Source organism: Tympanuchus pallidicinctus, unplaced genomic scaffold (genome assembly GCF_026119805.1).
Source record: "Tympanuchus pallidicinctus isolate F22 unplaced genomic scaffold, pur_lepc_1.0 scaffold21, whole genome shotgun sequence".
In the NCBI taxonomy this organism is placed as follows: domain Eukaryota; kingdom Metazoa; phylum Chordata; class Aves; order Galliformes; family Phasianidae; genus Tympanuchus; species Tympanuchus pallidicinctus.
In genome coordinates, this window is record NW_026294733.1 from 2,178,638 (window position 1) to 2,465,792 (window position 287,155).

General features: G+C 42.7%; 9 protein-coding genes across 18 annotated transcripts; 5 read left to right on the forward strand and 4 right to left on the reverse strand.

The window, feature by feature from the left end:
* The first annotated feature begins 2,795 nt into the window (after positions 1-2,795).
* On the forward strand, positions 2,796-33,327 carry ITK (IL2 inducible T cell kinase). Its single transcript, XM_052684649.1, has 17 exons — positions 2,796-3,000; positions 15,143-15,247; positions 17,310-17,391; positions 18,574-18,702; positions 19,289-19,329; positions 20,001-20,152; positions 20,706-20,771; positions 20,938-20,992; positions 23,019-23,098; positions 23,734-23,870; positions 24,583-24,657; positions 25,124-25,295; positions 25,999-26,215; positions 26,906-26,970; positions 27,053-27,171; positions 29,331-29,488; positions 30,020-33,327. Exons 1-17 carry the CDS (start codon positions 2,830-2,832, stop codon positions 30,089-30,091), a joined length of 1,896 nt encoding a protein of 631 aa, XP_052540609.1. The 5' UTR covers positions 2,796-2,829; the 3' UTR covers positions 30,092-33,327.
* A 696-nt stretch (positions 33,328-34,023) lies between these two features.
* On the forward strand, positions 34,024-84,178 carry CYFIP2 (cytoplasmic FMR1 interacting protein 2). 7 transcript variants are annotated; one of them, XM_052684635.1, is made up of 31 exons: positions 34,024-34,130; positions 39,674-39,814; positions 42,040-42,129; positions 42,207-42,284; positions 44,635-44,736; positions 45,375-45,556; positions 45,872-45,968; positions 46,646-46,774; positions 47,435-47,539; positions 50,102-50,193; positions 52,878-52,995; positions 53,857-53,976; positions 54,516-54,641; positions 55,070-55,236; positions 55,524-55,671; positions 56,014-56,167; positions 56,469-56,625; positions 57,353-57,449; positions 57,925-58,001; positions 58,877-58,985; positions 59,265-59,384; positions 60,058-60,257; positions 60,742-60,829; positions 68,929-69,072; positions 70,335-70,425; positions 71,031-71,161; positions 74,114-74,186; positions 74,699-74,793; positions 78,625-78,863; positions 79,323-79,470; positions 80,022-84,178. In XM_052684635.1, the coding sequence occupies exons 2-31, from the start codon at positions 39,698-39,700 to the stop codon at positions 80,187-80,189; spliced, it is 3,762 nt and encodes a 1,253-aa protein (XP_052540595.1). In that variant the 5' UTR covers positions 34,024-34,130; positions 39,674-39,697; the 3' UTR covers positions 80,190-84,178. The 7 variants fall into 7 exon arrangements, with proteins under 7 accessions (XP_052540595.1, XP_052540597.1, XP_052540596.1 ...); XM_052684636.1 differs by lacking the exon at positions 34,024-34,130 and adding an exon at positions 34,321-34,561 and having other exon boundaries at positions 50,105-50,193; XM_052684631.1 differs by lacking the exon at positions 34,024-34,130 and adding an exon at positions 34,324-34,561.
* On the reverse strand, positions 60,847-64,358 carry FNDC9 (fibronectin type III domain containing 9). Its single transcript, XM_052684687.1, has 2 exons — positions 63,875-64,358; positions 60,847-62,321 (listed from the first exon to the last, which is right to left on the reverse strand). Exons 1-2 carry the CDS (start codon positions 64,015-64,017, stop codon positions 61,652-61,654), a joined length of 813 nt encoding a protein of 270 aa, XP_052540647.1. The 5' UTR covers positions 64,018-64,358; the 3' UTR covers positions 60,847-61,651.
* Positions 84,179-86,995: 2,817 nt separating the features above from the next.
* On the forward strand, positions 86,996-95,891 carry NIPAL4 (NIPA like domain containing 4). Its single transcript, XM_052684660.1, has 7 exons — positions 86,996-87,556; positions 89,318-89,566; positions 91,709-91,765; positions 92,664-92,754; positions 93,769-93,929; positions 94,031-94,614; positions 95,056-95,891. The coding sequence occupies exons 1-7, from the start codon at positions 87,514-87,516 to the stop codon at positions 95,065-95,067; spliced, it is 1,197 nt and encodes a 398-aa protein (XP_052540620.1). The 5' UTR covers positions 86,996-87,513; the 3' UTR covers positions 95,068-95,891.
* A 301-nt stretch (positions 95,892-96,192) lies between these two features.
* ADAM19 (ADAM metallopeptidase domain 19) lies at positions 96,193-126,135 on the reverse strand. 2 transcript variants are annotated; one of them, XM_052684643.1, is made up of 23 exons: positions 125,354-126,135; positions 125,087-125,169; positions 122,294-122,364; positions 115,374-115,452; positions 114,496-114,572; positions 112,391-112,583; positions 112,158-112,223; positions 110,918-110,989; positions 109,940-110,106; positions 109,094-109,178; positions 108,742-108,881; positions 106,981-107,158; positions 106,222-106,311; positions 105,174-105,369; positions 104,785-104,893; positions 104,102-104,306; positions 103,547-103,627; positions 102,842-102,950; positions 102,606-102,741; positions 102,346-102,412; positions 101,597-101,809; positions 99,342-99,488; positions 96,193-98,552 (listed from the first exon to the last, which is right to left on the reverse strand). In XM_052684643.1, the coding sequence occupies exons 1-23, from the start codon at positions 125,451-125,453 to the stop codon at positions 98,478-98,480; spliced, it is 2,739 nt and encodes a 912-aa protein (XP_052540603.1). In that variant the 5' UTR covers positions 125,454-126,135; the 3' UTR covers positions 96,193-98,477. The 2 variants fall into 2 exon arrangements, with proteins under 2 accessions (XP_052540603.1, XP_052540602.1); XM_052684642.1 differs by lacking the exon at positions 125,354-126,135 and having other exon boundaries at positions 125,087-125,302.
* A 3,450-nt stretch (positions 126,136-129,585) lies between these two features.
* SOX30 (SRY-box transcription factor 30) lies at positions 129,586-137,160 on the reverse strand. Its single transcript, XM_052684697.1, has 5 exons — positions 136,527-137,160; positions 135,117-135,356; positions 133,848-134,027; positions 131,597-132,089; positions 129,586-130,676 (listed from the first exon to the last, which is right to left on the reverse strand). The coding sequence occupies exons 1-5, from the start codon at positions 137,158-137,160 to the stop codon at positions 130,298-130,300; spliced, it is 1,926 nt and encodes a 641-aa protein (XP_052540657.1). The 3' UTR covers positions 129,586-130,297.
* A 203-nt stretch (positions 137,161-137,363) lies between these two features.
* THG1L (tRNA-histidine guanylyltransferase 1 like) lies at positions 137,364-142,893 on the forward strand. 3 transcript variants are annotated; one of them, XM_052684673.1, is made up of 6 exons: positions 137,364-137,576; positions 138,696-138,872; positions 139,324-139,493; positions 140,149-140,237; positions 140,867-140,974; positions 142,116-142,893. In XM_052684673.1, exons 1-6 carry the CDS (start codon positions 137,395-137,397, stop codon positions 142,275-142,277), a joined length of 888 nt encoding a protein of 295 aa, XP_052540633.1. In that variant the 5' UTR covers positions 137,364-137,394; the 3' UTR covers positions 142,278-142,893. The 3 variants fall into 3 exon arrangements, with proteins under 3 accessions (XP_052540633.1, XP_052540634.1, XP_052540635.1); XM_052684674.1 differs by lacking the exon at positions 137,364-137,576 and having other exon boundaries at positions 138,766-138,872; positions 139,328-139,493; XM_052684675.1 differs by lacking the exon at positions 137,364-137,576 and having other exon boundaries at positions 138,806-138,867; positions 139,414-139,493.
* A 2,037-nt stretch (positions 142,894-144,930) lies between these two features.
* Positions 144,931-156,182, forward strand: LSM11 (LSM11, U7 small nuclear RNA associated). The gene is made up of 4 exons (XM_052684670.1): positions 144,931-145,372; positions 146,486-146,625; positions 147,324-147,407; positions 148,986-156,182. Exons 1-4 carry the CDS (start codon positions 144,949-144,951, stop codon positions 149,388-149,390), a joined length of 1,053 nt encoding a protein of 350 aa, XP_052540630.1. The 5' UTR covers positions 144,931-144,948; the 3' UTR covers positions 149,391-156,182.
* A 9,792-nt stretch (positions 156,183-165,974) lies between these two features.
* CLINT1 (clathrin interactor 1) lies at positions 165,975-213,938 on the reverse strand. The gene is made up of 12 exons (XM_052684648.1): positions 213,778-213,938; positions 189,745-189,849; positions 188,988-189,084; positions 187,412-187,520; positions 186,351-186,515; positions 183,016-183,190; positions 177,904-178,147; positions 176,994-177,075; positions 173,088-173,165; positions 169,139-169,431; positions 168,221-168,425; positions 165,975-167,716 (listed from the first exon to the last, which is right to left on the reverse strand). Exons 1-12 carry the CDS (start codon positions 213,816-213,818, stop codon positions 167,355-167,357), a joined length of 1,956 nt encoding a protein of 651 aa, XP_052540608.1. The 5' UTR covers positions 213,819-213,938; the 3' UTR covers positions 165,975-167,354.
* Between the last annotated feature and the right edge of the window lie 73,217 nt (positions 213,939-287,155).

Consider the following 287,155-nt stretch of genomic DNA (forward strand, 5'->3'; position numbering starts at 1 on the left):
TGCTGAAACCTGCAAATTCTGACACAACTACCAGATCCTCTATCTCTCCAGGGCAAAGTTAATGATTTTTTTCTTATAGCAACCTGTTTCTTTCTTCCTATATGTTTGTATCAGATCCACAACTTCTCTTCCACAGCTCAGCCTGTCCAGTTGATCTGCACAGAGCCAAATCTGATCTGGGCCTCGATTCTCTCTCTGTCCAACCTGCAGCGTTGTGTCAGTTTCCCATCAGACCAACACATCGCATCACACCATGTTCAGACCATATGAAACGCAATTGCCAAATCCTGCTATCTGAACATTTGATCAAATCACTCCCTCCTTCATACCCCTCTGTGATCTCATTTCTTATCTCATGAAGAAATCAAGTTGCTGCCACTGCATTTAAAGAATTACTCCCCCCACTACTTGCCAGCCCCGCCGAATCTCTTCTCCCTCCACATCCTCTTGCCCTCAGTACTGTTGCTCCACTGAGGCCACCTTGTTGGCTTCTCCACTTCTTTGCTGTCCTGGAGGCTTCACTTCTGCAGAGCTGCAGAATCATAGCCTTGACTTTCTATTTATATCCACTGTTTTGAAAATACATGTAAATCTCCAACTGCAAACCCCTGCAGCACAAGCTCTGAAGACTTTCCAGAAAGTTCTTGCTACACAGAAGTCAACAAGACTGGCAAGAATGAAGTCTTACAGTGTGTGAGGGCACTTTACAGCCCATGTTCCTCTTTAACAGTTATGAGAACGGATCTCTAAGCATACTTCCAACAAGCAAATTCTTACAGATAAGGAAATGGATGCGCACACAAAAGTAACCCTATGCTTTAGAGGTGCAAGCATGCAAATGAGATCTGCATGGCTGCTGTTTATATAGAGTGCAATTTTAGAAAACTCACAGAAAGCTGATTTTTGATTTTTATTTTTAATATACATTTGCATTGTTTCCTAGAAGATTGGGAAATTGGGCCCTGGTATTAATCCTACTCTACAAATAGTTATGAAATCCCCTTTGGCAGCAGTGACATTTTTTTGGGAGATCACAGACTTGTGTCATCTTTCTTGTTCAACCAAAAGACTTCCTTGTAACTCAGTCACTACCAGGAAACAAAACCATTTCACTAGATTTGTATGAGATGTTTCAACTATGCTGTGACCAATGCTGAGACCACCAGGAGGTATATGTAGGTGTGAGCCATGCAGTAGCTACTGTTCCTCTCCATTTCTATTCAACGGTACAGCATGGCCAGGAGCAAGTCAGATCAGTGCATTAGATGCTATATTTAATTGTATTCTTATGGTAAATATCATTTCTCAACTAGCATTTTAAAAGATGAGGAACTTCTGAGGATCTCTGGAATATTCTGCCTGAAGAAAGGCTCAATATAACATAAAATAGCAAGGAAGCAGTAGCTTACCTGCTTGGTTTTGGGTTTGGCTGTTTCAGTTTGGTTTTTGAGAGGAATAACCAGAACATTATATTCAGAACTGCAGTTTCATGAGCTGCCCTATAAAATCTTAAATTAAACAGAGCCTGCAATTTGGATATTTATTCAGATTTTTTTCCCCCACACGTTAAATGGAGTATCACCTCTGAATTTTGCAGAGCTCTACAGATACATCAAATTTAGGAAGGTCTCTACTTATGCCCTAACACTACACCAATGTCAAAAGTCTCAGTAGTAAACGATTTAGCCCAGAATAGTTTTCAAAAATACATAATTGATGAAAATATTTGTCTTGTAGATTCTTCACATACCACCCAATCCTACTACTCGGTGGAATCAACACTACAATTATGCATCACTGACAAAAATATATGTACAGAAGATATTAAATACGGAAGGGCAGAAGAAAATGAATTGCATTTCTTTTAAAACATATCAGTGCTGTCATACTGAGTGCATCAGGTGCACATTACTTTTCCTTTAGTAATTCTATATTTAGTTTGGTGTGGAGTGACCCAAATGGTACCTGAATTCTGAGGAAACCAGTTACACTGGCTTTGATGTTTGTGCTCTCTTCTCATTACAGTGATCTCAAAGCATCCACAGAGGAACATCATGCCTGTTCTTCCTGGGATACCCAGCCACCAGACAGAGCACTTGAAGCGGTCAGTAATCAGTGAATAGTAACCAATGATAATTAATTTTCTGTTATTTTAACCATTTGTTTTCAATTTAAACGTCTAATGACTACAAATATTAAGCAATCCTTGTACAAGTAAATCCTGGTTATCATTTTTCTCTTAGCTTGTACGTTCAGTTGCTGCCTTTTGCCTTTGCTTGTGCAATACGAATTTTCACTTTACATAGAAAATTTACTTAAAACACTTTTTATGACATCCCTCAAACGCAACATAATGATTACATAGTCTGAATGGAAAGGCACTATTCCTTCAAAAAAGTATGGATGCACAACCTACTCCTAAAAGGACCAGGGAGTCATTCATTCTATGTATCTATGCTCTGCGTGTGCATTTATAACTGTATTTACTAGAAGAGACAGATGCTTCATCATGTCACACTCTTCTAATTCATCCCTAATCATTGATTCACATTTATTGAATGTCCCTCAAATGTTATTTTTTCCATAACATTTGCCCTAGAGTTCGCTTCAGCATGTGCTATTCGTTTTATGAGAGGATGTGGTTATGGTTTGGCAGAAAGGAAGCTTTGCTGTAGATGGAAAGATAAAGCTTAAAGCACCTACGCTGCCTTTTGAATACTTTTTTTTTTTTTTTTTTTTTTTTTTTTCAGAAAAAAGCAAAACTCTCAACTGTCTTCCTCCTTGTGTCTCTTTCTGGGACGAGTGCTCAGCGCGTAGGGCAGGCACCTCATGTCCTGGGAGAGAACCATTCTTTGCCCAGACATGAATAACTGTGTGCTCCTGGAAGAGCAGCTGATCAAAAAATCCCAGCAGAAGAGAAGGACTTCACCCTCCAACTTTAAAGTGCGCTTCTTTGTCTTAACCAAATCTAAGCTGGCTTACTATGAACATCGCCATGGGGTATGTCAGCCATTTTTTCCTCTAATATTAGAGTAATGAAGGGAAGGATGAACTCTTTCTTATATTTGAGTAACATTTCTGGTTTCTGTTACAGCATCACTTGCTGAAAATTGTAGAGTGGTCACATGAGTTCTTCAGATCTTCTGGTCAGTGGGCATTTGGTGCAAATGGAAGAATAAGACTACATTGTGACTTCATAGAAAGTGTCTAATTCTGTTGCAGGAATTTAGCACAGGCTGTTAAAATCACTGCCTGTAGCAGCTACATGAGCCTCAATCTTACATTTCAAAATAAATTCAGCTGCTGTGCTTAACAGGCCTAGGTTTGAGTTAACACCAAAAGGGATGTGATGACAAGATACATGCTCAGATTCGGCACCGTTTCCTCAGGCTTGCATTTCCCTGATTCACTAAAAAAGAAGAAATTCAGAAGTCAATGCATGCCCTATTATGCTAAGTGTTCTAGTGAAGCGAGAATTATTTCCCCATTCTGTTTAGCTGGATGTTTGCAGAGCCTCAGTATGGTTGTATATAATATTGCTTGTTATCCAACATAACATGCTGTTAATCCATAAAGTTCAGGCACTGTTACTGTGCACAGACCATCAATGGGGATCTTGTTGCCTTGCTATCCAGTACTGGCACCTTCAGACCATCTCATATCACTTAGACAAAGAAAATTAAGTTAAAACTGAACCCAACAAAGAGCGAAGTATAACGGATACCAGCTTCAAAAGTTAACTAACATTCTTATTTTCAAGTTATTTCTCTCAAGTGTGCACAAGATACTTTTCTTCCTTTTATTTTATGAGACTCTACTTGACTGCTACTCAAACTGTCTTTCAGTTGGCATTAAGATTTTAAATTCTATTATAACTGTTCTATTCTAGCCTAGTTAAAATTTTCGAAAGCATTTCAAAAGTAATTCTGCTGTAGGCACTTTGAGGAGTTTTTACCCCTAGTTTTCACTGGTGCTTGGTGAATCTTGAAGGATTTGAGGAGGACTCAACACATATTTTGCTTAGATACTTTTGAAAACTCACACTAGCTGAGTGTTTGCATCTTTAGAGACTTAGATCAGTTGGAAAATCTGATTCAGAAACTTTCAGCTGGGCATAGATTTCATATGCTACATTATTACCTTTGGAAATTTTGTCCCCAAGTCTTCCTAAAGGTCAATTAGGCAACTCGAGAACATCTTAAAATGCTGATGAAATAAACATATAGAAGGTTTTAAAAGGCATTCTGTTACATGACAAATGCAAAATCTGATTGCGCACCAAGTGACAGCTGACCTACCATTGTATATATGTGTGTGCTACATACAGGCTGGGAGAAAACAGTTTTAAGAGAGGGGAGACTTAGGTTAGATATTAGGAAGAAAATCTTTCTTCATAGAGTAGAGAGGCCCTGATGCTGCTGCCCAAAGAAGCTGTAGTTCCCCATTCCTGGTGCTGTTCAAGGCCAGGTTGAATGGGGCCCTGGTGTGAGGCGTCCCTGCCCAAGGGAGGGGGGTTAGAACTGGATGGTCTTTACCTAAAGACCTAAACCATTCTGTGGTACTATGATTCTGTGAATGACCATATGCATATATGTAATTACAGAGATTATTTTCCATAAAGCAATAACTTTTTGCTGAAAAAAATTGCCAAAAATCAGGTCACTACACAAATAGAAGGACTTTGTATTGAATGTGTAGAAAAAACTTTGTCCTGTGACATACTCCCACAAGAAAGTCTCAGCCTTTTCAGCCAAAAATTAGATCATCCTGGTCAGGCTTCCATGTTGGGAGGTCATGGTTGTTCTGGAGGCAAACTTAGGGCAGACTGTCCCAGCATCCTCTTGTCCCATGCTAAGAACAGAGTGAAAGCCCCAGAGAGGATTCCACAGCCCATGAGAGGACAATTACAGTACCTGCCTGACACATGAATAATGTCCATTCTGATGAGCCAACCAGGACCAAGGAGCATGCGAGAAAATCAATGGTCTGCAGTGCTAAATCTCCAGCACAGGTTTAGGTCTGCTCCACATAGACTCTCCAGTAATTGGTGGGAATAAGACAGACTGTGGATTATTGGAAACTGGCAGTTTGCTTGAGGTCCCTTTGCCCTGGCTGTACAGAAGGCAAAGCTTTATGGATGCCAGCTTGTCTCTGCCTACTTGCCATAGAGATGGAGAGTATCCTCAGGCACGTGTGCTGCAATGGATAGATGGGACCAGCTTCTGCCTGGGCTCTTAAAGTACTTTTTTTTTTTTTCCAGGGAAATCTCTGTGGATCTGCCAGAGATTTCAAAGAGTTTCTTAAAGAACTCTTTACTGTACTCAAGAGTTCAGTACTATACTGTATCCCCTATTCTGTCAGTGACTGCAGCCTATACATAAATTCAGGTAAAACAATTAGCAAGTTACTAAACAATTTAAAAAATCCAAGTGGTTTCAATGATGTGACTTAAAGTAAGGCATATCCTGACATGTTAAGTACAGTTACACGTTTTGTCTGTATTTAAGGGGTTTAACAACCTGTCCCTTTCTCTGGATTCAGACATCGTGAATATAAAAGGATGCATAGCTTACTGTAGCAGTCCAAAGCAAAGAAATAACCAGGTCAGGTTAAGAGGTACAGAGACTATTTAGGAAATTATATCAAAAGCTGTCAAGACATCCAACATAATAAAGGCAAATTTTTGCAATAGCTGTAATGGCATTTTCTGTCACAGCAGCACACAGCTAAACAGAAGGCACTGTTTTCCTCAGAGCCACGCATACAATCGCTGTTAATGTTAATGAAAGATATTTACATGTCTCATTAGGAGAATGAGCCCCCAATAACTGACAACAATAAGAAGCTGTGTTTTCTGGAATTCGTTATCCAGAGCACCATGCAAGGCTGTCCTAACATAAAGCTAAGCCCTGATAACAGGCACATGCATTCAGCCCCCGTCTGCTAAAATACATCAGAAGTGCCTTTATTGCAACATGCAAATCAATTACATGGGCAAAAATTTTTCATTTCTGGGGACTGCTTTTATAGTTACTGAGCATGCAAGTGAATGAGCACACAGAGATATGATTTTAACTATTTCAGTGGGTTTGATCCTCACCAGAGTAACCTATAGCACACACATTTATGTGATACTCTCAGGGTCCCAGAGACACAGCACATGGATCAGAGCTGCTTCTCTTGGGTTTGCCTGGTAACGTGGAGAGTGCTGTTGCCTTACTGTACCAACAATGCAAAATATATCCCTGTGCCACAGTTTTCCCTCTTTGAAATCTTCTTAGTGCCCTGTCCTCTGCAGATATTGAGAAATATTTCAGAGCTGGCAAAGTTGCTTCCAACACCTGGGAAGTTCAGGCATGTGGTTATTTTTAAGGACTGAGTTCCCTCTGCCTGTATATCAGTACTGTTCTTCCAACACTGGTCAGATGCTCAAGCGGTCACATAGCACACGTCAGCCTTGTCCTGTCATTCAAATCTTTGATATTCAGACATAAAGATGACACCTTCAGTGTGTCCAGGAAGTTCCTTTCTGTCTATCTTTCCAGGAGAACAAATGAATAAACCTGCCTGAAAAACCTTTTATCGGGATCTAAAAATGCTTTATCTGCTTCTGTTGCATTATCTACTCTTTGTGTTACTTGCAAGAGTCCAGCTACTCACAGTAACACAACATCACTTCATTTCTCACCCTGGAACTCCATTTTACCTTGATTACACAGATCCTGACCTACCCATCTTCCCCTGGAAAGGCTTGTTTTCCTCACTGAGACTAATGTAAACACAGTAGGAGTTTGCTTCTGAAGATCTTGGTTTTGGTGTTCCTTCTTGTTAATTCCAATGGCTGTCCATACCATTTCTTACCATTCAATATAAGACATTGCTTTGCATATTCTAGATACTTCAGATAAAATTATAATCCTCAAATTTAGTGAATTTAAAGATGTTTTTGAAGATAACTTCCCATAAATGTACATATCAGTGCATAGATTATTCTTCATAACTTATTGTGTATTTATTAACAAACCCTATTTGCTTGCCAGCATTTGCAATGCCAGCTGCCTTCCAATGTGTATCTCAAACTAATTTATTAATAATACCACTCACAAAGTAATCAGGCATGGCATCTACCTACATCACAACTGCTTTAATTATTATTTTACATTAAAAAAAAAAACAAAAACAATATAACCTTAAATAAGATGGAGACAAGGTGCAAACCTGTGTAATAATTTGAAATCCTTTAGCATCTCTGTGAATATATCATGGATTTTTTAATAATCCTAATTGCATTACAGGAGTTAAGGAATGATTAAGTTAATATTGATTAATCCTAATCAATATTATCCTAATATTAACAATAATCCTAATTTCTATTGTAAGAATCACAATCACTGGAAAACTGGCTGGGGGGCCCATCTTAATTTAGTATCAGTCTTTGTGCTCAGGGTAAGGCAGATGCCAACATTAGATCAATATTCAGAGCAGGACTGTATAGCCAACACTAAAACAAGTCAGCAGTGGCTTTGGCTAGCCACTGCTTGAAACACAGAGGTAAAGTTTTCACAGCTTTGGTCTGGCACTTGTTCCAGAATGTTTTACCAATTATTATTTTTAGATATTTACAAAATTTCTGTCTATCAGAGCTGTCTGTCATACTTTCTTCTGCAGTGTAATTCTGGGTGGGAATACTGTGCTTCTGCTTTAAGCAAAATGCAATTTGTTCTAGGTCTGTTCTCTACATCCTTACTAAGCCCACAAAACTGTGTTAGAATCTCATAAGGAAAAAACCTACTTTTTTATTAATTCGTTTTGTCTTCCCGAGTTTTGATTATAAGTATTTTCTACTACCATTGTCTTTGCACACTCTGTTCTGCTTCTAATAGGTCTTTCCTTAGGTATTTATTACTCTTCAATATTCCAAGATTTTCTTTCCAAATTAATTCTGAGCAATGTTCCCTGGAAAATGTCATGTACTCCCAACTTCCATAAATCATGAAGCTCTAATCTTTCTTTCAATAGAGATGCTGAAAAAAAAAAAAAGTCCAACATTTGTTCTCTCTCTTTTTTCATCTTTAAAAAGGAATTCTGAATATGAATATGCTATGATGAGATTTTTAAATCTTTTATTAGACTTTTACTGTTGCCATTTTTGTTTCCAGTGCCTGCCTTTTCTTTGTATCATAATCAGCACTGTAAGAATGTTGTTGCAATGCCTTCCTATTGCTTTATGCTCTTTTACCCTTTCTGACCAAATTTCATCCTTTGAGAATTATACATTTTTTAATGAAAAAGTGATGACATTTAAGAGATCTAATTTAGCTTCCTCCTATCATTGAACCCTTCATTCACTGCTATCCACTCCTCCCACCTTTGCAAGTCAAGATTAGTTTTGGTAAAATTCATGTAATATTTAGTAATTGATCCATATGCTTTTCTATAAGATAAAAGACTCATTTTTGTTATACTAAGAAGCTGGTTCAAAAACCAAGAATCTTTTCTTTTCTGTTTCCTTAACAATGATATTGATTTTGTTCTCAAACCGCTTGTGCCAAAAGTAGGGACACATGCCTTGATAATCATCTCAGACAGGACAGCAATACGACTGCTGGAAGTGGCTTTGGCTGGTAGTGAAATACAAATTTAGTGAAAACACTGGGGCCTTGCTAATGGGGGCCCAAAGAAAAATGACCTAACGCCCAAGTGTGCTTTTCCATCCAACCTTTGTATTTGAACCTTAAATTCACTTAGCCCATGAAAATGAGCACTTGTAGAAGGACTACAGTTTTAATCTCCCTCTGCGTCTCTTCCAGGTTTAGGGTCACATAATTCTGAAAGCCAGGCACCTTAGGAAGCCTGGACTACAGCACAGCACAACAGCCTGCTCCTAACTAGCTGCAGGCCAAGTCTTCTGAGCTCTACTGACTTTTCTGCCTGTTTCAAGAGGTTTTAAGATTTCTGTGGTTTAAAATGATTTTGTTGCAAATATAAATACCACATTTAGCCTATAGGACTTAAAAAGAATGGGAGGAGTAATTTTTCTGTAGCAGTTATTCTGAGGGAAACTGAGAATTTATCCAAGCAAAGTGAAAACAAACTGCAATTGTTTGCATGAAGCAGACTTCGACTGTAAACTGTTCTATTACCTCTGTAAACAGTATTTGATGCTGCAGTTAGTTTATGGGAGTGACAATGAGTGATGAGTGAGCTGATAGCATGCAAACAATGTGTACTAACAGCACACAGCACAACCATTAAGCAGCACCATGTCGTCTCACTAGCAGACGAAATATTTACTTACTGACATAGGAGCCAGCTGTGATTCAGCATCCTCAGCAAGGTCTATGCCCAAGCCCTGCACTGTAGGTGAGGCTGCAAACAAGGAGATCTTTGCAGGTTCCTGGAAGAGCAGCAAAGCAGGAAGAAGTTCCTGACTGCAGCTGCTAAAGTTACATGCAAGAGCAACCAGAGAATACAGACAAGCAAAGCAGACACAGCCCTCCTAATCACACTGCTTAAATCCATGGACGCATCTTAAGCACCAGATGCAGTTAATTTTGTTGTTAACACAATTCGATGCACTCTGGGGCAGGTTGAGCCCAACACTAGAAGACCTCTCTATCTTTAGATGTAAAAACAGCTGTGAAACAAGATATATATATATATATATATATATATATATATACACTTTTTAATTAAAGTAGCAGGACAGAATAGTTGTGTCCTGCTTGTAGATATAGATATATGTGTTAAGCAGTTACATCTAGGAACTGAAATATTAAATACAACGGAGTATCTTGTGTTATTACAGCACAACACAACAGTCAGAGATCTACAGAGAACCCCCAGCTTTTCCTTTAGAGTACTTTGTATTGGCAGGCAATGCAAAATCCCTTACAACTTTCTTTAAACATTCAAATTGCCCAAGTTAGTTTTCAAAATTCATTTGAAAATTGTTTAACTTCCAATAAAACTTCAGTCCATTGGTGTTCCTTCTAAGAATGAGAAGTCAAAATACTGAACAATGTCAGAGTTCAGCAAGATTTCTGTAAATCCAGCAATCAACAGTTCTTTATATCCTAGATGTTAATGATAAAAAGAACACATGCCCCAATGTATAGATAAGGGATCTGATAAGATAAGGGACAGAAATTAATTGTATCAGCACAGGTTTCAAGGAGGTTCAAGTTCAAGCACAAATCTTTTGGTCAGTGGAAAAATACTCTATAAGAGAATTGCTGTTAAGAATCCATCTAATTTCATGATGTTCCTCGTTACTATTTTCTATGTTCTTCTCCATTGCTCTTAGAGCCAACGCGTGCTTATGAGAGAACTATAAGTTACTGAGTAAACTGGATACTTTGCAACAGCATAGGCACAACCAAAATCTGATCATCTCAGCAAATCAAGAAATTATACTGTAGGCCTGAAGAGAATCAGAGCTGGAAAATAATGATTTAAAAAGGAGATGTTCACCAGCCTTCAACAAATTGAGTTCTCCATTCCTAGGAGATAGATCCTTCACAATGATTCTGCTTCACTTTGATATGAATCTGCCTGCAAATAGACAGGCAGGTTCAGTGAAGTGGTCTGTACATTGACCCACTTATTTCCTACCAGCGGTTGAACGGTGATGTTGCATCTTGCCCTGAAAATCATGTACTCATATCCTCCATAAAATGTGTGGCTATGGTGAATATTTCTTACAGTTAAGAACAGAGAAAACAGAGCAAGCTAGGCATACATATGCTTCTGTATTATTTATAGAGCTTAATTTAAGATCATGAGAATGTAAAAGTGTGATCTTCAATCACAACAGACCCATGAACCAAGTGGCCTGTCTCCAAGACTGGTCAGTATCAACTGGTCTGGGTAAAACTATAAAAGTAGCCTCAGATGTTTTACTGGAAGCTAAGAAAGCATATCTGGAATGATCTGACCATGCAAAGTCAGATATTATTTTGCCTTTTTGAGCCAGTCATGTGAGAGAAAGACTCTTCAACTTTAAATATTTCTTTTCAATCATTTTGAAATTTAAAAAAAAAGGAAAAGTGCAACACATTGTCAGCCAAAGAAGAGCAACACAGATGCCAGCTGAGCACTTGTATTTCCAACTTTTGGAAGGTTAATTGGTTTTCATGAAAAAACTCTACAGAAAAGTTATACATGAAGTTCTACCTTCATTCAAGCGCTGACCCAGGGCAGCTGCATTGCCTCTGCTCCCAGAAAACAGCTTGTGCCCTTTCAACCTATTTTGACCTATCCATCTTCTGAGGTTTTAATCTTGCCTATGTTTGGAGGACTGTATGCGCCATTAAAAACAATAATAATAATAATAATATAAATATTGTTTTGTTTCATCACTACGTTTTCACAGAGTAAGAAATTCTTCTTACTCCTACCTCTATCCAGGCTATTCACTGGGAAGAGAGATGGGGAGCTGGTGATAAGGCACAAGAAGACTGGGGCAAGGCAAAGACCCCTCATCTACTTCATCACCAAGATGGTTAATTAAGAATGTTTCCTTCTATTCAAGCTGACAAATGAAAGCAGGGAATGTAAATCAGCCCAGAGCCTTGCAAAGCTGACATTGCAGAGAAGGCCATTAAATGCTTTTACTGATGGAAATGTTTCTGCGGTTTTGCTTGCGGAGGACTGGAATTTCCTACCTCTCTCCACTGCAGCTATAAGCTTCCTTCCCCTTTCCACCTACTGAGGCAAAGTGTCCAACTGCAGCTGGGCCTTCAGTGGGGAGCAGTGGGTGAGCACAGAGCCATGGGCTGAGCTTGTGGTAGAGGAGAGTCTCATGTACATAGGGGCTCAGAGGTGCTGCAGGGAAACCTGCTCCTTTCAGAGGTTCCTGGCCAGGCAGGGGGACCAGCAGGCATAGCTGGGATGTGGCAGGTGATGGGGATGAAGTAGAGAGAAATGTGGAAAGGGGAAAGCAAACACTAGAGCTGTGGGAAGTGAGCACTGATCAAGAGTTTGGGGCCAAATGAACCCTAATTGCTTGCTTTTTTTCCTTACACCTCAAAAATAAAAGAGGCAAGTTCATATACAACTTTTGAGCTCTGTCAGCTTTGTGAAACGCAGCACACTGTCTTTCTGCCTGCTCAAGGTTCTGCCTTCTCTCTCTTGAGCTGTGGAGGCGAAGCTTTGCCCACCCCATCTCTTCCTGCCATTTGGCCTCCCTCCCTTCCCTCTGCTCTTGCACTGTTGACAATTTTTATTGCCAATTCCCTTTGATAAATAAGGTGGCATTTAGCAAAAGCTTTAAGCATCCACCAAGATTTGTGATTCTTTGGTTCAGCACATCTGATGAATCAGGACCATGAATAGCAACAGCAAAGCGTTAACCAGAAAGCAGCACATTCCCCTGACTGTACAGCCCCATATCTCACAAAATCTGAGACGTTTGTGAAGCAATGAGTAGAGAACCGCAGTCAGGAAGCACAGTCGTGCGCAGCGCTGGGTTCACTGCTGACTCGTTGCCCTCCCGTGGCCCTGCTTCTTCCCATGTTTGTCTGACCAAGGGGTTGGCTGGACCCAGCAGGATGTGAGCTGATGGGAAAGGATTAGTGGGCCACTGGTTGAGTTGCATGTGCTGGATGAGTTGCAGTGCTGGGGGCTGTGTAGGCTGAGCACGTGGTAAAAAGCAAGGTGGCTCTTCCATTAAATGAGCACTGTAAGAGTCCTCTTCTGTGCTGTAGGGTAGGACTGTGCAGGTAGAAATTACTACAGAATAGTTCTAGTACGGAAATTCCCACCTACTTCTTCCAAAGTTAGTACTACCAGTACCTAAGGAAATAGAAACCATTGCAATCATTTCTAAAACTGCTGGAGCTGTGAGGCAAGAGGAGGTGAAACACCAGAGTTGAACACCATAATGCACTGAGTTTGTGATGCACTCAGCTCCATTCGGTGCTGCTAGCTTCCCCTTCCCGTATTGCAAATAATGGCTTGAAAGCAATAAAGCAGGACATACTGATCTGCACAAACTGTGCTTTTCCTCTTGGGACAGCAGTGTGCCTTGGTTATCTTTCCACACACATTACTCAGCAAGACAACTGATGGTTTTTCTGACCAACCAACTAAAACATCTATTTAATTATACTCTGGGCAGACTGAAAACTACAAACAGAGATCTCTCAGTATGTTTAGTCTGGCCCTCTTAGAAACAAGTCTCTGAGGTTTTGGAGACCATTTTTAAGAGGTCTTTTCTCTCTCCTCCCTTCCAAATGGTTCAGTTGCTTTTGTTAGATTAAAGCAGTCAGGCATCACAAAACTAGGGGTATGGTTAGTTCCTAGGCTCGCTGCCGGGTAATGTCTGGTTTTGTGAATGGTAATTTCTATAGTTTGTGCTGCTTCAGGACTATAATTGCTTTCTGTCAGCAAAGTCCCATCTGTGGAGGACCTGCTAGGCAATACAGCAACTGTGGCACACAGCCTGATGTGCTTTAACTTGAGGTGACGGGGGCTTTTTGCTGAAATTACACAACTAGAAAGAGCTCAGGAGGTAGAGTTGCAGAACAACTGCATCAAGCTCTTCAAGAAGGCTGGGCCCTGTCTTTCACTGGAGAATGGAAATGTGTCAACAAAATCTCTGCAGCGAAAGAGTAGAGACTGTGAGTGCAACAGGCACTATCAACTCCAAAAGCCTCCTGTGTGGTTAAACCCTGGGTCTTCACAATAATCAGCTAAAAGAGAGCTCAGCATTAACAAAATTGAAGGGTTCTGTAGGAAACAAATGGCTTTGTTTCTCGTGGCAGAGTGGAAGTCCCAGGGGTAGAACAAATGATAGAGGAGGTTGTGGAGAAGAGATAGAGGAAGCCAAATCTGGAAGAAAGAACTGAACAGACAAGAATGAAAGAAAATGCAGTGCAGGGAGGCTTTCTCAGATTTGGCAGTGCTCTTGCTAGTCAATTGATTTTTAAATTTAGAGCTGTCTTACAGCCTTGAGTTTATTGATTAAAAAAATCCCATTCCACCCCACAGAGCTATATAGGCAAATGACAAATACAAGAGACAGACTTGGCAACAATCCCAGAGGTGCTGGCTGAACTGCCAGCACATACAAGAGATATATACACCAACAAAGTCCGGCAGGAACAATGTGAGACCACGCTGTAATAACTTCCCTCTCTTCCCTCGGGTCCAGGTATATAAGGGCAAAGTATGAAGCTCTTGCAAAAATAATCTTTGCAATGTTCTTTGGGTGGCAAATCTGAGGTGGGAGAATGTTCATGTTTCATCCCTACTGAAAATGAAACAAAACAGGAAACTGGTTTGTCTCCGAAGAGCAAACACACTTGTAGCGAATCCCTCAGAAGCGTGCACCAGATAGCAAGCATCTGATAGCTTCTGCTGGCATCTTCCTTGTCCATCTCTCTTGCTGGAGCTGATTGCTACCATGTGGGAGCTACAGGCAGTGCTTCAGTGGGAAATAAGGCATGCCGAGAGCAGCTGGGATATGGAGTGTCCATTCTGTTCTTACTCTCCCCTGACTGGCTATTCTGTTATCTGGCTATCTGGCATCTAATGAATAATCACACATCAGAAGCTGACAGACAAGTAGTCTTGTAGGCAAGTTTTTCAGTGTATTATTTATTTTAAAATTTCCTGATATTTTCCTTAAGCTAAAAACCTAGAAAGACCAAAAACAGAGACGTGTTTTTTTTTCTTAGCAAATGCAGGCAGTAAAAATATTATATTTTAGATAATGCTCCGTTTTGAAAATCAAAGTACCCCAAAGTTTTCTTTTAATAAAGTATATTGTTTTACAGATTTTCTCTATGAAACAAGAGTGTTAACAAACCACAAGTTTCATGAAAGTAGTTCTTTTTTGGTTAAAAAGAGATCTTATTTTGTTGGAAGGAAGAAATAAAACCTGAATTTCAACCCAAAGTTCAGACTGGTTCTCTAAGAATCCATGTGCTGAGCTGAAATATATCTGTGTGCAGATGTTTATGTGCCACGTACATAGAGGTGACATATCTGAGAATAATTCCTTGTACTTATACCTACTATATCATCTGGTACATCTCTATCAAACTTAGAAATCTCCTGTGGACATCTCAGTCTTGTCTCATTACGTACATAATCCACAATCACTGACCTTAACCAAGTGCTTCTATCTGTCTTTTAGAAAAAAAGGACTTTGAAGGGTTCTGTGGAACTTTCCAGGATTAAATGTGTAGAAATTGTGAAAAGTGACATCATCATCCCCTGTCAATATAAATATCCTTTCCAGGTGAGTCTGTCTGTTGGATATACTGATAAGTGATAGAACTTCTTTCTGTCTTTCACTAAAATGCTCCTGTACATTGCAATCCTTAATGAAGTCAACACTGAGATGAATGTCATCAAACGAAGAAAAAGCAGAGAGGTTTGAAGAGAACTAAGGACTCAAAGACTCAGTAATCAGAATTTTATCTCACTGGTGACACTATTTTTCATATTAATTACGGTGTATGAATTTCCACGAATACAGGACAATCTGTTCACAGATGACTTGAAACAATCCGAGTGTTACAGCCTTGTCTATGGGTCTTTAGGAGCACCAAAAGGTGCTGTTTTATGCTGCAAACAGCTGTTGATGAGCAGCCTGACAGCACAGCTCGTAGCCAGGGCTGGTTGGGATCTGCCTAACTGGGGAAAGCTTGAGGGGGGAACCTCAACTGCTCTTTCCTCCTTTCCCAAATTATAATGCAGCTTTCCTGGGTAAGCATGGATGGGAGAAGGAATAAATGTTCAGATCTGCTAGTTCTGGGTCTGAATTTCCATCTACATCTCCACATCTCCAGTTCTACAGGAAGAACAAAATAAAGTGCGGGTAGTGCCGGTACTGGTGAGGTGGTGGCAGAGGCTTTGTTGTGTTGGACAGTGTTCTGCCAAGGTCAGGGGAATTCTGCTTGTGTTCCATCTGAATTTTATCTCAGAGTGAACTCTGCAATGTTTTGTTAAACGATATTGTCCATTTTGTCTGAAGCATCTCAATGCACCTGGCTGTAAACCTCCAGAGGAAGCACCAACATCCCTTCATTGTCTCAGTGTGGCTGCTCTGGCAGGTCAGCCCCTTGCAGAGTAGCTGAGGGGAGGATTTTGTGCAGTTGTGCATGCTCATGGCTATGTTTTCTGGAGATCTGCTTGCTATGCATTTCAAAATCCATCTTAAATTGTCAAAACATTCTACAGTCACAACTGTAATATCAAGAAGAGTGTCTTTAAATGAGTGGGAATTATTCCCCCCTTGTTTTTATTTTTTCTTTAAACAGAGGTTATAATTTATCTCTCTGTAGACTGCAAAGCAACTGAGTCACATAGCTGTCTGCTTGTGCCTGCAGGGGCATCAGGCCAGGAGATAGCAAATGCTTCCCGTCATTTAAACAATTATTACTGTTGCCTCATCTACACTGCTTTAAGCTTTGAAAAAAACAGATACTGTCTTCTAGAAATCTCTGTTTAAAGACACTGGTTGAAGTTTTTTCAAAGTGTTTGTGCATCAAAGAGTCCAGGTCTCATTTGGATTTAAATTCTTGAGATAAATATTGGAAAAGAAACTTGGGTTGTGTGTTACATCACATTTTAGTCCCAAATATAGTCATCTGATTAAGATTCTGAGTCATTTTTGTTCCTGTGATGATTTCACTCTCTAGTCTGAAACTTCACGAATGTTCTGTATTTCTCTTCCATCATTTTGTTCATCACTAAGGACAAGTTTGTGAAAGCAGCATCCTGACTGCTTGTTGCTCATCTGCTCTAGTTTCTTATTTCCCCACCATAATCCTAGTGAAAGATAGCAAATACTTTAGAGTGATAGTAGTACAGTGAATCCCCAGGGCATCGCTTGGGATTTATACTGACTAGAAAAGCTAATTTGGCTCTTAGATGTTAAGTGAAGATGTCTTAAAAGAAACTGCTGAGAAACAGATGTCATTTCCCCGGAGGTGCTTCAGAAGAATAGGCTACAGCTGCATGTAGTGGGCTGGCTTCTGTGCACAACAAAGTTGCACCATCTCCATTGGTTTTACTGGCATTTCTTATCAACAGAAAATTGATTAAAAAATAAAAATAAAAAATTACCCATCTAGAATTCTTTCTTGATCAAGTTTTGTACCCAATCTTAGGTAAGTAAAAGGCACTGAGGTTATGGGATGCTTCTGAACAGACCCTGTGTACTCCATGTGTTCACTACATTGTTTTGTATGGATTTACGTAGTTGACATGGGGGTTGCTGCTTGTTTCTTTCCAAGGTTCCACCATGCCCAGGATTGTTTCTAATGGCTGGCTCCCATCTTTATTCCCCTTTCCAGATTGTCCATGATAACTACATCCTCTACGTGTTCGCACCCAACCGTGAGAGCCGGCAGAGATGGGTCTTTACACTGAAGGAAGGTAACAGAACCCCTAGGCCCACTTAACTGTTGAAGTTAGTTATTCCTGGTCATTTTTCTCAAAAGCTAAAATGCCAAGAAAACATGCAAGAGGAGTTGATTTCTTACATCTAAACATGCAAAGTGGTCATTGGGAACGCAGCTATGGAAACAAATACATTTGCAAATGTTGTGGGTGTGCTTTCAAAAGCTTTGAAAAACTTGAACATGTAATCCAAGTTACAATATTTTCTGGGTAGATTTCTCAACGCTGATTAATAGCTACTTTGTTTAGATGACAACCTTCTTAGAGAATCATGATTATTAAGAAACATTTTTGTGGGTAGCTTTCATTTCCTGTTCACCTCTTGAATTGTTCTGTGGTTCATTACAACGATTCTGAAGTGAAGGTACAATAACTAACCGCTGCGTGCAGAAGGAAGAGATTCTTTAGTTACATGAAAATTGCACCCTGATTCCCTCATAGCTTTCTCCTGCTTTGTAACGTGAGCTGCTGTTTAGTTCATTTTGAAAACTTTAAGCCTGTTTGAGTTATTATGAAGTTCATGCACTTGGTCTTACAATCAGTTATTCCCCTTCTAGGCTGTACCTGTTCTGAGTTCCTTGTTTACCATCTCCTCTAGTTCAGCATGTTGAGACAATCTGAGTGGTCAACAACAATTTTATTTGAATTGATCAAACAGAAACAGGCCAGGATAGTTTTGTCTGTTTGTGTTTTTTTTTTTCTTTGTCTTTTTAAGAAAATTATTAGGGCAATAGTTTCAAACCAAAGGATCTTTGACTGCTCATACAGAGATTCACAGCTGACATCTACACATACAAACATATTTAGAGCTGGTGAATCCCAACTGGTACAGCTCCTTCTGAACACCGAGCAGAGTCGGTGTCCTATGTACATACATACTGCAGAGATGCAGTTCATTATGAGAATCATCAGTATCTGGTTGTACCAGGTTTTCTTTCTGTTTTTGAAACCTTCTTTCTGTGGTTTTGGTGTTTAACAGTTTGAAGAGAGAAATGGATCAGACTGATAATATTCACATAGAATAATGGTTTGAGAAAAAATAAGAAGATTCTTTAGTGCAGATTATTTCTGTTCAGTTCCATGTATTTTGCAGAGGTTATGTCAATAAAAACAAATCCACTTTTTCCTCCTTTCTTCTCTTACTGTAACACTTTCCAGAAACCAGGAGCAACAACAGTTTAGTCTCAAAGTATCATCCAGATTTCTGGATAGATGGCAAGTGGAGATGCTGTGCTCAGACAGAGAAGATGGCAGTTGGCTGTATAGAGTATGACCCCACCAAAACTGGTATGAGATTTCTTTAAGAGCCTCTTGACCCTGAAAATATTTATTCCTAGAAAAAGTAAAAGATTAAATCTGTCTTGTGCAGAACATGAGAGTTCATGTTACATTTTGATCAAGAGACATGCTGCTGTCTTCTTTGAACATTCCTTGTTTTGGCTTATTTTTCACTACACGTTACTCTCTGTTTTGAATTAATATTTTCCTCTGTAGAATGCTTTGTTCTGTCTGAGGAGTGAAACTGAAACCCAAGAACTTGATCAGCTGTGGTCCTTCAACAAGCCTTAACAACAACTTTTTAAGATAACTGCACTCCTTCCCACGTGTCCTATTTTGTCCTTCCCACATTTCCTCTGTAGTATCAATGGTGATGTAAGTGCTGGCAGATAGGGAAGTCAATCATTTTACACTCAAGACTTTTTTTCCCCTTGCATTTCTGTGATTCCTTATGCAGTCTGCACATCAGTTTCAAACCTGTGCTAGCAGGTGCAGCTGTTGGCACATCTTACTCTAAAAGACCAAAGCTAGCTATTCTATTTCTGTAGAGTTTGTCTATTTCTGATTCAAATTAGCTTTCTTGATTTCATTTCAGCCTCAAAGAAGCCTCTTCCTCCAACTCCTGAAGATAACTGGGTGAGTGCAGCAAGGCATGCAACACTGTCCTTAGTGTCCTGTATGTTTAACTAGCAGAGGTGGAAATAAGTTTAGTAATGTTTGTCATGGAGCAGCGACCAAGAATATCAACTATGATAATATTCCCTGGGCTTTTCTCTTCCCTTTTCTTTTTTTTTTCTTTCCCCATAAGTTATAAATAATCAGCAGTAATCCACTGCACTAGACTAAGTCCTTCAAAGATGGCTGTGTTACAAGTAGCTTTCCAATGGTGAGGAAAGCTTCAAAGGTGGTGTTTTGTTTTTTTTTTTTTGCATTCTGTAGAAAGGGAAACTGGGAAAGGGGGTGGATATGAGAAAAGCTTTTATATCTGCAAAAGCTGCTGTGAAGAGAAGCAGAATGAGCAGTTTTCCAAACCCACTTGTGGATGGAAAAAGTCATAATAAGAAGTGAGGAGCTGTGAGGTTGTTAGGTCCATCTAAGAAGAGCAAGGAGATTTTATCACTGGTATCTTTTAATGGGAGTTTAGGAAACATCTGTGAAAATCGGATCAGACAGGGTTAATTCTGCCTTAAGCCTAAAAGAACTGAGTACAGAGCACACCAGTGTTGTCAGGGGAATATCATTTCAGAGAGCATGCCATTGACATTTATGAACATGAATGTGATGAGCCTTTTTCCTAATTGGTGCAGAAATCACTGCTAAACACAAAGGAAACCTTAGTCGTGGCCATATACGACTACGAAGCCCAGAACCCGCAGGAGCTGACATTACGGTACAATGAGGAATATCATGTGATTGACAGCTCTGAGGAACATTGGTGGCTGATTCAAGATAAGAACGGGTAAATCCCTTTTCAACATCAAATTTACAAATCCTTTCTAAGTCCAGTCTGCTCATCCACTAGCATTTATCTGGCCTCTAGTACCACTTTTGCGAAGTATCTTCTGATACATAGAAGATACAGAGATGGAAGGATCCTTCCCTTGGAGCTGCTTGTATCCAGGCAGCTGCAGAAAAAGGACCCAAAGTTGATTTTTTAAACAGCAATCCTTAGCTCAGACTGATACTTGCTGTCAAACTTGTGGGGAAAAACTTATGGAAACTAGAATGCACTCTGCGGGGATAACTAACACCAAAAAAAATCAAACTATAGGATCCTTAATATGAACAGTGATGGAGGCTGTGCATTATTTCTCCTCAGTTCTCCTTGTTTATCTGAGCTGGGGAGGATATAGTTGTTTTCAACACCCAGGAACCCTACAAAAGACATAAAACCCAGCATTTCTATCATGCAAAGAACAAGGCGTCTGGCCAACAAATGTCTCAGGGCTAACTTCCACGGGTGCAGAAAAAATCCTGTCTGTAGCTCACACTGCTGTGTCACATTTTTACAGGCATGAAGGCTATGTGCCAAGTAGCTACCTGGCGGAAAAATCACCTGATAACCTGCAAATATATGAGTAAGTTGTGCCTGTGTTTTTGTTGTACCTCTTTGTTACAGAAGGTGCAAAGGTCCCCACCCCACGCTATGTTGTCGCTTGTATTAGAGACTCTCAGTGCAGAGGCTTTTCAGCAGGAACTTTAACAGCCTAGAAATGCTGACACGCAGTCTTTTGCTGTTTTCAGATGGTACAATAAGAACATCAGCAGAAGCAAAGCAGAAATGCTCCTCAGGGATGAGGTAAGTTGGTGTTTACATTCAGGTCAGATGGGCGATCATAATTAATAAATGAGAACTGAGGAGCAGCCCATGAGTGCTGCTTTGTGCAAGGGCAAACTGAGTGCCAGGTCCCTGCTGTGCTGCTGTCCCTGGGCGATGCATGGCACGGGGCTGGTAGGGATCCAGGCACCAGCAGCCCCCGACACCACAGCAGCCAGGGGCAGGCAGAGAGCTGTGCCACCCTCATCCAGGGCAGTGAGATGATGGAAAATGCCTTTTCAGAACAGAGTTGGCTGAAAACTCAGATTGTAGCTCATCATGACTCTGCTGGAGGCCTGCGAATGCCAGTAGTTCTCTGAAAATCGAACTAATCTTGTGCTGTGGTATTTTGGGTGAAAGCCAAAAGTATGGGTTGGTGTTATGCTTAGCTGTGTGTTATGTGCGTGCGTCTCTAATCTTTCAGTAGAGACAGAGTTTTCCAGTGAAGATTGTCATGCAAATAAAAAGAGTACACTTCTTGTTCAAATTTTCCACACAAACACAATGTTAGTTTTTACAGTGTCAGCTCTTACACTAACAGGAGAACCAAATAAAATGCTGAATGACAGTCTTTGTGAAAATAGGAGCTTATTTTTATGCGGTTTAAAATAATCTCTTATCTCCTATGAACTCCTACTAACCATGCAGGATTGAGTGAACTTATTTTTCCTTCTGGTCCTTCCATCACGGCTTTTCTGTGGCTGCTACCCCTGTTTGGCTGCACACATTTCTGCTTCAGAATTTTCCATCCCTTACAGCTCCTTCCAAACACGCAGCCAAGCACATGAGTGGTCTCCAGCCAGCCTTGCTCCCATGTGAGAGGGAAGAATGGTTCTGAAAGCAGCTCAGCAGGATGCTACCCCCAACTCTCCTCTACCTGTGCCAGCAGGAGGCTGAGACAGGCTGCACTTGGGGGCTTAGCCTTACACCACGTGCCGCAGATGGGATTTGTCTGGTAAAGCTGATAAAGCTCCTTCCAGCTTTGTCAGACACAAGACAGTCACAGGTTGCTGCATGTTTGCTGTCAATATTAGCAGTGTTGAAATGAAGGAAGTCTGTTGGTTTTTTTTAAAATGTAGAAAAGAAGATTGGGCACATATAAGTGGAGGGACTCCATCAGGTAAAGCAAAGCAAAAATAATCAAGCATTTGAAGTGTCAGATATAAAAGTATCTTTATCTTCAAACATAAAAAAATTATGGTTTTTATTATCAATGTAGAGTCAGCACAGCACATTGCATCCAAACTGTAATGTTAAATCTTCTCCCCTGCTATCTGATTCATTAGTGTTTGACCCTGCAGGCCTATGGAACATTTTAGCATTCAGATGAGTAGAAAACAATTACAGTGAAAAATTAGAAAGGGAAATTGTTCTGTGAATGCCTGAGTGGAGGTAGCCTGCTTTCCTAAGCAATTATATTTAGACATTGGTTGGCTGGTGTACCTGCACAGAGGGTCTTGTCCAAGCTTTTTCTATTTCTGGTACATTGGTAAATTATCTCTCATATGTTCTCATAGGGATTCTTTGGTGTTGAATAAGTAGCACCTTCATCCTGTAACTGCTCTCTGTGGAGGGCACTCAGCGGGGTTTGCCTTTCCACTCAGCTGCCCATTTTTGTTGAACTTGTCTGAAATTAAGATCACCAGTGTTCTCTCAGATAAGGTTGAAAGCAATCAAAATTTCTAGAGGAGAAGCTTAGAGGAACAGAGACGTGCATTCATGTGTGCCTACACCCACACATATTCAACATGATTGCATAAGTCCCATTTCCTCAGGAAATCAAGCTAAAAATACATGGCACCCAAGAGAGATCAGCTGGGTGTACCTGCAGTCCCTGGGCATACACCAGGGAAGAGCATGGAGTGGCTGAGAGCTCCATTTTTTCCAACATCTTTAGCAAATCCTCATAAGCAGAAGACGGGGCTGAAATGAGCAGAGCTTTGCCCCTGGCCTGCTTCTTTTTCTGTGATGTCTCTAACCAGTTTTCTCTCCTCTGATCTTGTTACAGGGTAGAGAAGGTGCCTTCATGGTGAGAGATTCGAGGCAGCCTGGCATGTACACAGTCTCTGTTTTCACCAAAGCATTGAGGTACAGCTGAGCTCAGCAGCTTTTCACATCAATTACATCAATGAAATGGCTTCTATGAGAGAGTAATCTCTGTAGTTGTTTTGGCATCATGAAGATAGAGCAGAAGGCTCATTAAAACGACAGAGAAAAATGCTTCCAAAAAAGGCAGAAGAGTTAGCTGCCATTCGCAAAGCAAAGCATATTAAAGGCTCCACTTCACCCTGCATCTAAATAAGTGCCTATATATAGTCCCTAAGACATCACCAGGCTTGTAATTTTGTTGAAATTTCCTCCCCAGCTGAAGTGCCCGTAGGATCAACACAGCCTATGTGCTGCACTCAACCAAAGTGGATAACACAGGACCAGTGAAAGGGTTTCTGTCATGGGGCAGAAAGTTTTGTTTCATAAAGAGGCAGAGTAACATAGTACTCAACCTGTTCTTGAGAAACCTCAGCCTTTCTAGAGTTGAGACTATCTACCAGTGAGAGGGAAAACACAGAAGTACAGTTTTCACTAGCAATTGCAGCTCGCTCCTCTCTCCTCACCCATTCACTGTAAGGAAGGCTGTCCCATTTCTTTGCTCTCTTCTCTTCCACCTATACCCCAAATTCCTATCTTTTTGCTGTTTTTCTCAAAGAAAACTTCATCTTTTTCAGTACGGATAACAACCCTGTTATAAAACATTACCACATCAATGAGACAACTGACTTTCCCAAGAGATACTATTTGGCAGAAAAACACATCTTTGACTGCATCCCTGAACTCATCAACTACCACCAGCACAATGCAGGAGGTAAGTGAATGCTGACACCAGCTAGACAAGTTGATGTTTCACCATGTCGCCAGGTGAATGTTCTCAAGGAAGGAAGGCTCTCAATCCCTCCATCCTTACACTGAAATGTTACCCTGGCACTAGAATGTCTGTAAAATGACCATCTTGGCTAAGCTTCCAATTTCTTCATTCTGGTGATCATTCTGAGTATGACTAATGCAGATGTCATACAGACAAACAATAGAGAGCCCTTTCATTCTCAGGAGTCCATGGGAGTGTGTCAGCAACTGCTAGACGAGCTACTTGCTTGAGATAAACTGCAGTGTCTTCTTGCCCTGGAGGTGGCATCTTCCTGGGCCTTGATTCGACACAAAGTCAGGGGCACGGCCAACATCCACAGCCAAACATGGGAGTCATCAAAGACTACAGCTCGGACTACCAAGAGAAACCGTGGGCTTCAAAAATATAAATGCATAATTTGGAATTTCATCAGTTAATATAGACTCACACTTGCTGACAGAGCAAGAATGAAAAATAAGCTGAAACTGATCAGAATTGGCTTCCTTGGCAGGCAGGAAATCACACTGAACAGAGATTCAGCTGCCCTCAAGTGGAGCTGAGAACTCAGTACAATAAATGTGCTGCAAGTATCCTGACTCACTTCTGGGAAGAACAGCCACACTTCCCATAACGGTGACAATAACTGGAACCCATCTTTCCTTCTGTTATTCAGGTCTTGTTACTCGTTTGCGGTATGCAGTGTCTTCTTGGAAGAAAAAGGCCCCAATCACTGCAGGGCTGAGCTATGGTATGGAGTTACTCTCTTCACCATGTGGGAATCACACACCTCCTTGGTTATCTGGGTGAACGTGAATATATCCATGGAGAATGAAGAATTCTCATGTGACCATCAGTATAATAGTTTTCTTCAGATCTTTACATTGCACCATTCCAAACACTGTTGTAATTCTCAGAAGCATCAAGAGAACTGGGAAACATGTTGTGCATAGTAATATGTACATGTGTTAGAAACAATCCTCCCTGAAGATCTGGATAGACAAAAGAAATAGAGGAAAAAATGGGAATGCTGTTATTGTTATTCTGGTGCATGAACTGCAGCATGGAGTAGTAAATGAGCCACCAAAAGTCACACAGATGATTTAAGTCAGAGTCAGAAACTCTTACTTAGTGTCCTGTCTTAATATTTAACCCACAAAAGCTTTTTCTTTGACGTTTTTCTGATAGATTCTTACTCTTTCTCTTACAATCAACAGGAAAATTGGTCATTAATCCCTCTGAGCTCACCCGTGTGCAGGAAATAGGCAGTGGTCAGTTTGGGGTGGTTTACCTTGGCTACTGGCTGGAGAAGACAAAAGTTGCCATAAAGACCATTCGTGAAGGAGCGATGTCTGAAGAGGATTTCATCGAGGAGGCTAAGGTCTTGATGTAAGCAGTAGATTCACACAAAAATCAGACCCTGTACTCAGTAGACTGAGACAAAGTGTTGTGATAATGTTCAGGAATATGAATTTTGCATTATTTGCTATCTAGCTAAACAGTATAGAGAGACCTGTGAGCTCTGGGGGTTACAAGGGAACACAGTTCAAAGTGTAGGTGAATTCCTGTGCTTGTAAGTCTATCAATATCCAGAACTGTTTTCTAGATTTCTTCTTCTCTAGAATCTCTAGAGCATTTTGGAGAGACAAGTGTCAGAAATAATTAGATTAAGACATCTCAAAATTTGAGGGAAGTTTTATTTTAAAAGCTTGCCTGCTTTTTTGTTTGTTTTTATTTGCACAGCTGACAATACTTGTATCTGATATCATTGCCTTTGTTTGCATTTTTTACATCTCTCTTCAAAGTAAGAAGAAACAATTTTTTTGTTGTTTGATTGGATGATTTGGAATGCAGGAATGTCTTTTGATTACCATTGAAATGAGATATACTCAATGCTGAGCACCTTGAAGTTAGGCCTCATCTGCATATTTTCTCTTTTCTGTGTTCATAGTTGGTCTTTGCAGAGAGAAGAATGCAACAGGTGAAACAGGGTGAAAAAACTGGTCATTTTCTGTAAGCATAATTTCTGTAAGGGCAGAAAGGACTGAGCAGACTTCAACCTCTTTCTCCACCTCCTCTTCTTGTCCCACAGGAAGCTGTCTCACCCCAAACTAGTTCAGCTTTATGGAGTGTGCTTTGAGAACACTCCCATATGCCTGGTGTTCGAGTTCATGGAGCATGGCTGCTTGTCTGACTACCTCAGGAGCCAGCGGGGCAGCTTTTCAAAGGAAACCCTCCTGGGAATGTGCCTAGATGTGTGCGAAGGAATGGCTTATCTGGAACAAAATTCTGTCATCCACAGAGACCTGGTATGTTGCCTCCATACAGATTTCCCCACTCCAACTGGACTTTCTCTCTTCATTAATTTCAGCTTTCACACTCCTCCTGCCTACCCACTGGCAGAGGAACAATATCTCCTCTTTTTGCAGAAGCAGCACTAAAGCTTTAGAAAGAAAAAGCATCCTCTGGAACACTGATAAATCCGTTTCCCTTTGTTGTGTTTGGGAGAGAAGAAGCAAGAACATAAATTTCATCTCTTTGTCTCAGTGGACTATTTTACTTCCCACAGCTCACAGAATCTCACCACTTTTCATGTCCAAAACAGCAAAGACACCAAAAAGACCTGTTCTTATATAGGCATAAACAACATGCATTGCTGATAAAATGGTTTTAATTGCAGTGGTCAGTAAGCTGCCTTGTGCACTGCTGCCATATTACTACAGGACTGTAGGCAGCTGTGGATATTTCAGTCTTTCTCTGCTCTTTCTGGGCAGCAAAGGCATGCATCAGACTGATGGCTGAAGGCTTTGCTGGCAAGAGAAGCACACTGGCTGTAAAATGCACAGAAAACATTAGGACTGAAAGTTCTTGCTTTCTTTGTACAGTAGGATATCACTCTGATTCTCCTATTTTGAAGCACTGTGTAAAACAGGATAAAAGCAATAAAGTGGCAGTGATAGTCTTTCAGGACTGACCTTCTACCTTTTCTGTTTTTGTAGGCTGCTAGGAACTGCCTGGTGGGGGAATCTCATGTGGTCAAAGTGTCTGACTTCGGGATGTCAAGGTAATGCCATAGGGGATGCAGACATGAGGCTGTGGTGAGGTACTGAGGTTGCTCAGAATGCTCCCTTCTTTTCCTTTTCCAGGATTGTTCTTGATGATCAGTATACCAGCTCCACGGGGACCAAGTTTCCAGTTAAATGGTCTGCCCCAGAGGTTTTCTCCTACAGTAACTACAGCACCAAATCAGATGTTTGGTCATTTGGTAAGAAACCTTCATCAGAATGAAACAAAATAATAATAATAAGAGAAGAAATACCAGCTCAGAAAGACCTAGGGACTCAGTGCTAAAGTAAAATATTCTAAACACTACATCTTCAGGGTTCCAATGGTGTGTTGCCTGAATAGCAGCTTGGAAAATCAAGCCGAAATAGTCTAGGTGAAGGGATGAAAGAAACAGTAAACTACCTACACACTCTGAAGCACTCCAGATACTGCCAATATAATGTATTGTACCTGTACAGTGTGATACAGTACCAAGGAACAATATCTTATGATGCAACTGAATGAGTAACCAAGAAAATGTAGAAGAGTCAGAAGGTTTCTAAGGAAAAGGAAATACAGACATTTAGGCATTTCATCTCTCTGATCACCAGTCCAAAGCACTGAAGCTTCATTCTAAACCTCTGCCTCTCAGAGTTTGTTTTTGCTGACTCTGTTTGCTTTTTGTTGATTTGAAAATATTATTTCAGTGCTGACCTTTTCTCATCTAATTTCCCACTCCCCAATGCATTGTTTTATGATTTGCATCTGTTCTTCAATCTCCTTTCTGGATCCTCATAGATAAGAAAGCTGCTGTATGTTTTTTTCCCCACAGCCACTGGCACTGCAGATAACAAAGGCTATTCCCTGGCCTGTTGATCTGGCCAACTGATGTGCCTGGCCCACCTCCAGCTAACACAAATAGTGGCAGTGCAGAATGAATCAGTACAGTGTGCGGAGCACAGCACACAGTCAATGGGGTGCCACTCAGCTCTGTGCCTCTCAGTAAATAATGTAGGATTACACCCTTGGCTAGTCTGTACTTGTGAGCTCTGTGCTCCCCTCTGCCCTTCCTAGAAGCTGTGTGGTTGATGCTGGGTGAAGTGATGCATCCCTGGGGTGGGTTATGAGCAGCGTGGTGGGAGCTCCTTTGAGAATCCAACCCAGAGATGCTTCCAAAGCACTATCCCTCTTCTGTGTCCTCTTCGTGTCCCCGGCACATGGAGGAGGCTGTCAGCACTTCCCTCATAACAACAAGGGGCAACACTGCCAGCACATCCAGCTCTGACACCTCGCAGCAAAGTGGCAGTGACATGGGACAAGATGATACCTCACTAAGACTGCTCATCTGCTTCACAAATCAGGAACTGCCTGAGTGGCATTTCACATTTAGGGCCTCTGTAAGAGCTAAATGCCTCCAAAAAGTATACTCCGTTTTATAGCCCAGCCAAGCTGAGTGGAGTTGGCTCACAACAGTGTCAGGGCTGAGTGAAATAGCTCTGAGCTGTGTGTGCATCAGTCAGCCCTCCATGAAATCTGCAGGCACCAATGCAGTACATCTGTCAGACTCATTATCTGCCCCTCCAGTGGGGTTTGCATAAGAGGATTCCTCTGTCGTGTCATGGTCTCATGACTGTGAGAAGCATTCTGCTCCGCTTTCTGCCATGCATTCATCCCTTCTGCCAGGCCTGAAGTCCTGCTGTACCCAAGAGAACAACATGGGTGGAAGAAATTCCTAGTGCTGGGAATCTGTGCACTGTGGGGCAGTACAACTGCTGGGTGTTCATCAGAGCCAATATCAATGGCAAGGGACTGCAATCTCACTGCACCTCCCTCTTTGAAGAATTAGAAGCTAGAAAGCAAGAATTCTTTAGCAAAGCTGACTGCAGTGTTATGCAACTCCATGTCAGATCAGTCTGTCTCTCCTTTCTTTACATTGTGAACACAGTTTAACACCGGATGACCAAAGAAAGCAAACCTAGTAATAAAACCAGAACTTGTATTCACTTTATCTGCAGACCTTTTCTGATATGATGGCCAACTCTGGCCAGTGTCCACAGTGGTTTTGTCTTTGCATATCATCTACTGCACTGGATAAGCATAAGTTTCTGCACTGCTCTGAACAGTAATCATAGGAAGTTATATGAGTGTTTAGGAAAAGAGAAAATATGTGCTGCAGTCCTTTGAATTCCACCATGATTGCACTGTACAGCTGTGTTAGGCCCTGATTTTTCTGAGGTGTGCTTCAAATCTAAGCAAAAATGCTTTTTCAAGTAACAGACACCAACACTGAGCTGCACAGATGAGCGGGTGGAAGGGGGGTGTGGGCCTGCTGAGAATGTTATTTGTGTTTTTGTAATTGTTCCCATTTGTTTGCTTTAGGAGTGCTGATGTGGGAGGTCTTCAGCGAAGGCAAAATGCCCTATGAGAATCGCACCAATGGAGAAGTGGTGGAAGAAATCAATGCAGGGTTTCGGCTCTACAAGCCCAAGTTGGCCTCCAAGTCTATTTATGAGGTGATGAGCCACTGCTGGAGCATGGTTAGTATTTCACTGGGAAAGCACTGCTTCCCAAAAAGAGCTCTCTCTTCTTTGGTGTTTAGGAGAGAGTTTACACCTCGCATGCTAATACAAGATACAGTGCTGGAGATGAGGCACTTTGTAGCTATTATCTGTGTTAGCAAGACGAATTAAACCTTATGGTCTTTGCCTTTTATTTAAGCTGCTGTTTCTACAGAATGCATTGACATCACTGAACAGTCTATGCAGTGCACCTAATTCAAGTTAATTCAGCGTTTTGCTTCCTAAGAAAGCTACGAATCAGTGGTGCTCAGCTTTAACGTGGATGGTAAAAATGACAGCCTGCCCATTACAAAGTACTTAGTGTCCTCTGGGGAAAATTCTCTGTTAGTAGAGAAGAATCACGGTGCAGAAGGAGCATCATTCTTCTGTTGGCATTTTCTCTATAAGAATGGATTTTGTTTTTGTTAAAACTCGCTTTTTTCACAAGGTTCTCCTTACTAAACTCACCATAACTGATGTTAATATTCTCTCTCTCTCCATTTCACTCAGAGGAAAGAAGACCGCCCGTCCTTTTCTCTTCTGCTTTATCAGCTTAGTGAAATCTCTGAGTTTGATCTGTAATCATGGCACCGGATGCTACATGAAGCTAAGAAAGTCCTGATAGGGCAGACGGCTGGATTCTCCCCACACAAAGCATTAATGTGAATCCTTCCACCACAGAAACTTACTGTATGCCTGAGGAGAAGCAGAGGGCAGAGGCCCGTACTTCCAGACAGACGAGATATTCCCAGGTCTTCCAGAGCACAGGCAGACATGAGGTTTGGCTTGGCCAAGAATGTTGTTTGCGTCTTACAAGCAGAACCAGCAAATGAGCAGAAATTCCTGCAACATGTAACACAGCAAGTATAATTCTCATGAAGATGCAGCCTCAAAACGAGGAGATCTGGCATTGATGTTCCAGTTCTGCAAATTCCCAAATGAATGTCTCCCCTGGGAAAAAAACCCTATCTTTGACTAAGGAGGAACACTTAGACTTCCATGGCTCTCTAATTCAGAGTGGGCTGGACCTGAAAGCTCTGAACAGGAATAAGCCTGGGGTACAAAGGAACAGCCTGGATTTAGTAACTGCATTTCTGATGCTGACATTTTAAGGTGGTTTTGTTCTCCTTTATATGACTTCCTCTGAAACTGTGGCTTAACGGAAACAGGATTCTGATACCCTAAAAGATGAAGAGGTATCTGCAGTTTGTAAGTGCAGAAGAGGAAAGCAATGGGTTATAAGGAGTCTTGATATTCTCTCCAATTTCTACAGTGAGTGGGAAAATGGGACTCTGATGCACATCTAGATGTTCTGGGAGGAAAAAACTCAAATCTGAAAGTTTCTGTTGATTTTTTTCTTCAATCTTTCTAAATCAAAAGACAAATAAATAACGTCCACCAACTTCCTCTATCTGAGCATGGAGGACATGGCAGGGCAGAGCGTTGTGTGCCTCCAGTCCAGGAGCAGACAGGATCCCGTGTCAAGGAGAAGCAGAAACACCTATTCCCAAAAGAGTGTGCCATGAGGAGGAAACATGCAGAGTGTGTGATCAGTGCACTAGTGCTAATGAGAAATTCTACTTCAAAGTGTAACTGAATCATCATAAGAAAAGACTCTTCTATCTCTTCTGCAAACAAACTGGTGAGTCTTATAGGGAGTGATCAAAGAAAGAAAGTCTTATGCAAACAGACTGCCTTGATGCTCCAGGAGATCCATGTGGTGGGAGCAGAAGAAGGTATGAGCAATATCCATCTGTTGGTACTTCAGTTAACATCCACATCTCCACTGCAGGACAGACACTAATTTGACATAACTGACCTCCGAACCAGAAATGTGGGTGTTTGTGTCCTGCAGCTTTTGTATATGGGATCAGGACTTTCTGCTAAGCATTAACAAGAACTAAAGAACTAAAGGGACTCACAGATGATATGTGCATATATGTGAGATGTGTTTTTGATGTTTCTGTGTTTGGGCAAGCTAGGACATGGGTAAACGTTATGTGACAGCAGTTTACAGAAACTTTGAGGTTGAAACCTCTAGCAGCAATTCCTTCTGTTGTTACAGAAGTCAAGTTCAAAGACGTTTGCCAACAAAAATGGAACAAGGAAATACTGTAATCCCATGATCTCACATATCCTGTGTCAAACTATTTCTTCATAGGAGGAGGTTGAATTTGTGGTGTTTTTCAGATCCATGGTTCTAGAGTCACTTTAGGAGTCAGAATCCTTTCAGGCTTATAGATACAGGCAAGACATAGTTCCTGCCATATAGATCTTCCAACTTTGCTTTATTTCCACATTATTTACTGTGTTTTGCTCCTACTAATACCATCCAGAGTGACTCTCCCAAGCAAGGTGAATCCGAACATATGGACCAGAGGATGTCAATCCAAAGCATGAGGTCAGAGTGCCACCTTCAAGCCAGGACTTCCACAGAAATCTCTTAGCAGTCTGAACCAATATGTGGAAAATGAGCATCTATAAAACATCTTTGAATTTTTGCCTATGTTGAAGTTAAGCTAAGTTTCTCTCTCTCATCCTTTCAGTCCAAGTTAGCCTGTTGTCATGTCCCCACGGTGCTAAATTTGGCATTTGGGCAGTGAAGTTTCCAGCAGCCCAACACGTGTTGAACGGCACGCTGACAGCTAAGTGCGAGGCCAGCTGGCTGTAACCCCATTTCTCCCCTGCTCCACTCACACAATCCGAACCACTGCAGGGCACCCTGGAATGGCTTTTCCCTGAGCAGAGGCACTCAGCCTGGGGCAGGGCTATCTGCGTGCTCACAAAGCCAAGCTTCTGGCTCTTTGGGAGCAACCAGGGATCTGATGAGACTGAAGAAGCCGCTATTGGGTAGCAGCACTATTGCTCTTTTAGGAAATATTTCTGAGATTATATTTATGTTTGATGAGATACATGTAATATTTATTAGCTCGGGTGCACTGCACAAAATATCATTGTCATATGTTTGGTCTTCATTAGCTGTATTTCTATGTACACAATATGTATTTTTACAGACAATAGAATTACTTTGTCCCATCTGTGGTTTTCACTATACATTAGCATCAGTGCAAAAACCACTCGTGTGCTTTTATAATTGAGCAGCCTGCCCTTTCTCATCCTTCCCACCAAGATACAAGCTGGCTTTCTGAAATATCTCCATTCCCCAGAGCTCTGGCTGTGTTCTGGGTTTACTTGACATGCTGGGTTCATAGGGTTAGGAAGTATCCATAATCTCAGCAAATTGGGTAGTTTACCATATGGACGCACAGATTTCCAAGTCTAAATGTCAGGTGTTATGGCTTTAACTTCTTCGGGTCCTTCTAAAACAGGGTTAATAATATCCAAGTTCTCCCAAGGGTATTTCCCCACTAGTATTTATGAGAGACTTCAAGAATCTGAAAAGGACAGTGCCATAATGTGACAAATGCACGTGGTAAATCTATACACCATGTAGATACCTGCAGTGCTGAGGGGCCTGCCCCTCACTGCCAGTGCTTCCATCCAGCAGTGACCTACAAGACGAATGCAAGGAAGCTCATTCATTATTCAATGATCTAAGAAAGCACGGAGTAGAAAATTAATATAGTATCACAACACTCGTGGAATTCCCATCAGCCTGAACCTGGCTGATAATGGAAGCAAGGTTAAACAATATTAAAAAAAGAAACAACAACAATTTTTACTGCCATGGTTTTGTTGGACTGACTTTGTTTCTCCCACAGTCTCGGAGCAACGTTAGATGTTAGATCTCTTGGACCTGCAATAATAATGCTCACTTACTGAATTTTTCTGACAACAATAAATAGTAGAAAGGGGAATGATGGCTACGAAATATTTGAGTTACAAGTGAGAGAGAAGTGCAACACAGGGGAAGGAGAAGGGTTTGCTCCCAGAGATGCTATTAACAGAATTTTCTAGGTGTGGGTCTGTCTATTAACACAAAGACTGTTCCTCAGACTGTCTTTCTCCTTCTGCAGCTTGTGGACCCCAATACCCTCAGCCCACTGTATCCATTCAGCTGACAGCAGCAGAGCTATAGGGTAGACCTGGTGTCCAAACTCCTCTGCAGAGTCAGCCAACATGGAGAGCCTGAGTCCAGAGCAAACTCAGCCCCAGGAGGGCTGTGATCCAAGGGGCAAGTGGCAGCCCACTGTGAGCAGAGAATGGTGCTCAGGAAAGGCACACTGCCAAGGGAGCTAAGGAAATTTATTTAGACATTATATATTTATATTTTAAGACCGTCAGTGGTCCTTGGGTACCCATCAGTGTCTTTCTAGAGGCAGCAGCAGGAGCTGGGAGCACTGCCTGAAATTACCAAAGCCCCGCGAAGGGCTTGCATCAATGACCACGGGGAGCTGCTGCTCTGGAGGCTGTAAGAGATCTAGTTTGGATTTCACGCTGGATCCGAAGAGCTTTAGAAAGTAGCATGAGCAGAAGGACAGGAAACTTGTCAGTGAAGAAATGCCATATGCCCAAAACGCCGAAAGGAAGATCTTTTGGATGCAAAGCTGACTCAGACAAGGCTCGGAGCTGCAAGCCAAGGCACTGATTGCCTCCTGCTTTAGGTCCCTTCCAGCTCAGGTTTCACAAGCACGCTACACAGCAGGCTGTCAAGAAAACGGTAGGTAAAACGTAACGGCGGTACAACTCCAGGAGGAGCGGAGAGGCTGCAACCCGAAGCCCCGCAGCAGCGCCAACGACGAATCCCGGCCGGGCTCTGCCCGTCTGGGGCCCCCACCGCACTCCCCCAGCTCCGGGGCTCCCGGGGGGGATGCGGTAGCCTTCCTGCGCCCCGCTCTGGGCCATCCCCGGCAGAGGGGCGGGGATGCGGCCCCACGCATCCCCCGGAGGAGGAGCGCACGGCTCCAGCCCTTCCCGCGGCGGGGGCCGGGGCTCTCCCCCCGCCGCCGCCACCACCAGCACCGCCGCCGCCGCGCGGAGAGGCCGGCGGAGAGCCGCGGAAGTGCACTTGCTGCAGCCATTTCCTGCTCTTTGTGCGGGCGGCGCGGAGCATCCGAGCATCGCCGCCCCGAGCCCCGAACCCAGCGCCAGGTGAGCGGCGCGGGGCTGGGCGCTGCTGCGCGGGGGCTGCGCGGCCTCAGCCCTTCGCGGCCCGGGGCTGCGCTCCCCGGTAATCCTCCGGGGGGGCACAGCGGGGTAGGGGTGCCCCCGCCGGGCAGGTGCTGCCTCTCCGGGTAGAGGCAGGGCGGGCGGCCCGGCGGGGCCGGGATGTGCAGAATGTATCCCATAATGCTCAGGGCTACCTGCAGCGTTTATTGCGAGGAGCTGGAAGAGGAGGAGAGGATGGGAGGGAGGGGAGAATCGCAAAATAGCAAAAAATAGGAAAATAGCAAAAAAATAGGAAAATAGCACAGATCGCCTTCTATCCCCATCTCGCACCGAGGGAGGGGCATAAAGCCGAGCCCCGGGCCCGGCGGGCGCTGCAGGCCCCGCTGCGAGCGGCAATGGCAGCCGGGGGGCGGCGATGCTCCGCGGGAGCAATGGGGCCGGAGGGATGGTGGTTGGGGGGGTGGGCAGGCGGCCGCGGGGTGCGGGCTGAGGGTCAGCGCCGGGTGTGGGGTGATGGCAAAATGATGAGCAAAGCGGCCCTTCTCGTGCGCGGGGCCGCCTGCGAGCGAGATGCATCTCTTTCTATTGAACTTCGCGGCGGAGGATGCTGTTGGAAACACTGTGCCAGTGCCACCTGCATCCTAGCTGAGCAGGGAACGCGGCAGGAAATCTCCGTGGGTTGCAGAGCTTGGGGGGGGGACTGGGGAGGAAAAGGGACACGTGCAGGAACCCTGCCGTTGTCTGATTTGGGGAAGGGGCCGGTTTGTGTGCCGTTAGGGACGCTGCCAGCAGCAGAGCTTGGCCTCTTTGCCATCTGCCACTTTCCGCGGGGGTTCTGGCCTTGGCCTCAGATCACAGCCATTTCCTGCAATTAAGATGGCCTGCACCCCAGCAACCCTCCTGCCCTGCACCTCTCCTGCCCCACAGCCTTGCTTTGCACAGTGGCAGTTGTTGCCAGGGGTTGGTCACTGCCAGCAGAGACTGCCTGCTGTGTTGGTGTCTGTCACTGCGTGTTATTCTAGGGCAGTTCCCTACAAAGGATAATTCCTTTCTCCTTTTCTCTGTACAGCTAATTGCTATTAGTGAAGCCTGAGGAATATGGAAAAGCCTTCCATTTTCTTACTCGGGTCTCAAGCAAAGCTCAATATCGTGATATCACAGTAATTTTATTAACAAACAATTATTGTCTTTGCACGTAAAGAGGAAGATCACTTTTGGAACATTTCTAATTATTCAACTACTAACAACACTGTTCTGTATGATATTATCTCCCAATAAGTGCTTTGAATGTCAGCAAAGGATCTTGCTCACAAACTTGCTTTACATTTCTCTGCTATATTGGAAATGCAGCTTCCTATAGCAGCCTTTTTCCTTGGCCAGAGATAAATGAAATTATTCTATACGAAATAAATTCCAAAATAACGATGTTGCTCAGAGATGCGCAGATATCTGGAGCTCAGCCTTAGTGGGATGGCAGCAAATTTAGAATGCAAATGCAGACAGCTTCAGGAGTGGGTGCAGTTTGGCTTCCTTTTTTTGTCAGGATGGGTAATTTCAGGGTTATTAATGGCTGTGGCTGTGGAGGGCAGCAGCCCAGCTCTGCTCATCCTGGCTGTGTTGATTTGCTCGTGCAAAGAACCTCCTGGCTGTGGTGGTTGCAATTCCAAGTAAATCTTACAGTATGTGAGGAGACTGCTGATGATATGCATCCTACAACATAGGGGATGTTAATCCTGTTCTTCTGGGGCAACAGTATAACAATCCTTTTGCACCCTGGAATCACTCTGCTTTACCAAAATCCATTGCTGTCCAGCAGCATGTATACACCCTTCTCTTGCAGTGAAGCCAAGGGCACCAGAAATGTGGTGCTATGTATCCAGGATGTCTGCCTGCTGGGGTGTTTGCTGGGCCAGGGTGGTTTCTGACCACGAATTAAATGATTTTTTGGAGTAAAAGGTGAAACTTACATCACAAGGCCCAATAAGTTAATGTGGCTTTCCCAGGTTACAAAGCAGAAGCAGAGCACCAAATCCTCTGGGAGGTGTTTTCCTCCTTTTCCTCCATGTCACCACCTCTCCAGCAAAAGTCATTTTGCAGCAACTCACCCCAGGCTTGCAGGGCTTGGATCTCAAATGACTGGCAGTCTACAGAGCAATTGTTGCTGCCTCTCCTGTGCTTGGCAGCTCCTGCAGCTCCAGTGTGGATGTCTGCTGTGGGAGCAGGAGTGCTGAGCACCCAAAGCAGCCCTTCCACTTCCCCACAGCTCTCAGCTGTGCAGCTGTGAAGCCAAGCGCACATGAATGCAACATACTCATTATGGCCCCACTTTCAAAAGTCTTCCTTTGTTCCACCAAGCTGCCTTAACAGTGAAGTCTCCTTTGTTCCTCTTGCTGTGAAGATGATGATATTGCACAGATAGGAAAGGTAGGACTGGGCTGCAATGACAAACTCAGCCATCTGGGATGTCCCTGGTCTCTCCTTCCCAAAGCCTTCCTCCAGACTGTTAAATCCAGCCCTCTGTTCTCCTAACAGATTTACCTTCATTTCAGCTTTGGGATGGGGGACCTGGGGCTGCAGTCCTTTGGCACATGGGTTGGGGAGCACTGAACATCACCGTGGCAATGGGAGGAGGAAGTTTCTGCAGAGGACAGGCAGAGTGTGGGCAGCAGAGTGCTCATTAGCATTAGTAGTATCAGCCTCATGGCCCCAGGTTTTCTCTAGGATGGGGCTGGCTCCTGCAGGGCGCAGTTCCACCAAAAATGCATGGGCTGGCGGAGCTCCAGCGGCTGGATATACAGAACAAAATACTTTAGAGAGGCAGCTTCTAGCAGCCTGGGTGGCGGTGCTTTGCTTCACGCAGGCAGGATATGTTTCCTGTGCGAGGAGGAAAGCCTCACCCCTCTGCACACGTGCATGGGGCAGCAAAAAAGCCCCATGTGGGGCACGCTGTGCTCCACCCCGAGCAGCGATGTGTGCTGGCACAGAAGCCGATACACCGCAGGCACCGCTCACAACCCACACCGTGCCTCTTCATCTGCTTTGGCTTTGCCGTTCTGCTGAAGAAAGCATACAATTGAAATTGGGTTCACGGGGATGTTACAGTGAAGATTCGTCTGTTAGAACATTTGTGCAGTTTTGTCACCTGGATCCTCTTTCTTGCACAGCTAAGCACGGGGCAGGCTGTGCTCATGGCTGTTTGCTTGCTTTGCTCGGTGCTTCCTTTTCTGTTCATTATTTCCACACTGCTGCCTCCTCCCTTCCTGCGTTTGAGTGCAGGGCCGTTGTCTTCCTGCAGGTTTGTGCAGTACTCTGCACTTTGGGTCTGAGATGCTGAGTTGGGAACCAGATCTCCTGCTACAACCCGAAAAACTTCCCACTGCCTTGGGGAGGCATTTGTGGAGATGACACGGGTTTTTCCAGACCCCTCTGTGCTCTCAGAGCTCCTGCTGCAGGCGGCAACAATGAGAGGCACAGCTTATCCCTGCCCTCACCCAGCATGAAGCCACTCAGGTCTGCATGCATCCATCCCTTTGGGCCGCGTTCCTTACTGAGTGTGTATGTGTGCGTATCTATGCACAACCCAAAGCCATTGTCCTTCCGTGTTCCCAGTGCTGGAAATGAAAAACAAACTTATAGTCTGGGAAGCAGTGACTCAATTAAAAAAACAAACAGCAAAAAAAATGGACCTAAGGGAATTGAGGCAGATAATCAGCTGAGCGGGAGCGCCTGTAGGACTGCTGCTGTGACCAAAGGAGCTGATGTGGCGGTGCATGAGAAGGTACACTGTGCTGCTTTTGTGACTGGTGTTTGTGCAGACAGTGCTGGAGCACCGTGTCCTGCTATGCTGTCTGCACCTCACCAAAAAAGCTGCAAAATTGGAAAATGGGATCAAGCTTAGAGAAAAGCCAAAGAGATGATTAAAGGACTGGGAGATGTGCTCTGTAACAAGGCATTGAAGAGCTCAGCCCACTTGCCTGAGCTAATTCAAAGGTTGCAGGGTGTTCCTATTGAAACCCGGGAGTATCCTCATGAAAACTTTGCTAACAGAGCTCTACTGTCTTGCAGATTAAAGTGATAAATTCAGTTCACATTTGAAACTAATTGGGTCCAACTGGAAAAAAAAAAACACACAGTTTTTGAAAGGGGAATGATCTGCTAATCCAGCGACATGTCAACATTTAAAGCCATTTCTCTCCTTTCAAATGTTTAAGTGCAACTGAGTGTTTTCTAGGAGACATACTCCAGGTCAGCACAGCCATTGCACAGGGATTAGGCATTAACTAGGGGAGCCCTGTGGTTGTGGTTATACAAGTGCTCAGCCTGGAGGACAGCAGGGTCTGTCCATGGTGAGGCATTCACTGCAAAGGTGAAGAGCAAAAGAGATCAGGGACTCTTTTTTGGCCTGTGTTTCCTGCTGGCTTGGCTGAGCACAGAGGTAAGCAGCAGTGAGCTCTTTCAGAAACATTTCCCTTTGTTTTTTGTATTGTATGCAGCTGGCACCATCTCACAACACAGCTGGTGGCAGCTCCAGGGCAAGCAGGGCCTGACCAGGGGACGCACTGCACTGTAAAAGCAAATAAATACTTTTTTTAACCACCTCTTTTTTTTTCACTGCCTAAGCCGTCCAGAACCTGATCCTTTCCAGTTCATCTGCAAAAATTGCTTTGTTGTTTACAGTTTCCAGTGCCTCCTCATGTAGGGAGGGCACCATGTGAGTGTCAGCACTGCTCATGCTTTTCTCATTGCACTGCTTCAAGAGATATTTTTGAAAGCACCGCTTTGCATCTCACGCTTTCACTTCAGGCTGCTCAGGCTGCACCGCAGCACCCAGCTGTTCTGCACAGAGCTGAGCACAGAAGGAGTTGGGTGGGCGGCTGTGTTCCTCTGATTCTGCATTCCTGCTCTGTTATTGAATTGTGGAAAGGGAGATGACACAGAGATATAGGTTAAATACACAAGAAAAGGAAAACAAGATAAACTAGGATCGTGTCCCCTGTATTGCAAGGCAGGCCTGGTTCCAGTTCAGTCCTTTGGTGCTCTCCCACTCAGTTTTCTGGCTGCTGTTTGTCACTCTCTTTTTTCCTTTGGATCTAGTGTGGAAACTGAACAGCTGGCACCATGACGACCCACGTCACGCTGGAGGATGCCCTGTCCAATGTGGACCTGCTGGAGGAGCTGCCGCTGCCTGACCAGCAGCCATGCATTGAGCCACCTCCTTCCTCCATTATGTACCAGGTACCCACAGCTTCCAGACCCACAGGGCACAGAGGCTGTTCTGCACAGCACAGGGGCACGTGGTGCTGGGAGAAGGAGGAGAAAGTGCTTCCAGTCAGAGTGTTAGAGGAAATGTTCAGAACAGATCGAGCCGCAGCTCTGCTGTCAGAGATTGGGAAAAGGGTTCTTTAACACTGGGCAAGTCATAGGGAAGTTAAAAATGAGGACCAGAATGTACGAATGGATAAGAAGCCAGAGATTGAGATTCGTGATAACAACAGGAGGTTCTCAGCAGTGTTTTATTATGTGTGTATTTCTGTGCTTCCTTTAAATGCTAAGTGCATGTGTCTAAGTAGGTCAGAATCAGAGTTCAGCCTGAATTTGTCTGTCCCATGCTGTGCGCGCAGCTGGAGCTGCAGGGAGGGCAGGCAGCAGGGTGGTGAGGCACTGGCACAAGTTGACCAGAGAGATGGGGGTTCCCCCTCCCTGGAGATACCCACGGTCAGGGTGTAGGGACTCTGAGCACCTGATGGAGCTGTGGGGTGTCCCTGTTCATTGCAGAGGAGTTGGACTAAGTGGCCTTTAAGGGTCCCTTCCACATCAAATGAGTCTACAATTCTGTGATAACCACTGCTCTGCCTCAAGTGACCACGGATTCATCTGCAGCTGTCCTGCCCAAGTCTGGCATGGGCCCAAGAGAAGGCTCAAAGCACTGCTTTTGGACCCACAGCGGGATGCCACGACTGCTTGCCCACCACACCCTGTCCTATAGCACACTCCCAGGATTAAATATAACACAGGGTTACTTTCTCCATCCTGCCACTCCTGTCTGCAAGCCTTACTGTGGTCATGCATAAATGCAACCTTACGGTGATTGCTGTGCTGCGTGTGCAGGGTGCTGGAGTTACAGTATCTCTTTCAGCAGGTCAGACTGCAGGCTTGTTCAATAGCATTGGTATCCCTTGGGGTTATCAGACCCAAAGGCATTTCTGGGCTGTTCAAGTTTCAGCTCTCTGGAAAATCTTAGTAACATTTTAACATCTATCTTCACAAATTAATTTTTAGTCTATGCTGGCCTGTGGCTCATGGGAGGCTCAGAGTCCTGACCAATGGCACAGCTTCACTTGTGCTTCATGGCCATAAGCGTGTGCCCTCCGCTGGGCATGTAAACCTCATTGAAACCATGACAAAACTGGATCTGGAGGTATTCACAGAATTGGCCAAGCCTGGTTCCTCATCATACCTGCTTTGGGGTTAGCACTCTCCCTGCTACTCAAAAATGCACTTGCAGCCTCAGGTTTGCTGTTACGTTAATCACATTAGGGTCATAGAGGCATGAAGAAAAGCAGCTCTAAGGCCACAGCTCTGTGCTCCCAGCTCAGCTGCTCAGGAAGTCAGTTATTGAGGTGAACACAGTCAGTGCACTGCTGATGACATCGCTCTGTGCACTTGGGACCTATGTGTGCGCTGCCTTGCAGGAGATAGCATCAGTGTGCCTTCGCAGAGGAAATTGCCCAAGACCAAAGCATGTGAATGAGGCAGAGGAGCTGTGCTTTCACCTCCTGCCTTGCTTTGCACTTTCTTACTGCCACGTCTACATGCAAAGCAGTAGCTCAGGTTTCACAACTGTTTCTCCCAAAGCATCAGCTTGCGAGAGCAGCACTAGCACTAAGCGCTGCGTGCTGACTTTCACGTCTATGTTTCCCAGACATCTCTTTCCCTGCTCTTTCTATGTTTATCCTTTGCAATTCCTGCTGACAGGATGTGGTCTTCCCTTAGCATCCAGGGCACAAACGGAAATTAATGAGGTTGCAACTTTCTCTGAGTTAGAAGACTGAAGTCTTTCGTATAGTTGCTACAGGTTTGCTCACTGGTGTGGCTGCAGTTGTGTGTAACTGATCACCACTGGATTGGCTTGATTTTAGAAGGCTTTGTCAGTCTCAATGGCCACATCTTCACATCCATCATCTGCAGGGTTCCCTCTAATGAACATGTGGGATTCAGATACACTGCAAAGTGTATATGTCTATATATGTGTATAGTTTATCCCTAGAGATGCAGTGATTTCCAGCACCTCCAATTCATTATGGGTTGACCCGTATGTCCCAAGAGCCCTCCTGCTTCTTCCTGTGCCTGCTGGGAGTTTTCTTGCCTATACTTCTAAAACAACTTGACAGTGCATGGCATCAGGTGAGCAAACATCTAGCTTGTGCATATTTTAATCCTCATCTCCATTTCACCCATAGGCTAATTTTGACACAAACTTTGAAGACAGAAATGCCTTTGTGACTGGAATCGCCAGGTACATCGAGCAGGCAACAGTGCACTCCAGCATGGTGAGTTCCCAGGCACTGCCCAGCAATGCCACACCACAGCGTGTGCCTTGCCCCAGCAACACCTCTCTGTGTTTCAGAATGAAATGCTGGAAGAAGGCCATGAGTATGCCGTGATGCTGTACACGTGGAGGAGCTGCTCAAGAGCCATTCCCCAGGTACGTGTGGTTTTATCTTCAATGTGGTCAGTTTGGGGTGGAGGCCAAAAAAAAGCAAAGACTGAAGGGGGTAGAATGGTTGAAAACAGAAACCGTAGACTCTTCAAATTGCCTTCGTTTCCCCGTCAAAGTCTCAACCACTAATCACTGCAGCAAGTAGCCACTCCAGAAGAAGCACACCCTACTGCTGCCCTAGCAAAGGACTCTGCTCTGCACCGTCTTGTATAGAAGATGCAGCAGCTCCATCCCTGACATCTCTTAACAGTACCTCTCAGCTATATATATATTTTCTAGTTTCAGGAGCCTTTCCTCTGCTCTCTCAGAAGTCATGCTTGAGGTCACTTTACCCCTGCAGGGCCAGCAGGGATGAAGGACACACTCAGTGTCAGGCAAAGGCAGGGAGGTAGTGGAGTCACTGTCCCTGGAGGTGTCCAAGAACCATGGAGATGTGGCACATGCTTAGTGTGCATGGTGGTGATGCATTGACAGTTGGACTAGACAATCATAGTGGTCTTTTCAAACCTTAATGATTCTGTGATTGCATAAAGAAGCAATATGGCCAGCACAACGTGAGAGCAGCAGGTGCTCTTGAGACATGGCAGACCTGGGCTGTCCCTGCCTTGCATGAAGCAGTGGGCAGCTGGGGCAGGTTTCCACGTCACCAACTGGTACCTGGATGTGGGGGCCCTTTCTATTCCAAGGGGAACCCCAGAAGGATTGATGTTGTGTGAGGGTGCGTGAAGGAGCTCTTTGCTATATCAGAAGCATTTCTGGAGTGAATATCTGCTTCCTTGTCAGGACACAACCAAATGTTCTATTTTGCTGTTGATGTACCTGAACGTCCCAGGCTTAATCATTCTCCCCCTTCTACTTCAAGTTCTGTTTCAAATGTTTTTCAGTCCTTCTCCAACCTGAATTTTGTTGGTTCCATCCTTCAAACACCTACAAGCATGAGTAAGATTGCCCACGTGGCCCACTGAGTGTGATTCAGATTCCAACACAAAGCTTGTCTTCTGTCACGTGAAAGCTCACTTCATCACTTCAGAAATGCAGGCTGACAACACTGCAGGCAGATGTAGCACACTTGCATTAACCCTACTGATAAAAGGGTTTGCAGGGCTTCCATGGAGCTTGGAAAAAATATTTCTGCATGGCTGGCATTGCCTATGTTAGCAATTCCCCAGGAAAGGTCAAATCTCAGTTCCCGCGGGTTATATTCTGCTGATGGTCTGATGAGACCCAGCCATGGGGAGACTGCTGATGCTGATTAGATTTTTGTTTATCTCCTATTTATATTTGCTGCTGTGCTGCTCTTGCCTTTGCTGGTCATGCTAGCAGAAGGCAGGCCATGGCTGAGTTGTTGGCAAGACAAGATACGAGTTGTGAACTTGGGCAGGGTTTGAGTACTATGGATCATCTTCCGTTTTGGAGTTTAGTGTCCTCCCATCCCTACTGCTCCTGTGATTTTCATACCACCTGACAGGGCATGAAACCTGTGGGATGGCTGCTCTCCCCAGTCCTTTGCTGAACAGAGGCTGAGGGCTGTTTTGTAGTGACTCTGGCAGCTGCCCACATGTAAAGCTTGCTGATTTGTCCCCCTCACACACTGTAGATCAACTGCTGGGCTGCTAAATTTGTACCAGAGCTGTGAGCTCCATCACAACTTTGTGTCAGCAACAACTATAAACAAAATACACCCTAGGAAGGCCCTTGGAATCCATTCCCTGACAAAGAATAAAAGCAGTGAAATGCATTTTGTAGGGCAGCCAGGGATTTTCCTGAAAGTTTGGTGATGACTCCACGTCATCATTTAGAAATGAGGTGGGTGACAACTGGATACATCTTTCCTTAAATGTGGCTGCCTAGGACTGATATAGGTGAACTCACTTCATTGCTGCTAGCCACATCCAAGCCCAGGGATTTTTAATGGTTCTTCAACAGAACAAAAATTATCCCAGCAGAACTAGGCAGAGCCATGGCATGGTGCCTTGTGTGTACAAAGGACTTTGCAGCACAAAATCTTCAATAAATCCATGATGAAACATTCCCACATCGTGTGAGTAATCCAGACTCTGTATTTTTATATATTCTCCCAAGAAGTGCATTAGAAAATTTTGTTTCTCAGATTCAGGATTGTGCCTTTTTATAACACATGGAGAAAATTTCATATTGGAGAAATAGCCCCTTCTGACATCACCTTTTGCCTTGAAAAAAATCTCCTTCTTTGGTCACTCCATTGTCTTCAAATGGGGACAGTGCTCAATGTGAAACAAGCAGAAGATAGTGGCTGTTGCAAGACCACAGCTGTGTCAGAAGTATTAATGCTGACAATCATCATTTGTCTTTGCAGGTGAAATGTAATGAACAGCCAAACCGAGTGGAGATTTATGAGAAGACAGTAGAAGTTCTGGAGCCAGAAGTCACCAAGCTTATGAAGTTCATGTACTTTCAGGTAAGCAGTCAAAGAAGTTGACAAAAATAATGTCTTTGGTTTGGGGTTCTTTAGTAGGGACAGCACTGATCACTCTGCTGTTCCTCCATCTGAAGCAAAGCCAAAAAGAGCTGAGGGTGCAGCTGGTGTATTCATTCTGGCCACTGTACCTGGCCCTGTACTTTGGTGTCAAACACCAAAGCTAAAACTTTGGTGTCAAACACCAAAGCTAACAGTTGCTACGTTTGAGATGCTTGAGAAAATAACACACTCAGATCCCAGCAGAGCAGTGACCACAAAGCAAACAGAGCTGCTGTGGGCTGAAGGGAGCTCCCCATGTCATTGCTTGTGTTTACATCTGGCTGCAGCTGGGTTTCACTACTGTCTTTGGGTTTTATGTCCCATGATATCTTAATGCTCCACCTAAAGAGCCAAAGCATGATTTGACAGATCACGCTTCTCTCTGGGCAGGCTGGGCAGAGGATTGAAGGCTCCTCCTTCCTCCTCTCTCCAGCATGGAGGACATTTATTATAGGGGTCTGTAATGCTGCATCATTTCATGGTGACAACAGAGCTGCCATCCCACCAGGAGAAGGAAGGGGATGGTGGCTGTAGGGGTGGTGGTTTGCATGTGCTGACCCTGTCCCACCACCTTCCAGCGCAAGGCTATCGAGCGGTTCTGCAGTGAGGTGAAGCGCCTGTGCCATGCGGAGCGGAGGAAGGACTTTGTCTCTGAGGCCTACCTCCTCACCTTGGGCAAGTTCATCAACATGTTTGCTGTCCTGGATGAGCTGAAGAACATGAAGTGCAGTGTCAAAAATGACCACTCAGCCTACAAAAGGTGAGGGGCAAGAAGCAGGAAGAGCAGGGCTGAGCCTGTGCCTGGTCTGGCAGTGGACATTTCCCACAGTGGGATCAGGCAGATACAGGGAGGCTGGAGGGCGGTTATCTGTGCTGTTGTGGTCTCTTTGTGAGAAAAAGACCGAGCTCCTGTGTGTTTCAGTTCCCTGTTGGTAAAATGAGGAAAGGGAAAAGCTCTGCTCAAGGCGAGCTCTGATGTTGCTGCTCTGCAGCTGCAAGTGAAGTGAGGAGGATGGGTGGTGAAAGCCTGGCGCTGGGCAACAGGTCATGGTGATGGTGAATTTCTCTCATTCAGAGCTGCCCAGTTTCTGCGGAAGATGGCAGACCCCCAGTCCATCCAGGAGTCCCAGAACCTTTCTATGTTCCTGGCAAATCACAACCGCATCACACAGGCAAGTCCCGTTCCTCTGAACCAGTTGATCCTTCCATGCTTCAGGTGCTTCAGGCTGGACTGCAACAATATCTGTCTTTTTTGTTGGGTCATTTCTGATGATTGTTGGTGTCTGGGTCAGGCTGCATAAGTCTAGTAATAATTCTCTCCATTGGGTTATCCTGGGTAGCTTAGGAGGTCTCTTTATGTCAAGACAAGGATAAAGCTCTAAAAGATGCAAGAAGAGCTCTCAGGAGGCTTTCTACCATAAACCTTGCCCCTATTTTTCTCCAGAAATCCATCCAGTCTATCTCTGCAGCTGCGTAGGGACTGCAGATCAGACACAAGGGACCTCCACACTCCACAGGGTCCATAGATTCTGCTAATTAGATAAAATATTGCACAGAGACAGAAGAGTCAGAAGGTATGCTCCTGTGCAAACTCTTTTTTTCACCTCACTGTCTGATGCTTGGCTGCTGTCATCAATCTGAAGAGGAGAGCTCTCCTACAGAAGGTGTTTCTTTATAGGTGGTACCGTGAGGTCAATCTTCTATCTGTAACTCAAGAAAAGTGCAGACGGGGTTTTAGGAAGCCTCATTATCTTCTTAATCTTTCAAGTATGCTTCCACATACATTCTGGAAACATTCCCTCTCTTCCTCTGTCCATGTGGATAAAGTGTCCCCTTGTTGCTGTTTCAGTGTCTGCACCAACAACTAGAGGTTATCCCTGGCTATGAGGAATTGCTGGCTGATATTGTCAACATCTGTGTGGATTACTATGAAAACAAGATGTATCTCACACCCAGTGAGAAGCATATGCTTTTAAAGGTGAGGTTTGGCTGTACTTACAGAGCTGGGCGTTTCGGTAGTTCCACTTTCTATTTAGTAAAGTGAAATTCCCTTCCAAGACAATGCTTCTCTTCATTTTCTTTATTTTTTTCTCCTTTGGGTTTACATGCATCCCTTTTCTGAAGAGCCAATATTTTATGGGCACACAGCTTGCTTAGTTAGTATGTTTGTCCGTATTGTAAGTCAGTTATTACAGTGATTATAGTCACTATTACCCTAAGAACATCATTACTACAGTATGAGTCAGCTTAGATTCTTTGAAGGATAATGTGGGTAGGTTTAATATCTATAATGATCTGCACTGAATTAAGGAGAAAAAATCAATTCAGGAGAATATTTTAGATGTTTTCAATTTTCTGGGAGCAAATGCTTGCCTAAAATATGAGTGGAGAAGAATTTGGGATTGTCTTTATTTGTGAGAGAGGAGGAACAATTGAGAACCATGCATTTTTGCACAGAAAACAGAAGTATTCCATAATGTGTACTCTACCTACCACACACATTCCTTGCAAACGTGCACATTTTATACTGTTTTTTCTGTGAGTTCCAGGCACAGGATCCTGAAGAGGTTTGCTAAGCAAACAAGAATTGCCTTTAACTTGTTAAGTTAATGAGACTTTGCCTTTCTGTCTTCTTCAGGTGATGGGGTTTGGTCTGTATCTTATGGATGGGAATGTCAGCAACATCTACAAACTGGATGCCAAGAAGAGAATCAACCTTAGCAAAATAGACAAATTCTTCAAGGTCAGTGACCCGTCTGGGTGAGACTGGAGACCAATGAACTACCAATCTATATCATTGCAGATGCTACCAACAAAAAAACACGGGAGTAATTTATAGTTACAAAAAAAAAACAAACCCTAAAGGATCAAGGAATTACCGAGACAGAAGGATGAGGAGTGGGATTGTCATGAATGTGAATAGGCACAGAGGCACAGCATGAGAGAAATGGGAGATGATGGCCCTTCTGTCAAGGGCTGAAGGATGGGAATGGCACAAGGAAGGTCTGTTTTGTGGACCAGGGAAAAGTATGCCAGGACAATATCCACATCTAGCTTGGCACAGTTTTCAGGCTGGGCTGCAGTCTCCTGAAGAGCACCATGATTTTTTGGTGGGTTTGCCCTGTCCCTCACCTCACTGCTGAGCTGGCATGTTGAGGGACAAGGGACATAGCTGGCCAGCCAACATACCATTGGCAGTCTCACCTGGTATATAAGCTGTTCCTTGTAAAAGACAAAAAGCTACTTGGGGAGCTTGTATTGGTTGGAGTTTGCAGGTGTTCAGAGAGCTCCTCAGGGGGCTGAGATTTGGTGGTTTGATGAGTCCTTTTTGTTTTATCTGGGATCAAGTTTTTGGGGAAAGGTCTGCAAGAGCTGGGCACTCCGAAGGCTTGGTGGGAAGCAGCTGTGCAGCCTCCTTCTGCCCCTTCTCCACGTGCAGCTGGATTCAGCCCTGGGCTGTTCCCCAGGCCGTATGGAGGAAAACATTGCCACAGGCTGCTCAGCACAAGAAACATTTGGGGTAACCCTGTCTGCTTCCTCCCCAAATGTGTGTATGCAAGCTGTCATTGACATGTGGAGAATAGGGCTGACTTTGCATTGTCTTTGCCTGATTACACGGTTTGCTTGAGCTCAGCACACTACAAGCATCTCCTGGACACTGGCAGGATGAGATGACTTCTCCTGCCCTTTGGTTCTGTGCACAGGTTGAGTCTTGGAGACTTTCCAGGTTTGGGGCAGGTCAGCTCATGTTGGGGTCTGGCAAGGGACAGATGTGTTGGTGAGCCTGGATGGCTGGTTTCATGGAAGGCTGCTGTACCTGCTGCTGCATCCTCACCTCAAGTGAGTGAGGAGCTGTTTACCCATATTTGCGTCATCTCCCAGAAACGGCAAGACTCAAACACCGCCCATAGGGAACTACAGAAACCAAAACCTCACAGACGGGGAGATAATGGGGTGGCTGAATACTTCCCAGTCACCAGCGAGATGGCTGAGGACTGCAGCTTTGCAAAAGAGATTTATCATGACATCTCTTGGAGTTTTCTGAGGTTTTTTTCTGAGTTCACTTTTGCAAGTTTGACTGAATCTTTGCCTCAGTTTAAACCAAGTCTTCAGCATAATCTGTATTGTTTGGTCATCTTGCTGCACTTGAGCACATCCGTGGTTCATTGAAAAAGGTTGTGGTCCATTAGAGAAATGGACTAGTACAATATCTTCCACTGCATGGAATAACTTTTTCCTTTCCAGCTTTTTTCTGTGAGCTCTTCTCCAACATCTGCTGTGGTCTCACCCAATGAGTTAAGTACCACTCCAGACTATCAGATCTCACTAAGAAAAGCCAACTGCTCCTCTTACTACATCTGCTTACTGCCTTCTGATTAAATTTTTAGTGGATTGACAGGAATTTGAGTAGCGAAAAAGAACAACCCTTTCATTTAAACTGCTTAGGAAAGTGCCACTGGGAATTTCTGATGACAGCATTGCACATCCTCCACGCAAGCTAGCCTCAGAAAAGTAGTGTGTGATAATAAGACAGTGAATTTGCCACCTTATTCTTTGATTTTTGGGGCTAGACCTCTTCTAGGTGAAGTTGAAGCTTCATTTTTTATTGAAGAGTTGTAGGAAGCTCTCGACTGAATTTTGCTTGCATCTGAAAGCTTAGCCTAGGGGAGGCCTCTGTGAGCTTCAGACATGTTCAGTGCACTTAGAATTTATTTCCCATCAAAATCCTCCTGAAATGTGCAGGGGGAGTAGAGCCGTGTTGAAATGCAAGCAGACAATGACTGTGTTTTTCTTTTTGTGGAGAATCTATAAGACACATCACTAGCAACCACAGTGCCAAAGTAAAATCTGAGTTCCCTGGAGAAAGAGGCCACATCTCCAGCAGTGCAGAGCAGCCTACACCTCCCCTCCCTGCTGTGCTGCCAAGATACCAATGTGCCAGTTTTTATCCCTCTGTTCTCCCTGAGGTTTATGGTGGGAGGAAGTAAGCCCCTGTGAGAAATATGCTTCTCTCCTTGTGGTGTAAAATGACCCTTTTCTCTCACAGCTGATGCTGGTTACAGCATTCTGGCAAAAAACAAGCCAGTACTGGCAAGCCCATGGCTCCAAAGCACTCACAGTGGGTGATCTTCTTTGCCCCAAACCCTCTGTGATAGTTTTCAGTCAGTTCCTAAGTGTGAAAAGATCCCACATCCAGGTTTGAACAGCCTGAAGCTTCAAAGCTGCAGAATGCCACTTCCTCATCCCTTGCATCACCTTAGGGACTCTCTGCTGCGTTTCAACCATCTTTTGTTTTCTTTTCCAGCAGCTGCAGGTGGTTCCTTTATTCGGCGATATGCAGATAGAACTGGCCAGATACATTAAGACCAGTGCTCACTATGAGGAGAACAAATCCAAGTGAGTGCCTGCCATAATGTCTCTTGGCTTCTGTGTGTGTCCTGAAAGCTGTGGGAGCTGCATCTCCCTCCTCGGCGTGCGTGAGGTCTGTGCACAGGTACCTGTGTGTGTGTCCCCGGGGGCTGCACACCCAGCGTGCCTGACTCTGTGTGCACGTGTGTACCTGTGTGTCCCTGCATGGGAAGACATCTCCTCGCCAGCTCCATGGAGCCATTCCCGTGTGTGCAGGCGGGTGAGCAGGCATGGTGCGCAGTTCTGGGGTGGCGGCTGAGTGCTTGGGACGTGTGCGCCCGGAGCTGTGTGAGTGCGAGCAGCGTGTCCCTGCTCTGGAGAGATTTTAATCCACGTTTTCCATCCCAAGGACAAAATCCTTCAGAGCATGAACACAGCTGGGTCTATCTGTGCAGTAGCCAGGCACTGTGCCTTCTAGCTCAGGCACTGCAGAAAGGCAGCAGGAATGAAGTGAAAAGAGTGGGTCAGATGCATTACAAATGAATGAATATTGCTGGAAAAAAAGGCAGAAATTGAGTCTTTCCAGGTGTACTCAGTCACTGTGGCGTGGGATCTGCAGCACAGCGTCACAGCACAGGTTCAGGGCCATCAGGAGGATTTGCAGGTGTTGCTTCAGATTCCACCACTTGTGTCCAAGCCCCAGTTGTCTCTATAGCTTTGCACGTTGCTCAATTATTATTAGGAGAATCACCGATGGGTTTGGACATCCTAGGAATAGCATTTACCACTGCACGTAAGCAAAGCCCGTCTGAGCTGTGTTTGCTGTAATCACTGATTGCAGACTGGCTTTTACTACTGAGTGACCATTTACCCATGGGATCAGGTCATGCAGAAGTCAGATTTCTCCACTGTCACTGAGCAGCAGTCTAGCTGAACAGCTGTCGGGACAGGATCTAGACTACAGGCTGCCTGTTTGCTTTCCCCTTCCCTATGGAGGGTCCTGCTTTCTGCTCACTGCCTAGCTGCCCCAGGAGCACCCTCCCTGCCCCCCTGAAGGCTGGTTGAAAGGTGCATGAGAAAAATGAGAGTAACATGGAAGAATTTCCCAAGCAAAACGGCAATTAAAAAAAAAAATATATATATATATATATATAAAATGTGAATTTAAAAAATATTTTCAAAAATTTAAATTTGAAAAGGAAGATTATCTAAAAATATACACCTTTTTATCCCAAACCGTTCAGAGAGCACATTTCAACAAAATGTGTCAGCAGCATTTCATTTTCTCATCTCAAAACCGACGTAGCTCATGGGCTGTTTACCTGTGCACAATTTAATGTCTGTCTCAAAATCTGTCTACCAGGTCTCTGTGCTGCACCTTACTAACTGATGTTTCTTCACTCACTTGCTTTCTCAGCAAATTGCATGGGGCTTCCAGCATTAACTGCCAAGTTGGTTCCATATATTCCCCATTTCTTACTAATATTGTTTTTGTCACTTTCTTTCCCTCCGTGTCTCCATGAAAATAGATTTAATTGGTGTTTTTCCTGCATGGCCTTTTGTTACTGCACTGTGGACTAAATTGTATGTAGCAGGAAGGGCTGGGGCAGCCCTGGCAATTCCTGCTAGCCTGCCAATTGTCCGGTGGGGAACACAGGACATTGAAACGGGTAAGAGTGGAGTGATGGGAATGTGGGAGGCTGGATTAACGAGGGGTGACATGGTCCAGCACTTCCAACACCTTCCAGCACCACAAGGATTGGCAACAGGTGCCTACAGTTAACTGTGGGAATGGGTTTTTGTGTCTATGTCCATGTCAGAAGCAGGGTGCTCACTTCCCTTTTGTATAGCCAGTCTATAGCGGAGAAGAAGACTATCTTAAGATGGCTGGTTATTTAGTGGGGAAAAAAAACCCATCTAAAACCATTGTAATGATGGAAACATGTTTGTTTGCTCAAATCAGTCTAATGGAGCCATTCTGTTTCTATGTCTGTAGCCAATAAGGATCTGGGAAAAATTAGACGTTAAATTAGACTTGATCCAGGCTTATTGTGACCACTTCTTCATATGACTGTGCCACTGGAAGGGGAGAACTGTCTTCCTTTTAAGAGCGCATTGCACTGTTACACGGTACATGTGGCTCAGTGCAGATGAAATCTAGTTCATTTGATCATATCCTGCTCATTGTTTACACTCAGGGTTTTTCAGTGAGCTGTCAATATAACCCAGAACCAAGTAGAGCAGAAGGGATATTTTGCTGCTGGCTCCTTGCAGGGTATTTCCTTGTAGCAGAGGCATGACCCAGCCTCAGACTCAGAAAGATGTCCTCCAAAGGAATGATTATCCTTATATTTAGCAGAAAGGATGCAAATGATGATGGAGCTCTGCAATTTGTTCTTCCCTGAGAGCTTGCCTGACAGCAGCTAGGGAAGTAGTCTCCTCTGCATATGAGAGTTAAGTAACCCATAATGGAGTGCAGCCTCCAGAGTGGATGGAGCAGAGATGCTCTGGTAGAAATGCGGAGCAAGCATCCTGTCGTACCTCTGAGACCACCTCTGAAATTCATCATATGCCCTAAATGTGAGAGGGAAGACACAAGCTGACATTTGCCCTGAAGGTGGCATGTCTTGGGCACACTGAGACGAAGAGAGCAGCTGAGTACAAGCTTTGTTCCTGGGGTGTCTGAGCTGAGCCCTGTGTCCTCTTCTTGAAGCCGTTGCTTTTTTGCTCAGGTGGACGTGCACTCAGAGCAGCATAAGTCCGCAGTACAACATCTGTGAGCAAATGGTCCAGATCCGAGATGACCACATTCGCTTCATTTCTGAGCTCGCTCGCTACAGCAACAGTGAGGTAAGCTCAGGGGCAGTCGCTTTAATTGAGTTCATTAGACAGACAAGGCTGAGAGAGGACAAATGTGGCATTAGTATGGTCTGCCAAGACATAGAGTGAGATGGGTGAAAGGACACAAATGGAACAAGCTGCTGCTCGATCCAGCAATAAAAGAAAATGAGTTATGAAAGGTCCCTGTGGGTGCAAAATTGTGCACTGGGAGACCTACTCTGAAAGCTATCACTTTTTGGCCAGAGCTTAGTTGAAATAAGGAGTAGAAATATTTTTGCAACTAGTTGTTTATCATCAGCTGTGGGTGGCAGAACACCCATGTCTTGCAGATGGGTCTTTTTTGTTGCGCAGAGCCATTAGAGCTCTGAGGGAAATTCACTGTTCTCTGTTCATTACTGAATGTCAGAGCCTTTTCTGATGCAATTCTGACTGTTTTCTGCAATTGCGTGATCCTCATTGATCACTGTTAGTTCAGTGAATTGTTAGAATTCTCAGCCCTTTTGTTTTGGCATTTGTATATGCTTATTTGAACTTTATGTCAGTAAAGGCTAGAGGAGTTCAGTGGTATTAGACTACCACAGAGAAATGGGAAAGTGGAATGAAAAGGTCAGTTATTTGCTTTGAGGTTATGGGTCAAACTCATTTTTCTGTAGGAAATAAATTGACTGCCTGGGTAGTAAGAGTCCTGCCAAGTAACACTCCTTTTCTCAAGGGAGAAAACAAGCACAGCCCAGTTTTATCTTGATCATAAGATCATGGGGAATTCATTTCAGCTGGGATTTGAGAGGGAGATCTGCTGCTGCTGTTTGACTCAACCAAAGCTGCAGCAAGTTGCTGACTCCGGCCCTGACACGATGTGATCTCCTCCAGGTGGTCACCGGCTCAGGGCTGGACAGCCAGAAGTCCGATGAAGAGTACCGGGAGCTCTTTGACCTTGCTTTACGGGGACTGCAGCTGCTGTCCAAGTGGAGTGCCCATGTCATGGAAGTGGTGAGTGCATCAGTGTGTAATGTCCTCCTCTTCGTGAGTGTCAACTTGTTAGCAGGCTATGCGGTACAGATTGTGAAATGATGAGGCTGTTTGCATGCCACCTTACTTTAAGCCTTTAACTAACATACTAAAATCAGACAGCTGATCACCCTGAACTTCTCTACAACAAATAGAGAAAGAGAACTTGTTCATCCCTCCCAAGACCTGCACTGCCCTTCACATGTTCTGGGGTGTCCACATTAAGTATGGAAGTGTGCATGACAGGTCTGGATCTTGCGCAAGTAAAACTAATTTAAATGACCATAGAAAGCCCATAGATGTCAAAAGCCCAATATAACTGGCAAACCATCAAATAAACAAAAACAATATTTAATACAGTGATGTTCAAGCCAGTAAAAAGTACACATTCTGCACCCAAAGTTGTGTCAAGCAAGTATACTGATGTCCAGAAACTGTTTCTCTGGCATAGAGCTCTCTTTAGTCTTCAGGCTTGCTTCTCACTCATGGCAGTGTTGACAGTATCTGTTTCCATTTTGCAGTACTCTTGGAAGCTGGTTCATCCCACCGATAAGTTCTGCAACAAGGACTGTCCAGGAACAGCAGAAGAGTATGAACGAGCTACCCGGTACAACTATACCAGCGAAGAGAAGTTTGCCTTTGTGGAGGTAGGTGCCATCTACTGCCTTGCTCTCCTTACTGCCATGGCAGAGAGAGTGGCCTGGAGATCAGTTTTTCTGCATTTTGAAGTTTTGATTTTTGCATAAAAAAGAGTGACTAAGAGCCAGCAAGGGCTGTTTTCCTATCAGGCACAAAGGACATTTGGAACATGTGCAGTTTTCCAGGGTTGGGTGTTATTAAAGATATCAAGAAATCAAGAATGAAAACAAATTCTGCCAAAGGACAGGGGCCATTTGCAAGAAACTGGTGGTGGAAATGCTCTCCCCAGCATATAACACAGAAAAAAAATTAGCCACCTGTTTGCTGTACTTAAGTTACTTTAATAGAATTTATTATCAAATTATCTTAATGTTTATGGACCTCTCCATACAAATGAAAAAATAGGAAGTACATCTGTTTTTAATTTTTGTTTCAGGTAATTGCCATGATCAAAGGTCTACAAGTGTTGATGGGCCGGATGGAGAGTGTCTTTAACCAAGCCATCCGCAACACTATCTATGCAGCTTTGCAGGACTTTGCCCAGGTGACGCTGCGAGAGCCCCTCAGGCAGGCAGTAAGGAAGAAGAAGAATGTCCTGATCAGGTTGGTCTTTCTTGAATGCAATACAAAGCCAATGTTTTTATTTGTGCAGTATATAGTACAGGTGTACAATGTAAGTGTGTAGTCCTGTACACAGCTTAATATTATACAGTCAGTCAACATACCTTAGCCAGCAACTCTTTCCATAGTCCACTTTTGGACATGACTCCCCTACAGACAACAGTGTAACTCCCCCCTCCATATACTTCCCCTGCTAATGTTCATAGCTGTGAGTGTTTTTGCCTTGCAGTAAAATCAAGCACTAATTTCCCTCTCCCTACCCATCCCAGTGTTCTTCAAGCAATTCGAAAGACAATCTGTGACTGGGAGGGAGGTCGAGAGCCACCAAATGATCCGTGCCTGAGAGGTGAAAAGGACCCCAAGGGTGGATTTGATATTAAAGTCCCACGACGAGCAGTAGGACCATCAAGTACACAGGTATGTAAATCTCTATTTCTATGGAATTAATGGTGCTACAGTCATGTAGGAATCTTCCATTCTGTGGGTTAGCAGCTCTTTCCATGGGCTCTCCAGTAATGTCTTTACCCTCATGTTACATGTTAAACATTTCTTTGATGCCTAGCTTGTTGTATAGTTCCCCATGTCTCACTTGTTATGGGTGTGATTATTTCTATCTCAGAATGATGGTGGCCCAAAGGGTGCAGAAAGTAGAGCGTAAGCCGAAGTAGAAGCAGAAGTGTTAATTTTTGCTGCAGAGCATCACGTTTGCATGCAGTGGTATCTCACAGGAGAGTAGTGACTGTTAACTTCCTTCCTAAGCTCTACATGGTGCGGACCATGCTGGAGTCCCTCATAGCAGACAAGAGTGGCTCCAAGAAGACTCTGAGGAGCAGCTTGGATGGGCCGATAGTCTTGGCCATTGAGGAGTTCCACAAGCAGTCGTTCTTCTTCACCCACCTTCTCAACATCAGTGGTGAGTGAAACTATGGCAGGGGGAGACTTGACTCCAACTCTCACATTCTTGGACAGGCAAAGGTTTATGTATAGTTTTGCTCCTCATTGATTTGCAGAAAAGATTTTCCTTGATTTTTCCCAAATGTTCTACTTGTGGCTGATGCAGGCGTGCTTCTAGGTAGTAATCATTATGAGAACAGGAATGAGTCAGCAATAGCAAAAGAGCCATTAGTGGTAGTTTAGTTTCTAGGAGTGGAGTTTTCTTTCCATCCTAGGATGACTTCTGAGTCTTCCCACTGGGGGATCTCTCTGTGTTGCAGAAGCGCTGCAGCAGTGCTGTGACCTTTCCCAGCTCTGGTTCCGGGAGTTCTTCCTGGAGCTGACGATGGGCCGCCGCATCCAGTTCCCCATTGAAATGTCCATGCCCTGGATCCTCACGGACCATATTCTGGAAACCAAAGAACCCTCCATGATGGAGTAAGAGATGATGGGCTGTGGTGGGTTGTGCCTTCAGTGGGGCTTGAGATTTTGATTTGGTGAAGAGTAGGCTGGGGATGAACTCTCTCTTTGACAAGGGTGAGAAAAAAAACCAAACATGTTTTTTGACTTGCTGCTGCATAAGTGTGTAATGTATGAATAACTCATCAGCAGATGCACACTAGCTGCTTCTTGACATTGAAACTTGATCCTCCATCATAAACCAGCAGCTGGGAATTGCTGCATTAGAATATCCACTCAACTTGGTGGTAGTGGTCTGCACACAGCAGTCAAACAGCATGTGCAACCAAAGGGACATGAACCCTGGATAAAGAACTTTAAGCACTTCTTTTGTACATCTGGTTAATGATCAGAAATTGCTGTAATGCAAGTATAATTATATTCATATTATCTTCCTCGTTAAGGAAGCTTTGTTTTCCATTTTATAACCATTGGCAAGGCACTCTGGAATGAGGGCAAGACAACATTTTTTATAGGGCAGAGAAGGAGATGGCATTGATTGAATAAGACACAGCACACACCCAGATCTGTTCTTGCTGCTTCCAGCATATCATACAAGGAGTGAGATGGGGGAACTTGAGGGTCTGGAGTGAATGGAGGTAAAAGGAGTGAAAGACAGAAAAATGCCAGTTCTTGCACTGAGTGGCTGCTCTTTATGCTGATATCTCCAAGGTTAATTGAAGATATGATGTCTTCTTGTCCTCAGATATGTACTATACCCCTTGGACCTCTATAATGACAGCGCGTACTATGCCTTGACCAAGTTCAAAAAGCAGTTCCTGTACGATGAAATTGAAGCTGAAGTAAGTTTCTCTTTATTGCATAGAAAGAGCACAGCAGGGGTCACACTGTCCTGTTTGTCAGCCCAGCCCAGCAGTTCAGTGAATCAATAATAGGCGTACCCTGAAAAATATATATTCTGATATTCTGAATATATTCTGAGAGATTTTCAGAAGATCAAAATATTCAGAGAGCTTACATGCTCTGTTGATTAAGGGCTTCAACTTAGCAGTACTGTGGGACCAGAGGAAGCCAAATGCTGTCAGACACTGTGAGCCTGGAAGAGTCTGTCTGATGGGCAAAGGGTTATGAGACATCAGAGGAAAATGACAACCTGGAGATCTCTGAGAGCGAAGGATGACTGGGTGTGGGGAGATTGGGATCTGTAAGAACAGGCAGAAACTATAAGCTCTGTATTGAGTTATACCAATCTTGTAAGAGTAGGAAGGAGCCACTTTGCAATGGTGACATCTTTGTGATTTTTTTTTTCTCCCCCAGGTGAATTTATGCTTTGATCAGTTTGTGTACAAGCTGGCAGATCAGATCTTTGCCTATTATAAAGCAATGGCTGGCAGGTAGGAGAACCCGACTGCTGCTGCTGAGTGATGATATTGCTGTTAACCAAAAGGTACCCCTCAGGGAGTAGCCACTGCAGGTAGACAAAACAAAAGATTATCCTTGTCTCACCAAGCTTAGTATCCATGTCAGACCAGTGTAGATAGGGAAAATAAATTAATGGTGGCAAGCGGACATGGTGAACAGTGAAGTACAAATGATTGATATCCTATGTAGCTGTCTGAGTACCATTTTCTGGAGCAGCAGCAGAGCAGATCAATCCTATTGAAGACATGTCCTTGCTTGACTTTTGATTGTGTACCAGGCAGATGAGTATTGGAAGCCTCCCAGCTATAGGAAGCAGGGATATTCACTTGTCCTCACCCTAGTAGAGCATCAAGACTTAAAATGGCCAAATTGATACACAGTCATAGGTCATACCTCAGACTGCAGGACTTCTGCAGTTACCTGCTCCCTGATGAGGATATAAGCCCTTTGTGACATTTCCTTTCAACAATTTAAAGAATACAGATGAACTCTAATCTCCTCTCATGTCTCCAAATGTGCACAAGTCTTAGTCTAACTCTGCAAGGAGTTTTGTTTCTAGATCACAATTGGTCTTAGAAAAGGAGACCACCCCACTACTTGGTACTAGTGATATCTTTCAGTACAGTCTTTTATATTTTTGGATGTTTTAGCCATAAAAGCCAAGAGTGGTAGCAGCATGGAAGTCACCAGGTGACAACTGCTGCTTTGTGACTTAGAAATGAAAGCAAAGCAAGTGGACATTTGTTGGCATTCAGACCAAGATGAAAAGAAGGATGAATATAACTCTGGAACAGATCCAGAGAGAAGATTGTGTTTGCGCTTTCCTGATGTTAGTTGCCTGTTTCAGTGTTTTGCTGGACAAACGTTTCCGGGCTGAATGCAAGAATTATGGGGTGATCATTCCATACCCACCATCAAACCGCTATGAGACTCTGCTCAAGCAAAGGCATGTCCAGGTACACTGCAAGCAAGTATTATTCATAGCTCTTAATCTATTATTCTTTAGTGGGCAGCTGGCATCCTAGTGCTGGGCTCAATTGAAACCAGTGCTGGAATGAGAAGAATTGAATGTGTTTCTGTCTCACTGCACTCAGGACACTGGGTTGAGGGAATTAATGAGTTACACTCCGTATTTCCAACCTTATTTCCAAGTAGTGGTGAACCCAATAGAGGGCTTACTACCAACCTACCCTAATCTGAATGTAACATACACCTCTCTTTTCTTCTTTTCCCAGTTGCTGGGCAGGTCAATTGACCTGAACAGGCTCATAACCCAGCGTATCTCAGCAGCAATGTACAAATCATTAGACCAGGCCATTAGCCGCTTTGAGAGTGAGGACCTGACATCCATAGTGGTAAGAACTATTACTGAGAATATGAATTGAGAGAATAATACTCTGCTATGAATACAGAGTCAGCGATCTTCTGCTAGTTGTCCCACCTACAGTAGGGTTCAGCCAACCATGTATTTTCCTTTATGACACTGAATCTCTACTGTTTCTACTTATGAAGCCTTAATTGCATTATTATTAGACTGTGAACTATTTGAGTAAATCATAAGGTGACAGTCAGTATTTAAATTTTGCGGAGCTCATAGAACAGAGTCCAGTGATCTGACAGTAGGAAATCTTGACTGTAATTCCCCCTGTTGAATACAGGTAGCTGAGATCGTTTGTGCAGGATTTTCTGCCTTTGATACTTTACAGAAGTATCAGAGTCAAGTAGTGTAAAATTACCAGTTTCCACCTCTGAAGGATTCTGATGTGAAAGCCAGCCAGCACTCAGTGGGGAACAAATTAATTTTGCTGCCTGCAGGTTTAGGAGATAGTGGACCAGGACCCCCTTGAGTAGAAGTGCAGTTGGCCTCAGTCACTGAGTGAAATCATTGTATTTAACATTTGTTACATCCTCACCTGGGAAGTTCTCTGTGTGGGTGTGGATATAATATCATCCCTTGGCAACTGAATCAACAGTTTCTATTGTCATCTTGGTAACACATGTCATCTGCTGCTGCTTTGTGTGCTGCAGGAGCTGGAGTGGCTCTTGGAAATAAATCGCCTGACTCACAGGTTGCTGTGCAAGCACATGACTTTGGATAGCTTTGATGCCATGTTCCGGGAAGCCAACCACAATGTCTCTGCACCCTATGGGCGCATCACCCTCCATGTCTTTTGGGAGCTCAACTTTGACTTTCTACCCAACTACTGCTACAATGGATCCACCAACAGGTGAGGAGGAAAACCAGAGCACCTGGAGACCTTACATTTCTTTCCAGAATTTCAAACCTGCCACATAAAATTCACATGCATTGCAGGGAAGTTTTTATTCCCTATGATGTGCAGCACTGAGAGTTAAAGTCCACCATCTCCCCTTGGTCTTGGAAGCTCTAGTAACACATTCAAACAAAGTTGGACAGAGATTATGAACAACTGAGGTAGTTCAGTCTAGAGTGTTGTGACTTGTCAGCAGAGCTGTGGTCCCTGCTCAGATGTGGGTTTCTTGCTTGCCTCCAAAAAAAACAAAACTTTCATAATATGTTGATATGTTTTATATCACCAATAGGTTGGGGCAGATTTTGCACGTGTAGCTCAGATGACGACTTGCTAATTAGTCTGCAACCACAGTTCCTCTTGGACCGCATGATGTCTGCACTGCCCACAGCTGACCTCTGGCACTGACTATTTACCTTCCTATCTCCTATGCCTGCTGCAGGTTTGTGAGGACAGCAATCCCCTTTACGCAGGAACCCCAGCGGGACAAACCAGCCAATGTTCAACCATATTACCTCTATGGGTCCAAGGTCAGTAAATGAGCCATGGCAGCCAGCAGGGGTGGATGCTGGAATCCTTTATTTAGGAAGAAACAAATGCAATATTTTGTTCGATAACAGTGTGACGAGTGCGAATGTACAGCATCACATTGTCATGTGAAACAAAAAAGCCATGCAAGAAGCAGCTTCAGTGTGCTTTTTGCTATTGCTTTCCCATATTCTTCTCCACAACATGCCTGTGTGAGGGGGTGCTGACACCACTCTTTGCTTGCTGGTCGTTCCTAGACCAAGTCATATCCATCTAAACACAGAGAGAGGAGAGCTAGCTGGAGTTCCAGTTCGGTGCTGCCCCCTGAGAAAGGTGCTGCTCAGGAATCCCATTTCTGGTTCAGAACAGGAGTTACTAAAATGCTGGAGTGCAAATGTAAACTACTTAACACTGACAAAAAGCTCTTTTGTCAGGCCATGATGACTTTATACAAGTGTTATGAGGGCTTGGGGTGTGATGCTAGTGGAGGATCACTCAGGCATGAAAGTATTGGAGTGGAGTTTATTTCTTGTGCATGCTGGTTGATGGCTGATGTGATCTACAGCACTGATGCAGATTAGACAGTGACACTACATTCAGCCTAGCGTGGCCATTCCCAGAAAGCTTACTTTGTTTCCTTTTAAAAACCCCTCAGTGAATGATAATATTTTTGTCACTTGAAAAAGCTTTTCTCCCTGCAGATAATGTTCCTACCTCATGTTTTACCCTGGGACAAACAGCCCCTGTGCATACACAAACTGGGAAGAGCTGGGAAAGAGCATCATGAACCAGACTGCCAAGCAGTGCCTCTCTTTATTTTGCTCTCACTGAAGGCCGTGCTGCGGCAAGATGGCTGTCTTATCATCACTGTTCTTATAGGGGAAGAAGCAGCGTGGGGAACTATACGGACTCTCCCTCATGAAACTAGAGCTCCTCATGAGCACAGTGGTCATTGGCACTTCCAGAAGCTCTTCTTTCAGTCCATCACTCAGAGGACCATCCAACGAGCTGCTGCCTTCACCCACTTCTTCGGGGCTGGCATCATGTTGCTTTGGCCTGGAAGGCCCACAGCACTGTGCAGCCCAGAACTGCAGGCAGCCGTAGACTAAGAGAGCTATAAAGCAGAGCAGCAACAGGCTGCTCACCATCCACATGGAGGTGGTGGGCTCGTGCTTAGAGCCGCTGAAAAGTAGGGGGTTTTGGTCCAGCGTGTGAAACGTGGTGCAGTGGTTGCTGGAGGGGTAGGAGTTCTTGCACGTGATGCAGAGGACATAGATGGTGGAGGGCGTGAGGCGATGGAGGATGATGGAGCTGAGGGAGTGGGGAACTCGCTCCTCACGGTGGAAGTTTTGGCGCAAATAGCCAGCAAAGACGCTGTTCCAGTTGGGGCGGTACATGACGTGGTAGTAGTTCTCCGGACAGGGACTGGTGGTGGTCCAGGAGACTGTGGCACTGGTGTAGGTGATGTTGTGCACGTCGATGTTCATCATGTCCCTGAAACCAGAACCAGCAAGAGGCTGAGCTCCCCAATGCATGTACAGTCCTAAAGGCCACTGACATCAGTAAAGGCTTTCCACAGGTATTACTGGCCCTTAGACTGGGCCTGTGTAGGCGTTCAGGTGAACTCTCTGTGCCTTTTGTAAAAGTAATTACTAAAACACACTGCACTTTGGATAAGTCACAATTGTCCCTGCAATCTCTTTTAAGTGTTTTGCCAGTGGTTGACACTAAAAAATACTGCATTTTTGGAACTGTTAAGCACTGCAGGTGCTCTCTAGCAGACAGAAAACTTCATCGCAGTTGTCTTCAGGGTCTTCAGCAAACTTTCAGAAGCTGAGTTACTCAGCTGACTGCTTCAAAACCTGCCCTTTTCACCCTAGACTCCTACGCTTAGGGGAGTTTGTGGAAATGAAACTCAATCTGTTGAGGCACCTGCTGCACTCAAGAGTTTCATTTCTAATACTACTGCTTCCATGATCTCCACACTGATAGTTGTTACCATCTTTTCCCTCAGTCACCACAGCTTCACTTCCTTGAATGTAGAAAATGTCATATTCCCCTTTACAGAGGCAAAAAGAAAGCGACTGTGGGAACTGAGCTGCCCACAGCCTGGGAGGGAGCTCTTTCCACTGGCTGCCTAGGGCTATGCCTAATGAGCTTAGATAGATGCTCGATCTTAGGTGATTAAAATTACCAAAGATGAAACCTGCTTGGTGCCCAGACTACTGTTATCAGCCTGCTTCTTGAAAGAAAAAAACAACAACCAAACATGTAGGACATAGGGTGTACATTATGGTCCAGTTAGATTTTGAAAAATCTCTTCTTTGTGACTGGTTGTCTATACAGGAAGCTTTTTTAGCACTTCTGCTTTACATTCCCACTGAATGGAAAGGATACTGCAGGTTTGATTAACATAATCTGATAATTAGGCTTGCCTGGTAGAATTTCCTAAAGATTAATTTTTATACCTAAATGTCATACAGAAAAGCTGCATAATGATTCGATAGTTGTTTAAGCTGTTGCTGAATTTTCCATATTTAATGTGTTGATTAATAAACAATAAAGTATTTCTGTTACTACAGCATCTCACACTGTAATATTAGGATAGTAACTGTGAGATCTGAAAATTGCTGAAATACAATATTCAATATTATATTACAATTATGTGATGTAATATTGTAATTCTTTAAGGGATTACAAGTGTATGAATGACAAAGCTCTCCCCCTAATAAAAGACTACTCAGTAACACATCCCTGATTAACAACAGCCATAACAGCTGGTACATCTTGGGACACCAGAGTGCCCTCTGAGCCTTGTTGCAGGGCTCTCTTCCCCCAACCACCTGAGCACTCCAAGCAGAAGCTGCATGCAATCGATCTCATTTCTTTTTTTCTTCTTTTCCTCCCCTCTCCCTTAAGAGAACTAACTTTCCCTTAATTCTCTCAAGAAGCAGCTCATCTTAACAGCCACTGTATCCATTCCTACAGAGCAGAAAAGCACATGCACCCATCTCTAAGCCCTCCCAGAGCCACAGGAAGCAGCTTACCTCCCCAGCAGCTCTGCAGCAGCCCCTGAGTGCAGGAGAGCAGCGCAGCACCTTCCCCTCTTCTCACCGCTGCGTCCCTCCTGCTCTGCTAAATCCCTGCTCCGCACGCTGCCTCGTATTATACCCATCTTGGGCTCCGTCATCTCTCACCATAGCAACCAGTAGGAAAGGATGGGCAGGCATCTTCAAATGATTTGGGAATGGTGTCCCTAAAAGCTTTTTGCCTGGGAGAAGTGTGTCTCCGAGGCACAATGAGCAAACCAGTTTTGTTTTGTTTTCTAGTTTGTTTTTCTAGGTTTTTTATCCATCTCTATCTGCAGCCCTGCAGCAACACTGCTACCCTGCTCCAGAGCTACTGCCTCCAGAAGTGTCTGGAGTTAGAGCCATACTGGTATATGGTGTGAAATCCAGCATCCTGGCCTATTGATAGCTTAGCACTCAGAGGTTTTGTCTTTATTGCTATGATTTCTTGCACGTTTAAACTGCTGTTTAAAGCCAGTGAGCTGTAGATTTTCATCCCTGATACTGAGGCAATGTCCATTTGCTTTTTAATTTATCTCCAAGCTGTGTGATAGGAGCAGGAACTGGGTTTTCTCTGAATACTCAGGGAAGGAAGGAGAGGCAAAGCCATTGAGAGAGCAGCCCGAGTCCATAGCCAAGAGCTGACAGGAAGGGACAGATGTGGCAGCAGGACTGGTAAGGAGAGGCTCTGAAGAAATGACTTGCTGCTCTGTGAAGCCAAAATGTATTCAAGAGAGGAACTTTCCCAAAGTAAATTTCAGTTCTGGCTATGGAGTTATTAGTTCCACGTTCTTGCTGGGAAGGTGCCTGCAGTATTTCATAGATCTTCAAAATGTCATTAGTGAGGAGATGATGCAAACCAGATTAGGCGAGGCTGTTACAAGCCCAGGCAGTACGTGTGACTGTTGCTTTTGATTGACACTTTGCAGTTCTGTGTGTGTTTATCTTCCAAGTCCTGCCGTATTTCCTTCAGTTTCTGAGTGGGCTGCAGCTGCCAGGGAGCTGAAAACGGGGAGCAAAGATGAAAATAATTATAGGTAGGGATGGAAATGAAAGTGCTCCCAGGCGGCCTCCAGCCTTTTACATCGCTCAGTCCTCCTTGCAGGAGCAAGGGAATGGAGAGCTCTTAGCTGCTCCCATGCTGTGAAGAAAGTACATCCTTGTCGGCAGGGAGAGAGCTGAAGATACAAATCTGTGCTCAGAAAGATGTCACCATGTGATAATACTTCATGGGAGTATTGCTTTTCTTCTGCAGATGGGTTGTTGAGTTAGTGGTGTTCACAGTTGTTTCAAAATTAAATTTCAGTTGTTCGTACATAACGTGTTAACAGGAACAGAGGAAAGCACAGAAAACAGGAATAGCTGCATCCTGCTAACTCTTCTCCATGCAGTGATCAATGCCATGAGCTCTGAAAGAACTGTAGCAAAGTTTTCAGTGCTGTTGGCATTACCAAAGTCAAGTCAGCACCAGTTTACACTGGTGACGAGCTAGAAATCGTCTTTTTTGTGGACAAGAAAACACCAAAACTGTGTCAAAAAGGTCTGCTCCGGCACCTTTGTTCCCTTCTACCCAAATAACATCTGCCAGTAACCCTGGCTGTCCCTGCCTGCCACTCCACCCTCTGGGATGCAAACCATGAATGTGTTTGAGTGGTCAGCAGAAACTGAGCAATTCTGTCACTCAGCCACTTAGAAAATGCAGCAGGTTGCCAAGTTTCCTACAAAGGAGCTGTAAATCAACAGCAACCCACTTCTTACTGCTTGCTAACCACTTCTTAGCTCTGTAAATGCTTTAGATTGGGTTTAATTTATGTACTTTCAAGGGTGTTTCTGTTTTCTCTTGGCACTGCTGGACCCAGGGTCATGTCAGACTCACTGAAAATCACAACTTCCCTCTCACAGCTGACTTTGCCCACCCATTTTTAGCAAGCATGAGAGCAGATGTAACCTGAAGGGCAAGGCATGCTGCTGGCAGCTGTATAAATAGCCATGCTGTGTGAGTGGGATGGAACCACTCTTATTTACTGCTGCCACGTCTGCAGCAGCAGCACTGAGGTGTGAAGGAGCTGTGGATGCTGCAGGTGGTGTTGGCAGTGGGGGATGCTGATCAACTGCAACAGGCTGTGGGGGCTGTGCTACCTCTCCTGCTGTGGCTCTTCATACATTATAGCAGTCTATGTAGGTATGTACGTGTGTGTGTATATATAAAATTACAGTCAGTATAGCAAGGCATTATGCTAAGGCATGGAATAGACAGAGATATTGTTTATATACAGTATATAAAAGTGCCTACTGCATTGTATGATTTCTGCATCACACATAGGACATATGTATTTTAATGAAGCACTGGAACAGATTGCTGCATCACAGGAAATATTCAAGGTCAAGCTGATCTGGGCTCTGAGCACCTAACTGAGCTGTAGATGTTCCTGTTCAGTGCAGCAGAGTTGGGGTACGTAGCCTTTAAAGGACCCTTCCAACTCAAATGACTCTCTGATTCTGTTTACTTTCCATAAAAGTCCTAGAATTGCTTTGTACTTTCTTAGACACCATCTCAACTGTGGCACTGAAGTCAGGCTGATAGTCAGGACTAATCTTTGGTTGTGCCACTGCCACAGATCCCAACCTGCCTGCACACCCAGCCTCAGCCCCAAAACCTGCCCGTCCGGCCCTAAACCAAAGGCAGGGAAAACCTCTACTTTGTGTTCAGTGGCTGTTGCTCCTGTGAACAGTAAAGCCTCCTGTGGGCCTGCAGGAGAGGGGCTCTGCTCCTGCTCCTGGGGGGTGGCAGTGGCCACACAATGTGGAGGAGTGAGTGTGCCACACAGCCAGCTTGTGCGTTCAGCTGGTTTGTCTTAAAATACACCCTGGTGTCATATTTTACATCCTACAGTCTTTAAACTAAGTTGTGTATCTCGCCCTTAAATGGAGGTATATTTTAATTGCTCACAGGGTATTATTATTAGACGCAAGCCTGCTGCTAATGCGCTGTGCAGAGAGCTTAATGAGCCTACCTTATCTTGCAGACAGGAGGGGATGAATCACTCTCCTCATCTGCAGCCCATGCACAGCCTAAAATGTATCTTCTCCTAATCAGTCTTATTGCTGGGACCCCCACTCGAAGGAAAAGACAGCTTCAAAGCTGCACTGTAGCAGCATTGTGTTTTGCTGCAAGGCAGGAGGCTGCAATAAGAGATCGTCTGCCTGTGCAGCAAAATGTCAGCCCCGTTCCAGGAAAATGCGACCAATTCTATCTCCCCAAAATTATTTCACTCTGACCCTTACTATTCAGAGGCCTATTGCTTAGTTTTGATGGAGGAGAAAGTTCATGCACGTTGTGAATGAACGCACTACAGAGACTACAAGGTTGGCTTTGTGTATATAACAGTACTGATGCACAGAAGAGTGGTGAAGGGTTTCTCTGTCTATCAGGGCCAACGGTGAAGTTTTAAGAGAAGCAGGGGGCTCTCCAACTTTTTTTCCTGCTAGCTTTTTAGAGGAGTACCTAGCAATCATAGGAGGTGATAACATTGATGGATCAGGGCAGTAGGGTTCTAACAGAACAATTAATTCACTGATTAGAGCAACTGTCAAGTCCACAAGAGCTATCAGTACATCAGTCAGCAGGAATTCTGTATCTGAGAGCAAAAGAAAACACTATTCTGGTTCCTAGCAAATGACTTCACTTCCTAACTTATTAGGTTTGTGGAAGTGAGTCAGAAGGAGAGGATGAGTGAAGCCTTTGAGCACAACTGGCTGTATTGCAACTGCTAGGTGCAGAAGGAGCTGAGGATCCACCTTTTTGTCCTCATCTGCTACTTCAGTGCTTGCTGCCTTTCACCTTAAGCTCTCCAGTGTGGTGGTCTCTCAGGTGCCCTGGCCAGAGTCTGTCCCTGGTGCTGGCATGGAAGGGAATTCCTGCAGAGCTGAGTCTGTGGTTGCTGTGGAAGGATGCAGCACGCCTTGCACAGCACATTTGGATGTAACTTAATTTGTTTCATTAGTCTTCAGATCTTTTAGCAGCTCTGAGCCAGGGATTTCATCTGTGTTTTGCTGGAAGCGGCACTACGTGCCAGAGCCTTTCTAAGACTCAGTGCTGTGTACTGGAGCTGTGGTTGTCACAGATCTCCTGGGGGAGGCTGCAGCCCTTCTCTGTGGGGCTGAGTCACGGTGCCAGCACTTCTCTTACAGATGCCAAGCTGAACATGCGGTGTCTCAGCTAAAATCAGTTTTCTTTTTGATTTTTGGTTTCTTTTGCCAATCATACAAGTGAATTAATTCCCCTACTTCTCTTCTTCTTACACCAAATGAATAAAAAAAATGTTCTAATGCCAAAAAACTGCAGTAATTCCCGTATTTCCAATGTTATATTGATAAAACATGCTCCTGAAAGTTGCCTTCTGTTTTGTGCTGCTAACAATTTACTAATGGTCAGAGCCCCAGGTATGCTCTCTAGACAAGGATCAGGTTCTTCCCTTTGGGCTCAGTCACATGTAAATGTCTCAAGTATCAGTATGTAGAGCTGTACAGGATGCAGAAAGGGTCATTTCTGAGTCTCTTCCAACTGGTCTTAGTCTCATACTCTATTTCCTACTTTTCTTACTGTTTGTTACTCATTTGAAGCAAATGCCAATACGAAAAATTCTACCCTGTTTTTCATGTATAAAGCTTTCAGTTTTGGTGGAGAAGAACTTGGGTTTGAAGTGGCAAAGGGCCAGTGAACTGAAATCCTTGACTGCAAATACGTAGAAGAGCAAATTATCTTAGAAATGAAAGTGGTGTTGGCTATGCAGCAGGGTAATAAACCTTGTGACATGACAATTTTTTTCAGAGTAGAATGCATTTGACTACACAGAAGAGAGAGCAATATTTTTGTACCTCAAGAAGTATTGTAAGAAATTTCTTACAGGAATCATTATTTCTCCTGCTTTCCTTCAAAATGATTTCAAGTGACGGAACACTTGATACGATAAGAGAATTACTTACAAGTCCTGTAAATGTGCCTAACTGTCACTGTGCTTCTATTTTCTCAGCCTCTCAACATTGCCTACAGTCACATCTATAGCTCCTACCGCAACTTTGTGGGGCCACCTCATTTCAAGACAATCTGCAGGCTGCTTGGCTATCAGGGGATTGCCGTGGTCATGGAAGAGCTGTTGAAGATCGTCAAGAGCCTGGTAATGCTGAGCCTGACACTGGCAGCAGAGAAATCTCGATGCTTTGAGAGGCATGAATTGGAGGGTCAGCCTGGCCTTCAGGTTTTGGTTTGGGTTGTTGAAACCTAGGCACTTCTGTGTCCCTTTATCCACACTGCAGCACTTGTATTCATGGTCTAGTTTTGCTTTTGCTAAGGAGGAGGACACGAAACTGATGAAAAAGAGTTTGCAAAGAAATTTCTGTTACATGTGAGCTCTTAAGAATTCAAGCCATACGTCCCTTTCCATCAGATATGGTGAAGCCAGTAGCTCCATCTGCTTTGTACTGCTCTCAAAAGAGAGATGTGATATCCACAGGGAAGTGCTCCCTAAGGGCACCAACAATAGAGAACATTAACAAGGCAGGAGGGAGCGTGCAAAAATTTATCATTTTTCAGGTCATGCTTTTCTACCCAAAACTGTTTCACCAAAGAGAAGACTTCAATTCATTATAAATATTTAAATTCTGTTTTGGCTGCAGTGATTTAATTTTGAACTTATCTAGCAAAGCAATGTAGACCTGAATCTTAAGCATATACCCAGCTTCTCTGCTGTAAAGCACTGTAACTGTTGAAGATGTAATTTGTGTCACTCAGTTGAAAGCACCGTAGCTGTTGTGTGAGATCAGACAGCATTCAGTGAGAAGACAGAGATCTTGCATTTGGCTAAATTATGTTTATCACATAATCCCATGTAATATATCTACAGGATGTATTTATATAACTCCAAATGACAGCAAGCATTTTTAACTAAGAAATACACTTTTCTCCATATTAGTTCAAAACATCCAATCTGCAGGAACTTGTTCTATGTGTATATATTTTTAATTTTTTTAAACTTTCAGTGTCAAGAATCATTCCTCAGGTGGAAAGACCATTTCCTGTGCTGTGGAATGACTCCTTTAGCAGCTCCAATGAAATGCTTTTTGGGTTAGGAACACAAGTCCAGCTGGATCTACGATGGAGCCTTGTTTGGATTTCAGCTGCAAATAATGCAAACACAATGAGCTGTATATTGAAGTAGAAAATCCATGCAACCATTATTTATTATTCAGGAGGAAGCTGTAAAACTCCATGCACTTGGGCTGGACTATTTGGGTGAAATCCAAAGGAAGCAAGTTCTTAGACTCCAACTAAAGTTTCACCCTTTGTTGTCAGACAGGGACCCGTCCACAGTCTGTTCTGTTTAAAACCAAGGCCAGAAGAAGCCATCTTTCCAGTTTAACCCCTCTTTGTCTCTTACAGCTGCAAGGCACCATCCTGCAGTATGTGAAGACTCTGATAGAAGTCATGCCCAAGATATGCCGCTTGCCAAGACACGAATATGGCTCTCCAGGTGGGTGCTACAGTGAGACGTGTCATGGTTTGTGCAAGAGCTCATCCAAATCCCTGCACAGCATTTACTCAATTAAATAAGGATGAGCATCCACTGTGCTGGTGCTCCCTGTGACACAACTTTCCTGTTACAAATTTCACTTTGAACACACAGATGATTGATAAGGGTATGTCTGCTGGTTGTTAAGGTTTTGTTTTCAGGATTTTTAAGCTTTTGTTACAGTGGCTTCACTATTACTTTTTCTAAAGCTCTACTTCGATGGAAAGATTTTTTACCGTATGACTGCAGTCTGCAACTCGGCTGGATGTGAAAACTGTTATAAATGAACCAGCACAAAGACATCCATACCAGTCTTGAATCTCTTTTTTCTCCGATGAGGAAATCCAAGGACTTCACAGGAATTACTCCCTATTTCTCATGGGTCAGCGAAAGCAGGATGACACACTGCGTGCTGGTTCTGCCCAGTGCCTATCCCTATCTATCCATTTAGTAGTTTTTGCAGTTCATGACAAAGGAAGCACCAGGCCCTGACTGCCTTTTAATCCACACCACTGAAGGATGCTTTTGCACTCACTTCTTCTGACTGCTTTCTCTTGTCTTTTAAGGAATCCTGGAGTTTTTCCACCACCAACTGAAGGACATCATTGAGTATGCAGAGCTGAAGACTGATGTGTTCCAGAGCCTCAGAGAAGTGGGCAATGCCATTCTCTTCTGCCTCCTTATTGAGCAGGCTTTGGTAAGGCAACACACCCTGCACCAGCAGATCCCACTTAAAATTGCCAGCTCAAGAGTTTGAGTGGAAATAGATTCTCCAATGGATGAGTTGAGGAAATTTTCCAGCTTATCGTGTACCCAGGGTCTCCCTAGGGTTCTGCTGCTGGGGTCTGTGGGGATGATATACATTGGTGCTGGGTCACTGACATCTGGCATTGCTCAAGGAGAATCTGAATACTGGAAGATCTAGATTTAATTCTTGAACCCAAAGCTATCCCATGTTTGTCTGTCTCAGAAATAAAAATCAACTGGGGCTTATTTGTAGATTGTAAGCTCTTTGGGGCAGGGATTGTTATTTTTTCTAATGCTCTCTTGTAGTGGTAGTGCAATGGAAAATCTGGTTGGTTCTAATGATAATAAGGTAAAGCAATACGAAAGGAAGGAAATCTCGGAAGAGATTATATTTCCTATGACTTAATCTTCACTAAAAACTTAGTTAGAGTGATGACGTGATATTAGCCCTCGCACAAGCACCTTTGCATGCACAGGTCTCTCAGCCTCTTAGCTCACGTGATGCCAATTCTAACCTGAGTGGGCTGGTATGGGGCAAAGGCTATCTGTGGCTGAATGCAACATGTTAGATCCAACTGAGAGTTGCAACAACAATTCAGTTTTGCATTAAGATGCATGTTTCATGTCATAATGGTTTTGGCAGGGTTATGTCAGATCTTTCAGAATTTTTTTCAGCAAGCCTTCTTGAGCACACATGGGACAAGCAAACCCATAAAATTTTGTTCAGAGTAAAACCAGAAGAAAGTTTGAAGATTCCAAGTTTACTTGACTACAGAACACAGGGAAAACTGAAAATGTCTGCAAATAACCCTAGTAGAGAGACTTCTAGTTCCTTATATGGTATATCAAACATATTTGGTGGTGAGCAGTTGCATAAGACTTAACAAACAGAGATAAATATCACCTAGCAGTTGGATTTTATCTAATAGAATGACCAGACAGTATCCTGGCAGTTTATGTTTCTTTTGTGGCTTTGTCACTGCTCTCTGCTGTTCTGTGCTGAATTTTATGCTAGATGGACTGCATTTGCCTTTTATGTTCCATCTTCTAAATGGATACTTAAGGGACACATGGTGGTTTCTTTTAGAAATCCCTATTTGACTGCAAAAATGTTCCTCCTGTCTCTGGAGCTGTACATTGGCAATATAATAACATCCTAGAATAGCAGAAAATAAAGGAGACAGTGAGACACTGAGGTTCTTTTTAGAAAGACTGCCCATCCAAGTCCACATCTGCCCACCTTCCATGCTAACCAAAGATGTCAGTTTTCTACACAGACATTGATTCAGAATATAAAGGAGTTTTGCATGTAGCAGCCACTGGTTCTCACTTGCTGGAAGGCTGTCATATGCTTAGAGCCATTGCATAACAAGATTTTCCCTCCCTCTGCAGAAGGAGCAATTACTTTTATGGCGCAGTTATCTTCATAGCTGTCAGCCTAATCTGAGCTGGTGGTATTTGTTGGCAGAACTGCTCTAGTGAAGATTAGAAGTCTGCTCCAGTCTGCCCCCCCTTTTTATTGTTTAAATTTGCGGAATGAAGTGTTGCTTGGGACTGAAATTCTAAGAATTCTTACTCTCAGGTAATGGGCCTTAGGGGAAGGTCTCCCATGATTAATTTCAGAACAGATACCAGGTGTATGCAGTCTGCAAATGAGAAAGTGCTTTCTTTTGTCAGATAGAAAGAGCACTGAAACTACATTGATCTAGGAAGGAAGAGTCCTTTGCAAACAGAATAACAAAAATGATTGCAAACAGAATAACAAAGATGATACGCACACTCTGGTAGCATCAGCATCATGACCATGGAGGGGCCATGAGCTGTTCCTGTCCCTCCAGCACTGTGTCACAAACTGCACTCCCACAAACTCACTCTCATACCAGCATCCATGGCACCAGTGCAGCCTCCTGCAGCTCCATGCTACTCCGTCCTCTGCCCTGGGGCTGGGAGAAGGGGTACCTACCCATGCACCCCAACCAGATCCAGCTGAGTCATTCCATCTGCCCTGAAAATCTTTTGCTGCTCTGTCATGACCTCCTCTCAAGTGTGTCTAAATCTCTCTGGTAAGCTCAGAACTGCAAGCATGTCCTAGAACGAGAGTTTTGCAGGAGCAAACTATTGCCATGTTGTTACGCAGTGCCTCTGTGTTGAACAGCTTTGGTTTTCCTTGCTGCTGTTTCCCATTGCAGACTTGTATACGATGTATTGTCAGCCATCGCTCCTCAGTCTCCACCTTCCTATTTCTAGGTTTCTCCTTGTGCATCTATGTTTGGGATTATTTTTTCTCTAGTGCATTGGCATGCATCCTCTCAGGTGGCATCTCATGATGTTATTACTCTCTGCACTTCTGTATTATTCTCCCTGGTGCCTCCACCACTGGGATTTTGGTCTGATAGCACTGGCCGTGAGCACCGTACAACCAAATAATTTCAGGCCAGTGTATCATGCATCTATTTATAACAGTATATTTAACATGTACACATCCCAGAGTAACTAAGCCAAAGGGTAACTTCCACCTGGGCACACTCAGTGAAAAATAACAGCAGGAAGTCATCAGGGTAAGACAGAACTGAAATTTCCATGGCCTTTATCCCCTTTTATTCACAGTATTAATAAGTGGGCGAGAAAATAAAACAAAAAACATATGAAGTTCTGGCCTTGTGTAGGCATGAGGTAAATTATTTGGGTTATAGAAACTTCCTGACTTAAGCTGAGAGCTGTTTCTTCCAGTTTTAGTCCATTTAGATACAAACTATTGGATTTATTACTGAGCTGGGTTAGATTTGACCAGGTGCTGTAGATGTGATTGGGTTGTTGTAGGGTTGCACAGACCCCTGAGCCAAACAGTCACGCCCTATAGGTATTTTTTAACTTACTTTATCTTTCTTTCTTCCTGCCTCAGTCCCAGGAAGAAGTTTGTGATTTGCTGCATGCTGCTCCCTTCCAAAATATTTTGCCCAGGGTCTACATCAAAGGTAAGAAGCTCAGAGGGCAGCAGTGAACAGATTCAGAGGTCACTTCCAAGAGCCGTTTCTCTCCCATTTCAACTGAGGATTAGTTCTGGCCCTGCTTCCCCCTCTAAATAGATAAATGCATACAGCCAAAAGTAAGGTGGAAACAAATGCTAGCAGAGCATCTTCTGTAGCCCAATTATGGGCTCCAACCTTAGATAGCCTGGGGGTTCCCTTAAGTCTTCAGAGGTATTTTGCAGCCTCTTTGGAGAATGACAGCATGAAATGTCCATCTCAACAGGAGCAATCAGGAACAGGGACATGCTTCTGAACATGTTTGGTTAAGCTGCTGCTGAGACTGCAATTGCACATCCCACCCTTCTCCGCATCACCAGTCCCCTCATTTGCTGTCGGTTTGGCTCTCTGATCCAAAGGCTCATTGGATGGTTGCTGGGGGGCAGCTCTGAGCAAACTCAGCGGAAATTGCGGGTCTCCACTTCCTCCTCTCATTTCACTGTTTGCTGCTCGCTTGACAGAAGGAGAACGCTTGGAGGTGCGCATGAAGCGTCTCGAAGCCAAGTATGCCCCACTTCACCTCGTTCCCCTAATAGAGAGGCTGGGCACTCCGCAGGTAAGGATTTCATTGAAAGGGATGGCTGTTGAAAATTCGTAGCAGTCCCAGTTGCCCTGTTCAGCCCCGGGAAGGTGATCCTTTATTTTTATTTATTTTTTTCTAAAATGCCAATCAGACAAAAAAAGTCAGAATCCTTGCCCTAGCAGACACATCAAAGGGAAATTTGTGAGTGGGTCCAGAGTGCGTTGCTGCCTCCAGTCTGGAGAGCTGGCAGGCAGCTGTAGCATAAGCCAGCTCTGAACACAAACAGCCTTGAAAACCTCTTTGCTCTCCATTAAAAAAAAAAAAAAAAAGGATAATTGTTGGGGTGGTTCCAGGGGAAACATTGTAGGCCTGTCCCTGTCTTAATTCATTGCCATCACTTTTGGGGATCCTGTTTTAGGACTGCCTGGTGGTATATTTTTAAGCTCATTCCTGTCAAGGAGTACATCTGAGAATGGTTTCCCTCCTAGCACATGCTTAGAGCTTCAGCACATGCTTAAAATTACACCTCCATTTAAGTGTCATATTGAGGTGGGGTCTCAGCTTGAAAAAAACATATCTATTTTCTGCAGAAATTGAGTACCGCTAAAAATATCTCAGATTTAATCAATGCAATGGGCAGAATTGAGTTCTATTGATATCAGTAGCCAAATGTCCACTATCTACTTACTGGATTTAATAGGATAAAAATCATTGAAAGTGTTAAAGAAATCAACACCCTTTTTTCTGTAATCTACTGCTGAGGGAATGGAACAAATACTCAGTTGTATGAGGTGACAGATCTATGGCAGGCAGAAAGTTACACAGCTTTCTTCCATGTTTTTCTGATGGATCGAGGATTTGAAACTTTGCTTCACTGGAAATCATATGAAACAAAGAAATTGGATTGAAAACTGTGAGCTTTGTCTGACTTTGTAGACACTCCTCTCACTTCCCATTGGCTTCCTTTCAAAGGAGACACTCGAGAAAAAGAATTCACCTCTGTGTTTTTGTGTCTTTGTGTTGGTCTTTCTATCTCTCCTTCTTTTCATGCAAAACCATCATTGAAATCTGCTATAAGAGTCCACTCGTTGCTTATCCTTGCCGTAGTTACAATGATGAAAACAAAAGGTATTTTATGTCCTGAATTAACTGTTCTGCACACTGTTCCCACATTCACCACACAGGTACAGTTGAGTACCAGATCTTTTTTGAGGTATAAATGAACACAAAAATGACATTCAGTAGGCGCCTCCATAGCTTCTAGCTTGCTCCTGGAAATGCAGTTTTGGACACAGGCAATGTTGGTTTTTTCCTGCAGAACACAGGAACACCTTAGAGCAATTGTCCAGAATTGGTGCAGAAGTTGGCTGCTGGATGCCCCTCCCAAAAAGTGGCCTTATGCAGTTCCCATAACCACTTGCTGTAAAGGGTCTGAGCCACAGCTGCTGAAGTTAGAGGGAATTGCTTCTCAGCAGTGTTCAGGTGTGGTTCTTGCAAGTTTGCTCATTAACAGGCCGTGAAAGAGGTATGGCATAACTGAGTTAGTGCAGTGCCAGGAAATCTGTCAGGGAGTGCATACTGTACACTGGAAATCCACCAACAGCTATTTGGTAGGTGATTGATACAGAACTAGGGAATCACAGCAGATTGTTAAAGGAATCCTTTCCCTTTTAATGCTGAGTAGATATTTAGCAAGGGACTTTCAAACGTGCGTTGTCAATGGACTTTTTTTTTTTCCTTTGAAAGTAATGGGAGCTTTTTTCTTTCGAGAACAGAGGGAATAGTTGAGTCAGCACAGTGTCTTCCCATGGCAATCTATTCTCAATCACTCATCCTTCTCCTGGTCATAGAAGTCAGTGGGACCTCAGACTCTAGGCAGCTTTGGCCACAGGACTAATAGTTGTCCAGCTGCCTTCACCACGTTAAATATCTGCCAAGTAATAGTCATGCTCTGTCACAGCTATTGTCACAATTCTGTCATGATTCATAGGGATGAATTTTAAAACCAAATTCTGTCTGTGAATGTGAGTGGTACCATGTTTTTTAGAAAATGGGTGCATCCTTTTCTAGATTAATATTTCTTCATGCTAAGATCGTGGAAGTAGTTTTGTCAAAAATACCAGTTCTATTGCTATTTCTTAGCAAACAGCAATGCTAACACTTAATTTACACATTGAGAGGCTTTACTCTTGCTGTGTTTCCATTTTTCCATCATAGACTTCTGTGTGCAGACACTAATCTTTACCCATAAGAGTTTGATGCAGATGAAGAGACATAAGTTGTATCTACTGCCTTTAGCTATAAAAAACACACTGGATAAAATAAACCCTTACTTGCTTAGCAAATATGTGCAAGTGTGCTGTGAAACTTGGGTGACATCATTCCTGAATTTAACAAATCTAGGGATCCCAGCCCCAATCTGCCCTCTGGGCAGCAATACAGTGTTCCCTTGATATTTGCTATTAGTTGAACATTAATTGCTCTGAAGTTCCCAAAATGCCCTTGGAATTGTGTTGAAAGCAGGAGTTGTAATGCTTTCATTTCTGTATTACCAAACTAAAAAGGCTTTAGGTCAGTGCCAATGTGAACCAGTAGTCAGGAAAGGGGATGTATATGCACGTTCAGATTTCTATTTTTTTAGTGCAGAATAAAGAATATCCAAATAAACTGAGCTAAATTCACATCCTTAAAGTCTGATCAGGACATGTGCAGGTGCTCTGAGACTCTGCTGTAATTCTGGTCAGGATGACATTTTTTCTCACAGGCATTAGGTGGACAGCTGGAAATGGAGCAGAACTTAAAAATGACCTAGGGTTCCAGGAAGCCCTCTAAGATAGGCAGAAGGTTGGTAAGTGCCACTGCTGAAGTGGTGAGGTGGTAAAAGGCTCTGCCTGCGGGGACAGCAGGATGTGGCCATCACCCAGGTAATGGGGTGAGCCTCCTATCACCGTGGCACAACTCTGACAGCACTTGGCTCTCATCTCCCCAGTTATTTTTGGCAGCACTTCAAGAAGGCAGTAATACTGCTGGAAATGGCAAGGAGTGGGGCAGACAGGCTCCATGCACGCAGCCCAGCTCAGCCCAGAGGATGAAGGCAGGAAGCTCACTAGGGTCAGTGTTTATTTAAGTACCCTTGTTGGTTTTTTTCCTCTGGAGCAGCAATGGAGCTGAAATTAAGTCAGTTCTCTCTTCAGCTTCCTCTGGTGCAAAAGCCAAATCAACTCCATCCAGTGGAGCCACTCCCTCCAGATTTGTTCATGTAAATTCGAGAGGGGATGTCACAGAAATTCTCTGCACATGGAAAGTTTCTCAGCTGGAAAATGTATACTTGTCTTTCTTAGAAACTGCAGATTTTCCAGTATTAAGGTTCCAATGGCTTCTCATCTATCTCAGAGCTTTTTAACCACTACATAGGAAATCAAGTGCGTAGCCTATCTACATTTTAAAGAGATGATGGCAATGCCCTGGGAAGCAAAATGCCTGTTTTCTCTCCTGATTCATTTTCATAATCTGCACAAATCATGAAATTAAGCCTGGCAATGCTTAGTAGTGCTTGTGTAACAGAATAGCATGCTAGCAGAATTAAGGATCAGTATTTCTGGTCAGAACTTTTGCCTTCAGCTTTCGTTTTCTGATGCATATAGTTATTTCAAAAGATACTCAGTTTGGTGAAATATAATTGAGCACAATATTAAGTCTTCTGGGTTGAGCATTCCTTGGTGGGGAGTGCCACGGGAGCAGGCATCAGAGGTAAGGCTGGACTTTTCACGGGATATGCCAGGGAGACCAGGAATTGTGAAGTCCACCCAGAACGTACACCTGTATTACATTGTCACTTGTTTCTTTGGTTCTCCTCCTCTTCAGCAAATAGCCATTGCTCGAGAAGGTGACTTGCTGACCAAGGAGCGGCTGTGCTGCGGCTTGTCCATGTTCGAGGTCATCCTGACGCGAATTCGGAGCTACCTGCAGGACCCAATCTGGCGTGGACCACCCCCAACAAATGGGGTCATGCACGTGGACGAGTGCGTGGAGTTCCACCGGCTCTGGAGTGCCATGCAGTTTGTGTACTGCATCCCTGTGGGCACCAATGAGTTCACTGCAGAGTGAGTGTCCAGTATCCAGCTCTGCTATTAGCTCATGGGCCCTTAGCTGCAGCAATAGCCACAGCCAGCACAGAGGTAGAGAGAGAACATGAGTACCTGAGGACAGGACTTTGTTGGATGTAGATCTAAAGAGATGCCCCCAAAGCTTCCCATCTGAATGACTGGGAAAAGGGGAGAAGGGAAAGACGAGTACAGAGAAATGTCCAAGGTGCCCTACAGAAAGAAATGGGTAGCCTAAGTCCAGGTTGGAGGCAAAGTCCTCATCCATTGTACCCTGTGGTGCACCATGCATAGCCTGGTTCTGTCCTAAGATCATTTTTTTTCTCTAATTACATACCCACTTTCCATCAATAGGACCAATTTCCCCCACCAAGAAAAGTTCCTGGTCTCATGTTAGGACAGCATTTACCTAACTCCATCCTGTTATCTCTTCATCCCATCACCTTGTCCCCATTCTAGGCAGTGCTTTGGAGATGGTCTGAACTGGGCAGGTTGTTCTATCATTGTTCTCCTTGGACAACAACGACGCTTTGACCTATTTGACTTCTGCTACCACCTGCTGAAGGTGCAGAGGCAGGACGGGAAGGATGAAATCATTAAAAACGTGGTAAGTCGAAGGGTAAGGCTCCAAAAGACCTGAACTAGCACACATCTCTGTTTTCCGACTTGCCTTGTTCAAACTCATAAATAACAAACTTTCCAGGCATTGATCTTATTCAAGCTGGATATGCTTGCTGTGAGATTTCCACCTGCAGTCTCAGCAGAGAGGCCAGGATTTTAATTGGCTTGACAATCAAATCTTTCGTCTCCCAAAGCTTTTCCTTTCTTCCTGGGGTTAGGAAGCTCTAGCAGAGAAGCTGGTATTTCCATCAACCATTCTCTGATCTCAGTGGCTTTATCAATAAGCAGCTGGGAGTCCAGACTCTAGATCGATTAACATAGAACCACACACTGACCTTGTTAATTCTGTCTTGAGTCACCAAATCCTATAATGAAGTGAGTCACCAGTCTCTGGAAGCTGCTAAGTGGAACTGTAGCACGTGCTTTGTATTAGCAGAGGTTTCTCAGCAGCAGGACAAATGTACTGATACTTTCTGACTGGTCAAATGACATAAGACTCTCTTCATCTACTGTCTTTCTTTCTCACCATCACTCCAGCCCTTGAAAAAGATGGCTGACAGGATAAGGAAGTATCAGATTCTGAACAATGAGATCTTTGCCATCCTGAACAAGTACATGAAGTCGGTGGAAACAGACAGTTCCACAGTGGAGCATGTGCGCTGCTTCCAGCCTCCCATCCACCAGTCACTGGCCACCACCTGCTAGTGTGACACTGACCCTGTGTGCTTTGGGAAGGGAGAAGAGACTGAGCCCAGGATGACTGGGAGGATGAACTTGATGGCGTGAGACCTGGCAACAAAGTAAGACTGGGTATGCTCACTACAAGGACTTATCTTCCCATCTGGCCCTGTTGAGTGCATGTTCTTCTGTTCCATCCCTGTGACCAATTTTACTTGTAGCTTTTGGACTTGGGAGTGGGTGGGGGTGGGAGGGTGAAATGTGCTTTTCTTCCGTGAAATCTGGTTTTCCCTGTGATTCATCCAGCCAAACACAAAAATCTGAAGCCATATTGCAGCCCCAAAGGTGGGGGATCCTGTCGGAAGAGCTGCGTGTTGCTACTGCGCCGGGAGCCCACTCCCACTGCAAAAGCAATGGGGAAAATCAACCCCACCCATGACACGTGCCACCAGGGCTGAAGACAGACCCTGACTTCTTTTTGGGGAAGAAGGGATGAAGGCAGGATTTCACCTACGGCAGCAGCCTGAGGAAGGAGTAGTGCAGAGGAGCCGTGCTGGGCTGGTTGTGGATTGCTTCCCGCTCTCTGCCAAGTTGTTGGCCTTCCTAGCATCTGGCACTTGGGTTTCAAAATAGCAATGATGTAGCTGCCAAATAACTCTTCAGCATTTCAGAGAGCTGGGGGAATCAAAAAAGGCCTGTTTTGGCTTTTTTTCCACTGCTATTGGGATGTCCACTTATTTTATTTCAAAGGGTTCTCCCTTGAAGACACACCTTCAATGAAGTAAACAAAATTTCTTATGGACCATGGAAGAGGTTGCATTGGATTCATGTGAATATGCTTTTGCACATGCTAACTTGAGTGGAAACAGACACTGTTCCTGACAGGAGGCAGTTGTATTTACCTTGACCATGTGTGATCTTTGATATTCAGCCAAGGATGAGAGCTGGGATGTGTAATTTTTGTATGTTCTGGCATGCTATTTTCCCTTGTTTTAGATAGTCACAGCAACCAATTTTTATTTATTTATTTTTTAAGAGAATGGTGTCCATCAGCAAGGCTTAGTAAACTTCCCATCACACAGAAATGATGCGATTCTTTAGAAAAGGTAAAACATAGGATAAGCATAATGAAAACAGCAATTTCCAGGCTCAAAAGCCTTCTGAGGGAACACCGGAGTCTGTTTCCTACTCCTACTCAGTTCACCTAATATCTCTGGATGTATTAGATACTGGGAACAAATTCAGTAGGGACCTCAAGGAGATATTCAAAACTTGTGGTTTTCCCTTTCCTCTTGGTGCTGTCACCACAGTGACACAAAACGTTGTGCCTGAAGCTAAAGAAGATCAAACCACATGCTCCAGGAGGAAATTATGCTAATGTCACCACTGTCAATATTTTTATTTCTCAGCTTTAGCCAGGACACAGCAGATAACTGCTGTTTAAATAGACAGATTTGGTAATAGATATTATTTTCGTGCAAATTCCATCATGCCTTGTAACCTGCATGCTACTACAGATGCTGAAAAGGCAGAGCCTGGGCCCTTATTCTCTCAAAAGAAATACACCATTAATTAGTAGGAATGTCCCAGCTGGAATGCATTGTCTTAGAAAACAACAGCAAGCACTGTATTAGTGCTAAAGGAGATCTTGCTGTGTGGGATGCATTTGTTCTCCCACACACTCACTCCCTCATGATCAACAAATAATCCACACATGGAAGAGCTGAACATCTTTACACCTTGAGCCTTCTTTAATCACTGAGACAAATGCTTGAACCTCTGGGAGAAAACAGTGCAGCACAGTAATCTGAAAGTCAAATGGCATCTCAGGAGATTGGGCTGAACCCTTTGGGTGCCAGGGAAGGATCCAGCTTCTGGAAGCAACTTGTTTCCCTCACACTGTGAAGAAGAGCAGCACAAGAGCATCCAAGACCCAACAATACCAAAGGGCTCCTGCTCTCTACTCACTTTCTCCACTATCGATGCCCGTTCTGGTTTTCCATTGTGTTCCAACACCTGACACTGCTGAAACTACTGAATTGAGGGAGTTTACAGATATATATTTTTAAAAGGAAGAGGAGAATTGAGCACTTTATTTTTTGTGAAAAACAAGATACAAGGAAGATAGATCCAACCAAGATCCTATTTTCCTGACCTAAATAGCAAGTGCTTGTTATTTTGGTATGAAAGTGTTGCTGATGAAGTGGCACAGATCCCTGAGCGGCTCTCAGAGCCATCTCTGAGCACAGCACAAATTGAATGTTCTATGATGTCTGATATGTTATGGGATGTTGGAGCCCTGGCAGAAACCAGCAAGAGCAAGAACACAGAAGGTTGAGCTATGCCACACAGCCCAGTCACTCACAGCTAGCAGACAGAACAGGATATCCTAAGTTGAATCTAAGTCTCTTGTTTAGGTTTGCAGAGAGACAGGAGATTTTTTACCTAAACATGTCTATCACGGCATTCTTTTGCTGCAGCTTTGGCTTAATTCTCTGAAAAAAAAAAAAAAACAAAAAAAAAAACAAAACCACAAACCTGCAAAACACAGCTGGGTGTGCTTGAATGAAAAGGTAGAAGAAATGTTGGGTTTTTTTTGCCCTCAGATTTGCTGTCAGAAACAAACTCCTTCCAGTTCTGAGGGATGACACGTTTCGAGCAAGATGTCCAAAGTGCATGAACAAAATGTAAAGTGTTTCTAACTGTAGATGTTTTTGCCTTGTTGCTCAAGTAGTATGAGATCAGCTAGGAATAACCATATGCTCCTCACTTCTGAGATTTGATGTTATTGTCCTTATGTTAAGAATCTACCTGCTTATTATTAGTATGTTAAGAGGCTACCTGATTCAAATAGTCTTTAGCTTGTTTTCTAATCCCCTCCCTCCCCTCCCTTTGAATCTATAAAAGAAAAGTTCAGACTTACGTCTTCAAAGAACCTAGTGAAGCAGAATTTTTCTCTTCATTTTTTTTTAATGTCATAATTATTAGTGAAAATAGGGGAAAAAAATTGTGACAGTAAAGCTAAACAACAGATTGCCAAGGGGTCGGGCATATCCTCCACACTGGAAAACTTCCTGCCAATTTTGAATGTCTTCCTTGCAGATATGCTCTAATTCAATCTGCACAGCCCATATTATTTTTTCCTAGGGAAACACGGACCCCTATATGGATAATTTAAGTCAACTGACTATGGGCATACCTTTTTTTAACCTACGTTTTCCCAATTACTCTGAAGTAGTTGTAACTCCTTGGGGATTACCAACCATTGCTTGGAATGCCTACTTCAAAGACAAGTTGCTGACTTGATACAAAAGTTAGAGAGAGGGAAAAGGATGGTCTGTGTAATAAGCAAAGTCAGACTAGATGATTGTAACGTTCCCTCCAGCTTTAACATTTGAAATGTGACTATTGGCAGTGCAAATGCCTTTCTTGGATGATGCTACACTTGATTCTCAGAGATCTAATAGAAAGGAGAAGCAAACTTGTTCAAACTTAGCACTTCAGTGGTTTTTCTTTTAAACTCCAGCAGCACTTATTAGCACTGAACAACGTTAGTCTTTTTTCTCCTGCATTACTCCAGTCCAGTAGGTTTGTGTGTGTTTGAGAACAAAAGAAAAAATAATTGAAGGTGTAAAAAAAAGAAAATATTCTCAAAAGCTCTTGTCAAATGTACCATATTTGTATGAAAAGCTGCTTGAGTTATTTTGTACAATGAGTTTTATTTATGGTGAGGTATATTTACGCTCGTGGTCTGATACAGTGTTAAATTTTTGATCCATATTTGCTATGCAGCTGAAGATGATATTTTGGTTTTGTATTATTTTTTGCTGTTGTTCTAAAATTCAGCTAACAGAAGCTTCCATATCCTTTAGAAATGCTTCTGCAAGAGTAAAGCATCTGGTACATGGTGATATGTCCCGTAACACAGCAACAACAGTGTGTGCAACAAATGTGGGATGACTTTTGTGATGAAGAGAAATAAAAATTGGGCTCATTCATGAAATGGGCAAACTTTATCTCATGGTGTCACTGTCATTTGTAGTAACTGTTATTTGAGGAGAGACTCTGATCACACCTGGCAAAAGGAGAACACTAAGAGGGATGATGGCAGCATTTTGTTGCTAAAAAAATGTCAAGATTTTGTCAAAAGCTACAAAGGAAACTGAAACTTCATGGCCAACAGCAAAACAAACCAACAAATTTTCCTATCAGAAAGTTGATCTTTGAGGGAAACATAATTCTGCCACAAACTTTCATTTGAAAACTTCTGGAAGAGAATGGGGGGAGAATTATAGAACTATCTGTAATAGCATTTGACAGGCTCTAGTCAAAACAAAGCTAAATGAGCTCATCTCACTACCACAGCTCTACCAGCTTCACAGGGACTTTTCATCCCAGGAGACAGCCCTTGCTATTTTCTCCCAGATTTCCATTTGCAGCCATTCTTTGGTTCCTATTAAAAGCCCCAAGAGCTGCTGGGTGCTGGAGCCTGGAGCCACCCCTTGCACTGAGCATCCAGTTCTGAGAGTCTGACTATTGGATAACCAACCCCAGCAGATCATAACCAAAACCACAGACCTACATCCTTCTTTCTTGTGTATCTAAGTATCTTTATGTCCTCAGATTAATGGAACTCTGCCACTGAGAATAACAGTTCATGAATGATTGCTTCACAATTTCAGCTGTAGCAGAGGCCCTTGCTGTAACTCCTGCAAGCCAGCAGCACCTTTTGAATCTAGTTTTGCTTCACGTAGAGCTCTGATGCAAACACCCAGCAGTTAAGAGCTCTATAAACAAACACTCTGCTGCCTGTATGTCACTTCACCTCACATCACGTGCTGCTGATCTGAAGCTTTAGGGCTTCCGTTGCCCACAGAACATCCACCCTATCCATCACCAACCCACCACCTCTCTTCTGCCACCATCTGTAGTTTATGGGGGCTCAGGGACCTAGATGATTATACTGATTTGGATAGAGAAAATAACCCCACAAGTGAAGCAGGACATGCTTATTATGGCCTTATAAACCCACACAGCTCAGCTGCTCTTCAGCAGAACTACAGATACTCACTCTGGCACTGGGAGGGCAGCACAAGAGTGGGAACCCGTTGTGGGTGTGACAGACTGGGAACTCCAAGCTGGTGTCATCTGAACTCCTGCAGTGTGAAATGACAGTCCCAGCCACTGCAGGCAGGGTTACCTGGAGAGATAACTTGAGCTAAAAGCTGTCTGCTTTTAGCAGACAACCACATCCAGTCCTACAAGCTTTTACGCTGCTGTGCTGCAATCACCCGAACACCAGGCATTTCCTTTTGCACCTACAACACCAGGTCACTGTCAGAAAGAGGATTTATCTCCCTTCAAAGCAGTAAATCTCAAACTACACTGAGCCATGGTTGAATACTGCAGCCCTGTTCTCAAAGTTCCCACAAGAACAATGTCTAGCAGACACCCAAGGACAGACTAGTAGCTGCTAGTAGGATGCTTCCACCATTGTAGCAATACACAGGATGGGTAACAACTATTTTTCCACCATTTTTTTCCAGTGAGTGGAAAAAGAGAAGTGGAGTAGAAAGAAAAGCCTTTTGATGTTGCTAAAGATATCATTTGCATGCAAAGCTGTCTTACTTTATCCTCTGGACTGCAGTCAAGTCTTTTGGCTTGGGGAACCAGTATTTCAGGAGGAACCACATTGCTACAAGATGAGCCACTATAGCAGACTCCCTCATTTCTGATGAGCTGGACCTTATTTTTAAGGAAGCACCTGATGTGAGTATCAACCACTGAGCTCACAGCTTGGAGCTGAATTCCCCTAATTACAGCCTTACCATTAAAACAAGGATATGAACCAATAACAGAGGCACTGGTTGCATCCCTGCTTTATCGTTATCAGTCTGAACTTGTCCTTGACTAAGAGTTGCAGGCAATTCTTAGCCAAGCCTTCCTGGCTTTTAACTCCCGTATTGCCATATGCAGCCTTGCTAAATACATCAAACGCAACTCCTGCGACTTAGTGATTTTATATACAACATCTCCACTGCTCCTATACTAGAAAGATGTGACACACATGTACCACAGCTGATTGCAACATCTAAGTGAAGCTTTTCTCATAGTGGCGAAAACTCCACACGCTCCCTCCTGATGTCTATCAATGAACTTGCACTACTGCATTCTCTCCTTCTGGATCCTCACCCCCCTCCACATCTCCTCTCTTCCCAAAGCTCAGAAGAACTTCTCTTGGAGATCTCACCCCTTCCCAAACCTGGCAAAATTGGCCCATGGGGTCAAAAACATTTGGGAGTGAAGATGATGCCAAATGCAGTCAACTCTGCATTTAGGAAGTCAGGCCACCAAGGGAAGGTAAAGCTGTGGTCCAAAGTGTCTTTTGCTTTCCACCATGTCATCACCTCTGATTTGGCAGCATAGTTATCACTGATGAATCACCAACCTTTAATTTCCTACACCAGAAACCACTGCCACACCATTTGGACAGCTATCAGATGTTCCTGTGATGGAGGGCAGGACATGGGATCTGGCCAGCACAGCCATTCCCAGCCTCTGAGTGTGGCTGATGAACTGGCCCAATTGTAGTCAAGATGACTCCCATAGCACTCAAACATGACATTTGCTGGAGAGCAGAGTTGTACAGAGATACAATCAGTGCAAAGATGCACACTGTGCTGGCAACGTCGCAGCTTGATGGTGTAAGGGCAACTTCTGTAGCAATGTACAGGCAGTGTATTTCATGGTGAGAGGAAAAAAAAAATCAAAAAGCAAATTTTGAACCATTAAGCCCTGCAGATCTTACATTTTAGTTATTTTATTTAGTGGCTGGAGGCAGCAAAGTCTTCAACTGCAGCTGCAGGTGAAACCGTGCCCTGCACCTCTGCCCTTTGTAGCACAGCACATGTCCTCTGCACACCCGTCCTCTGCTGATATTTGCTTTGTGCTTGTGCTGGAGCCCAGCCTCTCCCTCTCTGATTCGAAAGCCGGAAAAGCGATTAGGGAACGTGCCTCTGTGCAACAAGTACACGATTGAGGAAATCCCTGCTCGCACTCGAAATCTCCATTGAGATACATCAACCTTCCTTGTGCTACAACTCATTCCTCAGCCCCACGATTTGCCCTTTGCATCTGCACACAGCCGTAACGCTAAGCAGGGAACAACAAACACCAAAGCTCACATTTGAGGGGACGCCTTCTGAACCCCTTCCTTGCTACACCACAGGGAGCAGCCCCAACCCCCAGGGCAGCGCGAGGCGCGCAGCGCAGCGACGGAGGAGGAGCCGCCCGGGCAGGTGTGCCTGCAGCCAGCACCGAGCCACTGAGAGCACCACGGAGGACTGAGGGGATGATGATGGAGCCGCTGGAGACCAACGGCAGCTGCAGCAACGGTGGGTGCAGCCCGGGCTGGGGGAGCAGGGCTCCAAGCAGTGGGAGGCAGGGGGTGCCCCAAAGCCGGGGCTGATCTTTGTCACTGGTTGGTTTCACAGGTGGTTGTTAGCCGGTAGGTAGCTGCCTCACCCCACTGCCTTCCTGCTTGCTCCCTGGAGAGCTGGATGCATCCACCTTGCCTAGGTAAAGGAGCTCAGCCTTTCAGTGTAAGGGGCTGTAAGAAGGAAGGGGACAGACTCTTGAGCATGGTCTGCAGACAAACAGAAACGGCTCCAAAATAAAAGAGAGGAGATATAGATTGCATATAAGGAAGAAGTTTCTGCAATAAGGGTGGTGAGGCACTGGCACAGGTTGCCCAAGGAGGTGGTGGTACTCTGTCCCTGCAGCCAAGGTGAGGCTGGAGAGGCACTGAGCACCTGGTGGAGCTGTGGGTGCCCGTGTTCAGTGCAGTGGAATGAGACCAGATGGCCTTAAAGGTCCCTTCTTATTCAAACAATCCTGTGACTCTATGAAAATGCCCCCCAGTACCCTGGAAAACAGTTCCACAGTGAAGGTTATTTTTCCATTAGAGAAAAAAATATATATATATATCTCTTAAAGAATCTTTAGAAAAAACATTGGATTTTTTTTTTCCATTAGAAAAAAAGATGGATCTAATTTGGATCCAAACCCTCAGCTGTATGTGCAGGGGATGGGTGGAGGCTGCAGAAGATTTAAGGCATTTTCTTAGGGGAAGAATAAGGTGGGACCCAACTCTTGGAGAGCTGTGAGCCACAGAACATCAGCCTGCAGAGGGGTAATTGTTCCATTCATATTTCCAACATGATTTGAAGCAGAAAGCTTGTCATTTACTGGAGACAGATTTGTATACGACACTCCCGCTGGGTGCTTTGTTCCAGCAGAGCACAGTCACACTGTCCATGCTACACTCCCAGCTCAGATCGCAATAGGAAGATGTGCTGGGTGGGGAAGCTCAGCAATTTTCCCACCCACACAGCCACACACACCCCAAGCAAGATACTCCAAGATTTGGTGCTTTTTGTGTGGGCAGCAGAGAGCCATGCCTGTGTTCAGACCTTCCACACTAGCAGGACTTGATGCCACCACTCTCAGACATGCAGTCTGATTCTTGGGTGGTCCTCCGCAGAGCCAGGAGTTGGACATGATGGTCCCTATGGGTGCCTTCCAGCTTGGGATATTCTGTGACTCATGAGCACACAACTGTTCATAAATAGGGGTAATAAAACCAATACAGAGAGGGACCTTTAATCTGGGACAAACCTGTTGTCCTCTTATTAGCAATCATGTGGCCCCGCTCAGTACACGGAGCTGGGACAGATTCACAGTTACAAAATACTGGCACTGCTCCACATTAAACTTAAAGCAGTGAGCTGCAGGCAGCAGGAAGATGTCAGGATTAGGTGGCTGTAAAGCACCAAAGCCTTTGGATCAATACTGGACACTGGCAAGGTATAGTTCAACCTCATAATACTGGAGTTTGGTGGAGAGATTCTAGCATAGATTGTTGGAAATTCAGATTAATTATAGTGGTCCTTGTGGTCTTCCAGTTTACTGCAAAGGGCTCTGCAGGCACAGTGTGTCAACGAGCTGCTTGAGCTGCATCCCAGAAACCAATCACCAGACATCCTCCTGCTTCCATGTAAGTGCAGAGGTGTCCTGAGTATGAGAGACTGATTAAAGCACTGAATGGCACTCTTGACAGCCACATTAATAGTTGTTGTATCTCCATGTTCTCACAGGGTCTCTGCTCTTCATTTCATGCCTTTCCCATCGAGTTGTGTGCCAGGTGGTCAGAGGTGCTGATCTGGCTGACCCTGGCCATGACAATGGGACTGGGGATACCTCCTGGGTAACACGGCTGGAAAATATCTATGGATTCTACATTGGTCTGGGCTTGGCTGTCTTCTCCAGTTTCCTCATTGGCAGCAGCATCATCCTCAAGAAGAAGGGGCTGCTCCGGCTGGTGGAGAAGGGAGGCACCAGGGCAGGTAAGGTTTTGTGTAGGGCAACATCTTGGTGTACACGTGCCAGCCTTTAATCAGCAGACCATTTGTGAAATGGGCCCCATTGCACAAAGGTGAAAGTCATCCCCATGCCACAGCCTGGAGCAAGATAGTTCAATTTCATGCCTCCCCCCGCTCATACTGATACATCAGACATCTTTGCCACCAAATCCCTGAAACAAGGACGCATCCCCATACGCTTGAACCACATTAGCAAAAGTCATTTATTTATGCACACCTGCACCCCTGCGATTTGCGTGAGCCCTGCCGTGGTTTTTAGAAGTGATACATCCAAAGCATGTTGCTCAACAACGTGTTGGCTGATAACTTTCTTTTAGTGCTGAGGTCCTGGGGTGAGGTGTGTGTTTATGGATGGGGACGGTAGAGGAACGTGCCTGAGCTGAGTTGCACTGTGCAATTGGGCACTGCCCATCAACACTGCAAACATTTGCTCCAGCAGCAGCCTAAGTCCTACCTCGCGGGTGACCTACTTACATAACTACTGACAAAATGATGATAATTAAAATACTACTACTTCCTACCTGTGGTCTAGGAAGTGCTCTTAAGTCATTTACAAAGGAATTCAATATCCCCATCTCCATGCAGGGACACAAAGGCATGAAAAGGCAAGGTGTCTTATAAGCAGCAGGTGAGCTAAGCCAACAATATGTCTCCTATCCCCACCCCACACATTAAGCTGTCCCCTTTGCAATGGTGAACTCACATAGGTTTGATTTTCAGCATTGGATTTGTACCATGAAATATCAGTGTTGTTTCAGTTGTGGAACTCCCAACATCATCTTACATTTCAGAGCCAATCTAGTTAAACAAGAGCAAACTCCTTCCTACCTGAGGATGTTTTACCAGGAATTGATGACAAAAAAGTCACAGCCAACAAGAAAAGTTCTACAAGAAAAAAGCTACAGGCAAACAAACCAGCAATTTTATAATTTCTAAGGAACACCAGAGCACAACATTTAAACTTCATCACTTGTTAAGGAACCAGAAGTTGAATTATAGCAGAAAAAAAGAATTCTGTACCTCCTGAACTCTTCTTATGCACACCTTCATTGCTCCTTCTCCTGCCTCTCCCCCTTCTCTTACAGTATTACAGTATTTCAGCCCTCCTATGTACACACATCAACTTTCTGCAACACAGTTCTAGCAGTGCATAGACCATTACCATCAGCTCCTGCTATCAGTCTCTCCAACCCAGCACCCTCACAAAGTCACCATGCCCAAGCTCCTGCCATAGAACAGCTTGTGGTTAAAGACTAGAGCTTGATTAGTTCCTGGCACAGTGCACTCACGCTTCCTCATTTTTATTCACACTTTCCTTTGTTGAGCTTCAATACCAGGAATCATTTACCAGATTCCACTTATTTCCATTTATCAGAAATAGCCACTAAATGACAACATAATACAAAGGCAACATTAGGATTCATGACATTTCAGACTGAGACCTTAAGACACAAAGCAACATGCAAAGCAGCAGATAACATATGGATAACTCCAGGGCACCTAGAGCCCTCACCAGTACACAATACAGCAACACCAACTAATATACCACTGGCTCACACAACGCAACCATAGCCATAAAAAAAAAAATTCCCTTACCTTAGTGCCAACACATGGTTCTTCATAGAGATCCAATGGGGATGCAAGGTCCAGCACAGCAGCTCCATGGAAACAGTCTCTGTGTAGAGGCATCCAGCAGGGCACAGCCACCACCACCCTCAGCCCCAGGGTCACCTGGGGAGGGACATCTAAGCCAAAGCACATCCAGCCCCCAGAACCTGAGCACAGGCATCCACTGGTGGCTTCAGAGGCACAATCACCATGATGAATCAGTGAGGAGCACCACTACAGTCCATCCCAGTAATCTGCTACTTTGGGGCAGTGCATGCCATTCCGTGAAGATCAAGCAGCTGCTTTTATTGCATTTACATTGTCTGCCAATAGCTGTCACTTTCTGCTCATGCCTTGAGCCTACATAACTTCTATGTTTGCACTTTCAGTCCTTCCAAACCATTTTCTTTGCCATGCTCTTCTCAGTGTGGCTTATTCCTTTTCAGAAGGCCATTTGCCTTCTCTCTTCATTAACTCCTGCCTGCTTTGCTTTCCCAGGAGATGGAGGCCATGGCTACCTGAAGGACTGGCTCTGGTGGGCTGGCTTGTTAACGAGTAAGTAGAAGCTATCGCCCTGGGTTTGCAGCATTTCCTGGTGCCACTTGAACCAGGTATGAACAAGTCCAGCATCAGTTGCTCAAAGCCTCGTTTAGTTCCCTGCTCCTCTCAAGGCCTGAGGAAGCAAGTGAGCTGTACACCTCCCCCACCATCCCGCTGCAGCCCTCCTGGAGGGCTGGTAGTACTCAGCAGCTCAATTTTGCTTAATCAAAAAGCACACAAAGACAAAATTGAATAGGGCAGCCAGCTGTACCAGGCACAGGGCAAACAGCCTCCTGTGTACACCTCAGGAGATCGGGAAAGGTCACTGCTGCAGCAAGAGTGATAACAAGCTGTTGATAGCAGCTCCTTTCTTAAAAGAAAGTTTTTTTCCCTTAGAGCAACCCTCTAAACTTTCTTTATATGCAAAACAAGATAACACCTTTCCAAACTAGAGTTACACAGAGAGCAACAGATTCCACAGGAAAAGTTTTCAGAGCTGTCTTCCCTGGAGCAGCAGCAACAAGGAGTACCCCCACCTCACTCTGCTCATTCAGCTCCTACTGTACAGCCCACAGCAGCATACCCACAGACAATTTATAGCTGAGGAGCAGCCTGTGCCCTCCCAGCACTGCGGGGCTCCAACCACCCAGTAATGACCCAGATGCACTGCAGCTGTGTGCCTGGATTGGTGATTTAGTAAGCTGATGGGAGTCAGCTGTGGCCCAGTTTGGCACCCTCGGCCTCTTTGCCTGCATAAGTTTGTGCTATGGAGACTTTCCCCCCATCTGGCCCTATTTAGAAGCAGCATGAAGGCCCTTTCGTAAAACCCAATCTCTAGTTTGCAAGCTTGTAAGAGAAAGCACAAAAAGCACATTGTAATTCGCCAGTGTTTGTTTTTCCTCTGTTTATTCAGTGGGTGGAGGAGAAGCTGCCAACTTTGCGGCCTATGCCTTTGCTCCTGCGACCATTGTCACACCTCTGGGGGCCCTCAGCGTGCTCATAAGGTGATGTGTGTGCCTGGGGTTTGCAGCTGGGCTGATCTGTTCACCTGTTTGTCTATAAGACAGGAATACTTGGAGTAATGTGAATGTGAGGAAAGGATGTCTTCTAAAAATACCCCAACTGTTGCTGTCTTTCGGGGGTATCACCCAGAAAACACTGAATTAAGTGCTGTGCCCTTAAAATGCTGCAGGTGGCTGTGAATAGCAGCTGCGTACAATTCATGTTAAATTACTGCAATTAGCAGCGTGACTTCTTCCATTGCCTTCACTCTTCAGCCAGTAAAAGGATATTTTTTTCAGTAATAAACAGCACTAAAAAAATCTAAATATATCAGAAATACTACATTTGATTTAACTTTGTCTCTATTTTTGCCTTGTGTTTACGGAGCTTTTAGGGTGTTCTGAGGCAGTGTTTTCATACGGTTGCTAAAAAGGCTCTGGGCACTGAAGGTTCTATGGAAGTTCTGTTTCTGGGAAACACATAAGCAAATGGAGGTTGCTGTGCTTTCTTGGATTGTTTCAATGTCATGGAAAACAACGCTTTATTTTCTTTTTTTCCAGACATTTTTACAGCCCTATTATACTCAAATTTCTCTGGGGCTTAATATTTCTGATGATTAAGTTAAAATTAATGTAGCAGTTTTGTGTTTGGTTGTTGTTTTTTTGTTCCTCTCTATTGCAGTGGCCCTTGAATTCAATTCTCCAGGCGCTAAAGGTTTCATAATGCCCATAATGTTCATGAGTGAATTAGAAAACCTTAGAAATGTCTGCTGGGGTGTGCTGACACATTTGGCCCTTCTTCACCTTGCTGGTACATGAGCTGTGGTCTTCAGAGCTCCAACTCTGCAAGTTCAGTTGTCAGCAGATGCAGCATGAATGTGTAATAACATGCAGGAATCCTGCAAATGTATTCCAAATTGGTGTCCTCGTATCATGTGCTCTACATCGTTTTAGATGCTGCTTCCTCTTTAAAGGACTTCGAAGTAACAGCAGCCGTTGTTTTTCTGTCCCGTGCAGTGCCATTCTGTCTTCATATTTGCTGGGAGAGCGGCTCAACCTGCTGGGAAAGCTGGGCTGCATGCTGAGCCTCGTGGGCAGCACCGTGATGGTGATACATGCACCAGAGGAAGAAGAGGTCACCACTCTGGATGAAATGTTATTTAAGCTGAAAGAACCAGGTACGCAGGAGGTTGTGTTTGGAGTTGGGCAGTAGTACTGCTCTGGCCCCCATGCCAACTCATGTTTGAGTTGTTGTTTCTTTGTTTCTTTCCCCTTCCAGGTTTTCTTGCTTATGCTGCAGTCCTTTTGGCTGTCTGCTTCCTCCTCATCTTGTACCTCGCACCTCGCTACGGCCGGAGCAACATCCTCATCTACCTCACCATTTGCTCCGTTATCGGGGCCTTCTCTGTGTCCTCAGTCAAGGGCCTGGGTATTGCCATCAAGGGCTTCTTTGCTGGCCAGCCTGTGCTGCAGCACCCACTGACGTGGATCCTGGTCATCACGCTGGTAGCATCCATCACTACACAAATTAACTACCTCAATAAGTCTCTAGACATTTTTAACACCTCTTTGGTGTTTCCCATCTACTACGTTCTGTTCACCACCATCGTCATCACAACTTCCATCATTCTCTTTAAAGAATGGGTGGCCATGACTGTAGTGGATATCATTGGGACAGTTTGTGGCTTCCTAACCATCATTTTGGGAGTGTTTTTACTCCATGCCTTCAAAGACATGGATGTCAATTTAGGGAATCTGCCACAGGTCCTCCAGAATGAACAGGAGGCGCCAGTCACCCGAGATGACAAGAACATCCTGATAGAAGTGGACAACTCCAGCATTGCTCCGGAGGATAAACCAAAAGTATTCATGATACTTAGCATGTTACATTTGAGGGTTTGGAGGAGGGGCATAAAACTAATCTGAGTAGGTTGATGCCAGAATTCCACGTGCTGTTGAGCAGTTTAAGGAAAGACAAAAAATTAAAATCAACAGTGTCTTATCCAAAGCTCAGCAGAGTTAAGCCAAGTCTTTCACTGGGCTTGCACTGGATCTTTGGCATGGGGTGGCAGCACAGAGCACGTCAAATTGTCACTGGGCTTTAATGTACAGTGTCTCTGAAAATCTTCTTGAAATGAGGTACTCCTGGGACAAAGACCCTCTTTGATGCCCCTTGCCATCTCTTATCGTTGGCAGGGCTAGTGTTTACTCTGTACTCCTACCCCTGGGTAGAAATATCATCAGTGTATTTATTTATAGGCCTTGACTGATTCACTGATTACTGTTTTTGTTTTTCCTTTCTAGGCACTTGCATGAACTCTAAAGTACAGAACAATATCTCAAACAAAGGCAAAAAATGAGGACTGCTATTCACATTCTGCTTATCCACATTTAATTATTCTGCAATTTTGGATGAAGAATATTGGTAAAATATGGTGAATTTTGGAAGAAGCGTCAGGACCCAAACCCCATAAAGTGTTTATATGGGATTGTGGCAGATAAATCATTTTACACTTTTGTTTGTGAGGTACAGGAGTTTCCCAGCAGCACAATGTTAATTAGTTTTCTGCAACTTTTTTTTTTTTCCCATTAGAAACTGCAGTGCCCAAGCTGCAGTGTTGCTGTAAGTGAAGCCACTATGCCCGATCCAGACCTCACACAAGCAAGCAAGGGGAAGCCCCTGCTCAGGCTTGAAAGCTTCAGCAGGGTAAACCCCCATCAGGAGAACTAACAATTTCTGTAACGCTTCTTGGTGATTGATGAAAATGCTTTCAGCCTGAAGCAGGCAAATGTTTTAAAGATGTTTTTCTTAGCAGGTGTCGTGTAGGACCTTGCAGCACACCTTCAGAATTCCCTTGCATTTGGATCATGGGTGGAGATGCAAGGATGGGAGCCCATTTGGGCACAGCAAAGCCTGACCCAGCTGTGCCAAGCTTACTTGGTCCAGAGTTACTTACCCTGAACCATGGCATGTACCTGTGCAGATCCAGTTTTATGTTGTTGGGATATTATTGAATAAACATGACTTGATGTTAGGGTAGGGAAGACGATGCAGTCTCTTATTTTTATAACATTTCAGTACCTTTTTTTTCTTTTTTTTTCTTGAATGTGGAAAAGGAAATAAAGGCTTTTTCTAAAAACCCTTGAAGGTGGATCTGAAAGATTTTAATGACTTCGCTGATTTTGCAGAAGGAAACCAGCGCCCTCGTTTGGTTTTGCAGGAAATAATCCTAGTAATTCACTTGCTGCTTTAACTTTGGCATCCTAGTTGATATAATGCTTTACACATTTTATAAATACATTGCAAGCAGGTCTCATCTTTCCCAGTGCCTGGACTACATTTAAGGAAGACAGTTCCTCCAGAAATCCTGCCCCCTCTGCACAAAAGGCACATTGAGAAAGGCTGAACTGGTGTAGTGAAATATCACAACGACAGAACACTTGTTAAAGACAACCTGACCAGTTTATTAAAAACTAGGCAAAAGGCACAATGAGTGGCATTCTTCAAGTATTTGCATAGATGCACAGAGAACGTTGCTGTAAACCTTTAGTATGTGGACATAGAAGAAAGTGAGATGTATTTTTGTATGCATTCTTCCAAGTAACATTGCCTTTTAAAAAATACCATATTTTAGCAGCTTTTACTCCTCCTGCAGTTCCCATTATCATGCACTCATCTGGTGCACACGTGAAAATTTAGAAAGACTGAAAATCTCCAGAATGTATTTATGAGATACCAGTAGCAAAGGGTTCCATTGGGATTTCTATTAGCTTTGTGTCTGGGGACGTTTTTTTAAAAGCTTGAACCCATGCTCACAGGAAATGCACTGAAAACATTCTTTTTGGTGGTTATTTAATAAAGATCACAGGCTCTTATGCAGACATAAGAGTTCCTGTGTTTGAACCAGTACTACTGTGAGCACCATTTGTACCCAGGTTACTGCAAATTAGATGTCTAGGCCCCTGCCTATGAGCAGTAAAATAACAAAATTGGAGGGTTGTTTATATGCAAAATACCCCATCTATAGAAAAAGAATATACGTATATCACCATTAGAAAGGCAAAGTGTTTTGCTCGTCATTCCGTATTTCAGAGAGGAGTAATTTATGTGTTGTTTTTTTTTTTTTTCCAGACATACAGAAGATAAGAAAAGGTCTAAAATGATCAAGGTAATGGATAATTAACCAGTAATTCAAGACAGACCCCGTATACTTCTTCCTTGTGAAGAAAGAGGTAGTAAAGTTGCAAAAACTGGTGTGGTTTCAGTCATCCTATAGCTATACTTCTGTGTGTAGCGTAATGAGTGCTCAGGCTTTAGACGTTGTTTTTGTTTTTCCTAAATAGTAGTACTTAGGGAAACACAACCAGAACAAAAATATTTTTCTTTAAGCCAACAATACAACTTTTTTACACATGCAGCACCAATTACACTGTTTGAGGAGCTGTCCATAAAATATCAGACATAACACAGTGTTATTGTTGTATACAGCTCCAGAATTCCCTGTGTTCTCCCAGGAGGAAATAATAAAGGGAAATAATAATTTAAAAAAATAGCATTAAAAAAGGTATTATTTTAAAATCCTTAGGAAAAAGAAAAAAAAAAAAGTAAAAAAAGCTCAAACCACCAGGAGAAAAAAATAAAAAAAAAATCAAGCTCACAAGGGAAGGTTCTGAAGGTCAGAACTATCAATCAGCTGCTTAAAGTGCACACAGCTCTCTCCATCCAAGTCCTTAAGAAAAAAACCTGGAGTAAGCAAAGCTGTCCTACAAAAGCACCATGTGTCATTACTATTTCTGCTGTACTACCACCTGGTCAACATGAGAGCAGGTTTCTTACTGGTATGAAGAGTAGTCAGCTTGTGCTGAATTACTGCTCAGCACAGACTGAAGGGATGCACACAAAAGTGCAATCGATTTTCTGTGGTACCATGTGGTGGGGAGGAGGTTTCAGTACTGGCTGTTGCTGGCCACTACAGCTCCATGTCTTGGGGGAGAGAGTCCCTGTCGTACCTCGGCTGTGTCCCAGTGACACAGAGAACACATGGATTGTGTTGGTCCTACAGCACCAAGGCAAGGAGTGCTGGAGGACTGAAAGGTTGCACAATGCTTGATGAAGAAAGTTTTACGGAGAAAATAATTCATATTTTCTATGAAAGTTAACCAAAATCCAGAGTGACTTTAACCAGAAATATTTCCATGGTTTGCTCTCTGTTGTGGCCCACCTTGCTGGCTGCTGTAAACTGTGAATGAACTGAAGAAAATTATCAGCAGCTGCCTCTTGGTATCCCAAGAGATAGCTGTTTCTCTATAGCACCACTGATTGCTCCTGCAGCTGCCTGGATGGCTGAGGAAGCCAATAGGGCTAGTTAATCGATGAAAGGCCATCAAGGCCAACACCTGCACCCCCTGGAAATACTTAAATAACTGCTAAAAAAATACGTGAAGCCCACATTGCCCCATCCCTGCATTGAATATTGCACAATAACATATAAATACCACATAAACAAATTGTCCTTATAAAGAAAAGGCTATTAGCACAGAGAGAAGGTTTCAGCTTGGCATGTACCGGCTCGCTTCTTGGGTGCACTCCTGCCAAGTCTGCTTGCAGCCTCTTGAGTCACATATGAAACAGATAAGGCTAAGTGGAAAAAAACCTAATGGCCAATGAAAAATGTTCTGGATGATGAAGGCCATCCAGTCCTTCTTGAAGATCAGAGCCATCACATTCATGGGCGTGCACTGGAGCCTGGATGTCCTCTTCTCAGCATGTTTGCTGCTCTAGCTGTCCTAGCACCAGTGTTCTGAATGAGATGGAAAAGAGGTAGGAGAGAGAGGAGTGAGCACAGATGAAAGAGAAAATCCTGCTCAGTACCTTTTCTAATGCAACAGCAGGCCATGGGAAGGCTGTTCTCACTCACACTGCACATTCACCCTAAAGGGTCGCAGAGGAAACTGCTACTTTCTGCCCATAGCATGATGATGTTCATGCAGGATTTGCACTTCGACATCTAGCTTCAAGTACGCTGCAGGTAGCACCTGTGATGTGTGGAGTGCAGGTATTTTTTGCTAGAGAGTTCAGTTTGCAGGAAGCTTAATTAAGCTGCTCAAAGACTCTTATTCGTTGTCCTTATTTTGGGAAATGTTCCAGAGGGAAAACATATCGGAGAGGCTGGAGAAGGTTTCTGATCCTTTCTGGGGTCCTCAAGCCTTGTCTGGATCTCCCTGGGTTGCTGCTCTTCACTTACCTTTCTCTGTGCCCCACCTCTCTCTGCCCCACTCACAAGAAAGCTTAACCTGAGGAAGTGCCCAGGGAAGTGGAGAAGTGAATCAGTTATTCCAGAATATGGCATGGCTGTTTACAGCACCTGCACTGAACAGTTCTTACAGCCTGATTCCATTGAGGGTTAGTCAGTTTTGCTGCAGAATTAGGACCAGGTGTATTGTTTGACCAGTAAATGCTTAACAGGGAACAGAGAAAACAGAGGCCTATGCAGCAAAGCCCACCAACCCAGCAGCCATTCCACTGCCATCCACCACAGCTGCACGAGATTACTCCCCAAATAGCTCTGTTGCTCCCCATCGGTGCCCACCTCTGCCACAGGCTGGAGTTGTCCTGGGATCCTGGGCCGAGCAGGAGGCAGTGGGATGGCAGGGCTGTCCCCAGGCCGTGCTCTGCACCTGCTTGGGACTGGGTTGGCTGGCAAGGCTCTTTGGGGCGGCCGGGGCCTTGAAATGTCCTGCACAAGAAAAAGACAGTTTTGAGTTGTCGGACTGGAGAGATATCCAACCTGAAAGCAGAGATAACGTTTTCACATTCATTTCACATGGCCTGGGCCTCTGAATGTGGCCGCAAGTATTTCTGACCTGTTATTAATTTTTGGGAAGTCAGAGACTATGTACACAGGCTATGTACACAGCTGCCCACCGTGAGGCTTCTGCTTTGGGCCTCACCCCAGAAACAGCACAATCTAATGGCTGCACAATGCAAAGCAGGAAGGACCTAACAGATTGCATGGGAGGCACTGTCATACAGTGACTGTAAACTGTATGTGCATGCACATGTGTGCCCATACACAAACATGCTGCCCACCTCCACCTGCAGTGTTATTGTTTTGTTTGTGCACGCAGCTGTCCCTAATAGGATACTCTAAGCATTATATTTTCCATTTGTCTAATGAATTTTAGCATAAAATATACCCTGGGGAGAAGTTACCCACATAAAGCTGTCTGCCTGTTGTTGCTTAGTTTCTATGCTAAGTCTCTGGCTTACAGGTGTTGATTTAATAAACACAGCTGTGCTCACAACTTGGAGGGCACCCAAAAACCTTGCTCTCTCCTCAGACAATGTATAAACATGATGCTCAGTGGCTGTATTGGCCAATGCTTGGGGATCCACTGCTCTCCAAGGACTGCAGGAGGGATGAGGCAGGCAAAAACCCTGCAGAGCACCAGATCCAAAGAGCTCTTATAGGAATGGTAAGTGAGCAAGTCTGGTAGATACTGTAAATGTCTAGGAAGGACACTGACACTAGCTAACAGTGAAATTAATGACTTCCTCTCTATCTTCTGGATCTCGTGGCTCTTTTCCAATCCAAAAATGAGAAGGTTGCCTTTCAAAACCCTAGGACAAGTGTCCCATCGCATAGATCTGATATCAAGAGACTGGATGCTTTGGAGAAGGAACACAATGGAGACGGTGAGGAACTTGTCAACAAGCAGCTGGGAAGGATATCTATTCCTTATTGATTAGAGTCAGCTTCCTGCTTTTGTTTTAGTTTTCTTTCCTCTTGAAGTGCTGGCTGCTCATAGGAACAATGGAGCTAGAAACAAATCTCATTCACTAAAATAATTTTGGCTTCATTTTCTTCTATATCCTTTAGAGAGGCTGCCATGGAGCCAGCCTCCTGCTTTCCCTGTAGCTGAGGCCCCTCTCTGCAGGCCCTACCCTAGTAAAGCTAGGAAGGAAATGTTTTGGTAAGATGGGTTTAAGTCAGTCTGACTGATTTGCAGTTTTCCAAAGTGATGTGGAATCTTAATTAATTTTAGAATAAAACTTATAGCAAGAAAAGTAAACCAATACCCTATTGCCTTAAACACCTCAATGTAACCTTGTGGCTGAGATGCTCACATAAGACAGGATCAGTCTGGGTTAATCCTTTTGTTTCCCATGCAACATACTAATGATCCCATTTTTGCTCCATAAAAATGAAAAATAAAAACCTAAATGTGTTCTATGTCTTTTGTGTGAAACAAAATTTATTTGTTGCTGATACTGACCACCCCCCCCTCCAAAAAAAAAAAAAAAAAAAAAAAAAGACATAAGTAATTGTAAATAGTTTAAATGCCAGTTTAGGCTGATTTGAAATGAAGAAACATCATCTATTTGCGCAAGGCTCTCAAGGCAGTGGCCAAATGCAATATATCCTGAGGATTATCTGAAGGAATAGAGATCCTGTACTTGGTACTGAGCCTCAGAGTTATCACTGTTTGGTCATCTCCACAGGGCTTCTTTCCAGGCAATAAAAGCATGCAAATGGTAAACAGAAATATGCTATGCTATGCTATCCTAATGAAAAACCTGCACGGCTCCTTGCTTCCTGACCTTGGTAAGGCACATACCACTTTATGATCCAGACTACCTGACTCCAGGTGTTGGTCAGAAAGAGAAATGAACAACAAGCAATTGTGCATGCTAAGCATCCAGTGCAATCATTTCTGGCTCCACGACAAAGCTAGAAGAACCACTGATAACCACATCCCACCAACACCATCTGGTTAAAAACGCTTCACTCAGACCAAGCCTCCCACCAAACCGCACCTGCAGAACAGCAACACAGCTTCATACCTGAGAGGGGGGGGATCTGGGAGCTGGAGGTGCTGGCCTGCTTGGGGGTGTCCGCCGGGGCACATCCTTTGCCAGTGCTGGATGCACCGGTCCTGCGGGACTTCCCGTACCATAGCTGTAGCTGGTGAAGGCAGACTGCTGCTGCATGTTAATTTGGAGGCAAGGAGCTGGTTGGGGAGGAGGTTTTGAGGGGATTTCAGGGAAGCCAATCACCTGTGCAGAAGACCCACAAATTCCAGAAATTAGGTTATGCCTGCTTCAAAACAACCTCTTCACTCTCTGCTGTAATTTTGAAAGTCTGCACAAGACCTTTGAGCCACATAGCAGGAAATACTGACTGCAACAGCTGTATGTTATATATGTCCAGTAGGTGCTGATTACATGTACTTGGACAACTTTGAATTGTGAAGCAGAAAGAGGAATCAAGAGAAAAGAGTAACAGAGGTACTAGCAATATAAATGTTTGCAAATCACTCCACAGCTTGCAATTTCTGCAAGTTTTGAAAGAGGGGATGTGACAAGAGAAGATCCACCAGGACAGACATGCAGCCACCTCTCTCCCTGTAGGAGATGTTTGGAAATACATGCTACACTCAGCTCCCACTGACTTTCAGCTGTGGTGCACATCTGTCTGATTTCCTCATCCTTTGGAAAAACCACCCTTCAAATGCAGTGTGAGAGGGAAGCACATCCCACTCTGCAAGTCAGCTGCAGCTCTTCTGGGGAGCTGGAAGTGACACTGCCCCTACCTTCCTCTGCTGTTGAGGGGTTCTCAATTTGAAGGCAGGGTTTGCATGGCCATTTCCAGAGGCATCGCTAAAAATGAGACAAAACAAAAAAACTTATTTACTGGATGTGTTTTCTCCTTTCTTGTTGTATTTTACTATATTTGAAAGAATGAGAAGTAAATACTGACTACAGCAAAGTGACAGTTATATTCTTTGCAACCGCTGTGATTTCTGCTCTGTGGGTGGGTAAAAGCAGACAAAGCACAGCACTGGCTATTTACCTGATCTGTGGAGCCTTCTTTAGAGAACAGATGACAAATTTATTCCAGCACTTCAGATAATAGAACAAAAGCATGACTCCAATGAGAAGAAGAATGGAAGCTAGGATGGCCAGAGCTATCACTACTGCTGAAGAGCCTGAAAGGCAAGAACGTACAGTATATTAAATGGGAAATCCTCTGTTCCCAGTCCATCCCAAGTCTTTCTGAATTGCCACCACAGTGTTAGTCCCACTCACCTTCTGGTGATGGAGGGCCACTGTCCAAGCTTCCTCCGTCCCCACGCTTGTTGCAAAATGGGGGAGCCCATCCCGGGTTGCAGTGACAGTTCTTGTTGTTGTTGCAGACCTGGAGCAGGAATACTCAGAGACTCAGTGCAATGTTTAAATTGATTCTGTGCAACAACTACTATTTGCTTCCTATAACCTTAAGGACCATATAAGAGGGAGCACACAGGGAGTGACGGTGGGGTGAGTCCTGCTCTTTGTCAGGTACATCCTGGGACCTCCTGAGCTACTCAAGGAACACAATGCTGCATGTTTACCACTTCCTTGCCTAAATGGACCAATGGAGAGGTGATGATGTTTTGTGCTAGAAACACTAGCAAAAGCTCTAAAATTTTTCTCATCAGCCTTTTCTTTCCATTCTGTGGGGAACAGCAGAGCAAAGTGTGGAATAAACTGTTCCAAATAAGACTTTTTACTATGCTTTTCCCTAAGCCTGATTATTTTTTTCCTAATTTATTTTAAATTAAATCTAAACTGGACCGTGAAGATTAGACCAGAAAATGCAATCACAAAATGTAGGTGCAAACTAATAATTAAGGAGCAGAAGGCCAGATCAAACCTAGGGATGGTATCAGAACTGAGCCAAACAACCATCCACAGATGAATGGCAGGCCATCCTGCTTCAGGCTGGAACAGAGACAAAAACGAGGCACCTACCCCATTGCCATTGCACTTCTCACTACAGCTTTCAGACTCAAAGATGATGGATGTGTTCTGACAACGTCCCTCAAAGCAAACCTGCAGAGGAAGAATCCCAAAACTCAATATAAGCTCATCAAGTTACACACCAAATGACTGCCTAAGCAAACTTTCAACCACTACCCTATAACCCAGCTAACACATATCAGAGAGGTATAGGAGCTCAGAAGCCAGTAACTTGCGACACAGATGTGGCCAAACCTGTGAAGCTGTTGAATGTCTTGACTTCTAATTGTGTGTCTCACATCTAAAACAATCTCAGCCAGCTAGCAACCCCTGGATTTTGCTTTGGCCTCAGGCTTCATCTAGGAAAGCCTTAAGGTTTGACCTTTGGTGTATATCTTCCACTACTCAGAAACTCCTAAGAAATTAATTTCTGACAAACATAAAAATCCCCTGGAAAGACATTAGACAACAAAAAAATGAGCACCTTAATAATCACAAAGCAATTTCCACATGGGAAAGTGATACCGTGAAATGCCACAAACGATTGCAAGCAGGAACTGTACCTACATGATGGCTGCCACATTTTGTTCCTGTCAGCACCAAGGCAGGGTCCAACATCTCCTTTTCTTCATTCTCAGATCTGTACACGTGAGTCCCTCGGCATCTCACCTTCGTCCTCTGCAGGGAGATAGTTGTGTCTATGGGCACGGCATTGGGCAGCACAGGTTTGGAAGCAGAGCTCTGGCACTGGATCTTCCCACATTTAGCATCTCTGATTTCAAAGGAAAGGCTAAGTGATTATTTCTGGTTAGATGAATGTTTTGCAGGCTTCAGCTTTGCATGTGAGTTAAAGTGTGAGGCATTGCTCAATGGCAAAAGAGCAAGCACCTTCCAAAAGCCAGCTCAAGCACTATTGTTTGATGGGTGCTGATGGTATCTACCCACTGTCTCTGGAGGAAGGCCAGCTTCAGTAAAATCACAGAGCATGTTAGAAAGCTACATTTCAGCTTAAAGAATTGAAATTCCTACTTTCCTGTATCTCGAAAAAGTATCTATTTTAAAATGCAAAAGGTAGGGAAAAATGCTCAAGTTAATGCTTCCAGTCCGTCCTAGTAGGAAACAGCTGGTTTCCCAGGTGTGAGTGAGGGATGGAAACCAAAGCAGGCTCATTTTAGTCTACTGGCCCATAATTCTGTAACGTATAAAAACATCTTCTCCAGACAGCAACTCCCAGCTGCCATGCTTTCTACCTTTTCTCACACTTCCTGTAGTTGCCGTAGACGTCCTTCCCACAGTTCCCGTAGACATCTCCAGCAGCATTGACTTTCTCAAAGCAGGTGTCTGGTGCTGGCCATGCTCCTGCATGAGAGAGACTCACGTAGCTGATTCCTGTGGGACCTGGCAGCCACCTCACCCTGTGCCAACCACTCCCTTGTCATTTATCTGACATGGTTTGAGCATGGGAAATTTGTGTTCCCTCCTCCAAGTGAGTGAGGCAGGAGAAAAACCTCCTCAGGTTTTGTCACTGAGAATATAGATGCAAGATACTACTGCCATACACAGAGTGCATAACAGCAGGATATTGTATAATATTGTATGTTCCAAAAACAATACAATACACTGCAAGTCGTGTCCTTACCTGGCCCCCACAGCTGCAAGCACTGGTCTTTGTATGTGAGACACATGCCATTATAGCAATATGCCTTTCCTCCTTCACAGGAAGTCCCATCAATTTGGTAGGAGTTGGAGGGGCAGAACGGTGACTGCCCAGTGCAGTACTCTGGGAGGTCACATAGTCCTGACTTTTCCCTGCAGAGAGTTCCTGGAGACATCAGCTAAAATAATACAAAGGGGGAAAAAATGGAATTGTGGCTTGGCTTATTGATGATTTCATGTCTGCACAATGTCTCTGTAGATTAAAAAAAAAAAAATCCCACTGTATTCATCCCTTCTCCACCTTATGTTAGGTTTTTTGAGGTCTGCAGTGATCCAAATAACTCTAACTTCATTAACTGAGTGAGCTGTGTACAATTAAATTAGTGATCATATCCCTTTCCCAGGTAAGGATGAGAGCATGCAGAGAAAATTAGGTTGTCAGATCTCAAAAGGACATTGATCCACCTCTCTCTACACAGGGGTAGAATCTGATCCACCTAAACCATTTCTGACATGTTTATGTAATCTATTCTAAAAATCCTCCCTGTTTGGGAAGTGTGTTTCAGTGTCTGTCATCACTGCTGGAGACATTTTCCTAACATGCAACTTCTGTCTCCAGCTGCTATGAGTTTACCATGCACACAGATGGAAAGACATACACAATTACGTCTAGGAGGTTTATTTAAGTCTCTTGTGAAAGGAGTGAGAGTCCAAATGGATTCCTGGAAATTTTTTTTTCACCTGCTTAGGATAGGTCACTAAAAGCATGCAATACATATGCAAACATTAAATAAACTAAAGAGAAATATTTGCTTATGTTCATTCTAGAGAATCTGAGGTCAAACCTTAAGGTCTTTGGCTCCTAAATCAAAACCTGTTTTTCACAAGCTCCAGTGATAGAAAAGCACTGTGTGATCCCTAATGTCTGCCCTGTCCTGCAGGGCATTTACAGCCTTGGGACCACAGACCAGATCTACACACACTGCTGTGCAAATGCCTGCAAAGATTTTAGGAAAATTCAACAAGCCCACCTTGCACTCATGACAGCAGCTGCCGTGGGCACATTGAGCACCCAGCTTCAGGGAGCAGTTGTTGGCGTTGCAACAGGGATTATTGCATTCCTGGAAAAAAGCAGGATGCAGAATGGTTTGTTCACAAGGCAAATTCAGGACAAGAATTCATCAGAGCATCAAAGCCTGATGGTGACACTAATCCGTTCTCACACAAGATAAATAATATTCAGAGGATCAGCCTTTCTTCCACAGTATATTCTTGAAACTCAGCATTTGCTGGATTATACTACTGCATATTAATGTTCTCTGCTGGATGGATTGGTACTATAGGCTGAGATCGTTACCTCTGCTGAATCTGGGCTGCAGCTCCCTTTTGACTTACTAGTCAAAGTATGGATATGGAGAAGCAAACTGCAATTCTATGAGAAGAGAGAAGCCCATCTTTACAGAGAATGAAGCTGTAGGTGAAGTGCACTTTGCCTACACACATGAAAATGTGATCTGCAAGATCACTTTTTTTTTTTAATGAACTTTCCATCACCTCTGTTTTAGCACAGATTGTACCACCCCTGAGTTCCAGGATACATTATGCTGTGCAATATAAATTTAGATACAGTACTTTACTGTCTTGATTTACATTGCATATACATTTACATACATATATCTCCTGCACAAACAAAAGCTGTTTACATATCACATAATTGCATTTGCAAAGTATATAATAAAATCATTGTGTCTCAACTAAAATCCAAACAGGTCAATGAGAACAACTGTTACCTCCACCTCTCCACAGTCACACTCCTCCCCTTCTTCCAAGTAGCCATTTCCACATTTCCTCCCTCCATACATTCTCTTGGTATCTGGCATGTTGGAAAGGCACATCCCTCCACCTGAGTGCAGATACTTCTCCAGCTCTCTCCTGTTGCACTGGTTGAACACTCTGGGGAATGGGTGCCTGAATATGAACACAGTGCAGAAAAACATCACGACAGATCCAGACAATGGTTCAGAGCACCAAAAGTGATCACATACCAGTCCTAACAGTGCCAAAGAACACCACTCCTTTTAAATCTATATAACTGTATAAAAGTGGATGGCGGTTTTGTGTGCCTGCTCAAATTGAGATCCACTTGGGTTTCATTTGGAAATGAGGTGAGATTGCACTGCAAAACAGTCTAGTAAAGGAATGGCCTTTAAAAACCATCTTTCCTGGGGGGGGAAAAAAAAAAAAAAAAGCATGTTGAGTTAGACTTCACCTTGTCCTTGCTGACAAGGACAGCAGTCCTTACCTGCTCAGCTCTGAAGTCATGGCTCACACCTCTGCTCTAAAGTTTGAGAATCAGCACTTGGACCATGAATAACCACTCGTGAAATTAGCTGCTGAAAATAATGTTTCCTTTTTTGTTTCCGCTGCTCATTGCAAAGGACTTGAACATATTCTCTTGCATGGATTATGAACTTTCTTTGCAACTATGCTTGAATCTACGCATTCTATTCATGACCATGCATGTATGCATATGTGCTGCACTGAATAGCTGCTATATGCCAGTGTGCTTTCAATGTTCATCTGAACATTTTTCCATATTTGGAGGAAATAGCTCACATTAAAAAAAGGCATTTAATTGAGACAATTTTGTTTAAAACTGCCAAAGAGGAAGACTTGGGGAAATAAGGAACATGGCTTTAAGTGAATGGCTTTGGCTAGCATTTTTACGTGACTGAAATACAGAAGCTGTTGTGGTTCCTCATCCAGAATGAGCTCTGGAATTCTTGTGGGTTTCCAAAATGACCCACTTCCCTTTTCTCCAAAGAAGATCTATTCCTTCCCTTTCAATGGCTTTCCATGGCTCACTGAAACCAAGCCGTATGCTGATGACAACAAGCAATGGATCTGTTTTCGTGTCTCCTGAGTTTGAAGTATAACTCCATCACAGTGCCTTTTAATAAGATCAGTTCTCTCCTGAAGGAATCGTATTTTTGTTCTTCATTGTGTTATAAAAGACAAAATTATCTTTTCTGGGAGACGCTTTAAAAAAACCTATCAACTATCTTTGTATTTTCTGTGCAGCACATAAATGAAACACCATGGGGACACACCCCAACACGTTCTGGTCACCCCTCATTTCTCTGTGCTTGCTGGCAATAGCCAGCTCAGGTTGTGGAGAAGGATATATGTAAGTGTATTGAATGTGCTTTGGGGTGATAGATCATTTGGTAGGACACGGTGGGAAGCACAAACTCAGAGATAAGGGATTAGAGAGGCACTGAGACCATCTCTTAGGACAGAAGATAGGAAAATTTGCCTCTATAACAGCTTAGAGCTCCACATGCTGCTCCAATACTTAAGCCCAACCTCACACAGGAATAAATTCAATGGTAATTTTGCAAATTACTACTGACACATGAACTAGTGTTTGCTCAGCAGTTATTATCCCTATAAACACACTGGCTATAGCACCTAGCAACAGGTCCACTTCACTCTGAATTTTTAGCTCTCACCAAACTCTCTGCACCTCCCAGCAAGGCCATGGGACTCACCCAGTGGCAGAAGCCATGATGCAGCCTCCTTCCTCTGCACGGGTGGTACAGCAGCCAGATGAGTCATGATTCATGCCAAAATTGTGGCCCATCTCATGGGCGATAGTAGCAGCAACACCAATGGCATTATCAGAGTGGTCCTGTGCAAGATCAAAGAGGCAGGTCAGCATGTCACTTGTGCCTGTTCCTTGTACCTCTGGATCAATGGGGTGAGAGGCACTTCTCACTGTTACGTATGGAAGACATCTACTGAAGGTATTGCTGCCTATTTCTTCCTGGACTTTAGGAGGCATCTATTGTTTGTATTTACTGCTGACAAGAAACATCACATCAGGCATTAGCAATAACTTACCATGTTTACTCCTCCTGACTGGAAATCTGAGCACATGGACATCACAGGAGCCAAACCTACTGTGGTACCTTGGAAGGGCACACCCCTAAAATCAACCCAGAAAGACCACAAAATGGCACCGAGGCACTTGAAGGCAAGGCAGAGAAAAGCATCCTGCAGCCCCAAGCTTTGTACAATGTACATGTCAGTTGAATATATTTTCTTTAGTACCACCTTCAAGCACAGAACATTACAATAGAGCTACAAAGCTTTAGGACCTAATTTTCATGGGCTGATACTTTGCTTTATGGACCAATTAGCCAATCTTTTTTTTTTTTGTATAATTGTTTAGTGGAAGAAAATTTCCTCGATTGAGCTTTGCAGTAGGTACAGAAAATAATATTTCTGGATTCTTAGTTTGGTACTAGTTGGGAATATCTAATTTACCTTAAGTCTACTGCTTGATTCAGCATTATTTTCTGAAGGATAAATTAGCATGGGAGAGGCAGGGAGGTCTGAGAGTTGCTGCAGATTTTTCTTCTGATGGCATTTGCATTGCTGGCCATAGCTACTGCTGGCTGTAATGAGATCAGCAGGGTGAGGCAAGATCCCCAGCCAGCTCCCACCACTGTGTTCCCTGTATCTCAGCAGGGTGAAGTAGGGATGGACAGCTTCTAAAAAGTGCTTACAGATCTTGTTTATGGTTCAGATTTTCTTGAAATTTCTCCGCATGCCAAAGCTTAATGTTAGTTGAGCATTAAATTTTCCATTCTGAATCTTAGAAAAAAAATAATAACCTCAAATATTGCTTTCCCACCCACTCAACACACTTTCAGAAACAGCTTATTTCAGGTGAAATAAACCTACGTGATTAGTTGGGCATTATCATGCTTTCTGTACACCCGCTCCTTGCTGCTCCAGGCCAGGAAGGACTTCAGGGTGGAGTAAGGATTCTCAGTGCAATCACATTTGTTCCCATTACTCCAGATCTCCAGCCCCACCAAGGCAATCCGGATATTCAGGGACCTGTAAAACTGATAGGTATAGGAGGGAAAAGAAAAAACAAAATGAGCACTACTGATTTATTTTATTGCATTTTAGACCTTGTGTGTAAGCACTGATAAATGCTACTAGCCAAACACACATCCAGAGATGATGTCCTCTCTGGAAATGCATCACAATTTGCAAAGAGAAAAGTGCACCACCCACTAAACTAAACCTGATTGGACTAGAGATGCATTTTTTAATGAATGAAAGAGATATAATCTAGAAAAACACAAAGACTGGAGACCAACATCGTGTTAATCTTGAGATATGTCAAAATCCCTGAAAAAAGGAAGGAAGTAATCTGCTGCCCACGTCAAGTACAAATAGGACAAGTCTTCCTGGGCAGGGTAGGAAGGGGGAGGAGGAAGGAGTTGAAAGGAGCAGATCTGAAAAGCTGTGATGTTTACTTCAACAGCACTGGGTACCACTGCAAAGATGAGCTCTGAAGGCTCCTTCCTGCTCTGTTTGTGAGGCTTTTTACAAGAGAAAAGAGCTGAAGAGAAAGAAGGGACCTTAGCTCGTTGTCAACCTCTGTATTTAGATAACATAGTTAATACAGAGATGCATTAAAATACAGAGATGCTCATGCTGATTCCAAGGTGAGGAATGGAGATCTCACCCCACCCCTGATGTCCAACAAGAGAATTACTTGAAAAATGATCTCCCCCTGAGCCACTGGGGAGTGCTGCCAAAGCATTATTCTCTGTCCCAAGAAGACAATATTCCCCCTCACGATTAATTCTCATAATGCACAATATGGGCTTTGATTTCCCCAAGTTCATGCTCACCAGATCTCACCTTATCCACGTAATTAGCAGCCTCCACTAATTTAAGCCTTGTTGCTTCAATGTTGAAATGATGTTTCTGAACCTGAACAAAACAAACATGTCCGTGTCAGGTGGCACAACGACAACTAGAAAGAGCTGAAATGTGTTTAAGCATGTGGGAATAAGAGGGTAACTACCAACTGATGCTCAAAAGCCTTTCTTTGCTGTACATTTGACTGTAAGCCCACCTGTAGATGTATCTTCAGAATTCACCCCTGGCATCCCACTGCAGGGGTAGTTTTCCAGGGGTGGTAGGAACTTAGTGGAGCAATCCAAATGCAAGTAACAGGAAATTTGTCAGGTACAATACATGGTAACAGCCAAAAAGAACAAATTTGCCTATTAAACTACCTGACAATGAGTTAATTTTGCAAACAGCGTTTTGATTCAAGGATTTGCAAAATATTTAGGTTTCTATTAAACAGACTGCAAAAGCTGGGATTTTTCTCCTAGCAAGGGAAGCAGTGAAGTTTAGCTGCACTGTGAGGGTGTTTACTGCAGCTCACATAACAAAATGGTGAACAACATATGGCAGTTCCTGGGTGTAACATGTTCTCTCAGTCTCCCTATCATCCTGCTGCCTAAAAGAGGAGATCAAAACAGATTTTGTCTCCACTTTTGTTCAGAATAAATTATAGCACAGAGCACTACATGGCTTTCACTGCTGGAGCTTCAAGCTGTAAATTATGAATAGGATCAGCCTGAGTCCAGTCTGTGCTGGAGATTAAATGACCGATGTTCCTTTGTGAAGTTTTACTGTCAGTAAGTACATCTGGCATGCAATCCACTCAGGAGACAGGGAGGGACTGCTGAATTCACTGGGCCTCTTCCAGCCCGATTTGATCATCTGGAGCCCTGAAAATGTCGTTATTATTTTTTTATATATACATGCCAAGATCTCAAAGCAGATGATAATCTTAGTTATCTTCCCTAGAGATTAAATATAGATGCACATCCCTCCTGGAAACACCCAGGTGACCCAAGGCTGAAGGCCATCCCTCCTATCTTCAATGAAGGATTGTGAAGGAGTTCCCAAATGTCCACAGAGATGTGGGATCTTTCTACTCTGGATCACTGGTACCCTGGGAGACAAGAATTGTCCCACACCTACTCCTTCATCCCTGTCATAGCCTGTATCTCTGCTGGTCAAGGCAGGCCAATGGAGGCAGCAGAGGGGACAGAAGTGATGGGCACAGGACCCCCTTCCTTACCTCTGCATAGTCAGCCACAAGCAGCAGCTCCACATACTTCATAGGCTGCAGAGCTTCCCGCCTCACCTGCAGCAGCAATACAAGTTATTTCCCCAACATTCCCCAAGAAACTCTTATAAAACATACTTACAGGCTATTTTTCACCAGCCATTCACCCCACCCCATCACACAGGGTCCTCAAGGCGTGACTGAGTTACAGCAGTGAGCTGGGAGATGCTCGAAGCCCTCCTCACCCTGTGGTTGGGGAATTTCACCCCAGCTGCAAAGTCCCCAAGCCAATTCCTGGCTGTGGCCATGGAGTCCTGGTGGCCACAGGCTCCTGCTGGCATCCTCAGATCATCCAGCCTGTAGATATGGTGCAGGTCTGGGTTGTCAGGAAGCGGCTCCAGGACATAGCTGCAATTGCTTCTCAGTACAATGAGGCCTCTGGTGGAATGGAAGCAGTGAGAAGGAAATCCAGTTACTACTGCAGCAAAGAGAGTCAAATCCTGCTGCTGCATTCCTGGCTGGTCCTAGTGAGGCATTTCTCCATGCCAGGCTGGTCACTTATTCAGAAGGATGGGAATATTTTGAGTTCAGAAGGTAGTGATCCATTGGTTTTCATATAATCTGTTCAAATGGGCTCTCACAATCAGTTAAAGGGTTATTGGTGCGCGTGCTGCAACAAGGCCTGATTTTTGTATTATTATTACTTTTTATTTTTTTCAAGTATAGCTTTTCCTTCAGTGGATCAAAAAAAATCGTCTGCAACAAAACTAGCCTGAAAACATGAAAAGCTTTTTTGTCAATAGAAGAAACAGCATTTTTGTCTCCTTCACTTTGCAGATTTTCCTCTTGTCTCCCTTTCATTTCCCTCTCTGTTTTATTGTATAAGAAAAAAAGCACTGATGTGGACAAGTAATGGATGCCACAACAAAACAGATATTCTCCCATTTTATTTCATCTAACAATTAATAATGTTTTTTTTTCCCTTACAGCAAATGCCATTTTTGGGCACCACAAGTCTCTGTCCCCCAAACAGCCCATGTCTTCACACAGTTCTATCCTCTCCAGATGTCTGCCCATCCCATACCACTACCCCACACAGCACCCCTTTGCAAAGAAACCCTGCTTCACCCTCAAAGGAGAGAGTGCCTGACAAAAAGTGTTACAAAAGGAGTAATAAATAATACATGCGATCTTGCAAAGTGCTTTCCTTGTGAGCCAGGATCATATTCAAAGTGCTTTCCCAGGGGCACAGCTCATATGCCTGTTTTTTTTCCATCTCATGGCTACAGGAGTGAGCGCAGCCACGTGGCTTCAAGGAAAGCTGAAGCTGTTGTTATCCTTTGTCCCATTTTTCCACCAGTTGCTCCCAAAAAGCCTAAGCCACAAGTCAACTCAGAGCCCCTCTGAAATCGCAGTAATATGCAGTCAGCATAATAACACCTCGTGCTGGGATGCTGTCACATCTCCTGCACAGGGACAGATTCTGTGCTGGATCTGGGGGGGCTTCAGAGCACCTAACACCCCCAGATAGTGGCCTGATGGGTGCAGAAAACTGTACATGCATCGGAAAGCTGTGTTCCTTGATCTTGGAGGGGAGAGCTGGGAAACATGCAGGCTGGCAGAAGAACACACCTGTGTCTGATTTTCAATTATTTATTGCAGACCACAGGTGGCTGCACTGCCTTGTTTATCTCCATGGGCTCTCTGGCCTGCTGTAAATCCACTTAAGATTTCTGGGATTTGCTTTGGCAAGGGCTGTTTCCTGGCTGGGCCAAGTCCCACAGCTCTCGAGGGCAGATGACCGCTAATATCAATAAAGTGCACGTGGTATTTAGGAAACAGACCCCAAGCTGGTGTAAATGAACACATACAGACTGCCTTTTTCTGCCAGAGACTCCATTACTACCACAGCCAAGGTTTTAGAGGCATAACTCACAACCCTGCACCACCCAGGGAGAAAGCAGGGAGCGAGGAGAGGAAATGGGGCTGATGGGAGGAAACTCAGATCTGAAGGCTGTCCCCAGAACATGAAAACCATCCAGCTGTCAGAGGCTGGGAGAAGGAACTGGTTTCTGCAGCATGGCAAACCCTGTCCCTGCCTCCATAAGGGACACGGTCCTAGGTCACTTAATGGAAGAGGTATCCCATGTTGGAGTTATTTGATGTATGGATTAATGTTGCCAGTGCAGAGGGGGAAGCAATCTAGGAGCTGTATAGGAAGCTGTGGTCATCAGTGTTACCCAGATTTCAGCTTTTCCTCTGACACCCAGGACTTCTGGTGGGGTAGAATTTACGAACAGGCCCATCTGACCAGAAAGACCCTGGGGAGCAGATCTGCCCCAGCACTTACCGCAGCCCTTGGCATGAACTGAGCGTCACGCTGGAGTGCTTCCTGCCCCGCACCACTCCCTGGTAAAAGCAGTGCTCCTGCAAGGCAGAGGGGCAAAGGTTGGCAATCCAATTCATGGTTGACATGCATTACATTTAGACATCATAAGTCCCAGCTGAGTACAGCCAATACTCCTGTAATTGCTTTCTTTCTGCTGCACGTGGCATTTATCTCAATTAAATCCCCAAGGATGCACCTCGAATAGCTGCAGCAGGAAGCCTGACCCAGAGCTGCTGGTAAGTGGAGCTGCCTGCTGGTGGCAGCTGGCCCTGGGTCGAGCCCTCAAAGATGTGTGACAGCATGGACAGCAGCAAGTCCTCATCCGCAGAACAAAGGCAGTCTCTAGTAAGGACCAAGAGGAACTGGGGCATGAATGCCAATGTATCTACCATGGCCCTCCCCCTTGCCCTGGGGCAGCAGCAATAAAAATGATCTCATGGGGATTTTGTCTTCTATTTTTTATGTTGTAACCAATGCACATCTTTGTGCCACTGCGTGCTCACTGCTGGTAAATCAGCCAAAGGCAGCGTGAGAGCAGTAATTCATAGGGTTGTTACTCAAGCAGAGCCAACTTACTCGGGCTGGGTTCTTCCCAGCATGAAGCACCTAGTGGGAGAATTAAAAGCAAGAGGATGAGCAGCAGGAGAAATTAATTAATCCCCAGCATCCAGAGAGGGAAATAATCCTGGGGTCTGACCTTGGCTCTCTCACATCAGAGTACAGGCAATACACTAAGCTGTTTTTACCAATTTTTGATGATGGTGATGCTTTCTTGCTGGAACACCCCAGGTCAGAAAGCCAGACCACCCTCCCCTTCAGCTGCAGGTGTCAGCACTCACAGTGTGGGCCAGAGGAATGGTCCGTGCTTGTCCTGTCTGGCTGTAGTGAGTCTCAGTGTAGCCTGGTGCAAACAGGTCTCTGCAGTTACATGAGGAAAAGAAGGAAAAAAAAAGTCCCTGAATGATACAAGGCACTGTGTTTCCTTTGTGCTGCTAAGTTATGCCCACGTGTAATGGAATTAGGTTGAGCACACTGAAGCCAGCTCAGGACACATCTGGGCATTGGTGCGTGTCAGACTCTGACTCTCCAGTGCCCAAATCTGAACACAATTATAAACCAATCTGCTTCTGTGTTGCAACTTCTGCCCAGAGGCCAGTTCACATCTTTGTCCTAGGAAACTGCTGATTCCCCCATTTAAATTTGATCATGTCATCCTTGTACAGACAATATTGTCCCTGTCTTCAGCCCAAGATCAAGCCAAAAGCCTATAAAAGGCGCTCCTATGCACTGAATAGTAAGTATTTTGACCTGATTCCAGAGGAAACAGCCTTCCCTCTTTTTTTAAACATCTGCATTTTCTAAACAGTGATGTAAAAAAGTACAGTAAGTCAAAATCTGGGCCAAAGCAAGAAGGTCACATCCTGTGTCTATCTCAGCAGCAGTATAACACAGCTTTAAAAGTTTTTCCTTTCCTTTAAACAATAGCCACATTTCCAAAAAACTGGAGAAGAACCCTACAGCGTGCCCCATCTATGCAGCACACTTGCTCAGCAGCCTCGTGTCAAACAGATCCGTGTGCCATCATTTTACTCGACAGTATTTAGTGTCAAGAATTCAACAGCTTTTACCTCCACTTCCAAAGGCCACTGTAGCCCAGGAAGGCTCATTTGGTTTCTTTCTGATGTGCTAATTCCCATCACTAGATCTTGTCAGTGATCCAGAAGGCTGAATTACTGCTTTCCAGCTATCTCAATCTGTAAACTAAAGATAAGCCCTGAAGTGCCATCCCACAAGAAAGAACTCCCTTCATCTCCCTGACTGCAGTAGCTTGCTCAGCATGAGGCTGCAAGAAACAAATGTTTAATCAACAGATTGCATTAACTGGCAGGAAATTGCCTTGAGCAATGAGTTCTGGCAGGTATCTGGTCTGTGTAAGAGACTGTCATCTTCAGAGCAGACATGAAACCAATGTGAATCTGCTTTGTGCTGCTACAGCCAGAATCTACAGCCTGTAGATTTCTTCCAGTAGCTGGGGCTTGCACAGCCTACTTGTTTAAATCCCAAACAAGCATGCCTGTGTTTGCCTCCTGCTCCTTTATTCTTGGAAAGCATGCACTATGAATAGCTGGTTTTTCTCTTTTCCAGCACCATAAAATTTCCCCATGCTTTGAATCTTGATGGCCACAACTTATCTATCCCTCTACTTCCCACTCAGCACCAGGCTTTTTGGGCACGGAATAAAGGCATATAGCACACGCCATGTGCACATCTCTTCCTACCTTCAATTTTAGAGACATGGGGGGGATGCTTCATTTTTAGAGGTATTTATTTGCTGTGCTGGGAATGTGGCCCCTCCAGCTGATTAGTGCCATCTTATGTTCTGAAGGCCTTTCCCTGCTGTAACAGGAGAGCCCTGTGGCTCCAGCACGGCAGGGCATTGCAGGGAGGAGGGAGATGAGGAAAGAGGAAAGACAACAGGACATCTTGCAATACCCTCAAGGGTCGACTAAACCTCACAGCCTGTGAAAGTTCACTCCCAGCCCAGCTCACTTCCTCAGAGAGCATCAAATTTACCACCAAAGCATAAACAAATAGAAAAGAATCCTTCACGTCTCACAGCGCACCAGTCCAGCTCATTCCTCTTCTTCATATGTACAAGTTGGGTAAACAGGGGAGATCAGTGAGATGTTGTCACCCAAAACCTTAGCAGTGGCTTTTATCTATCATGATTCTGGGACAGTCACTGCCAGGTTTCCAGGGAAGCTCAGTTCTACGAATGCTGACAGACCCAACTCACTGCTTTCATAGGAGCATGGAACTTAGATCCTTGACAGAGGAGAAAAGTATAGAAAAATAAAGCATGATTAGGTATTTCTTTCCTGTTACACAGCCCACCTCTGCAGCAGCTGTAGATAAAACTGAATGCCTGTAAATCTTGAATGTGAAAATAACATCATGTAAAGGCCTCAGAGATGTTCGCACAGCTGGCAGACCGCTAGCACACATCATAAAGCATGGAGTTGGTCATTAGTGGGGTTATCAGCACGAGGAATTGATGAACTCAGAGGAGAAGCAGATTTTGGAAAGCAGGCAGAGCAGAGCTGTGATAGCAACTGCAGCCACACGGACTGCTGGAGCTCTCAGGGTGCCCGAGGGCAACCATTGCACCTCCCATAGCGACCGACCTCTGGCAACATCAGTCACTGCCCCAGATCCAGCTCGGCGTGCAGCACTCCGGGTGGAAGGGCCTGTGTCTTGGAAGGATCTGCTCCACAGAATGCTCTGGGACACAGCTCCAATCCAAGCAGGGAAGCCAAACGAAGCACGAGTGGCTCGCTGCCATAGCATACAGATGGCTCGAGACTTTCTGCTGTTGACTGGCGTGGAGCAGCACTGGACCCACTCCCGGCTGTCAATGATATCATTGTTTGAAACAAAACCCTGCTCTGCACACGGCCACCTACAGCTGATGTTCTTGATCAGAGCATCTCCCTTTCACCACACCAATACACAGCACCAGGGAGGCCAGGCACCTCACACATGGGGCAATGGCAGAGAGTTCGGGGAAGAACGCAACCACCTCAGCAGGCAGCACCCCAGTGCTCTCCAAAACAGTACGTGGGAGAAAAAAAGAAAAAAAAAGAAAAAGAAAAAAGTCCAGGAAGCTCTTGTAAGTAACACCAATTCTTCTGACATCTTTTTTCCCTGTCCATTTCCTCAAATCACCATAAATCTGTCCAGCTTGGCTGCCAGCATCTGGAGGTGGAGGGAATTGGTTCTCCCAAGAAAGCTGAGACATCAGATTTCCATCTATGATTTGTGGTCCCACTCCATTGCCTTTCAGCAGGATCCAAGTAGGGTAAGAGAGGGAATTAGATTCCTCACTTCCCAGCCCTTCAAACATTCCCTCAAGTCAGGATTTATTGTGAGAACCTGAGAGTGACCCCATCACAAACACCTCCAAAATGTCACCCCTGACAATGCAAAGAGCCGGCTGTCTGTATCCATCACTAATGAAAAATCAGGGATTTCTCCTCCCTGGAATTCTTTAGCCAAAAACTGGCACTGTTAAACCACTGAACTCCAGAAGTTTTCTGTTTGTGTCAGTAAATCTCACCCAGAAAAATCATAGAGCTCTTAAGCTCCCTCCCTCAGGATCTATGCTGATATATCTGAGATCATGTTTATTGTGCAAACAGCAGCAGCTTGGAAGGGAATAAGTAGATTCCCAGCCCTTGAAGTAGAACTAAACCACCTATTTGCAAGGTCTTGGAGAACACCACAAGCTACTAAAGCGCTTTCGATCCCCTTTTGTCATCTGCATCATCTGACACTCGCTGTGTAAATCACGTTATAGGACCTAAGCAAAATTTGCCACATAACCCCCAATGGGAACTATAAAACTTGCCTGGAGAGGAAAAAGGAAATAAAATAAATAGAAAATTAGCTGATAATGATTCAGAGAGAAAAGTTAAAGGATTCAATTTCCTCTTCCTCCATACACTGCTCAGAAATCACTGAATATCCCAGGAGAATCAGAAGGCTGAAAAGCAGCGACGGCTTCCCACGTCCCACCACTCTTTTTCTGATGACTCCAAGAGACAGCAGAGCAGGATAAACTCTATTTCCCTCTCTCACATAACCCTTAACCCCCCCATGCAGGAAACCTGTTAGACACTGACAGTGTGTAGCCCATCAGTGGAATAATCTCATATATCCTTCCTGCTTGGGAGTGGGCAGCAGCCTCCCCTCTTCCTCGCTCGGTTGGGAAGGGAGGCCCTGGAAATGAGAACAAGCAGGAAACAGTGACACACAAGTGACATACAAAGCCATTACCAGACTGCTGAGGGCATCAATCAGGGCTGGAGCAATCATCAGCTACCTGGATGGGGCCAGAAGAGCTTGGAAGTGATACTGCTCTTTATCAGATGCAGCAAATAACCACTGGATTGCTTCAGAGTCCTGATCAGATAGATGAGCTCTGGGCTTTCTTTGCTCTGTCCTCATGCAAACTCTGCACATCTCCACCAGCCCCACACAGGCTCTGCCCCCCACAACCACGGATGCTGCGGGAGAGCAGCAGCCAACACACAGCTGTGTTCCATATTTCTATGGTATTTAGGTGAGAAAAAAATTCACGCAAGTTTCTGCTGCACAAATATCAGGTCACCCCTTGGCCAGGAAGAAAAGGTTCACACCAGGCAGCTTTACCACACACTCAAGACTCTCAGCATCCCCTCCACGCTTGACTCAAAGCTGCTTTTTATTAAAAAAATGCCTTTAAGTCACTTCTCATCCAATGTTTGCAACTCAGATTCTTTCACTCCCAATCCCCAGCCAACTTTAAAGCTGTTTTATAGGCATCTTTCCATATATTTGTTGTTTGTGCAGCTTTGAGCTTTCCAGTCCTGCAGCTGCAGGACGTGGCTTTGGGTCACTAAAGAGAAGCGTGAGTCGTTCAGGGGATATACTTTTGTTGTTCCTCAGAAACATGACATGGTTTTGTGACCTCTACTTAGAACTGCGGCATGGTTCCTTCTTTGTAATAAGTGCCCAAACAGGAAATAATGCAACATTACGTTAACTGCTAATGCAATGATTGTATTCTTAGATATATGAAGCCCAGACCCAGACGGTGCGGTGGTCTTTCAAAACTCAGTTCTGTGCTCAGTTTTGAAGAAGTATATGCAATAATTTCTGTGTTGCACCCTGCAGATGAACACCATGTCCTTCTTGTATCGAATATGAAATCACAATCTTAGTGTAACCGTTTCTTCCACATATTGGAAACAGCAGCCTGTTTCACTGAAAGTTACTGCGTCCCTACAAACAAACATACAAACAAAAGATTTATCTGTATGGCTTTTTCTCTCACTTTTCCAAAGCAAGGTCATTTTCATCACCTTCATCTCTCCATAAGGACTGATTAACAAGCAAGCATGCAACCAAACCTACCAGCTTTCCGGAGCCCCTCTACAGGGATCAGTGAAATGACCCAGAACTCTGGGGATCTTCTTGACTCACAAAGTCCCAAGTAACTTCCATGCACTTGTTACACTCACTGTCAAAGGAACACAAAACCAGAGCAGCCAGGTTTCAGACTGCTCCAAAGGGATGGACCCCAGTAGAGAATGGCAGCTTCTCTTGCATTGCCTGGGTGCCTGACAGACCTTTTAGGGAAGAAATCCCTGTTCTGTCATCACTCAGCATCCCAGTGTGAGCTCTAGGTGCCAGGAGCAGCTCCATGCTGGACCCCATGGACTGCAGTGAGGAGTGACCTTCCTCCACTTCCCATATATAGTGCTCTATAGATGCCAATGAAGACAGCATCCACGGGGCTCCCCATGCACTTCATGCTCTTCTGCCTCATCGTTTCTCTTTCAGACTGAGAGTCCCTGAACTACTTCTGCACCCCCTCAAGTCTGGGAAGTGGCGGCTCTCAGAGCCTAATCATGCTCACAGACCTTCATTTTGGGATGGTGCCATCACATCTCCTGAACAAGGACTTGAGAACTGGAAAGTCTCCCATATGAAGTGCTGCTCTCTGTGAATCATTTGTATTCTCCACAGAATATAAGAGCTCCAAACCACTTGCCCTATTTCTGCAGCCCTTGTAAAGGGATTGATCCTGCAGTGGAAGCGCGTGTGCACTTCAGTCTGTGTATACACATCTCAATGAATGAAAACACATCTCAGGAAATAAACACAATGGAAGCCCTTTATTCTTATCATTGTGTTTACCAACACCAGCAACAAGTCTGCCTGCACTGGAAATAGTCCAGCCCTGCTCCCACCAGGCACCTGGCTGTTTTGACACCAGCACAGTGACATAATTCTGGAAGGAACCCCACTTCTTCCATGCCAGAAGGGAATTCACCTTTGCAGTTAGTGCCAAATGTTAAAACCAACAGCCTCTCACCAGGAGGAAACCTAAGCTCTGTGGCTGGGATGTCCATGCAACACATTTAAAATATAGGAAGGAAGGGTTATTATTTGAAGGTAAATATTCCCTCTGCTAGTTCTAGTAGACGTACACTGGGTTGTGTTTCTGTAGATAACTCTTCAGATCAATTTAAAATTAACACACTAACAGTACAAGTGGACTGCTTAACAACAAGCTTATAGCAGCTGAATATCCAGCTGCTGCTGTTCCACCACTGGAAACTAATCCAGAGACATGGGGCAAATCCTCCAGACAAGGGTCCTTCAACTTAACTTCCCCTCCCGTAGTGCCAGCTGGATTCCATACACATCATGCCCTACACTTTCACGTGGTTGCTGGATCGTGCCCAAGAGGAGGCTGCATTTCAGTTAATGCAAAATCATATTTTCAGTGTACTTCAGCACGAAGGGCACTAATGGAATAAAAACTATCAGGTCATTTGTCCTAGGAAAGAAAAAGCAGCATCTCTTTTTATCACAGCATTAGAGGCACAGTGAGTCATTTGGTAAACAGTGCACTCTGCATCAGCAACATCTTCTGGTGAATGCAAGAACTAGAATATAAATGTAAGTTTCCAGACTGCAGACCAGGTCACAGTCTGCTTTTTACTGACAGCTTTCTTGAAGTGAACACTGCCCAGTTAACACCAGTGAGGACTCAGACCTGGGATAACCTTGACATCCAAAAAAGTACTTCCTCATCCTGCCTTTATACAAATCCTGTTCAGTCAGTGGAGGTTTTCCTGTTGACTTCACTGTAAACCTTATTCATTGCTTTAGTGAGCACAAGTCAAACTGCAGAGCAAAGCACACTTACCCATTTTTCTCTAAGTCCAAGATGAGCTCCTGGCCTTCTGCCTGTATCCGAACTTCAGCTTGGAGTGGATGCTGCATACAAAAGACAGCGCCTGTTACTCATGAATCATCACCACTATGAACACATCCAGAAAAACAAATTGTTCCCCTAGATATTGCAGCTGACCTTAAAGCACTCCTTGCCTTCTTCCACAGGGGAAGGCTGTAACCTTCATTGCCGGAGAGGAGAAGCAATGGCTCCAGATGCACTGCTGCATCCCCACAGCACAGCCACGCTAACGCAGATCCGGCAAGCTGTTAGGGTGCTGCATCTGAGCCAGTGTCCCCAGTCTCCTGTGGGGAGGGATGGGCTCATGTGGCAGCGAGTCCTGGTGCTGGAGTGCTTGGTGTGCACTGAGCCCATTTGTGGGCACACCATGGTCAGGTCTGCATCATGGGACATCTCAATTTGCCCCTGAGGTTTACGCATCGAACAGATGAGCAAGTTAACCAAAGCTTCCTTTGTCGTCCCAGCTGAAAAAAGCTTTTTTTAGAAGCCTATTTCAGGACAAGAGGAATCATGCCTCTTTCAGAGATTTACACAAAATTCCTTTCACCCTAGAAATGCCAGGAAGACGCAGGCAACAGGATCCTGTAGATGTCTTCAGATTCCTAGAGGTCTGGGGGACATTTATTTCACAGCTGCTCTTGTGCGAGTCCCAGGCTGCAGAAACCATGGCAGCAGCTTTCCCGGGAGTTCAAGCACAGCAGCCACAGCCCCAGTCTGCAATCCACAAATAGCCCAAAGCACAGCCCTGAGCCAGGATGCAGGACAGCTGGATAAGTTAACACCGTTACTAGAGCTGATAGAAAGGAGCAGTGCAGACAGCAAAAGCAGTGTTAAAAATATTAATTAAATAATTCAAGGATAGAATATGTTTGCCAGAAGCCCAAAGTGGAGGCCTCTGGATTTCTTTATGGTTTACCTCCCTGTCAAAGCAGGGCTAGCTGAAGTCAGGTTTCTGAATGAGCTTTTCCTCTCAAAGGAAATGCATGAATAAGCCATCTGATAAGAACAGACTTCTCAATTCACCTAAACCGTGTGCCAAAAAAAAAAAAAAAAAAAAAAACCAAAAAAAAAAAAAAAAAAACCAACTATGAAAACCAGTGAGAAGCAGTCAACCGATGTATTTCCTTATTGAGTGTCAGAGGGGATTCTGCAGAACAGATCAACCGAAAGCAACATAAAGCAAGGCTGAGTAGGATGCTCTGTTAAAAGGCGGTCAGCCCTGAGGTATGTTTGGGCATCACTCTGTCAGCTCCAGGTTACAAGCTTCTCTTTTCATCAACTCCCCACTCATACTCTGGGTTTTGTTCATCTGTCCTTCATTTTCCATCAGGTGATGCAGAATGACTAAATACCTTAATGCATACAACAAAGGATAATGCCAAGGAGCTGAGTTTTAGTCCACTAAATTACACACTCAGTCCACCACAGAGTGGATCTGCTGTTTTGATGTAAGCAGTTGCAGAAGATGTTGCCTCACCCATCACTAGGGGATTTGAGTGTCTCTGTGACTGTAACGTCTCTTCATCATTATTACTAATAATGCTTTCCTTCACTCAGCTTCAGAGTCCATTAATTGCCACGTAACAGAACTATCCCAGCTTTACATAAGTTTTGCTAACATGGGTTTGGGAGCCAACAGGAATCTGCTCAAAACAAACCAAGTAAGACCTCTGAGACACAGCAACTTTATGTAAAGGCAAATGCTGTCCAGATGTATTTGTATCACTATCAATAACAGAGAGAAACAAAACTTCCAGCCTATGTTGCAAGAACATTTTTTAGAGAATTAAGAGCATGAGGAAGCCATTGCAGCTTTTTTCCTTATACAGCACAATGGAGTTATAGAAATTCCTATCGTATGGAAAGGACATTAAGCCCAGAATAACAACAGCTACAGGGAGCTGCCATAATTTTCCTTACAAAAATGCTGTAGCTTTCCTTCTTCTGGTTCACAGTTTAAGCAACCTCATCTGGATTTTCCCCTTTCATTATTTGATACCTTCATGATATCAGCAGCACAGACACTAGGAAACTGTGGTTGGTTTGTGGTTGACATTCAAGTCCAACATCCCGGCAATTCTCAGAACGGCTGCAGACAGACCACGGAGAGCAAAGAGAAGTGGAGAAATGTCTGTACTCACACAGGGCACAAGACACAGGTGGTCTGAAAGCGCTGTGAATGCCCCATCCATGGGAGTCCTCAGACTGCATGGGGCTTTGAGCAGCTGGGTCTGCTGGGTTGGAGTAGGTAAGCTTGGAAGGTCCCTTCTAACCCAGAACATTCTGTCACTACGATCTGCACCTGAGCTTTGGAATGACTTGTTTGGTGTTGTTTTTTTTCGGTATTGTCGTTGGGTTTTGTTTATTTGTGTGGGGTTTATTTATATATTTTTAAGGGAAACACCCTCACAGCTGTGATCCATCTCAGTACAGTGAAAGCAAAGCTTTAAAGTAGGTCAGAGAGACGCGATGGGAAGCCTCAGTGCAGGGCAACGAGGATGCACGTGTAAAGGAGCAGCCTGCCGAGAGCAGATAGCCAGCGTTCCCCTGCCTTCAGGAGGGATGCAGCGGCTCCCTGACCGCAGCCAGCCTCAGCCTCATCACAGAGCTCAGCTTAGAACACACAGCGCGCACCGCGGGAGCTCACACACAGGAACCGCGGCCTCATCCCTCCACCTGGCAGCGCTCCGCAGTAGCTCGGCGTAGAACGGGGAGCCCAGCCCAGCAGCACCGCACCCGACCCACCTGCTCTCCGCCGGGGCTCCGCAACGCGTCCCAGCTCAGCACCAGCACGGCGGGCTGCGGTTCTGTGCCACCAGCCTCTGCGCCTGGGGATAGGGAACAGGAGGCAAACGGCTCAGCACCAAGATAGAGAACGAGAAGCTGGGAGGAGGGGAGCAGGGGGAGATAGACACCCTGCCATCCCAAGCCCATCCTCCCCGAGACTCATGCAGCAGAACGCACTCGTGCCCCCCGCCCCGCCGGTCCCCATCCCGAGGTCCCCGCACTCACTGCGCGGCGGCTGCAGCAGCAGCGAGAGGGCGATGCCGCAGAGCAGCCCCCGGCCCCGCATGGCTCCAGGCTGGACTCGGCTCGCCACCGCACCCCTCATATATAGAAGCTCCCGGTCCGGCTTTCTCCTCCCACCCGCAACACCGCCCTACAGCTCCTGCCCGTTTCTTCCTCTCCCCACTCCAGCCCCGGGTGCTCGGTGGGAGCTCGGGCTGCTTTTATGCAAAGACTCTCCTGTCCCTCCCTCCTCCCCTCCTTTGTCAGCACAGAAAGCCGTCGCAAAGGCAGCAAGAAGGGAGGACGTGCTGGAAGGAAGCAGGCGCATCGCCTTCAAGCAGCTCCCAAAGGAGCTGTGCTATGATATTGTTTCTTTATTACATAACCCAACCAAACTCTTCATGACTGAACCCACGCTGCCTAAAGCATCCTAAATTCCTTATCTCCATGGGCAGCTGAGGGCAGCTGTGATTTATGCTGGTTTTGCAGAAGCAAAGCCAGATTCACGGCTCCTCTCCCCTTAAGGCAGACAGAGGGGCTGGAAGGAGCACACACAGTTCATGGTCCCTGCTCATTCTGTGAAGCTCCCAAGCGAGTATCCCTGGCTTCTTCTGCACCCTTCAGGGCTGACCCATGGGCTGACTCCCTGCACCATCCCTTTGCCAGCTCTCTGCCATGAGGATGAGCCCATTGCTGGGCAGCATTGACCCAGGCTCGGTGACACTGGCACAGGGATATCAGTGAGAAAGGTGCTGGCAGCCTGGCAGAGCGTGAGCTGGTTAACAGCACAGCCACTGTCATCTCAAGGTGCAGTTGCACCAACGAGGCTGGGAGGGAGGATGATTGCATTTTTTGTGGGCTTGGCTCTGAACAGCACGAAAAAGCATTGCCTGTTGGTCATTGCGTTATGCTTCAGCCATTGGTCTGCGTTATCCACAACACCCTTTCCATTCATCTCTGTGCTTCACGTGTCTGTGTCAGTGAACCACCAGGAAGGAAAACCAGCGTAACAAACAGGGAGAATCCGCGCCTGGCTACATTGCAGAGCAAACTGGTAAACAAGGCCAAAAGGAAATGAATAATGCATTTACAATTAAGAATAATAGTAATAGATTTTGCCTCTGGTTCAATGGTTCATATACACTATTGAAAACCATTGGGCTTTCTTTAACTGAAGATCTTTGCTGACTCCTATCATTGTGCCCACAGGAAATTCTGTGCCATAAATGGCCTCATACTCACCACAAACAGGTCACAAATGTCCTTTGCACAAAGAATTCACAGTTTCTCAGGGTGGAAATCCAGGGACCAAATCAGCTCTTTGAATCCCCTCGAGTATCTTGAAAGGAAACTCAGAGCTTTCTGTGAACTCTCCCATTAGTTTGTATCTGCCTGTAATAGAGAAGAAAACAATGGCACTACTGCCAATGCTTTCATTACAAAGAAGTCAAACTGTAACCCAAATTTAGACAGCTATTCTGCTTTCATCCCTGAATGATATTTCTGTCCAGAGAAAAATAATATTTGATGAGGAATACCTACATTTGCACTGAAGGATCACAGATCTTCCCAGTATGACAAATTTTCACGGGGCTGCTCCACCTATTTCTCAGAAAGATCAGCTCAAAAAAGCATAAAATGAAATAAAAAGAATGTATCTTAAAATTGCTGCAATAGTTGGGCCAATAACTGCTGCTTAGCTGCTTGTGATTTTGGTTATAATTCAAGTGTCATAAAAATGAAGTATATGCAGCATTTGCATTTGCTGTATAGTGATATTTTTATCTCTGGATTTAGTAATATGAGAATTGATCTCTTAATTTATAATCAGCAGTAAGTCCCCCTATAAAAATATAACCGCATACTGTGCTATCGTTATAAATAGTTTAATCTATATTTATATGTTATATCGCTTACACTGCTCAGGCATTGTTGCATGGAAAGCTGCAGGGTATCCCAGCCTTATTAGCTGTGCTCAGATGCTGCAATGCTACCTGCCTCTGGCACAGCATGACTCAGATCCTGCCCTGGACCCACTTCTTCAAAAAGCTCTTAATGGGTTGTTTGCTTGATTCACAGAGCGAGATCAAGCTTTCTGTTATCTGGGAATTGCACAGACTCATTTCCCCCACAGTCCCAATTGCCTGGTTAGAAGTATCAGCTGGGAATGTGGCAGTCTGTTCTCTGGTGCCTTATCTGTCCGTGACATCTCCTGTGACCAAGGCAAGGATGTACCTATTAGCAGCAGCTCCTACGCAGCACACAGGGTGGGGGGTGCAGTCATTCCGTAGGTTTGGAAATGGTTTCCATTTCCCCTGGCCAGAGCTGCTGAGCACGCTTTTGCAGCAGGGTTTCTGCACTAGCTTTGCGCTATGCAAGGTGGTTTAACTCTTCAGGTTGGCTGCAGGGCAAAAGGTGATGTTTCTCCCATTCCATTCATTGTAATTTAGAAATATACTAAGAGTTAAGCTCATAGAAAGACAGATTCAGAGAGGAGAGAAGCCTGTTAGGGAAACAGACTTACACAGGGAATGATTTGGGTGTGTATCAAACTGAGAGCTCCGTGAAATTTTGTTTGAACTCTCTGTTCAGAAATAAGGGAGTGATCATGAACCGCCATCGAAAGCCTCTTGAAATTGGAGAAAGCGTTACAGAAAAATCGTAGTGAGTGAATGTGGATGACATTCTGTCACGTGTAACCTCAGCATTTGTGATGCGCCAGTGGTAAACATCTTGGCTAACTTGAGTGGCATGTGAAATCTTCCTTTTTTCAGAACATTTTTCCTCTTTCAGATCACTTGAAATGATCAAAGGAGGAAGGCTGTGAATCGTTGAAAGGAACCTATGATGTAACTTCATTATTTCAGGCCTTAAGAGTTGGGAACAGCTTTGGCTGAGCAAAGATCTTCTGATTAGCTTTGTTTTTCCACCATCCGAGCAGGATAGCAGGAATACTTGGGAGAGCCTTAGAGCAGCTGCCCTGCCAAAGAGGGAGAGGCACTGTAAGATGATCAGGTACCACACAAGGGCTTGTCCCAGTGTGCTGTTACTGAAATACTGTCAAAGTGCTCTTTCTATTTTTTTTTTAATTTAAGGGTGGGCCACTGCTGCTAATTTTGCTTAATTCCTACAAAGAAGTGCACAGATCAGTACATGCTGACATGCTGCATCCTTCTGACTATATTTGTATATTAAAGCACTGCAGTTTTCTCCACGCTGACTTTAAACTTCTCCAATAGTATTTGTACCAGAGTAGCAAATGCCCATAAGAAGGGGAACAGGTTTAATGACATAAGGGCTTCTAATGACCCCAGCCCATAAAAATGTCCAATAACTCTGGAGAGGAAAGTAATCTCTGCAAAAGTGTAGCCACAGGCAGTGACCACAATGAGAAGCAGACTACTAAAAGTTGTTACAGCAGCAAGAGAAAACAAACTTCGGAATCGTAGACTAGTTTGGGTTGGAAGGGACCTTTAACACCATCTATTTCCAATCCCCTGCTATAGGCAGGGTCACCTCCCACTAGACCAGGTTGCTCACAGCCCCAGATATCTTTAGAATATCTTCATCTGATACTTTTCAAACTTTGAAGCACGCAAGGTGATTTTTAGTCTGGATTAAGGTAAACAACAGAGAGAGCTGGGTCTAATGCTGTATCTGCAGACACAGATCCTGAATGTCTGATACAGGCCTTCAGCTCTAACAGAAAAGGCAGGAAAAATCAGTCTTACATTTTGTTTCCAATTAAGAAATTCAGGATATATTAATCTTCAGTCTTCTTATTGTCTTTGTGGTATTAAACAGAGGAGATTTCTGTGGAGGATATGATACTGTGTTTTCCTAAATGAACGACCCAGCACAGCAGATGCTGAATGCCTCACCCTTCTGAAGCTCACACACAGTTCTGGCTTCACAGGATACAACCAACACTGAAATCAGTTTGATGTTCATGTTAAAATGAAAAACTAGGGGAACATTACTCAGGTGAGTTTATTCAACTGTAACAACAGAAAGATAACAGAATTCCTGGACAGAAACGACCTCCTTTTCGCAATACAGAAACATGAATGCTTGTAACATTATTTACATATTTGGGCCAAAAAGTTTTGAATTTCCTCACTCTGAGTTCAGCACAGACACCCTCTCTATTAAAAGCCTTTGATATTCCTCAGGGAATTCGGAATTCTCTGGAGAATTCTTTAGAGTAATAACGACACTCAGAGATCAACTCACAGGACTGGATCCCATCCATTTTCCCCTCTCTAGGTTTACCACACATTCACCTACCTTCTGGGCAATCCGTTTTCCTTAATGGAACTGGTTACAGACTAAGATATTACTCAAACTGATCTATATTATCAGTGCATTATATAACATTCGTACTACAAACGCAGAGTACAGTAAAAATTAACCAAATTAAACAAAACTGTCTCATGAAAGTAACAACAAAAAGCACTGCAGAATCATTCTTGGCTTCACTTTCTGGGCCTCGGAGTATTTTACTGCAGCCAGAATTATTGCTAAAATTCCTAAAGTAACACCTAAAAAAAAAATGGAAAATACCATTAGAACATCTGTAAACAATAAAAGGCAGTATTCTAATTCAGAGGAGCAATAAAAGGATGTGCTTAAGTATATCTCTCCTCAGGAAAATATCTTTGTCAAATGTTGTCAAATATCTTGAGTTGAGTGTAAGTGCTTTCCTAAGCCAGAGTCCAAGCAATGCCCTGACGAACCAGGTGAAACTTCAGAAAGCTTTTAGACATTCCCAAACCTGTATGTGACCTCTCAAAGTATGAGCAGTTCATTAGAGTCCTCAAACTGACACGCACGGGTTGCTCAGGGTACATGGCTTTCCCATTGAACACATTCTCTGAAGACGGTAGTGACGAAAATATTTATTTCCTCTTCTGTAACAATTTCTTAGATTATCAATTGGTTTAAAAATCACAGCTCTTGCAACACCTTTTTTTCTTCTTCGTCCTCGCTGTCAGTCACATTGACTAGCTGGATGCTGGAAGGAGAAGGTGGGGTGGCTGGCAAATCATTCTCAAGTGCTCCAGTGTCTAGCTGTGATATGGGGCTAATACTAATGCAACTCTCCTCGCTGTGGCTGCTGTGATAGGTCACTTCTTCGAGGTCTGTGCAGACACGTGAGTCTTCACGTATTCTTCCCCCTGGGTGTCCCCTGAAAGAGTAATCTCTGTACAGAGGTGAAAACTTCATCTCCTGCTTTTGGTAGCCATCTCCATAGAAGCCAAAGCATTCAGGCACTGAGCTGGAGAAATTCCCGCAGCCAAAAGGGGGACGGCTGAATGGGCACGTGCTGCAATGAAAGAGATTGAAAGTAGTCCTTCAGATAGCTGGACTTCCATGCAACTGAGAGAATCAGAATGTTAGTCTAAGTTAGTTTAGATGAAACCATCAAAGTACACAAACTTTAGAGCCATGTCTTATTTAAACACTGGTTTCGTAAGAAGAGTCGTACACAGACTCTGTATTAGCAAGGATTGCATATGCAACCCTTCATAGTAAACACAGGCAGGACATCACTTTAAAAACAATCAAAACCCCATTGTTTTAAAGTATTAATTAATGTCATGGATAAAACAGAATCAAGTAAGCCTGCAGTGCATTAATGTACATACTGAGAACGGTGTAGAAAAGTATAAGAAATACTCACAGGGTATTACATGTGTTAGGTTGTAAATACTTTGATTAGGTGATCTTCTCTGATTTACTACCCAGAGGCTGCAAAGGATGAACTAGTAAGGATGAACTGGTGATGTAATATTTCTGAAGACATTTCCCACAGGACCAGATTTCAGAAATATTGGTAGTTATGACAGCTACAATCATGCAAGTAGCTGGGAGACATCTCACACAAACTAGTTAATTGCATCTGATCATTTTGAAAATACATTTACCTAATACTTTTCCGTAGAGATCAGATGTAGTGCATCTAACTGCACTTAGGAGCATGAAGTAGAGAGAAGGTACTTCTATTTACTGTGGGCTTGGGAATGGCAATTATTAAAATCATACCACAGAGCCTTCAGTAACTATGCATATATTACAAGCAGCCTCAGGAAAGCAGATCCCAGCACACAGAAGTCATGGGAAGAGCACCCTTCCTTTACTGGCACTGTGTTCTTGTCTCAAGAATTGAATGCTCCATCTGCTTTCTGAAAGTTAAAGCCTTTTAGCACTTAATCTAAATGGAATTGAAATGAAGGGTTGCATTACCTTGAGGGGATATAGTGAGGTCCAGGAACAAAGTAGGGGTGATAAAATGAAAACTGAGGAGGTACTCCGTACAGACTGGCTGCCTGCCCAATGGGAGGACTCTCACAGAGATGCGAATGAGGAAGAGGTGTGACCTGGGGAAGAAGTACACCTCTAGGATAAGCAGAAATCCCTGAGAACTCCTTTGGAAACTCGCTATTAGGGACAGAAAATCTGTCACTAGTGTTTGATGTGGCACTTGAACTTCTACTGGAGAGATCAACAACAACTGGTGTTGATCTCTTCAGAAAGCAATAGGATCCAGATGATACATCACGAGCTTCTCTCTGAGTAGGCTCAGCAAAGTGCTGTGATGCAATTACAGGGCGCAGAGGCAGGGTTGGAGCTGGAACTGCTACTGGAGTGGTGCTTGCAATAGCAGGTCGGAAAAGATTAATTGGACTTGGACGTTGAATAGAAGAAGCTGGCAGCCGGCTGGCAGAAGGAGCTTCACCTTTAGGAAAGAGAGCAATTATTTATCAGACACGGGTAAAGGAAGAGATTTCATAAACAGTGACATAGCAAACCACATCTGGAGCCAGAACCATTTCCTCCAAAACATTTTATAGCATCGCTTCCCTGCAACTCCAGTCACATGCCAATTGGCCCATGTGTGTCTGGCATGGTTTTGGAGTCCATGTGCTTAATCTTCCTTCAACAGAACAGAACAAAAACAAGGGTGAATGAAAAATGAACTACCATTTAGTGCCTGAAGATCAGAAGACATCCCAGGTCTACTAGCTGAGATGGCATGAGCCAAATTCTTCATAAATTTGCATGGTGCCAAAGCAGAAGTGAAGAGCAGAAGTAATAATTACAGAACAGCTCTTGATATGTTTTCTTATTTGTTTCACCTACAAACATTTCCATTGGCCAGTTTCACTTTAAAACATTTTGCAGATGTACACTTTCAAATTATACTTCATGTTAAAGACTGCCTTTACACAGTAAGATTCCAAAACACTTTACATTAGTGTTCCCAAAAACCACTAGCTAGTCTAAGCATCTAAATGCTGAGTCAATGAATCTCAAATGCCTCCAGATTTTACCATTTGTGTTTCAGAGTGATTTCAAGCTCAATAGGGTAGTAAACCCTGGAATGAAACACACTAGCATCTGAGGACACTACAACATTATAAGATACACTGGGGTAAGAAACAAAACACTTAATTCTGTCAAATTTATAGAACAATTTGAGAAATGATCACATATCTACTTCAGAAACTTTGCCAGAACAAAGTACCCCACGTGCTCTCTTCTATGTCTCCAAATATCACCATACAGCATTAACAGGCATTTCGTTTTCTTGTCTCACTGAAGTCCAGTGCCTGAATCTAAGCTGTTTGTTGTGATCCACTGTCCGGGCACTGATGGAGCCAGAGCTCTTTCACCACAAAACATCAGAAACTGCAGGTTAGATATTTATATTTGCACATGGGTTCTCATAATAAATTCCATTTCACTGTTGAAATATTTAATAAAAAAGGAAGATCTTTCCAGGTTAAGTGCAACATTCAATGCATTTCTTCAGACTACGCAAGTTGGTAACAGCGATGCATAGAGCTATTCCAGAGGTGCACAAAACACCCAAGTAACTGATGGAAAACATGCAAGAGAAAAATTCCTTTTCCAGATTTAGTGACTTTTAATATCACACCTTACCAACACTCTTCTAACTTCATTTCTAATCACGTTGCAGACAATTCTGCCTCCTTATGTGCAGCACAAGTTGCTGAGCCCTAGAATAGTGCTGCTTCGCTAGCAAAGAACACTAACATTGGATGGAGGTAATTAGCTAATAAAACTTTCCAGGCTTAATAGAGCAGGTTTGAATGCTGGTGCAGTTAGATCTGGGGTGCAATATATGGGTGAGGGAGGCAGAACAGGGAAATGAAATGATTACAGCTCTTCAGGAGGCAAGTGTTGAATAATAGACAGCCAGAGAGACCCAGGAGGCACTAGAAACTACAAAGACAATAGCAGCATTTGTGGAGGATGAAGAGGGGGACAGAATTAAAGAGCAGCTAAGTGTGAGGAAGCAGTAGGTAGAGACTAGGAGGCAGAGGTGCAGTGCAAAGGAGAATTGAAAGAAATAGCAATGTCCATGCAGACTGAGAAATCGTTTTTAAATATACCTACACTACTAGAGGTATAACTTCTGCTACAACAGGTAAATTCCTGATTTTTAAAATCATTCACTACTGCAACTCACAGACTGGATGTCCAATATTTTTCTGAATATTGTGCATGGCAGCAGGAAATGCAGGCGATGAAAAGGGATAAACAGCAACTGGATTTGTAGTGATGATATTCTGGGTAGTGCTGGAAAATACAGCAGAGACAGCCAGTGGATAACGCTTCCTCTTGCCTGGTCGTGGTTGATAAACCCAACCTGTCAGAGATGAAAAAATGCAGATATACCATTTATAGGATGGTGTCTCTGTTTCTTTTTCTTTTCTCTCCCTCTCTCTCTCTCTTTTTTTTTTAACCTTATACCTCAAGAAAAAATCAGAAAAAATGTCAAAGAATTCTCAAAATGCTTCAATAGCAAAACTGCCTTTCTGTCAGTGAGCGAGTAAATGGGGTGTTTTATCAGAGGTGGAAAGAAAATGGACATGTTTGGGCACTGTGTTTGTGTTACTGAACTGTAACTGTTAGTGAGACAAAGAAATACAGCAGGGTAGGGAGGGACACGGCACAGCTACAGAAAGCATGCTAAGGAGAACATGACACACGCTGGCTTTCCAGTCCTGAAGGAAATCATGACTGTATTCAAAATGTAGGTCTTTTCTGATTTTTTCTTTAACCCCACAAATTTCACATAATGCAAGAGACAATGGAAAATATGATCCAATAGGAATCCCATATAGAGTCTGGCAATAAAAAATATGTTTGCCTCTGACATATAACATTAACTAAACACTAGCAGACTTTAAATAAACTGTGAATTTACACTGAGCAGCCCAGGGGAGAGAGAGAGAAAGAGCACTGCACTTCGTTTTTTGCTTATTTGTGACATCAGGTCTCACCTAGCCATAGTTGTGGGTTAGCAGGATTATGACATCACAAAGGATTGTGACACCTGATATCTTAACAGCTTTCAAAAAGAGTGTTGCAAATTCTTATGTTTTGTTACTATCCTATTAACTAAACTGCAGTGTTGTGGATAAACAAATTTGTTAGGGATTTTGGAGCAATGTTCACAGTAACCTCTGCATGCGGCCAGAAGAGCTGTGGTGGTCTGGGAATGTAGGAAACATTAGATGCTCTAAAGGATGCACATAATTTTTGAATGCTAAGAAATGAATATGTTTTCACAAGCACTAGAAAGCTGATAGAAGGACTGAGTGCTTGAAATTTGTGCCATGTTTTCTAACTCTTCTCTTTGCTCTAATGAAAGAAACCCTTTTTGTGTTTGTATTTTTTTTTTCTCCTGTGAATCCTGCACTACTAAAACACTGAGGTAAATCAATACGTTTACCAGGAAATTCCTCTCTGTGCCTTTGTTTTATTTTCCGAGCTTCATCATAATAGGGCTGTTTCTGCTCTTCAGTCAGTTTGCTCCACTCCAACCCCAGCTGAACACTGATTTCAGCATTATTGGCATTGGGGTTGGCTTTAGCTAGGGCAGGTCGGTGAATCCTAGCCCACACCATAAATGCATTCATTGGACGCTTTACGTGGCCAGTTTTGTCCTTGCTGAATGGAGTATCTGGCATACCTATGCAACAAAATGAGGAAAGATCATCTTCCAGGCAATACACGCAGTGCAGATTACATCAAAAGGCTTTTCAGTGACAGTCAATAGAATCTCTAGATCTCCAGAATACACAAAATTCATTGCACATGCGGAGAGCAATTCTTAGAAAAATAATTAAGGCTCTACTAACTTCCACTGAACCACTGTATAAGGAATCATGTGCATGGCTTTTGTTGTTTATTCTCTTCTTAAAAATATGTAACACATGTGACTGCTAAGAGAGTGTGGATTTCACTTGGCTAGACCGTTTCCTGTAACTTGTTTATGAATTGAACTCAGTATGGCATAGACCATATCACTGCAAATTTGTCACCTCCCCCAGAACTGTGTATCCAAAAGCCCTAACGATGCACAGGCAAGGCCTAGCACTGATATGGCACTTCAGTCCCACTACTGAGGAGCCTCTGGCTTCTCTGCTGAGGCTGTTGCTGTGCTGGGTTCCTAGATGGGTTTTTTCCCCTCAGATATGGACAGGCATTTGCTGGAGGAATCTGTTTTATCAACTGACCGTTACATGACACCTAGCTTTACATCTCTGTAAACACAGACTGTGTTTGGATTGAACTGGTGACATAATGAACAGCCAGAACCCTCACAAAATCCCTCATCCCTGAATCCCTCAGCAAAAGGCTTAGAAATGAACTGTTCCATACTATCAATAAAGGGAGAAGGTCTTCTTATCTTTAGAACTTAAAGTCATGAATTTTAAAAGCCTAAAAAACCATAAATTTTAAGAGCCCTTTTCTTTCCAGAACAATTAAGCATCTAACCCAGATACTACAAAATGTTCACCACTTAACATGCCCAAATTGTCCTGGAGAGGTGTATGAACTCTCCATTTTAAAAATCAAGCAGACACATAAACTGCAACTTGCAATCAAAATTCAGTGTGGTTCTAAACATTTATAAAGGGGTTCAGTAGAGGCAGGGAGCAAGCACTGTATTGATTCCAGTAAGGGAATGGAGAACTCAGTGCTCTTGTACCTCACACTCTAGGCTGAATTAGATGGTTTTACAAAATACAATGTATCCAGAGGGCTAGCTCTCTAGCGCTGTCTTTCCACTACTGATAACCCGTCAGCTGCGTGTCCCTTATTAAAACCCTGCTAACTTGGCTTCTTAACATAATACCTGAATCGGAGGGCAGTACTGTGAGGGGAACGTTTTTAGTTTCAATTTTTACGGAAGGCTCCAGCAGGGTCTGCATTTTAAGAGGCACTTGGCTCACGGGCCCCTTTGACACCTGGATCAGCTTTGGCAGCAGGGGGCCTTGGACCTGTATACGGGCACCAGGCGGCAAAGGGCGAAGCACCAGGGGGATCTTCAGGTCCTCAGGGAGGACCCCCAGCCCCTCACCGGCCTGCGCCACACCGCCATCACCGCCGGCGTGTGCGAGCCCGCGCGAGGCCCTGCCTGCAGCACCGTCCTCGTCCCCATCCGCCCTCGCTCCGGGACGGGGTTCCTTCACGCCTCCTCTGATCTCCACCACCTCCACGTCTTCTTGCTCTTCTCCGCCGCGCTTTTCTCGATCCTCTTTTGCCTTCTCTTTTCCCCCCCACGGAGCTGGAGAGCACCTGAGCTCCCCTCCGGCTTCCTTGCTGCCCTCAAGACGGGCGGAGAAGCCTCCATCCTCCTGCTGCAGCTCCTTGGCTTTAACGCGCGTCTCCTGGAGGGGCGCCTGGGCCTCCTGACCGCCTGAGGGACCCTGAGAGCAGAGATCGAGGTCAGAATCCCGGCCGTGGCAGTCGCCCCCGCCCCGCTCCATGACGCCGCTGCCGTTTGCCGCCTGCGGTTGGTCCCCAACGCTCGCAGCGCCCTCGCGCCGCAGTCACCAACCAGAGCGCAACGCTCCCCTCGGCCCCTCCCACCAACGCACCATGCGGTCGCCATAGAGACCGGCATCCGAGATCCATAGAGAAGTCCTCCTAGGCGCCTAGAAGGGCTCACTGCTGTGCCGTCTCTGTGGGTGCCGCGCTGCACTTCCGCCTCCGCTCTGGCCATGCTGGGCTGCCTGCGGGCGGCAGTGGCGGCCATCTCGGCGGGTCGCGGGACGGGCTGTGTGCGCGGTCGCTTCTCCATGGCGAAAAGCAAGTTCGAGTACGTGCGGGACTTTGAGACGGAAGACACTTGTCTGCCCAACTGCTGGATAGTGGTCCGGCTGGACGGCCGCAATTTCCACAGGTGAAGGCCGGGCGGGCAGCCAATGGGCGGGCAGCTTGTTGCCGGGTGGTTGCTATAGCAACGCGGCCACGGCCTGGACCTGGTGTGGGGGAGGGTGTCTGGCTGTAAGAGTCAGGTCCTGCTTAACAAGTGAGGCTGTGACAGGGACACGGTGTACCTGTGGGGAGGGAGGGATTGCAGCCTGTGTAGAGGGACAGTGTTTGTGGTTGGGGTCAGCATTCACCTTTCTTCAGGATAAATCCTGTTGCTGGGGCTTTGATCTCTGATTTGCTCGAGTCTGATTTCAGTAAAGCTACCAAGTTTTGATGTATTTATTGGTAATGTTGTCTTGATGGGACTGAGGTGCCCTAGGAGAAAATGGCATTATAGGAAATGGTATTTATCATTATCTGAATCCAAGTGAAATAAGAATGATGGGTTAGGGTGAGACCTGATGAGGAAAAGGTTTTCTGCAATGTATGCAGGTTACTTTGTAAACAGTGCTTCTGACTTATTTCTTTGACTACAACAACAAAAAAGAGCACAACAGCACTGTTTAATAGAGAAAATTCTCAGCTACAAAACACTATTTTGCAATGCAGTCACCACCATGAACTATGCATTTTTGCCAGCAATGAATAAGAGCCTGCATGCCACACTTGTATGAATTGGCACCAGCAGAGCTGAGCCACTGTCACGGTGCTAAAACTCAGTAGTTTGGCCTCCATGAACATTCAGTAGGTGATGAATGTCAGTGGGTGCCTTTTTTTCCACCTGGAGGAATATTGTTCTGTACCTTTGCTTCATGTGCCCTTCCGTGTCAGACTGCCCCTCTGCTGCCATCTGTCACATGGCAACAAAATATAACACAGTATTGGTGGCATGGTTCAGCCACTGCTGCCATTCCACCAACATCTGCCTCTGACATCATGGACCAACATAGGAGGCATTGCTTTTGGATCAGCTCTTATGTAAAACCGATTTTTTGTTACTGTTATTCACACCTGTAAGGAATTCTGTTAGTATTGGCTGAATATTGTAAATCAATATTTGTAAAAACTAAATACAATGAAAATGAATCAGTTCACATTTCCAAGCGACCTTATACAGGATTTTTATTCTACCATTTTTTCCTTGAAGGTTTGCTGAGCAACATGAGTTCAAAAAGCCAAATGATGACCGTGCTCTTCATCTCATGACCAAGTGTGCCCAGACAGTGATGCAGGAGTTGGAGGATATTGCTATTGCTTATGGACAGAGTGATGAATACAGTTTTGTTTTCAAAAGGAAGAGTAAATGGTTTAAAAGAAGAGCAAGGTAACACCTGCTTTGGTATGAAAGTGAGCTTGTGTCTAAGCCTGTGCCTTGGCCCTCATCTCTAGGTTTGCCTTTTCTGTACACAGAGGCTACAGGCTGGGCTGTATTTGGAGATACACACTACAACTAGTTCTGGTTCTTAGTGAGAATTCTGCCAGCAGTGTTTCTGTAGCGTTTAGTGATGTGGAGCTTTAGGTAGTTTTGGTAAAACAGGGCTTCCTTTAGCAAGGTGTTTTGCTTTCCAAACTGATGTACTTGATTTATAAAAGATTATGCCATTGAACTGTTGGACTGTTATATAAGAAACACTTATTGTCATAATAACATCAAAATAATAACAATTATTGTCATAATGTCCACCAGAATTACTGCTATTGATACATTGTGGTTATAGGTGCCTATTGTCATATTGATGTATGCCTTTCCTTTCCCTTTGTTTTGTGTTTACAAGTAAGTTCATGACTCACGTGGTCTCCCAGTTTGCCTCAAGTTACGTTTTCTATTGGAAGGATTACTTTAAGGACCAGCAACTTCTGTACCCACCGGGATTTGATGGACGAATTGTGCTGTATCCCAGCAACCAAAACTTAAAGGACTACCTCAGCTGGAGACAAGCTGATTGTAAGCATTTCTAGAAAAAGGAACAGTTGAGTTCTCATCCTCTCTGACTAGAAATGTCCTTATTGCCACTGTGTTTGTATACAGAACTTGTCAGTTAAAGAACAGCAGGTGGGGTGGTATTTTTTTAAATAGGAAGTGTTTGTATTGTAGTGGGATTTGTCTGGATGCGTGTCAGCTAGAATTCTGAATATTTAGATGATGACTGAATTTGCTGCATGCTGGGTGTGAATTCAGCACAGGAAATATTAATAGAATTTGGTTGTGATTGTTTCATATTCTTGGGTTTCTTGAACCAAAGTAATCTTAAATGAAAATCTTCTGAAATGCAGGAAAGCGGTAGAGGTTAAAAGGGCTGCATATGCCACACTGAAAGAGTGGTTTCATTTCTAGGTCTCCATTAACATGTAGCTCTTGCTGTTCAAACTGAGGTAACTAAGGTCATACAAAAAAACTCCCTTCTCCCCCTGCTCTTCCTTTTCAGATGTAAAATTAATCTGTCTTCTAATTATCGCAGTATGCAGTGCATTTAAAAATGGATCACAAAGACTGTATCTTTTCTACCAAATGATATTATTTATTCTCTGAAGTTTTTTGTTGTGACTCTGGGGAGTTAAATTAAAAAAAAACAAAAATCTTCTTTTTTTTCCTTCTGTAGGCCATATCAATAACCTTTATAACACAGTGTTTTGGATGCTTGTGCAGCGGAGTGGTTTGACACCAGTGCAAGCACAGGACAGACTCCAGGTAAGAATCTCTCAAGATTATGTTGTGGGTACAAAGAAAATCATCTGGTCTGCCAAGTTGTTCCTTGCCTGCTCAGCAGCCCTGGCTGACTTTTCTGTTCCTGCTATAATAATTCGTGGGTGCAGATTCAACAACTTCTTGAATTGTAAAGATGATAATATTGATCAGCAAATAATACATTTTAACTGGAATTTTACCAGTATTTTAATTTCTTATTTAGTGAGTTCAGAAATTTTGAAAACATCATGTAAACATTGGTGTCTGTAAGCAAGAAATGAAATGAGAGGATTCAATTAGTACGGGCTCCCAATCCCTCTTCTATTATTGTCTCATTGTGCAGATTTCAGGTGATGATTTCAGTTTTTCTCTTGGTTTCTGTTGACTTTCTATTTATCTTGAAAACATAAGATGGACTTGAAAAAACTCTCTGTTTTTTATATCCCCCTTTAGCAGGTGAACATAACTCCTGTTGGGGAAAAACACCTTGTAATTCAAAGATGAAAAACCTCATTAAGTGCCATTATTCCTGTACTTACCCATCTTCTGCTCTGCAGATTCAGTTGGCTTGTAACCTTGTTGGTTTGTTTCTGTCTTTTTCTATAAGAGTACTTGCTTTCATTTTCTTGTAGGGAACTTTGGCTGGAGATAAGAATGAAATTTTATTTTCTGAATTCAACATCAACTACAACAATGAACCTTTGATGTATAGAAAAGGAACTGTCTTGATATGGCAGAAGGTAAAAACTTTATTACCACTTGCTTCATGTTCTTGTTTTAAATAGCTACACTGTGGCCAGAAAGCTAGTCTGAGTGATCGCCAAATGGGAGCAATGCTCTGTGGATGTTTATTTTTAGAGATATTAAACTAACCAAACTTGCCGTGTGATGTGGTGAAAGGTGGCTAGGTGTTTTGAAGATGTTTTTAAATAACCACATCTACAAGCATAGCAGCTTTGAGAATGTAGGAATTTCTGCTTCTTGAAAAAAAGCACATTTTAGTAACTGTTGTCAGTTTCCACTGCAAAGGAGTCAGAGGCATTCAATAACACATTCAGTGACTCAGCTGGCAGTATATTTAGTACCCTTTTCTTATGTAAAGGAACATACTACAGATTGCAGCTCTTAATGAATTCCTTGTAAGGATAATTTTCATTCAAGGAAATTTTCATCATTCTGCATAACGGATACAGAATTAGTGCAAGAAATACCAGTTCTGTATGAAGTCAGTCCCAGGAAACTGTAAATGTTGATGGCCTTCAATCTTTCTACCACAGAAGGCTATACTTAATTAGTTATATGGATGTTTCGTGTGATCAGAACCCAATCAGTCCATGCTAAGAGTTCTCTTTAATTTAAAATTCAGTCTTTTGACTCCTAGATATGTGTGTGTCTGTATAAATTTAAAGAACTAATCTGCTTATTTGTTGGATGTTTTCTTTTGTGTTTTGTTGTTTGTTCCATTTTAGCCAGTGACTTCTATGACTTCATTTCAAATAATTAGAACAAGTAGAAGCTCTCACCTGCGAATATATTTCACTTGATCCTTACACTTTATCTTTTCTTACTGATTTTGGACATTTCTGAGGTTTCCCATTTACTTCAAGTGGTTCTGAGTTAAATGCTGTGCTTTATTCAAGGATACTTGCAGGCAGTTGCGTGGAGTTTGAGGTAACTTCCTCAAGCTACGTGATGGTGATGTGCAGTTTCAGCTGTTCGTGTGTCAGCTGTCAAACAGAACAGACTCAAAGTTTCTGTGTTCAAATCCTATAGTATGCTATAGGCTTGATGGCTACTTTTACTATAGCTCTTATTCTTTGTCCATTTGTGAATCCCCTCTGAAGTCTTATATGTCTGCTAACGGGTCAGCTGTATTTCCAGGTCAACGAGGTAATGACTAAGAAAATTAAACTGCCAAAGGAATCAGAGGAAAAGGAAGTGGAAGTGACCCGGACCAGGACTAAAGTTGTTCCCCTGCACTGTGACATTATTGGAGAACAGTTCTGGGAGGAATATCCTGAGATTCTGGCTGAGGATAGCTGATATCTCTGATGATGGAACTGGTAGCTCGTTCTGCTCTGCTTGAGTTGTTGGCAACTGGGCAAGTATGGGTTGTCACTGGCAGATTTTAACCTGTGAAATGTCTCCAACATTTACACTGCTTTTAGCACTGTAAAGTTGCCTGGAAATGAGATGCTGTTTTGTTGTCTGATATAAAGATAGATCCATGGGGGAAGCCTTAAGCTGTGCTGTATTTAAAATGTTAAGAACTCGTCTTGATTGACTGCTGCTTGTGCATACATGCAGAAAAAGTGTATAGAAATGTTATGTATTTCTGTAGTACATAAATCATGGGATGTTTTACTGAACCGACAGCTGACAAAAAAACTTGCATATTGAGTAGTAAAGGGCAGAGGGAAAAGTCATTATTTTTTTACTTTCAGTTCAGAGACAGATCAGAATGCTTCAAGTGACATCTAGTATTAAATTTCAAGGCCCCTGCAACATTAGTGAAAAAACTCTTCAACTTCCTAATGATGGATCCTTACAGAGTAGCAATGAAGTACCCCAGCAGTTTCCCATGACTGATTTCAAATGCTTTTGTCAAATGTACAGGATTTTTATACTTTTTAAACTAATAAAAACCAGTTATTTCTTCCTGCTGTATTTATTATTTGGACTTTCTCATTAGTAATAATTAGTGAAGGTTTCAAATAATCTGAGAGTACTGAAACTGTGCAGACTTTAATTCTGTTAGGGCATAAATAGACATCGTGCTCTCATCTTCTGTAGCCTGGGAAGTCATCTTTCCACTACCTGAAATGCAGGGGCAAATGCAGCAAAGTGCAAATGTTCCTGTAAAGACTACGCTGACAAGAACTTGTGCTGCTGTTCTCTGGTTTTCCTGGGTAGATACAGATGCAGCAGTCATGACTGCTGTGTACACTGGGAAGGGGGGAGTGAGTTGTTGCTGAAGTTCATCACTGTTTAACTATGAATTAATCTATTGAAACAAATCACGCAGCGTCTCAGAGCAGAAACATTCCTGCTGATGTGAAGGGACTTGCCCCAGGAGAAATGGAATTTGAGGAAAATAACCTATTTCAGTACAAATGCTTGTGATGTCATTATACCTGTATTTCTATAAGAATGATATTACTGTTTTTAACCAGACTGGTTTCAGAAACATGGTGCTAGAACCATAATCTGGTTAGCAAGCTGTTAAGGGAGAACCTACAGTTGGGACCACCCATAGAAATGGAAAGAGGATCAAATAGCACTGACAAAATCAGGTAAGTGCTGAGCTGAGTTGGTTTATCTGCTTTCCTGCTTTTCTTCTTACAAGAACTTCTACATTTAAGGCAATGTGCAGATCTTAGTAAATGAAAAACAAGCCCATAAACGCATTTTGCTGTGTTTTGAAATGCTACTTGCACTTTCTGCGAATGAATGGTTAGTCTGTGCAGTTACAATGCTGGGACAGGAAGCTCCATGATGTACCCTAATTCTGAGAAATTAATGCTGAACAATAAGAATAATATATATATTCTTAGCTGGTAGAATGGCACATACAATTTCTGGGAAGAGGATATGAGGGAGTGTGAGACGATTCTGTATGAATCATTTTGCTGCAGTATCAGAGTGGTTTCAGTGGTGGCTTGGGGTTTTTTCATGTGTATTTTTAAAATCAGAAAAGTAATTTTCTTCAGTCTTACACGCCATGTTCCTGCCTGGAACCTCATTTCAGACACTGCCTGTAGAGCAACCGCTCCAGATGTGGCAATATTTGGGTTTGGCAGGCTGAGTAGAGATGAGAAGATATTGCAGCCATGGTCACGTCTCATGTAGGTATTGTTCAGTTTTTCCAGGGGCTGCTGCATGACAGGAGATGTGATATGCACACATAGACACTCTCAAGGCTGTGCCCAGCTGGGTTTGCCTCTGTGCCGCCAGCGTTATGCCAGTATCAATACAGTATTATGTAGGTTTTTAATCTCATAGTCTGACACATGCTGTGCTTTGTCTCCTTACGCATGCACACTGTGTGTGTCTGAGCAGAGGTATCAGGTTTATTCCATTTAACTCATCCTTACAGCACGCAGTAAGTAAACATCGTATGGGTGGGAGACACTGGAACCAAGCTATGAATCGGCTTCACAGCCACGGCCTTCCATTTCTGTTAATTTAAATGCTGGGAGGAGCACCTTGTGTGCTTAGTGGACTTCAAGTACGTGGTCTCGTGCAGTTTCGTACAGGACCTGACTGCACTGAAGAAGTGGACCTTTGTGTCGGTGGTAACTGCGTCAGCTCTACTGCTGTAGCAGGAAGCATTGCACTTCCGTGAGCCAGTTACAAAATATTAATTAAAAGGCAATGGAGTCTGTTACAGTAAAAACACACAGCGACGCAACCACAGCACCGCCTTTCCTTTTTGTTTCTGAGCTGCATAGGATTTAACGGACTGAAATGAAGGTTGTGCCGCTCGCCTGGTGCAGGGGCTCCGAGCAGCACCGCCCGACGCTGCGGCTGCACGGCGGGGTCACCGGCTGCCGCAGCGTTGCTGGCTGCCGTCGGCCCCGCACCGCCCGGCTGCGCGACGCCCGCCCGTGGGCGGCTCCGTGCGCCGCCCCTCCCCGCTCGGTTCCCGCGCCCCGCGGGGCTCTGCGGACGGCGCGGCTGCGCCCCCTATCGGCACAGCCGCCCGCAGCCCGGCATGGAGGAGGACGAGGGGGCTGCGGGCGGCGCGGAGCAGCGGCACCCCCGCCGGCGGCCCGGGGCCGAGCGCTCCCCCAGCCCCAGCCGCCTGGACGTGAGCTCCAGCCGCTTCGACCCTCTGCTGGCGCTGTACTCCGCCGACACCCCGCTCCCCTTCCCCTCCGCGCCCTGCTTCAACAACCTCGCCGAGTACGAGAGCTTCCAGCGCGGCCTGCTCCGCCCGCGCGGCCGCCGGGGTCCCGCCGCCCGCCGCGGCCCTTCCGCCGGGCGCTCCGCCCGCCGCGGTCCTCCGGCCTCGGACCCCGAGCGCATCCAGCGCCTCCGCAGCCTGATGGTGAACGCGGGCCCCGAGCAGGACGCGGCGGGCGGCGGCACGGCAAGGCGCAGGAGGGCGCCGCGTAACGTCCTGACCAGGATGCCGCGTAAGGCGTGCGGGGCCGGGGGCTTGGGGCTGTGTGTGGGAGTCCGAGCGGTTTTTGGTGTTTTATTATAAATACTACGGGATTATCGCGGTCAGAGCATCTCAGCGCTGTGACCTCCACGCCATTCTTTATGCAAAGCTCAAAACGTTCGGTTGTGAATGCCTGAAGCAGAAGTTTTTTCTTGTGTGGGTGCCAAAGCATAACGAATGCCTTGCTGCAGGTGCTTTATGAGCCCAAATCTCGTTGTGTTTAGGATTCTCAGAAGGATCGGCTTTAAATATTGTTTCGGTGGCTTTATATGATGGCTGAGGTTGGAATACTGTGACTGAAACAGAGGGAAAAAAGAAAAACAGCGTAAAAATTAACTGTAGGGTGGCCCAGCAAGCAGCTCACCTCTGCATTAAGAATGTATATTTTATTTTCATGCTTATCAGATGAGACAGCACTTGCTAAGACACAATACCTGAATATTTTTAAGGTTCTTCTGAAAAAGAAACAGGGATCTGAACCGGCACTCTGAAAGAACTGAAAGGATCCTGTGAGTTCTCAGGGTTGGTTTGAAAATGTGCTGTGTGGTTAAAAACATCAGTCTGGTGTAGTGACTGTGTCACCTGTGCTTCAGAGCATGGTTTGTTGTCAGGTTGGAGAACGTCTCTGCTTGCCCTCAAATCAAAGCTAGGAGTAGAGGAGGCAGCTTGTATTGGTGTGAAGGCAGTTTTCTCCAGCTGTCCTGGCAGTGGATATGGAAAGAAGGCACTGGATCTCAAAAAAAAAGAAGTGATTCAGGTTAATTCATGGGGAGCTGTTCCATGCAGCCAGCCTCTGCTCATCAGCTGCCATACGGTAACGTTTGAGGTTTGCAGTGTATACCTTTCCTGATGTGCAATCAAGCCTTGAGCTTGCAGCCCCTAAAATGCAAGGAGAAGGATCATCTCTGGTTGAGATATATTTGTTCATACGAAAAGCTGCAGGAGGACTTAAATACTTCTCATTCTAGAGGAATTGTTTTGTACCAAGACCTGCTGCGCTTCCACTGTAAAGCAAATAATTTTTCTGTACATTTATTATGAATGCATTTTGTTGAAGACCAACCATGTTCTCTTTGTGTTTTAGTGCATGAAGGCAGCCCACTGGGGGAGCTCCACCGCTGTGTCCGAGATGGTGTAAAAATCAATGTTCACATCCGCACTTTCAAGGGGCTCCGTGGAGTCTGCACAGGCTTCTTGGTTGCATTTGACAAGTTCTGGAATATGGTAATTACCATTCCAAGCCCTTCATTTATAGCTGCAACGCTGAAAACTTGAAATTTGCAGCAGTTGTAAGCAAATTGTGTTTATAGATGTGGTATTGTGGTCCCTAAATCTTGTATGCCTTGGCAGTGAGTGCTGGGTTTCAGCCTCAGTGGTGCTTGGTGTTGGGTTGGTGTCTGGCTGACCCCCAGCTGCTCGATAGGTCTCAGGTAGGGATGGAGAGATGTTGAAGAGTACCCAAGTGCCTCAAAGGTTTTATGTAAGAACCCAGGAAGGTGGAATATGAGGAATATCAGGAGCTTCTGAAAATTTCTCTGATGTTTTTCACTGATAAGTTGCTTTTTGGTGAAGAAGCTTTCCACCGTTCTACCACATGTACATCTTAGAGACAGTGGCTGTGGAAGAACTATTTGTGAACCTAGGGCTGTGAAAGGCTTGGAAATAGGTAGAAAAAAAAACAGAAGGATTTTGCAAGCATGGCTCAGAAAGATTTTGTAAGTAATACGGGATGAGTGTTGGGCTTTGCTGTTACTTTTATACCTCAGATGACACAAAGCCATCTCCAAAACACATCTTGTTCCTAGGGTGGATTTTCTCTCAGTTAGAATACCATTTCATAATGCTATGAGACAAAGCTGGCCCGGAGTCTCTGTGTTTTTTTTTTTATTTTTGTACTTTCCATCTCTTTAATGTTCTTCTAGGCCCTGACAGATGTGGATGAGACATACAGGAAGCCAGTTCTGGGCAAAGCTTTCTATGCAGAACCTCAGCTCTCACTAACCCGGGTAGGTAACCCTCTGCCATTCTAATGTCCTGAGTTTCTCACTGTTCAGTGTAGTGGAAGAGGAGCGTTGACTGGAAAACTTACAACTTACAGTGGAAATGTTTTGCCTCCTTTTATTACAGGTGACTCTAAAATGACTTGAACTGAAAAGTTAAGTTTTCTGAACTTCTGAAAGTAGTTTGGCTGTAGTTCAGAGTTACTGATGTTCTGTTGTAGAATTTCCAGTGTCAGATCGTAATTGCTGTCACTGCTTGGTACAATATGCTGATCTTCAATAAGCTCAGTCCCTGGTTCTTGACTGGTTTGTTCTGTACTGTCTGCTTTACACTACCACATTTTCTGCCCTCTGATAGCCAGTGTAAATCCAACATAAATGACATTTATAAAGTGACATTTTATGCCCTAGCTAGTTTGGTACAAAAGCTCTTTCTGCACCTGTGATTGATGCAGTCCTCATTTGTTCCAGCAAGTGATTGCCTAACTGGTACTAATGTTTGTGGAGTGACAGTTTTTCTAGCCAGCAGTGTGTCTGTCTTGTCTCCTGGACTTCTAGCCTAGCTACTGCAAAGCCCAAAATTCTTCATGCTGCTGCAAAGCAAAACTCTAGGATCCAGCTGCAAACACATATTTGTGAAGTTGAAAACTGAAAAAATGATACGTGAACTTCTGAACAATGAAGGAAAAAAAAGTGTGACAGGGCTGTGTCTATTCAGTGGCGTTGCTTGGGGCCTTCTGAACATCACAGGAGCATCACAAAAATTTTAAATGGTTCCATTGCACAGAATTTGCTTTTAAATTCCTGCCATTTAAGTCTCTTTTCTTATAGATCCCGCCCTTCTTTAAAAAAAAAATTAGTTTAAGATAATCAAGTTGTCTTTGTTAATTTTAGCCAGCTCTCACTACCCGTCCTGTTGCTAGGAATAGACCACCTCTAATAGACAAGAATCCTTTTCATTCGTCAGTATTTCATAAGAGCTTGGTGCTGCCAGAGTCCCTTTTCCAGATTCTGTATCATGTATTCTTGGATTAATGAGCTCATGCAGTGCTTTGGATCTGCTGCTGTAGCTTTAATTATTTGCCTGTTGTTCTTGGTCTGCTCACCTCCCAGAAGTGGCCTTCTTCAGTTTGTTTTTAGGAGCACAAAGAATGTTTCAGCACGCATTCCTTGCTGTTTGAGGCTCCTTATCTTGAGGGTATGTGTCCCAGCTGGGGACACAAGGATGGAAATCTCTCTAGTTAACAGCATTACAAGAGATTTGGGGAAAGTGAGCTAACAGAGTGACTTAGTAGCTTTCTGTTGTACCTGACCATGGTTAAATGCTACTGCACATCAGTATTGCTCCCACATTCCTTAATTATTGTGTAAATATGCTTATGTACCTACAGGAGATCTATTTACCTTATGTCACAGCTTGACTTTGGCAACAAAGCATGGTATTTATTTCTGGTAAAGATTCTTCATTCATTGAGTATTATGAGAACTGGTTTGGGACCGTGTACTCAAATACCATACAGAAGTGCAGAACAAGAGGCTTTCCTTGTTTTCTGAATGGTCACATACAGAAATGTTCCTTTCCAGCTGTTTGACAGACTCAAGCTGCAGGATGCCTCTGTGAAGAAGGGAGCTGACTCAAAGACTGTATCAGGGGAGCTAACCCTGACAAATGACTCTCAGATGCCAGGATGGAAAGTTGGATCGGGACGAGGGAGAGAAGAAGATGAGCATGAGAAGCAGAAACGCTTGGGCAGAGGTGGAGAAAAGAAGGTGCCAGGAGACAGTTTGCATCTGGCTGTCAGAGGTGAAGCTGATGTGGGCAGCGGGACTGCTCACACAGGGGGTGCTGCTGCTGGTGGTACCCACACAAGAAGCCAGGCACGGAGGAAAAGGAGGCCCAAAGTGGATTATCAACAGGTGTTCACACGTCACATAAACCAGATTTTTATTCGAGGAGAGAACGTCTTGCTTGTCCATTTAGCTCATTGACTTGGATGAGCCTTCGTCACTGTATTTATTTGATAGCATGAATTGCTGTGGTAGCTCTCATTCCTATTTAGCATTCTTGTGAATGTGGTACTGTGACAGGTTTCCCACTGCCATAACCAGGTAGGGGAAGTAGTTCTAACTGGAGTATCCTGAGCTTACTGCCAAAGCAGCCTCCTTCAGTCTCTGCTGGGAGTCTCAGGGTGAGGTCAGCAGCACGGTTTTGCTTTGTGAGATGAGGGAGACGAGCACAGAGCCCTCTGCTTCTTAAAAAGTAAACAGCTACGTCAGGAAGGTTGGCTGAGAATGTTTGTACAGCCAGATATAGGAGCAAACTGTGGCTTGTGTTTATGGAGCTGAAGGTGATATCTCCACCCAAAACAAATCACAAGTGATATTTTGCATGTTCTGAGGAATCCCTGATTTCACATGTTCCAAAACCAACCGTTTATATGCCATTGTTACACGGATGTTTTCTCTTCCAGATGTAATTCTGACAGATTAAATAATGTGTGAAAAGGGGGGGTGACATGCTACTGATGGCTCCATCATTAGCTCTGCAATGCTATGTGCGATAGAAAACCTCTTGTCTCAGTTGAAGACTGTTCTTTTTCTGTTAATGATTGCCAGGATTTAATCTTTTTTCAGTGTCAAAGCTTGTGCTCTTTTTGCAGTGCCATGCTTTCACCATGTGTCACCAGCAAGCAGCTAATGGAGCTGATGTAGGGACCTCCACATTTGGGGAATATCTCTGAATGCTGTGGATGTATATGGAAAACTGTGCTTTTCTCTTTCACCCATTTGGTTCTTGTTGCAATAGCAGTATCTGCAAAGATGCAGTTTTCCTTCTCAGATACAAGTGTTCATGCTGAGCACATCGTGCTGTATGTAAGTGACTTTAAGTTCCCTCTGTTGAAACTAGAGGTGCTCTGTCTCCAGCTGTTCTCGTGGAGCACAAATTGTCACAATTCTTTTCTATCTGTATAAAAGTCAAACTCAGCTCATTGGTCATTTTATTTTAGTAGTGTTCTTAAGCTGTGACAGATCAGGCCAGGCTTCTGCATATATAAACTGCTTTCTGAGAGCTATGTATAAAAGTTTGAGGGTAAGTAATGCTGTTAAATTACTTAGTCTGTTCTCTTGGATGGCAGAGGACGCTAGATTTCATGCTGCTGTTCCCATTTTCATAGCAACTACCTTATGCTTCACAGCAGCTCTGGTGTGAGGATGTGAAATTGCCAGGACAACAGGTGAAACAGCTTTCTAGTGCTTTATAGCAGGTCTTGTGTTGCATACTGAGGTCATAAGTCCTCAGACTGAGCAAGTGTCCTCTTGAATGACATGTTTCTATTGCAACAAATGCAGCATATTGCTTGCTTGTCATTAGGAGTACATCTGGTGCTTGGGTGAATTACAGAACTCATTTAGCAGGAGCTCCTGGGCACACAGAGCAGCTTTGAGCCTCTGGGGGAGCCTGAAACTTTTATGTCAGATTGAGGTGGGGTTGGATGACTGATCAGCACAGCCGCTGAGAAGCAAATCTGACTTCAGACTGGGACAAAAGTACCTCAGGTTGAGAAGTACTGTGGAGGCAAAAACCGATTTCATGGAGTTAAGAAAAAAAGAATATTTACTATTTTTTATTACACTTAACTTCAGTGCTGTAATTCCTCCCTACTATGAACTCAGCACTGAGCAGATTCGTCCCTTGGAGGTTCTTGCCTCTCCTTGTGCTGTTGTTTGTGTTGATGTGGGCCGCTGTTCCCTCGTACAGTTTCCTTCTTTCAGGAGTTTTTCTCCTCAGGATGCTCCTTTCTAACTTTGCTTTCAGAACATTGTTCATCTCTTTACCCCTGGTGGCTCTTTCTAAACCTTTCCTCGTTGCCTTTCCTTGCACTTGCCAGCTGAACAGAATTCTCACAAATTACTTCAAGCATATGAAGCTAGAAACAAGGAACTTCTTTCTGCTCCTGAGTTCTCAGCAACTTCCATTGCAAATTACTATTTTTCTTTATTTTGTTTTCAGTGGTGTTTCTTTTTTCTCCTCCAATTTCCGACTGGTTTGTTTCTGTTTCAGCTTTGTGGGCTGACTGTATCTGCCTCTTCCATTCACGTGTGCCAAAGGCTGCTGGTTTGACCCTCCCTTTTCTCTCATACTTGACCATGGGGTGTTGTATCTCTACTCTCAGGCCTGTGTGTCAGATCTTCCATTCAATTTTTGTGGTTTATTTTTCTAACCTCATATCTGTATTTCTCTTTGTCTGCCTGTTTCTTTCTTTAAATCCTTCTCTATATCCTTTCTTACACATTAAATAAGATACAGCTGCCTTGAGTGTTCTTTCAACTTCAGTGCCCTCTTTCCATGCCACTGACACTTTACTTACTTCACTTCACTTTACTTACTTCACTTACTACAACAAGTCTCAGTGTTTCCTTTCATAAAAGGTTTTTTTCTAGAATCTTAGAGGTGTTTGTTGCTTCACATCTGTGTGTTTCTGTTTGTGTGTTTCTATGAGAAATGCTGGTGCTCACACTTGCATTGGTGCCTTGATTTTTATATTGCTGACCTCTTCTTCCACAGTCATCATCTCAGTCCACAAACCTGGTTAAGATCGATGCCGTTTTATTTCTTTTTCCTCTACCTCATCATTAAACTGTTCTTCCTCTTTTCTCATTGCTTTCTTATCTCTGAACTTGATTAATCAAGTTTCTCTTACACTTCAGCTGTAATGGTTTGTGTGGTGTTCTTTATTTCCTAATTCTTACCCACTCCTCATTATTTCCAAGCTGCTTCTTAAATGCAGGCTCTGCCTTTCTCCTAGTCTTCCTGTTCCCTACATTTTCTGACAGCGTATCATTTTAAGGCCCATGATCTAAGTGCTGTTTGATGAACTTTGTCTCACTCACAGTATTTGATTATGACTTAGCAAGTGATGCTGTACGTGTTGTCACTTGCATGTTTAATACTTCAGATAAAGTTTCTCTTTAAATAAAATTGAATGCGATTCCGAAGTGAAGTTTTCTACCTCACTGAAGTATTCATGTAAATCGAACAAACCAAAACCACTTTGTTATTTTGGTTGCTGTTTCTGGTTGTTTCTTTCTGTGTTTTTACATTTTCCAGACACAGCACAGATCTGAGTTCTTCGTTCAGCAGCTGGCACCTCCTGCATTCCTCTTTTGCTGTAGTGTCACAAAGGTGTGAGCATAGATATCTGAAGTTACTGCGCTAGAGAATGAGAGCAGGAGCAGGAGGCAGCCCTGAGACACAAAGCAAAGGTCAACAGGTTTTGAGACAAATGTAAAGATCCCTGGGGGTCGGGTGACTCTCCTGGTTGCATTCTGCCTGGTGTTTCTGGGATGTTTTTCAGCCTGTTGGTAAGCGCTGATTCTGAAAGCCTATTTATTGTGAGGTACCAAATGATTGCAAGGAGCGATGTTTTCTGACCTGCCTTTGAAGAAGTGCTGTGATCACTGGAGATGATTTTAGGATAATTCCTGAAATAGCAGATGTGAAACTTGTGCAAGCAGTGCCAGCTGCAGGTATATGATACAGAACATGTGGCTTAAAGCAATAGTCTTAGAATTAAACTGGGCGTCACAGATACTTCTCAGTGCCACCATGTGCCTTTCTATTGCCAGCATAGTTCAGTAGGGAATGAAGTCACATGAGACCTTTAAGAAGGGCTGTTTTGTTGGTTTTTTTGAATGGTGATATAATTCTGAAGTCCTTTTCACACAGTCTGAGTGAGATTTTCATGGCACCACAGGACAAATCCTTTATGTGCTGTTGGGAAGTGAGGAAAACAGTGAGAACCAGGCTGAGCACCGCAGTGTCAGCCTGTAGTTGTGAGTATTGTTCTTTCTTGGGAACCTTTCACTCAGGTGCTTCATTTTTATCAAACACTTGGGAAGTACGGGGTGGAAACAGAATGGATAAGGGCAGCTTTAGAAAGGAACTTGTAGAAAGCGCAGCTTTTAGCCCCTCACCTGACTAGTCTGGCTTGCTCATTGCCTGAAAGTTTTTCTGATCTAGAGTCAGGCGCTGGCATGATGTTACTGAAATAGGCAGCATATGGTGGTTTTTGATTGCTTTTCTCCTTCAGCTGCTGGATTGTTTGTTTCTGATGCAGCTTTGCCCTGGGCACTGTTTGGAAGCAGGTCTCAGCAGGATGCAGCTGGAGTTGCCCATCAATTGCAGTGGATGAAGAAGTTCTCGGGAAAAAAAAGGCAGCAGATATAAAAGATGTCTGATTTTTGTTGAATTTAGTGTTGTGTCCAACATGCTGCCCACAGTGCCCTTTCTGTTGCCCAGTGGCACTGACTGAAATGAAATCGGTACAAAGAATGATTTCATCTGGTCTTGAAAGAAAATGGGAAAACAGATGGGTCAGCAAAGTTAAGTATCTGAAGATGTATAATTGCAGGTAAACTTTCAGTCTTTGATTAGATAGAGCAGAACTATAAGCAGCAGTTTAAACTGAAGGCTGTGTGGCTGGATACAATTGCAAGGCGCAGCCCTCAGAGGCGAAGCAGCAGCAGTAGCAGTGGTGCAGTGATTGCTTCAACCAGGCACACGCTTTCCTGGGAAGCTGTTGAGTTATGTGTTTGTGGCTGCCTCAAAGCATAACTGCAAAATACTGTGAGTTGATAGAAAGCTGTTTTCTGCCTGCATCACAAAGTGTGAAGAAGAAATGCTAGATTGTGTCTTCTGCAGCCCAGAACTATTTCAGTTCATGCTTTCACCTCTTGGCATTGGCTTAAAAATTGGAAGCTTGTACTATAGCAATTATAAGACTGCCTTGTTAGTGCTTACTAGAAATGATATTTAAAAATTAAGAGATTACAGGATTTATGGAATTACGTGATATTGACTGATAACAGTGACTAAAGGTTATATTATTGTGATTAAGGCATTACAAACCAGAAATCTCTTTTCTGAAGTATACTATGAAGATGCATAAATGGAAATGTATGAAGCCACTGTAGGAACAAGAGAAGATAAATAATCCTTCTCTTCTAGTGCAGGAAGATGATCTTCGTAGAGTGAGGTAGTTATTTCCAAGCTGGTTCTCCCAGCATTTCCATGCTTGATGGGAGATGGGCATAAACAGTCCAAAATCCAAAGTGACTTAGGCACAATCACAAACAGAGCTCAAAGGGACACGAGTCTGCTTGCCAACTTGAATATAAACAATCTTAACTTCACAGTGAAAGTTTCTAGAAGAGCAGTTCCAGTTTGTAGCAATCAGGTGTCCACAACGCTGGCAGGGTGCAGCTTTCTTGGTGTTACTGTCTCCCACAAGACGTCTGTACAGCAGTTCTCCTAGAGGTGTGCTGTCCTGTGCTGTCCTTTGTCTGTGTTTTACAGACAAAGCAGTGAGTGTGCAGAGGTGATTCTGTAGTGCAGCCTCCATTCGTTGAACCGTGCCCCAAGGGTCTCTGCCAGGCTCCATCCCTTATAACTGATCCTGCCTCAAAAAATGTGCAGAGAAAACCCAGTGGGAGAGCAAACAACTAAGGAGATTTCCTCTTTTGAGGCAGGGCTGGCAGGAGGCTTGGTTTTCCTCGTTAGCTTTCTGGGGGTGCGGGAGGAAGGACTGCTTCAGTATTCAGGGGAATATCAGAGCTGGCTTGTCTCATGATGTTTACACGTCCTTTCAGATGTCACTGTAAGTGCTCCTGCTCTTAGCTGGGAGAAGTGGAGGCCTGTCAGGGAAGGAAAATGGTTTCTGATGTTCCTGGATAACTGTTTTATTAGCTGCTACCTTCACAGTGTACACTTGGATGACTTAGCTGAAGAAAATTAGTACACCTGAGACTTTCAGTCAGTCTTGTATTCGTTTAGAATGAAAAGTAGTTTGATCAGTTTGTGTAAAAACATATCCATCTTTTTTTCCTCTCAAAAGATCAGTGCTCTCTCTCAGGCAAGAAATGAAAGCCGCTCCTGCTCCTTTAGTGATTGCTTCTGATTTGCACTGCTTCAGAGCAAAGTGCAGCTGTGTCATTGTACCTTCTGCCTGACAGATCATCCTGAGATGAGAAAATGAGAGCAGTGCTCCATTTCTTTAACACTAAAATGGGCATTATGAGAGGAGCAGTTGTATTGACCTCTTTCCAAATGGTGCATGCATCCAATATAGCTGCATGGACTGGGACTTGCAACCAATTAGTCAGTTACAAAGCTTCCCCAGTGAAACACAAAGGGGCAGCACGACCTACCAGACCCATACGGGGTTGGAAGTCAGGTGCTGACAAATTCCAACCTCACTACTGCCACTCACTCACTGAATGGCCTTGGCATGTCACTTTCCTATATGCTCCACAGCTATAATCCATCTGAGAGCAGTCCTTGCCTGTCTCACCAGTATCTGGGGGAGCAGTGAGCGCTACACAAGTGCTAAGTATTGTTATTAAAACTATAATATGTCAGGTAATGCAGATACACAGATCATCTGCCCTCTTCAGGCACTCGACTGTTATTCTTGTGTCTCGGTACACGGGAGGTGTGCCAGACATCGGGTGTAATGACGCACTTCAGTCCTGGAACTACTTGTGTTTTCAAGGTGACTTCAATATCTGTTTCACACTGCAGTACCATGTTTGGGTCAAACTGATAAACAAGGGTGTAACTTGTTTGTAATTCCTTCTCTGTCTTCCTATTTTGTTTCTTAGGAAGCTGATGCTGCTATGAACATATTGAATAATACCAAATTTGCAATATTCTGCTTTCAGATATAAATGTTTATATTTAAAAGTGCTAAGACTACACTGCAATAAACAATATCCATTTAACAGTTGGCTTCAAAGCTTGCTTTTTGTGCTCTCTCTAATATGCTTATGACAGTGCTTAGGACAGGCACATGGATGTAGGGGCCACAAGTTCCAACTGCTAGTGCTTCTATCCAGTGTATGATCTGAGGGAAGCAGTTGTCTTTGTGTTCAAAAGCATATTTGGCTACAAATTAACATCACCATACCTGTCTTTTAGAGATGCAGAAAGGAAGCGAACTTCACACTGAAGAATGTAAGTACCATCCTGATCACCCCAAGGGCTGCTACATAGGATGTATCTTCCACTGTGCCACCTGGAGAGGGTTTTCCAGGAACTGGAGAGTTCCTGAGCTGCCATGCAGTGTGAGTAGAGACAGCTTCTGACTGCCAGGAAGCTGATTGGTCCCATACTAAACGGTGCTGGTGTGTTTGGATCAGAGGTGCTAAATATATGGGTGCAGGTTGCTAGAGGTGATAAGAAATCTGTTGTGGAATTCAGGTGTTTTCTAAAGGAATCAACCTGCCAACTGCTTAAAGAATACAAAATCTGCAGTTTAAAGCTACAAGCAGCAGTAGGAGGATGCAGGTAATGAGAAGGATCAGACAGCAGCAAATTCACAGAGGTCTGCACCCATTGACTTTCATCTGCATTTTAAAGTGTAGCTCTGCACCAGGAGCATGCCCTTTCTGCCATGTGTCTGGTATCTCTCTGATGTCACTGCAGTCAGAGTGGCAGTGGATTCTTGCTTGCTCTTTTAGATTACAGCTCTGTTTAATTGACAAGTGCAAAGGACGTGAGTCGTTTGATGTTCCTGCAGGTTGTGAAGCACGTGCTCTAATACCTCCCTAACCGGAGTCACATCAGTTGGTTTAAGTGCAGCAGTTGTATTCCTGAGCTTTCCACGAAACAAGTTTGGCACTGCCAAGGAAAACTGGAGCTTTTTGCATTGTTCTACTGCTCTTAGCTATTAAAACCTAAACTGTAGCTTTGCCAGTGTAAAAAGGCCTGCTAAAGCATGGTTGGATACTTCAGTCTCGTATGCTGACTCAGACATGTGGGTTGTGGGTGTACTTGCTTGCAGGTGATGTGCATCTGAGAGTACTTGTGCAGACAGTTGTCTCATATCCAATGAGACCATTGCTCAGGATAAGGGAAACAATGGCTGGAGCAATAAGGCACAGTTAGAAATTCCAGTTCTGAGTTTAGCTGCTGTCCAGGTATTCTATGTAGCACATTCATCTCACCGCAGTTCTGATGTCAGTTTGTTTTTGAAACCTGTGCACAGGTGGGGCTTCTCTGGCGATAATGAAGCTGTTGGAGGTTGGGACCGCATCTCATGCGCTCACCCCGCCGCTCCCCGCCCGCTGCAGCCGCGAGGTGGCAGCAAGGGAAGGGGAATCCCGCGGCCGCCGAGATCCCGAGGGGTTGGGAGGATGGGGGGGAGGAGATCCCACTGCGAGCTGAGATTTAGGTTGGATTTACAAGGAGGGTGGTGAGGCAGTGGCACAGGTTGCCCAGGGAGGCGGTGGTGCCCCATGCCTGCAGACAGCCACGGTCAGGCTGGAGGAACTCTGAGCACTGATGGAGCTGTGGGTGGCCCTGTTCATTGCAGAGGAGTTGGAACACATCTCCTTTAATGTCCTTTACAACTCAAACGATGCTGTGCTGATTTACAGGCTGGAATCCTGTATTGCAGAATACAGTAGTTGGAAGGGATCTCTGAGGCTCCCCCAGTCCAGCCCCCCCACTAAGAGCAGGATCCTGCAATACGGTACTCAGTTAAGCATCCTCCTGGGTTTTGAATATCTCTGGATAAGGAGAGCCCACCACATCTGTGCAGTTCACGTGGAAGTGACGTGGTGTGGAAAATACTGAAATAGTATTCTTTGAGCCCGTGGGCGCTGTCGTCACACACAGCTGCAGCAGAGGCTTGAAGGGAACCAGCCCCTCTTCTGCTCTGCCCTGCTGGGGACCAGCTCAAGCACAAGGGGTTTGTCACATCAGTGTGGTCAGTGGAACAAGCACACAGCACAGCGATCAGGAAAAGGATGTGGGGGTTTGAGTGGAAAATCTGATGCTATTGGACTGATGTAGCAGCAGGAAGGATGGCAAACAGGACATTGCACAGCAAGGGGCAGAAAGAGCAGAGCAGAGAGCTGTGCCTGTTATCTGAGTGAACCAGAGTGAGCCAGAAAAGAGGAAGTGAGTGATTTTACACTTCTCTGCTGGAAGAAGGGCGCTGTGGTGGTTCTTTGGGAAGTATGGGTGAACGTTGGGCAGTATCACCAAGTTCTCAAAAAGGTGGAAGAAACAACTGAAGGAATGTTTGATTTTAGTTGCTTAGAGGCTCCAAAATGAGAACAGTGGGAAGTAGAGGGAAGATAGGGACTCTCAGCAAGACCTCCCTGCACCACACACCTTGTTTGTCTTCACTCCAGCTCAAACCTGGGGTAAATGAGCTCAAACAATGCTGGAGGGATACACTTCATGCCTCTGCTATTAGCTGCTGTAATGCCTGTGCTGCTGGTTTAGAAGCTATGGTTGGGGTGGGGTGCTACCAAGTCACAGCACCAGGGTGGCAAACTAGGACTTAAACAGCTCTAAATTCAGCCAAATATTTCAAATGGGCACAAACCTCAGTCTTCTCCAGCACCCCTTTGCCCCCCAGCTTGGTGTTTATGATGCACGTTTGCTAAACCACCTCCATCAGGCAATGACAGCTTTATACCTGTAAGATAGCAGGTAGTTATTAGTTTATTTTAGAAACACCTGCATTCTTGTCATTCCTCCTCCAACCAGAATGCTTTGAAGCCGCCCACTCCTCAGCTTGCTGTTTTAATTAAAAACACAGACCCTTGAAAAAACAGGTTGCACTGTCTCCGACCTCTTGAGACACAGCAAACATCAGTGTTAGCGTGCAGCACTTGCTGAGAGCCATCCTTGGCCTCATGTCTATTTTGCAGTGTAAACTAATGAACAAAGAGCTGCTATTTGTCACGATATCCAGTGTAAGGGCTTTCAGGGAGTGCTGCGGGCTGACAGGGAGATACTGCAAGAGGCTGCAGACCCTGACCTCAAGTAACAGCTTCAAAGGAGCTCCTGAAAAGTTCTGCAGCACCCAGAAGGAATTCTCTTAGAAGGAATGGAGCAGTCAGTGCACTTCAGTAGCTAAAACTACATCAAGGCTTCTGCTGACTTGGTGGAAATGACATTGTTTTGCAGGGAAACGCTGTTCTGTGAGGTCTGCTTTTCACCCGAGGAAAAGGAGCTGTGCCTTACGTGATGATATCAGCTCGCACCAGCAGTGTGCCTGCAGGGAGTGTGCATGGGAAGGAACAGGGGAGCAGAGCAGGAGCCACAGAGCACTGTCCTTATCTTGCTGTGAGGGGGCGAGACAAAGCCTCAGCTCCCAGGGAGGATGGCACAGCCTGTATCAAAGGAAAAGGTGGGAAATCAGAGACGGATTCACTGAGCATCTTTTAGTCTAGATGGCACTGCCTGCTTCCCCTTCATCCTCCTCCTTACCTCCTGCCCCATGCTCAGTGGGCCAGGCACACAGCTCCCCATCAGTGATGTTTCTCTGAACCCTGTGTTGTTTGCAGGTGCTTGAGGTTTCCCTGAGGCTGCAAGCCCCAGCGCAGAGACTCGAAGGTGGCAAGCCAGTGGTTTGGCTCTTCCTGCTGCCCAAAGACAGTATCCATGGGCCAGAGCTCTTTGCTTGCTCCCATCAGTTCTTGGAATCCAGGTGATGAAAAAGGGTGACATCACTGTGACATTTCCATGTACTGAGCCAGGAATACAGAACTTCCATCACCGGGTCAAGAAATTCACACACATTGAGCTGGGCTGGAAAAAAAAATCACCCAGGGTGGTGTAGGCTCAGAGACAGACGCTCCTTCCTCACCTCTTCACACCTCGGTGGGACTTGGGGGGATGCGGTCTTCCGCCCAGAAGGGTGAGAGACAACGGGTGAACAGAGGCTGCAGTGGAGAGACCTGTGAAGGAACCCGATTTCCTGTCCTTTAGAAACTTAACCCTTAGCATTCCATCATCCTGGGTTTGTTTGCAAGTCAGAAATGGGGAAAGATTTTGGTAATTTCAGTATTACCAACAGTTTGTTAAAAGACTAATTGCCAAGTAGCTTATGCATGTGGGACCATTAGTAATTCTGTAGCTATGCAAATTAAAACAGTGATGTATGATTTATAGCTTTAATAATGTTCTGAAGGCTCTTAAATTTTAATCAGTTGCAACATCCTTTTTAATATTCAATTACTTTATTAACTAATTAGGTCACTTGCTGAAAAAGCACATAAGGCTAGTGCTATTTTAATATCAGCTGAATATCACAAAATACCTTTGAAATGGTGTAAATGGTTTATTTATTTTAAATAGATCATTAAGATGCTACAATTAATAAATCAATTACAGAAGAGAAGGAAGAAAAGACAAGAAATTGATAGATGGCAACCCACAACAGCAGCTTCTGTACTTACTTTCAAAATGTTCACGCGGATGCTGAACTCAGGGAACGTACCTTCCTAGATAATTTGTATTCAGCTGAAGGGATAAGGTTCAAGATATGCTTGGTTCATTATGGATGCTTTTTTTGTATGAATTTAGCTTTCTGATTGATAAAAGCTTCCAAATGACCTTGAAAAGTAAAAGTATTTAAAAGGACAGCCCTCCATCACGGTTTGCTCTTTTGTCCATCTCAGAAAGATAAAGCCATTACATCTTATTGCTGCTAATTCTGGGGTGAAAGGCAGAGCTCCTGGGAGGGGGGAAGGTGTGCTGCTAATCAGTGACCCACCTGCTGTGCTCCAAATGGACGTGGAGCCCAATCCTCAGGAGAACCAGAGCTTTGCTGGTTGGATTTGCATCTTTGCTAGAGCAGGGCAAGGAGTACATTTTGACAAGGTGTTAGGGAAGGAGAAGTCTTTCATCTATAGGAAATAAGAAAAAACAACAGAACCAAACCCTGGACTAGACTAGCCTGCCTAGAGATGCTATCAATCTAGCACGAGTTCTCAGTGACCTCCAAAGGAGCATCCATCAGCTGCCAAACTCCCTGCCCACATGCAGCAGGATGGGTGGTACAGGCAAAGAGGAAGGAGAAGTGGAAGATGGGACATGGATGCTTGAAGAATAATTACCTTCATAACCTGCAACACAACCTGGGCAAAACCAACCCAAACTTCTTGGCTTTTCCACTTCTACAGGCAGTGGAATTGCACCTTCACATTTTTCTAAGCAAGGAAACAAGGAAACTATCGCAGTTCCCAAAACAAAAGATGCACACGCCTCCATCCCAGGGCATCTGCAAACAGGTTATTTAACAGTTGGCTTTAAGTTTTACCACCACTCTGACTTAAAGTGAAATTGTAACTTTTCTAAGAACAATTCTACCTCCTTAACGTTTTCCCATAAAAAATAATTACTGATGCTTCAGGTGGCTGCTGTTCTGCATAATCATCCATTGACAAGAGAAGGTATCTGACCAGTCTGGGCTGGATTAGACACTGATGCATGAAGGATTTGGATGCTTAAAATAATGCTAAATCCACATTTTAAAGGAGCAAATGTCACAGGAAAGGACTTGTACAAAAATAAGAAATGCTGCTACAGGTTGGGATAACACACGATGCTACGTATTTTGGAACAAGCACAGATAAAACCCTTAAGAGCTCAGATGTTTATGCAGTCAAATAGGGTCACTGTCATGGTTTTTAGGAGTGACTATTTCACCTACCACAATCCTGTTGTACAACACAGCTCTCAGGCTGCTTTCATTCCCCTTACAAAGCCCTGGTTCACAAATAAGTGCATTTCTATCACATCCCTGTGCCTTCTCCTCAGTCATTTCTTCACATGCATGGATTTCCTCGCATAGCGAATCATTTGGGTAGGAAAAAACAACACCTACATCCTCCTTGTGAAACCAAACACTAGCTGGACTTGCATATCACAGGCAACATTGCCTCAAGCTCAACTGATACCAGGAGAAAGAAGGATGCAGAAGGCAGCAGAAAGCAGCCACAAAGCACTGAGGTTCCAGCCCTCCCCCCTCGCAGCAGGACGCAGTGCCACAGAGCCACCCATACCAAACAGCCACTGTTAACCTCCCCAGCTCGATTCAGCGTGACAGTGACACTTCACAGCACATTGCATCCAATCTCATTTGAAGCTGACAAAGATTGTTTCTGTTTTATATCTATTGGTTTATTAATGGACTACAGCCTCTTAAGCAGATGCATATTCATTAGATAGCCAGCTGTTAGGAGGTTCCCAGATGTCGAAAGTAGCTCTGTCTTGGAATGCATTCTTTTCCTTCCCATGAAACAAAGTAATTGTAGCTCTGTTAAAGAGCCAGTTAATTAGTGAACTAGTACCGTATGGCACATGATTTAAAAAGAAGAAAAATCTGTAAATTTGTGAACCGGGAAGACAGTTTTGAAACTCAGGGCTGAGCTGCACCGTACACATGGAACACTGAAGACAGAGAGAGCTGGCTTATGCCATGTAAAGAAATCCCAGCCGCAGACATACAGGGATACACTGAGGTTTGCTCCCTGCTTCATTTGCTACACTCAGCAGATTTCCTTTTACTGCTTATCCTTACGTATTTTAAAGGCTGCTGTACCTGACAAGGACCAAACTTCTGTAGATCCCAGCTAGGTAAAGTTGTAACCAGAGCAAGCTGTGCAGACTGAATTTCAAATTCCACAGGCCCCCATTTTGTATCACAATATCTGCAGGGCTCACCACGTTGTCTTTACAACTTGTTTCTGCCTTTCTTTCCCTGGAGCTCTACAAGCAGCTCCCATAAGGCACATCGTAGAAGTGCAGCTACAACAATAGCCATCCTCTCTCCCACCAGCCCAGGAGCTCTCCCACAGAGCCGTCTAAAACGTTAGGGTCAGCTCCAAATCTGACTGCTTTGGAAAACTTTCACAGTGATTGTGTGCTTCTGGCTGATGTGAACGAGCTGCAGAGCCACACGTTCCATCACCACACAGCCCCAGCCTCCTAGGAGCAGCACACAGTGCTGCTTTGTCCTCAAGAAAGAGCTGTGCTTCAATTACCAGTACAGGAAGAGGAGGACAACTCTCCTGCTGCAGGCAGAGCTCCCTGGCTGGAATAACTGGAGGCAGGTATTCAGTATCTGGTTTCCAATTCTCCCATTCTTTTTGCCAGTCAAATCTGTCAGCCAGTGCCCAGAACAGTACATCAAGTGATTTTTCAGCGTGCTGACATTTCTGACTGAAAGTTTCCTTAGCAGGCAAATATTTTGCTTAAAACAAAGATTTTCAATGTGCAGTCAAACCCTGTGGGTTTGCCTGAAACAGTTGTGACTTTTAGCGAGTGGTGGCTTTGAATACCTAAAGGGTGGGGGAGAAAAATTACATCTCCATGAAAAGCTTTAATCGGAACCAAGTGAAGATACTATAAAATGGCATACGCCATAAAAGTGTTTACAGCCACGCACAGAGGAACACAGAGGCAATTTTGTAGAGTGACTCCTGGAGCAAAGGCCTCAGAGAATAAAAGTGTCTTTAGATATTTGTTATCCTGTTAGAGTTGGCATCACCTTGAGTATACAATGCCTGCCTGCATTATGTAAACACTTCATTGATAAATCCCTCCCCCACCTCCCTTAAGCAGTGTCAGACTGTTCTTAGCTGACAGATATAGCTGAAACAGATGCTGCTATAAATACCCTTGTTTAGCTGTTTTGAATATAATTCCTTTTGTAGAACACAGTGGATGCTCTAGTTATCCCTGAACCTGCACCTGTGCTGCAATTTATTACTCCTTTGCACATATTAAGATTTTATTTTTAAGAAAGGATTGAAAAAAACTACACAGGGAATGGCTCCAAATTTCCTGACGTACAGACAACTTTTAGAGAGGATTTCACTTATTTTGACTACAATTTTCCTAAGTCTACCACCTCTGCACTCTGTAGCTTCTAAAGCTCACCTCTTACTACAGAATACAGTCTATCCCCTCTCTTTTTTCCCCTGTAGGCTCTAAACTCCAGTTATAGATTGCTGCTTTTCAGTTTGGTGTGCAAAGGCCATGCTGCTACACTGCCAGCAGTCACAGCACTTTCAAGACTGCCTACAGTTTGTCCTTCAACCTGGAGCACTCTGCACACTGCCATGACTTGTGACTGGTCTGGGGGGGAAAAGCAAGGATGTCAGATCTGGCCAATCGCCAGCATGGCAAAGCTAAATCCATGCTGATATGGCAGCACACCATGCAGCCACATGCTGCATACACACTAGGCTTTTGGACAGTTTGCAGTTATAGCTGGACCTGGCTTTAACAAGAACATAGGAGCATGGCTTAGATTATACTCTAGTCATTCTGGGGAGGAGCTGATGAATGGTCAAACTATCACCATGCACACAGCAGCTCATTTGTATTTTACACCTGGAAAGGTAATTTGTTTTCAATTCTTAATATGCTATTTTTCCTCACACCTGAAATATTGATATTTTATGATATCCGTCTTAAACGTGGTCAATACTTTTTGCTTAACACTCACAATCCATTTAATATTCTGTCTCTAAAGATGTAAGCCATATTCTGCTAAGCACAATAACCTACACTCTATGTCCTTCACTTTAAGTAAAGGAGAGAACAGGAGGAAACTCCATGAAAAAGGCTCTCATCACTGCAGGTAGCAGTTGCATCAGAGTGCACACGACCTGTGTTCCAAAGAGATCTTATCACACCATCCTCTCTGATGTATATTTTGGTTTATAGGAATTCCCTCCCATCTACCTGCAGAAATCAGCAGTCAATGAAGGAACTTCTCGCACTCCATACAGCCCTGTTCACAATTAGAACATCAACCATAGAAAGAATGATGCATGGTTTGGGCAGTGAATCAGTTCAGTGCTACAACTGGTCTGTAAGCCCACGTACCACTAAGGGATCTCTGACAAACCCAAAGATCCACTCTGGACTGACCGAGCCTTTTCCAACAGCGTTACTCTGATAAATGCTTAGTTACAATTCACCACTCAATTAGATGCTAAATCATCAGTTCCTCAAAGAGATCTGAGCAATGTAAACAACAACATGATCTTTAAACTCAACGGCTACTATTTAACCAGCTAAACTTACCTTAAGAGGACAGTATAATGAACAGGTTTGCCCAAGTCACCAGAAAGCCTTCTAAAGGCAGCAACACCAACTATAGGCTTAGTTCTCCTTGTCACCCATTTACCCTCCAGAGCCACCTTTCTTCCCACCACTATTTTGCATATATTGAACCAGTTTGAACCTTCCCATCTGTCAGCACGAGGTTTTGAGGGCAGTTATTCCAAAGAAGTCTGAAGGTTTCAGAAGAGGAACCAGAGCTCTCTCCCACTCAGCCGTTAAAGCCTGCCTTGATTACTTTGATGTAACAACACTTGAAAGCTCCTATTCTTTGAAACTAATTTAAACACATTGAATTGTTGAAAGATTAAAAACCGCAGTCAGCTAATTACACTCACTCTCATCTCTTATTCAGCAAATGAATCACTTTTCATTACCACTTAGCTGAAGTACATGAATTTCTGCCTAATTAGAAATGTTGTAGATGGAGCATTAGCAAGGCTGGAGCGGGTCAGGATATCTTGCCTGCTTCATTTTTAATTCCTAACAGTAGAGCCAGATAGGAAAGGCTTCAGATAAGAAGTCATTAAACAATTTTAAATTATTTATAAAAATTACTTTGCCCAAATTAAAATTATTTTTTTTTCCCAAATGCTCTCATAAATGTCAAATGGAATGAAAAGAAAAGCAGCCCAACATTGATTTTAATGAACATTTTAATGTTATGTATAACAGAACATTATGAATACAATGGAAACAAAGTTTTATCAACTTAATAATAAAAAAGAAATTCAACGTAAGAAAAGGGAGGAAATAAATTTCATACCTATATATAGTGCTTATTCTTACCAATATTCCCAGCTTGTGAATATAACAATATCTTTGTATTCCACATTCTAGAATCATGATTCATGTGAACTTAGATGCAGATTTAGACAAGGAAAAAAAAAAAACAAACCATAATTCATTCTTTTGTTTTCAGTAAATCAGTAAAATCTTTGACTGCTACAGGTTTCCTTTATTAATATATATATTTTATTCTTCTATTGGCTTCCACAGTTGCTAGTGCCATATTTACACAAAAGAATCACTAAATGTGATTTATATGAAAGCTAAGATCAAATGCTGTTGGATTAGGAGGGGTTATAGATTTACTCAACAGTGTAATTCATCTTGTTATTTTTTGTAATGATGCAAAAAATTAACATTTTTGCCTTTTGACTGCTGCTGACACTGTAAACCAGTGGTTCCATAGGGATACTGGTAGAATAAATGATGCTAACTTCCACTGTAAAAGAACTGCAAGAAAGTGCATTTTCTGGAGTTTTGTAAAAGGAAACCTTCCAGCAGTCTCAGTCAAATCCTCTCCCAGGCTTGCAATGGATATCAGTTACAACAATGGTGGCACGTAATGCCCCAAAAATCTGGTGATCACCAAATTGCTGAGAGACGACTTTTACAATAAAAATTTGAGTAATACAGCAGCGTGGCTGGAACATTAGCAAAAGTGTATGTACATTCCAGGTCCCTTTGAATTAGCCATAATCACATATGTAGGCCATTTTTGGACAAAAATATATATTCTTATAAAAAACTGATTATTGTACTTCAGTGACTTCAATTGTGGACTTAAGAGTGGTAGTAAAAGGAATGATCCAATCATGACAAAGTGATCAGGGAGAGGGGAAAAAGAAAGTCAAGCTCTTCAAGAAAAAGAAAAGTATAAAATTAGATTCAATCATTTTTACTCAACCCCCATTCCAGTCTTCCATCAAGTCCCACAGTTAAAACTGGTTCTTCTACCTAGGAAAGGCTTTGATGGTCTCAATACAAATTATTTTGCAAAATCACTTAATACATTCCTTAGAAGAACCTTTCATCTCTCCAGAATTTGAATACTAGTTATTTCAACATTTAGAAAATAGCTTTTGGTTCTTTATGTAGATACTTGAACTGATAAAGAAAAAAAAAAAAAAAGATGTATTGATCTGTGTTTTCCATCCCTTCCCAGCTATATTTGTACAGCTAAAAATCCTTCATTCAGACTGCTCATTTATTCTTATTTATTTTTACAATCTTTATTTGCTAAAATTGGCAAAATTTGCAAAGGCATCTTGCTTGGGTTGTACAGTCCCAGGAGTCATAGAGGTCATAGAGATATTGGTTATTCCCATTCCTATTGTGCCCATCAAACCCATTCCTGTAGCTGGCACTCCCATGTTCATGTTCATTCCCATTGTTCCCTGGTTCAACATAGGCATGGGTCCCATGGAAGTCATCCCCATCGTACCTGGCATCACACTGGACATTCCCATGCCCACAGGAATGGAGCCTCCCATCACTGGGCTGGTCTGGGGTCGAACAGGCATCATGTTAGGTTGAGGATTGAGGTTCACAGCTGCAAAGTTTTGAGTCATGACATTCATAGGCTGTTGCATATCTGCAAAAAGAGAAAAGGATGCAAAAATAATCAGAGTCTGTTTGAAAGTGTTTGTTTATTTTAAGTAACTTGTGTGAGAATAAAGATGTGATGCACTGTGAACAAAGAAAGATACGATAGCCAAAATGTAGCTACTGCACTCATTTCCACATTCTCTATGTGATGACTCAGAAAACATTTACAAATAACATTTAAATAGCATGCATTGCTATAAAATACTACTATGTGAATTTTAGAGAAGTTCTAGCAGTTCAGGAAGCCTGAAATGAAGATATGGCAACAGTGCAAAATTTACTGTAAAGATATGCAGTTACCAGTCTTGTCAATCTTGTCAGCCTCTGTTCAGATAATACCATTAGTGTCAGCAGCATTACAATAGTTTAAGAAAACAATTGTGGCTGAACACAAGAAAACAGTAATTAGCAAAATACTTCATCTCCAGGACAGTTTACTAAACACCCAGAGAAAGCATGAAAGCAAGACAGAGCATCAACAAAAACTCACTTTGTTGCTGCATCATGGTATTAAGTGATGGCTGCTGGGGTTTGGAAGGCTGCATCCCAGGTACTAAATTGTCCAAACTGATATTTACACTGGGATCTGACCAAGTTGAAGGTAGAGTTTTGCTTGCACTCTTCGGTACCACCTCTGTGCTTGCATTATAAAGAGAATTAGGCTTCGGCATCATAGTGTTCACACTCTGCAGGGGCTATGAAAAAAAAAAGTTTGTTGGCATACACTGGAAACAATACTACTAATAGGCTTCAGGACTAAACAGCAAGCATTTACATTTCCACAGAACACAACAAAAAGCCAATGAGATTATTCTATGAACTTCAGCTCTTCCAAAGCATCACTGCCGTTTGCTGTTACATCATTAGAATAGGTTAAAATAGTATCAAGATCACATAACTATGCAGAATTGAACATCTATAGGCAAGTTTTGAACTCAGACGCACTGATTTTTAATTCCCAATATCAAGTTGACCTGTTACGGTTTCCAAAAAAAATCAGTGACTTCCACATAAGCAGGCAGCTCTGGGTTTTGGGAAAACAGACTAGTCATCACCTCCACATACCTGAGGCTGGAAACCTGTAACATCTAGTGGATGATGGCTTTAAGGTTTAAAATGTCATCAACCTCTTCTTCCCCAACAAAGCAGCAACACTTCATAGAACAATGGAGATCATCTAAGGGAAGACCAGCTTATAAAAAGAGGCCTTTCAAGAACTTCCAGCACCTTTTCTTTACAGGACATTTTGTCATTTTCGGACAAAATATTCTGATGTAATGCTGGTCACAACATCTGAGCGACTAGGTATGGATTTCAAGAGTGGAACGGATCCAGTTTCAACACTGTGATTAAGGAGAGGCAAAAGACTGAGAAACCTCATTTAGCAACTGTACAAAAGGCAGCATACCTGTGACCTCGACATGGGTAAACCGACACCCACAGCATTGGAGCTCATCATAGAGAAATTCATACTTTGTGAGGAGGTCATGGTTGTCTGAGAGGGTCCCATCAAATCAAAAAGATCTGTAGAATTTGAAGCAGCTGGAGGCTGGCCAGAAGCTGGCTGTGAGACACTGAAGAGCTCCATAGCTGGCTGCTGTGCTGCACTGCTGAAGAGCTCACCAGATGAAGCACTGGGACAAGGAGAAGCTTGGTTGAAGGCACTCCAGTCACCAAAGTCTCCATTTCCACTTGTTGTACCTGAGGGGAAGGGAAAAGTGCAAGTGAAAGATGGAAAGAAGAAAGGTAGAAGACTTAAAAGATGGCACTAAACAAATGCCATATTCCATGAACTGAAACAAATGAGAGCTGATCTGTGTCCGTCCAGATTAACATCTGCAGGTAGAACCTCCATCTGGACATCATTCTCTCTCATGAATATTCCAACAATTTTAACAAGGTAGCAAAGGAAATATGAAACATCCATACACAGAAAGAAGGATGTTTGATAACATGTCACCTGTGGATACAAGACAAACAGGGACAGATTAGCTGAAATACAAAGATAACTTAAGGGTAGACTGGAGTCTCTAGTTAAAACAACACCTAAAACTTGATTTTTTTTAACTCAGAGTTGTATTATTTGGTGAGAGAATCATTACCAGAAGTCAGCCACTTGAAAGAAATTCTGTCATGATAGAATGCAAAACCAGCTACTTCAAGATCTGTATATATACAATCAGTAACCCTTTGCATAAAAAAATGCTGAGAGAAATAAATAAAAAACCCTTTGTAAACAGGTTATTAGAGACTTATTTGAGGTGATCAGGAATTATTTCTTTCCATCCTATGAGGTGCTCATGTAAAACATATCAAGTTTTTCATATTTTCCTTGGCATGAAGCAGAAATTCAATCTTGGATCTAATATACTCTTCAGAAGAAGTTTTGCTGAACTCACAGGTCATCACTGAAGTTTCATTTCAATATAAGAGGGTTTTTGCAGACAAGTGTTTAAAACAAAACACAGCAATTAGCAGTGAGACAAAGAGAGCTGTAAAATGCCTTACAAGCTGTTTATACACAACTGCAAGGGTACCTATTTCAGAATCACAGAGGTCCACAGGCAGAAACCTGTGATCTGAGAGCATATAACCCTCGAGTCAAATAAAGTAGATGTTCTCTTCCTTAAAAACGTTTTTCTATTAACCAGAAAAGGGTTACTTCACAACAGTAATAGCAAAAGAAGAGATTAAAATAAATACATACAGGAGATGCTAAAAACACAATGTCATTTAAGCTGCTTTCATTACTACATCGTGAATCTTGTTCCATGTTTGGGCCATTGTACAGGTCAGCTTTTTGATTATATCACTGGTACACTTGTGGTACTTGAGCTAAGAGACACACAATGTCATTGCCATGTGAAGTGAACCAAGTTCTAATGAACAGTTAAATCATCCTTTGAATTTCTTTAGACGAGCTAATAAAGATTCAGGCACATAAAAGCTGGGGTTGATGAATCTAGCGACAGTTTCTGCTTCCAAACTACATGATGTCCAGTTCAGTAACAGACACCCACAGCAATTTTAACTGCATTCTATTACTAAAAATCTAACAGCATGAACATTTACATACAGTATAAAAGATTATCAACATACATGCACGTTCAGCCTTCAATTATATTTACCAGCAAATAAAGAATAGTAGGAGTCTAAATCTGTTCACAAAATCTAAGTACTGCCAACAATATTAGTGCATTTAATGCACTGATGTTCATTAGCTTAGGGCCTTCTTAGAACATTTGCTTTGATCTCCCTCACAAACAGGGACTATATTAGAATATTTCAATTAGTATTACATATTAAAAATTAAAACCTACTTTAAATATTCCTGATAGAAGAAGCACACTCAGCATTTACTTATCTATGTTCAGATCTGTGCACTGAGCACCAATAATGGAAACGGGGGTAAAACGTATGAGGGTTTGCCCCTTCAGTAGGGCTTCAGAGATGATTAATCAAGAAGGAAAGGATTTCTAGAGGGGCTTACGCTGTTCAGGAATGATTAATCATTTTACAGGCCTCCTTGTCCCTTGCATAATGGTGATTGGAATAGATTAATCACATTAATGCAGATAAAGGATTGTATCAATTTAGGTTGTATTAACACACAGATTATTTGCATAGTAGGCGGCTTTGTGTTTGCCAAACAACTTGGTTTTGACTGAGAAAGCTTGTTAAAAATTACAGCAGTTCTTTCCTACTAAGTAAACTAAAGGTGTACCAACTAATGCATGTCCAATACAGTCTTCCTGACACAGCAACAGAAAAAAAAAAGACAATCACAGTGCCTAAAAGTGTGTCACAGGTAGATCTGCTGATCTCTCCACATTCTGGACTAACTCCTACATCCTCACTGAGAACACCCAGGTACAAGCACCACTGCTGCCCAAGTTAACTTCACAAACAGCAGCAAGTCCTTTCCCTCTGTATTCACGTGCATCATTGTTCTGTCTGGATAATACTGTAGGTTGCCAAAACAAAGTTGATTCTTTGAGGTGGCTTCCTAGCATTATTTTTCCAGTCCACATTTTAAGTGAAATTCTGTCCACTTTGTTTTTCAGACAGTGGCTGTGTGTACATGGTAACCTGTACTCTTGCATGCAGAACGCACATGCACTGAGCCAACTGCCTGGGCATGTGAAAGCTCTGAACTGTGGCCCATGCAGCCAGACAAGGGCAAATCTGAGTGGTGTGCTAATGAGCATTATCAACATGTTGTTCTCCTGATTGGCAAGGACTTGTTTATGTCTGACTTCAAATCTAGATTTTTTTAAGTAGATTTTTCTTAAAAGGGAAGTGAAATTACAATATTATTTAGTCAAGCTAGAAGAAAAGTGCCAGTCAGCTTCATTCCTGAAATGCATATAGGCAACAGTCAGTGACATACTGTATATGAGGGACATACCTTGGCTGAATTCTCCTTAACGTGCTAATCTTTCCACTAGTAACCCATAACACACTGCAGATTGTAAACAGCTTGTGCCTTAGAATTCCTACATTATGCCATCCAACAACGTCAGCATGATTCTCTCTTTAAACAACTACAGTTTTTATTTTTAATCACAGAAGATAAGTGGGGGCTGAGGCTGTCATTTTCTAGCACAGGTGGGTTCCTATTTTCCAATTAACACAATTTTATCTTTTTTTTTTTTCCAACTTACCCATTTAATTTAGTGCCCTGCCCCCATCTTTAAAGTTCTGAGAACCAATCTAAACATATGTGAACCAGTGTGTACATATTGCTTGCAAACTGTTAGTCAAAGTATTAAAAAAACCAACTTAATGCAAATAGTTGAGTAACCTTACACAAGGCACTGGGAAGATCCCAGTGATTAATAATCTGAATAGTCTTATCACTACAGCCTATTTCCCAACCATTTTGGAAACACAGATGCTGTCATACCAAAGCATTCATCATTGTAGAATACCAGTTAAAACAGCTTTTTGTCCACTATTAAACCCACTTCTAAGTTGCTTAATGAATGCTCTTCAGCCAGCATTCAGACCCACACTTGTTTGTTTCAGGTTTTACTAAATCACTTTCTGTTTCAGTCAATTTCAAAATTAGATTTGGAGTTAAATTTTAAGTTTTAAGCATTTGTTTTAAAATGAAAAGTGATATATTTGGAACCAACATTTTCCTGAAATAAAGTTTATTAAAGTTTCAGGCCCACGAGACAAAAACTGCGCTAGACAATGAATCTCTTCCTTACACAATACCAACACTTGTGGTCCAGCTCAATAAACAAAATTTGCCTTGAAAAAGGAAATGACTTTCAATGAGAGATGCCACGTGGCACCTCTTCCACCCTTTCTCCACTTTAACAGCATTTCAATCTGTAAATTAATCCTACCTTGCGATGACGGGAAACTTGCTGAAGCAGCAGCTGAACTAAAATCAGCAAATCCTCCAAATGGGTCAGTTGATGCATCTAGAAACAGAAGGGAGACAAGTGCTGTTACAGGATTGTGCAAAGATCCATTGCAATAATTGCATGCAGAATTTATGAAAAGCCATTCTGCATTTGGCAAGATGAATTTATTGATTGTGCTAAGTAAGTCCACAGTGTTTTTCTTTTTCATCACCACACCATATTTACACAAGCCTGAGCAACAGCAAACTGGATTATTTCTAACTGCACTGCAGATTTTGCAGTTCTGCTTTCTTAGGATCCAAGTTTTTACTACCACTAAAAATAAATTGAGAGAGAATAAAAATGTTAGAAAGTATTCAGATAGTGAGGGATATGGCCAGCTTGCAGTTTATGAAATTAAAACTTTAGAATTTTTTTTATATAGAAGCCAGATATTCTCACTGTAAAGAAGTTAATTTATTATGCCTACTATGAAAAATTAAATAACTTGTGCTTAGTTTTTGTGTTACTTAAAGCATGAATGATTTTGCAGTGAACTTGAATTGAAATTTCAAAGACATGGCTTGCATTTATGTTTTTTCTTGCTTTTTTTTGTTTGCTTTCTTTCTGCAGCATGAACATTAAGATTTCCAAGTAGACATCTAAATTATTAACTTCTGAATGTACAACAGGAACATTTCGTCACTAAAAAAAATATACAGGCAATGTATAGAAAATATATTATTCTTATTCTTAAATCTTCCATTTTTTATATAAGAGAAAGCTTTTTTTAAAAAAAAAAAAAGTAAATAAACCAGAAATAGTTTTAAATGAATCTGTCACTTATCCTTGCTATTACTTTTAGCTAGCTATTCCACTGACCTGAGAAAGCTGAGAGACTGACCTTTTTTGTTTGTCCTCAAAGATTTCACCTCTAAACAGACCTGCCCTTAGAAGGAGCTGCAGCAGTTCCATTATTTTGCTTTTAGTGTTATGCGTACATTATATAGGTTACATCACAGCTGCTTAGCCTGCAGTGCTTAGAAACTAGCCAGGTGGGACTGGAACATCTGTGCTGCACTCTAACACCACCAGGGACAGCTTCCAACATCTGGTGCCATTTCTGAATTGTCTTATCGCTGCAAGACATTCTGCCCCATCTGCTACTCTCAACTGGGTTAATTAAACTAGAACCATCTCCTTTTTAATAAATGGCTAGCAGTAATAAAAGGAACCATTCACTTTCTAATACATGCACACTTGTATTTCTTTTTAATGTTATTTTATTGTAGACATTGCTAAGAAGGCAACTGTTCTTCCAGGGGGAAATATCTTTCCTTGCAGGGTGTGTAACATATGGTATAAAACATGAGAACCACAGAAGGTATTGCAAGGATGGTCTTTCTGAATTTTCAGAAATATAGACTACTAAAATCATTTTACTGCCGCTTCAAAAGGGAAAAGATTCCACTAAGCTAAAAAAAAATTCTTCACCACAAACCCTGAAGTGATGCAATAAGCATTTTATACACAGAAATGTTTTGATGTTTACTCTGTCTACTGCAATGTACATCCTCAATTCTTTCTTCCCCACCACATTCTGAACTCTGTAAGACAGACACAGGGAATGGTTGGAAGGCTTATAAGCAGAATGAGTAGTAATACCATACTCCTGAATTCTTCTAGATTGCATCCTAAAACAGAAGAACAAGCTCACGTGCTATGCCTATTATCCTTGGGTTGTCTGTCAAAAATGCAGTTATTTGATTTTAAAAAAATATATTCTAACCCCAAATAACTCGATAACATTCTCAGTCAGCTTTTTTTCCACCTCTGTTGCCTATTTGAAAATGAAAGAGCTCTGGAGAAAGGTTGAAAACCTTAAGCTGAATGCATTAGCTCTCTAAAGATAACACTGGCTAAGATTAAAGAATCTAGTCTCCAGTAACACCTGAAAAATTACTTCCAGCAAGTCTGTGTATTCTACATCCCAAACAGCCTACTCCTTTACAGCAACCACCCACCTCCCCTTACGTACAAGTTGTGCTGCTTTAGTAATGTGTAAGACCTTAAGCCTCACCAACTTTCTTCCACATCTCCACACATAGATAAACAAATTCTGAGTTCACTGAATTCATAAAACTTTCCTGCCAACTTCTTCACAGGACACATCAAAGGCTACATGCAGTCCTTTCTCTGTCTCTTGCTCAACACTGGGAATGTTCCCACACCCTGTGCTGCAAGGAGCAGTGGTCATAACAAGTGACCTGCACGTGAAGGACAGTGCTAATCTTCCCAACGTGAGCTTAAAGATTCCCATGTGAGATCTGTCACTACAAATGAACCCTTTCCAGGTCAGGAAAGAGGTTGTTTAGCAGAACCAACTGGCAATACGCCTCTTCTCAATACTATTTCCAAATGCTGCTGTGGAGAAAAGGAAAAAATAGAGGAGAGGGAGGGCTGGAGAGAGAAAAAAAAAAAAAAAAAACAGTGAAGAGCCAAACTGATGAAGGATTCGAATATTCTGTAAAACAGAAGCACTTTATGTCTATTTGAAATATAGGAAAGCTCAAATTGAACTGAACATTTTTATTCTTAACACAGATATATATACATATATATATACAAAAAGTAAAACAAAAAATGCTTCAGTCTTTTTCCAGTCAAAAGGACACAGGCCATAACAGCCAAGTATTGAAGCTTCTCAAGTACTGATTAGGGGTAGTGGTCGAAGTCCAGAATATTAAAACTCCAGAGCTGTGCTATATCCTACATACATGAACACCTCTGCATACGTAGTTAACTAAATAAAGAGAATAATGCAAGATAAATCATTCTCAATGCTGAGATGTAGATTACTGTGACAGTTTCCCTCCTCTCCTATAGAATTTTGATACATATTCTATTAAATTCCTACAGAGGTGTCATTTTGGTATCCTAGTGATGAAAGGAATTCTGTTGCATAGAGTGCTCATAACACAGCCTTTTCTCGGACATTATAATACCTAGTGTGATGTATCACATGGGTTCCCACTACAGTGTACCCAGAAGTGACATAATTCAAGACAGAACTGAACAGAAGTAGTCTTTACATGTGTGTGAATGCAGTCAAATTGCCACATATGGGACTCCAGCCACTGGACTGCCATGTTTGGAATGAAGACTCTTGTCTGAAAGAGGTGCTGGAAGCGGCTGCCCAGGGAAGTGTTTGAGTCACCATCCCCAGAGGTGTTCAAGAAACATTTAGAAGTGGCACTAAGGGACATGGTGAGGAAATATTGGTGGCTACTTAAGTAGACAGTTGGACTCAATGATCTCGAAGGTCTTTTTCAACCTTAGCAATTCTATGATTTTTAGGTTTTCTTTAAAGTGAAGGCAGGAGCTGAGTATCTATGGTGCCAATACACACACTCTTCTACAAATAATATGACTGATCTCATATCTAATAATACTAGTTCCTTATTTGTGGTGGAAGAAAGTTGCAAAAAACATTTTTATCTGTGAAAAAGTACACACTCACACTTAATTCTCTATTCAAATTGATCTTTAAACAAGAAATTTGCACACAGTTAACTGCCAGCTGTGCTGTGAGACTACAAATGCATGAAATTCCCTTCTCTATTCTAAGCTAGCTATAATCAAAATAGTTAATATTTAAAAAAACAACAACAACAACCCTCTAAATCAAAGGTTGACTGATGTGGTGATTAATCTTTGTGCTTCTTTTATTAACCCCATACAATAACACACGCAATATCTTTCTGCAAAAGATTCTAAGCAGCTCGAAGTTTTCTGAGTTTTAGTTTATCTACTCTTCTCTATCTTTGGAACATCAAACAAGTTTATCCTCAGAATTGGTTCATCAGAATATGCATTAAGATGATTAAACCATAACAGCACACTAACCTGTTGCAACTGGCTGGCTCGCTCCATCAAACAACAGATCAACCAGGTCATTTGATGATTTGCTGCCAGAGGATACAAAAGCCTGAAAAAGAAATGCAATTAATCTTTTGTGTCACTACCACTTTTAAAACAGAACTGGACAGATGCATCATTTGTTCAAGGAAAAGATGTCTTCCTTTATGAAAACAGGAAGAGTGAAATTTGCAGAACTCCTTTCACATTGACCTGCATTAAGAGAGAAAGTTACATTTTAACAGTTCCATAATAATTAAAAGTCTTCATAAAGAAGGAAATTTAAGTAGGACAAAAAATTACACCTCACCACAAGTTCCTTTAAAAATTCCTACAGTTATCTTTATATATACATATGGAAAACTAAGGTCTGCCTGATGAACGTAAGGAGAACTTCTGTGGAAGTTACTGCGATGGATCTGAAATTAAGACAAGCTTAAGATCAGGCCAGTTCAGAAAAGACAACAACTGCGCTCACATAAGCAATTCAAAATGACCTTGTTTAAAGAGTTATATTGCCTACAGTAACTTACAGAAAAGCCTAAAAGCTGTGTAGTTATAAGTTGTTGTGTGTGAAATACAGTTTGAAGTGCAGCTGTTTGTCTATTCCAAAACCAACCAACATCACAAAAAAGAAAACTACTTGAAGTCATTTAGGATGAGTGCTTTCTAGAGATAGCAGGTTTGTCTTTAAATTCAATTGCTAAAATTTAGCTAAATTTCAGACCAATACTGAACAGCTAGCTTCATTGCCTTTCAAAATCACTCATTCTCACTTTTAATAGAACAGTTCCCCTGAATACTATAATAAAAACTCTATTCTTAAAGTAGAAATTGCCCCAGACTTTAGAGAAAGTTTTCTAAATTGATATTCTACTGCGCTCTTTCCTTGTCTCACCTTTGCTGTAGGTTGCCCAGCATGAGATGCAGCATTCTGTTCTGGGCTTGCTTTATCACCCGTATAATGCGCTGCTGCTCCTAAGTCAATGGTTTTTGAAGGATTTGCTGAACGTTTGTGTCTGCTGGTGATAATTTCTGTAGCCTGTGTAATATGAATATGTTTGGTTGTCACAGTCTCCTCTTCATTCTTAAATTCAGCTTTGGGAGATTTACTTCTTCTTGATTTTTCCTCATCACTGTCACTGGAAGAATAAAATTGGTAAATATCATTCATGATGGACTACCCAGTTAGTTAAGCAGACAATTTGGCGTAGGTCACAACAGTTTTGATTACTGCAGATCCTTGTAGTGATGGTTCATAATGAAATACTGCTACTTCCTACATTTGAGAAAGCTAGTTTCAGCCTTAAATAACACATCATAAGTATAGCACCACACCTATAGTACACAAAACACGAAGAGAAGTTAGTTATCTTGTTAAATGTTAGCTGCAAGTCCAACACAGAGGTTAACAGGAAATCAGTGTTTAAATCCAGTGTACTTAATCACCTTCTGATGGGAACTCCTCCACACACTGTATAACAAGTCAGCAACAAGAAGTTTAGCTGGCAAATCTGCTCTTCACTTAGACCAAGAGCCAGCAAGCAGTGAACAAGATACAGGTACTAACTTTCAGATTTGAAGAGCACCATTCCTATTTCAACCCAGTTCCCTTTCTAGATAAATGGGCTTTTATTTTCTTCAGGATGTTTGTGGAAAAACTTTTTACATAAGTATGCAATGCAGTGATGCTATTCATTTTCCACAGGAAAACACATTTATTCTCAAAATGTAAAAGAATAAAAGCATCAGCATTTTAAGTGAACACTTTTTTAGATGTCACTGTGCAATATTTTTTATTCTTAAATTTTCTACTCTTACACTTTAAGCATTTCACAAGCAACCTAATTTCACCTCCGCTAATAGTCATGTTGCCTGTTATCATCAAAGCAAGATTTGTACATAACACTGAAAATTACTGTAGAAAAAGCTCAAATATATTGAAAAGTATTTTGAAATAGTAATTCCCTTAGCAAGGTACTTGAAAGTGGAAAGGTTTTATATTTTAATAATGCATTAGAATATTAAAACTAAAATTTAAGAAATGATGCCCCTTTGTCAGTACGAATATGACAGTAACTGAAATATACTCTGGAGGGTAGCCTTTGTTCTCTGTTAACAATAGCAGGCTTTTTGGAACACACTGCATGTGTTTCATTTCTTCTACACAAACTACCTACACACCACTAGGGATGATGGCTCAATTCATTACCGTTAGTGAGTGCAAATGCTCATTGTACTGCTTTTTTTTGGGTTTTTTTTTTTTTTTTTTGTTAAAGAAAAGCTCTTGAACTCACAGCTCCAGGCCCAGAGACTGCTGACATTTGCTTGAGCCAAACTTAACAAACAACTGAGCTTTAATGTTGTCACCTAAACTTATACTTCCAACTTTAACGCTGACTTGAAACAACAGACTACTGTTCCAGTTTGGGATTCCTGCACGTACATTAACTATGTACAAAATCAATACAATGGGACTCCTAACCACACTCTTATTTATGGCATCAGGATCTAATACAAGCACACAGAAGACTGATGCTCATGTTAGCACCCTACATCATACACACTCCTCTGAGGCCTTTAAGACAAAAGTTCTTTGTAAACGTGTTGAAATACTAAGGTCAGGACAATCACAATTAAGTCTCTTAAAGCCTGCTGCAATGCAATTCTTGTCTTCACTATAGAGCCTGCCTAGTCTATGCATACACTGTGGGTTGAGGAAGTAACTGATAAAGTCCAATCAATATAAGAACGAGAAGAGAGAGTCTTAACAATCTACAGCAAAATAAATGCCTAAAAGCTTTTGAAAAAAGAAATTAAACATGCATGCCAGAATGCAGGACAAACATTACAATACCCAATTTTCTATGACAACCTGTACCTTTTCAGAACTGTCTCAGGAGATCTGGTTTAAGTTTTTCCTTAACCATCACATTAACAGCAATCAGACATTACAGATTAATGTTCCCTTAAAGTGTATTTACCGTGCTCAGAATAGTAAAATAACAGTGCTTCAACTGAGAACTGCAGAATTAACTTAAAAAAAAATGGAAGTTACAGCTTGCGCTGTACTAAATAATTAAGAGATCTAGAAAGGAAATATGTGGCTGTAACTTCCAAAAACTAAACTACGGCTACATGTTCTCTTTGTCTTGAGATTAGTATACGCTTTTGCTTTCTTCGAACAACAGTCCTTAAGGCAACAGAAATAGTTACCAACTGCCCGAGACCACGCGAATAGAACCTACTACAAATGGTAACAAAAGTTGCCTTTAAACATCGCTGCTGCCTCCTGTCAAAGCAGCACTGATGTTTCACTTCCTTTCCGTCCTGCTCCCTGCAGCAACCTTTCTGAACACCGGAGAAACAAGGATTGATAAAGCACAAGAATTCCTACAAAAAAACCTAATGGATCTTCTGAAACAATGCCTATCTGCAGGTAATTTAGAAAAACAAAACGCATACAAGGCTAGAATCAGGGCAGCAATTTATTAGTTCTTTGGTCTTAAGTGAATAATCAAAACTAAGAGAGAAGTGGAGTTTTTCCTACTCCTGTGGGATATTGTTTATGGTCTTCTTTAATTCCAAAGAGATATATTTCTGGAGAAAAAAGATTCTTCCACAGCAATACATAAAAATGCAGAGTAGGTTTCTCTGTACTTAGTTGTGTGAACTGCTATTTCACTGTAAGCTACTACAAACTCTAGGCAGATATATCACAAGTTAACTTCTTGGTTACTTTGAGCATTTTTTCTTTTTCTTCCCTGGAAAATACCAGCTTTGCTAGCAGTCAGAAATCCAGAAGTTAGGCCAAGTACTTCTGCTGTGCGTACAGGAGGTAAAGATTGTATCATCTGGCTTCCATCAAACATTCTGAAGATGCACAAGTCAGATTTATTTTCTGTGCTTCAAGACCTTTATTGGCTTTACAATGCTACAGAAAATGATTTATAAAGCTATTAAACTGGAAACAAGAGAACACATAACAGCAGATTTGCCAGATGAACAGCTATCACCATTTAGCCACTCTTCCTAGTGAAATGGCACCTTAATGCCATGTTAGTAATTGTAGCCTGCTACTACATCAACTAGGAAGTTTTTTCTGGAAGCTTTTTGTTTTTAATAATTTGCTGAAAGGAGAGAAACAAGCATATGGATTTCATGAAGCCTTTACAGTACAATACTGTGTTGTTGAGAGTTAAGTCACATGATTATTAAAATTTCATGTTTTTATTAAGCTTAATTATTTAAATTCATACAAATACAGCATTCAGTTAGTATAAAATGTATTCTGAAGTTTGTATTTCTAATATCTCCAAGGATAGACAATTTATAACCTGTAAGTTCTATCTTCTTAGATCTTTTGATGCTTTCTGTAGGAAGAAATTTCTTCACTTTGGCACACTGATAAAATGTCATGATTTTCATATTGTCTAATCACTGTGTCAAGAGAAGATGAACATTTTAGGCATTGTTTCAGAAGCCATATTGTTGCAGCCTAACCTCCCATTTACGATAAGAAAAACTGAAACTACCTACCAAAATCTTCCTTGCTTGTTTAGGCTCCCCCAAATTCTGCTTTTATTTCAAATCTTGCATTTACTATTGCAGAAGAGAACAAATACTAACCTAACATTTATTACAAAATGGAAGAACAGCAAATAAGAAGGGACAAGGGCTACAAGATCAAAAGAGAAATGAAAAGAAACAGTATTAACCAAAAGAAAAGATGACCATAATGTGTGATACAGATATATGTCAAGTATTACCAAAATAACTGCCTTTTTAAAAAGATCAGACTGTATGAAGGACTGGGAAATACTGGAAGGTGCAAGGCTTTATCTCAGCACAACTAAGAGTTCAGGAGCCATTCAGAAATGAAGCAGAAGATAAAACTACTTATTGCACATTTTCTACATGAACTGTGGACAGTGAGCTGCACAGACATTTTGAAAGTGCAGAAAAGCACACAGCAATGTATCATTGTTAAGTTTGGAATTGTTTACTTTTCTTCTGATCCCGTCTTCTTTGTAGTCTTTCGACAGCAAGTTCTAAGAGAAAACTCAGATGTGTGCAACGAATACCAGTCCATGATTTATTCATGTCCTAGCAACAAGGCCACGCTGCCTTTTTCTTGGAAATGCTACCATTATTTTCATTTTCCTAAGGAATTGCTCCAGTATCGTGGATGTTGTAACATATACATGTCCATTCACAAACGTACATCTACATACATAAACATACCAAATGCGTGGCTGTTTTTGAACATGTTCCTGTAAGAAATGCTCATCAGATCTCAGTGCAAATTTGAATTTTAAGCTGTTTCCCAAAAAGTACGATTTCAGTATACTTCAATACTTCCTCTTCAGCAATTTCAAACTCTTAAGTGTGAATGTGATCTCTGAATAATAAAAGTTGATGCACATGTTGAAAAGTGATGTTTTTAAAGTTCTACGGGGCAAAGCAGAGTAGGATTTCTTCCTTACTTCAAAATAATTAATTGCCATACATAAAAAATACAAGTTTGAGGAAGCTCAATATTTTTTTTTTTAATGTGCAGAAGTCAATCACCTGCACCACCTTCTTCCTCAGATGAAGAAGTGAAGCAGCATGGTGTCAAGATAGACTAAAGCAATCTTTTATCTCCCCCTTCTTTAACACTTCAGCATTTGGCATAACTGTAGCATTAAACAGCAACTTCAGGTACACTGGCACAAGGAAGACCACTGAAACGCTGAGACAAGCAAAAGCTTAGGAACTTCAGCCAAATTCCCTGCACTGCCAGCAGCCATCTAAGCTAGGGGCTATAGTGGAAGGCAGCCAAGAGCAGTTAACTATGAACAGAGCTACATTATTCCCTGAGGCTAAGCTGCTAAGAGAGGCAGGTATTGACCCTAAACACATATCCACACAAAGAATGGCAGCAGATTGTAGCTAATAATCAGTAGTGTCAAAGAGCTTTGTAACAGCAATTTCACAGAATAAATTCATGTTAAAACAGCTCTAGTACCTGCATCTTTCTGGAGAGTCCTCTCTGTCTTTCCTTCGAAATTTGCTGATGGTGTCATCGATTGTGCTTCCGATTTTGTCGCTTAGCTCACCCAACTTATCACTGAACGGAAAAGAAGATTTTTTATCCCAGTCTTCATCCCATTTTGACTTGGGCTCAGGATCATATCTTTCACCTGTGTAAGGCATTAAGACAAGAACACTAAAGATAACAGCAAATGAATGCCTGTGGTCTCTTTCAAATTGTTCTCAAGTTTCTCCCCTCTCCAGGCATAAAGCTTACACAATTTCAAAGCAAACTGAAAGCTCCTGTAATGCTGAATTAACACTTCTACAGCAATACACAGTATGTAATACACATCATTAAGTGGCAGAAATGCAGAATCAAAGACTTTTGTTTATGACAACCACACAATCTTAACATACTACGCAGCACATCAGGATACTATTAGATTCTGCTGGAGAACCCCAAGTGGTACAACCAACCCTTGCTGGATAAGCAGCTTATCAGAAATGGGACATGCTAGTTCTATAACAGACACTTAATGCATGATATTTCATCCTGAGCCAACCTGTGTGTCCACAGAGGTAAATCAAAGGTTTTTATACACTGAAATTCAAGAACAGATAAAAGCATTGTACCAAACTATTTAAAGACAAGTGAGAAATGCACAGTAACTTTGTTCTTTCCTTTCTATGCTCATCATTTAAATAAAACCTCCTTTCAGAAAGATGAAAAAGAGACTGTAAAGCAACTCGCTTTTTCCTCAGCCATGGAGTACCCTGGTCTTTATTGAACACTTAGAAAATTTGTCTCTTTCTATTCAAGTAATTGAGACCTCCATAGTGAGATCTTAAAGATAGCTGACAGTTTTTATTTGGAACCGTCACACACAGAAAAGAGTTGGTTGTTTTTTTGTTTTTTTTTTTAAATACTACTGAAAAATGTGAATTTGACTGCTAATGCTGAGTAAGACTGAAGAGAAGAAAGGAAGAACGGTGAAAAATTCATTACTTCAGGTTAACATACAAATTAAATTGTAGCTCAGGTCATGTTCAAGATGTATTCAATTAAGCCGTTTTTAATAAAAAGAAAATGATGGATTTCAGCTCTACAAGGTGTAGAATTTGAGATCTATCTGTCCAATAACACGATACACCAGAGAATATATTTTTCTTATCAAGGAAATAAATGCACATCTCCAATCATATTTTGTTTAGATCCACAAAGGACAGACAAATTTGTTCAAAGTTGAGTGCCTGACAGAAATCAGCCAGATACTCAGTGGGATCTCTATCACTGGAGAAGGAGAAATTGTAAGGAACAGCAGTACGACAAATTTTGCAGGAGAGTGAAATGGCCTTATTTCAGCTTGTGTCAGGCTCCCAAGCATTTTAAAGTGGGTGCCATTAAAAGACTTCCTTGTGAAACAGGAATTTTAAAATAAAGATAAAAGAACTTAGAACTCAGCATTTTCAGGACAAAAAGAACTAAGCAGAATTATGAAAATACAAGCATTTTCTATTTAAGTAACTAGATTTTTTTATTATTATTATTATTTTTTTTTTTTAGGTTAAAGTCTGACCTGGGAAAGAAAACTTGTTTTGTGCAGCTAGGAAGATTAAGGACTTTACTCAACAGATGAGAGGAAAATTAAAAATCCTTTACCATAACAATGGAATACACGACAAAAGGAGACAGTCCTTTAAACTCAAAAACTTGAATTAAATCTTCAGAATATATGGGAAAAAAAAAGTCTTCTACCCAGCATACATAGACAGAATCACGACTCTGTTCAGAGCAAGTCAAAAGAAAAGCACAGAGAGAATAGATAGAGGAGCATGTACTTGAAGTACAGATGCAGTGACTCATAAGTATTTCTTAAAGAGAGAACCAGCAGAGTTCCAGGCTAGTAGCAACAGCCTGTAAGAATATAATAAAGACATCCTGCCATGGAGATAGAGATTTCCATCTGCTCTGCATACGAGGAAAAGGGAGAACAGAGCAACACAGGGAAGTAATCTGTCAAAAATAGTAGAGAAATGCAGAGCCCTAAAGAGTAGCAGTTGAAGTATAGGTCATGTACAGTTCCTACTCATACATATCATACACCTAACACTTCTCTCAAAGAAGTCACTGATTTTAATAGACCAAAGGCTTGTATCGTGTGACATGGGGACTCGTCCCTTAATAAAAGAACCCAAGAATCTACCCATGCCAAAGAAAATACGATAAACATTTTAAGACTGACAGCTAAATAATGGATGACATGCTGGGACACGTCATACATAAAAAGCAGGTTCAAGCTCAGATCCCTGCTATGCTTTATGGCAGGGACTGGGGAGTAAGAAGGAAGCTGCACACTTGGACTAGGTACAAAAAACAGTGTGCCAGTTGTGTGCCTTTATCTGATCAAGCTTGTCAGCAAGAAGAGTGTACTCTCTAAAAAAAAAAACTAAAACCAAACAAGTTGATGGTATTTCATCTTCTACAGCCAAAATCTTATATAAGCTTAATAGGTCTGCATAAAGCAAATTGTGTCTTACCTCTGGGAGTCTTCCCCTGAAAAGCACATGGGCCCAACACTACTAATCAAGCAAGGTTTTATAAACACTGATACAGTGACTTGATAAACTCCTGATATATAAGCTCTACAATATACGTGGTGCACATATGTGAAGTCAGATCTGACAGACATCAGAATCCACATAGATAACCCAGATAGGTCTCAAATGTCTAAAAAGAATTACTTGGGGAATTAACAAGTCTAATGGTACGTAGTACCTCCATTGTTTCACCAAAACAGTGGTACTGTCCTGAAAGCCCTAATTCCAGTTAAACAATGGTTCTAAAGTAGGTTGGCAGAAAGTAGGTAAAACAGTATTCTTGTCCTATGAGAGACAGAAAGTATCACTTTTTTTTTTATTACAGTAAGAGTAAGAAATTCTGACTTCCCTATTACTACAGCAGCATTCACTTCTCAGTGAGACTCCATCTAAAGGTGAAAAGAAAATAGCTAAGTTTTGGCTGAGCCAGTGCATCAATGCTGCTTGTAGGTTTTTAGTTAACTTATTTACATGAAAACTCACTAAAAAAACTGAAGAATCTGCCAAAGGAAAATAGGTTTTGAAGAAATTAAATGTGGGGGAAAGAAGTGCAAGATTTATTTAATTATAGTAAAAACACTAACAGTTAAAGAATGTTTTTTCTTTGTCATCTAAAAGAGCATCTTAGAAATTCCTCAGTAATTATCTGGGCTTTTTCCCTGCTTACCTTAGGCAAGTTAAAAGTCTAGATTGTCAACTCTTGACCAGCAAAGCCTGGTTAATACTTACTATATCGAAACCCTCCTACACTGTCCGAAGAAACACCAATGTATTTGTCTTTGTTCTTCTTTGCTTTCTTCCTTTCTTCCCGAAGTCGATCATCATCTTGTGCAAATTCAACCATTTCTTTCACCTTCTGGCGTATATTTATACCCTGGTCCTTGCCATTTTCATCTATGTAGGTAATGCAGGAAAGGGAGTGTGAAAGAGAGGGGGAAGAAATGAGAAAAGAAAATAAAGTAGAGGCAGTAATAATGAACTTCACAAATTATCAAGAAAATTTAAGTTACAATTAAAGTAACTGAAGTGAAAGATCTTAAGGATACCAAGGTCTGCTGCTTCTGCTTTAAGGGGACCAAATATTGCTTCAACACAAATGCTCAGCCTTACATAACTGACAGTTCACTGAATGGTGTGTTTAGAAAATGTTTAACTGCTGCCAAAACATTGAAAAGACCAGTGTTATAAATAGAAATTTTATTTTCCACAAAATATTTTAACCCTCCAGAACATAAGCCTTTTTGCTCAGTCTTTCTGGTCCAGTTTTTGCAACTTTAATTGCAGAAACTCACTCCTATTGCAAAACTCAATTTTTGAAGAAGTGCTTTCAGTTAGGATGTACTACAAGCTAAACATGCTCCTTTCCCAGCCTTTTTCACATTCAAAACACACACTGGCCTTGCTGCCTTTGCACTGTAAATATTATTTGGTGGGAGGAAAAAGCCCTAGCTTCAAACAGATGTGTGTGTTTTGGAGCTCTAACCTTTTCTTCCCATATGATTAAAGCTATTCCTTTACGGACACCACAGGGGACCAGTCTCTAGTGCATATTTTAATAAAAACCCGAACACTCATGTTGTGTTGGTTCTGTTGTTATTAGCCAGTCTTTTCTGCAAGTTCTTGTCTTCACTAATTAATACTCTAGGGTCCCACGTCTTGGATTCTGCACTCTTCACACAACTGGCAACAGTCACATTCTAATTAGACTGGGGAAGCTTCTAAGCTGGTTCAGGTGACTGACAACTCCAACTACTGTTTTAATTTGCTTATAAGATTTTTCTATTGCTCACCTACAAAGTGGTAATTTTCCAGGGATCGCAAATCATAAATGTGTTCTCTGGCACTTGTAACAACACGCTCTGATCCGTTCCTTATGAGGTAAGCTAGGAGCAGCAAAGACTATAAAAATACAAAGCACCTTGTGATTGCATGAACAAAAGCTCAATTAAAAAAAACCCCAAAACAAAAAAATCGAAATCCAAAACTGCCCCCATCAAAACTATTTAATAATAAGATCTTCCCCTTCTATATAACTGCTTAACATATGGGTTAACCTACAGAGAAAAAACAAAAGCAAAAAGCCAACATCCATCTTCTCCCTCTTCTCCCTCCCCCAAACACACACTTTTTGCTCTTCAAGATATCAAAACTGCATTTGTTAAACTATAATTTAATGTTACCAAATCACAAGTAATTGCCTTCATCAGCGACTGCTTGTTTTAAAATACACAAAGAAATTTAAAAGAAAAAAGTAACTCTGCAAAATGAAACATTTTCTTCTGCTTCTCAGTCACAGCTTCCAAAAGTAACTCCTACAGAAATGTAAGAAGCCTTACACTGGATGCAATGGATATTCAAAACTGCATTTCAGGACAAACTTGAGCAAGTTATGAAATGAATGAAGAATTACTTTAATTTTTTTTTAAGTTTAGGATTTCTACCTGGGGAAAAAAAACCACTCTGAAGTAGTACCTTTAACAGCTAAAAACTATCATTATATTTCAACTTATCCAAACCTGATAAGCAATTCCAAGCAGCCTTTATAACATTAAGCAGTTATGTGTGATAGCATTAAATATTAATTTATATTGTACTTCAGGGAAAACAATTACTATGAATACAAAACTTCAAGCACCTGTGAAAAGCACAAACTATGCCTTAGAATTAATTGTCTTGTTCCAACCAGGCATCAACAAAATATAAGCTGGTTTAATACATCAGTTCTATAAAAATGAGGTTATATTTGCATAATTCAGTGAACACTGAACACCACTTTAAGTGCAGCATGATATTCTTAAGCAAAAAGTTTCCGTACCACACTAATTAGCCAAAGACAAGAAAAATGCAAATGATTTTCAGTTCTGTTTCCAAAATGCAAGTAGGGCATACCCTCATACAACAAGATCTGTAACAAAACTGCCTCCACTCAAAGCAAAACCACAATTTACAGAATTATGAACTGTCATAAAATTAAATTGCAATTTAATCTTATTTCAGATATTTTTTAATTCCTTTAAGAACACTGTCTTGATAGCATAATAATTTATCATCTGCTTCTTTTGTACCACAGTAACAATTCCATTGGTTAGATTAAAATGCGAATATTACTCCAATGCTTGAACATCAGCAAAATGCAATTACAATATTACACTCATGAAGTAGCTTTTCTAAAAGCAGATATTTACTTTTCCTTTGAAAGACATCTTTGACTGCAATAATAGATTTATTAAGCAGAGAGGTAGTAAAGAAATTACAGGTTTCTAGCAGAGTGATATCTGCTTAATCACACTAAATCACAATGTTACACTTACATCCTTTGTAAGCCAAACAAAATCCTGAATAATTCTAGTTCATGTTAATACACACCTTATAAACTCTCCTCCAGTTCTTTTTATTGTCTTTCAGCATGCGAGTCCAAAGCATGTTCATAAGTTCTGGAAACTGTTCATACATAAATGTTGCCCTAAAAAATTAAACAAAAGGAGTAAAGAAATGTTATTCTCAGTGGCTTGCAGTAATAGCTTGTTAAGTCTCAGCACTGACAGTAGATGGCAGGCTTGATCTAAAGCCATCCGAGTTTGACAGCGTTGCAAGGGAAAAAGCTATCACTGCTTCTTAGTCATACAGAAGTAATTTACATTGTAGGACTACAAAAGAAAGAAATTAATCTACAAATCTAAGGCAGTAAAATAATGCTTTTCATAAAGGAAAATACCCTGATAACTACAGCAACTAGTCAAACACGTAACTTCCAAACTAAATTTGGCAGAAAACAGTTCAAAAACAATTTGACCAGTTTCGTTCTATTTCAAAAGTCACAGAAAATCAGTTTGAAAATAAACACTCCAGCAAAGTCAGACCCACCGAACAAACTGAGGTTCCGTACGTAAAATCAAGTGTTTCAAAAATAATTTGACTACGTTTTCTGCTTGACAGTTTCCAATGCATTGTAAGATTACACATTTAATAAAAAAAAAAAAAAAGATTGTGTTTAAAAGAGGAATTTATTTACAGCATCCCTTCAGTATTATCAGTCAGCATTACCAGAGTTGATTTAACAGCAAATTTCACATTCCGCTATAAAATGCGCCTTTCTTCATCACTGCCTCAAATTATCACTTACTTGGCAATCTCTCCCATGAGTTGCCCTGAAGGTCCCCATGGATCATCATTGGTTGCTTCTCGAACCTTAGACTCTATTTCTGAATAATTCATAACCACATTGGTGCTGCAAAGGAAAAAAAATTAACACACACAAAGATTACCATCGAAACTGAGGAACACATGAAAACTTAATAATGACACTAGTGGGTACCTTAATGAGATACCTCTACAGGGTGGGAAAAAACATCTTCAGTGCAGAAGTTATCCTGAGGACACTATACAACACATTTATGTTACCTTTAAGATTTTACTATTCCATTAATCTTCAAGAATATAGATGAGAAACTATGGATTGCGTTAGAGCTGGATTCAGTCCAATAAAAATGGCTTTTGGTCAAATTAAAATCCAAACTGAACCACTACAGTCAAAGGTGATAACTTCCCTGACTAGATATGGTTTGCTTAGAGCTCTGTACCATGCGTTTATACACAAGAAGCTTTACAACTCAATCAGCAGCAGGTTTTACGAATGATGAGTGCTACGAGAAACTCCAAGTATCAACACCAAACAGGCGATGGTAAACAAAAAGCCAGGAACCAAGCCCCAAAACAACACTCCAATGGAAGACCAAACAGAGATGAGAGTCACTAGAGGGTCTGTTTTCCATCTAAAATTTATTCAAGAGAAAACAAGAAGAAGAAAAGCTGTTTTACAATTACAGCAATGCAAAGATTACAAGGAATTCAAGCAACATCTATGAGAGTTCACAGAAAAACGTAACTTGGAAAAAAGTTTTTTTTCCCATAAAAGCTGTACTACAATTGTTGATAGGTGGTTTCCAAAAGGAAACCTAGCACCGTGTTGTCCTTGCATTCTTTGCAGCGTATCCAAAATAACTTACAAGTTACATATGCACACAAATTGAAGACAAGTTGGAAAATTTAGTTAAAGCTCATTGCGCAGTTGGTGTCAGAAGCCAATCCTGCAAGATGACTTCAATATACACATCGTCCAACCAAGTCAAATTAGCTGAACTGTAAAAAGGACAAATTGATACTGTCATACAATGTAATACAATAGAATGAGGTGGTGATCATTGCTTAACACCTCCCTCCCAGCCCTCCCACCCCAAGCTTGAAAGGACCAGGAAAAAAATAAATCAAGATGCTCAGTAGTTATTCCTCTGTCCATGTAGGAGTTAGCACGTTTAGTTTTACTTGGCATAAAGATAGCAAAAATCTTGGGACAGGGAGCAGAAACAAGAATGAGATCCCCTTAAGTCCCAAAGGGCACACAGAAGGTAATTGTTAAAACAGAATAAGATTCCTGGACTTAAGCTTGGATTCTCAGCATGAGAATTCCTGCTGTCAGATTCTGATGGATGATTTTATTCAACTTTGTGTCTAAAGAGAAATAAGTTACATGACTGAATAAATAATCAGCAAGCTCACAAAACCCATCTATATTAAAAAAAAGCCTACAGGAACACAGCAGTAGGTATGAACAACAGCAATTAAGCTTTTACAAATTCATTTACACTAAATGCATCTCAAGCTCCTTTTTTGACATTTTTCTTTGCCATATATACAAGTGCAAACTAATACAACTTTTATTTCCCAGATGCATGGAACTTAAAAAAACAACAACCCAAAACAAACAAGAAAGCCACAAGGCAAAGCTAGAGGCTCCAGAGCTGTGCTGCTTTCAGCACACTGGCTCCCTTGTCCTGAGCAAGGCAAGCCAGGCAGTTGAATGGAAAGGTTGTGTTTGTTTTTATAACCCTCCTTAAGCACTTGTTTGAGATGTGATGAGGAGCTGGGGGTGGGTGGGAGAGCATAAAGTTAAGCATTTCCTTCATTTGTTAGAGTACAACATTTAAGATTGGAAAATGCATGAAGAGATGCAAACTGTAAAGGAACGGCAGCATAAGGTATGGAAGGGGGGGGGAGAAGGGAACCAGGGGAAACTTAGGTAACAATAAAAAAAGTGCACTTAAAGCTGACTAAAATGGGAAAAAAAAAAAACTTATTTCTAAATCAATCCTGCAGTGAAGTCATTGTTCAGAGCAACTAGGAGAAATCTCTCTGATAAATGTCAGGATGAGATGTAATGGCACAAAGCGTTCCAAAACAAAGCATCGTTAAGCCACACTTAATTCAGCAACAAATGTAAACCTCAAAAATAAAAAAAGTTGTGTAGTTTGGCATCATTCCAGGTCACTTAAAAATAACCACTTCTAAAAAGGTGGAAATACAGTTTTATTCTTCCTTTCCCATGTTTTCTATGGCCCTCGTTCCATGCCCTACCCATGATTCCTGTGACCTCTGCAACAACAACAAAAAATTGACATCCAGATGTGAAGGGAAAAAGTGACTAGCTTGATTGCCAAGACTTCCTGCGATTGATATAAATTTAATATCCGAGGACACTCTACGACACCAGGGGGGGCTCTCTGATTAGTTTATACTGGGTGGCTTCCAGGGAGTCGAGCCGGATCCCATGGACACAGCCTGCCCTGCAAACAAACGGAGGTCCGTGGGTCGGGACTGACAGCATCCTAGAGGCGGTGTTCAACACACCCTACAGCAGTACAGCCCGATTTACACACAACTGTTCATTGAAGCCCTGCAACAAGCACCTTTGCAGGAACTTTTAAGGCAGACACACATCGAACACATGAAGTGTATTTTGAAAGTTACCTTAAAAATGTATAGATATAAAATAAATAGATGGGTTGACATTAACTCCACAAGCTGTTGCATTCCTTTCTGCTTGCATGCCACAATTTTAAGTCTATTAAAATCACAGACTGATGTCAGATTATTATTTTCTTTCCTGTACCCACTACAAATTATTTCACCACTGCCTCTTTTTTAAAAAGCAGCTCAGTAAAGCCGAAGAGCACCATCACACCTCTGTGACACAATGAGCACAGGAATGGCAAGCAAAAGATTGGCTCCTACATTTCTCACATGAGAACACTCAACTTTAAGTGCTTACAGCTACCAGTTACAGCAACACTGAGTAGGTACCCATATCTGAGAGTCAGGTTCTCCACATGAATAAATGCACATCGCCAGTGAAAAGCAAGTGGGTAATAGCTATAAATTTTTTATTACCTCTGACTGCAGACAATGAGACATCACTTGTTTAAAAAAAAAAAAAAAAAAAAGGCAAATACAGTTAGAAGTTTTCCGTGCATTTTATAGGCTGTATGTCAACACACTCTGAGACTGAACAGATGTACCACTGATAAAACATCCCAAAAATACTTTGCCCAAGTTTTTGCCTGAGCCTTCCAAAGAAAAATTTCTCAAAGGATCCAGGAGCTTATTAAATAACTCCAAGTTCTTTTCTAAGCTATGTAGTGAGATTTGTAAATTAAGATAAGATAAGGATGTCATCTGGATGCTGCAGTGGTCTAAAAAACAAAGTAAAAAAAATAAAAAAAGGGGAGAGTAGATGGATGTGAGCAGTGAGCCATTTTTCTGCTTTAAATGCACAATTTGAGGCAGGATAATATCTAGTTGATGTTCTTCTCATTTGCCTATTTATCCTCCCTACCAAGAAGTTCCATTAAAAAATAAAGTAAAATCAAAGAAAAAAGAAAAATGAATAAGGTCCATTAAAAAAAAAAAAAAAAGACATTAACTATCTGTCACTTCAGCCCTGCTACTTTCAAGGATCTGAAAAGCACCTCAGATTTCAGCCCTAAGGAAAGAAAAATCCTACAGGTCTGAAATTTCCCTCTGAGCAATACTCTGTAAAGGAAATACAGCTTGTGGATGGCCTACTTGTACATATAGCCTCACAGACTGCAGGAGCATCCCACAGGATGACATACAAAAGGCAATCTGTAAAGAAGGCTGTCTTCCCATATCAGTGACAGGAAAAGTAACCCATGATGTGGCCTGGCAACTCTGCTGGGTCCACACCTTACATAGGAATGCAAGAAGCAAAGTACAAATGCTCAGTAAGACAATATTAGTGAGCAAGAGGTGTATTCTGCTCTCAGTAACACAACAGCACTATGGTACGAATTAAAGGTTTGCTCCAGCGAGGTTTTGGACCACGTGGCGTTCTCTGCAGATCCATCTGCTGCAACTGCTCAGCTCAGCTATCTGATAGATAACCATTGCTTATGAAGTACCATACAAATGTGGCATTCCTAGTCACAGCTTACAACTGGAAACATCACATACAGTTTTGTTGTGCCTGAAACAGTTATCCTACAGCCATTGCTGCTTCTGCACTAGAAAAAACAAAACCTCTCTCTCTATATCATACCCCTTGAACAAGGAACACTCTGGAAACACTGCTGGGGAAATATGAAGCTCTGAACCAAAGAAGTGGAAGAAGTTCCAGGAGTGGGGAAGAGTTCAATCGTGAAAGGTTATGCACAGAGAAACAAATTTATTTCCTCAGTTAACCTCCACTCTAAAATGAGCCACCAAGCCCTAATGTTAACCCTTGAACTAACAATAAAGACTTTTAACAGTGATTTATACACACTTCCAGCAAACCTGCTAAAGAAAGGTGCAACCATTTTTGTCTTTGCTCACTCCATTCAATTTGGTTGGGAGCTCAGATGTAGCAGTGTTAGTGAGGGTACCAAGTTCAGTGCCCACAACCTTCCCTAAAGAACTCCTTACAGCATTGCCCATACCTTCTGGATTTTTTCCATGGTCAGTGGCATTGATCCCTCATTGCCCTGCATGAAATGACAGCTCATTAAGACAGCTTACTGTTAGATTTTGGGAGCAATGTTCTTCTGGAGAAAACACATTTCTAAGACAAGCACATTCATCGGGATAGGAGCAGATAGCTGCATCTCTCAGCATTTCAGAGCTCCAAGTGCCACGTGAACCTTTTACATTACATTGAGTGCTCAGGTAGTCCTTAATACACTGCAACCATTAAACAGCATTTGCACAGAAAACTTGCAATAGAGAAAACAACAAGTGTTATGAGAAAAGAAGGTACTCACATATTAAGTGTAGCAAGGAATTATACACCACCGTTTAGAATGAAACTTGCTTTAGCACATATTAAGGAATCACAAAGACTAACAGATCTTAGGCAGTGTTTCTGCCTCAAACTTAAAAGCTCTGACTGTGCCCTGGGGCACGACTCCATTAAAGCGCCGTTAGGATTAGAGCTGCTATTGATGTGGGTGGTGTCACTGAGGACACAAGCACCATTCTGGACATAGGATTCACAGAAGATTTGTGAAATGCCATGTCTAATTTAGCGAAAACTAAAATAAACAGAAGTCACAGAGAGGATATATTACAACAGTTTCTTTATAGCGATGATAAAGGTATTGCATTGGACAGGGTAAGCCTAATTAGAAACACTTCTCAAACCTCTGGGAAGCTGCCCACTGTGCTGAGTGAGCCAGCAGAAGGAATGAAAAACCTGGTTACATAGTTAAATTTTTTTTCCAATGTATATTTCAAACCAATTACAATATCACGTATACATGGAACTCCTATGTGCATAATATTATGCCTTTAACTATTACTCCAAGGACATCACTGGATTATGCACCTTCTGTTTTCCTTTTTTTAATTTTGCAGCTGGGAACACTAAAATACTAAAAGCTGAGATGAGAAACTTTCTACATTTTACCACCATTAACAGTTTCCAATGAGACTATTCTGAAAATATCTGTTTAAAGACAAGATGCAGGGGGGGGGGGGGGGGGGGGGGGAGGGGGAAAATAATGTATTGCATACATGACTATCATACATACAGTTGAAACTGTATTTTACTGCCGTTCAAACAAGTAGCAATACCAAAGGAAGTGTATCTTCTAAAGAAAATGTCTCTTATAGGCAAGGATCTGCATGAATGCAGGGCAGCAGAAGCCGTGCAGTACTGTAATACCTCGTAAATAAATCCTGCAAGAAAGAATACTTTAACCTTGTGTTATTCCAATAGCAAAATAAACATCACAATTTTATCTTCTAGGTAACTAGGTGTTTAGCAACATTATCCTTATAATAGGCAGCCTTGTACAATAACACTTCAATCTCATTATTTCTGTAATTTTGTTAGCAGCTTCTTTATTTTTAGGAAGTCTTCTGCATATCTCCAGTAACTTATACAGTAAGTAAAAGCACAGCACGCTTCACATTGCTCCAAGACAGCACAGCTGTCACCGACTCAGAAAAAAATCTCACCACCTCACTTGGTGACATAGAAAAGGAGGAATTTTTACAGTAACCATTTTGGAAGTCTACATCCCAAAATTCAGTACCATCATGTTTTATCAGCTCTATTGATTTTAAAAATAACTAGACTGCACGGTCCAACCAAAAAAAGATGGCATCTGAAAAATAACTAGTTGAGAAATCTTTGAATTACAATATGGAAAGTTTGCTTTGAGTGCGATTATGAAAGAACGTACACAGCTGGCCATGTAGTCATTGTGCTTCTCTGTCTCAGCACTGCAATGGATTTTCTGGTGAAGTACACAAAAACGAGTGCTTTCTCACATGGATAGCTTGCTACCAGCACAGTGGCAACCTCAACAGGAACACCTCTGGACAAAGGCAGCAGTAAGTTAGATCTGAGTCTGAGCTGAAACACTGCTCCTACAGCTCAAGTGCCAGTTGTGCGTTCTGTAACACCTATCCTGCCAGCTTGTCTGTTCCATTTGCAGCTGCAAAACTAGCAGTCTTCCAGAAGACTAGAAAAGGGTCCCTGAGCTATTCATCTAACCTATGGTGCTTGTTTTGGGGATACTATCCAAAGAGATTTTCAAACGTTTTCAGAAAAGAGCAATACAGAGGCTGAAAACACGTTTGGGATGGTAGCATACACTTTTTTTTTTTAATAAAAGAATGAATGGATGCACTATAAAATACATGAATGAACACTGAACATTTGGTGAAGTGATAAGGCAGATACCAGTGATGTTTCCCAATACTTTGTTATCGAGAAGACCCCCATCTACGGAGGCAAGGCATCATGAGGCAGCCTCAGGAGCCAAGGGAACTTTCTTATTCCCACCACTCATCCTCTGAGTCATCCATCTGACCTATTTTTAGTATCTACATTAAAAGGTTTCAATGCAGCAGGAGTAGAAAGAGATGAAAAGCCTTGAGAATGTCGAAATGTTACCTTCCTATTCAATGCTCCTGTCTTAACATATGTCAGGAAGTTAATCTCAGCTACCGAGAGCTCACAGTAACATGAATAGCTATGCAGCTCCTCAGAGGAAGGTTGCCATCCCCATGCCCAGATGCTAGAATCTTGCTATTAAAATGTTCACTGGTTTGCAGAAGCATTTTTATTTATTAGTTAAAAAAAAAAATCATTGAACATTTATCCATCTGAGCATGAAATACTTTTAGAGGGACATCTGAATTGATAATATTAAGAAAGGATTGTGATCCTCACAGTAATGCCTCCCAGCTCACTCAGGGCCCCAGCAGGGAACAGCCCAGGAAAGGGCAGCTCTGCTCATGCAGTTCTGCTGGCACCTCTTCCTTCAGTCTCTGAGGGATTACATCGGACTGCTGATCCAAACACAACTTTCAAGTTTCTTTTCCCAAATATAACAGTCATTCAGGGATTCATGCACCTAGTGTTAGTAACAGGTTATTGAGGAAAAAGACACTATCACAGAATCACAGAATTGTAGGGGTTGTAAGGGACCTCCAGAGATCGAGTCCAACCCCCCCGCCAAAGCAGGTTCCCTACAGCAGGTCGCACAAGTTGGCATCCAGGCAGGTCTTGAACATCTCCAGAGAAGGAGACTCCACCACCTCCCTGGGCAGCCTGTTCCAGCGCTCCGTCACCTCACTGTAAAGAAGTTCTTGCGCACATTTGTGCAGAACTTCCTACGCTGCAGTTTCTGGACGTTTCCCCTTGTCCTGTCTCCACTCAGCACTGAAAAGAGTCCGGCCTCGCCATTGTGCCCCCCACACCTTAGATATTTATAGACTTGGATCAGGTCCCCTTTCAGTCTTCTTTTCTCAAGGCTGAACAGACCCAGTTCACTCAGCCTTTCTTCATAGGAGAGATGCTCCAGGCCCTTCACCATCTCTGTGGCCCTCTGCTGGACTCTTTCCAAGAGATCCCTGTCCTTTTTGTACTGGAGAGCCCAGAACTGGATGCAGTGCTCCAGATGAGGCCTCACCAGGGCAGAGCAGAGGGGGAGGATCACCTCCCTCGACCTGCTGGCCACGCTCTTTTTAATGCACCCCAGGATGCCATTGGCCCTCTTGGCCACAAGGGCACACTGCTGGCTCATGGCCGACCTGTCGTCCACCAGCACACCCAGGTCCCTCTCCGCAGAGCTCCCCTCCAGCAGGTCATCCCCCAACCTGTACTGGTGCATGGAAATTATTCCTCCCCAGATGAGGAGGGGAGATGAGAGATGTGCCCTCTGAATAAAGATGGTGTGAACTTGGATATTCAATCTGAGCCAGCACCTCTGTCTTTGCTTGGCTAAGACAAACAAAAAAACATGCAATGAACTTAATGCATTTGCATTTTGATCCTGTCAGTAATGTCACTTTTGTTATAAAACATGCAGCTTAGATTTAGAGCCTTACAGATGAAACATATGGATCTCAAAGACGAAGCCAGAAGTCCACATTCAGTGCAGAAACAGATGGGTACCCATCTGCTGAAATGCCTCAGGTTGCACAAAGGTAACAGCTCAACACAAGATGATACTTGACCATTTAAGTTTCTTAATTTTAAACCACTCCTTAGAAGGGTTACAAATATGACACCAGACAATTACATGAATATTGGATATTATTACAGACCTTCCATGCAAGCAGCAATTACCTCTTTTCAACTAACACCACCATCTTCATTGCAGTAGGATCTGAAATACATTTCCAGCTTTTCAAGTTGAGTTTCATAATTTATGTGGCAGATGTGCAAGGCAAACTGCACAGAAAGAGATAAGCCAAAAAAAACATCCTGATGGCCACAAATGAATAACGACTTGAGGGAGGAAGGAACTATAAAGCTATTTCCTGTGCCTTACAACTGCTAATCACAAAAGACTACCGAGTAAACAAGATACCCAAATCCACCTCACAAATACGCTTTCAAAAAAGACAGTGACATAAGAATCAAACTGAATCCTGCTAGAGCACTTGGAAGCTTTATCATTTACAGAAACCACCACAACATAGCTGAAGCCTTCTGTAGAAGTTACCAATTGCAGCTTGCTATATTCTTCATGTTTTCTGTAATTGCTATGCTATTGCTGGAGTAGCTTTTACAGATGTTAGGAAAGAAGAAGCAACCAATTACATGGTAGTCTTCAAGCACACTTGTGCAAGGAATGAACACTACCGCCCTTCGATTTAAGGCTGACTTCATCTCTCCACTACAGATTCCCTGCAGTGGTGTGTTAATACTTCTGCATTTTTCTCTGAAATCACCCCTTTGTGGTTTACACCATCAGATACACAGCTGTTTTAGATACTGTAATTTGTCAACAACTACAGAGCAGCAGTGCGTGTTACTCCTCCAATTGGTGAGGATTCTGACATGACAATACCACCAACCATGGTCTTGTACCACCTCTACATACAGTATCTTTTCATCTACAGACCAGCTCTATTCCTGCATTTCTCCATTCTTCACAGAATTTTAGTTCCAAACACCCAGTCCATCACATTCTCCATTCTCTAGTCTTCATCAATGAGACATCTTCAAGTGCACATTTCTGCAGTTACACTTTAAAACTCTCAGTGCTTTCATTTTATGTACTCCATTCAAATGCCTTTATTAAAAAGTTAAAATTAATCAAAACACTTCCTTTAACCTTACAGTGGAAATAATACCACGGTGTTTCAGTATTAGTATTCAGTTTAAATCTTCGTTGATATTAGAGTAAAATTACATCTACATCATTCTTATGACAAATGAGATTCATCTTCAGCATGAAAACCAATTCCACAAACAAGTGAAAAGAGCTGCCTCTGAAGCAACATTTGACACTTTGGTAGGAGAGTTACTTGCTAACACAAACATTTTTTCATTGAGACAGGCAACACAACCTTTGCAAGGATTACAAGTTCCTGTGTCCTTGCACTCCTCTGAGCACACACCTGGCGTATCAGATTTAAGCCTGCTTCATAGGCTGTATTACCATGGATTTCCTAAGTTCAGTATACTATATTTCAAAAATAGCAGCCATAGAGTAAAAAAAAAAAAATAAAATAAAAAAAAAGAAATGGAATGACAGAACTTGGATAACTTTGTGTAACTGCAGAACTAAACATATTTCCATATGCAATTCATTACTGCACAGCTACAGTTATTTTTGCTCACTTACACATCCAGTCTTCTTCCTACACTTCAGATTTTTCCTCTGCAACAAGCAATCTGCAACAGTTATAAAAATATTTTAAAGTCAACTGCATTGCTTTACAGAATCCAGTCAGATCAGCCTTCCTCCTTCAAGACACAGCAGAAATCACAACTCATTTTCAGTCAGGTGCTGCATCTTTAATTTTTTCATAGAGGTGATCCAACCAGCTAACAGGAGTTGTGAAAAAACGTTTCACTGAGTAGCACAAAGAGCAAGAGAAGTGTTTATGATTGATTTTCTGTAGAGTCAGTGCTTCTTACATGAGGAAAAAAGCAGTACGAAAAGTAAACCCCAGTGAACACGGCTTGATTCAATTGCAACACAAAACTAAAAAGCTGTTTTTCTCTGAGAAAGAATAAAACAATCAGACTTCAACCTAACTTACACCTTCCAATCCATGGCATTTTCTTGTATTTACATTCATATAACTTCAAGAGAAACTTTCCCTGAAAATTAAGAGTTCCTTTCAGGTGTCTCCAACACACTGCATTAAGACTCCTGAGCACAATATCTAATTCTACTGCCCTCCATGTAAGCACAAAGCATGAAGATAACACTTCCAAGCTCGCAGCTCAACTGTTTTAGTGTGCACAGAAATCCTTGGCAGACACAGAGCCTCCAAATTACTGCAGCCTGTGAGCTTTAATGATTGTTGCATAAAATGTTACTGTTGTGAGAGCAGCATCTACAAGAGCAGCCAGGTCTTAACCTTACTCAGAAATAAAAGGTGGCAGAAGTTCTCAGACAATAAGCCAGTTGTAGTTGCACTCAAGAGGAGACAGTCAACTCAGAAACTGTGCAACCTTGACTTCTTTGTATCTCAGACTTCCTGGCACCAGCAAAATCCAGTGGTCTTTGGATGGAAGAGGAGGATGGGGAATAAAATAAGTAAAAACTTTATCACTAACTTCTTAAGACATTTTGCCAGTGGAATGTCATAAGTAGAGGTCATTGCACAACAAGTTCGTATCCTACTTCCAAAAAACTTCTAGCTTTCAGTGTATCCAGAGTTGTGCCAGTACTGCTTTAACACAATCCCCCAAAGTTACATCTTCTTTGATAAGCCCTCCTTAACACTACAGCTTGTGCAACCCTGAGGTCTCTGTAACTGCTGATTCACTACTTGCACAGGTGTTCCCCCAGGAAAGATTCACAGCAGGGTTTTCTGACACCATAAGGAACACACAACAGTTGTTAGCTTACAGCTACCAAACTGGCCAAGGAAAACTTGCAGCCATGCACATGAAGTACAATAGCTGAATCGTTACAATTAAAACCATTTTTACTTTGAAAAGCAGTGAATAGTGCCTGCAGTTATGCACCTACGAATGGTGCACAACTATTTGCTATTACCATTCACACCAACTTACAAACAATGCAAGATTTCTTAGTTCAAAGAATTAATTATGATTTGAATATGTCAGTTGGCAGAATACTTGGTGTGGACAGAACAATACATACACAATAATACATGTTTCAGTAGTGTCAAAACCAACTCTCCTCAACCGGACCATGCTTAATGACCCTTGCAGTTTCAGCTATCCCCTTCATTGCAGGCTGTGCACCATCAAAACCTTGCTCTAATTCCAAGCATTACTCTAAACACAAGCTAGCTGTTCCACTAGGAGAGGGATGATTAAATTTTAAACAATGACATTGAAGCTTTTATCACAAACGGATCATTTGCTGCTACTACATAACCACTTTGGAAATGCAGCAACACGCGTACTCCTGGACGTCACAACACGAACCTTCATCTGCAAGCATTCTGAGTGGGATAAAGGTGACCCCCAATAACTCCTCCAAACCAACAGTGAGCACCTGTTAAAAGCTTTTCTCAAGGCAGGCCAGATTAAGTTTGCAGCTCCCACTGCCTTCAGCTACAAAGCTGATTGAGTACAGCTTCGCACTTCATCCGCAACGTAGTCAGCTATCAACCATATTACCTATGAAAGCCTGAGAAATGCATCTCAGAATCTGTATGTATCTAGATGATACATCTGAGCAGCAGGTGAAGCAACTAAACAAAACACCTGTAACTGCTGCTTTAGTACAGCCTATGTCCTAGAAAATGTCTTATGACAGAGATAGAAGCTGCACTGCACTTTTTGGAGTGGGAGAAGAGAAGGAGGTGGCAAGAGTTTACGCAAAGTTATCCAACTACAGGCTCATTGCTCACATGTCTTTCAGACGAACTTGCTATGCAGGAGATATTCAGTAACAGTTTCAGAGACAAATGAAACCAACATCTTTGTTTTTCTAAGATGAACCACATCACAATTTACTCATCTTATTTCTGAACAGTCCAGAATTAATTTCACAGTTGCTGATGTTCATAAAAAAAGCCTCTCAATATCTCTTTTCAGCCTTTTTTTTTTTTTTTTTAAATGAAAATGAAATAAAACCAGAAACCGAATGTAGATGTCACTACAGGAAAGTTGATCAGCTTCTCTTCTCAAAATTGGGTCCTTACAGCCTACTGCTTATTCACTGCTTCGTGCTGAATATACTCAACTTCGTACTGCTATACTCAACAGCTCTAAGGCATTTGCAGCCTTTCCTTTCCTATCTGATACCGAAATCCAGTCCACAACAAACCATTACATTTATCAGACTATTTAAGAATGATGTCATCCTTAAGTACAATCCAGACATATTCCATTCAGTCTCAGAACTTTTTTCTGCACTGCATTACACAGAACCATAAACAGGAATGTAATCAAAGCCACTGAAAGTTGTGCTTCGGCCTCTCCATCACTATCTACCTAGTGATGTTTTCCTACCCTTTGGCTAGGAAAGGGAGTTACAAACCAAATCCTTTCCCTCCAGGTCACCTTGCTAACACTTAAAAATAAGAAATTCAACATCTTAAAAATTAAAGTGGAAATAAAGCCTTCAGTCTCCCAGGGAGTACTTCCTACTTTAACAGAGCCATACAAGGACAGGCCTGTCCAGCATTCTAATTCCTGAGAGTGTAAAACAGTAGAGCAAACATGCAGTGATAACGCCACAGAATACACTGTTGTGCTCCAACAGTTTAAAGCTAGAGGCACAAAAATCATGGAGCTCTCCTGCTATGCTTTCACCTTCCTCCAAGTCCTCTTTCAGCATCCAACAGTCCTAAAGACTTCTTGCTTCCTCTGACGCAGGATATACACCTTGTGCAAACGGTTATTCACTCTTGTTCACACTCCTCCTCTGTGTTTTATGTGGTAATGATCAGCAGCTCTGCACTTTGCTTCTCCCCTTGAGCAGACACTTCAGCTTCCTGAAACATTTCTGATTTTCTTTATTTCCTTAATCCTTCCCTTTAACAATATTTTTCAGTGTTTCTGAGAAGCAATAATCTTTTTGCTTTGAACCCCAATAAACTATTTTATCACCTCTCTATCACCTGCAAGGATTTCATCTTGAAAAAAGTTTCTTATGCTTCTGTTGCTCACAAAGACTTTTAGCTTTAAATTATTTTTATTATTACAAAGCGGTTCTCAAAGGAATATCTTGAGCCACAACCAATGCACACCTTAGGATCAAGTCACATTTCACTACTTTTGTCTTCCTGGTTAGTTGGTTGATAAAACTAAATCACCAATCATCTAAATAAGCATCGTTCTCAGTGTAACACAGGCTGTAACACATATCCAACCCACACATCACTCATTGTTATCACTTTTCCTGTCCATGTTGCCTCTCCAACACCCACATTTGGTGGGAGAACATAAAGCAATACAGCTCTCTTACCCCTCCTACTCTTGCTCTGACCTCAATGCTTCAAGCCCTGAGTTCCAGTTTCACAGGTATTTGGACTAGTTGACACAGTTTGTTAATATGGTCTGAAAAAGTTTCCCTCAGCACAGTGCTCATTCATTCAGCCCTTCATGTGTTATTTGGTGCTCAGCCTACAGCACAGCCTTGTTACCCACACAGATTTAAAAGGGGACACTGGCAAAGAGACTTACCCAAAAATTTCCAGAAGCAAAAGAGTCAAGGTTCACCACCATATGCATCCGTCTTGTAATGAGTTCAGAAGACTGAAACCATTCATATCACACGCACACCTCTTACCACAGACCCATAAAGAAATATTTTTCTCTTCATCAGCTTGAGGTTCTCTTAAGTCTGTTGGCATCTCCTGTTGTTTTTTAGTGTAATCATAAGAAAGTTTTGCTGACATCTGGTTCAGGCAATCAGCAGCCATCCCAGTATTTCTGCTCCATCCAGTATTCAGCCACCCTCACGCTAAAAAAGTGTTTTCTCTGTATAGGAATTGAATCCGTGCGTTAGTCTGTGCACATTATCTCTTATTCTGTCAGGTTTTACTCTCAACTGCACCAGAATTATTACTGCAAGGAAAAAAAAAAATGCACCAGGAAAGCAAGCATCAATGTTTCAAACACACGCTGGTAAAAAATAAATACATTTGCAAAAACCTTGAATTTAAATGATGTCCCTACAAATGGCAGAACAACTTAGCTTTGTTTACTGTACAGCAGCCACTTGTTAAAAATCTCATCTTTTCCTGCTTCAGATTGTCCCTCCTTTAATGCATTTGAATGACCATATTCCTTTCCTGCAGTAAATCTATCAAGAATAAGAAAAGTCAACACAATCCTTAATAGATTAAATTAGCTTAGCACCTATTTTCTTTTGTCAGTTTCCCATGAAGGCAGGTAACAACCCAGAAATCCTTATGCTATTGCTTTAAGCATCTGGACAAAGTAGCTTAACCTATAAGGAATCAGTGGTTAATAATTAACAGCTGAGTGCCCTTCTACAGCTATTCACAGCACAATACCGAAAATGAAATGGCACAAGCAACAAGAATGCACCATTCAGAGTAAGTGAAGTATTAAGGTATCAGAATTACAGCATTAACATCCATTGTATTTTTCAAACTGCTATCTCCCATTGCATAAAAAGGGTATCTTGGCGAACTGAGATCCCACAAGTTCACCAGCAGGCATTTTTAGACAAACCAAGTGTTCTTTTTCTGGAATGAGTCTGGCAGATTGCATACAAATTAACTTTCAAAATGCCAAGCCACGTTTATTTGGGAGGATAAAGATGCTTCCTCTCCTTTCATAGGTATCATTTATTAAACTGGTTCCTCCAGGAGATCAAGTAACTCTTACATCCTAAAAAGGTAAGAAGAGCTGTTTCACTTGCCTTGGAGCCCCAGTTTTTACTTCCTGTCCACATATAAGTGATAATTTCAAATAAAACAAAGTACTTAGAACAAACCAATTTCACTGTAGTTCAATTGAGGAGCAATTCATTCAACTCACTAACAGTAAGATTACCAGAATTTTATGATCTTGTGTAGGCAGTTACAAAAGTAGATTACAGTTTGTAATTAACAAAAAACCTGACACTGGCAGTTTAAAGGCTAAGAGAATCTACTTTCTAATTAGCAGTCTATTAGCACTAAGTTTCCAAGCTGTCCCAAGGAACACAAACATCTATTTGGCAAAAAGAGACTGCTGTGATAATTCACTTTTACAGTAAACACCTCCGAAGAGAGGGCTTCTCCCCACCTCTCTTTAAGTGAAGGAATAGCTAAAATAACTCAGTAATCACCAAATGAGGAATAATTAAGAGAGACAGCAATCACCAAGGTACCACCTCTATTCACAGATAGGTGTGTTAACAAGAATTTATTTTTCAGAAGCAAGCATCTATCTAGAGCAACTCCAATGAAATGAAATGTTATCAGAAGTCTGTTCTCTTTACATTCAAAATGGATCTACAGAAATCTTCAAGTGAATATGTCACTGAGCCCAAAATCCATCCCAAGGATCACAAAGGGATGCAGTTCTACACTACAAGTTTCATCTTGAGGGAACACCGAATAGGTTGAATGTATAGAGACTGCTTCTATATTACATGAAGGATTGGTGACCAACCAACAAGAAAAACAGTTATTGTTATGAGTCAGGACCAAGCAAACAAAAACCATGCTCCCTAACTCCCAATGGGTCTCATTACTATTACAAGAGATTCAGAAAATGCAGGTCTGTCTCATTACACAAGCTGAATACAACTAATATTTCTAATTGTATCCCAAACGACTCAGGTAATATCTATTAGGCGTGCAGTGTTTAAACATTTAGGATGGGACATTATCTGGAGGGAGGGAAGAGTATAAAACACAGTGTGGTAGTTATGCTAAAACACACAAATACACCCTAAAGATGCTTGTCTGATTTTAAATGGCAAATCAAGCACATCCAAAAGATGCAATTTATTTCAAATAACCGCTCTTACCACTCTGTAATAACTGAAATACATGCCACCAGTACTTCTCATATCATTAGCTACACTTTTAACTTGAAAAGAAGGCATCTTTCTCACATGAAGGTCTGGATAGCTGTCACATCCCAAGAGCATTTCCAGCTGGAATCATTCAAAATCGGACAACACAAGACAGCTGTCTATTTCAATTTATATCCTCTCTTACTGATTTGGGACCTGAGAGCAAAACCCTGCCTGGTAATTCACATCCCCTTGCACAACAGTGATACGAACATGGGAATGTTAGGTCAGGAGCCTGATATCCAAAAAAGAGGAGCAACCATAACAAATCTCAAGTGAGAACTTAAATTTGTCATCTTTCACAGAAGCTTTGCAAGCAACAAACTACTAACAGTGCACTTTCCAAACTGAGTTAAGTGCATTATCAGAAAAAAAGTCCCACCCTATCTTCCTGTCCTTTCCCCTATCAACACAAGGGCTTGCAGCGCCATAAGCAGCTGCTTATGCAGCACACTGCCAAATTGAATGTTAACCACAAAAGGCGGTGGCTGGTTTCTGTTTGTTTTTAAGCCATATCAGCAAGCTAGCACAAGCAAATACTGCACTAACAGAGGCAGCATTAAGGAATGCACAGACTACAAACGGCCAGGTATAAGAGCGGGGTGTTCTCCTTCAGTAGGAACTATCACCAAGAGCTCCTCAAACTGTCTGTGAAATTCCATCCTCTCTGTGCAGCTCAAGTACTCAAACTCATACTCTCCCCCCTCTCCCCTTTATCCCCAGCCATTCTTATCAAAATTCCTTCCTTTATGCCAGTATGAACATTTGTGCAACCACAGAATTAACTATACCAGGGAACTGATCCAGTGGGGAATTGGCAGAAACAACTGGTTAGCCTGAGAGATACTCTCTGATCAAGCAGAAAGTATGCAAGTGCCAGCAGCCTGTGGCAGACAGAAGGCTGTGAAACCTCAGCCCACATTTACTCTGACTGTGAAACTACAACCTAAGATTTTGTGGCTTCAACTCTGTTTCCATAATTTGCTATAGCACTGATAGTGAGAGATTTCAGGGCAAAGACAAGAGGAGACTCAGTCACATTTCCACATTTTTGTGTTTTAAACTGCCAACCTACAACGTGATGCCTCAGTCATGCTTCAACAACTCATCCACATTTTCAATATGCTTTGAAAGTAATTATACCCTGATTAAGAAATATACAGATAATCAAAATATTAGCACAGAACTGAGCCGAGCACCTTGATCCATTTGACTCGTTGGCAGTGATGTAGGTCAGACTTGCTTTGACCAGTTTCATTTACTTACCAAGAAAGCAGAGACCTAGTTTTAGCTCTGGCAAGGCAATGCAAAACTATGTTTTAAAACTACTTCAAATAGATAGAAGTTCTTGAACACACACCCCATTTAGATTCCCTGAAAATACAGAAGGCCATCACCTTTGCTAGTACAGAACACACTGCTGTTACCTTCCATGGGGCATAGAAGGGTAACAACACATTTGAATGAGCAGTAACAAAAGCATCACTTTAAGGAGTATGTTGATGAAATTGGTTGTAATTATTTTACACTGACTCTTAACATAAACTACAGCTTGTACTATTTGCTTACTTTTGATTATTCCACTAACTGAATATTCGAACAGGAGAATGACATACCTATGCACATGAGATAACAGAGCAGGATACTTTCAGAGATGCTTATCACCAATACTAAAGTACATGCCCCAAAGACTACAACTGTTTTTATTGCTGAATTAAAAAGGAAAAGAAAAAAAAATAAAATCACTGTAATGCTTTTTCTAAGTTTTTAAAAGAAGGAGGAAAGCCCTAGGAACCAAGTGCTATGACAACAGGTTGACCGGCACGGCCACGCTGCTGCAGAGCCAGATAACATGAAAATACAGCTTTGCTTTGTGTTCTTAAGACTATTCTCTCACACTCATCTTCTGCTAACTGGGCAGAGGACAAGTCCTTGTAGGACTGGAGACAATAATCACCTTCTTGTAATAATGACATGAAATGCTGTTCTTAAAGCAGTTACCAGCAGGAGATCTCTTAAGCAGCAATAGGAGGACAACTCATGCAGTGAGGGTTAACTGTCCCTTACATGAAACAATGAAAATGCTCATTGCTCTGAAGATCTTGCTTATGCAAACCAAAATAAATCTTAAATATAGAGAAAATTAAATGATCCTGGAACTAGAGCAAGGGAGTTTATGGGAAGGTCAGATACCAATGGACTAGCATTAGATAGTTATTTACCCTTTCACTGGATATATCAGATGACAGATCATTTGCCATCATACTGGCTACTACTAAACCAGCAAAGAACCACTTCATTACAGAAGAGCTCAATAATCTAAAAGGATGAATCCATGTACCACAAGAAAATGACCAGTAAACAAGAACAATTACAGGCACGCTGAAAAATAAAGTAGTTAGGCGAGAAGATTTAAACCCTCTCCAGCTTAGTAACAAGAAGGATCCTATAGCTCAGTCAAACTTGAGCACACTATAAGCAATAAGCAACTGACAGCTAACTGTAAGACTGTAATTGCAATGCAAGTTACTGGTATGTATTTACCATATTAGTAAGTATAATGCAGACATTGCGTGAGCTAGCAGGAAACAATAAAAGACTGGGAGTCAGCAAATCTAGAGCTGTAACCACTATCAACCCACTGCAAGTTAGTCTGCCACAACTATCCTTGCAGTTTTCTTATTTGTGAAGCAGGATTAACCCAAAAACCTCTACTTCTCAGCTGAAGCACAACGTCTCATTTGCATGCACCGCTTTAGGCTACAAGAGCTAGAAACTGCAATGAATATCAAAGCAATCATTCACCCTATTTTACCAAGATTTTACCATTCTCTTTACAGCTTGTACAATTAGAAGCACTAAGGAAAACATGCTGTTCATTAACTAGAAGTTCTCTCCTAGACAGCTGTACTGGAGCTGATGACAGCAGCTCCTCCAGCTCTTCCCTTTCCACTTACCCCCATTCAAGGAGGAAGGGTTTCTAATGTAAAATCAGAACAAATTATAGAGGACCTTAACGCCTAACTCCACAAATAAATTCTCATGGGTATAAATGCTTTGAGCACTTAGCATTTGTACAAGCACTATAATCAGTTCTAAAAGTTCTAAGCAAGACAGTTTGTTCTCCATTTAAAAATATTACTACACTTGGGCAATTTGTCAAGCTTGCAAAATGTATGAAAGCACAGCTTTGTAACACTTCACTCCACAAGGTGAGGGAGTGCCAGTACATTCCTGCTCAGTCATAACAAGGTGTGGCCAAGAGAAGCACCAGCAAAGCAGCTTGGACTTGGCTATGGGGACAAACAATTGAAATAGAAGAGGGAGACAGAAAGAAAAAAAAAAATAAAAGTTAGGGGGATGGCAGCTGTCATGTTCCTAATGCTGACAAGAAATGCACAGGCTCTCCTCTTCCATGTACATCCTAGGAGCTCAAAAACTCAGTGACAACATTCTCACCCATCTTAAATTCAAGCCAGCATTTGGATTATGCAGACCTATTCTCTTAATCCTGTTACTATTTAGATTGTTTCTCACCTTCCCATGTGTGGTATGTGCTTAAAGTGAGCTCCCACATTCTAGGGTCAAGTGTTTAACAGATCACAAAAGCTAAGAAAGGTAATAGTTTCCAACAAAGTTGCTACAAAATCATCACATCTTAACACAAACAACAACCTAAACTCATTGTGACCTACATGTTTGTGACAGAAACCAGCTGGCAAAAACACTAAGTTACAATCACACCTCATAGAGGAATTACTTTTATGAGAGGACCAACTATCTTAGCTAATTGCATATGCTTTAATGCTGTCCTTTGCCTTAAGAAAAAGAATTTTGTGCTACTTTAGCAGTGCACAGCAGCCTTTCAGGAGTATAAGAATCAGAAGATCTTGCTTTAGGAAAAGGGAATTTAAAAAGCCAAAGAAATGATGGTCCATTTTTCACCTGGCTACAAAACCAAGCCAATGTTCCTGTTCCAGCCCACTTAAAAACCACTTCGAAAAGGTTTCTGAATATTCCTTGCTTTCTTTTGAAAACACCATGGAGTTTTCTTCGTAAAATTCCCCCAGAAATTTCACAAGGAACACAAAGCACAAAACATACTTGTCTAACAAGATTAAAAAAGGAAGTTGCCAAGTTGCATAATACTCTAGATTTCAACAACCCGGACTCCAGAAGTAGAATTGCAACTCCTTTTGCCCGTGTTTACTGACAGTACGGAGACACCTGGTTGGGCCTTTGCTGGTTGGATTTTCAAAACACTGATGCATTCATACCAGTAGAAATTGGACGATTCAAGTGTAATCTGCTTCTACGCAGCACTGGTCAGCTTGCAGATCCTACGCTTCATGCAGCTCACACACAGTTTCTATGTAATGCTTACGTCCAAGCTGCATCACAACCACAGTTACTTCAGAGCAGGAATGGAGTAACCTGAACTCACTGCTATAAGAGCTGCAGAACATCCAGGACTGCTGTTATCAGCCATTCAAAGACAAAGCTGCAAAACCCATAATGCAACAGAGCAGAGGCACAGCAGATGACCAGCGTACTTCTCAGCTGCAGAATGTTCTTAGAGCTCACACTCCTACCAGCTATGTGAAGTATGTGTGCTTCTGCACTCTGTCATATTAAGATGTCGGTATGCAGCTCTCCAGGTCAGAAGAACTGGCTGCCTTTTTGCACACAGTGCCTGGCCTGTGATGGCTGCATATTTCTTCCGCAAACATAACCTAAGTCTATGGCAACACAGAATTCAACAGAAAGCCTATCACATTACTTCAGCAGTGACTCAGAAATGCCAGCTCACTCACTAATTTTACTTCAAGCACCACCCTGGACTTTTACCGAGCCACCAGAAACGTGTCATTTGAACCAAGTTTACAGTTGCAGAAGGAACAAGCTGAGCATGGAGGGCTGCATTTGTACAGATTACTTTCCAATTCAGCTTTGACCTACTCAGAGGAAAGAACCCATACAAGTGAACGTTTCAAAAAAGTGAAAAGCTGCCTTCTAGAGTTAAATTATTCACATAATAAATGTGAAACAGAACTTATTCCATCAGAAAAAATGAAGTTTAGATCTACACCATCTAAACTGCAAGCTAACCAGTCAGAAACTCAGTCTTACTCCACACATCTGAAGAGTTCCTGCACTCACTGCTGCATGCAGTACCTGGCAAAAACTGGAGAGCAGAAAGCGTTTGGCATTAAATCAGAAACTGCAAAAACAAAACTTAGGACAAGAAAATTTTACTAGACACAGAGAAACGTTATTAGTGATGTGGTTTAAGACCCAAAGGTCTTCAAAAACCCCAAATAGAAATGAGTTATTACCGTTTGATCACAACTGAATGAGGTACACAATACTGAAGGTGTAGAGTTAAATTAAAAACTAAGAACAGCAACGTTAGCAAATGGGAGCAAAACACAAAGCTCTTTGTCACATCATAGGCCATTTTACATCTAATAGCTTATGTTCCATTTTAAACATTTTTGTTGAAGTAGGCTGACAAAATTAATAGTAGGTTAATTACGTATTGTGGCTTACTGAACTTTCAAACCCTGAAAAACATTTCATACAGGTCCTTCACCATGACATGTCTGTGATCCAGGAGAGCCCTCAGCCACCTAAGGCCCAAATAAAGCTAAGAGACAGATAAGCAAATTGAAATACTAAGATGATAAGCATCAGCAGAATGTAGAACCAATATGTAGAGGTAACAGGAACCACAAAGAAGTTGAAATTCAAAGTAGCAACATTTCAGTCTTCTTGCATGTTTACAAAAACCCAATAAATCATACTGTTTTTAAAGACATTCTAGTTCAAGTCCAGTACAATCCTGACTCAAAATCTGCAGTTACTGATAATATCCCTTTGTAGAGCTGCCTTTGTAGAGAACTTTGTAAGTTCATGATTGTAATTTTGCCTTAAGACAGAAGACATTATGACAAATCCACCCCACACACAATGAGACTATTGATTTTGACATCTCTAAACACCATTCACTCTCCAGGCACTGCGCTTCACCCCCTCTCTTTCTAAACACACAATCTTCTTTATTTGGATCATGTTATTCCCTGAAATTGAGGTTTACTCAACAAACATTTTGATTATTTGAAATATTCATTTCTTACGCTTAGTTTAGAAATCCAGTGCATTTTCCAGCAAAGATTGTAATGCACTGTTAGGCTCAATAACTTACAAAATACTCTTGAAAGTAAACAGTTTTAACACAGTGACAGTGTCACAATGCCACTGTTAGACAAACTGAGGTACATACGCAAATCTCAACATTCTCTGGAAGCATTATTTTCAGTCCTAGAACTCAAGATGAGCCTCTACAGGTTACCCCATATAACGCAAGACAGTTAAGAACTGTTTAGATGTTTTTTGAAGTTAGAAAGAATTGATTTTGAAAGATTTGCTGTTAGACCTGTAGGCCCAGACACAATTAAAACACACAGACTCATCCAGTACGTAATCATCTACAGAACTTCAGCAAATAACTCCTACAAGAAGTTAACAATTGGATGGACATAGAATGGAAAAGCACTCCTAGTCTCCCTCTAAAGAAATATTATTTCAGGAGGCAAAATGTGATCTTCATTATGTTCTCCCCACTACAGCAATTTTTTCTCCCTCATGGAAGAATTTGAGGAGTGACAGCAAAACACAGCAACAACCTCACAGCAACACCGTGAGCACAGTAACCTCCAGGGAGTAAACATTGCAAATATCTGAATTACTAAAAAATGTAATGTCTGGGATGGTGCATTTTGCTCCTCTATCACACTTCACCTCCTAAGAGACCCAGGGGTGTTCGTGAATCAACTGCAACTGCAGCAGGGCCCAGGCATCAGGAAGGAGGAAAAGGATTTGTGAACGTGGCAGCTTTGGAAGTACTCCATGCCATACAGGTGGTTCCTCACACGCCTCCCTCGACCTGTCCCATCCTTCCCCGTGCCCAAAGCAGCACACGCTGACACTGAGGGCTCACAGCTCAAAGAGGCACGCAGCCCACAGACCTCCACAGATAAAGGGGAGCACCTAAATGGGAAACGTAGCCCGCCGGGAGCGCGAAGGCCCAGAGGAGCCCGGCAGGGCCGGGAAGGCAGCCTGCCATAACGGGAAGGCCAGAGGCTGGCTGGAAGCCGCCTCTGCCCAGCAGAGCAGCCAGGCCTCGCCAAGAGGCGGGCAGACGGCACCGGGCCCGAGGGCAGGAGTCGGCCGGGCACGGAACGGGTGCGAGGCAGCCGCCTCAGCAGGGGGAGGGGCAGCGGCCATGTTGCGAGGGGAAGCAGGGGGGGAGAGCGGGCCCGGCTGAGGGGACGAGACCGAGCGGCCCCGGCCCCCCTCCCAGCACGCCCGGCCCCCGCCGTACTCACGCCTTGTCCACCAGCTCCCGCACTTTCCACATGTTAAGCATGGCGCCGATCGTCCGGAGACCTCTGCGGTCTCGCCGCCCTCTGCCGCCGACCCCAGGAGGCTCCGCACGCCGCGCTCCGGGCAGCTGCCGCGCCGCCGAGCCGGGCCCGCTCCGGGCAGCCGCCGCCTCTGCCAACCGAGGGACGCGGCGCCGCTCCCGGAAATGGAGGGTCCTGCACCGCACCGCCCGCTGGGAAATGTAGTCTGTCGGGTCGGCGGGGCGGGTTGGGGAAGCCGAGCGGCCCAGCAAAGCCTGCCGGGAGCCGCGCGCCGTCTGGGCGCGGAGCGGCGCCTTTGCGCGCGAGGGCTGCCGGGAGTCGTAGTGCGCGGCTCTTCCCACAGGAGCGTGGCGCTGTCCCTTCACCTCGCGTCACCTCCCTTCGCCTTGCCGGTCCCCGAGGCCCCAGGAAACACTTTATACAGCGCGGTGGAACCGAGCTTTTGTGCCCTGTTTGGCTGGCGGAGCAGCCGCAGCGCAGCCCCGCCCCGCCCCGGGATATTATCACACCGCCGCAGCACCGAAGCTGTGGGCAGCGGTCGCCTCGCTGCCACGTGGGGCCCGAGGTGGGAAAGGTCTGTACGAAGTGCTGTTAAACCGCAATACACAGGCGTAAAAGTCACGCCTGATGGACGTAAGGAGCTCATTACTAAGTAGCATTCTGTCTTCACAACTGTTTCTTTACTGGTCTCCGCCTTCCCTGAGTTTGAGGTGAACTTGCCAGGTTCACCTGAAGGCCTGCGAGAGGATTTCCAGAAGAGGAACAAGACAGGAAAGCAGACAGGAGGGTGAGGCACGTGCACTGGCTGAAGCAGCACGGCCCATCTGAGCACAGCATGCACAGGAACCTGGGATGCTCTGATCCAGAAAGACTAGGAATTGACAGAAACCCAAGGGAGAATCGTGTACATTAAAGCTTCCTCAGGAATATTAATTGATTTAACATAGTGCCCTGGTTTCACCTGGTAGAGAGTTTTCACCAAGCATTGAAGACCATCTTTAAATACTGCCTATGTGGGGCAGTGAGCAGGCATTGCAGCTCCTTGCATGGAAATAAAGGAGTGAAGTCAGATAAGTGACATTATGATGAGGGTTCCGAGATGATTTCTTTTCATACATTCACTTTCTTTCTCCATCAACTTGTTTTCAACGTGAATTTTGAAAGAACACACATGAGGGAGGATTTTCTTCTCAAGAGAAGTGGAAATTTGTTGGCTACTTCTGTTGGCAAGTCATGGGACAAAGCGGAGTGCCTGGGTATCATGGTTAGTCCATAATTTATTTTTTATATTCTTGATATCTATTTCTTCCTTTTGTGTTTTTTTTTTTTTTTTTTTTCTAACTACAATATTTATATGTAAACTTTATCTAAGCAACCCTATAAGCATTTGCCTTTTAGTTTAACTGGTTAAGGTGACCACATGAAAAAGATGGATTGCAGCTTACAAGTAACAAGTCAAGTAACAGTCACCTCTGTAGATAGTTGGTAGCTCTTTGAACTGATCAGGAAAGCTAAGCAGCTGATCACCTGCCTGTTTTCTGACATCCCTCTATCTCTTTTTACATAGGTGCTTTCACACCTTCTGTCTTCTGAACATCTCAGTGAAAGCTCTGGGAAATCTAATTGAATATAAGAACATCTTGAATGGATTATCAAGTCACTAACAGTAAGTACTATATGTTTATATGAATAATGCAGGAACTGGTGAATGTGGATGGATTACTCCCAAGATATATCTTTCTCACTTTCAGTTTTCTGTGGTTTGGTGTCTTGGTTCTGGAGTACAGATCTTACAGCTTTTGTTTAGGACTTGCTTTTATAAATTTACCTGGTTGCTTTTTGAATCCTTTTAGATGGGCTTACACAACATGCCTTGTGGTGATGTATTCTACATTGAACTATTGTGTGTAGTGCTGGAAAACACTTCTTTTTGGGTGTTTTAAATTGTCTGCTTTAAAGTATTACTAGTACAAATGTCGTGGGAAATAGTGTACAATAAGTTCCTGCTACTCCTTTCCTTGTCAGCTCTGAATTTTGAGATCTTTGGATTTCTTACCACACAGTTTTTTTCACTGCGTTGAAGACTTTGCAGTAGACGTATTTTCTCCTTGTTCAGGAATTGTGCCATAGCTTCATGATTCTGCTTAATCTTTTCTGAAATGGAAGAAGAGGAATCAGCACTGTATATAGTATTGTAGATGCAAACAGCCAAGTTTTGTTTTATGTCTTTTTTTCTTGGTTCACTTTATAACAGTACTAAACACAGTCTGCTTTTTTGAGCACTGCTGAACACTGAGCTGGTACTGTAATCTGCAGCACACCCATCATTTGTCTGTGGTTGTCGTCTATCTGAACACAGCATCAGTTTTGCTGTCCCCACTGCTGTGCTCTCTTCCATCATTGAGTGGGAGGACACATATCCTTGATTTCATATTGTAACACCAGGAAAAGCAAGCTGGGTGAGGACTTGTCTGCCCTTCATTGTTTCTATAAATAAAGTAAGGATGTCGATCTCCAGGATTATGAAAATACATTTATGATCTCAGTTTAAAGAAGAAATAAAGTGTTACAACTGGAGCTTTCAAAAGCACAATGTTTGTGATTTTCTAGAAATTTTGTTATTTTTAAATTTGGCTTCATTCCATGTTGGATCAAAAGCAAATTTCTAAATCTATTTCTGGTAAACTGCAAGTTCTCAGGTTCTGCAGTGGTGCAATGAAATTGATGTTATTTTCAGTGCAGTGTTTTACTTGAGCAGACATAAGGAGTTCACAGAGTTCTAAGTGAACAGACCTGCTGACTTACTTATTATGGGCTGCAGGAGGCAGCCATCAGGTCTAGACTCCAGCCATGCCTGAAGGTGCACGTGTCCCCAGATCATACTGCCCCTTCTTCCCTTCCCATCAGAACTGACAATTGGACTGAAACAGGTTTGAGTCAGTAAACCATCAGGATATGGTATATTTGTGTGTTTGTGTTTTACAAATCGTTGTTTCTACGAGAAAAATTACAACCTGCTCTAATCATACACTTCAGGGAAAAGGGGAAAAAAGGTATTTTAGTTGCAGATAGGGGAATAACAGTACATGTGGAAGAAAGAGAGAGTGAAGCTAGAATTTAAAAGCAGTAAAGATGAAGGTGCAGATCTTTTAAGCATTACAAGCTATGTCTGGATGCAGTAATGGGGCAAGGAGAGAAGACTGGCATTTATTGTCAATTTTAGGGTATAGTAAAAAGCAGGTCTTTATGTAAGATTGAATGCAACATGACTGACAGTAATTCTGCCATCCCCATTCTGTCAGCTACTGACAAAGTGCATGAGCATATGTATAATTTCTGAATGATGTGAAGACACTTTCTGGTGCATAAGTAGTTCCTTTAAAAGAAAGATCTGATCGGTATACATAGAGGGTAATGCAGTTTCAAATCAATGCAATATTCAGTATAGCAGGTAGTGCTTGTAACATATATCATGTGGAGGAAATGTACTTTATTATAATTTGAGCCATCAATTACAGGAGAAGCAGTTAGAGAAATTGAAATAATTTGAACACTGCAGTAGAGGTTTGCACCTGGCTATTCCAAAAGTTAATATGGGCCATTTGGTGCACAAGAAGTCTCGCATGTTCCAAATGCCCGGAGAGCAATACTGCTGTTAATTTCAACCGTATTAATGCTTTGCAGAGAGATGCCCAAGTCAGTGATTAATTTACTATTAAAGTGAGGGAAAAAAAGGAATGTAAAAAAAATAAAATAAAATGTTGGGGTAAGGGAGGCAGTGGCAGAGACAAACTTCTCGTTTAAAGCAGCATTTATTTTCATGATTTCATAAAGATCCACTTTTTGCCCACTTTCACAGCTGAATTCTGAATTCCGTGAAGTATGTTTGTTTTCAGAATTAGTCAGTAGGGCAGAAGGAATGTTGAAATAACATTCTGTGTTTGTAGGCTGGTTTGTGTACCAGGCTTCTCTGAACAACTGCAGCTTCTCAGAATCCAGTTTTGCCTTTGTGTAACACATCCCATATGCACAAATGCACTGTGTTACAAACAAGAGGTCACTAGGTAAGCTGTTACAGTGTTTCTGCCTCTGGTAAAAAATGGCAAAATCCTCCAGTCACTTTCATGCCTGTGAAGCTTCTCCCACTCAGTGCCTGAGCGTTTATCACATTCAATTGAAATGAAGAATCTCACTGTGCAGGTGGAAATGGGATTTTGGCAGTAATTTCCCCTTGCAAAAAGTGTGGCAAGAGTAAAAAGGAGAATATGGTACTTATATATACTATTCCAACTGCATTCCTTCTAAAATTGTCCTCATTCTGCTTACTCTGATATGTACACACATTTACTAACAGCACTTCCACATCCAGGACCTGATTCACTATAATGGAATATAGCATGGTAGGTAGCAAACTTCTTCAGAGTTTTCTGAGATGTGAAAATGATCCTGTTTTAAGCTTTGAAAAAAACCATGAGCACAGCTGCTCTTTTTATGCTTGTGGATGTGGGAGCGCAAGGTGAATGTAGGACTTGTCTCAGAAGAAAGGAAGGAAAACTGCCACGCTGGCAGCTTCTTCTGCCAGGATAACACTGGCATTTCTCTGCAGAAAGTCCCTGCAGGAGGCTGTATGGAATGTTAGTGTCAGTCTGAGTTCAGCCCTAGAATTGCCTTATTTTCTAGCCTGAAGAAAAAAAAATAATGTTGATTTCATGCCATGGGTACATGGATTTCACTCTGTTTCCTCATAGTCTTTTGAAACAGTTGAGCCTTTCACTTGGATAAGGCAGAGATGGTTAGTTCTCAAGGAGAATTACATTTTTATGCAAAATTCTTACAAGTTTCTTGAAAACAGATGACAGAGTAGGGAAGGCCTTATCACTGCTGCTCCTGAGGAAGGAATGCAAGCTGAGCTAACCCTTAATAGCAAGCATTTAAGGTCAAGGTTCTCTTCTCCATGTTCTCCTTTGTCTGATAAGCAGTAAATTCTTCTGACTCTTTCTTGTGGATTCTGTGATGTCCAGAAAGAGGTGAATTCCTGATGCCAAAATACTACGGTTTAATTATTAAACCAAGAAATTGAGATACAAATGTCCCCGAGGAAGCAGCCTTTTCTTGTTCTATTTCTGAATGGAGTGACTTGGGGTTTTTTGGTTTCTCATTTTCTCTCAGATTAGCAATTGGTGTGGTTCCAAATTAGGAAGAAAATGTGGGGTTTGGGGATTGAGAACTTCTGGCTGATATTGGATGTTCTGAGCTGTCCTTCCTGCTGATGATGTGCCATTATCTGTTATTTTTCTTGGGGAGGTTTTGGAGCCATATTTTTGAAAATGCGTTCTCCCTGTTGGAAGTCTGAATTGTAGGGAAATGATGCTCTGACCGATGTCCTGATGTTACAGATATTTCTGTTGTGCCCCTAAAAACCTCCTTTAATTGGCCATGGTACTTCGCAATGGCAATTTAGGAGTTTGTTTTTGAGAACTGGTCCTATGATGGTTCTCTTCCATCATGGGAGTCACTTTTATTTTCTTACAGAAACTTTTCACCAGATTCCTCAGTCTATGGTTTTAGCTCCAGTACATGCTATGAATCTTACCCTGGATTGCTGCTGGTGTTTGCTGTTATACAGCTGTTCCAGCAAGTTCTTTTTGTCCACTGACAAAAATCCAGCTCACTCTAGCATTTAAACTGTACAGACGGAGGAGAAAAGGACAGGCTGTCTGCTTTTTGTAACAGTCAGCCCTTGACAGGTTTGTCTTGGTTAGCAGCATTCTGCATTTCAAGTTCCAAAATTCCTGTGACAGTGGCCAGAGTTAGAAAACTGGTAGCAGAACAGGGCTGAACCAGAAGCACATGCCAGACTAGTGAGGTCAGAATTCTTGGTATCCTGCAACCAGTAAATGTTCCCATTTGTTATGTTGTCAGTTTGACCATAGTCCAAGGCACACAGCTTTCTGCCAGATCCCAAGCAGGAGAGGTCTTGTTTGCCTGATTTCCTAAGAATACAAAGTTTATGAGATCTTACTGTCTGTATTTGTATCCCTCAGTCCCTCTGTGTTACTGTGGGGCTCAACAGCCAATCTCAAAGGAATTAGATAGAGGGATGGCAGACTTAAGGATATGAAATTATATGTTTTGTAAAAATGCACAGCTTTGTAGAGATATACCATATTAATGCTCCTGTTTTGGGTAAGGCTGCAGCAGGAATTCAATTAGATATCTAGGAATCCCCTTGGAAAGCACTGTGACTGATTTTCCTGCTTCTGAGTGAATTCACTCATTCTTAAACTCACAGAAATCCAACAAAAGGCACAAAACAAACTTCCTTCATTGCTCACCAAAAGCCTTATTTCTTTCTGGTCTGTCTACTCACGTGTAGTCACAATATCATAAAAGTCTTACGTGCCTTTTCAAAGCCCTACTATAGTTTTCCATCAGATATGAAACATCAGGGGGCAGAGCTGCCATTTTTCCCCCTTGATGCTGCCAAATAGCCCTGAACAAGTAAAGGAAACGGCAAATCAAAATGGCCTCCAAGCCATGGTCCAGGGCAGCTGGTGTTTGATAGGCCAGTAGAAGATGGCCGATTGCAGCCTGTTGTCTCAGAGGTCATTTGTACATGCTGTGATGGATGCAAACTACCAAAAAAAAAAAAAAAAAAAAAAAAAGGAAAGATGTGAAAATAAAATAATGTTCTAAGAGCCAAAAATTAGTCAAATTTTTATTTTGCTGGAAATTAAAAGTGCCGTGGCAATGCTTCATGAGTTTGTCTTCAAATGAGAGAATGAAACTAAGAACTGCTGATTTTTCTATGCTAAAAAAAAAAATGTTTTCTATGTAAAAAAAATTTTTTTAAAAAGGCAGTTTAATGAGCTTCTTTCATTTATATACATCATTTATATTTCATGCATTTATATATATCACAGGAAAATAAGCCCTGTAATGAAGGGTTCCTAACTGAGTAACTTCTCTCAGAGGAAGAAAATGGTGTATTTGCAACTTTTTCTCCTAGGCTTCCTTCATCTTTCATCTTTTCTATTTCAGTTTGCTGCTTGAAATGTGGTTGTTTTGTTTCATGTTGTTTTACAGAAATAAGGCTTTAAAAGCTGCTGTTGACTATTAGCATTTTTTAAAAGCAAACCACAAGCACAATCAGCAGCAAAAAAATCTACAGAGATTTTAATGAATTAAAAGGTAAGTTGAAAGAACAAAATCAGTTTAAAATGTGGAACTGATGAGTTTTGTTGTCTAGGTTGAGGGGGTTGTCAGATGGAAAAAATTGCTGTAAATTAACAGCAAATTTTTCAAGCGATGTTTACAAGAACCAGACTTGATCCACCAGGATTGGAGTGGATGTTCTCTTGCAACTTTGGGTAACCTGATCCCACAGACATTTATTACAGCTTCTTCTTTCTCATGACTGTTTGGTCCTGGCTGCCATCAGGTAAAATACCGTGAATTAAACGCATCAATCATTTCCAGTTCCAAAGTTCTTTAGTGAGATTCTTGACAGTTCATTCAATATTGATTTTACTGTGACTGGGTCCTTCAGTTCTTAGATCCTGAAAAAGAAAATGAGCTATCATCTACTTATTCTCTAATCTTGAAGATAGCTCTGGGAATGAAGGGATACTCATTTCCAACCGCCTATCTCCTCTTGGAATCACTGCCAGATGGATCTGAAATCTTGCCTTGCATGCTGTACCACCCAGTAAAGAAAGTGTGTTGCACAAGACCTTAGTGCAGTGTCCTGGCTAACTCTGCACCGTTCTACTGCTTTCTTCATTTGCAACAGTTTCAATTCCCTTCTTGTTCCCATTGGTGTGGCTTTATTTATGGACTCCCCCTGTGTTATGAACTTAATTCCTTTTTTTGGATGAGGGCTGAAAGCTGAGTTCAGAGAGAAAATATTAGAAGCCCTTCAGCTCTGAGATTCTTGTTCTCTAGGTTTCATCAGTTTGGGAACTGTTTGCCAGTTTGGAAGACAGAAACAGCAAAAAAGAGTATGAATGCTGCTAGCTTGAGTAAAAGAGACTCAGCTATTGGGAAGAGGGGAAAAAAACACCAAAAAAACCCACAAAACAAAAACAGAGGTAAGAGCTCCAGTGAGGCAGGGTTGTCAAAAAGCCTTCCCCATCAAACGGACTTCAGAGAACCATAGCAGACGGATTTTCAGTACCAGTCAAATGTAGGAGTGCAGAAAGTTGACATGCTGTCCCTTGGAGAGCTGAGGTATTGACAAAAGACATGCAAACTTGAAAAATGTACATTTGTGGAAAAATCCATCCTGACAAGTGACTGCACTTAAGCCACCAAATGGACTTCACCCATGGGATGGAACTCAATTATTGTTGCACATCCAATGAAACCAACCATGGAGAAAGCACACGGCCAATAAAAGGGAAGCGTTCAGTAATCAGATCTTTCAAAAGCTATTTAGCTTTTTGCCATTGAGTACCTTCTATAAGTGACGTGTACTTCCCTGCAAACCTGCTTGGCTCCTCAACTGCATGGTTAGAAACGCTGAGCCACTCAGCTGTTCTGGAGCACAGGCAAATGCCATTCAAGAGAATTTCTCAAACCCTTCTGAGGAAAATCTGACCTGACTTTTTCAATGGCAGTTTGTATTTGGTAAAAATGAAGAATGTTGTTGTATTTGGTGATATGTTTATGATACTTGCAATAGGAGCTATGTAATGCTAAAAAGGTTGTGTAAAATGGTACAGTTCTCGGAGTCCCAGTCAAAACTCCATTAAGTAAGAAGCAGAAGCTTGTGAACTCTAAGGCAGTCTTCCATTTTGAGTGAGGAGGTGTCTGGAGCACAGCTGCTGCTCAGGGAGTATCCTTCCTTGCCAGTATTTTCTAGGTGCCTTCTCTCTCCTTTTGAGACTATATTATCCTTTGCACAATCTGTGTACTTTTTGGTTTCCATCCTTTTGAGTTCAACACTGTCACAGTTACGACAGTAAGTAAAGCCTTCTTAGAGAAAGATCCATTTGGGGTCATTTTTATTTTTCTGTTTCAAAAATAAAGGTCAGGTTCACTAGTGGCATTTAAGCAGTTGGTTTTAGAATGTACCTGCGCGCATACTTGTTTTTGCAACAAAAAAACATCTTTCTGAAAAGCTGCAACTGTTGTTTGCTAAACATGGGCAACAGTAACTGGTGGATGTTTTTGAGAACAGGGATATTATCTGTTAGTGTTTCATAAATCCATTTTGTTTCTATGGACAAATTTGAAACCTTTGTTGCTTTTACCAGCCAGCAAGTTCTCTATTGTGTCTGTTTTCATAGATCTGCCGAGGTGTCTTTTACATGGCTTTTATAGAATAAATTGAATATCTAAATATCTACTTTTCCTGAAAATTCAGAATGCATTTTCCCTCAGGTACATGGAAATCCAGTTCCACCACTGTGTACTCATTGCACACGCACTAGGTGGATGTGTACACGCAGACATCTGCTCTTCCTCATCACTAAAAGGAAAAATATCACGGGGACTAAGCTGCTCCTTTTTTTTTCCTTTCCTTTGCACTTGCATTGTTTCAACCAAGGTTTTTTTCATAATCTGTCTGTCTTTCACTTTGCAAGCTGGCGATTTGGGCTTGGAGGATTCTCTGGGCTGCCAAGCAACCAACTTCTTATTCAAATGTTCAGGGGAAAATGTAGTGCAGCCATTTATACTGTCACTCTGACGAGTCTGAGCCTAATCTCAAGATGAGAGTTATCAGGAAGTATCAGTCAAGCAACAGCCATCAAGGATCAGGCATCAACAACCAAGTCTGTACCATCCCAGCCTCAGAACATGGAGCTGGAGAGAAGTGCTTTCAGCACCGTTTTGTTTATATTTTGTGAGTGGATATGAGCAGGGTGCTGGATTTAACTCCTGTGTCCAAAATGTGACTGTTCGGAAACATCACATGTGTGCTTTGATCTCAGTCTACAACTGGGAGTGCAAATGGAAAATGTGGTGATCCACTGGGCCTGGCAAGATGAAGTCCATTCTCAAGACTGTTCTTCACTTCTTGATGTAATTAGAGCCAAAGAACATTAGCATTTACAGCAATTGTATCAGCAATACTATCTCAACAAAATAAAAAGTCCACATTCTTTGAAGAATCCCTCTGGGGAGTTGAAAATCCCATCTTTGAACTGTAAAACTTATTCATAAGAGCCCTCAATATTTGCTTTGTATTGATGGTGAATCTTCAGCACTCTTAAATCTGTCTAGAAACATTGTTTCTCTAACACTTTGGAGCATTTGTCTTCATGGGTAGAATGATTCAGCATGGCAAGAACACAGTGTGCAAGGCTGCCATGAAGCAAATATTTTTCATTGTTTGCAAAATCCCTAGAATTCAACAGTAGAACAGACTGCTATTTGAGCCAAGAACCATCTGAATGTCATGTAAAGTTTAGTTAATTATGTTCTAAATAGTCAGCACCACTGCTCTAGCTTTTTTTTGGGGGGGTTCAACTGGTGCTGTTATTACACTGCTGTCTTCCAGTGAAGGTGGAGGTTTGTTTCACTTTGGTGTGCTTACTTTCACATTGTGATGAAGCCATTTCAGTAAAGGATGCATTCTCAGAGACTTAGAATAGCCATGGCTGTGGTCTTCTAAAAACTGCTGCAAGGTTATTCTAGGGAATCAGCTTAGTCTGATTAGAACTCTGCACAGATTCCATGTACACCTCACCCAGAAGCAAACATGGCCACAGCAAAACTCACATCAGCTGCGGCTTCGTTATAATCCCATCTGTCTATGTTTATGGCAGCATAAAATAAAGAGGAAGAACTTTTGAGTGTTTTGGTTGAGTGCCACAAGAGTTGAGCTTTCTGGCTCTCTGATGAGCTCCTGCAGCACTGAGCGGGTGGGCAGCTGAATCTAAGAGTGGCTCCAGCAGGAACGAGTCAGCACTACTGAGCAACCTCTGGAGACACCTCCACGTACCTACTGTTCTAACTTCAGAATGTCCACAGGTAGCTAAGAATCTCTGAATTAGTAGTTTCCTACCTCAAGTCTTGAGATCCACAAAACAAGAGAGAATAACTGACTTCATTCTGTTACCTGAACTGCCATATCAGAACCCTGAAACATGGCCTAAAGAGCACAGGAGCACATTATTGCTTTGGTTTACAAAGGTATTTAAGCATACAAGGATGCAGACAGACACCTAATAGGATTTATAAAAGTACCTAAGGGAGTTTGGGACCTAATTCCCATTGGCTGTCAATGGGAATTAGATGTGTAATCTACTTAGGCAATTTGAAAATCCCACTGGCTGCATCTTTTCATGGCTAAGTACCATCACAAGCCTTAGCTCTAATGAATAGAATTATTATTATACTTGATTTCATTTCCTAAAATTCTGATCTTGGTGTGAAGACTTGGAGGCAATTTCAATGGGAAAAACTGCTTGACTCCAAGCCCAGATGGGTGCTGTGGATATGAAGTGTCAGGAAGGAGTAACTGAGCTGCTGCGATGGTCTTCATCTCTGCTGCTGTACCTGCAGTTAGGCTGGAGAGCTGCCAGGGGGGTTGTGAATGGGTCAGTTTGGCTTCACTGTGTGTCATGTAGAGAACACAAGTGACTTGACGAAGAACAATTTGGCTCACTCACAGCAAAGTAATAAAGAAAACAAAATCATAAGAGCCCGGAGGCTGTGACTAGCCAGTTGAAAGGGCTGCAGTTGTGTTGCAAAGAACAGTGTTGGAATCTTTTCAGCACTCCATGAACTGAATTAAGCCATATGGTGCTGGAGAGAATCCACAGCTTTGGGCAGTACAGGGGCTCTTTGGTTCCCCTCTTTAGCTGAAGCAGCTGAGGCATGGGCTACAGTGCAGAGTTTACTTAACTCTGTCTGTCTGTTCCTTTCTCTTTTTCTTGTTGGGAATAGGCTCAAACAATAACCAAAATTCATCTGTGCATACAACTGTTCAGAAGCTATGAAAAGGCATTTCCCCCTAGAAGTAGTTTTCATTAAATCAAACTTGAACCCCTGCTAATTGTTTGTCCACTTAGCTTTAACATGCATAGAGTTGTATGGCGAAAGTCTTGTCAGCATACAAAAGGGTCTGAATGAATGATTCGGGCAGGAGGTAGCTACATTGTCTGAAGCTGCAAGATACTAATTATTTGTAGGGTTTCCATAACTGTGTATGAACATAAGAAGGCAGTTACAGTCCTTTTTGATCTTAGCAGAGTTTAAAGGTAGTTTGCTGATATGAACATTATGTTTATTTTTAAAAATGTGGACAATAATTAAAAAATAAAATAAAATGCTGTGTGTATTTCCAGGTGAAAATCTTGGTCTGAGTCAGCAAAGTCCTTAATCAGAGGGATAACATCCCACATACACACACAAAGGACCAAAAATCTGGCCCAAGTCTTTAAGCATGTGATGGAGAACTTTTTGTTATGTCTCACAGAGTGTGTGGAGTGCATAGAGAAGAAATCCCCGGGCTGTGAGGAGAAATGGTGTGTTCTTGTGTGGGAACGTGAGCTGGAGCTTCAGGGTAGCAGTAACTTTGCAAATGCTGCTTTTTACTATGTCACTGTTTATATTCCTTACAACAAAGTATATGACTGTATGCCAGCCTGGTAACTAGAAAGTATGAGTTTTTCTGTTTCCAAGCCAGAGAATGTGTCCCACTGCAGGATTTCAGCACCTCCTGATCAGAACCCTCATTTATCATTTCAGTATCTACATATACTCAGAGCCAGACTACTGTACAGGCTGGTTTTACTTGAAGTTCAGTACAGCTGTTTTTTGGAATCAGAAAGAAAAGGTACACGCTGAACATGACTGCAGTGCCCACTTACACTCCTCGAAGCAAAGGAGGTGAATGTGCCTTGACAGCAGGCAAGTGCCCGGTGCAGCCAGCACTGTGGATTGTCTCCTGTCACTAGGAGCCCACAGAGGGCTTGGCTGTAGCCGACTGAATTCAGTTTTACTGCAGAGTAAAACATGCCTGCTGAAATCATGGCATAGCTGGAATTTCTTACCAGCACACCCATTGCTGAGCAACAATGCTTGTGCGTCTTTTCCAGAGAATGGGATCAACTCAGTCTGGCTCTTGAGAAACACACCAGCTGCACTCGAGAGGGTGATGGGATGAATTTCAGTTACAAGGCCTTTGCAGACCCAGCTGAGTGCTGGGTTTTCATAGCTAGAGGCAATCCAGCAATATTGTCCCTTGTGTGGAAGAAACACCCTTGCTGGAGGCAATGGCGTTTAGGTGCAAGTGAGATGGGGGATCCACCATTACAAGGACAAGAGGGGATATGGATATACAGAAGCCAATTGTTGTGTAGGAATGACAGCAAGCTGCTTTTTTTTTTTTTTTTTTGTATTTCTAAATCAATTTGATGCTAATAAACTGGATGAGTATTAAGACTAAGACTAGCTGCTTCCTGGCATGGAGCTCACAGACATTGTGCAAGATTTCTTTCAGCTCAGCTTTGCTGACATGCTTGCTTCTGACCTCAACCATCTCAAGTTTTTCCAGTTGAGTTCCTCCACCAGTGAGGCCTGTGTCAGTGAAATTGTGCCAAGATACCTGGGGAGCTGGGCAAACTGGAAAGACCAGGTTGTTCATCCTATGCTCTCAGGCAGGGGGTCGAGTTGCAGTGTTCTGGGAGGTCAGGCTGCAGCAGGGAGGAAGAGGCATCAGGTGAGATATCAAGGGTTAGTTAGGGTGGGCTGGGTGAGCAGCCTGACTGCTAGCAGGCAAATGGCACAGTTCCTTTTTCTTTTTTTTCCCAGTGGAAAATATTTCAACAACATTTTTTTTCTTTTCAACAACATTTTTCTTAGATCTCTTCTCATTTTCTGAATAAAAGGAAATAATCCTTGACAAAATAATGAGTGAATACTGCCGTGAAAAAGCCAGTTCCCACTAAATGTCTCCTGCTCTTTTAGTAGGCACTTTCAAACAAACTGTAACAAAGGCTCTGGAATTTCAGTTTCCCTTGAGTCCTTGAGTGTGCTCCAGATGTGTTTTTCTTGGGGTGGTTGATATTCCTTCCAGTCTCTGTTCTTTTCTACTGTTAGCCTGATTGAGCATCCCTTGGAAACAAGGGACGTCTTTCTGGTCTGATCTTTTCTGGTCTCCATCAAGAGGGCTTGAACAATACTCACAACACCGGATAGGCACAGGTACCAGGCTCTCTGCATCTCTTCCTGGTAGTGAACACCGTAATTCTCACTTTACGTGGATTTTGCCTGTCTTGATTGTCCTGCTATAGAACCAAATCCCCTTCCTCACAAGGGGTTTATAACCTTCCATCTGAATATGCATCATAAATATCAAGCTTGGGACATTTCATACATTTGTTTCATTTATTTTCGTCTACTCTCTCCTTAATTAGTTAGGCAAAGTTAGCTGACAGCTTGGAAAACCTTCCCAGGTAGTTTTATTTTCCTGTGTTTTCTCTGTATTGAGTTTTAGTTCATTATTTTGTTTGGAAGATGTCCTTGAAAATATGCTCATTTCCCCTTCCAATCCCAGAGTAGAATCTGTGTCAATGTATAAGAATGCAGTCACATCTCTTGCAGAATATCTCTTCCTTGGCATTCCTGCTTGAGCTGCACAATTGCAGTGCATTGACTGACAGTTGCAAATACATGAGTTACTGCATATGGGGGAAAAACCTAGTGTTCAATTGACATGGTCATTATTTTACAACATCGCTCACCTGTAGCTGTAAAGAGTATTTCACTTACCCAGAGATCTTAAAGGAGCTGTAGAGAAGCTGAGGGAGAGTTTGGTAATGTTACTTGTTTAGGCTGCTTGAGAGTTCTGCTTGGTCTTTGATCTTTGTGAGGGCATCTGCATGTTTCACCTTTGCCCGCCTTTTCTGCATCTTGTTAGCTCACTGCTAACGTGTTGCTAACAGTGTTAATGCTCTTTATTCAAATTGCCCTTTGAAAAGTGTTAGCTCTGTTTTGGAAAAGGAAATGCTGGGACATGAAGCTTGACAAGGTCTAAAACCCTGAAAAACCTAAAAGCCTATTTTTGACTAGCTGGATTTAGATAGTCAAAGCTTACACAGCTTTGGACAGACCCAGCCATGCTGGTGGAAGTTACTGCTGTTCCCATCATCATCTACCATACCAGAGGTTACTGCCCAGCCATTCTGCCAAAGAAAAGTCCCACAGGTGGTCTTGAATTCAAGCAACACCTGGTGGGTGGGTGGCTTGATGGATGAATACAAGAACGGATAAACTGATACAGATGATTTTGCAGGAGGCAAATTAAAGCAAATTCACATAAGTCTGCTCCATCAGCTGGTCTAAAGAGGGAACACTGATATACGCTGGGTAGGCAGGTTAGTGTAATACAGCTGGGTTCTCATACTTGCAAAACTAAGTGAGAAGAGGAGATTTCTTGCTTTCTTAAGTCATGAAACAACCTGTGTGTCCAGGGCTGGTTAAAGCACAAGTGGTGGAAGTTGTCTCTCACTGTGTATGCATGCTCTGCAAAGTGCTTAGCCCTCATCCCAACCATGAAGTACTATGGAAGTACAAATCCTGGAGGTAAGAAAGGTTCATATCATGAGTGAAAGTGGCAGAATCGAACCAAAGGTCAGAGAATGGAAACTATCTAGAGTTAGAAGTGATTGTTTTTAGCAGGCAGCTCCATTCTTGACAGTTGTTCTATTTGGATTGCTTTAGCACTGGAGCCATCCTCCAAAACACATAAAGAGATGGTTTCTTTTCAAGGAATCAGGGTGGTGAGAGATTTGCCAGTACTCACAGCAAACATACCATGATGCAGAAGAGAGGAAAGAATTGTCCAGGCTTTGAAGCAGCTGAAAATTGGCAGCAGTAACCAAAAACTGATGGGCAAAAAAGGAAAGCAAATGTATTTGCTCTGCTGAGCAGAGACAAATACGTCTAGATAAACTAAAAGAAAGATTTCTCTTTTGCCTAATCTTCATGGCATTTCCAGCCCACAGATTTCTGGGAATCCAGTGGAGGCCAAATCACATGACATTTCTAGACAGATTTGCTGACCAAGGCTTTTGAGATCAGTTCTGAACTTTGGACGATTAGTTAAAATGAAATGCTTTGGGCTTAGCTGTTAACAGTGTCTGGAGCTCTGTACTGTGAGATTTGAACACCAATCAGCAAAGTGCAAAGCCAGTAACCCTGAATGATTCATATCAATCTTGCCTTTGTCTCTGGTACACTCAGCCTATGCTATCAGACGTGAGTGTCTGTTTTGGATTTTATCTAGCTCTCCTAGGCTCTTTAGCAAAACAAGCCACCATATATATGGCATCCTGAAACAGTGCTACAGTGCTACTGGTTGTCACTTACTGCTCACCTCTGGATTTACCAACTTCTTCGTTCTCTTTTCTTCCTTCTCCCAGCCTCAGAATTGCTCCTTATTCCTCTCTTCCCCCATTTCCAGTCCTGAGATGAGAAAGCTGAAGCTTCATTTTTTCTTCTTCCAAATTCAGGACTGCAGCTTTTGCTTCCAGTTTCAGGGCCACCACTGAGCCTGGGCATGGTCCAGGCTGTTGCTGTCCAGAGCCACTCCCCAGCTCCTGCGCTAGGCTTCCCAGCACCGCAGGCAGCCGTCACACAGCACAGAGCAGCCCTGCCTGGACCCGCAGGAGCTGGCTCATGCCTGGCAGGCCTTCTTTGTGTCAGGCAAATGCAGCTGAATGCTGGAGCCCAGCTGTTCAGAGAAGTGCTGAAGCCACATTTTAGCAAACACCTATGGTTCAGGTTATACACAGTGATCTTCCTCACAACTTCTTGGAGTCAGCTGTGTTGCTCTGAGTCCATGCAGCAGAGACTCAGAACGGCTCTTGGTGGAAGTTACCAGAGTGAGAATGATTCAGGCGTGCAACCTTCAGCAGGCCTGAGCATACTTGGCACGAGGTCAAGGCTCTCAAACCAGCTGTGCCCCTTTGCTAATGGCTTTGTCAATAAAAGCATTTCTGCATTTGTCACAAAATCCCCAGGCCTGTCGCTTTCATGTTTCTCAGAGCTTTAATTCCGTGCCAGTATATTGGGCTGGTGGGGGAGAAAGAGAAGCAGTGCTCCACAGATGGCTCAGGCTGGGATATCCTGGGAAGAATTTGTCCTCTGAAGGCAAAAATTCCTTGAAGAGAGAGAGATTTTAAAAATGTGCCGCATTTCTGAAAACACTTCAAGCTGGCATAAGGCAACCCTGCAACGACTTCCTCCAGAGGGAGACCAACCATTCCTATTCCTCTGCCTCCTCCTTCCTGGCCCAGGGCCACTCCTTTCCCTATGCTGGCACCAGCACACACATGGCTGTGCAGTGAACCAGGCCAGGGAACTCTGCCAGGTTTAAACTAAACAATTTCCTTTTCCCCAGGTTAGTTTTAACCTGGATGAGTTCCCTGATCTGGTTCACTGCGGGGCCACTCGTGTTGGCACAAGGCAGAGATTAGTAGAGAGAGTAAAGAGAAGTGTGGGATAGCGGTGAGGGGAAGGAAGGGCCGTTTCCTTCAGTAGCAGTGCTGGTTTATGCTGGCTTGTAGACTCGGTGTATCTGTGGTATTAATTGCTAAAAATGATGTGCTCAAATCCATGTGTCTCTGCTGAGAGATTTTCAGGAATAAAGGCCTCTGTCACCTTCAACATGGGATCTTACTGTTTGGTTTTTTAGATTACAGTTTGGAGGGTCAGAGACAAACCTGAGTTCCCAGTCCTGTTACACCAAATAAATGATAGTTTTTCTAAGCGATATAAAGGGGGAGATGGAGGCACTGGGCAGGGAAAAACTGGTTCTACAATTATACAGCACCTATTGAGCAGAGCCACATGAGCTGAGGTGTCTCCTTGCAGCTTGGTCTCCACCAGCAGCTTCCTTGTCTCCATATGGCCAGTAGAAGACTGTCAACTGTCTGCTACACTGCCCTCAGTTCCTCATGTGCTGATGGTAATACTTATTAGGCATTTATTTAAATATCAAGGAGAATTAATCTTCTGAGTGGCAGCTTGGTAGATGATTTGTCAGCAGTTAGCTCATTTACTCTAATAAAATGTGGATTAATTCCATGTAACTGTGTGGAGCTCTCTGGATTTACAGCGGCGTATCTGAAAGTAGGATCAGGCCCAATTTGTTACTCCGTAGCAGTACTAGCAAGTATTCTGCTGCTCACATCATGCTGCTGGTGTTCTGCATTCATTTGAGGCCTCCATTAAACTCTGGGGCACAAACTCTATCCTTATAACTGCAGCCAACTGGTAGATAGTAGAATGTGACCTGTTAATGGAGAAACGGACATTAGCAAAGATCTCCAAGTATTTGCTCCTCCACAGAGGGCAGTCTTGAGGTCAGTGGGGCTGTTCAGGACTTACAGGGTTTTCTGAAACATGAAGATACTTCATGTTCACTGTACTCGATGTGTGTGTTAATTCACACTGTATCCACTCCAGTCTGTTGCACTTTGAAGGTGAGGTTCTTGTGCACTGAGTGTGACCAAAGGCATAAGAAATTCCTAATTTTTAAGGTAAAAAAAAAAGGTTAATTTTAGTTACTTTCTTTCTCTTTTTCTTCGGTTCCTTAGAGTGTTACTGTTTTCCATTGAGAAGGTAATTACAGTGATACCTGACCATACTCCCATACCTTCTCCCACATAAGGAGAAATGCACTTAAACTGATTTACATATTTATTGCATATGTGTTCTTAGGATGGCCACACTGTGATGTTGTATCTCATTTACAGCATGCTCCTGTTGGCTTGTTCAAAGAAAGACACTGTAACAAGAAAAAAAAAAAGTGATTATATGTGAGCTGCAAACATAAAAATGACTGAAGTATGGGGAGAAAGAGATAGATTGGTAGCCTGGAGTCATAATAAGCCATTAAAGCATTTATGAGAGGCCTGCTGAGCTTGTTGTTCAATTACTGTAACTGATGAAGAATGTCAATAATTACAATTTTCAATCCTATGATATTTACATTTGTAAAAGTTTCGGAGATTGGCTTTACCAAAACCCAGTGAAGCTACTATTATGGAGCAAAGATGAGGCTCAGAGTGCATCTTTTGAAAGAACAATGTATAATGTGTATGTGCTCCAGCTATTTCAAGTTCGGCTTCAGCTGGCTCTGTAAGCCTGAGCCAATCAAAGCAATGGGGTGGTCAGATCCCACATGTACGTCACAGTCTGAGATGAATAGAAGGAAAAGTATTGCTTACTCTTCCCTGAGCCAGGCACACGGTGTAGTACACCTTTGTAGTATAACTTCAAGCTTTGCTTGTGAATAACAGAAAAATATTGATTTCATTTATCCATATGGCCGTCCACTATGGCTGTAACTTGAATACTTTGCGGATAACAAAAAAAGGGGTCATGACAACCCCTGCTATGAGTACAAGCTGGGGGATGTAAGGCACAGCCCTGCTGAAAAGGATTTCCAGGGTACTGGTGGGTGGCAGCTGGACATGAGCCAGCAGTGTGCCCAGAAATCCAACTGTATCCTAGGCTGCATCAAACAAAGAGGGCCAGCAGGGCGAGGGAGTTGATCCTGCCCCTCTGCTCTGCACTGGTAAGACCTCACCTGTAGTTCTACAACCAGATGTGAAGTTGGCAGCGCAGGAGAGAAGTGGATCTGATAGTGTGCATCCAGAAGAGGGCCACAAAAATGATCCAAAGGATGGAACATCTTCCCTACAAGGACAGGCTGAGAGCTGGGGCTGAGCAGCCTGGAGAAGAGAAGGCTCTGAGGACACCTGAGAGTGACCTTCAGTATCTAAAGGGGGGCTGTAAGAAAAGAGGACAGACTCTTTAGCAAAGTCTGTTGTGATGGGGCTAGGGAAAATGGTCTCAAACTAAAAGAAGGGAGATTTAGATTAGATGTAAGGAAGAAATTTTTTACAATAAGGGTGGTGAGGCACTGACACAGGTTGCACAGAGAAGTGATGGGTGCCCTGTCACCCAAGGTCAGGCTTGAGGGCCTCTGAGCACCTGATGGAGCTGTGGGTGTCCCTGTTCATTGCAGGGCAGTTGGACCAAACACCCTTTAAAGGTCCCTTCCAACTCAAAGATTCTATGATTCTATGTCAACCTTCACATCTTTTCCAGCAGGGTGAAATCTAGGTGTAACACCATAGCCTTGACTTTAGACAGGAGTAGTAACTTTGCCTATTGAAAAAACCGGTCTGCTACTTTTGCCAATGCCTAAATTTCAGTTTCTAAGAGGCAGATCAAAGCAATCCTCTATTTGCAAATCACTAGCAATACGACACTGTTTTGTTTGCTCTTCTTCCACATTCTTATCTATCTATCCCTCTACTTAAAAAATTTTTTTTTTAGAAATTTGATTTGTTAGGGAGAAAAAATGGCTTAGCTCTCAAATAGTGATGATGTGGGTACGTCATTGGCATCTCTCGTTTTACACAGCTATCAGTAATGAGTATGAAAACAGTGCGGGTGTTTGCAGTGCAGGAATTATTGCAATAAGAGAAGGTTAAAGGATTAAGAAACTCAGGGTTTGTAGAGGTTTTCTGAGGAAAGGCCATGTGATCCCACAAACCACCTTTTCAGTAGTCCTTGTTACCCAGTGGAGATGACAAAATGATTAAGATGATCCAAAAAAGAGAAATGAGGGTAATTTTAAAATGCCATGTGATAATTTATCTGAAGGGTCTCATCATTCCAGATTCATTTCCTATGCACTGTAATAGTGTTGGTCCTTATAACTGTCTTTGGTATTCAGACAGATATTGCAGCTGATATCTGTAAGTACTGTTTTACATTTTAGTGTAAGTTATTGGAAACTATAAATAAGATCCTGCTCTGACTATAATCCTTCACTGATACATAAAAAAATCATCTGAAAAAAGATCAGTTTTATTATAACATCAAATAAGATTAATTAACAACAATGCTGTTTTGTTTCAGTATTAGACAAAATCTCTATACTTCATGACAGGGTGAATGCCAGGTGCATTAGTTATTATTATGGCCAGTGCGTGCTGGTTATTATTCCTTATTTATGCCAGTATAGGTGAGATTCAAGCCTAATTCTGATTTCTGAAAGGCTTATTGTACATTATATTGCATCATCTCATACAAATATTTCTGTGGAAAAGAAAAAAAACAACAAAACCCCTTCAGACCTTCGCTTCGGACAATTTGAAAGGATTGTTTTTGTTTCTTATAAATCCTCACAATTATTCTTTTTAAAATTTTTAACTAAAATGATGATGGAGACATTATCATTATTTTTGTTTCCTCAATGTCCAGATAAGAAATAGTGAGAGGGAGATACAGAGAAGGAAGAAAACCTTTTTTTCACAAATTAATAATAAAAATATGTTTAAAGGAATATGGTTTTTTGCAGTAGATGTTGCCGATGCTGAAGGCTCATCTGAGCAGTTTGGTGCAAGGTTCTTTCTTTCAACAATTCTGTGCCTCAAACCCTGTTGTGTAACGACACAAATGCCAACTATTTTGAAAAACAAACTGCCTAAGTTGGATTCCTTTGTTCCTCTTCCTTGACATGTGGGTTAACCGCCTTCATTTCTTTGTGTATACCCAGTTTGGTTCGTAGATAAAGCCTTTGCTGTGCTAGAAGCTCTGCTTGGATGCAAGGTGCTGCCGCGCTCCCGGTGCAGTTGGGTTGTGTGTTTGTACAGCTCTTGAACCAAATTACACTGAGCTTCGTGATGGACTCTAGCAACCACAGAAAAGCAGTTAGTTACACACAGAGAGTGGTTCCACAGTCATCTTGAACTGATCTAAACCTGTGTGATGCAAGAGGGCTGGTCTTGCCTTCCTAGCACTGGAGACAGGTTTGTTGGAAAAGTAAGGATCTCTTGGGGCAAGGTTTCACAATAGCCTAAGCTGGTCTGTGCTGAGACTCGCACAGCCTCTGCTTATTTGCTCCCCCACACTTGCTGGTGGCTCAGAGATCAACTTAGCAGAAGCTAATGGCTCTTCTCCTTATGCAGTGTTAACTTTCTGCTGTTTTAGTGAGCTGAATAGGCTTGTGCAGGAGGGAGGCCAGTGGGCAACTTTTCTTGTGCCAAGATAGAAATAGGAATCATGACAAAGATCTTCAGCATGAGAAATACGTTTGACTCAGTTGTTCACCTTATGACTTTCCTATTTTGATTACCCCCTACATTTGCAAACATGCTTGCATTTGTTTTCTTGTTAAAAACCTATCTTCCTCTTGTCTGGGATGCTTCTGCTCCCTGCTCTGGCAGCTGACAATCCATTTCCTTCTGCTGAGAGTCATCACAGACTCCCTAGGGTTGCCAGTACACAAAGAGGGTTGCTAGAGGCTCTTTCACACTTACTAATGGAAGAAGCATCAAAATGATCACAGAGGGACATGATTCTTTCTTGGAAGTGGAAAGTTAAAACATGGTGGGTTCTTGCTGGTGCTAAATGCAGCCCATCAGAAGTGGCTGCTGCAGGGAAGGGGGTGTCCCTTTTTAGGAGTATATCTGCCTTTTAAGCACTACGTCTCTTCTTGCTTCTGTCTTACAAGAGTATACAAAAGATGATAAGTATCTTTTGCAAGAATTCAGCTGTTTACTACGGTATCTGTAGAGAGAAGTAATACAGCCTCTCTGTTCTTCTTCTGAAGCTGGGCCTTCAAAGCTGTTGTCCTTGCTGAAAAACTCACTCTCTCACATAGGAGTTGCAGCCACGACTTAAGTAAAGGGTTGATATCCATCAGCACATTTCTGATGTCCCTGTCCTGTTCCTCTCTATTTGAGCCGATTCCATGTCTCCTCTGCACTGCAAGGAGTTTGGATGTCAGCTGTGGGAGATGGAGCAAGCCTGGGCAGCCAGGCGTGAGCGAGAGAAGCAGCTGAGGGCTGAGCCTTGGCTCTGCGGTGTGAGGTGCCACTGCTCATCTGACCTTTTGAATTCAAAGCATTTGTCAGAAATCCAGAGAAAAGCGAGCCCAACCGGTCAGGGTGGCTCTGCCTCTGTTTTAAAGAGAAGCTCATGTCCTCAGACAGACATACCTATCCCTGACTCCAAACTGTATGCATGTATCTGGGGTGCAGTGATGAGTGGGCTCCTTTTCCTGTCTGGGGGTCTGATACACAACACAGCAGTTCCAGTGTGTCCCAGGTCACATGCTGCTCTGTGTGGCAGAGTACAGAGGCCTTATCTCATCATGACAAGTGTATGCTTTTTCCAGGAGCATTTTCTCCCTCCCCTTTTAGATCTGCTTTAAGCTGCTGCAGAGCTGCACTCTCAATAACCTCGCAGGTAACACATGGTCACCTTCCAAGCTCAATTTTAACTCTGCTTTCTTCCACTAAGCCAATTAAGCACACAAATCTCTACAGATTAAGGAAGGCAGGGCAGCTCCCAGGAAGGCTCCCTGCTTCCTTGCCTTTCCCCAGCAGCATGCAGAACGCTTCACACTCCGGGCAGCCGCTCGGCGCCGAGGCGATGAAGAGCAGCCGGAGTTGCGCAGCGCGGGCTGGTCGGAGAGCGGGGGCTCGTTTGATCGCTGCGTGCTCGGCCCTGACATCTAGTGGGACAATTGCACTACAGCACGGAAGAAGCGGAGCAGATGAGATCGGGGTTTGCATCGCTACAAGGCTCAGCGGAGCAATCGTTTCCTCTGAACGCTGGTTTATTTTATTGTAGTTAATGCTGCCAAGGAATGTGCTGCGGAAGAAAGGAGGAGGTCCCAACATAACCCACCTAATGGGTAGTCATTTTTTTCCCTCTTCCTCTGAATATGAATTCCTTTTGCTGTCAGGTGAATGGTCTAGCTGCAGCGGTGACAAACATCAGTTTCACAGTTACTTCTTGATTAACACCATTAAATGAAAACCAACTGTGACACAATCCCAGGAGACCATAGGGTAAAACTGTTGGAGAGCTCATAATAAATCCTGTGAAAAATGCAAAATTGCTACAGGCTAAATTTTCCACCCGGCTTCTCAGAACACAGCTGTGCCACTTGTAAGTACAACCGCTTGCACATGCGATCCCTGCTCTGTTTTCACAGGTGAGAAAGGAGCTCTCAGTGTGGGGAAATTTTGTGTATATAAAGTGGATTTTTCAATTGCTCTGCTGGAAGTGATGCACATAATTGTTTTTCATAAGGAAATGCATAAATACCTCTTCTCAGCTGAGAGGACAAAAGTAGTTTTACGTTCTTGGAAGGTTGTTTGTTGAGCATTTGCAATCCCTTTGTGTGGGAGCTGAAAGTGTTAGGACAGTGACAGTACAGAGGATCTGTACTGCTGAAGTACAGTAGGAACCCTTATTTGTAAAACTCAGAGACTGTGCATCTGTGGTACGTGATCATCAACACAGGCAAACAGAGCTTCCCCATGGCCAGGTGGCCGTATGAGGGTTCTTCATAAAACCCAATGCCATCCCTTTAGCTCCTCCTTTACATAGGTCTGCAGATCATAGAATCATAGAATCATAGAAGTACTCTTGGAAAAGACCTTAAAATCATCGAGTCCAACCACAACCTGACCATACTGCCCTAACTAACCCCCTGCTAAATCATGTTCCTGAACACCACATCCAAATGGTTTTTAAACACATCCAGGGATGGTGACTCAACCACCTCCCTGGGGATCCTATTCCAGTGCTTAACAACCCTTTCTGTAAAGAAGTTTTTCCTGACATCCAACCTAAACTTCCCTTAGTGCAACTTGAGGCCATTTCCCCTCATCCTGTCACCTGTCACCAGTGAGAAGAGACCAATCCTGCTCTCGCTGTAGGCACCTTTCAGATATTGCAACAGAGCAATAAGGTTTCCCCTCAGCCTCCTTTTCCCCAGACAAAACAGCCCCAGTTCCTTCTGTTGCTCCTCGTAGGGCATATTCTCCAAGCCACTCGCAAGCCTTGTTGCCATTCTTTGGATGAGAAACACATTCTCTGCTTGGGGGCAGAAGCTTCCAACAGGGGCACAAAACAAGGGAATCCCTTAAATTGCCCCAGGAGTTTCCAGTCCGGAGCTGGAGGATTCCTCAGAGATCTGTTTCACAGCACATGGTCAAACTGCCTACTGTGTGCCTCTGCTTGTGAGGCACATCTTCATCAGTGATGCCAACAGAGTCGATTACTGTGTTTCTGCTGATGGCTGGCAACTTGGAAAACTGCTTTTGGCAATGTATCTGCCCAGCGAGTCTGATCTGAGACAGCTGAAGTGAAATCCGAGCCAAAGCTTTTGTAGTCTTTGAGCCTTTGCTACTTGATTCTCCATCAAATGAGGCAGTGACATTCGGTGCCAGGGGACATGCCATCGTGTAGGGGAGGAGGCAGTGTCACAGGGCTCCTGCAGAATGGTGGCATCTCTCCTGCTAATGTGTTGGGCAGTGCTGCTGTCTCAGGGCCGTGGCTTCTCCTGGTGGGTTTATTTAGGTTTGGCACAGTTTGATCACCGCACAAGTCTTAAACAAGCAATTAATTGAGATTTTAATAAATGGACACTGCATGCTAATTGAATACCCACTTGATTATTTAAAAATATTATGTGAAGTTTGTGTAATTGGTTACGTTGGTATTAAATTAGCATATAAAATCTCCTGCAACTCTCGTATGATTTAATGAGGCTGTTATCGTGCGTGAATAAAATGGTGATTGATGAGTGAAAGCCTCTTTTCTGAGCACGGAGATTCTTTAATAAGGTCAGGAATATTTCTGACACGTACTGAGTTACTCATGTTATGCAGGTCACTTTTTGACGACAGACTGACCCATGTGTATAATGAGGATTTCAGGACTGAAATGCATTCCTAACTAACCCAGCATGTGACTGGATTTGGACCTGTAGTCGCACAGCAGCCTGTGAAAAAAAGAGAGGTCACCACTTTGTCCTGGCTGAACTCCTCTCTGTAATTGTCAGAAACTGAAAGGGACTGAGATGTAATGCAGGGAGCAAAAGAACAGAAAATATAAAAGGCAAATCAGTAAACTGGAAAAGGAGGATTTGAAGCTCTTCCTCCCATTTCTCCAATCCCAGTGTCACTTCTGTCTGGTGGGTCAGAGCCATTTCATGTGTGGTCTGCCTTGCGTGTGCTTAAAACCACGTACCAGCCTAGGGGCAGCCCAGTCAAACCTCCTTTCCTCTGGCTGTAACTTCTGTCTCCTACTGTCCTGGCAGGAGAAAGCTCTTAAGAGGCTCTTTGTTGGCCATTACAGGAATTGGCCTTGCTGTGTGTTCAACTGATTTGAGGCCAACATGTGTAGATGAAATGGAAGAAGTAGTTCAAACCACAGCTGCTCTTGCTGTATATTTGGGGCAAGGGACATTGCTCTGCAATGAACCACCTTGCCAAAAGGGATTAGAGGATGTAAAGTCATTTCTACTCTACTCCTTATGAGCCATCCTGACCACAGAGTAGTCATCCACATAAGGTTAAAATATGGATGCCAGAATTTGAAACAACTTAGCTCTGCTCTTCCTGTGTGGAAAGCAGATGTTCTCAGGTTTTCAGGTACTGAGAAATGCTGTGTCAAGATCACAGAAGGGCTTGCCAGGTTGTTTGAAGATAGCCAGTTTTCTCATCTCCTGGGCACGCTCCCAAGCAAGTGTGCAGTGCCTGATACAAGGCACACAAACATCTGTCAAGATTGATGTAGGTAGAGCTACTCTTGCTTTGGGGCAGGAAGATAGCTCAGGTGATCTCTGATGTCCCTTCCAGCCATCCTCTGAGACTGATGTCCTGAGGAAATGCTCCTTGTACAACCATTCTGTTTGTCTGTCCTTTTGTTTCCAGCAGTTTTTGACACAGTTGGCCAATTTCAAGTGTATTTAGCCGGGAGATACTAAATTCCTAAAGCTTCCTGAAAATCAGCAGCTGGGTAGAGAAAAAAGACGCAAATTTGTGCCCCCACTGAGAACTGCAGTTACAGCTCATCTTATTCACTCAGAAAAGCAGCAGTCAGCTGGATGATCTTCACATGTAACGGCCAACCTCTGGCCATAAGAAGAGCTGTGTGACACCCATGGCTCAGGGTGCCTCTCACTTGGCTAGTTGGAATGGAGGAGGCAACTGCTAACATTACTGCATAGGACGGGAGGCAAGAGGGGAGATGAGAGGTCATGGTGGGGGCTGAGGAGATGTGGAAAATAAAGCTTCGTTAGTTGCTCTGCTCCTCTAACAAGTTGTTTATGACTTCATGGTTGTCTTGCCCACCCTCTATGCTGTCTGTTAATGATCCTGCTCTTTAGTTGCTTGGCAGAAGATCTAACTTAAGAGAGATTAAGCAGCAGCAACATATTGTCCAAAGTTGTTTGACTTCCTCCATATGGTGATTTCTGGTCTAGCGCTGTGCTCACTCTGAATTAGGAAACGCTGTGATGGCATCGGAGTGAATGAGCATGTAGTGGGGATAATTGCTATGTGAGAGGGAGGGTAAGAGTGAAGGAGAGAGAGCATGTGCCTAAGGATGCATGACTGTGCACGTACATGATTCTTGAGAATCATATTGTTTGTGTTCAATGTGGTAAGAAAGCAGCAAATTTACTTAGGTTGGTATCTTTATTGCCACACTTCCCCATTTCTCCTCTCCAGGCTCAGCAGTAGAATGAATATGGAGGTTCCTGGGATTTGTGAACAGACTGCCCAGGCCTTCAACTGGTGCACAGATATGGGGACAAATTTTGAAAACAGTTTCATTGCATTCCTTCTGGTGTCCTGATTCCTTATCTCTTTCCCTCCTGCCTACTGGCTTGATTTTGCATGCTTATCTGTTACATCCTTTTCCTGCCCAATAAAAAAAACATTTTTGGAGCAGGATGTGCATATGTGCCTGACTGCTGGCCTCCACAAAGCTTTCTAAATATCCCTAGCTGTAAGCATTTAGCTGACTGTTGCTAGAGCTCATGTTTATTTGCACTTATGGCAGAACCCTGCTACTTGGCAGACCTAATGAACTTGGATATCACAAATAATGGTTTGCTTCTGCTTGTGGTGTGAGTGCAGGGCACATCACCTCACACTTCTCTGCACAGCAGAGCAAGTTCTTGCCTGTGACTTGTGCTCATACACGCAGAGGTCAAAACACATATCATCCCCAGCAAAACTCAAAGTGAAGCGAAGTCAAGTACTATGACCAAGGTTTTTACACGGTTGAAACATCAGGTAGTTCTTGCTGCAAACAACAAAGAAGGGAAGAAATAAGGAAGAGATCTTCAAAGTGATGAAGTGGCTTGCTCTGGGTCACACAACAGGATAGTGAGAAAAGTAGAACCAAGCTTTCTTATGCCTAGTTTAGTGTTATTTCAGCTCAGCTGCCTGACTTCTGGGATGTTGTGACTGCAGAGCCTACAGTCACTTACATCTATTATTATTTGTACTTCTGTTAAAGTAGGTTTCTGGATTTCACCCATGCTGGTCTATCCTCCTGGGAAGTCAAATGGAAATGCTATCGTCTATAACGATCTCATTCCCCTGGCAATGCACTGGAATCACAAGCGTTTACGTTAGCTAAATATAGCAAAGAGGGACCTGTGGTTGATCAGTATTTCTCCCATTAGTGCTGTAGGTGGAACTGCACTTAATCGGAATTACACTAAATGGATATAGGAGACATGGGGATAATTGACCAAACTTGTCTTAAATGTGTTTGTGGAGAGAAAGAAGCCGCAAAATGACAGGCATTTTCCCCATTAGCCTCTATAGAGAAGTTAGCAGCACTGTGGGCCGGATTCTCAGCTAGAAGGACTTGCCATTGCTTTTTGTTTTCTCTGGAATCAAGCTGATTTACCCCAGATGCAAACAGAAAATTGGTGTCGCCTGAAATATCAATGTCATGGAAAAGTGAGGGAAAGACATTAGTACAACTGCAGGTTTATTGTCATGAGTTTGAGTCTTTAAATAGGAATAACTAAGCCAGCTGAATAGTATAATTAAGGCTAATATGCCTGCTGGTAAATGAACATGTCACTGTATGGCCAGCAATAGAATTCTGAATATTATGCCAAAAACCAATTTAACACTGAATATATTATTTACTTAATATAAATGTATGTAAGCCAACAGGCTCATTTCCCAGAAGGTATTTTCTAGCACCAGTATACCTGCAACTGCAAAATAGATGTGCCTTTTCAGCCTTTCCTCCCTGTGAACACAAAGCTCTTCATTTAAATGGAAGGGAACTTAATGCACCATTTACAGCAGTGCATTTTACACTGGTATTTGCATTCAACATTGATTCCTTTTAATTTCAAAGGAGGTACTGACAGGATTTGTAAATTATTCCCAGCCACTATCCACATCAGCCTAAACATGAGAGGTTGTGTTTTTTTTCCCTGTCACCACTGGGGATTGCTAAACAGTAACCTCCATGTAATGGTCCTGGTCTCTGACCCCACCTCCAGGGAAGTCTTCTACAAACATCTCTTTATACCACAGCATTCATCTTCTGATGATGTGTATTGCTCAGGCCTTGGGAAGATCTTCCTTTGAGGGGAGATTACACTGCAGTCAATTGACATAACGCTTTGTGTCTCTAATTCAGAAAAAAAAAAGACCTTGAATTTAAGCGTGCTCTTCAGATTGAGCAAAAGAGCTTTATTTTTAAGAAAATTGCTAGCTACTGTAGTGACAGTGACAGGGAAAAACAACATCCAGTTGTGCTTTTTTTTTATTGATATTTTTTTCCCTTAAATGTCATGCCAGTCTGACGATTCTAGGACCTGAGTCATGATTTTGGAATGCTCCATTGACTCCACTGGAAATTAAGCACTTCAGGTTGAAGTGCTTGTATAAGTCTTGTCTTGAGCAAGATTAGATTTATACTTGTGCTTAAGTGCTTTGCTGAACGAGGGCCCAATTAAGTTAAATATGATTATTTTGTTTCCAGAGACAATCTCCTTTCACAAGTCTGCAGCAAGCAGCTTCTGCCAAAGCACTCATCCTTAGGAACAAACACAAATGCCTTTACCAAGACCCAAATAAAAACTGAGCAGTTTATTTTAAAGAGAAGCTGGATTTTCATATTTTCTAATAAAAATAGGAAACCTGATTAAACTCTTTACACTTATAAGTGCTCTACTTTCAAATCAGACCTGACACTAAGTAGGTTAGTGGGAGGGGAGCTTTAACAAATTTCCTGTAACAGAACTTGATGTGATCCTCTGACCTGAATTTTCAGACTTAATCTGCTTTAAAGAACATGCTTGAGCCTAAAACGACAGTAAAATTCACTTAAGATTTAAGCTAATTTACAACAACAACACAACAATGAGCCCCCACCTCAAGCAAACAGAACAGCCTGGTATGATATTATATGTGCATGAGTGCGTTTGTATATATCAAAAAAAAAAAGGATGAAAAGTTGCTATTGAAAGTGTTAAGCAAACCTGGGACTAAGCCCAATGCTACTGAAAGGGGCTTTTGATGATACATCTCCTGAAAAACTACAGTCATCCCATAAGTCATCAGATATGGTATTGCAAAGGCATTTAAATGTGAGGTCCTGTCAAGTTATGCGAAAGCCCCATGATGTATGGCCCAAAGGAGTTTATCTTGCTCTGGGAAAAAAAGACCTTGGAACCGACACTTCGTATTTCCAAGCCAATAAAAACATCTTAAAATAACGCCCCCTCCCTTCCTCAAAGGGTAACTGACAGGGAGAGAGAGAGCAGGGGTGGGAGAGCGGTGATCAGCAATGATTCAGTTTCTGGGTCTGAGAACTTTGTTGTGGGCAGTGCAACTCCGATGATTTATAATTAACTCCAACATGAAGAAGAAAATGCCAGGCTTTCATAACAGCATTACAAAAATAACCCTATTCTCAGTGTTTGCAAAATTGGAAACAAATGTCCCAAGGAAAACAAGAGCTCTTTACAGCCCTATCCATGCTTCAGAGCAAGGAAAATACTGGAATTCCATCATGACCACAGATGATGAGCCAGTATCATTTGTCATGGGAAATTCATCTGGGTAAAACAGGATTGCTCCATTACCCTTCCATCACTCTAACAAATAACTGGATTGACATCGCTTAAATTAAAAGCAGTTAAGACCTTTTCTTTCTGGCAAAGAAATGTTGTCATCTCCTGTACCCCAAGGACCCGAAATTGAAAAGTGATAGAATTAAATATGTATATTTCTTGCATCCAGCCAGTGATATAAGACTCTCGGGTTCTGGTTGATTGTATGAGTGATCTTAGATAATCGTGATGTAGAGACACCTGATGGTTTTGGGGTCTGGGCCCAGCAGATTCCAGCTTATGTGATTTTAAGTAGGGCATGTTATTTCAATTTGGCAAGATATTACTTTTAAACATGGGAGTAATCCCAGTGCAGCTAGCGGGGCTACCAGGCAGAGATTGAAGTATCTTGCTGACTCAGGACCTGAATTAGACAAGAAGCAATGGCGTAAAGGCCCCGGGAGAGTAACAGTGAAAATCCTGAACTGGGTCATGAGGAAGCAGTAAAGATGAAAAGTTTCTCCAAGGATTTCACGAGGGAAGCCCTGAACAGATCGTTGCTGTCTTCCATTGTGCTAGCAGCAGTCTTGTTCTAATGGATGTATTTTCTTAAAAATTGTTCTCAGGAGTCCTGAGATTTTAGAAACTTCTCTGTTTCTGCCTCTGCCTTTGCCTCTATCTACATCAACCTCTACATCAACCTCTACATCAACCTCTACATCAACCTCTATGTCTACATCTACATCTACATCTACATCTACATCTACATCTACATCTACATCTACATCTACATCTACATCTACATCTACAACTACGTCTACTTCTGCATCTACGTCTGTGTCTACATCTTCCTCTACCTCTACCTCTACCTCTACCTCTACCTCTACCTCTACCTCTACCTCTACCTCTACCTCTACCTCTACCTCTACTTCTTTTTCTTTCTCTCTGTTTCTGCTTCTCTGCCTCTGTCTCTATATCTAGAAGACAAAACAAAACAGAAAACCCATCCACCCCCACCACAAAAAACCCAACAACTTCTGATTCTTAGACCTGCAGATTAAAAGGAAGCTGATAAAATCATGTAGTACCTGACTCATTTTTCCCAAATTCCAGTGCCTGTCCATGTTGTACAGAGGACCAGACACGTTCAGAAGGGAACATGCAGCAAAGATTCTTTCTGAATTCCTTTCTGAATACTTATTTTGCGGATCCCGAGGTGAGATGTGTCAGGGACATGCTCAGCACTGCACACCTGTATCCTCTGGGGGCTTCACCATTTTTATTGATGTATTTAATGCTAAGTACTCTATAGAACATAGTTGTGCTGAGAAATGATGACAGCCCCTGACCAGGAGTGTTTACAGTAGAAAAAACACAAATCAATAAAAGTCATGGCTACTACACAACAGAGCAACTGCAATACTAACCTGATACAGGAAGACAAAAGCAAATGTATAATGAAAACACCCTCTCAATGTGTTTTTTATACTCCAGTGACCTTACAGCTAGCATTTATATCTACAGCCACCTATATAGCTGCCATTCAATTTCAGAGGCGACGTATCCCTGTTTAAGATGACAGATTCTTTGGAGATACTTGAAAGGGAAGTGCTGTGATTCTCAGTCATCATTATTTTGGTCCAGACCTAACATTTTTCTTTCTTTCTTTTACTTCTTCGCTCCAGTTGAACTCCTGTCAAGTGCACCCATTGGAAACAATAAGATAAACCACCTCTGTCATTTACTTCTAATGTAGGAAGTCTTAACTGTGCTCTCTGTTCATTAGCATCCCTGGTTTTCAGAGCAGCCATCCGCAGAGCTGCTGCAGGATTCACCGACTGCAAGGCTGTGAAACCTAATTTTGATTCATGAGCTGAAATCTCTAGCACAGCCCTTGTGGAGCTTGGAGTCTAGCTGTCTTTCACCTGGTAGAGTCAGTGCTTTGCTGTGCTTGGCAGACTTTGCAGAGGCGGTCAAGAAATCTGTAGTTGATGGGCACCTTCCTCGAGGTGGCTTTGCAGTAAGGGAGTTTCTGCTTTCTGTGCAGCTGTTGTTGGAAGTTGCTGTTAGATTTCTGCAAAAATTCATGACTTTTCTGGTTTGCTCTCTAGTGCAAATTTTGCTGTTCCACTGAATATAATGATCTCTCAAGTTAAGGATTATCACCATTGCTGGGCATTTCTTCCTCTTCTAAAAGAAGAAAAATTTCTATTTCCAGAATTTCCATCATTTTCACTATGCAAGATATTCCTGTGTGGAAAATGCAGTAGAATTAATACACTGGAAAATATCCATGTAACAAAACTGAAAAACACTTACAATTGAACAAATTTCATCAGTGTTTCATGGGAATATATTTCAAAATTCATGTTAGTAAGACGAAGTGCTTCAATTTAATATGAAAAGAGCCTTCAAGAGGGCAAAATATCTCCTTTCAATTTCAGTGTAATTTCTTACAGTAAATGAATGAAATGTAACTACAGTTTGAAAACATTTTAACCTTTGTGATGAAAAACATTTTTACACCGTTTAAATGAGGAATATTGCAACAGAAACTTTGGAGGCTTTTAGTTTCATCCAAATTCGTAACTAAACACAGCTTAAAAATGTTGATTTTCTGCATCACATTCTTTTGTTTTGAGCAATTCTGACTTTATCCAAGAGCTGCAAATGCTTTTTTATATTGACATCCATGTGGCCAAGATACTGCTATCTGATTTTTCTTGCTGATTGGGTCCAGTGTGACCTTTAAATTAATATTTATATTGCATCTACTGGCCTGTAACCAACCTGGAAATACTTGAGGAAGCTCAGTTGTAACAAATAGATTGTAATTCCAAGTTGGGATAGTAAAGATCCTTATAAACAGTGGCTGACTAACTGTTATAACATGCAAGTGGGGCAGGTAAGCATTATTATATTCATTTCATGGATAGATAATCTGTGGTACAAAAAGGTCTTATGTCAATCCTGCACCTGTGCCCATATTAAGTGTCCTGATGAGATGAAATTAGAGTTGATATTTGTCAGTGAAGGACCCAGCAGTTGAATCTATCAAACCAGCCAGCTGTTCCTTCATCATTGCTTTAGAATTCAGACACCAGCACTCTGCAAATTCTTGCATCTTTCCCAAATTTTCTCGAGTACAATATTGTGCAACACACTGACAGCTTCCAGTCCTGTAACCACACATCAATGGGAGAATTTTCCCTGGGGAGAAATGTACTAGGTTGAAGGAAAAGTGAAGGAGACTGCATCCCATATTCGCTTAGGATCTCTTGGCACGTGGTGTAGTTCTGGCTGTGGGATGGTGGAAAGCCCATGCAGCTGCAAAGTCCTCTCGTGCACATGACTTCAAGTTCAGCTCCCTGGGGTTTTGCTGGTTTATTTCTAAGCTGTTCTGGGCTGGTTAGGGCAGTCCCTGCCTGCTGGTGTTGAGCTCTGCTGAGGATGCCAGTCATAAAGCATCCTTGATGATGGAGAAACCTGCCTACTGGTGCCTGTGGGATTTAATCATCTGTGAAACCTACACAATCTGATGTATCTGGTCATATAATGCTAAGGTGAACTGCTAGACCCAATTTTAACTTCTTGTATGTGTCTTCTATGATGTTTCCCCTGCTTTTTCCTACATGAGAATTGCCCCTTTTTTATTTCCCTGTGCAAAATGAGTTCTTCTATTTTAGACTTTAGAGATGCTTGTATTGAAGCAAATAAGGAGCTTGGCAATGAAAGACTCTCACAAATATGCCAAATAAAACTGGCCTTTGTTTTGTGCCATTTCCGGACTCTGCAGCATTATAATAACAAATCCTGGAACCATATGACAGTAATAGAGAGCATCTTTTTATGATAAACATAAGCAGTGATCCTTGTCAAAGAGACACGGGAATGAGTAATACACAGCAATCTCCATTCAAAGGAAAGGAAAGAACAACTCTTGGAAAAAAAAAAAAAAAAAAAAAAAGAAGGTGACATTTTCTGAAATCTCTGCGTATCAGTGTCCATAAAGCAATAAAATTCCAGGACACTGTGAGCTTAGGCACACAGAGCAGTAAATGGGAAAAAATGTTTGGGAAGACAATGTAACATTGTCTCATAATTTACAAACCCCTAATGAATTCCAAAGCTGGTATGTGAGATTTACCCTCCTTTTTTGGCATTCAATTTGACACACGGGCTTTTTCTTGCCAACTAGAACATTCTTTAGGTGTTTTTTTTCTTCGCATGAAGTTCATTGTGATCCCATGCTTGCTATTATTCATAAATTAATTTCTGGCGTTGCAATAAATTCTAGGAAAACCAATAAACCACAAATGTACAGCTAATTCTTTGTCATTTTTCTTTCTTTCTTTTTTTTTTAACATTCTGTGGGAAAGACAGAAAAAAAATAAAGAAAGCAGCAAATGTTTGCTGAGGTGCTGGATCAACAGCACGAATTTATGTTTCCAATTGTTCTTCCTAACTTGTTGAAGAAATTTTATTGTAGTTGACAAGTCTTCATTGGATCTGTTGGGCAGGACCAGCCTTACAACGAATCACAGAGCGAGACCGTGCAAGACATGGAAACACATTTCCTTGCCTGGAAAAATTATGGCAGATCCCCAAAGTCTGACTCAGGTTCTGCTTAGTCCTTGCTATGAGATCAAAAGGCTTCCTGTGTGAAAGACTTCACCTCCACGAAAGTCAGGAGCCTAATCTATGGCTTGAAGTAAACGTTCATTTCTGTGCTTAGCAGACATTCCAGCCCACTGTACGTTTTCATGTCAGAAGAAGCAGGAGCTGCTCACCAAAGTGTGCATGCGGCACGCAATAGTGCAGCTGCACACACAAACACGGCACACAAGTGCTTCAGGGGACAAAGTGACGCTTCTTATAGCAGCCGTACCCAGCAGGCTGTCATGGGGCAGCCAATAGAAGAAAGCATCATTAACAACCTGGGGAGAGCCTGTCACTTACAGCTCATTCCCCAAGACAGAGGAAAATGTGTGTCTAGTCCATTAGGCAACTGAGATGTGAAAATAGCTCCATTTTTCTTGGTGCGATAATACAGATTTAGAGCCTCATTTCCATTAAAATTACTGGGTTGAAATGTCCACACTGGATCCTTATTATGATTAATCTATATACAGGCAGGTATGTACATATAGTAGCTCTAACTCATCTATCTGTCTCTTTTGGCACAGCTTGGTTCAGATTCAAATTTGCTTTGGGAAACAGCAGTCTGAGATTATAAAGTCTTTCTTTGCTTGGAGATTTTGCTCCAGAACTCAGAGGTATGTAGGCATCAAATTCCAACTGAAATATTAGATCAAGAATATTTAAGCATCTCTGAGGAGCTGGGCATTTCAGCTCCAGTTCTAATGGGGCTTCAAGCAGTTTAGCTACTTAGAAGAGTGCTACTTGACTGGAGATCACAGGAGTTTTCCTGACCATCTGGAAGTGGAGAGAATTCTCCTGCAAGTTTTTCTCCTTGAGGCTTTCATGCTACAGCTCGGGAAAGCTTGCATGAACAGCCTGGTGCCCTTGAAGACATGGAGGCTCCTTCAGGCTTGGTGGACACTAGTGGCAGAAATAACAGATTTACTGACAGAAGGGATGAGTGAACTTTTGGTGTCCTTCTTAATCAGGGATAACGCTGCTTGAAGTTTTTTTGTGTGAGCTGACTGCTTCATATCAAGCATTACCACAGTGAGGAAAGCTCTGCTTCTTGGCAGGAGAGTTAATAAATTTGTTTTGTTTTCTTTAGGACTGAGTTTTGTCAGGATTCAGCTGAGCATGGCCCAAAATGTAGCATTATTGCTGTGCCAGGTGGTAATGCAAATCCAGAGCTTAAAACTTCTGCAAATTGTGAGGTTTTTTTGAGCGTTTCACCTTGGTGACAAAAGTCAGGTGCACACAGCCTTAATGGACTATCCTCAGGACATTTGCTCAGGTCTGTAGATTCCTTCCAGGTGATGACCAGGGTCATATATGTATGTTGGTCCCCTGGGGTGAAATGGAGAAGGTTATTGCCGAGGGGAACTACAACACAGATCAAGCAGAAGCTACATGTTTTTCCAGCCAGTTAGCCGTGTGTTGCTGGGTGTGCTTGGGCTTTGCTCTGATCTCATTAGCTTTTGATATCTACTGCCACCAGTTGCAGAATCTGTGGATTCGGTGATGTACCAGAGTTACAGTGACTAAACAAGGTAGAACCCATTAGGTGAGCTCCAGTTACATCCTCTCATGCACTTCTAGCATGCTCCAGCAGCAAAATAATGCAGTTTAGTTTCAGTGCCTTTCTGGAAGGTCAGGTGGGATGGAATTACATCAGAAATGATGTTGACTGTGAGCTTGTGAGTACTGGGCTTATCATTCACAGAACAGAATAATCTGTTGCACGAATGTGGATTTGCACCTCTGGTCTGTCTTGCATTTAGGGGATAAGCGTGAAAGATTTTCAGAAGGAGACTCTGTCTCTGAATGGCTCCTGGGGTAGCATGGAAGAAATGGGCTGTGGGGGTGTGAGTAGCAGGTAGAACACAGAAAAATACACAGTTGTGGATGGTGTAGACTGGGCAGCCATCTGTATCTCATTGCCAGGATGACAAGGATATACTACTCCCTTCTCTGGAGAAGAGTCCTTCCTCTCCCTCCCTTCCTCCAGTCTGTATCTTGTGCTCCTGAATGTAAGCAGAACAAAATTTGAAGGTATCCAGTTTACTACAGGACTGAGAGCGGTGGACAGTCAGCTGTGGGTTAGCAAGGAATGATTAATTTTTCCAGAACACTGCACTGCTCTTTTATAAAACATATTAGTGTTGTTATAAATCAATGAACATGGTTTATAATAGCAATGATGCCCTTGAAATCTGTTAATACTGCAGTCAGTGGTGGTTTGTCAGAGCATTTAGTGCCCTTGGTTTCACCTTGGGCTATTAACTAACAAATCGGTTATTAGCCAGTGGTAATGACCAATTTTCTAGGGATGATTGCTTAAATATTGCCCACCTTGAAAAGAGAATTATTGCTCAACTGAAAACTGAACCCTTATTTTCAACTCGACAGAGCTAATGATCTTATCTGATTTCTTTATCTTCCTCCACCTACTCAAAGGTGTTCTGAGATCGCATTACTAGGGAACTGCATCGCCTTCTGCCTTCTGTGACTTGAATCCAGGAAAAGTTCCATATTTAATATTTATTCCCTAAGCATCGGTGGATGAAGACAGATGGTAATGAAACCAGCGTTGCTGAAAGTGACCACAATGATAATAGATTCTTTATGATGTCCAGGAATTCTGGACTCTCAGTCTCGGCTTAAATGTAGCATGGCGCCAAGTCCGTCACCTTAAGCTTAGTAGTCCTGTCATCTCCCTGACCTGTCTTTAGACCTGATGAGTGCAGGCTGCACTAAAGGCATCAATCTGTCTTTCTCTCCCTATAAATGTTTTAAACACCCAAAGCTGGTCACAAATGACACATTCTGCAAGAAAACCTTTGCAGAGCAGGGGCTGGTAAGTGGAATATTTAGGGTAAAAAAAAGAGAATATTTACTCTGGATTTCGTTGGTTTCATATTTGTTACCTGCTGTAGTTTGTGTTTTCTGCTTCTTACAATTTTCTCCTTAAATCAGAAAGTTTTAAATATTTTGGAAACACAAACCTCTCCATTTTTATTTTCTTTTTAGCAGAGTTGCAAGCAGCTATATTTTGAATTTAATATCTGGATAGTGGAAATTTGGCTGTTAACTTCAAGGATCCCACAGGACCATGCCAGGTTTGAGGACCACAGGGTGAATGAAAAGGTTTTGAATAGAAGCTGAATTTCCCTCCCTTCTCAGTGTAATCCTACAGCTAAATTAAAATTCTGCTTTTTAGGAAATCTGATCTGTTTTTTGGTTCATCAGTTTTGAATCTGGCTGCTGGTTTTTTGACTAGTTGGAACCAGATGATCTTTAATATCCCTTCCAGCCCAACCCATGACTCCACGATTCTATGATTTCACAATTCTGTGATCCTATGGTTCTGCCATTGGCTTTGCTTCTCCCTCCCCAAAAGTCTCTGGCCTGCAGAGACAGCAGTACCTTGGAGTAAAACAAGAAAACTACAGCGAGTAAACAACAGTGTTCTATGGAGTAGCAACTTTTCAATACCACCTTTACTTTTCCTTCATATAACTTCTCCTTGAAGGCTGTGCAATTTGTGCTCTAGCAGCAGAAGCTCAGTCACATCAATGGCAAACATCCCAGTAAGTCCTAGCAGGCTGGGATGTGTATGTCAGGTATTTGGGGAGAGGTGTTTCTGGGATGGAGATGACTTTTAAGCTAAAAGTAGAAAGGCTCTTATCCCAGTGCAGGATTTGGACATCTCTGTTCTGTGAGAACAATATACTGCTTCATTTTCTGAAATAAAAATGTTTTCACAAAAAAAGGTGCAACATGAGTTTAAGAAAATACAAGTTAGCAATAGAAAATCAGGCCCACTGAGCAGCGAATGAATCTTCTAAGATGTTGCTTGATAAATAAATAAATAGATTTTCTTTTTTCTTACTTTCCAACAAGAGCAACATGCGGTGCTCTTCATCTGGCTGAGACAGCAGGAACGGCTGCTGGGGACATTGGGGAGCATCTTTCTTGCCTCCACTCTGTTCTGCCAGTGTCAGGTCACCAGTGCTAGGTCTTGATGAGATTCCCAGTCCAACAGGACTAAATAATGGATGTCGCACCAGCTGGCTGGTTGGCCTGTAAAATTCTGTTTCTAAACACAGGATAAAAAGAGAGAAAAAAAAAATGCATGTTCTTCTGTCTGTATTCCTAGTACTGCTTTATTCTGAAGTATACAGCAACCCAGAGAGGGTTCTCATTACATTAGGTCAAAGCATAGTCATTCCACAGGGTAGGGCTATGTAATTACCCATTTTCCAAAGTTAAGTTATGTATGCCACTGTTTAATGCAAGCTAAAGCTCGTGCAGCCTGGTAATTATCAGTGGTGCTCTAAAAACCAGTACTAATGATCCACAAAGCTTTGTTGGGCTGCATGCAGCCAAAACATGAAGGGACAGGGGCTGTGCAATTGTGTCGCAAGAGCCAAGGTGCATATTCAGTGCACTCATCTTTTTAAAATCCAACTGAGTTGTATTCTGCTATCACTGGAAGCTGAGAACAATTCCTACGGAAAGCAGATTTATGCCAATACAGGGTGAAGTGGAAACCCCCCTCTCTGAACAAAACATCTCGAGGACAGACATCCTCAGTGACCTCCCTGACCAGATGGAGATACCTGAAAAATACCTGCATTTTAGGAAGTGGATGCTAGACTCTGCCAGAAAACTTCCATCCGAAAATCAGAAGTTTTGTGCATCTTGGAAGACCTTGTGGTTGTTACCCAGTCAAACTTCTGAGTAACTACATGCAGCAGGTAAAACTCAGTTCTAATTAGGTTCTTCCTCTCAAGGCAGAACATGAAGTCTCAGGAGAGGCACTAACATTTGGCATGACGAAGTGCAAAACAAATTAAATTCTGGTCATGCAACTGAAGTTCCCTCCTTTCAGTAATCTACAGCACACACAAGTGCACCTTAACTTGTAAAATTTATTGCTACAAGCACTATAGCCTCCAGGAACAGCATTTTTCAACCTGCTTTCAATTGACTCCTTGCAAGTCTGTAGGACACTTTCTATGTGCCCAGAAACCAAGGGTAAATTAGCCCAAAAGGTCAGCAGAGAAAGGGTTAACATTGTAGAGGTCTGCCCACAGCTGAGGGCCCTGGGTGCTGGGGCAGGAAGGAGGAAACTGTAGGGTATTCTCTGCCCACTGCCCATGAGACGCTTTGTCAGCAAAACAGCTGAAATAGAAAGTGGTCTGTGGGCTTTGTCAGAACTCTGTCACCATGGCAAAGGTTTTCTTTGTCTTTATGCTTTTACCTGACTTCACTCAGGTTGCCTCCAAGATGCCATTTACAAGTAAGATAATGTCCTTTTAGAAGTGCTAGGACCTATGATTAGGATATGGTTTGCTTCTCTCCCTGTCTTCCTAGTGTCTGCTGCAAGGTAGGAAACACCAATGTACCCTAATTTTTTTTTTTTTGTTAATCTGAAAACTGCCTGCAGTTGTCCAGAGCTTTTAGGTAGGTGAGACCTCCCATCCAACGTCTTAGGAAGCACGGGTTGCAGCAACTCCTGCATGGGAACAGCACATTTTAGGCCTTCTGAATGTTTCTGACTGGCTCTATGGGGGTTGAACATCACACGTGCAGTGAGGTTGTCCAAGAAATCCTGAACAGATATATGATGTGGTGTGATCTCCATTACTGGAAACTTTTCTATTGCAGTTGGATGTCTTTCTAAAAAGATATTTGAATTCAGCTGCAGCTGTTAGACTTGATGTGGAATTTAATTTAGTTGAGAAGCCCTGTAGCCTGTGGATGGGGTGATCAGTTGTACCTTCTGGCCTAAAATCATGAATGTCTGAATCTATAGCTTACCTAATTAAAAGCTAGTTTTAGCTTTTACAGTGGCCAGGTTGCCCCCAGCATTGTGTATTTTCTCAACCTTACATTAGAAAAACTGCCAAAAACTTCTGCTACAAGGAGCACAGGCAGCCTCTCAAATATGCAGTATGCTGTGTCTGCTCTGTATATCTGTGGTGAGCAAAATATAAATCTTTCTAGTAAAAGAACTCAGAAGTCTGAGATTGCCAAGTTACTTTCTTCCTTGGCTAGGATTCTAAGGGAACACTTCTTTTTTTGTTATTTAAGTGGGAAAACAATTGAATAGATTCTCCAGCCCTGACCCCTGTTCTCTAAGACACACGCTCCCACCATCCTGAGTTATGCACAGCTTCACAGGGAAAATCAGGAGCAGAAAGTTCAGCTCTCAGGGCTTAATGGAGCAGGAAGTTAGTATGGAGTAATGTTGGGAGTGTGTTTAAAGCACTGTAACTGTTCCATGTTAGCTTCCAGAGAGGGTGTTCCTTTATATTAAAGTGCCTTTGTGCAACCTGGATGCAAAGTGGATTGCTCTGAACTACAGAGAAGGTGCTTGTGGTTCAGGAGCTTGAAACAGCTACTGTGTCTTAAATACTTAAGTACTTGTCCTCCTTTATTTTGCACTCCTTAGCTATATAGTCCAATCTTTGCTAGAGCAGTGCTGATACTTGCTTAGAATAGCCGTTTGCTTTCTTATTTCTCCTATTTCTCATTTGCTTTCTTAAAAGGTCAGAATAAAGTTACAATGTTGCTCTCTTTTAGTAAAATTCATGCCCAAGATATTTAGGTGTCCTAGGACAGTCTCCAAAGAAGCTTTTCGTAGGCATTCTCTATATCAAACTAATTGCCAAGCTATTTTGGCAATACCTTGAAAACAAGAATGATGAGGGCATCAAATAGCTGCCGTGCAAAGCAAGTCTGTTCAGGGCTCAGTGCTCTTGAGTGACACTTGCAGTAAACTTTCATCAATTTGAGACATAGATTTGCAGTCATTAATTTTAAACACAGTGTATTTAATTACAGTCATGTAGGGGCTCTGATGAAACAGCTCAAGCTCAGCAGGTGGAGGCTCAAGGAGGATCTCTGTGCTGCTGCAACTTCATGGAGTAACTTTGACAACAGCATGGAAGTCATAGGTGGGGTGACCTAATAAGAGAACAAGTTGATCAACTTGGAGAAAACTTCTTTCTGGTGCCTGAAATGTTTGTCTGTATTGCAAGACTGATCAAGCAATGGCTGACCATGCAAGTATTGATAAGAGAAGTGTGCACTGAAAGCTGAACAGTACTCAAGCCTGTTGGAAAATGGGGTGATACACCCCAGAGATAGCTTCTCACATCTGTGGATAGCTGTGAAATAGTTCTATTTGTGTGAACACCGATGGCAAAAGCTCACCCATCCATACCTGCTGCATGCTTTTATCTACATAAGATTCCTGTGCTTTGCTGTGCAGTGTGAAGTTTTGATGTGCATGAAATGTCATGGCAGAGATCTGAACTGAAAAAGAAAATGAAGAATGACACAAAAGCCAGAATGACACAAACATCTGGAAATTCCATTAGGAGTGTCGTTTCCCAGATGGTGTTGAGAGGAGGGGAAAAATTGGGCTGCAGACACCAGACGGTTTCACCTTGCCTTGGCAGCTTGGGGAGAAAGGAGGTGGAGGGGTCAGGAGCAACAGAAAAACAATGAAGAAGGAAGATCTGCCGAAGCTTGTCTCCATTCTCTCATCTCTTTCCACTGCCTTCCACTGACTTGGCCAAGTTGCCTGATGAATTTTCCTACTCTGAGCTCTTGGCTTATTTCTTTGAAGTCATGCTGTGCACTGTTCCCAGATGGCTTCTCCTGTGTCCCTGTGCTTCCCCTCAGACAAGCACATTGTTAGATCTCGTTCCTTCCAAAAGGTAATTTACACCCTCATAATACTCAAGATCAAATATCTGTGGATTTTCAAAGGGAAACAATAGAAATCATGTCCAAATATGCTAACTTTTGTGCTACCATTGAAAGTCCTACAATTCTCCCTCCCTTTTCCCCATGCTTACATTTGTTTTACTTGAATTCATGGACACAAGCCCTGAGGTGACATTTGATTCTTAAGGGCTGTGAGACTGAAAAGAGAAGGTGAATATGATGGTGAATATGATGTATTTACTGTTCTTTATATATATATATATATGTATATTTAATATAATAAATAAATATAATATATATATATTACTGTTGTTAATGAACACATGAGACTACCAAGATGAGTTTTGTCTTACCCTGACTTTAGAATGGAGTTTGATCTCCTACTTCAATGCTGACGGCTTTTTTTTTCCCCCCCTCCCCTTCTTAGTGAGCACACCGGTACACTCTGCAAAAGGCAGCATGTCCTATTTTTTGTGTTGATGGGGAACCCACTGTTTCTGTAAGGGACTTACTATAAAGCCAGGAAGAGGTAAATGCTGAGCCTGAGCTGCAGACTTAGTTTCTTTTCCACCTGTCTGTGTAGCATCTAATGTGTTATTTGTGTTATATAGGTCATGAATAATAAAACACTCTGGCTGGAGCTGAACAAAGACAGCAGGTAGAAGAATTTATTTTCTTTGCAGGATAGGCCTTCTCCTTTTTTCTCCAGAACAAGTGACCAACCAAAACATCAGCAGCCTCACATGGCTTGTGTTGGGCCAAAGCTGTTAGTCCGCTTGCTATGTGAATGGCCATGCTGTCAGGATAACATTTTCAGTGATGTCAGGAAGAAAAAGCCTCTCACCGATGTAAGTGGTTACTTTTCATTATGAAATCGGTGATCTGAACCTTTGCAGGTTGCTTGAACTTCTCTTTCCCAAAGCCTAAGAAACCTTCACTAATTTACTTAAAACTTCTTCTCTCGTGTCTTTTTGTGGTAATCTCAGAAAAACCATGGAGGTGAAGGTGAAACACATCAAATAAAGTATTCGTGCAGCAGTGCTTGTTCAACTAGGGCAAGAGCAGTAATGAAAATAGCATGAAAACACCTGATTATGTTTCCAGCTCTGTTTGGCAGGCCAAAGGACTTTGGAGAAAATACAAAGATACCAAACGCTGTAGTGAAGTTTGTTAAAATTGATTTTAAATAATACAGTGCTCTTAGTCTTAAAAGTAATTAATACTTTCAATAACAGCATCGAATGGCAAATGGTTCCAAGGGGTCAGATGTGGAGCAGTTGCTTTGTTTCACTTAAAAGACAAAACAGCAAACACAATGTGTAAACCAAGCAATACTCTATTTTATAGTCTCTGGCAATAAGTTAGTAATGGCTCTGTGGTGTGAAAGGCTCAGGACAATTTTAAAGGAATTTGATATTTTGGTCATCCAGGGAACCATTTCTAAAGTGAGGCCAGTCTGATTTGTGTGACAGAGTCCTGAAATCATCGAAGTTGACCTGCAACAAAAGCAAACAAAACAGAAAGCTTTTTGACTCCATCGTAAACATTTGGCTGTAAATCACTGCCAACCCACTTAAAAAATGTTATTTGAGTTTTTCTTAGCAGTCAGATAGAAAACTCCAGCTTCCAGATTGTACAAGTTTTGTTTAATACAAAAGTACAGTAAGGTACCCAGTGCCTTTAATGATTATATCAACAGCACTTTCTGTTGGCTGACACATCAGGCTTGTTTAAAATCACTAGACCGAAGCAGACATGCTTTCCTTTGTCATTTTTTCTTGTAATTTCTGAATCAATCAATTACAGATTTGAAGAAAAATTATTTTAAAAAGGAACAGAAAATGGACAGGTTAATTCCCAACTGTTAAATCCCTGTTAATAGCAGAATGCTCTTGTATCATTTTGGAAATGGACAATTTTCAGATTAGTACATACGCTTACCTTGCTGCTTGCTGTTTTCCTCAGGACTGTGATTTATAGGAAGTTTACAACTACATTTCAGGGACATAAGAGAAAGCAGCGTCTGTGTGAAAATTAGAAATGGATTTCAATTTTCTTGCTGCTGTTGTAACTAAACAGCCCGTTAACCTATTTAAATAGGAGAACATACTGTGTACTACTGCTCTAGAATACATCAAAAGTAATGTGATTATGTCTGTTTTGATACAACCCTATCTCACTGCTGCCTAGATGCTCTTACATGAATGATACATGGAATTAGTTCCGTGTTTCTTCTCTTACAATTAGCATATTAATGTACCAGACAGATAATGCTGAAAGCCTGGATGCTTGAGCACACACAGTGCCTTCTTCATTGCTCTCTAACACTCAGCCCCTGTGAGTGCTCAGGAATGCATCTGTGCATACTCTCCCTCCTGCTTGTCCTGTGAGCAGCCCTGACCCATGGAGCACAGCTGAGATGCTTTAGGTGCTTATTTACTTTGTTGGCCTCAGAAATTCCACTAAAAAAAGGCTCAGTGTCAGGCTGCCCACAATGGGGCCTTTGCTTTTCCTATGTACGTGTGTTGATGTGTGTGCTTATGTGCATCACAGCTACATGCATACTTTGATGTGTGCAGAGAGTCTTAGGGATTTCTAAACATCCATCTGCCAATGATTTTGGTGCATGCATGCGTATGTATCAAGTGTATGTGTGTGCACATGGACACATGGATTTCTGTGTGTATTCATATACATACTGTAGAGGTTCAGCCAGTATCCCATGAATTTGTTAGTCAGGAATTCAGTGTGGCTGGTGAAAGTTTCTAATCTTTCCTCTATCTTGGTGAAACACTAATGAACTTGTAAAAACAGGAAGCAGTGGAAAACAAATGAACTTCAGCTGGTGTTTGAAGAGCTGTCAGATCCCCTCGCTGAAATGTTTCAGAGGAACATCTTTCTGATAAAACCTCTGAGAAAAGTGGAGGAGTTTCAGAAGAGTGATTGGAAAAACAGGATGCCGGCTGGCAGGCTTTGCTAATGCATTGCATCTGTAAAGGCTCCAGCAACCGAACACAGCATTAGCTTTGTGAGAGCCACAGAGCTAGGGAAAGTTATTATATCTGAGTGGGGGGATGGGAAGAAGCAGGCTGTTCCCTTTATGCATCTTGAAGTTTGCAGGTTTTTTTCCAGCCTTTGACATTTTTCATGGCATCTACTTTGCTGTCAGCATGCAGGCTTAATTCTAGCAGTAATGAACAATGTTACTTTGCTGTGCAATATCATCTTTCATCACAGGATCTCAAAACATTTCCCAAACATTAAGGAAGCTTTGCAATATTGGTGTGATACAACGCTAAGGCTTGCTGGTTTCACACAGGATGCTGCAGTGTCTGCACTTCATTGGCAGGTGTTACTCTATTTTATAGCGGTTTAAATAATGAATTGCTGGATCCTTGGGTTGCTACTAATTTTCCCGTTCTCTGTTCCAGAGTTTCTATGATTGTTAACCTGATCTGGTGCTGGCCACAGTGCTTTTGGGGGCCTGCTTCTTCCACTGTCTGGGTCAGGATCCTCTTGCTTTGCCTTCATTCCTGCTTGGCCCAAGCACTTGAAAGTCAGGGCATGGGAGTGAGCCTGGAGCGGGGCCACAGATAAGGGAGCAAGGATATTCCTGGTTCCTCCTGTCTAGACATAGTCTTGCTTCGGAAAACTAGATGTTAGGTCCTTAAGAACAGGGGTGTTAAAGATGTAGTGTGAAGCAACTGCAGCAGCTGTGAAGCAAACTGCAGAAGAGCTGCTGACTACACAGATGTCCTGGTTCTGTGGCTTTACCCACATCCTTTTGGTTCTGCTTTCTCTAGTGTCCCCTGAGTTGAACTACTGTCCAAAGGGTTTGGGTGAGAGCAAGAGCCTGACCTTAGGTTCTCAGTCATGTGGAGCTCTGATACAACATGTCATCCTTCCAACGTACAACTCCTAATATTGTCTCTGTTGCAGTCAGTTGCTTCTTGTTTCCTTGTGTTCAATCACTCTGCAATTCAACAAAACGCCAATGCATGACATTTCCTTATTCAGCAAGGCAAAGAAATTTGCCTGCACATTAGCTTGTATCTTTTCAGAGAATGACTCTGAAGATATGCACATGCCCTGTTTGAAGTTGGTGCAGCCAATGTGCCATGGTGATGCTGAGGATGGCCCTTCACAATGTCTGTTTTGGTCACAGCCCTTTTCAGGCAGTGCCTCTGAAGGCTGTGGGATTTGTTTATGCCTAAGCAGATTCTAACATCCGAATCACAGCAACAGAACAGCAATTCCAAACATCCTGGTCCCCACAAGAGGATCTAACAGCAGGCCCAGGAAAGCCAAGGACAAAGCAGTGACTGAAACATGTAAACAGGAATACAGCTTTAAAGCAACACGATGCAGAAAAATATCTAACAAAGCTGGTCTTCATTAAACCACTTCTCAGCTGTCTTTTTCAGCTGTTCCCACTGTCACTTCAGTGCATCTCAGTTCCTTCTGCTCCAGCAGCCCTTCCCTGGAAGGCAGATGCTTTTGTGGGAGAAGCACCAGACTGGGATTTGGGAGACTGGGTTTTGCTGCAGAGCTGGGCAAACACAGCGTCACGTCTTCCTTTTTAGCGCCCGCCCTGTGACTCTCAGCACCCCTCGTTGCTGAGAGCCTGGGTTGGGGCTTAGCTCTGTGTGTGTGAACAGCAGTCATCAGTGGTTTAGGTGGAAGGAGAGGTGTGTGGGCTGGCTCCAGTCAGGAGCCTCTCCAGGGAGACAACTCGGAGCATAGCTCAGAAAGTTGCTGCTCTCCCCTATGAGTGCCAGGCAGTGTTTACATAAATATAAACATACTTTTCATCACATAAAAATATCTACTTAATTTCTGTGTGCTGTGCTCCTTCTGTAACTAATTAATCATCACAATGTCCTGTGAAAAACGTAATTATCTCAGCTGTCATCCCATTTCACAGGCAAGGAAAACCCTGGGGACACCTTGCTGTATTGAACCAGTATTTTGTTGATCTCAGTAAGCCTGTCTGCCTGCTAATCACAAGGCAAGACTTACAGAGTAAATCCCACCTTAATTCTGTAAAGAATTATATGATGAAATGTATGATGTGCTTTTACTTACAAAGAAAAACAACTGTTTTCTTATTTCTGACATAATGCATACAAGGCAAGTTGCTTCCTAGCACAAGGCTGACTGTGTGCTTGCTCCAACAGTCATTAGCTATTGGCTTAGACTGGATAAATTGCTTTTTTTTCCCCCTGTTTGAAAGAGTTATAATAACTAAGTTTCATACCTTTATTAAGATTGCTGATATTTTGATAGCAAAGGATCTGTTTCCATGAGACACCTTGCTATCCTGCTAAAATTGAAATGGGTTTCTAGGCCGTGCCTTACAAACATGTATAGATATGTCCAGGTCACACATGTGGTCCAGGCTGGATGGGGCTCTGAGCATCCTGATGAAGCTGTGCCTGTCCCTGTGCATTGCACGGGTGTTGGACCAGATGACCTTTGAAGGTCTTTTCCAACTCTAAGGATTCTACGATTCGATGTGTTTCCAGCAGTAGTCAGTGCCAAAGTCAAACTTTGGAGCATTGTGAAATTTCTTTTCTCAGTCTTAAATCTCCAAACACTTGAGATCAGGAAGAAATTGAATTTCAAAGCCAGGTTATTCAGTATCTGTCACACACAGCTGTCCTCACACAACCATCTCTTCCCACTGCTGGCTTTGAGAAGGGTTCAGCCATGGGGTGAGGAGGACGTTGCTCTGTTGGAGTGGCTCCGTGGCTCATTTCTTTCCATGTTGGCTTCAACCCCAGCTTAGCTACTGGGCTCCAGTCAACTCAGATGCTTAGAAATGGCCGTGGGATGTGATGTTAATGCTGCAAATCTGTTGTGCTCTGAAATCCTCAATTGTTCTGCGGTTGAGGCCTGGAGAATTCTCTCCATCAGAAAAAATAATTTGCCAGATGTCTTAATAAGCCCCGTGCTTGATGGTTCTATATAAGGAAGATTTTAAAAGCAGAGGATGTTTATTTTTGGCAGCTTCTGTCATTTAATGATTTTCCTGCTCCGGTTACCCTCCAGAAAGCTGATAAGAGTATCCTCTTCCCATCTTTTAAGTTAGAGATGAGCCTCAGTTCTGGGCCCAGTCTATAATATTTGGCCCAAGCCCAAATATTGGCTGAACGAAGTAAATGTCGGGAAAGTTCCAGTCTGTGTGCAAAGCTGTGCAGGTAACAGAGCCTGTGGGTCTGGTGCTGTGCTTTTGTTCATTATGGATTTGAAGGTTTAGTCCAGATTCCTAGTATTTGAAAGAGCATGTATGCGTGTGCATAACTGGAAAGAGAAATAGAACATCGACTTGAAAACCCTCCAGTTCTAATAAGGGAAACAGCTTTCTCATAGGTTCCCACATCATCAGTCAGCTCATCACATGCACGCTGCTGCAAGACATTTTTCTTGTAATGAATTGAATAATCACATCTGTTTTTCAAGCTTGAGAAAAGTTTAAAAAGTCATTAACATTCTCCTGTTTCCATCACTGGCTCTTTTTTTTTCTTTTTTTTTTAATAAGCATCTCGGCAGCATGGATACGTGTGCGTGTGAAAAACCTCTGTGCCTGCAGCTAGAAGGACGTGCGCGTATACGTGTGTGCTCCATGCAGCCAAATGGTGCCCCTCTCCGTGCACAAACAACTTCACCGAGCATAGATAGGCTCTGGGTACCCAAACCCACGCACGCACACCCTCTCTCCTCTGGTAATTCTGACTCATTCTTTCTTTCCGTCCCAAGCACGCGCCTAACTCGGGAGGCTGCGCATCTCCTCCCAGGCACATGCAGGCAGAGGACACGAGAGGGCAGGCTTTCCCTCTCCTGTCTCTGCCTGCGATCTCTGCTATTGTTATGTTTATGCAAACAGCCTTTGACATAATAGCTTTGAAACAGTTGAAAATTGGATTGTGCCTTTAGGCAAAACATTCAGACCACCACCTTGGCTATATTCATCTGCCACAGTAAATTGGGTTCAGCGTTGGCTCCACACGCTGTATTTCAGGGAAAGATTACAGCTTGGCAATAACTTTTGTACAGGAAAGACAAATGCAAACTCCTGGCAGAAACATTGAAGCTGTTTAGTTGTGCAACCCCCTATCTGGAGGAATACAGATTGTAGCAAGAATTTCTTTGGACATCTGAGGAGCAAATAAAACAAACTCACAGGCTGGAATCTCCCTTGCTTTCTTCTTCAGCTTTCTAATGCAATCTAATTATGGTTTAACCTTCTGAAATAAATACCTAATAAAGGATGAACCTATTAGAAGACTAAATTTACTGCCCACTAGTTAACAAATTCTTGCCGTGCTCACTTTAAGCAATAATGTTATTGACATTAAAAATTGTTTTACTGGTTAATGGTGCCTCTACTGCAAGACTGATTATATGGAAAATAAAAGTCAAAGCAAAGCCAGCCACAGTAGTAAAGCCCATGATCAGAAATGCCTTTTAAATAAAAAGATATGTTGAAAAGATGTGAGAAGTTAACAGCTGCTCCAATAGGGGATCAGCAGGAATCTAGGCTGTGGTCTGAGAGGGGGGCACCGGGCCCTGGATTCATCATAGTCACTGTCATGCTTTTATATAGACTGTATTACAATTTTATTGCATATTTAACAAGGTGAAGGTTTACTTGGAACTGATTTCAGAAGCAGTGAGCTAGCTTCAGCTCTTTCCCTTTCCTGCTAGCAGATGTGCACGTTGGAATTTAGGGGCAGTATTCTTTCTTCTGTCTCCAAGAAGGGTGGGCATCCAGGTGAAGGGAGAAGGTGATGGCATGAGCTCTGAGGGCTGGCAGGAGGGAGCTGGAGGTGAGCTGAGAGTGGGAGCAAGGTGAAGGCTGGGGAGAGGAGAAAAACGGCAATTCCTCTGGCAATCTTCCCTGCTGCATCTCTAGTTTCCATCCTGGTGCTGGCCCATCAGTGAATTAATGAGGCCATTGACTTTGCCAGGGGTGGAGAATATAAATAAAAGCAATTTCCTGGCCTAGCTCCCACTGAAATCTAATCCAGTGGGAAGAGAGAGCCTCTCATCTTAAAACCAAGGCTTTTTTAGCTCAGGTGGTAGCTGAGCTGATGGCAACTTGATCGCAGAAGTAAGATTTTATTTTCATGTTTTTAATAAAACATATATTGGGCTTTCTGAATGTGTGCAGCTTGCACACCAGCTACTTCTGGTGTGTGAATGAGGTAAGCAGGAATTAATAACAATGGGTGCAGTACAAACACATTTCTTGCATGAGTACCTAAATACATCCTGTGCTGGAATTTGCCCAGATCTCGTTATGCTCTACCTGAAAAGCTCTGCTAATCAGATGGTCTTACCTCTGCTTTATTCATTGCATATACCAAGGTCTCTTCCCCTGTTTTTAAGGCTACAGACTACAAGAAGAGACTGGTGAAGAATTTTACCCACCTAATACACGTTGTTCATGCTTCTAAATGCAGCAGTCCCTTTATGTTATCAGTGCAAGCAGTAGTTAGGCATAAACCAGATCACAGAATCATACAATGGCTTAGTTTGGAGCAGACCTTAAAGATCATCTAGTTCCTAAGCCCCTGCCTTAGGCTGGGCTGCCATCCTTAGATCTGGCTGTTTCCATCAGAGAAGGACCAAATTCTGAAGCAAAAACTCCATCCATGTTTTAAACACAAGCTCTGACCACATAGCCTGTAATAATTAGCCTTCAGAATCTTCCACAGCCAAAAGGCAGCAGTTTGGTTGGAGAGGGACAGCAGAGATAATCATGCGTGCTCTCTTCCAGGAAAAAGTTGTCAGTCAACCCACCTGATTTTATTATTATTTTTTCATTCTTTCTTGACTGCTCAGTCACACTTTGCTCTCTTAAGCAACTTGGTTTTGCCTGTGGGTAAAATATCTTGTATTGGACTCTGCCAAAAAAACAGAAATCTCTAGATGAAAATGGAGAGGAAGTAACACATACTAGGGGAGTCATATTTTTCTGTAGTACTATGAGGAAGTTTTGCTGCTTGAGAAAATGCTTGTTTCATAAAAAATAATTAATCTTTTTTCTGTCTCCAGCTGTTTCCCCCTGAAAGGAAAAAAAAAAAAAGTGTATCACTAGATGTCTTCAATATGGTCCCCTCCATTTATCAGGCCTCTGACACTGAATAGAACATTATTTTTATGGACAAAACTGAGTGAGCTGGCTGAATGTTGCTGTAGCAAACTGATGTGGTAAGGCTCTTTGTCATATATCACAGTCAGAAGTCATTTATTATCTTGCTTTCCTTTGGGAAGAGACTGGGGCAAAAGATCCAAATTCTACCTTTCCTTTTCCTCAAGTGTGTGTTTTTTAATCTTCACTTATTAGCAGGATTGTGGTAGCATCTAGGTAATCTTGCCAGGATCTGGGCATTATTATGATGAACAATGACAGAAGTCTATTCATTAGAGTCCAGAGAAATTGTTTTGCTTGGCTGTAAAAGCATTTGGGCCAAGGAGGTCAGACAGCTTTATTCAAAGTCTTCTGCCCATGTTACCAACTCTCGTGATGTTATCAAAGTCTCTCACTATTCTAGGCTTTTCAGCAAGCAGCACCTCCTGCTGTCATGTGAGTCCACAAGAAGCTCAGCCTTCATTAAATGAGAGAGTTGATTCAAGCCCTGTTGATTTCAAGTGAAAAGATTGAAAAATATGGGAAGCAGAAGGCAAAGAATTACCCTCTTGAGATATAGATATATATAACCATATGCAGTAATTTTAAAATTTTTTTTGAAGGTTGATTTTCTACTTTCTTGGAGTCTGACTCATTGGAGACAGGACAGGAAGAAGCCTTCAAAGCCACTTAGCCACATGTCTCCCAACCTACAAGCTTGTGCTCCATGGTGCTGGCACAGAGCTCCAAGACAAGTGTGAAACTCTTCTTTGTGTGACATGGGTCCCTTGCCAAGGCATCAAGAATTCCTCATCATCTGAAAGAAGCAGAAAGGATGTGGGTTAAATACTACATAGATATTTATTCCATAAAGTAAGGGTCCATTTCAGTCCAGTCCACCCATCTCAAAAGTAAGGCTACTCCTTCATCATTTAGAGTGGGTAAAAAATCGGGAGCCAAGAGTAAGTAAAGGGAAAAGGACTATCATAAAAATAAAATACTTATAAAATACTTATAAAAATACTTATTTCTTTTGCAAGATTGACTTCACCACAGCCAAACACATATGAATGCCACTAAGAGTATCTAATTTATTCTTGGTTTCTCCTTTCCCCTGTCTAGCCCCTTTGTCTCCTGTCTCTCATCAGATATATTTACCCATCCAGGCTTCCAGGCTTTTGCCCAACTCCAACAGTGCTTAAAATGTTGGTTTTCAGGAAAGCATTGGCAGACAAAAGAAGGATCCAAATTAGAATTAGCCCAAAGAAAGCAATTCCCTTCAGTAGAGGTTTTCTTGATAGGCCCAAATTCATGTTCTACATTGCGAAACTCCAAATAGGAATTTGTCTTGTGTCAGATGCCAGTGTCATCCACCATAGAGGAAACTTTGGGTTCCCTTTTTTTTTTTGCCTCTTCAAGCCACAAATGCTGGAAGTCCTGAGGACGTAACTGAAGGGCAGACCTTGCTGAAATGCAGAATGCCCGACTCACGCAAACTGAAATTGCTGGAACAAATGCTGGAAGAGAACCCAGGAATGAGAAGGCTTTCCATAGATTGGAAATGCCAGTCCTCGGTTTGTTTTGTTCTCAGAAGGCTTTGAAGCATTTGGGCTGATGTTTTTGGTTTTAGAAAAAAAACAGCTGCCTGGTCTCTTGAGGCTGTGCCAACAGTCCCCCACTCCCAGGAACCCTTTTGTGCTGTCTCCACATTATTTTCCAACAGAAAGCTATTTCACAGGAGAGTTTGCATCTAGTTCTACAGAGATCATCTTCTCAGCCATAATAAGCCTGGTTATACCAGAGGAACCTGGATCCCACTTTGAGCTCTGTTTAATCCTTTTTCTTTCTAGCTTTGACCTGTGGCTTGCTGTCCCAAACCACATATGAAGAAGGGACTTGCTTTCTGAGTAAAAGCTTCCATGGTCTTCCTTCCAATTGTGAGAGCATAAGAGAAGAACTTTTGGTCCTGTACTGTCAGGCAAAGATTTTTTTCATATTTCTTTCTTTTTCCTTTACAATTAATTAGCTAATAATTTTGCCACTGATCCATTCTTCATTAAAAAGCTGAATTCCTTTCGTTAGATCTGGTTGGAACAAAGGTAGGAGAATTTATGTCTTAATTTTAGTTCATTATGGCAGAGAGCATCCCACCCCATCACTCTCCTTCTCCCCCTCCCCTTCGAAGCCCTCCCTCTTCCTTTAGAGGATCAGTTATCACTTTGCCCCTAAACTCCTCACACTCTGCAGAGGCATTGGAGGAGCCTTCACTGCCCTTTATCTTCCGCTGCCTCATTAAGAGAAATGAACCTGAGTCTGAGAGAAATGACACAAGGGAAATAAAAATGTAATCCCTTGGTGCCACCTATAATGAATTGTTATGAAAACCATGAAAATATCTGTCTGCAGATATTGTTCTTTGATTTGAAGTCAGTGTTGTAAGCGGTAATTTTTGTCATTAAAGCTGTTAATCTGCACAGCGTTCTTCATAAGTTTTTATGAAGAAAAACAGCCCTGCTGCCTACATGCTCATGCAGGGAGCTTCTGAGCAATGCTACATGAACAGGGTGCCTCTGAATAATTAGCTTTAATTATAGCCAAGGTGGTTGTCTGTCTCAGAGATGGGACTGTTTGAGGCAGCCTGCTGTCCATGTTGTGATGGAATGAAATGAACTGGTTCACCTGAACCTCCCTGACATGTTATTCCTTCACCTGGCTGATGTCGGATGGGGGCATATCCCAAAGCACTGAGCTGTGTTTGCATGCATGCAATCAGCCTCGGGGATTGCCCAAGCTGTATGCCTTTGCATTTTGGATGGGGCTGCAAGGGGTCATTGTGTCCTGAGCAAAGATGAGCTGTGGTGAGCAGGAGAGTGGTTATTCTTCATCCTTCCCCAGTTGGCACAGAGCTGACCTCCCTCCAGCAACTCATTGTCAGCTATTCTTGAGCCAGGGCTCCTCTTTTGCCATGTCTGAATTCTTCCTGAGGTTCTAGACAGCTACTTCTTGTGTTGAGCATGTCAAGACATGGCTGGAGTCAAGACATGGTAGGACCAGTGCTACAATCCTGTATGTAAGATGCCCATAGCCTCTGTAGAGAAAGAATTATATTTCATGAAAATTTCAAGAACAGTACCAGTACCAGCTAATCTATACCAGCTTCAGATGTTCTGGATTCCTGAGAAGAAGCTATTTATTTGCTCTGCCTCATGGTACAGAAGTCCAAAATTTGGCAAAACACCCTTTATGCTCCAGGCGGAGTAGCAGTGTGGGACAGGCAATTCCCTCCTTGTTCCTGACATTCTACAGCTCAGCGAGTATTTTCTAGCCATTTTGGGGATGTAAGAACAAGATGATCAGAGAAAAGGGCTCTACAGACACCATTAACATGGTAGGCTGAATCTGCTGACAATAAGTCAATGATTCTTTCTGACATGACTCTAAGAGTAGCAGAAGGATGTCTGTAGGATGACTCATGTTAATGGAAGAATGGTATGTATGACTTGAGATTTAGGACAGATGTCAGATTCAGAGAAGTGTGTTGTAAGGAAGATCATTTTTATTGGCATAGTAGCAGGAGACAACTTGTCAGAGTGATGTTGACTCCTTTTTTTTTGTATTGTTTGGAAGGTCCCTTGGGAAGGGACCTTGCAAATGGAAAGAGCAGAAGAAGACCTGGCAACATCCCCAGCCAAATGGAAAAGTATGCTTTTCTGCAGAGTTAGACCATGGGGTAGAGGTGATTCCATTACCTTCAGTAGGAACAGCCTTGGACAAGTTGGAGAGACGGTCTCTGTTGTCTCCAGTGCAGTCAGGATGGTTCTTCCCTTTCAGACCTGCCTGTGTGTTTTTGCACCATTTTTGCACCATTTGCACAATTTGCACCATTCCCCATGTGTTGACTTAAATATGGGGTCTTCTTAAAATACATAACACCACTATGCTGACATTCTTCCAAAGGTTATGCAACCCTTGCCTGCCTTGCTCACCAACAAAAGTTAAATATTTGTAAGCTCGATTTTAAAATATCAGAAAGCAATCCACTGAGTTAAACCAGGCTTCTAATGAGATTAGAAGATACACATCTTCTGCTGGCACTGATTTCAAGCTTCTGGACTTACTTTTTCCACTTTTGGAGAAGGCTAAGTTTTTTCAGGACAGCTTCATGACCCAAGAGAGTCCCAGTGAAGATGTTAAGCAAAACAGCGATACTTCCTCTTCTTTGTTCAAGAAACGTATGTGGGTTGCATTCTTACCGGTAACTATAACAGTAAGATCTACAGTAATGATGAGAAAAGCCTTTGAATGAATTCCAGTCTCTCCTCCCACTAGAAGTGGGTAGTGAAGTTATATCCAACTGTCACTGAGAACAAAAAATTCATCCAGACACCTTTACCAGCATTAGCTTATTTATATAAAGTCAATTCTGAACTAATATTGATGTGCAATCTATAAGGCAAGGATCAGAGCTGTCTATTTCTACCTCCATGTATAACCCACACTCTATTCCAGACATTATTCTTTACCAGCTGCCTCTTTGGGTGCATGCTATTTATCCACTGTGATCTCTGCTGCGTTCTGTCCCATTTGTTCACAGAAATGATTGCAGCTGGAATTTGAGTGGAATTTCCTGCTGTCTCTTATTTCCGTGTTCTCTCTTGCTATAGGGTCAGGATGGGAAGTGGGATTTTGCAGAATATTTTGAATGCAATGTGAGAGGCTTAAGAATAACTTGAGGTTAATATGGTATCCACTACTGCATCTGTAGATGTGCCAGTGTTTGTTCCATTGTACTGCTGTTTATAGGGTCTTATGTCTTCTGTACACAGTGGGCTTCTGACTCCATGATAAGGCCTCTAGACATTGTTGCCTTATGCAGATAGCATTAAGAATGCCCGGACTAATTTGCAAGTTATTAATAAAGCAATACCTTTCACAAGGCTCTACTGAATAGGCAGAGATGCAGTTCACAAGTAGAGAAGTCAAGATTTAAAACTGTGCATTTATTACTGGCTCAGAAAGAGAGAGCCTGGGGCAAGGATCGCAAGGGCTGACCGCCTGGCTGGTGGGCACTCAAGCAGGCTCCTTTGCCTGCTTCAGGTGTGTCTGCAAGAGCCATAAAAGACGCATTGTGTCTTCCACAAGTCTGCAACTTATTCCAGATCCAGCATGAGCTAACATCTAACACAGTGTACTGGGTTCTACCTCTGGTTGCCATAAGCAGAGAGACGTCTATGAATAAAGCCTGTTGAATATAAGCCTTCATGTAGCATTGTCCGTTTTGTGGGTGGAAGAGGAGCAGCAGGAGGATTTACAAAAGAGGGAACTAGATACAGTCTGGGACGTGAAAACCTCACTATTCTGTTTTCTTCATTGCAACCTTGTGCTCATTTCCCACCTGGGCCGTGAGGTTTCTGGGACCTCTCTCTTCACATAGGCATGACAGGGATTAACATAGAATCATAGAATCATAACATATTACTGGATATGATGTAACCAATGTGCCAGGAGGTTGGAGGCCTTAAAGTACCTGCCCTTATAGGGGGGCTGTTCTGCGTCACGTCTCTGTCCTCTGACACCCACTCCAAGCCTTGCAGCTCAAACATCCAGGGTCTGTAAGCTGTAAAGATGAACCAGCTTCCGGCACTTTCACAGCGAGAGTCAGGCTCTGAGCTGTGGCCAGCAGAATCTGGCTGAGAAGCGTGGGAAACTTAGCAGTAAGAGAGAAAATCTGCTCTATCAAGGGCTGTTTTCCTGGGGCTGCAATTTCTGATGCATCCAGCACATTTTTTGGGTAATCTGTACTCCTGGAGCAACATTTAAAAGAGTGGAAAGAAAAGTATTTTATCTTCAAAAAACAATTCATCCAACAAATCGAGAGGTTTGCGTCCGTCACTAACAAATAAACAGAGCTCCTCAGGACTCAGACTGCCACCTTTTGCTGAACCCATTAACCATTTCCTTAATGGCAGAAGAGTGAAGTGGATTTTCCTCTTCATTACTTTCAGAGGAGGATGCAGGTTTTTTCAGAGTGGATCCTTTCAGATGGAAGGAATAAATTAATATTTTGGAGGCATTTTTCCAGGCTAGTTTTTGCATTATTGCAGATGACTCACTTTGCCATGTTTTCTCTACAGCTCTGTATTTATTTACGCTGGAAGTACAGTTTTCCCTCAAGATCTCATTGTAACCACCTCCTTTACAAGGACAGCTAAGGGATATTGCAGGGATCGTTGCAGACTTGCTTTGCTCAGCTGTTTCTCCATTGTGAGTTGTTGTGGTTGTCCAATAATCAACATTTTGAAATGATTTAGACTAAAAGCCAGGCAGGACTGAACTTGTGGGAGAAGTGTTCATTTAGGGTTGGTGCTTGCACAAGTCCTCAGAACAGCTGTGAAAGAGCAAATGACTCTCGCCCAGTGGAGGCGCTTGGGATCTGCCTCTTGCAATCACATTCATTCCAAAATTGAGATTCTTGCTTATTTAGTCAATCAATACACCAGTAGTTCTACATTAGCAATTCAGGCCAACTGGAAAATCACTCGGAGGATTAGATACACTTACTGGCTACTTTTGTCAGGCAGATATATAGGAATTCTACCAGACTTCTGCCCCTTGCTCCTCCCATTTTGTCTCTTGGGCTAGGACATGTCAAAGTGTGCTGGGCAATAGCCACATGTCCATATAAGCTAAAAGTAGCTTATCAACCTGTTTATAAGGCAGCCCTGCTTTGTAGGCATCATAAAAATGATTTTGACAAAGACTGGGAGATATTAGTGAGAAGAGGAACACAATCAAACTGCACAAGGCAGGAGCAAGATGACCTGAAAATTCATTATAACCATGTGTGTAGATAAAACCTGAATGGCAGGAGAGCAGCAGACATGTGATGAATGAATGTAAATGTTCGGTTGTCCCTTATTGGATGGAGACTGTCTGAACAAGAAAAGCAAAGCTATTCCTTGTCCCTTTGTTCAGTTGTGGTTCCTGCTGCATAAATCCATTGGCATTGCCTTCCTAATTGAGTAATGGAGTCTGAGAGACAAGACGTCAATTCCACTAAAATATGTATACAAACACTTATTTGGTGTTCAGATTTTTTTTCAAGCGTATTTTGGACAGTCTTTGGGAGAGTTGGCATATGGGAAAGACTGCTTTCCTTTTTAGATAAATATTTTGACAAGAAATTTTGAAATTTTAATTTCTAACCAGCTTTAGATTTCACTTGCAGTGCACAGCATCATTTGTTCCTTTACTTGCTATAGCTACAATCGATTCCATTGAATGAAAAAAATGGAAGGCTGCCAATTGCACAGCACTCCTTATCAGCTGGCTAACTGTTACATTTGAGCAATCTGGCTGTTTGCGTCTTATTTCTGCTTTCTTCTCTTATGGTCTTAAATTAGGACTTCCTTCAACACTAAGTTCTACTATCTAGCTCTTTGCCACATTACTATGTGTGCTTCGTAATTACTTTAAAGTTCTTATGTTCATTCAATTACAGTGAGATTTTCTCTAGTATGCCTATGTAAGATACAGTCTACAGTCACAGAAACAGTGAGATGTCCTGACACAGTGTCATCCTGGTATATCTGATTCCTAATTGGTCCCTAAACAGAATTTAACACATTGATGTTCCCTGATGGACTGGGGTCTGAAAAATCATTTCCTGAGCCTAATTTTCGGGTGAAGATGAGTATTGCCTTACAAAAAACCTTACACAATTTATGTACAATATGAGTTTTCCAACATCCTCCAGGAAGTCTGCAACTAAGCAAGGCACCAGATTCACATCTCCTGACACTGAGCCGAACTACCTCATTGATGCAGTTCATACTTTTAGGAATGTATCCAATTTCTGATCTTTGATCCCAACGTGAACTTACTTGAAATTATAAATGTTGAATTTTGAGTGTATTTTTATACTGTTACAATTATGAAATTGACTTCTTATATTTATCTTCCTTCAGGAAACCGGGTAACATGATTATTGGAATCGGTTCTTTGAAGCTTGCAGTTCTGTGCCCTTTTTTTTCTTTAGGCTGTCTCCAAGCAGTGACACCATGTCTAGGTCTCATCATAACAGCCCTAATGAAAAAGCAAACCGAACAACCCATCATTAGGTTCATATGTCCTCTAGGATTCACTAATATCGCAGTGAGTCAAGCTGCGGCGCTATCGTTTTGGCTGCCGTGTTTTATGGTCTCCCTGACCGAGTGAAGTCACACGGTCATCGCGGCGAGGTGTGGGGTGAGCAGCATGCGGTCTCCTTGGAAACTGCAAAGTTGTGCAGGAGGCTGGAGTGCATGTCCCAGAAACTGCAGAGAGGAGAACAGCATCGGATCTGAGATCTCCAGCCAGACTCTTGCTCGTCTGTAGAAGAAAGCATGGCTGATGCCTTGGCCTTTAATCTGACCTGCTGCCGTCTCTATCTCTCTCTTCCCTAGTCCCCTGTAAAAACACTGGTATGGGCTGGACATCCTACCTGTGAGCTTTGATATCACAGGGAGCTGAAACACGTGGCGATCCCTGCAGCTACAGCACGCACGAGGGGGTGTCACCCAATAGCAGCAATGCAGCCATCCATGTCCCCATACAGCACCTCCTTTCAGAGAGGTCTTCTCCCCCAAACAGCCAGGTGTAGTAGTGTGTTAAAATTAATGCTTGCCAAGAATTAACTGCCAGTTCCAAAGATTTCCCCTTCCATTGTGATAACAGCTTAATATTCTTTGGAAATACACTGCCAGCTTTGAAAATGAGAACATGAGTTGCTCTACTAAAGTTTTGTGTTGCCACAAATTTTCCCCGTTTACTTGGCAACTTATTTCTTTTTATCAGTATTACAAGTGCACCTGGAATCCCAGCTAAAGCTGCAGCCTATGGAAACAGCAGCTCCCTGGGCAGGTGCTGTAGGAGGCCGGTCCAGTTCCAGAGAGCTCACAGTCCATGTGCCACAGTGCAGTGATGGATGAATTGGCCGAACGAGGCAGATGTGGTTTGGAAATAACTTACTGCATTGGGATACACAGAGTTTAGCAGAAAGGTCAGCCGGCTGCTCGGTAAATAGGAAGCAATGGGAACAATCTGTAAGCTCTAAGCACAAGTAAATGATAAGGTTTACCAGAGGATAGGTAATTGGACAGGTTTTTGGCACAAAAGGGTGGAGCAGTGTGGGAGAACACATGGCAGTGCTTAAGGGAGAAGTTGGCTTGCAGCTTTTTCAGATTTGTGTCTGGGATACAGTAAAGCCAGGGAGTTCCTAGGCTTTCTCCTGCAGAGAACAAAATAAAGTTCTTTTGAAACACTACTTTCTACCAGTTTCTTTTTATAACACTCAGAAATGTTCCTTAATTTTGTTTTTATTTGTTTTGTATTTCATATAAAATTTATGGTCATCAAAATCTAAAGAAGTGTCTTCTGGTAGAAGTTTTCAGACTTTTTCGGGGTCACTTTTTGAAACCTGAATGTGGTGTTTCTAAGAGAAAACGGTCATCAAAAACTCCTTGATCATTTTCTTTCTTTGTTAGGTTTTCACTAGGAAAAATCTGCAAAAGGCACAAACCCTGCTGAAGGTTTTGGCTAGTGAATGTTCTCATGTTTGCTGAAAAGGTGATTTTCCTTAGAAGCAGTCTGATGAAAACACTTTAACTGACATCTGAAATCAAAGAGAAATTTGCTAAACTTTCCCGAAGTGAAACAAGTATCAATGTTAGATAATTGAGAACCAGGACTCTCTCCTCCTAGCAGTCGTTTCTCAAATAACAAAACTGAGCTTCCTTGAACTTGACTTTGCAGCACTGTGAAAGTGTGGAGATCAGCGCTGGAGACGGAAGTGGGTGCTGCACTGTTTGAGAGTGAGAGACTGAAAGCTCTTCCCCCCCCTCAGATCCAACTCTTCGAGAGATGGCAGAGTCTCAGTTCTTTGAGCACCCCGGAGGCCTCAGGTGCTGCATGTATGTGACAGGCAGACACTGCGTGGAAGAGCTTGCAGGCAGCAAACCAAACAAAATGGTTGGAAAGAATAAAGAAGTTCAAGGTCAGCTTCTGCTGTCAGCAACAGGGAATCAGGATGTAGAATCAGGCCAGAATATAGAGCTGAGAGTTCAGAGAAAATGTTTTTCTAGAAGCCAGAGTAATCTCAGGGTAATCTCACTGCGGAGGTGGCAAGGAGCACTGAGCTCCAGCTGCAGGGAAGGAGTGGTGTCCTGGAAGGAGGATCTGCACTGGAAGAAGTTTAGAAAGAAAAATTATGCTCTTTGTTCAGAGGAAAATTTTGGATTGGAATGCAATTCGCTGCCTTAACTATTGAGGAAAGTAACACAGAAAGAGAGTGCTTCTGGGAGATTTCTGTTAGAAATTGCAAAATCTTTTTCCCCCCTTTTTCTGCCCAGTGCAATTAAACAGTAATAGGAGCGCGTTGTACAGTTTATGAAGCAATAATCCTGTTCCCAACTGGATAAACCGAGAGACTGATGGTCAAGTCATTTATCCCAATGAGGAAAATAGATTATTGCTCAGGAAAGCAGCAGGATGGCATTGTTACAATTATTCTGCTGTCTGAGTTTATCAGTTTAGAAATTTAGATTGGAATTCTTTCTCTGGGACCAGTTTCTGCTCTCCTTGCTTGCACTGCCAGTACAGGGCAAGGAGTCCTGCTGACTTTGCCACGGTTACCTGCGGAGCAAAACACAGCAATTGGTGAATGAGAGTGACAGGATGAGGGTTTTAAGGCTGCAACAAAACATGGTAGCTAGTGAAGTCAGTGCAATTTTGGCCGGGATATGTGGAGACATAACATTATGAAGTAGGAATGTAACAGCTCTCATGTGACTGCACTGGGGATATTGTGCTTAGTTCTAAGCACCTCGTTAACAGAAACGTATTAACAAATTGGAGAGGATCCAGAGAAGAGAAAGTCAGTTGGGTATGTTGATTTATGAATTAAGATGGGCCCGAGTGGCTGATGTCCAATTTGAATCCATGCTGGAATGCCTCCAGGTCTTGCAGATGTTTGTGGGTTCAGGACTTTATGATCCTGAGTCCGCTGGAGTCAGTAGAAAGACTGCTATTGGCTCCAGTGATTGCTAGATTTGGGTCTGCTAGAAGAACCCTTGGCTGAACAGTGATTAAGGCTAAGGATATATATATATATAACATGGAAAAAGAGTAAATAAAGGGAAATGTGATGTAAGCTTGGAACTATTAGAAGAGTGCAAATGTGAGGACCACCGTCTTGGCTGACACACTGGGAAAATGAACTGGGGACCTTCAGAGTTGGAAGCAGGAGCTCTTTAACATCACGACCCAAGGTGGCCAGACTGCAGTGCATCCTCCTCTCCAGATCTGGGAAGTGAGCAGAGTGCAGGGTGCCTCTGGGGACGGCATTGCCCCATTCCTGACAGCTATAAGGAACTCCATTAATTGACAAATCCATCATTTCAGGAGCAGGGTGATAAATTTTAGGAAAAGAAATTAGTTTTGCAATCATTGACTGCATTAAGCAGAGTCACAATACCCCTATATTAAAAAAAAAAAAAAAAAAAAAAAATTGGACAGGAACTCAGAGAACGAATTTTTCTTGCTGACCATTTAGGTTTTTGTACCATAGATCTGTGATATGACTCCTCCTCTCTCCCTCACTCTACAAACGCAGCCCTTTAAGTGACCCTGAGGTCATAATCACTGTTTCAGCTAGAGCTGAGTCTGGTACACAGGTGCTGGTCACTGCCCCAAAGCAGCACGTTTCCATCTCCCTTCGATCTGCTGCAATAACTGCATATTTCCTTGCTAATCCAGTTCTGTGAAATGATCCTGTCTACCCATTCCCTGCAGGATTCTGAAAAGCGTAGCTCATCTGGTTCATTCTGACAGCTGAATTACAGTTCCAGTGTGTGCAGGTAGACGTGAGGGATGGGACCTGTGTGGGGGAGAGCTGTGGCAGCAGTCAGACCACTTGCCTGTGTAGAAGATGCAGATATGTCCGTGTTAAAGGGAGATGGCTGCAGTTGTGGCCACTCAGATTATGCCTAATATGAGATGAAGAATTCAGGCACTCTCTATCCCGAGAAGATAAGCAAACTGGACCATGTGGAAAACCAACAAACAAAACAACAACCTGATACACGGTGTGCAGCAAAAAGAAAGCTTGCTATCTCATGGATGTCACGGCTGGGTTCTCTGTCCAACAGAAACTTTCCCAGTGGAGATTCCACCTCTTTTACAATTTGGCTAGAGGAGGGTTACAGAATCACACAGAATCACAGAAACACCAAGGTTGGAAAAGACCTACAAGATCATCCAGTCCAACCACCCACCTATCACCGATAGTTCTCACTAAACCATATCATCCCTCAACACAACATCCAAACGTTCCTTGAACGTTAGCAGATAAACAAGTTGTTCAATGGGAAAAATGACAGAATCATGATGATCTCACAAGCTATTTTTCCTCAGTAAAATTGGCTAAAAAGACCTGTTTATTTACATATTCTGTAATGAGAGGCAAATCTGATTCAGAGAGAGCTGACTTGTTTCCAGAATATCAAAAAGCTTCAGAGCAATGAGAGTAAAAGCTCTGTTGTTTCATAAGCTTGCTGCCTGCTTTTTTCTCTTAACTTGGCCATAAAGCATTCATATAACACAATCACAAAATCATAGGATTGTTTGAGTTGGAAGAGACTTTTAAAGGCCTTCTAGTCCAATCCCCCTGCAATGAACAGGGAGCTGCAGCTCAGTCAGGTGCTCGGAGCCTGGTCCTCGAACGTCTCCAGGAATGGGGCACATACCACCTCTCTGGGTGATTATTTCCAGTGCCTCCTCACCCTTACAGTAAAAAACTTCTTTCTTACATTCCCTCTAAATCTCCCCTCTTTTAGTTTGAAACCATTTCCTCTTGTCCCATCACAACAGACCTTGCTAAAGAGTCTGTCCCCTTCTTTCTTACAGCTTCCCCCTAGATACTGAAGGGCCACTCTCAGGTCTCCCCAGAACCTTCTGTTCTCCAGGCTGCACAGCCCCACCTCTCTCAGCCTTTCCCCTAGGGCAGATGTTCCATCCTTTGGATCATTTTTGGAGCCCTCCTCTGGTTGCTCTCCAGCAGATCCATGTCTCTCCTGAGCTGAGGACTCCACGTATGGACACAGTGTTGATACTGTGTGTCTTCCTTACAGATCCTTGCTAACATCTGCTTGTCTTATTTTCCAAACGCTGCTTACAACATAAGGTCATATCCCAAACAAAAAGATTTAGCTACACAATCAATGCCACAGAATCTAAAACAATTATTAAAAATCAAAAAAATAGGAAAGCAAACATTGCTGAACTTTATGTAACAGACAGCATTGCTAATGTCCATGGCAAAGCTCTTGGTTCCAGACTGAGTGTTGTGGTTGAATTTCCTTAGGTCTGTATAAACAGCAGATCAGACAGTTCTTCTGATTAGCTTTTTCAAAAATACAAATGTGATTCTGGAGAGCCCCAATGGATGTTGTTTCATGTCAGTGACATAAGATGGGGCTAAAATCTTTCCAAACTTAGTACTGTAGGTGCCTTAGCAGACTTAGTAATATCACAGCAGGGAACAACAACGTCACATCTGGAACATTATAAAATTGGCAATGCTGAAAAGGCATTAGTAAACATTATTAAGAATTCCTTGCAGGCAATTAGACTGCAACAATATCTTTGGAGAGAGGGTTTTTTTTTTTTCTTTTGCATCTTTATTTCTATCTTGCTAATGAGAGACTAATGAGCCACAGACTTGTTACCTAGAAGGAATATCTCAACAAAGCTCTAGTGAACTTGAAGCCAGTATTTACAGACTCATGACTGTTTGCATTCATTATATGTTTTAAATGAAGAGGGACTGCAGTTAAAAAAAAAAAAAAAAAGCCTTAAAAAAAATACTTTAAAAAAAAAGCCACCAACTAAACAGGGAAACGAGTTGTTCCTTGCTAGGAGATTTCTGTAACTCTAAATGTCAAAAGTTTCCTAATGCCGAGGTTAGAGCCTTCCACCTTTCCCACCATTTAGGGCTGAGCACAGAGATGTGCAACTTTTATGTTTCTGTTTTGCTGTTACCAAAATATTAGTCTTCTCTGCCTATTGCAAAACCTCCTTGTTCCTTTCAATGATTTTTGGGAGATTTTTGCTTTGTTTTTCTTTTTGTTTGTTTGTTTCCATAGGAAACCAGGCTAGTAAGAAAAATTTATCTGGACCCACTGCCTGTGTAGGAATACACCTGCACATGCCCTTTCAGTCGGCCCTTGTTCACAGATTCTTTGTGCAGACACAAGTTCTCTGTCCTGGCTTCCTAACCTTAACTAACTGAATATCTGCAGGTAAGACTTAGGAGAAGCTCTAGCAGGGCGTGCTTATGGTGGTTCCAGGCACAAGGAAACCACTGAGAATTTATGGGTAACTCTGATACAAGCCTAGGGATTGGAGCACTTGGATGAGACTTGTGAGCCTTGGTTAAGCTCCACCGTTGTGCTATAGTGTCTCTATGTGCCCTTGAGCAAGTCCTGCATGGATAACTTGAAAAAACTTCTCTTTCATTCTTCCTAAATCCACCCTGAAACATTGGGCTGGGTAGTTCTTGGACAGAGATAAATGTCTCTGGCATGTGCCCCTTAGGAGCACTGAACAAAGACGTTTGCAGTGGGATCCTAATTCAGCACTCAAACAAGCGTTTAATGTCAGTTGAGGATAATTTAGCCTGTAAAAAGTAGAGTCACCCAAAATAAAGTATGTTGTGACCACACCATAAATCTACTTGAACCTTCCTCTCCTCTTCCCACCCCAGAATATCCTCTTTCATTCAGTGCACAGTGACAAATGCAGCTTCACTGTCTTTGCTCCCAGAGAGGAGGAGTGTGAAAACCCTTTTTGATTTAGAAACAGCTGTTTTGACATCATTCCCTTTGTGAGGATGCATAAAAGGTTTTGTTTTTGTTCCAGGCCAAGTTAGGAAACCTTGAATGTTGCCACAGAAGAGTTCTCGGGCTGTTCACTTTCTCTTGAACTTTCCGGTTTTATTTTCCCTTGGGATGTCTGGTAAGCTTGTTTAAGTCAACGATTCCTCTGGCATCTTGGATCTTTCACCTTGACCCGCTTATCCTCGGCTTCTCCCTTTTTCCATTCTGCATCCCACATGCTTATTTGTTTTCTCTGGTCCGTTACAGAAGCCATTGTGTTCACTGGAAACTGACGTCCGGGACTTGGCATCCATTTCAGGGCTAACAAAACGCCGTAATCCAGGCTTTTGAACTGTTCATCCACACAGCTCTACATCAGCTGTGCAGGGGTGTAAACCTGTGCTTACCAAGCACAGGGCGGCTGTCCCACCTGTTCCATCATTTCTCCACCTTATGTGCATGTACTCTGAGGACTGTAAGCAATTACTCTGCTAGGTACTAAATACAATATGCAGCACATGGTAGTGTAAAATTATGGAATTTGGGGGTTTTAATGAGCTCAGGTGCAATACAAAAGAACTTTTTTTTCCTGTCCATAAAATTATATGACTTGGAATCAGGGGTTTATACAGCCCTGGACAAAGCCATTTTATTTAAAGGGTGGGTGCAGGGGGGAACACAACAACAACAACACCCTTGCCCAGCACAATTATATGCAGATTTGTTCATAAATCTGGGCTGGAGCAGATGTGCTGCACATGTTGAAAATCCAGAGCATGGTGCTGGAACTTGAAACATAAACATGAACCTGTTTCCAAAGAGGAAAATCTGCTCACAGCAAGGAGCTGACCTCGTGCTTTAAACAAAGATCAAGTCCATTCTGCCTATTGTGCTTTTGCCATGTGTTTACTTTCCTTGCTTGGTGCCTAGGGTAGCTTAAGGAATAGCCAGAAGAAAAGAAACAATTTACCCTGGTCAAGAAAAGAGCCAGTGGTGCTGTGGGCATAAGGAAAGAAGAGGTAGGATGTGACCCAACTCATGCGGCTAGCAAGGATCTTATTAGACTGGGTCAGCAGTATCATGCCAGACCTTTCATTTGTATTTTTAGATGCTTGAAGTCTTTTGCCCTGTAGCTAAATCTCGTAGAAAAACATAGCTGCACTTCACAGTGGGTAAGGCTGTAAGAAACAGTCTGCTTTAAAAATGAACCTGCACTCTGTAGGTAGTTGGAAGTGAAGTTCGTGTAGCTGACTGCGTGATTAAATTCCTTTGGAGGGGAGCAGGGCATGCTCTTGAAGGCTCTGCACCCTGACTGAGTGCCACCATACTTGTTCTGCTTAATGGGGACAGGCTGAAACGCTTTCGGTACGCTTTCCAGCTTTCTACGCTGTCTCTCATATGCATGTCTGATATGTGTGGTAGGAGGCAATGCAATTTTTCTCTTTTCTTGGCTTTTTATTTTGTCAAAAAGGAATTTGGGTTGCTTGAGAGAATGCAGAGTGCTTTCCTTCTGACCACTGAAAGAGGTTAGCCCTCCAGGTGAGGGGCAGAGGTGACTTCTAGCTAATATGAAGCTCCTTAGATCCCATCTGCTCCCACTGGGTGTTTAGATGAAGAAAGAAGTTCATTTACTAGACGTGATGATGCCATGACCTGCACGAACACCGAGGTTCCGACTCTCTTTCTTTCCCTGGAGGAAAGGATGTGGTGGACGTGGTCATCTCTTTGCATGTGTCCGTGTTCTCACAGCTCTCCCTGGGAGATGCTGGATTAGGGCATGACACTGAAATCCATACTCATCCACCTCTCCTTCTACCCCAAGGCTGCTGGTGATGTTAAGCTCTTTGGTTCCTCAGACTTCTATTTACATTGGTGCCTATGCAGGCATAGGCACTCAGCTGCAATACCCTGCTTATGGGAGGGAGATATTTTTCTAGAGGTTGCAGAGCTTGAGAAACCTGAACCTCTCTGGCAAACTGTTCGTGTTTTGTTTTTCTTTAAATCAAAGCGCAGTAAGGGGAATGGCTGTTAAAAATCATCAGATAAAAATAGTTGTGAATTAGATCAGAAAGGAGGTCAACAAATAAAACATATATCTTTGATTAGCTGACTGTAAGAGAGCTGTGTATCTGAATCAGCCCCCTGTTTCGTGCCACCTTTCCTGTCCAGCATCTTTGTTTCCCACCTGTACAGAAGGATGCGGCTGTTCCACTAGAGTCCTGTGAACATTTAACCTGCCAAGGGCAGTGAGGTACCTCCAGGCTTTGTTGAACAGGATTGAACAGGTATCATGATGACTAATTGAAAATGGGTTCCTATTTGAGAAATACTTACATGTGTGAACTCCATTAGCTAATGAGGTTTCCAAGGTGTTTTACAGTTTGGAAGCCCAAAGGCTCCCGCACAGACAGTTCAGAGCCCAGGCACCACGCCACTGACAAAGCTAAAAGGGCTGTCACTGCTGACATGTTCACCTTAAACTGGAAAATTTTAAATGTTCCCAGTGGCCCAACTATTTGTCCTTCCACCTGGCTACTGTTCAATCCATTGCCTGCAAATATGGTAAGAGGAAGAAAAGATGCATTATTATTAATAAATGAATGGAGCTATTTGCTATTTATTATTTAAGCCCTCAATACTGGCAGGCTTTAGTGATACATGAAATATAGGCAAGTAATTTATTTATTAGGGAAAATAATGATTTTTTTCTCCCCATTCTGGAGCCCTCTCTGACCCAAAACAGCAGGGGGTTTATCAAATACAAGTACGATGACTTGTAATTTTAGAGTCTTTTAGAGCACTGTAACTGACAACCTTTTTAACATAAGTACATTGAGCAAATAATTTATAGAAGTATTCTGGGAATATTTTAGGGTGTTTTATTACTAGTTCTGAAAGCTATGGCATGTTATTGATTTTGGTGTATTAATATAACCTAAAAGTGAGGGCACATGCTTGCCTCCTAATCCAAATCAGCTTTGATGGCAACCCATATATTTTACTGAAAGGAGCCTTGAACTAACTGCAGAGGTTAACAATTACACATCATAGCCAAAAGTTTAAGATAATGAATTTTGCTCATTACACACTGTCCAGCTCCAGCCTCGGGAAGTTCCCCACTGTTCTCTCCTCAATGTTTCATCCAAATCTCTCTGGCAGTTATTTGTCAGAATTTTGAAGCCTTATTTCTGCATTTGTGTCATGCAATTTACATTGTATTCATGAAGGCTTCCACCGAGGAAGTGTAATCATCATTACCGTTCTCTGTATGCCATAAAAATAGTGTATTTCTTTTAAAATAGGATTGCTTGCTTGCTTTATATTTTTTTCATGTCTATATATACCTGCGTGTGTGTACACAGACGTAGCTAAATGTAACTATAGCTGTTGTATGTACATTACTGGATGTGGGTGCTTCTCTTTCATTCCTTGCTGTGCCTGGAGGACTGCTGCAGGCTACAGAGGTGTTCTGTCTATTGGCACCAATAGCACAGTTCATACTCCAGCCAGGTGACTCATTAGAGGACATTCCAAACTGGACCACCAAACCTGTGCTCTTTTTTTTTATCCATTTCCCAAGCTTTACTCAGAAATCCTCTCTGTTGACAATCAATTTCACCTCTGTTAATTCAGTTTTGTAGGACTTTTAATTCCCTGCTCAGTTCTTGGCTTTAAAAAGGAATAATCTTTAAGTGTTCTGACATAGCATTCTTATGAACTGTGCTTTCTTCAGGGCATCCAAACAGATCTAATTGTCATTGTCTTCCCCCCCCCATCAACAAACAATGGCTTTTTTTCTTGTCTTTGTTTTCCTGATCACTTGCTAGTACCACCTGCAGTGACTGGAGCACGGGAATACCTTGTAAGTGGGCAGGAGAACCTTCTGGGTTCTGCAGCACTGGAGGCCATTAATGGTGGACTGACCTCCTCCGCTGCTGTAGCACGGGGCAGCATGGTGCTGGTGCTGCTGTAGCTCTGGCTGGGAGAGATAGACACTGGGAAACCACTGGGAAGGGCTCCAAGTCCCAAGGTGCTGCTGCCTTCAGAGCCAGAAAGGATCTCCTTACCTTTATGCCATGACTGGAGTTTAAAAATCCTGTGCTTTGGGAAGTGTGTGAGGTGGACTGAAAAGTATGCGTTAAAATACCATAAAATACGGAGTGATTTTTTTTTTTATTTGAGAGAAAGAATTCAAGCAAAATAACTCTGGAAGGTGAAAAAGCGTACAGAACTTGAGGAACAGGGAGGAGGCCATCTGGCTGAACATGCCGCCCGTTAAATTGTACCTTAATCCCCACTTCCTGATTTTCTGCCATATGCTTTTCTGTGTGAAAAGTCAGGTACAAAGTGGTTCCCTTAAAAGAAAAGTTTCATTCCTGGTCACCTAGAAAGGTGACTCCTAATTAAAACCAAAAGAGGCATTTTATATTCATCATAGTAGATTTACTCACATCTTTATTTTCCAATAAAATCTGCTTGCTCCTCCTGTCCTTATGGCATGACTGATGTAGCTTCCCACCCAAGAAGTTGTGGAGAAAGGATTTTTCTTCCCCGTTTTAACACAATTTAAAATTCGCTTTACTGTTTTAGTGGTAAACCTCCAGCAGCGTTTGTGTGCTGGTGTAGTTAATGCCCTCATTCTCAGAGAGGAACACTGAGGGCCTTGGGTTGAAGTAGGGTGACGTCTGGATACTTTGCAGCCAACATTTAATGATTTGTAAATAGTAATAATATACCAGAAAAGGGGAGAATATGCTTAAATGCAGCTCTGAGCGATTACAAATATAAATTAGTTTTTGGGATTGTTGCAGGCAGGGTTTTATTGATATGGGTTTTGGAACATCCTACACAGGGCTTGAAGCTGAGGAGCATTTATTAAAATCAGTGATTTTCAAGCATCATTATTTTTTTAAGTTTCAAAGCAAGTCTTTAAGCTCTGGCTAATTCTTACTGGAATTTGGTCCTGGAGAACTGAAACATCTGTGGATGAGCTCTACAATGTGTGCATTGCATCCCTTGCTCCAGAACAGTGGTGGGACGAGGAGGCACTTTGCCCCAGGTCACTTGCTCTGTGGGATATGGACAGGCCCCCCACTGTATCAAGTGTCCTAACATGCAGTAGGCTGCCCAAATTAAAGCCCTCCTTTACATGGGCTTTTAGGATTCTTTATTTTTAGGTTCAGTAGATTTTATTTTGTTATTTTCCTACCCTGTGAACACAGGCACCAGGAAGTCAGTAACAATTGCTCCATTAAAAACGAAAAATGAAATCTTCAGTGTTAGATAAAAATAGGAAAAAGAATCACAGAATCACAGAGCTGTAGGGGCTGGAAGGGACCTCCAGAGATCATCGAGTCCAACCCCTCTGAAAGAAAGGGGAAAGATGAAGAGAAAACCAGATGCCAAGCACTGTTTCCCAGGTCATGAAGGTTGGCATCCTACAAACTCAGGTCTTTGAATGAATGCAAGAAAAATATTAACATAAAAGGTGCATTGTGTTGCATTCTCCTTTGATACTATCACCCTTAGAATGAAGATGCTTATTTACCAGCTGCATTACCTTAAATTAACTTCTGGCTTCTATTGTGAGACCATTCTGGCCGACGAGAGTCTCCTGAGATTACAAACAAACCAATAGTAGCCAGGAATAGAAGGGTGGAAAGGCTCACTGTGCCCCTTTTAGCTCCCAGACCTCCTTCAGCTCCAAGTCTTCTTGTGCCTCAACCCGTAGCCAAGGCAGTACTGGGATTTCCCCAGCACTGGGAGAACGGGCTTTGATTTCCCTTCTCCCATTCCCAGGGAGTTCTTAGCCGGTAGTTAGTGCCTCTCCAGGGCCAGACCTTCCCCTCTCTGCTTCTCCCACTATCTCCACAAAAAGCAAAAGCCAAACCCCAAACCCATGTCTTCTTCTCCTAAGCATTTGGCTGTGAGCACCAGTCACAACTGGTTTGTGTTCCCTGCTTGCTTCTGCCATTGAGGCTTTATTTAGGCTTGATACTGAGTGGAACAGGCAGGTGTAAGATTTTAGGTCTC

Coding starts and splice junctions, on each gene's coding strand:
- CYFIP2 (XM_052684635.1), top strand. CDS start 39,698: ATGACGACCCACGTCACGCTGGAGGATGCCCTGTCCAATGTGGACCTG. Junction 53,977..54,515: donor GTGCCCATGTCATGGAAGTG/GTGAGTGCATCA, acceptor TCCATTTTGCAG/TACTCTTGGAAGCTGGTTCA. Junction 56,626..57,352: donor AAAGAACCCTCCATGATGGA/GTAAGAGATGAT, acceptor TCTTGTCCTCAG/ATATGTACTATACCCCTTGG.
- FNDC9 (XM_052684687.1), bottom strand. CDS start 64,017: ATGACGGAGCCCAAGATGGGTATAATACGAGGCAGCGTGCGGAGCAGG. Junction 62,322..63,874: donor GCTGCAGAGCTGCTGGGGAG/GTAAGCTGCTTC, acceptor TTCTGGTTTCAG/GGACATGATGAACATCGACG.
- ADAM19 (XM_052684642.1), bottom strand. CDS start 125,275: ATGGGCTTGGGATGGCAGGGTGTCTATCTCCCCCTGCTCCCCTCCTCC. Junction 114,573..115,373: donor CCATTCCTCTGGCCCACACT/GTGAGTGCTGAC, acceptor TCTGCCTTGCAG/GAGCACTGCTTTTACCAGGG. Junction 108,882..109,093: donor AGTCAGGAGGAGTAAACATG/GTAAGTTATTGC, acceptor GATCTTGCACAG/GACCACTCTGATAATGCCAT.
- NIPAL4 (XM_052684660.1), top strand. CDS start 87,514: ATGATGATGGAGCCGCTGGAGACCAACGGCAGCTGCAGCAACG. Junction 91,766..92,663: donor GTGGGCTGGCTTGTTAACGA/GTAAGTAGAAGC, acceptor CTGTTTATTCAG/TGGGTGGAGGAGAAGCTGCC. Junction 93,930..94,030: donor ATTTAAGCTGAAAGAACCAG/GTACGCAGGAGG, acceptor TTCCCCTTCCAG/GTTTTCTTGCTTATGCTGCA.
- SOX30 (XM_052684697.1), bottom strand. CDS start 137,160: ATGGAGCGGGGCGGGGGCGACTGCCACGGCCGGGATTCTGACCTCGAT. Junction 132,090..133,847: donor AAATATTGGACATCCAGTCT/GTGAGTTGCAGT, acceptor TCTTTCCTAAAG/GTGAAGCTCCTTCTGCCAGC. Junction 130,677..131,596: donor CCTCACTATATCCCCTCAAG/GTAATGCAACCC, acceptor CTTTCATTGCAG/CACGTGCCCATTCAGCCGTC.
- LSM11 (XM_052684670.1), top strand. CDS start 144,949: ATGGAGGAGGACGAGGGGGCTGCGGGCGGCGCGGAGCAGCGGCACCCC. Junction 145,373..146,485: donor CGTCCTGACCAGGATGCCGC/GTAAGGCGTGCG, acceptor TTTGTGTTTTAG/TGCATGAAGGCAGCCCACTG. Junction 146,626..147,323: donor TTGACAAGTTCTGGAATATG/GTAATTACCATT, acceptor ATGTTCTTCTAG/GCCCTGACAGATGTGGATGA.
- ITK (XM_052684649.1), top strand. CDS start 2,830: ATGTCCTGGGAGAGAACCATTCTTTGCCCAGACATGAATAACTGTGTG. Junction 3,001..15,142: donor ACTATGAACATCGCCATGGG/GTATGTCAGCCA, acceptor TCTGTCTTTTAG/AAAAAAAGGACTTTGAAGGG. Junction 17,392..18,573: donor GGTCTTTACACTGAAGGAAG/GTAACAGAACCC, acceptor AACACTTTCCAG/AAACCAGGAGCAACAACAGT.
- THG1L (XM_052684673.1), top strand. CDS start 137,395: ATGCTGGGCTGCCTGCGGGCGGCAGTGGCGGCCATCTCGGCGGGTCGC. Junction 137,577..138,695: donor GACGGCCGCAATTTCCACAG/GTGAAGGCCGGG, acceptor TTTTCCTTGAAG/GTTTGCTGAGCAACATGAGT. Junction 139,494..140,148: donor CAGCTGGAGACAAGCTGATT/GTAAGCATTTCT, acceptor TTCCTTCTGTAG/GCCATATCAATAACCTTTAT.
- CLINT1 (XM_052684648.1), bottom strand. CDS start 213,818: ATGCTTAACATGTGGAAAGTGCGGGAGCTGGTGGACAAGGC. Junction 189,850..213,777: donor CGGGAGCTGGTGGACAAGGC/GTGAGTACGGCG, acceptor TTTCCTTTGCAG/CACCAATGTGGTTATGAATT. Junction 186,516..187,411: donor GGAAAATTACCACTTTGTAG/GTGAGCAATAGA, acceptor TTACCTACATAG/ATGAAAATGGCAAGGACCAG.